Consider the following 264,937-nt stretch of genomic DNA (forward strand, 5'->3'; position numbering starts at 1 on the left):
TCCTGATGCCCTGGAGTAAATAAAGGCCCCGGCCTATATTAGAGCATTTACGGTAAGTGCCACATTCCACAATAATATATACAGTGGGTTGAAAAAGTACCCTTTAACTTTTCAATATTTTGTCCACAAACATACTGTAAATATATAAAATGTGACACACAATCGTGAAGGGAAATGAACTTTTTTCACACTGCAAAAAGAAATTTACTAGATTAGCATAAAAGTGAGCAAAATGATCCAAATTTGAGATGTTTTGATGAGGAAAGATGTTGTCGGGCTTCAGACCCAGATTATTTTACTTGTTGTGAGACGTTTCTGACTCGTTTCGATACATTTTGTTCTTATTTCAAGTCATTTTCTTTGCCAATGGGGTAAGAACATTGGTCTCATCTCATTGGCAGTTTTACTTTCTTATTTCAAGCAAGATTTACCTTAGAACTGCTCAATGCTCAAATTGAGACTTTTATACTAATCTAGTAAATTACTTTTTGCAGTGTTGCACTAAACGTAAAGGGGTACAGATACTTTTACACCACCTTTCAGATTTAATTCATGAAAATGTTCAAAATCATGTATACATTTAATTTCACTTCTTGTGTGTCACTTTCTGTGTCTTTCACATACAATTTCAGCTAAATAGATTTGTTTGTGGATCATAGTGTGGCAAAATGTGGAAAAACTGAATGGGTACAGATACTTTTTCCACCCACTGTGCACAAATAGAGATTTTAAATATAAAATGCTAGTAATTGTTCACAAAAAACACCACTGCTCCATGTGCAGATAGCTTTCTACCGCAACAGCATCAGCCAAATAAATGGCAATTCTGCATTATTTGACTCCATGTCAGATGTAATGACACGAGTTTACTTTTTTCACATCGTTTTGCAACTATGTGCAGGGGCGGACTGGCCATATGTCCTGTATTCTGGAAGAGCACAGAAGGGCCACCGGTCTGGCCTCTTTACCTTACCCTTACCCCCGGGCGCAACCGAGCTGATCTTTTTCCTCACGTTGTCACTTTTTTGTTGAGTTTCTCCTCTTTTTATCACTGTTTCTCTATTTATCACATTATTGCCACATTTTTGTCTCTTATTTGTCACTATTTTGCTACTTTTAGGTTGCACTTTTGTCCCTTTTTTGTTGGGTATTCGTCACTTTTTTGTCACTATCTTTGTCTGTTTCTCGCGCTTTTTTTCCCAAGAAGCTTTTAGATTGGGGTAAAGCCAAACTGGAGAAAATGTGCTCGGTTCAGGTGGGAGTTAAGGGGTTAAAAGAAAAGCATCCAAAAACCAAAATGTGCTGGATAAGCAACAAAACAGTGACGAAAAAACAACAAAATGTGACGAAAACGTGACGACAAAGCGATGAAAAATGCGATGAAAAAACATGAAAAAAACCCTGAAAAACAAGAGACGAAAACACAACGAAAAAGTGACAAAAAAGTGATGAAAAAGCAACAAAAACATGACAAAAATGCAGCGACAACGTGACAAAAAGTTACCATCACTTTTCCAGATTTTATCTTTCAAATGAGGCATTACAGTGTTGCTCTCCAGTCAAGAAGCCTTTAGATTTGGGCAAAGCCGAACTGGAGAAAATGCTCTCGGTTAAGGCGGGGGGTCAGAGGTTCACATGTGTATTTGTGGAAGTGTCACATTTACGCTAATTTGGGCCAGGCTGACCAGAGTCCAGGGCTGGTTTTCAGTCCCAGTCCTGCCCCTGACTATGGATATTGCTCACTACTCACATGAGATTTCAACAGTATGATAACCGAGATTAAAAATACTGCGATAAAAAACAACAAAAAACAGGGGCCTTATCCAGCACACAAGTGTTTATTGTACATTTCCAATTGGGTATATTTTAATAGTATTTATTGGGTTTTGCTCTACAATAGAGGGATAGAATGAGGATGGAGTTTTAGTACCACGGTAAAGCTTCAAACTAAAGTCTTCATACAAACTGACAACTCCTTAATTTAGTCTTAATTGGAATATTTACATGAAATCAAAGATGCCCTAAATGACACCATAATCTTATATATAATTGTGTTTTCTGGTTATGTGAAATGGCAAAATTGTTGTACAAATTTAGTGTATACAAAACAACCATCAGTGTAAAAAAAAAAAAGACTAAAAGAAAAAAGGCCAATTATTTGTCTTGTTCGACTGGGTTAATTAAAGGCAGGATGACAAAGTACTTTAAGAGCAATAAATAAAAAGGAAACAAATCACTGTGTTTTTATCATTTACACAAATGCTGAAGTATAAAATTTGACAGTTGATTTTTGCGGCTCGTTTGTCCATCAAATCAGAAATCAAGACGCCTTATTTACACAAGTAAAAAAAAACAAGCACAGCACACAGACATTACTACAAGGTTCACACTGAATAAAATGAGAAAACCAGCTCTTCAACCTCTGAGTGACACATGGGCTGAGGCTGATTTGTGAAATGTACAGCGAGCACGTCAAAGCAACTTGTAATCATGCATCAAAAGCGTGCATGGTTCCCTTCAAAACAAAAAATATAAACTTTTAGAAGCACAAAATGAACTATATATTTTAAAACAGGTTAAATGAGGATTAGGAGTAAAAGTAAAAATGTTATCGTTGAATTCAAATGGACAGGCTTCGATCATTTGAGCTGAGGAGACGAAAAGAACTTTCCTTGACGGGGAAAGCCAATGGCAGACTTGCTTTTGCTCCCAAATCTGCAACAGAGCAACAAACAATCCATAGTGAGAAGAAGCAATTGACCAAATAACAGCATAATCCATCAACACCGCCTGAACTAACTGTTGATCCTGGCGTTGGGTTCTTACCTCGGAGTTAGAGAAGACTTCATGCGCTGAGTCAAAGAGCTGGAAGAGGGCGTTTTGTGGAGCTGTTGCTCTGGAGTGGTCAATGGCCCCAAGATGCTCACTGTAAAAACAGGGCAAATATTAGCTTTATAAGGCAAAGGCAGTAGGGCTGCTCGATTATTGAAAAAATAATAATCACGATTATTTTTGTCATAATTGAAATCACGATTATTCAAACGATTATTTGTTGCCTTTAAAAAAATCCATCAAAAAAGTGACAAAAATCCATCAAAAAAGTGACAAAAATCCATCAAAAAAGGACAAAAATCCATCAAAAAAGTGAAAAAAAATCCATCAAAAAAAGTGACAAAAATCCATCAAAAAAAGTGACAAAAATCCATCAAAAAAAGACAAAAATCCATCAAAAAAGTGACAAAAATCCATCAAAAAAAAGGCAAAAATCCATCAAAAAAAGTGACAAAAATCCATCAAAAAAAAGACAAAAATCCATCAAAAAAGTGACAAAAATCCATCAAAAAAGTGACAAAAATCCATCAAAAAAGTGACAAAAATCCATCAAAAAAGTGACAAAAATCCAGCAAAAAAAAGACAATCCAGCAAAAATAGTGACAAAAATCCTGCAAAAAAGTGACAAAAATCCAGCAAAAAAGTGACAAAAATCCAGCAAAAAAAAGACAATCCAGCAAAAATAGTGACAAAAATCCTGCAAAAAATGACAAAAATCCAAAAATTTAAAATGTGGAAAAAATAAAAAAAAAAAAAAAAAATGTGGGGAAAAAAAATTTTAAATCGATTTTTGGCGATTATGCTAATTTTGTAATCGTTTACTGTTGTAATCGAAATCGTAATCGAATTTCGATTAATTGCACAGCCCTAAAAGGCAGCAACATTGTTTAAAGCCAGTAGGATTTTCACTTATAAATAAAAAGTAAATACTAGCATTTATTTTATGATAGATCATTTCATCAGTGTAAAAATACCTCATAAATGTACAAACAAACTCAGCTCTCCTAAGAAATGACTAACTTTACAGAGAGGGGACGTCTCCAGCTCGTCTCCGTACATGTTGACTAAAGTCAGCAGAATTTGAGATTTAAACAGGTTAGGTAGAGCTGCAACTAACGATTATTTCGGTAATCGATTATTCTACCGATTATTTTTACGATTAATCGATTGGCTGTGAAAGGTGCATGGAAATTGTATTTTTTATTTTTTTTATCACATAAGCTAAAGTGTCGCCGCTTGAGGACATGTTGATGGAGTAAACTTAAAGTAAACGTTTGTGGGAGGCTATTTGTGCTAATTCTGCTTTCTGATTGGACGAGACAAAGACAGATATTTATGAAATTTACAATGTACAAAACACGGCAGACCCTCGCTTAAAAAACAAAGTAGGTTTTCATCCACATTACATAATTTTCATGTCTTTTTTGCTCTATTTTAGTCTGTGTTTACTAGAAAACGATTACTCGATTACTGAAATAGTTGACAACTATTTTAGTAATCGATTAGTCGTCGATTAATCGATTAGTTGTTTCAGCCCTAAGGTTAGGTCCTCATCCGAATCCATTCTTTGATTATTCACTGCAGTAATAGCATTTTCTGTGTCGAGCTGGTCAATAGGAGCATGTTTTGCACAGTATAGTCCAAAATGTTACGCAGTGTCCCTTTAAAGTGACGATAAAATGAGCACAAAACGTGTATCTTTTCTGCTTATGTTATAAAAATGTGTTTAGATTTTAGTTCCTAATGTTACTAAACCAGTGATTCCTAAACTTTTTGGAGCCGTGTTCCCACTGAGGCTTTGGGTGATCAGGCGTATACCCCCTACTACCAATTGTTAACTTTTTTTCCTCAAAAATGTCTTTGTGTCCCCCTGGAGCGTCCTGCCAGTTTGGAAACCACTGTACTCAACCATTTCAACACAGTAAACTTAAAAACAAGGCTAAAATCAAACTTAAAAAAAGATACCATTTGGTCTTTAAGGCTAGGTTAGCTTAAAAATAAAAGTGTCACATCATATTGCAATGACAATAATTTGGAAATATATTCTGTAGCGTCACTGCTGTTCCTTTTGCAACAATGCAGAAATGCCCTTGTGACACAAAGGGTTTCTCATCTCCTTGCCCCCACTTAATTCCACCATAGGCCTATAATGGAATGATGCTGTTGAGTGAAGGAAACACACCTCTCTCAGGAGTAGAGTAGCAGTTTGCATTCTCGATGATCAGGTGGTCGTAGTTTGGCTGTATATTTTCCGCCATGACAAACTGGCCCCAGTAGTTCACAGGCAGAGACAACAGGCGCTCCACAACCTTCAAAGCACAGAGAGAGCCGTGAAAACACAACATTAATGAGATTTCAGGGGATTGCCTCAGACGCAGCAGCACGATCAGACTGGTGATATAAATGCCTTTGGCTCAACAGGAGGGAATGCCACCATCAGTTTCTTTAATATAATAAGGAGCCGTCATTGAGTCAGTAATAGCCGTAAGTCCGATAGCAGCCAGTGAACTGTGAGAACCCTTTTCCCCTCGCTCACCTTAGGCTGTCGTTTCGTGTCCTGCAGGATCGTCATAGGCTCGGGGTTAGGAACGGCGTGACCCACAATAGTCGGACCGAACACTCGAGCGAGGTTACCGATGTCCATCCTCGTGTCTTCGCTGCTCGCCACCCTGTGTTCATAAAGGAGTTACAGGTTAGCTGTGAGATTCATCACAATACACGCTATGGTCAGTCACATTGAGAACGCTTTGGGCCAGATCTTGTGGTTCATGGCGCAGGCTCTAGAGCAGACGACTGCGCAGACGGTGGCGCTCTTTGCAATCTTCAGTGTCATACCTGGCGCAAAAAGTGGGCAGGACAGGAGGGGGGACAGACTCGCATTGCGATGTTGTGGTGCCGCCCCCCCCCCCATGCTTTCCCCAGACCTGAGGAAGGCGGTGGGTGGCGAGGGGGGGTTCTCCTGTAAACGTGAAACATGCCTGATGCAGCGCAATGTTTAATAAAGATTAAAGAAATAAAAGTGTCCCTCCGCTGCTGCAGATCCAAGCTGAGCGGGCGGGACAGAGAGGCCTCGCGCTGGACACCGCTCGAATGCACAAAGTTACGAAATGTACAGGATTTAATTGATCAGAAACTGTCATATAGATACAGACGCATCTCGTCATAGAAGGGGGCGTGGCTTCGCCGAGGGGGAAAATAGAATCTTTAGAGAAACACAATTTTTCCTCTTTTTAGCCATTTTCTGGTGGAATATCAACTTATTTATCACATAAATAAAGTCAAGTGTAAATCGGGCCCACATGGATATTTTGTCGCAACAGATTGTTCAGTAGAAGTGAAAAAACGGCAGTTGTAGCAAGCGCTAGCTAACCGTTAGCATTAGCCCGATGCTAACATGTAGCATCAAGTTAGCATTGTCTGTTATTTATGTATTTATGGGCTGTTGAACCACTTTGCTCCTCCCCATGTCTTTGTATCTTTATTTAGTCGAAAACTATATTTATAATTCAGCATTTGTTACAGTAGTTTTTGAATAATTAGAGAAAATTTTCATTTTTTCAAAATTGTTTTCCCCCTTAACTGTTTTCAAAAATGACCATATATGGGCGATTCCAGAGGTGCCGTCTGTATCTATCGGCTGCGGAGGATTTACAGAGTTATGCAGTAGTTGCAAGAAAACTGTAGCGTATTGGAACATTTGAGCTACAGCTGCAGGATTCTTGGAGCGGCTGAAAAGTTACAATGTGCGTCTTTCTTTTGGACTGAGCTGTGGCTGCACAAGGAGCGTCATCAGGAGGTAAAGACAGACTCACAATGGTAAGACTGACACAGATCAGACCTGGTGTTGTGGCACTTGAGGCATGTGTAGTTTATTTATGGAAAACTGTTGTTGTTTTGGTGTTAGGGGTGTGTTATGGTGTTAGGGGTGTGTGCGTTGATCTACTGTATCAAAGTAAGCCTGTGCGCAACCGACGCTCAACCAGACTTTTCAAGGCAATTTCGCTTTTGTTTTCAATTTGACGTCGATTCTAAGGAAGAAGACAAGGCAGCGCGATGTAAAGAGGAACATAATGTGAAGGTTGCCATAGAAGAGCAGCGCGAGTGCTGCTTGTAATGAACCACGCCTCAGTCGGCCTCTTTTTCTTGAATAAGGCCCTCTCCCGCGGCGCAGCCTTTAGTGCAAAACCTGCGCCACATGCAAGATCGCACGTGTACTATGTTGCGTTTAGAGTTGTGCACGGACTGAGCCAGTCACAAGATCTGGCCCATAATCCTCTCTGCATTCACTACTGTAACTCTCTTCAAATTCCAACATCTAGTGAATATTGTATTCTTATCTAAGATTGCTACTGGTCAGAAATCATCAAAACAGAGCCTCATTCAAAAAGGCTTTTCAGCAATGGGAAGCTGGCAAAAAGTGCAAAGTAAATAAAGTGAAGATGTTCTTTGGTGGTCTTCATTGCGTTGGTCAATCTTAAACTATATAAGGAAATCAGTCAGTGAATGCAAGTGTCTAATGGTTTACTGTTGAGGACTTACCTTTGAAGATGAAGCACCAGAAAAGCCAGCGTGTCTCTGTTTGGCTGAGGCAGGTCTCCAACAGTCTGATACATCAGGGCGACGCTGTTGTCATCGTCAGAAACCGCTGGAGGGCAGATGGAAAATCAGGTGAAAAAGCTGTCAAACCACGTCGTTTGTTTCGCCTCAGACAGAAAACTCAATAACTGCGAGTAGAAAAGGCCAAAAAACTAAGCCACAATATAAATCTCATCATTTATTACTGGCAACTTCTGAAAAAACACGCCGCAAACTCATAAGCGAATGTGTCCACTGGGTGCAATTCCACTCACTATTACAGAGTCTCGGGAGTTTCAAGGACGCCCATAAATCGGCCTTTATTTTCTGTTGCAGTGTTTGGTCCCCCATTACGGTCATCCATCAGCACAGGCAGCGGGAACACTCACCGGCCGCGTCCATGAAAGGCTGGTTGAGGCGGAAGGTGAGGAGAGGCTCCTTCAGGTTTCGGAGGAAGTCCTTGAGCAGCCCCGCGATGGCGTGAATGTCGTCCACTTTGCTCAACAACGGCACCGTTTTGTTTCTGAGGAACTTCTCTTTCAGATCCTTGACTGTGCGGTCGGCCCCGGACACGCGATACAGGCCGGGCTGACGGGAGAAATGACAAATCCATCAATGAGGAAACTGCTCTGATTTCATCATGGGTTTTATAGTTAGGTTTTGTTTTAATAGAGGAACCGGGAACAACATTAAAATAGAGAAAAGTCTGTTAAGCAAAAAAAAATTTGTTAAAGGAATAGGCCACCGTTTTTCCATACTGAGATATGTTCTTACCTGAGCTTTGACGAGTTCTTTAGGACCTGTCTGATCTTCCCCCGTGCCTTCAGTCACGTAAACACAGCGCAGACGGCGTTAGCATTTAGCCTCTCCCTCTCTCCTCTATAGCTCCAAAACAGGTCAAGATAGAAGCTACCAAGCTCTTCCACGTTTTCCCTATTTAAATATGGTTACGTGAAGTGTTCCACTACAAAGTATAGTTACACAAAATTAAACAATGTGGATTTTCTAAGCGGATAAAAGGGGGGACTATATTGTAAGGCGTAATAATACCAGGAGTAGCTCGACATCCGCGCAGTAAAGTGAAGATTACTGCGCGGATTTCGAACTACTCCTGGTATATTTTGTGTAATTATACTTCACGTAACCATATTTAAATAGGGAAAACGTGGAAGAGCTTGGTAGCTTCTATCTTGACCTGTTTTGGAGCTATAGAGGAGAGAGGGAGAGGCTAAATGCTAACACAGTCTGCGCTGTGTTTACGTGACTGAAGGCACGGGGGAAGATCAGACAGGTCCTAAAGAACTCGTCAAAGCTAAGGTAAGAACATATCTCAGTATGTAAAAACGGTGGCCTATTCCTTTAAGAAAAAGAAGAGAATTTTAGCAAGATGGTGGTGGTCTGTTTAGCTGCAGCTGAACCGGCTCTCAAAGTAAATATGCCATCTGTAAATGAGAGATCAGTGAATGTTCAAAACATTCTGCTGCCGATGCCTGTTTGCACTTTCTCTATTGATATATGACTGCTCCTTTGTAGCTACCTTTTTTATTTTCATTTTAGATATGTGTGAGTACAAAGCAACACAATGTTGTTGTGTGTATTTGAACGACAAATAAAATTCAATCTATGTATCCATCTATCCAAGCATAAAAAGAAGAACCCAAGAGAGTGAAGTAATTGAAATCGCAGCAGCTTGCCAACACATCCATCAGTGCAAGTATAGTAATTTCTAAACAGATTGGTAGCTCGAGAGCCAATTACAATTTTAATCTCCAAGAGAACAGATTGTTAAATCTTGGTTACAGCGATGTGTGAGCTAAAGAGACGACATTAAAGCTAACAACTAAGACCTGAGGCTTAACAGTTCTCTTCAAATCTGTGAAATATCAGAGGAAAGACTTACCTCACACAGGCCTCTCTGCTCAATCTCGCTGATGCAGTGCACAACAAGAGGCGGAATCATAGGAGAGGTTTCTGGGACATAATCTGACAGAACCCCCTGGAACAAAGCAGAATGTGTATAATGTTATTGTCTTATAAACTCACACAGTAATCAAACATGTACTAAAGCGCAGATGGCTCTTACTTCTCCGATCTTGACGGGGGTGGCCGGGAGAGTCGGGATGCAGGGCAGAGGGCAGCGGTCACGGCACTCTGGGTGAGACACTACTCTGCAGTCACGGCATTTCAGCGAGATCTTTCCAAACTTAATTCTTTTGCCACATGGCACACAAGACTCTGGTTTAATCACCTGTGCACAAGGCATCAAAACGGTAACATAAACAACATGTACAAACGCTAAAATAATGTCACTGTATTAACATATTCTGTGGTAACATAACTGATGTTTGGTTATGATAGATAAACAACGCCTGGCCCGCAAGCCACATCCAGCCCATCTGCATGTGCCCGACTAACGAACACTTTCAGGAGTGTGTACAGTCTTAAATATGTTTTGTGAGTAATTTTGAGTAAACCTGTTCAGATGGATTGCTGTTCAGTATCATCTTTGAATGTTTTATTGCACACACTGAATATTTTCCCCCTTGGGTGAAAGAAAATCAAATTACTCAACAAGTGCGCTCACCGTTTTGGAGACAAACTCGTGCAGACGAACTCCTCCGTTGTTCTGGGGAGTCCTCGGCAGAGTTTTCATCTCCGCCTCAGGGAGGTTCGGCTGCTTAAACACATCATCAGACTTGACAGATTCAGAATCCCACTCCATCGCGGCTGTGAAAATGAGAAAATTACAAACCCTGGAGTTATGTGAAAATAGAGTACACATTAAAGTAAAGCAAAACCTTAACTTTGACTAACATTTACAGAGAGATTTCAAACTTTCTTTAAAAAGGTGTGTATTACCAGTCCTTCTCCGGCTGCGGGTCCAGTACGGCACAGTCTCAATGGTGGAAATGGCCTCGACCGGTCCTCCATCGCCTGGAACCATCACTGTGGTCTTTGTCACCAAGGTCTCACTTCCCTGTAGGTACAATGGATTCAGGAGGTTACCAAAGGTTCCCATTGGAGGAAAATTTAAGCGTTTACAATTACATCAGACAATTTATTATTCTTATGATTTTGTTTTACAATCCCTTACCCCTCCTGATACTTTGCCTGTTGATCGAGATCTTTTAGAGACATTTGGAGGCCCATCAACGTGATTTCTTGAGGAGCGCTAAAACAACAAAGGCTTAGAATTATATTGCGCTTGACAATGTCTCCCTATTTGCCCTCGACTCTCACACTCACTGCCTTCTCTCCCCTCCTCAACTGAAAATGATCATATTAGTCATTCAGTGGTAAGAAGATGACATGGCAACAACAAGCACCACCACCTCTCCAACACAAATTGGGGCTGCATGATGTAAAAAAGAAAAAAAAAGAAAAATAGCTTCCTCTGACAATTGCAATTCGTATCAGCATTTGAGAGAAGGCAGGAAACTAATTCAAGAATCCTTTTGAGCAGAATGTTCACTGCTTAAATAAACAAGTTCCCACAGAAACAAAACAGTTTGTCGCATTAGATATTTATACTGCCGAAATAATTGTACTTCTAATTCGCGAATTGCAACCACTCAAATTGCAATTTTGGGAATCATTGTGCAGCCTCATCACATTCATAGTGACAGAGGCGTCTTGCACAAGGGTACGACATAATGCACTGCAGACAATAGACTTAAAACCAATGAGTGTTGTGTTGTCTGGCCTACATCTCTACAGTCATGAAGAGACCAACCCTTTTCTCTCTCTTCTTGAGCCTCACTGTCTTCACGGTAGAAGAATCCCAGTCCTGTCAAACATACAATATAAAATGAATTCTTAAAGTTATTACAAAACACAATATAAGAAGTATGGAACTTACCAAAGAGTCATCATAGCTCATGTCGGATAAGATGGAACCGGATTCATCAATTGTTGTCAATCTATCGAAGAGGAAAAAAGGAAATATAACTCAACTCGACTGTTTTCTTGGATGGAGTCGAGCTCAGACTCGTCACTGAGTTCAAATACCTGGGACTGACATTGGACACAACGCCGACATTTAAGAAACATGTTAAACGGCTCACTAAAACTGTTCATTTTAATGTAGCAAATTTTAGACAGGTAAGACCCTTTAAGTCTCTGTATGCGGCCCGAATGTTCTTACACTCCATGATTCTGTCTCATATTGTATAACCACATGGTCACTTGCTGCTGGTACAACACTCAAACCAATAGAGTCTCTTTTTAAAAAAGCCATAAAAATCTTGGACAAGAAGCCGTTCTCCTTTCACCACTGCACTGTTTTAGAGAAGCATCATTTACTCAATGTTGAAAACTTCATTCATTTTAAATATGGTTGCCTTGTATATAAAGTATTGCATGGACTTGCTCCACCTCCATTGCAGGATTTCATCAAGCCAAAGTCTGTTAGTGGGATCATGGGCACCATGGCATCAGCTGGAGGAGACTGTGAGGTTCCACAGGAGAACCTCCTCTGGACAGACTGTGCTCTGGAATAGTCTCCCTTTATCAGTCAGACTTTTAAAGCACGTTTTAAACTGTGGCTAAAGGAAAACCAGGCCTGTGAACACTTTTAGTTGTTACTGCATTTATTGTTGTCACATTATGTTAATTGTAAATTGTGTATGTGCTGCCTGCCTCGGGACTACAGATGGAAACTAGCATCCCCGCTATAATCTGGCTTATTTAAAGTGCTCATGTGCAACTGTTCATCCATATGCATTGTCCCTATTAAATAAATAAATAAAATAAAAAACTAAATAAAAAACTAAAATCTAATTATAAACATATGTGGTCAATATGCAACATGTTCTTACCTTCGACTGGTGTTGAGGTTGGCTGCTGCCTGGTTGTTTGTGTTGGCATTGAGGAAGGCCAAAGCTGAGCGCTGTTCTGCACTGAGCTGGATGCTGTTGGAGGATCCTTCACTGGTGAGAAGGTCCCGGATCAGCTGGATTTGGCGATCCTGTAACAAATGGGAGTCAATGAGATTATTGCAAAAGTAACGGTTGCACCAAACTCAAAATGATTTCTTTTTTTATGCATACCAGCTTCTCACAGTCGGCTTCTGCTTTCTGTCGGCGCCGTATCTCCACATCCACCTGATTTCTGGCGTGTTTCAGCTTCACCTCCAAAGCTCCCCTCTCAGTCTCCGTTTTGGTGAGCATCTCCTTGGCCGACCCGAGCTCCTGCTCTGACCTCAGCCACTTTCGGCGGCAGTCGTCAAAGTTTTGGACCATCTGAATAAAGTCTGGCAAAAAAAAAGAGAGAGAAGCGTATGTTGCAATATTAACCGGAATCCCGTTGTGTGCTCCTCGCCGTTCAAGACAGAAAATAAAAGTACTTACTAGGCTCAATGTGTTCATTCAGCACATCCACCTGAGTGAGGAGCTTGTCATATAAGCCCTGGAGGTTTCCCAGAGCAAACTCCATGGTTAAAGCCCTGGAGGGAAAAAAGTGATGAACAAGATAAGCTTTATTTTGGCAGTCAAGTAACACACTGGAGCTCCATAACACAAAGTTAAATGTATATGGCCCGCGCTGAATCTCTTCGCCGTAGCATTCAACAGGTCATAGTTTTAGACTTTAGCCAACTGCAAAGTAAACATGTCTGTGAAGTGAAGACTCAGTGTACTGCGCTCTAGAATCAAGGAACTCAGGGTTCCTGCACAGTTTGCAATGAGAAGTATAAAACCTTTTTAAGACCTAAAAATTACAACATTTAAGACCACGAGCTCCTTTAGATGACTCGCATTTAATGTCAAATTAAGTCAAGAAATATATAGCAACTTGCATAATTTATTAACAAACGGTTAGGGAAAAAATGTCTTAGGGATGGAGGCATTTTCTTTTATATATTGCCTTAATTTGCAACTTCATACAGATTATTTATGTGGGCATTAAATTCTATTCTTTATGAAATACAATGGTAAATGGTCTCAACTTATATAGCGCTTTTCCACCTACATTAGGCACTCAAAGCGCTTTACAGCAAGGATCCACTCACCCATTCATACACTCATTCATACACCAATGTACGCAGACACTGGGGGCAATGTGGGTGAAGTGTCTTGCCCAAGGACACAACGACAGTGTGCACTTCCAGGAGGTGGGATTCGAACCCCCGATCATGAGACGACCCGCTCTACCATCTGCGCCACTGTAGCCCAATCATTTCTCATTCTAAATGAATGGGCTACGAGTTCACACTTCATGCCGTGTTTACCACGGAATTAAACAGCAGAAAGAATCCAGTGCATCAGACTCTCTTGAATTAGACCAGTGTTTCCCAACCAGGGGTACGGGGACCTGGGGGTACTCGAGGACCTAGCAGGGGGTACTTGGAACCAGTGTTAATTTCGTCGACTAAAATATTTAGTCTTAATTTTAGTCAAAGTGAAATTTTTGACGACTAAAATTGGACTAAAACTAAATTAAAAGTTTCTCATGAAACTAAAACTATGACCAAAATGTCCAGATATTTGAGTCGACTAAAATAAGACTAAATAAAAAAGAAAAGGAGAGACTAAAATCATCCAAACTTCTATTGACCGTCTGAAAGAGCCTCAGATCATTTACAATCACCGCTAAAGGATCAGCTGAGCTTTGTTCATGTGAAGCAGCTCCATGAAGCAAGATTAAATATGATTATAATGAATATTATCAATGCAAAGCCGACTAAATTAGTCTTAAATTTAGTCGACGAAAACTAGACTAAAATTGAAACGATTTTTTTGACTAAATCTCGACTAAAATTAACTCACATTTTAGTCAAAAGATTAAGACTAAAACTAAATTAAAATATGTTGTCAAAATTAACACTGCTTGAAACTATATTAGATTGAAAAAAGCTTTTTTTTTTTTATAGGAAAGGCTATATTGTTCAGTAAAATGTGTTGCTTTGAGAGAATTGTAGGTTTATTTTTGACTGCAACATTGTCCTTTTTCTTACAAATACCACTTTTAAGTAACTACTTTCTAAATAAACTGTGACACCCTTGAGGTAGGGGGTGCACGGGTGACCCCTGAAAGGCCAAAGGGGAACGAAAGACAAAAAACGTTGGAAACCACTGAATTAGACGACTGCCACTAGGCCAATCTATCCAGTTTTTAAAGCAATGTTTGACAGAACGATAACACACTGGTGCAAAGGAAACGCAAAAAGAGTCAGAAGAGCATCACCAAACACCACCGCGTTTCATCCAGGTGAGCACCCCAGTGAGCACCCCTGTGAGCACCTGGCGGGGGCTAAAACGTGGACACAGACACACATACAACTTTATACTAAAAAGTTAAAAAGGATCCGATAAAGTGACGCGGTGAAGCTGACGTGGCTAACAGCTAGCTTCTCTGTAAAACATATACAGTACATGATCTTAAAACTTCGCGTGACCTTTTCTTGAAACTGTTCAAAACAAGACGCAGAGGATAATCTAACTACTCGTATGTCAAAATATACGTGGTTTACTCCATCACCAGTTTAACGGGCTGTACAAAAGGGCACATTAGGCTACGGATCACCTGGCGATAGATTATACTTTGTAACTAAGCGCCGTTAGTTAATGCTTAACAACAAAAGTCACCGCGCTGTAAACAAACTGACGTTACTTCTCAAAAGCAAAGCAGGTGCACTCACTCAAACTGTGTTTTTGTCCAGGAACGATGACTCCAGATCCTCGGTCTTCGTAAAAACGGATTAATCCCGTTTAGACGCTCTTTTCGCCAACAACAAGAAGAGCCTTTGTCCGCATCACGTCGTTTCCGCAGATTCGCGAGCGCCACGCATTTCAAATTTCAGCTTTGGGCCAATGAGAGGAGAGGAGCGCGTACGTCAAACTTACGCAAACCTTCAAAGTAAAAGAATTACAAATGTGTGCCATGCGAAATAAAATAAAGTAATAATAATAATAATAATAATAATAATAATAATAATAATAATAATAATAATAATAATAATAATAATAATAATAATAATAATAATAATAATAATAATAATAATAATAATAACAATAATAAATGTCGCTTTTTTTCGTACGTCAAACTTACGCAAACCTTCAAAGTAAAAAATAAAAATAAAAATAATAATGATAATATAATAATAATAATAATAATAATAATAATAATAATAATAATAACGTCGCTTTTTTTCGTACGTCAAACTTACGCAAACTTTCAAAGTAAAAGAATTACAAATGTGCGCCATGCTAAATAAAATAATAATAATGATAATGATAATAATAATAATAATAATAATAATAATAATAATAATAATAATAATAATAATAATAATAATAATAATAATAATAATAATAATAATAATATGTCGCTTTTAAACGTATTTAATTTATCCATAGTATTTTAGTAGTAAGTAGTAAGTATTAAAATGTTAAGATACGTAACTTTTAAGATTAAACTAACCACTTTGGCTTAATTTAAGCTTAATAAATTGTGGGTAAGAAAAATATTGAGTGGTCACATTTGTGGAAAAAGTGGCTCGTGAGCAGAAAAGTAAAAAATAAAAATGTTAAACGATTTAGATTCGGTGGAAACATTCCACATCCGGCGAACGCCAACAAAATAAAATAAACTGCAGCAGCCAACGAAGCGAGCGCGTGGATTTTTTTCTTGGACCGAAGAGTGGAAAAATAACGACCACGTTTGGCCACCGCTGCAGCGAGGCTTGAACGGTTGGCTTTGTGTAAGATGTTGTTTCATTCATACTTCCAACCGAGATTTGACCACAGTGCATTCATTCATTACTACACAACTGCCATTCAATATTAAATCGCGATGTAAGTGTATTTAGGAGTGTTGCTGAATGAAGAATGAGTGATCCCTTGCCATACCTTTGCTCGCCTCTCCAATTTAATTTAGTGTACTAGGAATTAATTTACCACTGTGCACCGAGACGCCCTTCAAATCGACGACGTATTCAAACAATTAATCATTCAAACAACCAATCAATCGATATTTCCTCTGTGAAGCAGTTTGGAAACAGGCGGAGGGATGGCTGATGAGAGAGAGAGAGAGGGGAGAGGGAGAGGGAGAGGGAGAGGAGCTCCGCGAGAGGGGGAAAACTTGCAGGAGGCGCGGAGCAGGTGAAGAGAGCGGTCCGGGCGGCTCTTGTGGCATCTTCCAGGCTTCAAACACGGGCTGTGAACGGACTAAAAAATGATTGCCACAACTCAGCAGAACATGACAACAGAGCTGGTACGTGTCCTCCCCCCCATTCACTCTTTGCATGATGTGGTTGTGCATCGCCTTGCAGTCTTATATAGTGCCATTATCTGGGATCCTCACTTCCAAGGCTGTCATTTAGAGCCACATGACGCAAGCGTAAGATACAGGTGTTTGACTCTTTGCTGGACCGGAGTGAGCACTGCGGTGGGGGAGTAGAACCTCTGGACGTGCGCTGTCGAGCTGCACTGTCCCATCCGTGACTTTAACAGGAGGAGCAGCAGATGTTTTTTTTTTTTTTTTTTCCAGAAATATACGAGCGTTTCTCCTCCCACATAGCGTTGTCGCATGCAGAGGTTTTTCTTTTGTTTTCTTTTCATTGCAGTGACAAAGGGAGACTGCGACTGTGTGATTGATTCTCCCTGTCGTCTGAAGATGTGTTTTCTCAATGGAAAAATATAAGTGCATTAGAGTCTATTTGCGATTTTCAGGTCAAACAGTTGTTGCATTCATTGGTGTGGTTAACTTTTTTTTTTACAGCGAGTGCATTGAAACAGATTGGGCAATGAGTGGGAGAATATGCAATGAATTATGCAGTTGTTTAGCTCTGCCATGAATTTGGTTTAACCGCTTAACTCCTGTTTGGCTTTACCCTAATCAAAAAGGTTATTGGGAAAAAACAGCAAAATAGCCACAAAAAATGAGAAAGAAGAAAACAAGGATGTAAACGCGACAAAAATGTGACAAAAATTCAACAAAAAGTGACAAAAATTCAACAAAAATGTGACAAAAATTCAACAAAAATGTGACAAAAATGTGACAAAAATTAGACAAAAATGTGACAAAAATTCAACAAAAATTCAACAAAAAACCGACAAAAATGTGACAAAAATGTGACAAAAATTCAACAAAAATTCTACAAAAATTCAACAAAAATGTGACAAAAACTCAACAAAAATGTGACAAAAACTCAACAAAAATGTGACAAAAATTAGACAAAAATGTGACAAAAATTCAACAAAATGTGACAAAAATTCAACAAAAACTCAACAAAAATTCAACAAAAACTCAACAAAAATGTGACAAAAATGTGACAAAAATGTGACAAAAATGTGACAAAATCTCAACAAAAATGTGACAAAAATGTGACAAAAATTCTACAAAAATGTGACAAAAATTCAAGAAAAATGTGACAAAAACTCAACAAAAATTCAACAAAAATGTGACAAAAAAGAAAGAAAAAAAAAACATACAAAAGAACAGTTTTGTGGGTCTTAGCTTTCAAATGAGGTGCTACACAGCCCTATACAACAGCCAAAGAGGACAGAATGCACTTGGTTCAGGCGGGTGGTAAGAGGCTAAAAGTCGCCGTTGCCAAACCTCACCTCTCAAACTTCCACAGATGCTCATCAACCTTAACATTAACTTCGGAACAACAAACATTCTCAATTTCAATCAATAAACGTCACCTCATTGTGATGTTTTACTCTTTAACGCATCTCTTGTGATCGAGAAAACAATCATGAGCCAAAACGACGCTCTTTTATTAGTGTCTCTCTCTTTTATATTGCAAAACGACGCTTGACAATAAACACGTCCCGCATGTGTCGTCTACAGTTCATGCTAATGTGATGAAACTGCCCACAAACCTGCTGCATTATTGTCCTTTTTGTCCGTCGGGGGCCACACACACACACACACACACACACACACACACACACACACACACACACACACAGGGGCTGCAGAGCTCACAGTCCATCTATTACCTGCAAATGTCGCAGCGTGTAGTGGCCCGGCGTTCAGTCAATATGATTTGCACAGTAAAGCAATTAATGAGGCAGTCGGCGTCTTCTCATTCTCACCGGAGCTTCATTAGTCTCCAGATGTTGTCGTGTCGTATATTTCAGCAGGTGGGAGGAGACTGGCTGCGTGTTGCTTCTATTATACAGTAGATTCCATGTGTTTAGTCACTGTCTATGCGCGATACGACCTTTTCCACGCAGCCTGGTCGCTGTTCTCGCTCCAGTTTGGTTCTTTAATACAACATGGCTTTGGCGAAATGATTTAGGAAGAATACGATCGCATTTTTTGGGGGGGTGAATCTGTTTTACTCAAGATTCGGTTCACAGTGGGAACACGGACGCTTGAGGGAAGACTCAAATCAGTGTTGACCAGGGGCGTAGCACCAAATTCTGGGCCCTATAGGTACAAACTATCTTTTTGGACCCCCCTCATATTTCTTGTTCTTTAACCACATACCAGTGGTTTGACAGTGCAGTTGATTTATTTTCTATTATAACTTAAGCGACCTAAAAATCTAGATTAGTCCTGGATACTTAGTTCATTGTTTTGCTTTTGTTTGTTGTGAACTCGATGTTTGACTTGAAATTTCATCTGGATCGGCTTCAGTTACAGAAATTGAATAACCTTCAATCCCGGTGGTGATATAGATATTTAAATTGGTTGTGGAATATTCTGCATAATGATTATTAGCATCACATTAAACAGGACGACTGCACCAGGAACATGGGATGTTTGTGCTGGGAATAACAAATGTGTGACTTTAAAGTAGGCATTAACCTCTCAACTCCCACCGGAACGGATCCCATTTTCTCCAGTTTGGCTTTACCCTAATCAAAAAGCTTCTTGGGGAAAAAAGCACCAAAACAGCTGCAAAAAATGAGAAGAAAACAAGGATGTAAACGGGACAAAAATGTGACAAAAACTCAACAAAAAAGTGACAGAAATGTGACAAAAAAATGACAAAAAATCAACAAAAAAATGACAAAAATTCAACAAAAATGTGACAAAAATTCAACAAAATTGTGACAAAAATGTGACAAAAATTCAACAAAAATGTGACAAAAATTCAACAAAAATGTGACAAAAATTCGACAAAAATTCGACAAAAATTCGACAAAAAAAAGAATTAAAAAAAACATAAAAAATGTGACAAAAAATAAATAAAAAAATGACAAAAATTCAACAAAAATGTGACAAAAATAAAAAAAACATGAAACAGAAAAAAGGAGACACAACACAGCAACAACGCAAGGAAAAAGATCTGTTTTGTGGGTCTTAGCTTTCAAATGAGGTGTTACACAGGCCTATATAACGGCCAAAGAGGACAGAATGCATTTGGTTTAGGCGGGTGGTAAGAGGTAAAAATGCTATTTTGCAAAAAAGAAATATTATTCTACATGTTGTCTCATGAACAAAAAAGCTCCAGGGCTTCAGCCTCATTTAGTCTCGCTCCATATTTGAAGCCGCTGAACCATTTGGCACATTTTTAAATTCATCCATCATTATTGTTTGTGCAAAATTCTGTTGAGCAACCGTTGTATTTCAGCCGGTTGTTCAATTCTTATATCATCAATTATGAGGAAACTTAGAAAGTACAACACAGAACGCTTTTTGCAGCACTTTTCAGGGCCCCCACCCTGCTCTGGGCCCTGGGTACACAGCACCCTTTACACAGTCCGACGCCCCTGGTGTTGCCAGATGGAGCTCACCGTTTCCAGCTCAATGGCCTCTTCGAATCTGCCCCAAAATCGGCCCAATTACATTTTTATTCACTTAATAAAAATCTTTTGCTCTGTGGTGAGAGTTCGGCACGAGAAACCCCCAGGCCTGAATATAATGACAAACCTCTGCTTCTTCTGAATATAGGTTTCACATTTTGAAAGTCATGCCCAACATAATCCTCCACCTAAGGGTAAAGTTGCCAAATTAGGAGGAAATGCTAAATTTCAGCTATACCAACAAAAGAATAAGATGCATTTTAGAACATGTTGAGTCCAAACTAGAAATGACAGATTATTATCAGATTTTATACTTTGCATAATCTCTCGGAGACTGTGTTTAGTTCTAGTTTCATTTATCAAGATGGTGTCTCCTATCTTGGTAAATGTGCTGTTCTTTTTGACAGATAACAGGATTAGAGATGATATTCGTGTACATTAAAGGAACAGGCCACCGTTTTTACATACTGAGATATGTTCTTACCTGAGCTTTGACGAGTTCTTTAGGACCTGTCTGATCTTCCCCCGTGCCTTCAGTCACGTAAACACAGCGCAGACGGCGTTAGCATTTAGCCTCTCCCTCTCTCCTCTATAGCTCCAAAACAGGTCAAGATAGAAGCTACCAAGCTCTTCCACGTTTTCCCTATTTAAATATGGTTACGTGAAGTGTTGCACTACAAAGTATAATTACACAAAATTAATCAATGTGGATTTTCTAAGCGGATAAAAGGGAGGGCTATATTGTCAGGCGTAATAATACCAGGAGTAGTTCGAAATCCGCGCAGTAATCTTCACTTTACTGCGCGGATGCAATAAAATAAAATAAAATAAAATCTGCCAAATGACCTTATAACTGGTTCACTATCAGTCCCTTAAAGAAAAGAAGCAGCCGAAAGATCAAATGAAGGATAAACTGTTAATTGATATTGAGACAAGTCCAAAATACTTAAAGAGGGGGTGTTATGCTTTTTTCAGTCACATAGCACTAGTGATGGCCAGATGAAGCCCCATGAAGCGTTGAAGCCTCACAGCCAATTGCGTCACACATGGTTCGAAGCATCAAGGTGCTTTATTTGCTCCACTACGCCATCATGTGGACAAGAAATGTATCAACCAATCAGTAAAAGTTTATTTATATAGTACTTTACAACAACACCAGGAGGACCAAAGTGCTTCACAGAAAGATAAAAACCTTTACAACCTGGACACAATTCAGTTGCTCTAAGTATTGAAAGCAAGTTTGAAAAGATGAGTCTTTAATCTGGATTTAAAAAGGGAATGCTGAGTGCTTACAGTAAATGGTGGGGCTGACAGACTAAATTTGCGAGATTATAGAGCTGTGATGGAAAATGTGCTTGTGTTACTTTGTTTATGTCCAACACAAACACACAAAATGTCACTGTCGCTTTTGTTTTGAATCGCGCTTCAAACCCGCAAATCATTTCCTGAATCAGTCACGTGGTACGAGGAGTAGTTCGGCATCCGCGCAGTAAAGTGAAGATTACTGCGCGGATTTCGAACTTCTCCTGGTATTTTTACGCCTTACAATATAGTCCCCCCTTTTATCCGCTTAGAAAATCCACATTGTTTAATTTTGTGTAATTATACTTTGTAGTGGAACACTTCACGTAACCATATTTAAATAGGGAAAACGTGGAAGAGCTTGGTAGCTTCTATCTTCACCTGTTTTGGAGCTATAGAGGAGAGAGGGCGAGGCTAAATGCTAACGCCGTCTGCGCTGTGTTTACGTGACTGAAGGCACGGGGGAAGATCAGACAGGTCCTAAAGAACTCGTCAAAGCTCAGGTAAGAACATATCTCAGTGTGTAAAAACGGTGGCCTATTCCTTTAACATGAAGGCTTCTTCAGTGCAAGGCTGACCTTTGCTGGATTAGTCCCTTTAGTCCCCTGATAACACATGAAATGTTATTCTCCATCCTGTACATGTCGTGTTGCTGCTTTCATGTGGCTTTAAAACTCACTCAGACCTTTTTGTTTATTTATTTTTCCATCTTAATGGCACGAGGAAAGTGAAAAACCCTCAGCCTTGCAGCAAAACAGACTAAAAGGGCAGGCCTTTCATTCCACTATTCGGCTTCTGCTGCATTGTCTCGTATTGAGAGATCACCCCCCGGGCCCTTCAGAGCCCCATATGTCAGGCCGTGTACTTCCTTTTGGTGACGCAAAAACATTATTGTGAAAGAAGTTGGAGCACAGAGAGTGAGAGAAGACACTTTTTTTGCCTTTTTTTTGGAGATGTGATGTAAAACGTGGCCTAGTTTTCAGTCAATCACGATATCAGGGCACTCATTTACATACACGTCTTTCTAAAACAAGCTCACTTTGAAAAAAATAATGTCCTCGTTGATTTGGCAGGACACATCGACAGGCAAACAAAGCTCCTTTTCTTTTTAATGTACAGCGTTCCCTCGTGGCCAATTACAGTGAATTTTTAAAACTCTCTCTAATAAAAAGGGCCTTCACTGATGCGCCTGTGGATTCTTGCGTTTTATGCGCTGCATCGCTTACTGCCGGTGTCATGTATGTGTAATAAACATCATCTGTGGCTGGAAGCTACACTTCAGATCCAGCAGCGGGCGGCGCCGGGGCTCCCTCGTTCCCGTGATTTATGGAAGGCTTCGCCGTGCCTCAAAGACAGAGAAGATGGAGTCAGGGGAAGTCTCCCGAGTCTTAATTTATGAATTCTCAGCAACACACCAACCCCGAGTCCGCGCGCACAACCTAGATGCGGCTCGGCCTGACTAATAGCGTTCTGAGTGGCTTGTTTTTGTAGTTTGCGAACCCGATCAATAGCATCGGTTTTGATTTTCCAGTGCTGCGTTAAGCAAAAAAGAAGAAACCCCCGCCATTTCAGAGGAGATTGGGAGATTGTGCTCCTAAACATGTCCAGTGGTCTGATTATCCAGAGCTGAACGTGGGGGTGAAACAGCGACTTTATTAGGGGAAGCTGCTGTCTTGTTTTACGACAACGGTGCTCCAGAGGCTCGCTATGTGAAAGTCTCTTTTATGGCGATATTAATTGTTTCCCCGTGGACCTTGTAGAACTGTGCGGCTTATTGATTTGCTCATTTGGTTGAGTGAAAAATCCTTCAGTGCTTCCGGCAAAGGTAAAGCACAGTCCTCTGTAATGCCACTCAGCGTCGTGTGCCCCCCAAAAAAACCTCGCAAGGGTGTGTGCTTTTAAAGAGCGTTACCCTTAAATAAGACCTGTGTTTGACGTCTCATCCGCAACAAGATCTCTGGACGTAACAGTGCTTTATGGGGAAAAACATTTCAACAAAAAAGTCTCCCCCAACAGTGCTTCAGTCTTTTTGTATTGCTTTCTCCTGCACTTCTGAGAGGAAAAAATGCATTTCGTTTCTCATAATGGGAGATCCTACTTGTAGCTCCACTCTATCCCAAGTAGCTCTCCAAAGGCTTTCTACATTTCTACATAGACTTAATGGATACAATTCTAGATGCTAACATTGAACACAATCTGCAAACACTTGGATGAATAAAGTATTAAGAGGAAACTGAGGTCATTTTCTTTAAAGGAACAGGCCGTTTTTCTATACTGAGATATGTTCTGAGCTTAAACAAGTCTATACCTGTGAGGTCTGTGTGCCCGTGGAAGAGCGTGGTCGCTTCTAACTTAACCCTGTTTGGATTAGGGTTGGGCGATGTTCCCTTAATTGGCCATTGACGATGTTTACAGTGAACCATCGTGATGGATGATGATATCGACCATTTCTCATTATAAGCATTGTTAAAGACATTTACATAGCCTATATAAATGCTGCATATTACTATTTATGTTTAAGAAACAGTGGGGGAACGGGACAATATTTACACGTTTGCGTCGTAGCTTATGTTTTTGAAGCCGCTCCACGCGCCGCCCTGTCCGTGAGCTCGTAACCTCGTATCTCCTGCACCGCCTCTTTCTCTCCTCTCTCAGTTCTTCGTGAGAATAATCTGCGCGCTCAGCTAGCTCCGATGTGAGAGCCATCTCGTCATTTTAAAACGGTTTAAGTTTACGTACGAAGCAAAGCAAAACAAAGCAAAACCACGCGCTGTTAAACTCTGAGCTGCAGAGAGAGAGAGAGAGAGAGAGAGAGAGAGAGACCCGCGCGTCAGAACTAGAGCAGCTGCGTCTTTACTTTAATATAACAGCTAACACATCATGGCTTCTGGCAGGTACTGACCCAAGCGTGTATATTAGTTATATCTGTGATTGAATTTACAGTGCAATCCCTGCAAAGTTTGAAGGTTTACGAGGCCCACAGAAGACCAGTGCCTGTTTGACAGGAGGGGGCGTGGCATCACGATGGCGGCTCTCCATCGTGATGGACGATATCATCGTCCATATCATCCATCGGCACAACCCTAGTTTGGACCTATAGGAACATACTGGGAGAGGCCAAATGCTAGCAACATCTTTGGTCTTCTTGCATGACTGAGAGCACACAGTGCTTCCATACTGAGATATGTTTTTAGCTTAGACAAGTTGATCCTTAGCTGTCCGGTCTTTGTGCGTGTCCGTGGAAGAGCTTGGTAGCTTCCAACTTCACCCCCGTTTGGAGCTATAGGAATACAATGAGAGAGGCCAAATGCTAACAACATCTTTGGTCGTTTTGCGTGACTGAGCGCACGCACAAAGACAGGTGCGCATCAACTCGTCTAAGCTCAGGTAAGAACATGTCACAGTATGGAAAAAGTATGCCTGTTCCTTTAAGCTACTTTAAAGGATGGGTCAAATGCTGACGATACATTTCTCTGCAGGGATAATAAATCATATCATGTGTGATATTATCCTTCATGCAAGACACTGTTGAAGTCACACTGTGCATGAATAACGTGACTGTGTGCAACAGGACGCGCAAGACAACCCGCTAAATCACTGCACGGCCGGTGACGACCCCTGACAAAAACACGGCGCGAGCATCAACCGAGAGAGGAAAGAAAGCATCCATAAACATAACGCCCCGGCCTTAACATGAGAGCGGCCTGTGATGTGTGAGTGACACCTCATCACTCCGGACATCCTCCCCTGGTCCTGAGGGACTGAGCCGCTGAATAATAGAGGAGGATTAATATTTGATCTGGCTCAGCAGAATGTGGTGTGAACAGGACTTCGTTGTCTATCAGCGCCTCTCGGAGACATGGCGTGTTTCACAGAGACCAGCCTGTGCTCCATCACTTCGTGCAGCGTTAGATCCTCACGCCCTGACACTAATGACTCATTTTGACTCACTCTTACTTACTGTTGACGTACGAAATCAGCACAGAGACGAGTGTCCATGCGTTATTGTTCAGGGACAATCTCAGCCAGACCTCAGTGATTTTCCCATATATTGTTTGTGGCTTCATGTACTATGGATGATATTGCCCTAAACACAATTTTGCAATATATTGTGCGGGTCTATTAAACATGCATGTGGAATTCACCAATGGCTTGTAGTTTGAAGATGTCTCTAGTCACGGTGGCCATTGAGTACAAACCTTAACCTCTTACCACCCGCCTGAACCAAATGCATTCTGTCCTCTTTGGCCATTATGTAGGTCTGTGTAACACCTCATTTGAAAGCCCACAAAACTGATCTTTTTCCTTGCGTTGTTGCTGTGTTGTGTCACCTTTTTTATGTTTTATTTTTTTTATTTTGGTCACATTTTTGTTGAATTTTTGTCACTTTTTGGTTGAGTTTTTGTCACATTTTTTTTTTAATTTTTGTTGAATTTTTGTTGAATTTTTGTCACATTTTTGTCACATTTTTGTCACTTTTTGGTAGATTTTTTGTCACATTTTTGTTGATTTTTTGTCGAATTTTTGTCACATTTTTGTTGAATTTTGTCATTTTTTTGTCACATTTTTGTCACATTTTTGTCACTTTTTGGTTGAATTTTTGTTGGATTTTTGTCCTTTTTTTGTTGAATTTCTGTCACATTTTTGTTGAATTTTTTATCACATTTTTGTTGAATTTTTGTCACTTTTTTGTTGAATTTTTGTCACATTTTTGTTGAATTTTTGTCATTTTTTTGTTGAATTTTTGTCACATTTTTGTTGAATTTTTGTCATTTTTTTGTTGAATTTTTATCACATTTTTGTTGAATTTTTATCACATTTTTGTTGAATTTTTGTCACATTTTTGTTGAATTTTTGTCACTTTTTGGTTGAATTTTTGTCACATTTTTGTTGAATTTTTGTCACTTTTTTGTCTAATTTTTGTCACTTTTTGGTTGAATTTTTGTCACATTTTTCTTGCATTTACATCCTTGTTTTCTTCTCATTTTTTGTGGTTGTTTTGGTGCTTTTTCCCACTAACCTTTTTGATTAGGGTAAAGCCAAACTGGGGAAAATGTGATCCGTTCAGGTGGGAGTTAAGAGGTTAATGTTAAGCTCTTCCTTCTCCCTACTCTCTCTATCTCTCTATCTCTCTATCTCTCTCTCTTACTCTTGGGGATTCGCGTCGCTGCATCTGGGGCTCATTTACAATTCTGACAAAACTCAAGACAAATAAGGAATTCTCTGCTGGTTTTAACAATGAGACGACCTTAATTGGAACCGGGGCTTAATGTTCGGGCCCAGGGGAAATGGAGGAGCTGCTCATCCCATTAGGAGAGCTCTGTCTGACTCCACAATGAACACACCGAGCAGAGAAAGGATCGGGAAATGAAAACGGACAGTATTCAGTGAAGGGACTTAATTTTCAAGAACATCACGCTGCTCACTAACTTACTTACAAACACTGCAGATATCGGGGTAATAAATGTCCTCGGAAAACACACCAGAAAGGATTTATTGGTCTATAAAATCCGCTGACTCTGTAGTTCAGAACTCCACAACCACGTTTTGAAAAGGCAATGTGATTCTTTTATTATTCTAGCAGCTCGTATTCCGGGTTCTTTTTCAGATCTGTGCAGCCCAACTGACGAACTTCCTAATACAGGCAGTAAAGTGCAAGGCCGTGGGAACCCAGGGTGCTGAGGGCGCTGCAGAACCCCCCCTGGTGGATGGTTTGCGAACTGCAGGCAATATTAACCGCTAAACTCCCACCTGAACCGAGCACATTTTCTCCAGTTTGGCTTTACCCCCAGTCCAAAAGCTTCTGGAAAAAAGGTGTGAAAATAGCAACAAAACTGAGACGAAAACAAGGATGAAAATGTGAAAAAAGTGAGAAAACATTGACGAAAAAGTGACAAAAAAATGGACGAAAAAGTGACAAAAAATTTACAAAAAATGAGAAAAATGGACGAAAAAATGGACGAAAAAGTGAAAAAAAGTACCAAAAAATTACAAAAAAATGACAAAAATTGACAAAAAATTGACAAAAAAGTGAGAAAAATTTGACGAAAAAACATGAAAAAATGGACAAAAAAGTGACAAAAAATTGACCAAAGTATAAAAAAAAAGACAAAAATGGACAAAAAATTGACCAAAAAATGCGAATAATTTGACGAAAAAGTGACAAAAAATTGACAAAAATGTGAGAAAAATTTGTCTGATGTGAGGAAAAAGATCAATTTAGTTTTGTAGGTCTTTCAAATGAGGTGTTACACTGGCCTCCAGGATTTGGGTAAAGCTGAACTGGAGAAAATGCTCTCGGTTCAGGCGGGAGCTAAGAGGTTAATAAATAGGATTTATGCACAGAAAAAGTATTTTGGGTGTACATTTTGTCCCTCAGCGCCCCCTAACTAAAACATCTTCCCACGGCTCTGGTAAAGTGCATTTTAAACCGAATTCCAAATATTCTATGCAGAGCAGAGAGAGTTGTTGTTCCATCACCTGATACATCATTGGCTTTGTTGTGATGTCCTTATGCTAGATTCTTCTCCCTGTTTGTAAGACATGAAGCCTGTCACTGTTATTGTGTGATAGGTGGCAGGCTTCTACAGAAATAATGATCTTGTAGGTAATCCTCAGCAGAGCCCTAGTGTGTAGCGTATCCTGTGAAGCGCTACTGATTTGACCCATTTGGGAAAACTCCATAGTGAAATATGATTGGAAATACATTTGTTGCTTTCAGTTTGAAGATTTGGTTTCAAACCTTTCAGCACGGATTTAACGAGGGGGTATTCTGCTTTGTTCAATCCCAATTATATTATGCCAGTCTCTTCTCTCACATTAGCACTCCTGAATGTTGTTTTAAAGGGGGGGTATTATGCAAAATGGACTTTTTCAAGCTTTACATCATGTTATTCTGTCACTCCCTCATTAAAAACATGCCTGAAGTGTTGCCTTGGCACATTCACGTATTTCTGAGTAATCTGTAAAAACTCTGATTGCGGCCATTTTAGGGATAGGTTTGCCCGAGTCCTCCTAGGAACGCCCCCACCTCCTGGAGACGCCTCCGAGCTTTCGTCACCAGGCGAGTAACCAACCACTGCTCCTCAGCAGAACCCCCTCCCCACTGATGCCACAGACAGCGTGTGGAGGGGGCGTGTCTAAAGGCTCAGAGGTTCTTAAAGAGACAGAGGCCTATTTCAAGACATTCACTACAGCCATTTTGAGAGAGACATTTTATACAAGGCAGTTATTCTAATTTACTGCATTTACAGACCAACAGAAGGTTTGCTCATCATTGTAGTGTGATATAGACTGGTGCTGTGTGATTGAAAAAAGCAGAACACCTCCTCTTTAAGGTGGTGGAAAGACCGATATCGACTTTTCAAAAGTAAACTATCAGCCCCCCCTCCAGCTCCTCTTCTGATTGGACCTGAAAGCCACTCCCAGTTTGCAAAATGAGGAGAGAGAAGTAAACGATCAATCTCCCTCTCCCTTCCCTCCTGATTTGGACCTGACTGACCGGTTCACATCACTTTAACCGGTTGGGCATGTCCACACAGAAAAGTATGCACCGTCCACACTGCAAAAAGTCAATATCAAGCATTGGCTTAAATGACTTGAATTGAGGAAATGTTTCTTGTTTTGAGCGGTTTTCACTCATTTAGACACTTTTCCTGATCGGACCAAGTTCACTTTGCTTGTTTGAGGACATTTCAGACCAGTTCTAGGGTAAATCTCGCTTAAAGGTACACCGCGTAGAATTTTGGACTGTACAGTTGCGGCAAAACACGTTCCTAATGACACAGAAAATGCTGTTACTGCAGTGTGTAATAAAAGAATAGACTTGGATGAGAAACTAACCTGTTAATATCTCAAATTCTACTGCCTTTTGTCACATCTCCATGGAAACGAGCTGGAGACGCACCCAGCAAAGTTTACAGTCATCCCTTAGGAGGGGTGAGCCTCATAAATGTTTCTTTGTACATTTATGGGGTATTTTTCAATTATGAAAATATCTGTCATAAAATAAATGCTTGTATTTCAATTTTATTTATAGGGTAAAATTCTACGCGGTGTGGCTTTAAAATAAGAAAGTAAAATTGCCAATGAGATAAGACCAGATTTTCTTACCCCATTGGCAAAGAAAATGACCTGAAATAAGGACGAAATGTATCGAAACGAGTCAGAAACATCTCAGAACAAGTGAAATAATCTAGGACAAACGGCCCAACAACTTCTTAACTAGTCAAAACAACTAAAATTTGGATTATTATGCTCAAATTGAGATGTTTATACTAATCTAGTTAATTACTCTTTGCAGTGCAGGGATTGAACCTGCGACCTTCTGTGCCACTGTGTACATTTACAATTTGCTTGTGATTTCAAATAGCGACTCAGCTCTGGACAAGGAATATTTTCTTATTTTTTTGCCATTATATTACCTATATTATGGCAGACTTTGCGATTCGCCAGTCACCGCTTTTTAAACTGTGCATTTTGAAGCCCGAAAATCATTGACAATCTCCCACATCTGAGCTGAGACAAGACAAGCTCTCTCCCCCTTCCTGATGTCGCAGAGTCACGTAAACGTTTTCACGCGCCGCCGCCATGCACGATACGGTGATGAATTACCGGCGAGAAAGGGCCGAGTGTGCACTTTTGTTCACGCAGGATTCCCCTAAACATCTGAGCGTAGGTGTGGTTATCGGAGGAGTTTAATAGCGCTGCGCTCGCCGCGTGCCAAGAGGAACAGAGAATGAGATAAAGCCTGGTGTTAAAGGGGCCCGGAGATACGCCGCCTGGGGCATCAATCACCGCCGCGCACACACTCACACACAGCCCCACACTCGTCACTACAGCCGCTGCTACTGCTTTCATTTGAATAGTTTCACAAAGTGTAGCCGAAGCGATGTATTAAAGAGGAGACACTGTCGAGAGTCGGGAGGAGCTGATCATATTTCAGCAGAGGCGCGAGTGAGGCTAACATTGCGTTAACAAAATGGCAGGGAAGAAGATTTGGGATTATTAGCTTCATTATTTGCTGGTTTAACCCCTTAACTCCCGCCTGAGCGAAGCACATTTTCTCTAGTTTGGCTTTACCCCAATCCAAAAGCTTCAGGAAAAAAGGTGGGAAAATAGCAACAGAACTGAGATGAAAACAATGATGAAGATGTGACAAAAAAGTGAGAAAACTTAGAAAAAAAATTGACCAAAAAATGACAAAAATTTGACAAAAAAATGATGAAAAAGTGGCAAAAATGTGACAAAAATGTGTCCGGAGGGTGTCCGGTTTGGGAGCCTCAGGATCTCATCTGCTGTTTGCGGATGATGTTGTTCTGTTGCACCTTCAGCTGCTCTGGGGCGGTTTGCAGCCGAGTGTGTAGCGGCCGGGATGAGGATCAGCACCTCCACATCTGAGGCCATGGTTCTCCACCGGAAAAAGGTGCTTCCCCTGTACAGGTCGGTGGGGAGTCCTTACCTCAAGTGAAGGAGTTCAAGTATCTCGGGGTCTTGTTCTCAGTGAGGGCTGGATGGAGCGTGAGATCGACAGACGGATCGGTGCAGCGTCAGCAGTGATGCGGTCGCTGTATCGGTCTGTCGTGGTGAAGAGGGAGCTGAGTCGGAGCAAAGCTCTCGATTTACCGATCGATCTACGTTCCCGCCCTCAGCTATGGTCATGAGATTTGGGTCATGACCGAAAGGACGAGATCGCGAATACAAGCGGCCGAAATGAGTTTCCTTCGCAGGGTGGCTGGGCGCACCCTTCGAGATCGGGTGAGGAGCTCAGTTACCCGGGAGGAGCTCGGAGTAGAGTCGCTGCTCCTTCACGTCGAAAGGAGCAGCTGAGGTGGCTCGGGCATCTGTTTCGGATGCCTCCTGGTCGCCTCCCGCGGGAGGTGTTCCAGGCATGTCCTAGTGGGACAAGGCCGCGTGGAAGGCCCAGGACACGGTGGTGGGACTATGTCTCCGAGCTGGCCTGGTGTCGCCTCGGGGTCAGAACAGCTGGAGGAGGTGTGTGTGGATCGGGAAGTTTGGGCATCTCTGCTGAGACGCTGCCCCCGCGACCCGGCCCCGGATAAAGCGGAAGAAAATGGATGGATGGATGGACAAAAATATGACAAAAATGGACAAAAAATTGACCAAAAAAAATGACGAAAAAATGATGAAAAAGTGGCAAAAATGTCACAAAAAAATCAACAAAAAAGGACAAATTTTTTTACACAAAATGACAAAAAAAAGACAAAAAAATGATGAAAAAATGATGAACATGTGACAAAAAGTGACAAAAAATGTACTATTTGACAAAAAAAGTTACAAAAATTAACCCCCCCCCAAAAAAAACTGATGGAAAAAAAATCTGATGACGTGAGGAAAAAGATCCATTCAGATGAGTTTTGTAGGTCTTAGCTTTCAAATGAGGCGTTACACTGGCCTACAGGATTTGGGTAAAGCTGAACTGGAGAAAATGCTCTCGGTTCAGGCGGGAGTTAAGAGGTTAAACTGCCTGCGGATGTCTCTAAACTTCCATCATGGCACGATCACTTATTCCTTTTCATTAAAATCTTTTCTGGCTTGTGTAGGGATTTTCTTGACTGTGATTAAACGTGGAATAGAAATAAAGCTGGATTTGTATTCAGTTAAATGTGTAAATGCTCAGAGAAGCCAAGAGTCATTTGGTTTGTGTATTGACTTGAGGACGCTACACAAACCGTATCTATAAAGCACTTAAAAACTTTGTAGCTTAAAAAGTGCCAATTCCCAGGACCAAACCTTTGTGCAAACAGCAGAATACAGTCTCCGTGATCGAGCTGCACAAAAGCAACTGAATCAAAACCCCCATTTGAATCAATTGAACGGTTGCTAAGAGATGCGAGATACTTGTGGTGTTCGGTTTCTTCAGGTTTCTGCGAGGTCATCTGCAGATTTAGAGATAATATCGTATGTGCTTTCGTATTGCATTCAAGTTAGGTGTTGTTTCTGGTTTAGACTAATCTATTGTATTCCCAAATTAGACCCTTAGTCCTGATTTGATCTTGATCTGGGCTTGGTGGTACAAATAGTTTCCCAGGTGGTGCATGATGGGAACATGTTTTAGGACCAGACTATTTGGATAGTACAGTATATTTTGCACAAACGAAATATCCTGTGTCCAGCTCCTCCACAAGGGTCTTACTATGTTTTAACTAACCGTGTTGTTTAGAGCAGTGTTTCCCACTTGATCACTAGCAGAGGGGACTTGGAATCATTTCTAGGGCTGAAACGACTAATCGATTTTTGAAATAGTCGACAACTATTTCGATTCATTGTTTTCTGGTTCACACACTTAAATGGAGCAAAAATGACATAAAAAAAATGTATTTTTGATGAAAACCTACTGTGTTTTTTTTATAGTGTCTGTAGTGTTTTGTACATTGTAAATTTCATGAACAGAGCCGTAAATGGTCTCAACTTATAAAGCGCTTTTCCACCTACATTAGGCACACAAAGCGCTTTACAGCAAGGATCCACTCACCCATTCATACTCTCATTCATACACCAATGTACGCAGACACTGGGGACAACGTGGGTGAAGTGTCTTGCCCAAGGACACGACAACAGTGTGCACTTTCAGGAGGTGGGATTCAAACCCCCGACCTTCCGATCATGAGACGACCCGCTCTACCATCGTCGCCCCCCTTTAGTTTACTCCATCAGCATATCCTCAAGCAGCGGCACTTAAGCTCTATGTGATGATGTGATGGTGAAACTGAAATGGAAGGATGTTTATCAGGAAAATATTTGAATTTGAGAGTATTATGGTTTCCACGGAGCATTAAATCAATTGTGCCAAAAGTCAAGGCCTTAAATCAATATTTATAGGAAATGTATGACGTTGCTCAACAATATTTACCCTTTAAAGGAACAGGCCACCGTTCTTCCACACTGAGATATGTTCTCACCTGAGCTTAGACGAGTTGATGCGTAGCTGTCTGGTCTTTGTGCGTTTAAAAATGTCAGTATTTTCCTCCCCCCACATGTTCCAACAACGTCCTGATGTGTAGAATGAGCCCAGACCTGTTCACCACAACTGCCTCTAAAATCCTGCACTGTCACTAAAAACGGTGTTACTTCGGGTTCGAATTGCCGTCATGCACGAGCTTAAAGAGGGGGTATTCTGCTTTTTTCAGTCACATAGCACCAGTCTATATCACACTACAATGATGACAAACCTTCTGTTGGTCTGTAAATGCAGTAAATTAGAATAACTGCCTTGTATAAAATGTCTCTCTCAAAATGGCTGTAGTGAATGTCTTGAAATCGGCCTCTGTCTCTTTAAGAACCTCTGAGCCTTTAGACACGCCCCCTCCACACGCTGTCTGTGGCATCAGTGGGGAGGGGGTTCTGCTGAGGAGCAGTGGTTGGTTACTCGGCTGGTGACGAAAGCTCGGAGGCGTCTCCAGGAGGTGGGGGCGTTCCTAGGAGGACTCAGGCAAACCTATCCCTAAAATGGCCGCCATCAGAGTTTTTACAGATTACTCAAAAATACGTGAATGTGCCAAGGCAACACTTCAGGCATGTTTTTAATGAGGGAATGACAGAATAACATGATGTAAAGCTTGAAAAAGTCCATTTTGCATAATACCCCCCCTTTAATATAGAAGGTGCAGTTACACATATGACCTGAGGTGGCAGTAGTGAGTATAAAATGGCTAACTTGCGTCTAGCCCCTTTAAAATATAGAATTTGGGCACTAAAAAGCATTCAGTATGACTTGTTTCTGTATAAACCCCGAGTACAGCAACACTGAATATTCTGAGTTTAAGATATCGACAGGATCCTCGAGATACAGGAATCAAGGGCTGCGCAGGAAAAATGCATGCAATTCTCGGACAATTAATTTCAGTCTTCTCTCCGATGTTAACGCTCCTGGATGTTGCACTTTAAATCCAATCACGATGCCGTGTGTCTGTGAGCGCAGGTTGTAAAAGTTAATTTAAACGTAGGCTATAACTTTCCAAATCGCCATCTGACTCGTTAACTCCTGATGACAAAGGGATGAGCCAGAAGATCAGTGGAAATACGAGTTTGCCGGTTTGATCGTCCGGTGCCAAAGCCTCGCCGTTCGGGGGGGGGGGGGGGGGGGGGGGCTGTGTCCGGATGGCGCTGTGTTTTGTGGACAGCTGGCGTTGGGGGCTGATGGTGGAGCGCGATAACGGCAACAATCTGTCCAACAGTGGGAAACGACACAGGCCGAGGGCCGGGAGGAAGGTGACCGAGGCGGCGGAGGCGGCAGGGTCAGGTCCTGTGGGCGGCCGTTATAAAGGCACTTTTATGGGGCGCTGTGATTGAGCTCGCACACTCCACTGGGCACATGGCGAGCACTCGAAATGACTGATGTGAGCGCCGCCCGGGACCTGCACACGTGCAGTGTGAACGAGGCTTGAAGGGCCTGTGTGTTATGCATAGCTAACTTTTGGGGGATTTTAACTATCGCCCTATTAGTATTGAATGTGCGATTCAATTTGCAATTTAAATCAGATGACAGTGCACGTTTTAAATCAGGAGCATTAACCTCCTTCTAACCCCAGCCTTAACCGAGCACATTTTCTCCAAGTCGACTTCAACCAGGGGCGGACTGGCCATGTGTCCATTCTGGAGGAGCACAGAGGGGCCACTGGCTCTAGGGCCACCGGTCTGGCCCCTCACTTTACCTTACCCTTATCCCTGGGCGAAACCGAGCTTTACCCAAATCTAAAAGCTCTTAACTCCCGCCTGAACCGAGAGGATCTTTTTCCTCACGTCATCAGATTTTTTTTCCATCATTTTTTTGTTGCGGTATTCAACTCATTTTTGTAACTCATTTTTTTTTGTCATTTTTGTCACATTTTTTTTGTCATTTTTTTGTCTTTTTTTTGTCATTTTTTGGTCAAATTTTTTATCAGATTTGTGACATTTTTGCCACTTTTTCAGAAATTGTTCTTCACTTTTTTGTCAAACTTTTCTCACTTTTTTGTCACATTTCCATCATTGTTTTTGTCTCAGTTATGTCGCTATTTTCACACCTTTTTTCCAGAAGCTTTTGGATTGGGGTAAAGCCAAACTGGAGAAAATGTGCTCGGTTCAGGTGGGAGTTAAGGGGTTAAAAGAAAAGCATCCAAAAACAAAAATGTGCTGGAAAAGCAACAAAAAAGTGACATAAAAGTGACAAAAACACAACAAACTGTGACGAAAATGTGACGACAAAGCAATGAAAAAAGCGATGAATAAACAACAATAACATGAAAAAACCCCGAAAAACAAGAGACGAAAACACAACGAAAAAACAACAAAAATGCAGCGACAACGTGACAAAAAGTTACCGTCACTTTTCTAGATTTTCGCTTTCAAATGAGACGTTACAGTGTCGCTCTCCAGTCAAGAAGCTTTTAGATTTGGGCAAAGCCGAACTGGAGAAAATGCTCTGGGTTAAGGCGGGGGGTCAGAGGTTAACATGTGTATTTGTGGAAGTGTCACATTTACGCTGATTTGGGCCAGGCTGACCAGAGACCAGGGCTGTTTTTCAGTCCCAGTCCGGCCCTGAGCTTTACCTGAATCTAAAAGCTTCTTAAAAACAGCGACAAAAACGAGATATAAATGAGGATGAAAAAGCATCAAAAGAGAAACAAAAATGCAACGAAAAAGTGACGACAAGGAGAGGAAAAATCTTAAATGAGTTTTGTAGGTTTTCAAATGAGGCGTTCACTGCGTTATAGGCTGTGATCTCCAGTCGAGAAGATTTTAGGTTTGGGTTCAGCTGGACTGGAGAAAATGTGCTTGGTTAAGGTGGTAAGAGGTTAACATTTGAGAGAAATAAGAAATGAACTGCTAAACTAACTAGGGCTGCACGATATTGAAGTAACTTCCGATATGCGATACGGCTGTGCAATATCGCGATAACGATGTTATTGCGATATTTCACTGAACCATTTCAACACGATATATCCCACTCTAATTAAATAGAAATCGTAAGTAACTAGTTTTTCAGCAAATTGTGTCTGAAGACTTTAAATAACACCACATCAGAACCAAAACAAGACTAACAATGAACTGAAGGTGGTAAATGTCTAACTAAAACTGAACGTTGACAAGTTTTGTAAGTTCAATGTATTGTTTTTGGCAGAGTTTGGATAAAAAATGTGTCGATCTCCACCCGATGAGCGATATTTTAGCGATATTCGGCTCCTTCCCTCCCCAGCACCATTCATTCACTCACACACTGCATTCATCCTGGTCTGTTGTACATGTTTTTAGTGGTGGGGGAAACCAGAGTACCCGGAGGAAACCTACGCAAACTCCACACAGAAAGGCCTTTTATTGTTAAAGGAACAGGCCACCGTTTTTCCATACTGAGATATGTTCTTACCTGAGCTGAGACGAGTTGATGCTTACCTAAAGGTGCGTACACACCAAACGCGCGTCCACGCCCCATCTGCCTCTCGTTGGACGCCAAACAACGCCGCTTCACATACTTCACACTCGCGACAAACGCCTGTTTGCTGGCGCGTGAAGTTTTGCAAGCGTCAAACATTGGAGGCGTGTCTGTTGACTCAGGGCGCACTCACACTTGACATCCGAACCTGCCACTTCTCCAGCTGTTTGAGGAAAGGCCTGGATGCCCCGAACGGCCCGCGCTCACACTTACACAAACGAACCGAGCCGTGGCCGAACACGAGGAGTTGTTTACAAGTGTGTGAGCAGCAGCAGCGCAACATAATGCGGAAGAAAAAAAAACCTAAACAGCTGCATGAAATAATGTCTATGAGCCCTGTCACATCTCTTCACTCCACTTTTCTTTGCATTTTACTACAGTTTAACAAAAAGGGCTATGGTGAATATAACAGTCGATTTTAATTTTCTCACTGTTTTACGTGACAAATGCACCCGCCCACACAACCGCCGCTTGTATCCGTGCGTGTGCGCATACACGAGCAAACGCGAGCCGCGCTCTGGCCCACCTCCTCCAAGCGGCCAAAGTCCGGAACCGAGTCCGACTCGGGCACGGTTTGTTGCAGGTAACAGGTGACGCCTGAGCCCAGTCAGTATCCCTGATTGGTTAACAAGGCATAAATGAACGCACGTGTAGATTGGATTACTTGAGTGCATGAAGCAGTGGGCGTGGCCTCCCTGTTCGCTCACCGCGCTGTTCTCCCTGGCTTTGACGCGCGTCCTTCCTCATCCGCTCGCGTTTGCTACGCTTAATACGCGCGGACAGCTTTGCTTGCATTTCGAAGCGCGTTGAAGCGCCTCTACATAGGGTTAACATGGAAGCTGGAGGCGCGGACGCTTTTGGTGTGTACGCACCTTAAGAGCGTGGTCGCTTCTAACTTCACCCCCGTTTGGAGCCATAGGAATATGTTGGGAGAATCCAAATGCTAACAACATCTTTGGTCAAAATAACCTGACTGAGCGCACGCACAAAGACCAGACAGGCACGTATCAACTCGTCTAAGCTCAGAACATGTCACAGTATGGAAGAACGGTGGACTATTCTTTTAACAATAAAAGGCCTTTCTGTGTGGAGTTTGCATGCCTGAAGTGTTGCCTTGGCACATTCACGTATTTCTGAGTAATCTGTAAAAACTCTGATGGCGGCCATTTTAGGGATAGGTTTGCCTGAGTCCTCCTAGGAACGCCCCCACCTCCTGGAGACGCCTCCGAGCTTTGGTCACCAGCCGAGTAACCAACCACTGCTCCTCAGCAGAACCCCCTCCCCACTGATGCCACAGACAGCGTGTGGAGGGGGCGTGTCTAAAGGCTCAGAGGTTCTTAAAGAGACAGAGGCCTATTTCAAGACATTCACTACAGCCATTTTGAGAGAGACATTTTATACAAGGCAGTTATTCCAATTTACTGCATTTACAGACCAACAGAAGGTTTGGTCATCATTGTAGTGTGATATAGACTGGTGCTATGTGACTGAAAAAAGCAGAATACCCCCTCTTTAAACCCGAGCGCTAACCACTGCGCCACCATGGCGTCCAAGCTACAGGGTTTTTAAGGGGTTGTGTTGTTTTCTAGGGACTTTAATTACAGCACATAATCAACTGCAGCCAGTTGTGACCATGAATAGCCTCATTTAGATTCAATAGCGATCACTTATGTAGCCTTAAAGGGGCGAGACGCAAGTTAGCCATTTTATACTCACTACTGCCACCTCAGGTCATACATGTAACTGCAGCTTCTATATTAAGCTCGTGCATGACGGCAATACGGACCCGAAGTAACACCGTTTTTAGTGACAGTGCAGGATTTTAGAGGCAGTTGAACAGGTCTGAGCTTCTACACATTAGGACATTGTTGGAACATTTTTAAACTTTGTATAGTCCCTTTAATGTCATACAATAATGTCAATTCTCATCCAGGTGGTTCATTTAAATTCTTCTATAGTTTATTACTGTCAAACCCTCATCAAAAACATACCTGAGCTGTGTTTTATTTTAATGTGTTTCCTCAAAACCCACACAGACTACTTTACGTCACATGCAGTAAAAAAAAGTTCCGACTTTGTTTTGTTTTGTTGTTTCCCAGTTTTGTGCCCTCGGCTGTTTTAAGTTCGCACCTCCAAACTTCTACATTTGAGGAAACAGCCTTCAGAACGTTTGCCTTCACAGATTTACCATCGCCTTAACTCGAGCGGAAATCACGCCTTTACGGAAGAAATCACAGCAGTTTGCCGCAAATTGCCGCAGTAATTACGGCCTGGTGTCTCATGTGAAGCGATTTCACGCCGTTCGTTTTTGTAAATGAGCCTAATTGTGTGAAATGTGTGCGAGGCTGAACACGAGGCTGATCTGGATCCCCTCGGGCGTCTGTGATCGTCTGTCAGCGCCGGCGTCTGCGAGACAAATGAAGCAGCGCTAATGTTCCCTCTTTACTCTCTCAGCTCGGCGTCGGTGCCGGCTTCAAGGGATTCCTCAATGTCAACTTTTAGGTGATAGACATTGTGGCTTGAAATGCTAAAATCTTCCCGAGTTTTAGTTGTCTTGACTTACAGTTATCCTTCCGGGGTCTGCAATCGTGATGTGTCGTGAAACGGATAAATCCTGACGTTTCTTCACTCGCATCACGGTCTTTTTTGTTTGTGTTTACTTCAGGGAGGTCAGGATTAGGGTGGACTCTACCCAAATCTAAAAGCTAAAAAGAAAAGCATCAAAATAGCGAGAAAAAGAGGATGCAAAACAAAAATGTGCTGGAAAAGCAACAAAAACATGACAAAAACACGGACAAAAAAAACCTACAAAAACGTGAGAAAAACACGGACAAAAAATGATAGAAAAAATGATTAAAAAAACAACAAAAATATGACAAAAAGCTTCCATCACTTTTGTAGGTCTTAGTTTTCAAATGAGGCGTTAGATTGTTGATCTCCAGTCGAGAAGCTTTTAGATTTGGGTAAAGCCCAGTATTAAAAAAAACATGAATCTAAAACAGAGTTAATTTCGTCGACTAAAATATTTAGTCTTAATTTTAGTCAAAGTGATATTTTTGACGACTAAAATTGGACTAAAACTAAATTAAAAGTTTCTCATGAGACTAAAACTATGACTAAAATGTCCAGATATTTTAGTCGACTAAAATAAGACTAAATAAAAATGAAAAGGAGAGACTAAAATCATCCAAACTTCTATTGAGCGTCTGAAAGAGCCTCAGATCATGTAAATTCTCTGCCAAAGGATCAGCTCTGAGCTTTGTTCATGTGGAGCAGCTCCATGAAGCAGAGGAACAACATTAAATATGATTATTATGAATATTATAAACGCAAAGTCGACTAAATTAGCCTTAAATTTAGCCGACTAAATTAACATGCAATTTTTGTCGACTAAAACTAGACTAAAATTGAAACGTTTTATTTGACTAAATCTCGACTAAAATTAAATTACATTTTAGTCAAAAGACTGAAACTAAAACTAAAATAAAATATGTCGTCAGAATTAACACTGATCTAAAAGGAATTCCGTGGAGTATGGTGCGCCACAAGGATCAGTTTTGGGACCATTATTATTTATTATTTATATTAATGATTTTGCCTCTGTTTCTACGACCGCCTTTCCCGGTCTTTTTGCTGATGATACCAATAAAAAGAAATTAAAACAAAAAGTCGACCTGGGGAAAATGCACTTGTTAATGTTAAGGCGGGGGGTAAGAGGTTAAAATATGTATTTGTGGAAGTGTCACAATTACGCTAATTTGGGCCAGGCTGGTCAGAGTCCAGGGCTGTTTTTCAGTCCCAGTCCCGCCCCTGGTGGGCACTGTTGAACTATTTATTTATTTATTTGTTTATTTGACAGGGACAGTACAAGGAAACATTGCCAACTCGTTGGCCGATGTTCTGTACATAAGGCGTCTAGCCATCGGCTAATTTGCAGCCCCCGTCCCTGGTTAGGCTTTTGAGAGGGTTTATAAAAGAACAGAAAAATGAAAAATCAGTGAAAAGCATCAAACAATTCAACAATAAAAAGAAAGAAGAGAAGACATATCTGACCACTTCCCATCCCAAGTTCAGCCTCACAGTTCAGTGTTCACATTTTTGTTTGTTCTTCAGCCACAGCTTCAGCTTTTGTGAGAAAAGTCTCAGGTCCATTTGGGACTTTAACTCCAGTGGCAAAGCGTTCCATAACTGAGTCCCTTTCACTGAGAGCAGACTGACCCAGAGCAGTTTTGCACCATTTCACTCTGCAGTTCCCGCTGACTCCAGCTCTGGTACTCACTCCTTGGTTAGTGTATTTTGTACTAATTGACACATTACAGACGGAGCAAGACCATAGGAACTATAGGAAAAATAGCTCATAATCAACTTGCCCCATGACTACTTTTCTTCTTTCTTGTACCAACAGTGTTTTATGTTGGGAAAGAAATAACTTTTTTCTGTCCTTGCACTGTCAAACCAAGTAAAATATGGTTTAACTTTAATTTTACTGAAGTGAAAATAGACTTTTTGAATTTCTGTTATATGGCTCGAGAGTCTTGATAATGGCTGACACAGCACAGTACTGAGAATACCTAATAAGATTTAGGTAAGTAAGTAGGCTATAAAACCTGCTGTTAATTAAAAAAAAAAGATTTACGGGTCCAGCAAGGGTCTATGCAAAGTAGATTCCCTACTGTTGTGTCCTTGGACAAAGAAGCTTCACCTGGATTTGCCTGTTTATGCTCCGCAAAAGGAAACACTTGGGGGTCATTTATCAAGGCAGGTGCTACAAGGCCTGTGTTATAGTAATTGGACCTAATCTGATATTGAAATGATTTAATACTGTGTGACTAAAAATTTGTCGCTGCTTATCCACTTTAGTACTACTCAGTTTGCACATGAACAAATGCTTGGTGAATGACCCGCTTGGTGTTTTATTCATGCTTTAACCTCTTAACTCCCACCTGAACGGATCACATTTTCTCCGGTTTGGCCTTGCCCTAATCAAAAAGCTTCTTGGGGAAAAAAGCACCAAAACAGCCACAAAGAAATGAGAAGAGAACAAGGATGTAAACGCGACAAAGATGTGACAAAAACTTCATAAAAAATCAACCAAAATGTGACAAAAATTCAACAAAAATGTGACAAAAATTCAACAAAAAAGTGACAAAAATTCAACCAAAAAGTGACAAAAATTCAACAAAAATGTGACAAAAATTCAACCAAAACGCGACAAAAATGTGACAAAGATTTAACAAAAATTCAACAAAAATTCAACCAAAAAGTGACAAAAATGTGACAAAAAAGTGACAAAAATTCAACAAAAAAGTGACAAAAAATCAACAAAAACTCAACCAAAAAGTGACAAAAATTCAACAAAAATTCAACCATAAAGTGACAAAAATTCAACAAAAATGTGACAAAAATTCAACCAAAAAGTGACAAAAATTCAACAAAAATGTGACAAAAATTTAACAAAAATTCAACAAAAACTCAACCAAAAAGTGACAAAAATGTGACAAAAATGTGACAAAAATGTGACAAAAAAGTGACAAAAATTCAACAAAAAAGTGACAAAAATTCAACAAAAATTCAACAAAAATTCAACAAAAACTCAACCAAAATGTGACAAAAATTCAACAAAAAAGTGACAAAAATTCAACCAAAAAGTGACAAAAAATCAACAAAAAAGTGACAAAAAATCAACAAAAATTCAACAAAAATGTGACAAAAACTCAACCAACAAGTGACCAAAAATTAAAAAAAAAAAATGTGAGGAAAAACTCAACAAAAATGTGACAAAAAAGAAAAAAAAAAACATAAAAAGGTGACACAGCACAGCAGCAATGCAAGGAAAAAGATCAGTTTTGCGGGTCTTAGCTTTCAAATGAGGTGTTACACAGACCTATAGCCAAAGAGGACAGCATGCATTCGGTTTAGGCGGGTTGTAAGAGGCTAAAGGGACTATACAGAGTTTAAACATGTTAAAATTATGTATTTTCCTCCCCCTACATGTTCCAGCCATGTCCTAATGTGTAGAATGACCCCACACCACAACTGCCTCTAAAACCCTGCACTGTCGCTCAAAAAGGTGTTATTTCTGGTCCGAATTGCCGTCATGCACGAGCTTAACATAGAAGCTGCAGTTACACGTATGACCTGAGGTGGCAGTAGTGAGTATAAAATGGCAAACTTGCATCCAGCCCATTTAAACACAACATATTTCTCCACCTGCCTGACTGTGAGACTTTCTTTCATCAGGAGGAGAATCTGGATCTTCTCAAAATCCTACCAGACGGATAAACCCCTTCACTCTTCCCTCCTCTGTGTCTGTGCTGCAGGACCTGGGCAGCTCGGACGGGCCGCCGCGGAACTGGAAGGGCATCGGGATCGCCATGGTGGTGATCCTCGCCGTGATGTCCCTGGTCCTTTTGTCCGTCATCGTCCTCACTCCAGGTACGAACCACGAACAAATCATCACAAAGGTTCAAGTGCCAAGCTTTATTTGCTCTAGAACTAATAAAAAGAGCCCGTACGTGGAGCATTATAGTTTCCTCCTGACAGGTTTAGCCCCAGTGAAGCTTGGGTCAAAAGCAGTGGACACATTTTCCTTCTGGATTAACGATGTACATGACAGTCAGTCAGATTTCGTGCTTTGTTCCCGCAGATGAGTCTCACCTGTTGCTGCGCTCCCACCTCACCATGGACGACATCGAGAGTGACGAGTTCAAAGTTCACAACCCCTCAGTCGTTTGGTTGAATGGTAACAAGTCAGCTTTTTAAACACTTTTTTCAAGAAGCTTTTAGATTTGGGTAAAGCCAAACTGGAGACAATGTGCTCAGTTCAGGTGGGGGTTAAGAGATCAAACATTATGTCATAACAAGACTTACAAAAATGCAAAGTCAGCACCAAAATAAGACTAAAATGGGACTAAATCATTGTGCGGGTGATAGTCTTGTGGTTAAAGGGGCTAGACGTAAGTTGGCCATTTTATACTCGCTACTGCCACCTCAGGTCATGCATGATGGCACTTAAGACCCGAAGTAACAACTTTCTGAGTGACAGTGCAGGATTTCAGAGGCAGTTGTGGTGAACAGGTCATTCTACACATTAGGACATGGCTGGAACATGTAGGGGGAGGAAAATACTTTTTTTTTTTTAAACATTGTTAAACTCCGTACAGTCCCTTTAACTAAGCACATTTTCTCCAAGTCGACTTCAACCAGATCTTGAAAAAAGCATAAAAATAGCGACAAAAACGAGATGAGGATGAAAACGCAGCCAAAAAAGCAGCCAAAGAGCAACAAATACACAAATAGACAACAAAACATTCAACAAAAAAGTGATGAAAAAAGAACAAAAATTGTGACAAAAAAGCGTCAACAACACAACAAAAAGAGCGACAAAATGCAAAATGGCTGACAAAAAGGTGGCAAAAACATGACAAAATAGCACCAAAAATACAACGAAGAAGTGACGACAACGTATGGAAAGATCTTAAAGCAGTACTAAGTAACTCTTCCCCCTAGAGGCCATAAGCGCAACTGCAGGTGTAGTAGCAAGTTACGATTTTTTAATTTATTAATTGTCTTGGAGAGTAAATACTACGCTGACAGGAAAGGCGAAGGGAGAGAGGGTTACCGTGCATCCAATTATACAACGGAAATATTTTTTTTCACTCAAACTTAGCTGTAAATACTGTTTAAAGTGACGTTAGCCCGCAGTTAGCTTTGCCCGTTAGCATGTTAGCTTCTTCTTCGTGATTCCATTAGTGTGTATTGGTGGCTCCGCACCGGGGGCAGTCAAGTTGCAAACATGGTTTTCTGGCCAGAGACACCAGGGGGCGATGAAAGACCCTCCAATCATCCCATAAACACTTGTATCACCCCCACAGGGACTACGGGGAGGGTTTATTAAGGTAAATAAGTTACTTAGTACTGCTTTAAATGAGAATTGTAGGTCTTAGCTTTCAAATGAGGCCTTACACTGGGTTATACAGGCTGTAATCGCCAAGGGAGGAGCTTTTTAGATTGTGCTCGGTTAAGGTGGTAAGAGGTCAACATTTGAGAGAAATAAGATATGAACTGCTAAACTAACTAGGGCTGCACGATATTGAAGTAACCTCCGATATGCGATACGGCTGTGCAATATCGCGATAACAATGTTATTGCGATATTTCACTGAACCATTTCAACACGATATGTTCCAAACTACTTAAAGCCGTACTAAGTAACGTGTTTACCTTGATAAATCCTTTCCGTAGTCCCTGTGGGGGTAATACAAGTGTTTATGGGATGATTGGAGGGTCTTTCATCTCCCCCTGGTGTCTCTGGCCAGAAAACCATGTTTGCAACTTGACTGTCACCGGACCGGAGCCACCAATACACACTCATAGAATCAGGAAGAAGAAGCTAACATGCTAACGGGCAAAGCTAACTGCGGGCTAACGTAACTTTAAACAGTATTTACAGCCAAGTTTGAGTGAAAAAAAATATTTCCACTGTGTAATTGAATGCACAGTAACCCTCTCTCCCTTCGCCTTTCCTGTCAGCGTAGTATTTACTCTCCAAGACAATTTATAAGTTAAAAAATCGTAACTTGCTACGACACCTGCAGTTGTGCTTATGGCCTCGAGGGGCAAGAGTTACTTAGTACTACTTTAAGCAAAAAGTGCAGGTCACTAGTTATTCAGCAAATTGTGTCTGAAGACTTTAAAAAAACACCACATCAGAACCAAAACAAGAAAATAATAATAATCAAATTGAACTGAAGGGAGTAAATGTCGAACTAAAACTGACAGTGCAGGATTTTAGAGGCAGTTGTGGTGAACAGGTCTGGGCTCATTCTACACATTAGGACATGGCTGGAACATGTAGGAGGAGGAAAATACTTAATGTTAACATTTTTAACACTGTGAGAACGACAATTCACTGAAAGTCTCTCTCTGATCTTCATATCAAATTATGCCAGTACAGGCCCATAAAAAACACAAATCTTTAGGAACTTTTGCACATCTTTACCATGCACTTTTGTTCTAGGCTGAGTCTGAACACAAATACATAAATCCCAGTCAGATGGAAGACGTCAGTGATTTTGCTGTATATTTTCATGGCTTCTGACTGGGTCTATATGGATATTGCGTCCCCCTTATATTGATCCGCTAACAACAATTTGCTGATAAATTGTGCGGCCGTCATTATACATTACATAAACAACGATTTGCAAGCATTCATATTGCCATTACGATCACGCTGCCCCGGTAGAGCACACGAGACCTTTTTCATATCGCATTTATTCAGGCAGATCAATAGCTAATAGCACTATGAAATAACCTGTGCCTTTAAACTTTTCTCAGATAATGAAGTCGGGCTGCGCACCAGAGAGGGCCATGTGTTATCATTCAGCCTAAACAGCAACATAACCTCCACTCTGCTGGACAACTGCTCCCTGGTGAGTTATTACGACGCCCACACACGCGCGCCCGGAACAGATTTACCCATCGATCGCCTCATATTCACACACAAGCGGCGGGATTGACCGGTGGATGGAGAGGTGCTTACAAAGGGAGAGCCGTACGCTGCAGATAAATAAAGATTTGGCAGAGCATCAGGCGGCGTTCACAGTCAAACCCCATTTACGCTCCCCGATCTGGCTGCTCTGTGAGGCCAAAACACGCGCCTTCAAAGAGAATTTCTCTGAGCGGGGGCATCGTTTCGCGCAGCGGCTCTGCACGACACAGCTGACTTATGTGGGTCACCACTGAGGAGCTTAAAGCGGGGCTGTCTCTCAGGTTTGGAACAAGCCGCTCGTCTCCGGCTGTGATCGGGCGTGTCGTTTCGGAAGATGTTTAAATGTTCAGCGGGAAATGTGTAGCTTCTGTTCTCTGCGAAGAAACACGCGTAGAGCTTGAGCTGAACTTATATTAATCATTCAACAGGTTCTGCCTTCATTAACTGTGTCAGCTGATCAGGCACTGTCATATGTGACCGGAAGAAATTTCAGTATCCACCTTTGTGAAATTTCTTTAAAGGAATAGGCCACCGTTTTTCCATACTGAGATATGTTACCTTAGCTTTGACGAGTTCTTTAGGACCTGTCTGATCTTCCCCCGTGCCTTCAGTCACGTAAACACAGCGCAGACGGCGTTAGCATTTAGCCTCTCCCTCTCTCCACTATAGCTCCAAAACAGGTCAATATAGAAGCTACCAAGCTCTTCCACGTTTTCCCTATTTAAATATGGTTACGTGAAGTGTTCCACTACAAAGTATAATTACACAAGATTAAACAATGTGGATTTTCTAAGCGGATAAAAGGGGGGACTATATTGTAAGGCGTAATAATACCAGGAGTAGTTCGAAATCCGCGCAGTAATCTTCACTTTACTGTGCGGATGCCAAATTACACCTCGGAGCATTAATACCAGACACATCCTAAAATATGAACAGTGAACCTATTTCCATTAGGGATGCACCGATACCAATACCAGTATCGGGTATTGGGCCGATACCACATACTCGTACTCATTAATGAGGTCCCGATACCAGAAACCGATACCATTTGACGTGCGGCCAGCGCAGCTACGAGGAAGAAGCAACAAACTGGAGAATTGTTTAGTGTAAACACAATAATCCACATAGAGCTGACTTTATTACAGACTGCGCTCTCTAAACCAGAGTCTGAGCTGGATTTAACCAGAGCTTAATGTTGTTAGTGCTGCAGCGTCTGCAGTGTTTACAACATACAGGCTAACGTTGCTAACTCGCGGCTAACAGTTTTGGCCATTCTGACGCCGTTTTAAGCCCAGGGGTTTATTCATCTGAAAAACTAACCCAGCGACTAAAAAGTCCTCAGAAAATCCAAATTAAAGACATACAGCATGTTTATATTGAGCCAAAATGAGCTGCAGCAGAACAATGAAAATGCTGTAGCTACTCGCTAAGTTACTACAAACACACGAGAAAATCTACAGGAGCTGAAGTAAAGACGAAAAGAGACCATTTAAGTCACATCTCAATACTATTGTTACATAAAAACACATACATGAATAAAGCTCAAGCACTGGGGAGCTTTAGGACATGGGCTTTTCTGTCTAATAGAACTGCTCTTAAATGTGTCGCCGACTTTACTTAAGGAAATGTACATGAGTAAATAAACTAATTACAAACCAATCTGCTGTGATAAAAGTACGAACGTTGAAGAAAATGCCTTGTACTCGTATCGGTATTCGGTATCGGCGAGTACTTAAATCCAAGTACTCGTATCGGTTTTAGAAAAAGTGGTATCGGTGCATCCCTACTTTGGTTTATAGTATTCAAATTATATTTTATTATAGCCCTCCAGCATTGCCATGACATGTTTCAGGTGCACTCAATGACACTTCGAAAAAACCCTATCAAATCACTATGACCATTAAGGCTGGATCAGATAAAGCATAAAGTGAAAATTCCGACATGAAATAAGTTTTTGATCATTGACAATAAGTTTCTTTCATGTTTTTTGTAGAAAGAGACCTCTCATTATCAATACTGTGCTGCACTTGTTGTTGTAATCAGATACAAATCACCGTTTACACCTATCCTAAAATATGAACAGCGAACCTATTCCCATGCGTTGTTTCACCCCGACGGTTTCGACTTTCGCACTTAAACCTGTCGCTAGAAATAAGACGCCCATGCATAAAGCGTCACCATCGTTACATCTGCTCTTCTCCTCCTCCCCGCCGTCGCCAGGACCTGTCCACGACCAGATTCCAGGTGTCTGCAGACATGAGGTTTGTCCTGTTGGCGCACGACATCCGACCGGTGAGTCCTCCCCTTCCCGTGGCATATTCACTCCCAATTATCGGGCTAAGAAGCTGCAGCCGCTCCTACCTGCAGAGAACAGGGCCCACAATCATTAATTACGCCGCACTATTAAAGCGGTACATGTTGTCGGGGCTGCTAGTGTCACCGCTAAACCACTGTGACAGGCATTCTAATCAAAGACGCGACAAAGAGGCAGGGAGCGAGCGGCGGCATGAAAGAGGCTGAGGACTTGTGTGTGTGTGTGTGTGTGTGTGTGTGTGTGTGTGTCTGCGGCAATTGTGCTACTGCAGCAGTCTTTGTAATGCAGCCTGCCAAATGACTGGGCGAACATATGGGGAGTTGAATATTTAAACTGGCTGTTGGAAGAAGAAAGGTGCAAAGGAGGTTGTGGTGGTGAGGCCTGCGCAATACATCGGAGAAAAAAATAACAAATGTAAAAGCTACAGTGTTGTTTTGTGATTAACAATGTTTTTGTTTTTTTTTAACTGAGAATGATAATGTAGAGGTTTGCATCTTAGAAACGCAGTGAGGTTTGAGTCAGGATTGTCTGAATGTTGCCTTGCTTTGGTCCTGGTTTAGTTTTTAGCATTTATTGATTGTTACGTAGGTTGAAGGGCAGGTCCCAACTGTTTCCTGGACAATGTCTTTAAGGCTTTCAGCAAAAATATTGTGGAGTTGAATCTGGTGAACTTGCTGCTTGTTTATGGACCTACACCCGATTTTCTTTTCCAGTTGTAGAGTAACATTTGTTGTGTCCGTCAGTGTGTTATAAAAATAGGCATTTGTGGGGGAAAAAAAAGTATAATTAAGCATTCTTGTTGATCATGACCTCCCGGGTAGGCCTGTTACAACAGTGGTTCTCAACCTTTTGGAGCCGCAACCCCCATTATAACAGGTAAAGGGGTTCGTGACCCCCCACCCGGGCTATTGTTAAATAGTGGAGATAAGTTCTCATAATGTTGTTTATAGGACCGCATTTTATTTATTTATTTTTTAAATTATTATTATTATTATTATTTTTCATGTCTTTTAATTTTATTTTATTTTATTTTATTTTATTAAATTTTATTAAATTGTATTTAATTGTATTTAATTGTATTTAATTTTATTTAATTTTATTTAATTTTATTTAATTTTATTTAATTTTATTTAATTTTATTTAATTTTATTTAATTTTTTTTTTTTTTTCCGGGGGGTTGATGTTTTGGTTTTTTTTGGGAGGAGGGAAAAAAAAATCAAAGACCTTTGTTGTAACTTGTTGTTCTGACTTGTCAGAGGTCCCGACCCCCAGGTTGAGAACCACTGTGTTACAATATCAAATCAGAGGTTCGATATATTGAGGCAGGAAAATATTGCGATAAAAACGATATTATTGAGTCTAAAGATACCCGATATTGTCAACTCTAAAGTGACAAGAGCGTCAGTAAACAATGTAACCCAATTTGCTTCCGTTGAAAATTAAGTTTTACTGAGAAAAAATAAGGAAAAATTGCTAATGTGCAGACGATATATTATACAACATAGAATATTGAGCCCAAAAATGTATCATTAATCTGTTATTTATTAACGATAAGTCGATATAGTAATTATTGTGACAGCCCGACTAGGAGGTTCGTTTGTGTTGTTTATATTATGAGAGTATTGCTCCCTGAATGTTCTCTGTGAAGAATGGGATGTTGGAAATGCTCTAAGAAAATTAGGAATGAGTTTGGACTTTTTTTGTGTATATGAGGGGTGTGCAAACTTTTTTTCATTGAAAGCCGCATTTTAAAGTGTAAATGATCCAGTATGGAGAGCGTCAAAACAGTGGTCAATGAGTCAAACATTCATCTGGATGTATCAAAGCAGCACTAAGTAGCTTGTTTACCTCTGGGGGTAATACAAGTGTTGATGGGATGATTGGGGGGTCTTTCATCTCCCATCCCAACCACACTTGCATCTTTCCCTGCTCCGACCCGGAGGTCCAACACACACTAATGGAATCACGAAGAAGAAGCTAACAGGCAAAGCTAACTGTGGGCTAGCGCCACTTAAACAGGGTTAGTGCTAGATCATATGCTCCGGAGGGACAGTCTGTGGGGAAAACGTGAGATATCATGACACAAATTAAGGTTAGGGCCAGGGAAATGGTTAACTTTAGGGTTAGGATTAGGATTATTTGTATTTTTAGACAAACCAACTCATAGATCTGTACAAAATCACAGCAGACCGTCCCTCCCGAGCATACGATCTAAACCCTTAACAGCATTTACAGCCCAGTTTGAGTGAAAAAATATCTCCATTGTGTAATTGGGTTGTGGCACAATGTACAATATTTGCCTTTTCTGTCAGTGTAGTATTTACTTTCACAGACAATTAATGAGTAAATAAAACACACAACATGCTACGACACCTGCAGTGGCGCTTATGACCTCTAGAGGCATGAGTTACTTAGTTCTGCTTTAAAAAGAAGATTAAATTATCTCCCACGCTTGTATTTAGGCTTGAAACCTTAAAGGAACAGGCCACCGTTTTTACATTCTGAGATATGTTCTTACCTGAGCTTTGACGAGTTCTTTAGGACCCGTCTGATCTTCCCCCGTGCCTTCAGTCACGTAAACACAGCGCAGACGGCGTTAGCATTTAGCCTCTCCCTCTCTCCTCTATAGCTCCAAAACAGGTCAAGATAGAAGCTACCAAGCTCTTCCACGTTTTCCCTATTTAAATATGGTTACGTGAAGTGTTCCACTACAAAGTATAATTACACACAATTAAACAATGTGGATTTTCTAAGCGGATAAAAGGGGGAACTATATTGTAAGGCGTAATAATACCAGGAGTAGTTCGAAATCCGCGCAGTAATCTTCACTTTACTGTGCGGATGCCATAGTAGTAGTGGAGCTATAGAGTAAAAGCTAAGGTAAGAACATATCTCAGTATGTAAAAACGGTGGCCTGTTCCTTTAATGCCAGCTCTATCTCGCATTAAAATGTAGATTTTTGAGGTAGTAGAAGTCCGGAAGATGATAGGACATGAAAGCCCCTCCTCATTCCCTGTGCGCAGGAAAGCCAAGGGAGCGACTTTAGAAATAAAATTCCTGTTGCTTCAAAGGGCAGGCCCACGAGGTCGATTATATGCATTCTGTAAAATTTGTAAAACATATTGGGCCGGATCTTCCGCCTGGCGCAAGGACGTTTGGAGTAAAGGTTGAAATATTACATGGACACCTCACGTCTATAGAGGTTTCAGCAGACTTTACAGCGGCGAGACCCGGGGGATGCAGGATATTTAACTCTCTCCAAAGGAACAGTCACAGCCTCGATTCAATTAAGCGTTCATACATGTTTTTGGACACCACGGGGGTTTCTTCTCACACCATGCCGCGCCAGTCGGTATTGTTGGGGGGGTTAGGGGGAAATCTTCAAGTGATCGATGTGAAGAGGATGAAGGCAAGAACAGGGGGAGTGGAGGAGGGGGAGGGGGTGAGATCAAGGAGATGAAAAAAAGAGGTAAAGTTGATGTAATGAAATCTTGGCACTGGTCTGGAGGGGAATTTTAATGAGGATCTGACGAGAATCACAATCGCAGGTGGTTTGCGGATAAGGGCTGCAGTTTGTGTGAGGCGGAGGACACCGATCTCTCCACAGCTTTATTGATGGTTTGCAACTTCTACAAAGCGTTGGAGTCGCTCTCTTCTCACGCTAGTCTTTATCACACAGCTTCAAAAGAAATATCTAAAAGAGAAATCAGTAAGTGTTTATATGAATGACATGAGCTCTGTGTTTATCTTCTTTGTTCTGCTCTCTGATCCTGTTCAAGACCGAGTTTAACCCCAATAGTCCTCCCATAGTCTCCTCGGTGGCAGATCTGGTGGTATTTGTAAAGCCACATCATTTCTTCGGTGGTACGTGCAGCTAGTGAAAGGTGATCTTGAGCTTTAGGGCTGAGGGATATTGACATAAATTAATACCTCAATATTTTTGGGGACTTTCACGATGAGCAATTTTTCTTTCTCAATTTCTTCCATTTTCCCCCATCTTTCACACTATTCCTCTTCATTTGTTTCCCGTGTTTTCCCACATTGCTTGACATTGGACATTAACTCGATGTAGTACATTTGCATAGCTTCCAAACAGCAATTTTGATATTGTCTTGTAGATCAGTGGCTCCCAACCTTTTTTCCTTGAAGCCCCCCATACACGTGCTGTGGTCAGGCCGCACCTGTACTCCTTTGTCTGTCAGATTGGATGATTTTTAACCATTAAATTTGCTTAAAGCAGAACTAACCGTATATTCTCTAATACTGGCCTGTGTTCCATTAGAGGCCGGGTCTCTGACAGAGGCCGGGTTTGCGGATGGCGGAGGCAAATTAAAGCCGGTCTCTAAAACAGGCCGGGGATTTTTTTAGAAATTATAGCGGTAGAAATATTCCCCATGTTAGGAATTTGTCTCATACTGGTGTAAATGAAAACTCACGTGCAGGAAGTAACAAACGGGAACCCGGGCCGAGGGGGACGCTGCGGAGGAGCTGATCCCAGCGTAACTTTGACACAGATTTAGCCACTTTTCAAATCTCCTGTGATGATATTTGGAAACAGGGCAACAAATGTTGTGTGACCCTCCAGGGTTTTAATAAAGTCTCCATCGCGTCTTCAAAGCACGTCCAGCTGCTCCGTGTGCAGGTCAGTCCCACGCCTCAAAATAACTCCTCCGATCAGCGCGAGCGTCTCGTCTTCTCTCGGGTCAGTCTCATGATCGATCACAAACACAAACGCTCCGTCTAAACTCGCCTTTTACACAAGAAAACAACAAATAATCCGGTCCGCGGTAAAAACGAAACAGAAACCTGCAGTGACATTGATGTCAAAGCTCCGCTAACAGCAACGAAACACTTCCTGTTGTCCCGACAAAATAAAAGGCGTCAATGTTCCAGCCGCTGGGAGAGGGTTTGAAATGTTAATTAATAAATGAACCTAATATTTTAGGTGCAAATGGACACAGATCTCGTTTTTCTTCGTTTTCCTGGTCGTCCGTTTGATCAAATAGAAATAAAGGCCTGTCTCTAATTGTGGCCTGGTTCCAATAAAGGCCTGGTCCTGATGCCCGTGAGTAAATAAAGGCTCCGGCCTATATTAGAGCATTTACGGTAACTCCTGCTCCTCATGCGCCATAAGAGCCACTGCAGGTGTCGTAGCATGTTGCGTTTTTTTACTCATTAATCGTCCGTGACAGTAAATCCTACGCTGACAGAAAAGACAAAGGGACAGAGGGATATTGCACATCCAATTACACAATGGAGATCATTTTTTTCACTCTTTCTTGGCTGTAAATACTGTTTAAGTGGCGCTAGCCCAACGTTAGCTCTGCCCGTTAGCCTGTTAGCTTCTTATTCGTGATTCCATTAGTGTGTATTGGGGCCTCCGACCCGGTGCAGGAAAGTTGTAAGTGTGGTTTTCTGGCCAGAGACACCAGGGGGCGATGAAAGACCCGCCCAATCATCCCATTAACACTTATATTACCCCCAGAGGGACTAAGAAGAGGATTTATTTAGGTTAAAAAGTTACTTAGTACTGCTTTAATATGACCTATGATATATTGCCCACCTCTACCTGGCTTGAACATGATTTAGTTTTGGAGCAGCAGGTTTAGTCCTTACATTCACACAAGAAACTGAAACTTGCTTTAGTTTCTTTAGGCGCAAGAACAACAGCTTTTTAGATACTAACGGGGGAAGGGAATCTTTTTTGTGTTGCGTTTTTCACAAGACACAAGTTACCTTCACACATTATTACAACATAATCAAATAATAAGTCAGTTTTTAGTCAAATAATCTGTGGAAGAAACTCATAAAGGAGATTCTGTTTGGTGTCTGTGCGGTGTTTCTGTTCACAGACCCCGTGTGTTAAAGGTTGCCGTCCCTGAGCCTGTTCCTTGTGTGTCCTCATCAAAAAAACAAACCCGCAGGAGCTGTGTTTGGACATTCCCTGCATATTCTGTCCACTCCGGCGTCATTTTAATCACTACAGCAAACATCAAGCCTAAGATGTCCGAGGCAGCTTTTGCACATTGGATCAAACAGGACCTTTAACAACTGTAATGTTATTATTCTGCCTCCCCCATCTCACCAAGTAAGCACCAAAGGCCGATAAGACTCTGTGATCCAAGCAAAACAAAACCCAGCCAGTCTTTTCCCTGTGCAAACTCCGACTCCATTAATAAACACCGGGTTCTTTCCTCAAAGGGCAAAGCCGGCTTGTGTAATGTGCGATCGCTCACGAAACAGAAGCGGCGAATCAAAGCCCTCGGCGCCACATTCTTATTAGGAATATGCTGCTGTTCACTTCTGGCTCGCACTTTTCTCCCCCAAACTATTTAATCATGGCATTTTCTGCTTCATTCTGCGCGGAGGAAATTGGCTGCTCTTCTCTGTCATTGCCTCTTAATGAGTCATGGAGCAGTTAACGTTTGTTCAGTCTGGGGCTGAACGTGCAGTATTTCATTCGGAGTTTGCAGACAGTTGTTTTTGATCGTTGTTGATTAGATTACAGATTCAAGATTGTTTGTTGCTTTATTTGTCGTTACACAGGCGGCGTAGTAGCGCAGAGTTAGTGCTCTCGCTTTCACAGCTAGAAGGTCCAGGGTTCGGGGCCTTTCTGTGTGGAGTTTGCATGTTCTCCCCATGTCTGCGTAGGTTTCCTCCGGGTACTCCGGTTTCCCCTACCACTAAAAACATGTACAATAGGCAAAGATGAATGATGTGTGAGTGAATGTATGGTGGTCAGTGGGACTGTTGCTGCAGACGTGTGCAGTCGCGACAGCACTTCTGACAGTCTCCCCCAGGGGAAACTGAAGCTACAAACCTAGCTTAAAGGAATAGGCCACCGTTTTTACATACTGAGATATGTTCTTACCTAACCTTAGACGAGTTAATATACTGTATACCCGTCTGGTCTTTGTCCGTGCGCTCTGTCACGCAAACAGAGCCTCTCCCACATGTCATATAGCTCCAAAAAAGCTCACGATAGAAGCTACCAAGCTCTTCCACGTGTTCCCTATTTGAATAAAGCTACGTGAAGTGTTTTCATGTTATCACAGCCCGGCACGATGCACGTAAAAGGCATCGTTCACAAGTTATCGGCGCTTCTTCAACTGTTCTCTGCGAGCTCTCTACAAGTCACGCAGCTTCTATTGACGGAAGTGAGCGGGGGAAGTCTTTAGGAGTTACTGCGCGGACGCTGTGCTCCTCGTATCATTACGCCTCACAATATAGTCCCCCTTTTTATCTGCTTATAAAATCGACATGTTACATTTCTGTGTAAATATACTTCGCATGAAAACACTTCACGTAACTTTATTTAAATAGGGAACACGTGGAAGAGCTTGGTAGCTTCTATCGTGAGCTTTTTTGGAGCTATGTGACATGTGGGAGAGGCTGCGTATGTGCTCCGTGTGCGTGACAGAGCGCACGGACAAAGACCAGACGGGGATATATTAACTCGACTAAGGTTAGGTAAGAACATATCTCAGTATGTAAAAACGGTGGCCTATTCCTTTAACCACCACCGAGTATGGAGTGAATGTACAATTGTCTCATGTGAAGCGCTTTGTGACGATGTCTGTGAAAGGCGCTATATAAATAAAGATCTTCTTCTTCTCTACATGAACTGTACAACACAATCTGTCCTCTGCATTTAACCCATCCCTGACGCCACTGGACGACCCCCGTAAGGAGCAGTGGGCCTGGGACCCGTCTCCCTGATGTGGAGCCAGGCTGGTGGTCAGAAACACCTGGCTTGAGGATTCACCTATTGCACATGTTTTTAGTGGTAGGGGAAACCGGAGGAAACCTACACAGACACGGGGAGAACATGCAAACTCCACACAGAAAACCACGTCCAGATGGGAATCGAAATCGAAACAAAATTACTTAATCTTTTCGTAAAAGTCAATATCTTGACCAAGAAACCAGAAAATATTTGATTTATTTAAAAAAAATACAATAACTCAGGACTACAAACAATTGCAAACCTGTAATTAGAATCTAGGACAGAGGTGGGCAAACCCTCTAGGGTTGTGCCGATGGACGACATCAACATCTCGATGTAGAGCCACCATCGCGATGCCACGCCCCCTCCTGTCAGACACACGCACTGGTCTTCTGTAGGCCTTGTAAACCTTCACTAACACCGCGTGGTCTCGCTTTGCTTTTCATACGGAAACTAAACATTTTTTTAAATGACGCACTGGATTTCTCATCGGAGGAGGTACGAGGCTGCGAGCTCACGGCTAGGGCGGCGCGTGGAGCAGCTTCAAAAACGTAGGCAACGACGCAAACTTCTAAATATTGTCCCGTTCACCCACTGTTTCTTAAACATTACGTTAAAATGGAGCAAATGCAAATAATAAGCTCTGATTTACAACTGTATTAGTGTGATGAGAGCCTTGATATTGAGGAGCAGATGAGTCATTCTCCTCTCAGACTTTTACAAGTTTCAACACAAGATCTATTTATTCTGCAATCTCACATTTTTCCTAACTTATATATAACCCATGTAAATGTCTTTTCTGCTTATAAAAGGGGGCGTCGTCCAACCTACTAGCTTCCATTCAGTCCGCTGCCAGCATGCCTTGAAACATTTAGTGAACTATTAGTTACCCATTGAAAAAAACATGGCTTTTGAGTTGGGGTTTAACAATGCACTGCACCGCGTTAAAATATGACGAAGTATGACTAAAGTGACAAGTTTTCGGCATGTTTAGATCTCTAAGCTCCGTATGTGCGCACCCAAACAGATCGTATGTCACATGTCTGAAGGCTACAGACGCTCAAGACCTGCAAAGTTACACACTGCACATCCTCCAATTACACATAAAGTAAGTGTGGTTTCTCCTGCAGACGACCAGGCTGCAGTGAAGGATCGATCCAGTGCACCACGCGTCGTCAGGGGCACAAACAAAATGCGTAAGATCCAATCCTGGTCATAATTCGGCTTTGTTTCTAAAAAGTACAAGTGTTGTCAAGGATCCTAAAGCGAGCCTCAATTCAAATGCACTGTTTTAGCTGCCGTCTATGGAAACCAACACAAGCACATGGCCTCCCTGTGATACTGCGCTGCATTTCCTTTTAGAACAGTAAGATTTGGCTTTCTATTCTGTTTTGTATTGTGAGCCCAGGGGCACATTGTATCGAAAAATTAGAAACCATTATCAATCTTATTCTTAGATTAGAAATACTGCATAATAATGAACATGTGGGCTATTTTATGTCAAAACCAACTCATTATTTAAATCGCACCGTGAATGGACCGAAACAGGAGATAGCTAAATGATCTTGATGATGTTTACACAGCAGTTGTGATGTACAAAGCTCACAATCTCATGTGTCTCAGTGTTTACAGGAGATGTTTCAAACTAGAGAATCTATAAACAACCTTAGAGGAACTGATCTGCTACAAAAAACCTCTGGCGCTCAGTAATACTAAGACGAGGTGTTTATCAGTTAAAGGCGTTGATCTATGGAACGGTTTATCTATTCAACTTAAGGGCTCCAAAACTATTAAAGCATTTAAGAAAATGCATAAGTCAAACATGATAGAGAAGTATAGAACACTTGAATGAAGAGCATTAGAAAAGAAGTCGATCGAGGAAACATAGCCTAATTTCTGATTGTTGAAGTTTAAGTTTTAAGTGTTTCCATCGTTGGTATTAGAGAAAGTGTATAATGTGTCTCTTTGGACACAGAGTCACAGTTGTAAAAGGGGTTTAGAGGCAGAATAAGTCTTGGCTTCAGCCTAAACCCCTTTCGGTCAGGCATCATTTAGATTAAATTCTTAATGTATGTGTTTTCTTATTGTATAATGTCTAAGATCTTTGGAAAACATGTGTGTTAAATGTTCATTATGACCGAAGAAAATAAATTAACTAACTAAGTAACTAAACCGTTACACTCCCACTTTTGAGTGACGTCCCGCCCACTATGATACAATAAACAGTGCACTGGCTGAAAAGAGCGAACTACACTGATGTTTAGACCAACATGAAGAAAAGTCACCTTTAACTGCTTGCTTTTTTGTAGGTGTTAAGGAGATGACAGTCTTTTTGAGAAGGCTGCAATAATCCAATGTGATCATGTCAAAAAGGGCCACATATATGAAAGAAACAAAGAAACATCCCTCCCTGATACATAGAGCATATTTACTGTATTTGCAGAGGAAGAACATGCAAACTGCTCTCAGTCCACAGAGCACAATGGCATATCTATGAGCCCTAGATATAAACGCGTCTAAGGAGCATTAACATTTAAGAGATCACTGAATAATTTACTGTGAAACAAATGCAAGACTTTAAACGAGCTTATAGAGGTCCAAACTACAGGAGGTCATCTGTACTGAGCTGATTAGAAATAAACACGTTTCACTTCTCTTTCAAAAGCTCTCAATCCTACAGCTTTTCATGGCAGAAAGAGGTTCTCGAGTCGTCATCTGTACGGGGCTGTTTTATACTGCACTGCAAACATTTTCTTTTTCTTTTCTTCATTTTCTTTTCTTTGTTTGAATTTTGAAAAATGGATGACCCTACTTAAAGGGGGGTATTATGCAAAATGGGCTTTTTCAAGCTTTCCATCATGTTATTATGTCACTCCCTCATTAAAAACATGCCTGAAGTGTTGCCTTGGCACATTCACGTATTTTTGAGTAATCTGTAAAAACTCTGATGGCGGCCATTTTAGGGATAGGTTTGCCTGAGTCCTCCTAGGAACGCCCCCACCTCCTGGAGACGCCTCCGAGCTTTCGTCACCAGCTGAGTAACCAACCACTGCCCCTCAGCAGAACCCCCTCCCCACTGATGCCACAGACAGCGTGTGGAGGGGGCGTGTCGGAAAGAGTCAGAGGTTCTTAAAGAGACAAAATGTTGATTTTATCCCGACATTTATGCAAGTTAGGCAGTGTATTATAGTCTATATTCATGAACTCTGGGATTTTTCCCTCCCCTCCTGCGCACTTGCCTGTAGCAAGTGATGTGCAAAATGTGTCTTCTAAAAATGGATGCCTGTGATTATATGGTTGTGATAAGTAAGTAAGTAAGTAAGTAAGTAAGTAAGTAATCTTTATTTATATAGCACCTTTCACAGGCAAAGGCCACAAAGTGCTTCACAACACACTTAAAAGCAGAAATTACATACAATATAAAAAGGGGTCAAAACAACACAGAAATCATAGCAGCCCAAAAGTAGCTCATTAAAAGCTTGAACAAATAAATGTGTCTTAAGTTCGCATTTGAAAGAATCAACAGAGTCAATAGAGCAAAGAGGGTGGACGATCATTCCAGAGCCTGGGAGCAACAGCCTGGAAGGATCGGTCGCCTCTAGAACGAAAACTCGTACGTGGAACCTTTAGCAGATTCTGATCCACAGACCTCAGAGCCTCACAGGGGTGTAAGGCTGGACCAGAGCACTGATATAAGACGGAGCCTGATCATGCACGGCTCTGAAGGCTAGAACCAGAACTTTAAACTTGATCCTAAAGGACACTGGCAGCCAATGAAATAGGGGATATGTGGGTCCTCCTGTTTGTGCGGGTCAGAACTCTCGCTGCAGAGTTTTGCTCTAATTGCAGTCGAGAAGCTCCTTCTTGTTAAGACGTGAAAACAAACCGTTACAGTCTAAACGTGAAGACACAAATGCATGGATGATCAGCTCCAAATCATTACGTGAGACCACATTCCTAAGTTTAGAAATGTTCCTCAGTTGAAAGAAGCAGTTTCTCGTTAGCTGCTCACAGTGCTGCACTAATGACGCGTCTTTGTCAAAAATAACTCCCAAGTTACGAAGGCTTGGTTTCGCAGACTGGCCTAAGTCACCCAGGAACTGTTTAATCCCAGGAATTGAAACATCAGGTGCGATTACCGGGGTTTCCGTTTTGTCTGCATTGAGTGTGATCTAATGGTGATCTAATAAAACTCATTATAAAACTCATTCATTTATGTAGCCGCTCTAGAAAGGAGTATTTTCCGGCGTCAAAACTCACCATAGAGGCTGTTGAAGAAGTCGAAACAAGCCAGTACAGACGATGACTTGAAAGCGTTTGCCTGCGATGAACAGCGTGATTCTTCAGAGGACATTAATCATCGCTTCCTTTGCCTTTTACTAATCGCGACCATTTGATTTTTGTTTCGATTTCATTTAATTATTCGCCCCACAGTCCGATCACTTTCTGGACGTCTCAGTGGGACAAATGCCTCCCACAGTATAGCTGCATCATGGAAATGTGCAGCGTCATTAACATACTTACTTTGATCTCAGCAGGAACTGTCTGTTCTCATACTCAGTCCTGTGTACATTTAGAGGTGAGGCTGAGCACTTTAGCCGTTGTAATAGGGTTCGTAATATATTTCCGAACTCACTTTGATGTTTTTTTCTGCTGAAGTGCGGCGATCTGTGTTTCCTGGATTCAGTGTCGTCATAGAATCCAAAAGTGTTCACCACATTTTTTAATCCTGTAAAATATCACCGAGGCTCAAACTACATTCATCACGGTGCCACGGATTGATTAGCATGTCGTTATGTAAACGTATAGGCTCACAGTTTTGGCCTGGTTAAATCCTCCAGCAGAGGGCGCAAACCAACACAACCGAGGGTAATGAGTCCGATTTCAAGTTATAAAACGTAAAATCAGTGCCCAAACGCAGGTTACACATGCACAAGACCAAGAAAAAAGGTCACATGCTCTAATATTTTGAATCAGAATCAGAATCAGAATTGGTTTTATTGCCATGGCTTTGATTTTTTTTCGGTCGATCGTGCAACAAGAAACATATAACACATAGCTTAGTTACAGTAAATGCTCTAATATAGGCCGGGGCCTTTATTTACTCAAGGGCATCTAGGACCAGGCCTTTATTGGAACCAGGCCACAATTAGAGACAGGCCTTTATTTCTATTTGAGCAAAACGGACGACCAGGAAAACGAAGAAAAACGAGATTTGTGTCCATTTGCACCTAAAATATTAGGTTCATTTATTAATGAACATTTCAAACCCTCTCCCAGCGGCTGGAACATTGATGCCTTTTATTTTGTCGGGACAACAGGAAGTGTTTCGTTGCTGTTAGCGGAGCTTTGACATCAATTCGTTTTTACCGCGGACCGGATTATTTGTTGTTATCTTGTGTAAAAGGCGAGTTTAGACGGAGCGTTTGTGTTTGTGATCGATCATGAGACTGACCCGAGAGAAGACGAGACGCTCGCGCTGATGGGAGGAGTTATTTTGAGGCGTGGGACTGACCTGCACACGGAGCAGCTGGACGTGCTTTGAAGACGCGATGGAGACTTTATTAAAACCCTGGAGGGTCACACAACATTTGTTGTTTGCCCTGTTTCCAAATATCGTCACAGGAGGTTTGAAAAGTGGCTAAATCTGTGTCAGAGTTACACTCGGATCAGCTCCTCCACAGCGTCGCCCTCGGCCCGGGTTCCCGTTTGTTACTTCCTGCACGTGAGTTTTCATTTACACCAGTATGAGACAAATTCCTAACATGGGGAATATTTCTACTGCTATAGTTTCTAATAAAAGCCCCGGCCTGTTTTAGAGACCGGCTATAATTTGCCTCCACCAGCCACGAACACGGCCTCTGTCAGAGACCCGGCCCCTGTCGGAGACCCGGCCGCTAATGGAATACAGGCCAGTATTAGAGAATTTACGGTAAATAATAAACTTCAAACTATAAGACTGTAAAGCCATGCGTAAGAAGATAAACTATGATAAAGACAACAACAATTTGACATAGAACAGCAGTGTGAGTGTCTTGACAGATGTACAGATGCATTAAGTGTTAGCAGCAAGTGTGAGTGTGGAACACATGGTGCAATAGAGCAGATTACATTCACGAGGCTGTAACTAAGTCATTAGTGTTAGAGAATTAACAATGGTGTTGGAGAGGATAGGTGAAAATAGGCAGCAGTTTGGATGTCTTATACAGGAGAGGTTTATTTACCATCGGTGCGTCACCCAGAGACATGAACTCGAGACATCGTGCTAGTCCTATCCTCTGTCTATGCTTCCACAGAAAAGGGATAAATGCCCTCTCAGAGCTTCATATTCAGTGGCCTGAGCACCACAGTCAAGGCTACGGCAGAGATAGTACGACTGTGCAGCCTGACCCACGGATAGTACGAGTTCACAGCCTGACCCAGTATGATAAACAGCGATTCAGTGTTATCCTCTAACAATTGGGTCTTGTTTTTGCTCATGGCGGAGGGGAAAAACCTGTTCATGTGTCGGGACGTGTGGTTCTGGATGGACCGTAGCCTCCTGCCTGAGGGGAGAGGGGTGAATAGTCCGTGTCCAGGGTGAGAAGGGTCAGCCGTGATCCGACCCACACGCCTCCGGGTCATGGAGGTGAACAGGTCCTTGAGAGACGGGGGCTCACAGCAAATCGCCCTCTCAGCAGCACACACAATGCGCTGCAGTCGATGCTTGTCCCGGTCTGTAGCGCCGGGAACTCACTTTATACAACACAATGATTCTACCATATTTAACTTACTGTGTGGAAATTTGGGGCTCAACCTGTAAAACGTATATGCAGCCGCTGTTCATTCTACAAAAACGGGCTCTGAAAACAATACATAATGTTCGATATAGAGATCCATCGAATCCACTCTTTATTAAATATAAGTTACTAAAATTTGAGGATATAGTAGAGTATAATATCCTCCAGGTTTTGTATAAAGCAAATAGAAAAATATTGCCAGTGAACATCCAAGAAATGTTTGAGAAAAGAGAAAGTCACTATAATCTGAAAGGAACATCTTTAACAAACCCAGGTTCAATTCTAAAGCAATGGAACGAACTGTTACAGTGACAGGAATCAGTTTATGGAATAAACTCCAGAAAGAAGTGAAAAAGTCAGAAACTCTCCTGGAGTTTAAAATACACATAAAAGCTACAATGTTAAAAAAGTATGAAGTACTTGGACATGAATAATGTGGTATATTTGATTTGAACAAACACGAATACGACGGTTTGTTTCTTTTTGACCCTTTGTAAACATTCAAGAACACGAAGGTTCTGTCTTTTATATATTGAAATAACTGAATATAGAATACACAACCATATGCTAATACTGTATAACATTTTCCAAAGGACAACAGTGTGAAGTGTAAAGTGTGAAGTAACAGAAGGGGCAGATATTATAAGACTTGTTCTTCTCCTCTTCTCATTCATACTGTCTTGGCGGTTTTATTGTGATTGCATATCATCAGTTTTGAATGAAATAAATAAATAAAATGAAAATGAACCACACGGCGATGGAGCAGATGAGGATGGAAGAAGAAGAAGAAGAAGAAGAAGAAGATCTTTATTAATATAGAGCCTTTCACAGACATATAGTCACAAAGCGCTTTACATGAGACAGTTGTACATTCACTCCATACTCGGTGGTGGTAAACTACGTTTGTAGCTTCAGCTCCCCCTGGGGGAGACTGTCAGAAGCGCTTTCGCGACTACACACATCTGCGCCAACGGACCCTCTGACACCACCATACATTCACTCACACACATCATTCATCCTGGCCTATTGTGCATGTTTTTAGTGGTAGGGGAAACCGGAGTGCCCGGAGGAAACCTACGCAGACACGGGGAAAACATGCAAACTCCACACAGAAAGGCCCCGTCCCTGGTGGGAATCGAACCCGGACCTTCTAGCTGTGAAGCTGCGCTACCGTGCCGGACTCGACGATGGCCGTGTCGACCTGCACCAGCGTCTTGGTCGGCAGCTGTTCACCGTGACATTGTTTCAATAAGCTTACGCAAAATCAGAAGATCCGGTGTTGCATTCATTTTTCACCAAGATCTTGATGATGGGAGAGTGTGACCACCGCGCCACGCCTTCTCCAACACATCCCAAATACACTCAGTGAGTGTCCGCAACGTCTTTGCCGCTCTCTCCACTGAGACGGGCCCTTTATTCAATTTTAAACAACCCCATGGGGATTGGAATATCTTCTCGTTGGCAGAGGACGTCATATAAGTGTCCGCTGCGATTAATCCCTCAGCCCCAGCGTGAGGCGCCACCTGCAATCACGCTTAGAAACCGCATCAATACCTGAAGCGCGCGGGGTCGACATTTATGTGCTAATCCGCTTGCCCTTTCCCTTACATCTCCTCTCTCTCGATTCATCCTCCTCCCCTTCTCGCTCACTTTCGCTCCGTCTATCTCCGGCGGGAATTTATGCTGAGCTCGGCAGTTTGCAATCGCTTTCGGAAAGTGGCGAGAGAATGAGAAAGAGAGCGAGAGAGAGAGGGGGCGTGCGGGGTATAGGGAGAGAGTGAAAAATTGTGATATGCACCATTTGGCCTTCGCTACAGTGAGATGCCCACAGTTGAAATCAATCAGAATGGTTATCAACGAAGGACAGGAGATGGTGTCGTGCCGGAGAGGGGGCGGCGGCGGCGGCGGTGGGGGATATACATCGGAGAGAGAGAGTAGCGTGTGGGTGCGAGAAGAGGAGGGATTTCATATTGCCTCTAAATGCTTTAAGGCAAGCTCTTGTGCCCGGCGGGTCCAATATAAATGGATTTTGATAAGAGCGCGTGCATGGGGAAGTAAAGGATATGACCACATAGGAACAACTCATCCTCAGGGAGAGAGAGTCTGCTTGCATTAAGAACCAACAGAGGGCAGGGTGTTTGTCAAAATGAGTGATGGTGATGTATAGTTTCGGGACTTTAAGGGCTTCTCCCCGGGATAGATGGGGCTGTATGGGGCCCAATAAGGAGCCGGCCAAGACAGTTCAGCTTAAAGACGAATGGCAAAGCGAGCTCTGCAGCACTGTGTGTGTACGCCGACGGGGGTATGAGAGGGAGGCGCATTGTGGGGCTGCGAGAAAACACTTTTGAGCCAAAGGATGGGTGGGTGGGTGGGGGGGGGGGGGGGAGCGTATTGCAAAAGGAAAGCGCGCGATTATCTCAGTACAGTAACCCGCGGCGCACAATGGTATCAACTCTCTCCAGTAGAGGAAGGTGTGTTAGCGTAAACGCGGGATCCTTTCTGTCACTGCGTCGCTTGTAATCTGGAGATTTATTTTCAAACCAAAGAAATGAATCCCCCCCCCAGTGTCTCTCTGTAGGAGGAGGAGAGCAGAGAGAAACACAGGTGTAGAAAAGATATGGTGATCTACAATACAAGGCACTGTGGGGGTGAATTTAGGATTATAGGATGACACTGGATTTGACCATTTAAGGGGAGACACTACAGGCAAAACTATTTTTTTTTCAGTTTTCAGGTTTTGGGCCAAATTGGTCTCTGAACATACAAGCTTTCACCCGGAAACAGAAAATATACCTAATCTTCACAAAAACATGTTTAAATATTGCGCTGATTCAATGTTCCCCCATAGACTTATATGGGAGAATGCAATTTCAAGGGCCTTTTTCTCAAAACACATTTTTCTGTCATTGTGGCGACGCTACACTACAAAATGTAAATATCAAGCATTGGCTTAAATGACTTGAATTGAGGAAATGTATCTTGTTTTGAGCGGTTTTCACTCATTTAGACACTTTTCCTGATCGGACCATGTTTACTTTGCTTGTTTGAGGACATTTCAGACCAGTTCTAGGGTAAATCTCGCTTGAAATAAGAAAGTAAAATTGCCAATGAGATAAGACCGTTTTTCTTACCCCATTGGCAAAGAAAATGACCTGAAATAAGGACGAAATGTATCGAAACGAGTCAGAAACATCTCAGAACAAGTGAAATAATCTAGGACAAATGCCCAGCAACTTCTTAACCAGTCAAAACAACTCAAATTTGGATTATTATGCTCAAATTGAGATGTTTATACTGATCTAGTTACATACTTTTTGCAGTGTATGTCCACGTCAGTCGGACCTAAAGACTTCAAATTTTCCAGCCTTGGACTGAACAATATTTGGAAGATTTTTTCAGAGGGATTTTTTATTATTTAATCCCTTAAGCCCCATTTATTGAGTTTTGAATGTCAAAAAATGAGGCGAAAATTCAATTTTTTACAATTTTTTCCACTAAAAAACGTCTTATTTTAAAACTAAAAAAGAAATCCAAAATCCCCTCTGAAAACGTCTTGGCAGCTCATTCATCAATAAAATGAAACCATAAATTTGAATCTAGCTCTATCCATTATTCAGATTTCGTCGCCGAAAAGATGGGAAATTTGGGGCATTTTTAGGCATAAAACACCTTGTTCTTATATGAAAAGATAAAATGACAGAAAACTTGCAGTGTATTTTTTTCTCACATTTATGCCAGTGATCGACAGCAACAGTTTCAAATTGATATCTGTAAATTCACCTCCAGTGTCTCGCCTTAAGGTTTCAACAATTGGAAAAGGTTTATTCAAGACGTCTCTGGAAAGGCGCCGATTTATTTCAACCAACAAACAAAGGTCCCCCGGTGTTTTCATGGAGGAGGGGCAGGTAGTGGGAAAGGCTCTTGACAGCAGCATAAACAGCAAAAACATAGTCGCCACCTGGATGTAGCTAACTGCTGGTGGCACCTCCGGCTGGGGCTGAAAGATTTAGCCCAGTGGACTCTTATGTGGGCAATATGACGTCCTCTGCAAACAAGGAAATATTCCAATCCCCCACGGGGTCTTGTTATGTTTAAAATTGGATAACCCTTTAGTTGGGACGTCTACACACATGTTTTGAAATGCATGGGTTTCTCAAATTAGTTTAGCGTGTCATATCTGGTTCTTCTCTTAAATGTAAATGCCCCTGGAGCTAGATTTTAGAATGGACTTACACCACTTGACCAAAACAAAAGGTGTCCATCTGGATTTAGCTGCAGTTGTTCAGGTCTAGGGTCAGCAGCTGTGCCCAAAGAATGAGCGGATGAAAGAATGAGAATCCGCTGACGACCTGAACATCCTGAATGACCAGGTTATTCCATCAGTGGATTTCTTCTTCCCTGATGGCATGGGCATTAGGGGTGGGAACCTTTGGGTACCTCAGGATTCAAAACGATACTTGATACATGGCTTACAATAACGATTATCTCACAATATGCTGATACTGTGATATTCGGTATATTGCACAAAACCTACGATACAGCATGATTAAAAAAAATAAACATGCCACTTTTAGCCTTTATTTTAGCATACTACATCATCATTTACATTTCTTATAAATGATTCATGAATTACACACTGAAAATGAGATTATGGATATGTAACTTCATTTACATTTAAATAAACAAGAAACCACAATCCTATTTAAAAAGGAATAAATGAACTCCAAATTAATCTTATTTATTAATATAAAAACTTTCATTAAAGGGGGGGTATTATGCAAAATTGACTTTTTCAAGCTTTCCATCATGTTATTCTGTCACTCCCTCATTAAAAACATGCCTGAAGTGTTGCCTTGGCACATTCACGTATTTTTGAGTAATCTGTAAAAACTCTGATGGCGGCCATTTTAGGGATAGGTTTGCCCGAGTCCTCCTAGGAACGCCCCCACCTCCTGGAGACGCCTCCGAGCTTTCGTCACCAGCCGAGTAACCAACCACTGCTCCTCAGCAGAACCCCCTCCCCACTGATGCCACAGACAGCGTGTGGAGGGGGCGTGTCGGAAAGGCTCAGAGGTTCTTAAAGAGACAGAGGCCTATTTCAAGACATTCACTACAGCCATTTTGAGAGAGACATTTTATACAAGGCAGTTATTCTAATTTACTGCATTTACAGACCAACAGAAGGTTTGGTCATCATTGTAGAGTGATATAGACTGGTGCTATGTGACTGAAAAAAGCAGAACACCCCCTCTTTAAAAGTAATTTATTTGTATGACAGTGTTTGGTCGATGTGCTTAAAACTATGGTGCTGCCCCCTGCTGTCCCGACTGAATTCTTGATCATTGTTGGTCTGTATTGACTGTGAAAACAGTGAAGCACTGCTGCCTCATTAATATGCATGACATCATCAAGCTCGGAGGCGTCTCCAGGAGGTGGGGGCGTTCCTAGGAGGACTCAGGCAAACCTATGCCTAAAATGGCCGCCATCAGAGTTTTTACAGATTACTCAGAAATACGTGAATGTGCCCAGGCAACACTTCAGGCATGTTTTTAATGAGGGAATGACATAAGAACATGATGGAAAGCTTGAAAAAGTCCATTTTGCATTACTTTAAGTCCATTTACCATTTCACCATTAAAAGTATCGATATCGTATCTTCCTGCAAAATATCGCGATTTATCGGAAAATGTACATATTGTCACACTCCTAACGGGCATATTCCAAGAGGACGACGTCTGGTGTCATCAGGCTCACGTTGTGAAAGAGTGGATCAGGGGGCATGAGATGGATCTTTGGGATGTGCTGGAGAAGGCTTTGCGCAGCGGTCACACTCTCCCATCATCAATGCAAGATCTTGGTGAAAAAAATAACGCAACACTGGATCTTCGGAGAATCTCACTGAAACAATCCCACAGTGAATGTGTGCTGTAATCAAAGCTAAGATTTATAAAGCAACAAATAGACTCCACAGTGTTTGGTGGAGAGGAGGAAAGTGCTGGGAAAGACTACAGAAACCCTTCCTTAGGTGCAGATTCAGACTTTTACAGATGTCAAATTGTACATTTATTTGATTGCGTTTCGGCCTGTTGCTTTTCCTCGTATAATCTTGTTCAGGGAAAAGATGATCTGAGGAGGGCAATGAGGCTGAAATGAAGTGAAATAAATATATGTTTTTGACATCTGCAAGAAGAGAGTGCAGTGCTGTGCTTTGAATGTTCATGTTTCTACACATTAGTTTATTTTATTTTATTTTATTAATTTGACAGGGGCATATAAGGAGCATTAATCAGCAGATGAAAACATGCTTTGTACCAGACTTTAGCTCTGGTACAAATTTCCATCTGCAGTCCCCGAGACAGACAATTACAAAACACTACAAAAAGCATAAAAAATACAGTTCATAATATTTACAGACAGTATTTACATTATATATACAATAAAGTACATTTTATTAAAGGGAAAACTTGTTCCTCTGTCGTCTATACCCACCCCCTTCTCAGATGTAAAGTTTAGTTGTTGCTGTTGTTGTTTTCTTTAACGCTGACATGTTTGATTTTCCAGAAAATGTTGTTTCACGCTCAGGCAAAATCGTTTCAAGTCTTTGCATAATTTAGTTGGAAGTTTGTTCCATTCAGAGATAGTTTTAAAAGAAAATGACGATTGTCCTGATTAGGGCTGCAGCTAACGATTATTTTGGTAATCGATTAATCGACCGATTATTGTTACGATTAATCGATTAATCGCTTGGCTGTGAAAGGTGCATGGAAATTGTATTTTTAATTTTTTTTTATCACATAAGCTAAAGTGGCGCCGCTTGAGGACATATTGATGGAGTAAACTTAAAGTAAACATTTGTAGGAGGCTCTTTGTGCTAATTCTGCTTTCTGATTGGACAAGACAAAGACAGATATTTATGAAATTTACAATGTACAAAACACTGCAGACCCTCACTTAAAAAACAAAGTTGGTTTTCATCCAAAATACATAACTGTCATGTCTTTTTTGCTCTATTTTAGTCTGTGTTCACTAGAAAACGATTAATCGATTACTGAAATAGTTGACAACTATTTTAGTAATCGATTAGTTGTCGATTAATCGATTAGTTGTTTCAGCCCTAGTCCTGATGCTGTTTCTCATTTTGGTCCATTGGCCTCTGACTGTTGACCTTGTTGTTCTGACTCTGATCAGATGTTTATTGGACAAACTTTTTTAGTGGTGGAGGGGCCACATTATTAACAATCTTGAATAGTAATTTTAAATTGGCTGATTTAACTATATATTCAAAATTGAGCATTTTATATTTGGTCAATATTTGACAGTGATGATACTGTCGCGATTTCCTATCTAGAATCCTAAGTGCTTGTTTATAAAGAGATTCTAAAGGTTTGATTGTGGATTTGTTGGCTTGTGACCAGCATGATGTTGCCCTCTAAAGTGAGTCAGGTTTTTGTTTAACGGGTGCCAAAAGAATCACATCTCACAGTTTCAAGTTTCAATTTTCAAGTTTAATGGTTTTGTCTAGCCCAATATCACAACAGAAGTGGCCTCACAGCTGCACCAAACATTAAGGCAATAAAACAGAGCAATAAATATGACAATTAAAAGTTCAGGTGAATCCAGGCAAATATAATGTCCAATAGGAGGTAGCGACGAGCGGCCTGGGCGTCCCCCGTCCTTAGACTCTCCAGCACGGCAAGGAAAAACTCAAAAACCCGGCAGGAGAAAAGAGAAACCTTGGGGAGAACCACAGAAGGAGAGATCCACTCCCATGGACGGACAGGCTATAGAGACCCAGGGCCGAAGGATCCCTCAGCAGACGGGCCGAGATCACAGACCGTCCAGTCCTCAGATTCCAGAGTGTAGGGTTCCTCTGTTCACCGAGGTTCCTCCGCTCGATCTAGACAGGCACTCCCGAGGGAGGGGGGGGGGGGGGGGGGGCAGGAGACACCATGTGAATAGTGATGAACAGACTACAGATAAATTAAATATTGTATCATGAAGAAGAGGACAGCGCTCAGTGGACCGTACTCCCCACAGCAGTGTTCCTCCTGAGGCAGCTTTACTTCAGGCTGTGGGTCAGAGCTTTACAGTAATTCCTATGCACATTTGTGACATCTTTTTTTTTTTATATCACTGCTTTTTTTTACTTCCTGCAGGTTTCGTTTAACCACGAAACACATCTCCCAACGTTTTCATGGAGCAGCAGGCAGATCATGAGAAAGGCAGCACAGGAAGAGAGCGAGAGATAGAAAAGGCATTCATAGAAAATACACGCTCATACATTATTCAATTCATGATAGTTCAGTAATCGTAAAAACACATACTTTGTGACTGCGCCTCTCGTTATCTGCAGATTTCATCCACGGGGCGGATCCCCTGGTGTTATCACGGAGAGAGGGCAGGTTGTGGAAATCGGAATAGGCTCTGGTCTATTGGAAGAAGAGCGGAGAGATGTGTTGCATTTATGCATGTTTCTGCCGCAGATACTGTTCACTCACCTGCGCTACGTTAACTCTACCATTTCTATGACCCGGAATCACCCGAAAGCATGATTATCTCAAGGAATCCTTTTCACTTGTCACATATTGAGCGCTAGGTCAATATAGTAATAATGGTGACAGGTCTTGCAGGTGGTGGAAATGGCTCTTTGGGGAGAAGGGAGCGTTCATAGGATAATGTATACGGTGAACTCTGATAGTGTGAAAGCGAAGTGAATTAAGGACTTCATTATCTTTTGGTCATGGCATCCACAATGGTAAAATTCCTACGTTTTTTCTCCACAATAGGCTAGCGCTGAAATGACATTGTGACATCCTCCTCTGTCACTGTGTGTCAACAGGAAATAAATCCCCCTGTGTGTTTGCCGGGAGAGGCCGGTGTGGGAAGAATCTCTACGGAAACGGAGGCTGGAAAAATGTGCAGGCCATAGATACAGTCCATACATGACATTAAAAATAGATGTGGCATGAATATGGTAATCTAGACTCTGCGACTAGATGGAATAAAGGATTTTTACTGATTTTTAGGTAATGCACCGATCCCGATACTGGTGTTGGATATCGGTGGCCGATCTTGGGGGAAAAACGGTGCCTGTTTTGGCTAGTTTTAAAGGAATAGGCCACTGTTTTTCCATACTGAGATATGTTCTTACCTTAGCTTTGAGGAGTTCTTTAGGACCTGTCTGATCTTCCCCCGTGCACTACAAAAAGTAAATATCAAGCATTGGCTTAAATGACTTGAATTGAGGAAATGTATCTTGTTTTGAGCGGTTTTCACTCATTTAGACACTTTTCCTGATCGGACCGAGTTTGCTTTGCTTGTTTGAGGACATTTCAGACCAGTTCTAGGGTAAATCTGGCTTGAAATAAGAAAGTAAAATCGCCAATGAGATAAGAACAATTTTCTTTCCCCATTGGCAAAGAAAATGACCTGAAATAAGGACGAAATGTATCGAAACGAGTCAGAAACATCTCAGAACAAGTGAAATAATCTAGGACAAATGCCCAAGAACTTCTTAACTTGTCAAAACAACTAAAATTTTGATTATTATGCTCAAATTGAGATGTTTATACTGCTCTAGTTAAATATCTTTTGCAGTGTGCCTTCAGTCACGTAAACACAGCGCAGACGGCGTTAGCATTTAGCCTCTCCCTCTCTCCTCTATAGCTCCAAAACAGGTCAAGATAGAAGCTACCAAGCTCTTCCACGTTTTCCCTATTTAAATATGGTTACGTGAAGTGTTCCACTACAAAGTATAATTAGGGGAACTATATTATAATTAGTATAATAATAAGGGGGAACTATATTGTAAGGCGTAATAATACCAGGAGTAGTTCGAAATCCGCGCAGTAATCTTCACTTTACTGTGCGGATGCCAAATTACTCCTGGTATTATTACGGATATCGGCAGATGTTCAAACCCCCTGTATCGGCATCCGAAGCAAAAAAGCTGGATTGGTGCATCTCTACTGATATTTGTCCATGTTTTGCTCAAAAGGTGCCCATTGTGCGTAGTTTGCTTCTTAAATATCCAGCTTCCGCCTCATTCCTCCATTCAGGGAAATCACTACAAATGCTTTGGCACAAAAATGCCTGTTGCACTTGTGGCATTACTGTTTCGAGGCGTTAAAATGGCATTAAATCTGACTGCCATTGGCTTCCACCTGCATAATCCCCGACTCATTTACACCAGCGGGTAAATCCTCCCCGTGTTTTCCTGCAGTGGGGGCAGGTATTGGAGTAGGTTCTAGAAACAGGGGGGAACGAGGAGACACGGGAGAGTGTGCAGAGATGTGCAGGATTTATGACATGTTGCTGCAATCACATTAAGATTCTCCGAGGCGCCCGGAGACACATGCTGAGAGCACAACAGTTTATCACGTAGACACGGGGTAGTAGAGCACCTCCTCCGAAGGGTTTGCGATCATGGGCTGAATCACGGGCGTTTATAAGCATATCGTAAATACAGCGCAGGTGTCCGTGTCCTCGAAGAACCGCTTTAATAAGTCATGTCGATGATTGTACTTTTGCAGCAGAGTTTGACCTTTCCGTCTCCTCTCCTGTTGTAGAGTGTTCTATCACCAAGTCCCTGATGATTCTAGTGTATTCTCTCTCTACAGCAAAGAAAGGAAACGTCTCTGCTCATGAAAACGCCTTGGATTCAGGATTTATATTTGTTTTGACAAGTTGAGATGAATGTGCTTAATGGGACTGGATTATGTGACTGATGCTCAAATTACTGTCTCATATCAAGAAGGGCTTTGCTGTTTGATTTGCGAGGGGAGTGTTATGAACAAAATCAACTCTTTAGAGCTTTTTTACCATGTTACAATGTTATTTTCTCATCAAAACACACCTGGAGTAGGGCTAATATACAAAAGAGAGGATCTGAGCCACTCAAAGTAAAAGACCTTGAATGCCCCAAGGAAAGATCACCTTTTGTCGAAACGCGTTGGTGTGTCTATGCATATTAAAATGTAATGACTTTTACTGCAAGTCAGAGCAAGGCCGTGGGAGCCCAGGGTGCTGAGGGCGCTGCAGCACCCCCTGGTGGATAGTTTGTGAACTGCAGGCAATATTAACCCCTGAACTCCCACCTGAACCGAGCACATTTTCTCCAGCTTTACCCCAAAAGCTTCTGGAAAAAAGGTGTGAAAATAGCGACAAAACTGAGACGAAAACAAGGATGAAAATGTGAAAAAAGTGAGAAAACATTGACGAAAAAGTGACAAAAAATTGACAAACATTTGACAAAAATATGAGAAAAATATGACGAAAAATTGAGGAAAAATTTGACGAAAAAGTGCAACAAAAATGTACAAAAAATGACAAAAATGTACAAAAATTTGACAAAAAAATGAGAAAAATTTGACAAAAAAGTGAGAACAATTTGACAAAAAAGTGAGAAAAATTTGACGAAAAAGTGATAATAATTTGACGAAAAAATGTGAATAATTTGACGAAAAAATGTGAATAATTTGATGAAAAAGTCACAAAAAAGTCACAAAAATTTGACAAAAATGAGACGACTGCCCAACAAAAAAAGTGATGAAAAAAAATCTGATGTGAGGAAAAAGATCAATTTAGTTTTGTAGGTCTTTCAAATGAGGCGTTACACTGGCCTACAGGATTTGGGTAAAGCTGAACTGGAGAAAATGCTCTCAGTTCAGGCGGGAGTTAAGAGGTTAATCAATAGGATTTATGCACAGAAAAAGTATTTTGGGGGTAAAATTTGTCCCTCAGCGCCCCCTAACTAAAACATCTTCCCACGGCTCTGAGTCAGAGTGCCTTGGAGCCACATCAGCCTAATATTAGCAGCTGATCCTTGAAGAGCACCTGTCCTGATTTGCGCTCACCTTTCAAGAGTTTTTGTACCAGGAATAGGGTTTCGAATCGCTCCCGCATCTTCGAATAATCGCTGGATCTTCCCTTGGGGCTGGTTTTAGCATCGCAGTGACAGCTCCCACACAGCTCCTCCTGAGCTCCTGTGTATCCAGGAAGCCTCACCTCGATATCTTGCTAAGCTTAATCCTGTCATCGTAATGGAAAACATTTGTCATAGCTTCACTACAGCCACACACGCCGACTCGAGCGGTGTATATATTTTTTCTTTCTTCATTGACAGGGAAGGGGAGCATGAGGAGGGAGTGGGAGGGGGTTGTTCTGGCTCGCGGAGGAATAGGAAGTGAAACCATAAACTGTAAAATTAAGAGGGGACTGTGGGAGGGAGGCTTCCCCCATAGCTGAAGCTCACTCATGCTGCAATTTGGCTGCATTTTTGGAGCAAACTCCATTATTTATAATACAAATACAAATATAAAACTACAAATAAATGATACAATTAGAGGGGCATGTTCAGACCAACAGGTGGAGGTAAAAATGACGAGGCTGTGCTCAGTATGGACTTACAGAGGGGCAAAGAAGTTTCAACGGAAAGTCCATAACTTCCAGAGCCAGCCGCTATTTCCTTCCTACAGTTACAGGAATTAGTCGGCCACAATAAGTCCATTCAACTGTTTTAGATCAATATATCATGTCATTATTTTAACCAACGATGTGTAAGAGAAGCCGCCGCAGTGATCGTTGTCTCTTCATGCACTGCAAGACTGAGGTTCTGGTGTCACGGCTTTCACTGGACCCAAAACAGAACACAGTTTGAATTTGAATGTGATTTATTTCACACAAAAAGTAAGTGAAAAATCTTCAATTTTAGTGGTTTTGGTAGGCAGTCAGATAAGTATGCAGGCAGGCAATAGCGAGGCACCTGGACAAAAAAGGTAAGTGTAAGTTCAACAGAAAATGCACAGTACTAGTGCTGAGCCAAAGTCACTGACAATGATGTGGTAACAACGGACTGGCGACGAGGGATTGAAGAGCCAGGCTTATATACACAGCTGACGAAGGTGGAATGGATACAGGTGTGCCATCTGCCATCCAAAGTCTGGCCAAGCCCACATCCCGCCCGGGAAAGGAGGAGCCAGCCTGCACAGAAGGGAGCAGCCAAACACACAAACGGAGATCTCCAAATCCAGGACTGGATCCTGACATCTGGAGGTCGTTCGTCTATCTATCTTGGCTGTAAATACTGCTAAAATGGCGCTAGCCTGCAGTTAGCTTTGCCCGTTAGCCTGTGAGCTTCTTCGTCGTGATTCTATTAGTGTGTATTGCGACTCCGACCCGGAGGCAGCGAAGTTGCGATTGTGGTTTTCTGGCCAGAGACACCGGGGGAGATGAAGGACCCTCCAATCATCCCATTAACACTTGTATTACCCCCAGAGGAACTATAGAAAGGATTTGTTAAGGTAAAAAAGTTACTTAGTTCTTAAGTACTAATTGGAGTTTTCGGTCACACTGCACACCTAGTGTGGAATCATAAACAAAGACTATAATATAAAATGTTTGTAGAGGCGTAAGCTACAGGGTCAGCAAGTTTTATTCATGAAAAATGAATCCCAATGGACAAACATTAATCTGTTGTGACCATTAAAATTGCTTTTAGTTGCACAGTCCTAATTTGAAGCAAAAGCGTAAACACTCGCATCACTGTCAGATAAACTTGGAAAAAAAGATGCATCTTAACCATTGCCTTAAAACAAGATCAAGTTTATTATTTAAGGCGAGACACTGCAGGTGAATGGGGGAAAAAATGTATATTTACAGATATCAATTAGAAACTGTTGCTGTCGATCACTGGCATAAATGTGAGAAAAAAATACATTGCGAGTTTTCTGTCATTTTATCTTTTCATACAAGAACAAGGTGTTTCATGCCTAAAAATGCCCCAAATTTCCCCATCTTTTCGGCGACGAAATCTGAATAATGGATAGAGCTACATTCAAATTTATGGTTTCATTATATTGATAAATGAGTTACCAAGACTTTCTCAGAGGGGATTTTGGATTTCTTGTTTAGTTTTAAAATAAGCTGTTTTTTAGTGGAAAATTTTGTAAAAAAATAATTTTCGCCTTATTTTTTGACATTCAAAACTCAATAAATACGAGCGATCGCGATGTCGTCACATCCGTTGGCCATTTTACATTTTCATATTTGATAAACATTTTATTAAAATCCTATAATCAGCAAAAAACAATGTCCATAAACAGTGCATTGCTTCTCTTGCGCTGTAACAGATCTATCATTTTATAAGTTAGAGTTAGAGGCCTGTATGCATCAGCTGTTGCCGACCATTCACCAAAACATCTGGCGAAAATTGCGGAAGTAAACAATAACAGCGATCGCTCGTATTGGGCTAGGGATTAAATAATAAAAAATCCCTCTGAAAAAATCTTCCAAATATTGTTCAGTCCAAGGCTGGAAAATGTGAAGTCTTTCGGTCCGACTGACGTGGACATAGTGTCGCCACAATGACAGAAAAATGTGTTTTGAGAAAAAGGCCCTTGAAATTGTGTTCTCCCATATAAGTCTATGGGGGAACATTGAATCAGCGCAATATTTAAACATGTTATTGTGAAGATTAGTCATATTTTCTGTTTCCGGGTGAAAGCTTGTATGTTCAGAGACCAATTTGGCCCAAAACCTGAAAACTGAAAAAATTGAGTTTTGCCTGTAGTGTCTCCCCTTTATAAACTTGTCACACATCTAAACTCGGTGTCTCGGAGTGGCTCATCTCACCGCAGACACGGGTGCGAAACCTGTCTGTGTGGAGTTGTTGTTTCCCCTCTGAATCATAAACATATACAATAGGCTAATCCTCTTGCTAGTATTGTCTTGAGCCTGTCTCCGTGTGTCAACAGAGGACTTCACTTGAACCGCTCAAAAGAAAATGAATCTTTTGAATTCAACCCAATGTGGGAATTCCTTTTCCTTGTTCATCATCAAGTCCCCAAAGTGGTTCCTTTATATTCTCTGCTCTTCTCATGTCCTGCCTGTTATTCTCGCTCCCTTGACTTATCGTTTTCATTTTCATTTCGATGGCCCCACTTGTATTTCCTCTTGTACACCCGCAGCTTTACCAGCTCCCCCCATTTCCTCCCCTCAACACACAAACAGCACAGAAAGAAAGAAAGAAAGAAAGAAAGGAATCCAATTTTGCTGCTAAGTGTGTTGTGCGGAGGATCTGACATGTCATTTCTTTTGGGACTCGTTCTCGCGGGGGGAGAAGCCGGTGAAGGGGCCGGTGGGCAAACAAAAGCCTGCTTCCCCCGGCTTTCGAGAGCGAGCGCCGATCGATAGATAACGCAGAATTCATCAGGTAAAGTTGTGATCAATGGGGGTTGAGACACACGGAGACGCCCGCATCGATCCCGCTCCTTAAATCTGTTTCACCGAGTTAATTTAATTATGCATCGAGCGGCTCGCGCTGGTGTCACGGTTGCGACAGAGTTTGCGAGATAGAGCTGAACTGTAATGATGCCACTTAATGAGAATGTCTGTTTTTAGGCCTTTTTCCTTTTTATGTTATCGCTCGCGCTTTTTGTCCTCGGGCTCTTTGAGATCTGACGCAATGGCCTTGAAACTGGCTCATGGTTTAGTGCTGCGGGATTGCACTCGTGAGATACGGGGCCTTCATGAGCGACGCCATTGACAGGCTCTGGCATAGTAAGCAGAGGCTAAGCAGAGAGTCCTCAAACTTTTTTTCCTTTTGAGGCCACATTGTCGTTCCAGACTGGGAAGAAGTGAGTGTTTTGACTTTGCAATGAAAGGATTAATCTTCACAAGAGCTCGAGAGTTGTTTGCATAAGAACAGCCACTAGTGCACTGCAAAAAGCATTTAACTAGTATAAACATCTCAATTTGAGCATAATAATCCAAACTTTAGTTGTTTTGTCTAGTAAAGAAGTTCTTGGGCGTTTGTCCTAGATTACTTCACTTGTTCTGAGATGTTTCTGACTCGTTTCGATACATTTCGTCCTTATTTCAGGTCATTTTCTTTGCTAATGCGGTAAGAAAATTGGTCTTGTCTCATTGGCAATTTGACTTTCTTATTTCAAGCGAGATTTACCCTAGAACTGGGGCTGCTCGATTATTGAAAAAATAATAATCACGATTATTTTTGTCATAATTGAAATCACGATTATTCAAACGATTATTTGTTGCCTTTAAAAAAATCCATCAAAAAAGTGACAAAAATTCATCAAAAAAGTGACAAAAATCCAGCAAAAAAAATGACAAAAATCCGGCAAAAAAATGACAAAAATCCAGCAAAAAAAGACAAAAATCCAGCAAAAAAGTGACAAAAATCCGGCAAAAAAAATGACAAAAATCCAGCAAAAAAAGACAAAAATCCAGCAAAAAAAGACAAAAATCCAGCAAAAAAATGACAAAAGTCCATAAAAAAGACAAAAATCCATAAAAAAAAGACAAAAATCCAGCAAAAAAGTGACAAAAATCCATTAAAAAAGTGACAAAAATCCATCAAAAAAAATCCATCCAAAAAATGATAAAAAATCCAGCAAAAAAATTACAAAAATCCATCAAAAAAGTGACAAAAATCCCAAAATTAAAAATTAGAAAAAAAAAGTTAAAAAAAAAATAAATAAATAAAAAGTTTTAAAAAAAAATTAAATAAAAAAAATTATAAGCGATTTTTTGCGATTATGCTAATTTTGTAATCGTTTACTGTTGTAATCGAAATCGTAATCGAATTTCGATTAATTGCACAGCCCTACCTAGAACTGGTCTGAAATGTCCTCAAACAAGCAAAGGAAAAGTGTCTAAATGAGTGAAAACCGCTCAAAACAAGATACATTTCCTCCATTCAAGTCATTTAAGCCAATGCTTGATATTTACTTTTTGGAGTGTGAAGATTCAAAGATCACTCAAAGGTAATGGCTCGAAACACAACTCCAGGTATGTTTTTGACGAAAGAACAACATGGTGAAAAGCTGCTTCCTTTTGAGGCCACATTGTCGTTCCTGACTGGGATGGGGGGGCGGGGCCAGGTTGGCTAGAATCGTATGACCCCTCCCTGAAATGCAGCAGGCCTCAGTGTGTAGTAGAGATTACTCGCCTGGCACAGTCGTCCCCACTACTTTATCCACAAGAGCAGGACTTGATTCCAGGCACATGTTTGTTTAGCTGTCGTGGTTTGCAAAAATAGTAATCAAGTCTTCACACTTTGCTTTAATTTAATTGTTTTTTAAAGCAGCACTAAGTAACGTGTTTACCTTGATAAATCCTTTCCGAAGTCCCCGTGGGGGTGATACAAGTCTTAATGGGATGATTGGAGGGTCTTTCATCTCCCCCTGGTGTCTCTGGACAGAAAACCATGTGTGCAACTTGACTGCCACCGGACCGGAGAAAGCAATACACACTAATAATAACTAACTAATCTTCTTCTGAGACACTGAACAGTGAAGAGGCACCAAGAGCCCCCACACCTGCAGCACGGAGGAGGCGTCACAAGAGGAGCTACAGGAAACAACAAAAGGGACCAACGAGGAGATGGTGATAGACTGTGGAGGGAGCTGTGCAGGAGGAAGAGGAAGGACGAGGTGGAGCTGACCAGTGCAGGACACCACGCTCTGAGACGGGAACAAGCCCAGGAGGCGGTGCACCGTTTCAGATGATCAGAGGAGACAGAGCTACAGTTTCTCCATCCTCCAAGGTCATGCGGGTGGAGCGGCTGAAGGACAACGAGATCATGGACCCGGCCGAGGACAGGAACTTCTACATCACCGTGGACCACAACCTGACCATCAAGCAGGCGCGTCTGTCCCACACGGCCCACTACACCTGTGTGGCCAAGAACATCGTGGCCAAGCGCAAGAGCTCCACCGCCGTGGTCATCGTCTACGGATTTCCCATCAACCAGTGCTCCTCCTGTGACCAAAACAGTGAAGATGGCGGCCGCGACACAACGATCTTTCACCAAAGAAAAAAAAAAAGAGTGGTGCGCACTGAATGGGTGCTGCTGCCGGATGCTCTCTCATCGAATGCAATTTCTCCATCTGTGAGATCAATAAAGTACCATCTTATCTTATCTCACGAAGAAGAAGCTAACAGGCTAACGGGCAAAGCTAACTGTGGGCTAACGTCACTTTAAACAGTATTTACAGCCAAGTTTGAGTGAAAAAAAATATTTCCATTGTATAATTGGATGAACAATAACCCTCTCTCCCTTCGCCTTTCCTGTCAGCGTAGTATTTACTCTCCAAGACAATTAATAAGTTAAAAAATCGTAACTTGCTACGACACCTGCAGTTGCGCTTATGGCCTCTAGGGGCAAGAGTTACTCAGTACTGCTTTAATGTGACCAAAGTAATAACTGCTTTCACTTGTATTATGTTTTATAAGCCTGGGTCACAAGTTTCTCAAAGCACACTGTAGTCATTATTCACTCCACACTCTGTGGTGATAAGCTTCATTTACCACGTGGCTATAATGGAGTTGGAGTTTGCATGTTCTCCCCGTGTCTGCGTGTCTCCGGTTTCCCCTACCACTAAAAACATGTACAATAGATTCCCCTCTGGGGCCAGGACTCCCCTGAAAAAGAGATTCTTAATCTCAGTGGGACTATCCTGGTTAAATAAAGGTCAATAAATAAAATAAAATAAAAATAATGTGTTGTTTACATCCTGATCTCTTGTTTCAGTGCCCTCTGCTGGACAAGTGTGGAATTCTTTTTTCTATTTATTTAAGTTGCCCCCTATTGGCTGGAATGCGCATAGATACAGACGGCATCTCTGGAATCGCCCATATATGATCATTTTTGAAAACAGTTAAGGGGGAAAACAATTTTGAAAACATTTAAATTTTCTCAAATTATTCAAAAACTACTGTAACAAATGCTGAATTATGAATATAGTTTCTACTAAATAAAGATACAAAGACATGGAGAGGAGCAAAGTGGTTCAACAGCCCATAAATACATAAATAACAGAGAATGCTAACTTGATGCTACATGTTAGCATCGTGCTAATGCTAACGGTTAGCTAGCGCTTGCTACAACTGCCATTTTTTCACTTCTACTGAACAATCTGTTGCGACAAAATATCCATATGGGCCCGATTTACACCTGACTTTATTTATGTGATAAATAAGTTCATATTCCACCAGAAAATGGCTAAAAAGAGTGAAAAATTGTGTTTCTCTAAAGATTCTATTTTCCCCCTCGGCGAAGCCACGCCCCCTTCTATGACGAGATGCCGTCTGTATCTATACTGGTTATTTAGTTAAAGGGGCTAGATGCAAGTTTGTGATTTTATACTCGCTGCTGCCATCTCAGGCCTTATGCGTAACTGCAGCTTCTATATTAAGCTCATGCATGACCAGTGATGTACCTGAACGCGTTCATTGAACCAAAGTTCATGAACGCGTTCATATTTTGGGCGAACGTGAACTGAACGCACAGTGTTACTGCCTGATGAACGAAACCATGAACGCGTTCATTCTGGTGTCCGTGAACGGCATTCCCGTTCTATTTACGTTCGTTCATTATGGTGCCAGATTTCTTATATCGGTGAATATAAAACCCCGCCGCGCTGTCAGAGTTTACCAGCGGGTCTAAACTCTGGTGGGTCCACGGTGTAGCTCGCGGTAACTCCGCTCCGCCCCCGTGCCAACAGCCCGACTGTGTCCAGTTCTGTGGCGCTGAACTCTGCTGTTTATGGCCCTGGCACAGGCCCTGGCACAGGCCCTGGCACACCGGTAACCTGCGGGTCCGCACGGTGCCTCAGCAGCCACAGAGTGAGGTTACGAAGCGAGTCTCCCTTTCCCTCTGCTCCGCGGTGCCACTCATTTGCATAAAGCCACAATGTGGAGTTTTTTAACTACAAATTAGCTCCTAAAACAATTTTATCCACATGATTAGTTTACCAAATTAACACACTTGCAATTCAATATTTGTAGCCTCATTTTCCACTAAGAATTTTCCAATTAAACTAAAAAATAAATAAATAAAATAAAATATGATTAGCAAAGATATCCAAAATCCACTCATAAAACAGTGACAGGCTGACATGAAAGAGCTTTAACACTAAGTGAGGAGGCCATGATATTTTTGACTCATGGCAGAAGTCAACTTTCTCCAGCTCTCCCAAGGTTGGCAAAAATGCATCTCAAAATTTAAGATCGTTGCTTTAAGGGGGAAATATACTTCTCACCTTTTTCACCCCGATCCGTTTTCATGCCTCAATAATAGCTCGCAGCAAAAAAAAAAAAAAAAAGGAAAAAAAAGAACTATGAACTAGTTCATTTTTGGAACTATGAACGAACTATTTACTTTAAACAATTATGAACTATGAACGAACTAGTTCATTTTGAAACTTGTGAACTGAACTTTGAACTAGTTCATGTAGAAAATGAACTTTCCCAACACTGTGCATGACGGCACTTCAGACCCGAAGTAACACGTTTTTAGTGACAGTGCAGGATTTTAGAGGCAGTTGTGGTGAACAGGTCTGAGCTCATTCTACACATTAGGACATGGCTGGAACGTGTAGGAGGATAATACATAATTTTAACATTTTTAAACTCTGTATAGTCCCTTTAAAAGAAAATCCTAACTCCGCACAGGAATGGGCCAGAGACTTCTTCTTTTTTTTTTACATTATTTGTCAAAGATTTTTCCTTGCGTTGTTGCCGCTTTGTCTTCACCTTTTTTTTGCTTTTTCATCACTTATTTGTGGCCTGTTTTGTTGCATTTTTTATTTACACTTTTTCATTATTTTTTTGTCGACTGTTTTGACGCTTTTTTCTAGAAGCTTTATACTTTGGTAAAGTCAAGCTGGAGAAAATGTGCTCGGTTAAGGCAAAGGTTAAGAGGTTAAAGAGGGGCTATTATTGCAGGTATCTGGTAATAACAATAACACTTCTTTATTACTATGTTAGACTTTAGAAAATGCAATGTTGATCTAAAACAGCTGAAACAACATATCCAGTAGTTCCTGATCATGCAGGTGATCTACCATAAGTCCCTCCCACCCCCCACTCCTGTTGCTCCCCTTCGCTGCAAAGCTATAAAGAAAAGAAACAGACTGTGCGGCCCCGTGTGGCTATAGTACATCATCTTCTTTATTTATTTATCAGACTCTAGGTCCACATGACGACACACAACACACACAAAACAATGCAGCACAGATAAAAAGATGTATATATTGCACAGAGCTGGTAACGTACGGCGATGATTCAACAGTGCCCAAACAAGGAAGCTCTGAGACTCATTCAGACGACGTGTAAACCTGTACATCAGATTTCTCATGAGAGCATCAAAAGTACACACAAGAGCCTGAGAAAACAGTTGTCTGGCACTTGTGTACCTTGGCTTTGTGAATATGACTCTGAATGCATCATTATAAGCCACTTTGAACAATTCTTTTTAAATCTGCACCACAGCTGAGCGATATACAAACTTACAAAGTATATACTGAACGACTGAGTGTCTGAACACATGTGGAATTTTCTAACAAGAATGTTTGCTTACGTGTGTGCGGCACTGACGATTAATGTCATCATTATCAAGGAACCGATCTGTGATAAATTCCAGATACTGCCAACACTGTAGTGAGTCAGAAGGGAGTGTTTTTACTTTGCAATGAAAGGATTAAGCTTCACAAGAGCTCGAGAGTTGACTTCAGGAGGAGATGTTTGCATAAGAACCAGTGTTAATTTTGACAACTTTTCAATTTTAGTCTAGTTTTAGTCGACTTTGCATTTATAATATTCATTATAATCATATTTAATCTTGTTCCTTTGCTTCATGGAGCTGCTCCACATGAACAAAGCTCAGAGCTGATCCTTTGGCAGAGAATTTACATGATCTGAGGCTCTTTCAGACGCTCAATAGAAGTTTGGCTGATTTTAGTCTCTCCTTTTCATTGTTATTTAGTCCAATTTTAGTCGTCAAAAATATCACTTTGACTAAAATTAAGACTAAATATTTTAATTGACGAAATTAACACCGATAAGAACAGCCACTAGTGAAGATTCAAAGATCACTCAAAGGTAATGGCTCGAAACACAACTCCAGGTATAAGAATACATTTGCTGAGACTGCCTTGTAGAGTAGCTTGTGCTAAGTAGCGAACGCAGTCAAAAAAAACAAAATAAAGTCCAAGGCACTCGAGTCATGTAGCAAAAATAAAAGTCCTTTATTGAGTATGGACCAGCCTATACGCGTTTCGACCACACAGGTCACTTTATTTTGTTTTTTTTGACTGCGTTCGCTACTTAGCACAAGCTACTCTACAAGCCAGTCTCAGCAAATGTATTCTTATAAAGCTCAGCCCAGTCTTCGAAGAGCACCGGTACTTCTCACTCTTTCCCAAACCATTGATGCACTCGCCTTCTATTTCACTACTCCAGGTATGTTTTTGACCAAAGAACAACATGGTAAAAAGCTCTAAAGCAGATTTTGTATCATTATGATCCGTTTATTCTTTGTCAATATCAGAATGTTCATGTTTTTATGTTTTGTCTGTCGCTTCAACACCAAAGCATCTGACTTTTCTGCTATTTGACTTACTCTACATCTTTGTATCATACAGTCTATTGTTGTTTTTATGTTACGTCTCCCCACCTCTGATAGTGCGTCGTTTGCCGGTGTTTTATTGATTTATTTAGTTGTAACAAATGTCTATGGTTCAAGGCCGTGGGAACCCAGGGTGCTGAGGGCGCTGCAGCACCCCCTGGTGGATAGTTTGTGAACTGCAGGCAATATCAACCCCTTAACTCCCACCTGAACCGAGCACATTTTCTCCAGCTTTACCCCAGTCCAAAAGCTTCTGGAAAAAAGGTGTGAAAATAGCAACAAAACTGAGACGAAAACAAGGATGGAAATGTGAAAAAAGTGAGAAAACATTGACAAAAAAAAGCCAAAAATTGACAAAAAATTGACGAAAAAGTGAGAAAAAATTGACGAAAAATTGACGAAAAATGGACAAAAAATGGACAAAAAACTGACAAAAAATTTACAAAAAATGACAAAAAAGTGAGAAAAATTTGACGAAAAATGGAGAAAAAATGGACCAAAAATGGAGAAAAAATGGACGAAAAAGTGACAAAAAATTGACAAAAAATGACAAAAAAATGAGAAAAATTTGACGAAAAATTGAGAAAAAATGGACGAAAAAGTGACAAAAAAATTGACAAAAAAGTGATAAGAATTTGACAAAAAAGTGACAAAAAAGTCACGAAAATTTGAAAAAAAATGAGACGACTGCCCAACAAAAAAAGTGATGAAAAAAAATCTGATCAATTTAGTTTTGTAGGTCTTTCAAATGAGGTGTTACACTGGCCTACAGGATTTGTGTAAAGCTGAACTGGAGAAAATGCTCTCGGTTCAGGCGGGAGTTAAGAGGTTAATAAATAAGATTTATGCACAGAAAAAGTATTTTGGGGGTAAATTTTGTCCCTCAGCGCCCCCTAACTAAAACATCTTCCCACGGCTCTGGTGTGGTTGAGTATTTGGCTCGGCTCTGTCGCCCGCAGCGCCGCCTTCAGTCATTTCAGAATCAAAGCGCAGCCTCTGTCGCTCACGGCTTCAGCGTCGGCCCTGTCTCTGTCTCCCACATCCTTCAGCGCACGTGTGAGCACTCAAACGTGTGGTCTGTCATTCCAGTTTGCATGACGTCTCTACCTCTTGCAGGTGTTCACTCAGTCCTTCACAGCCTCCTATGCCATCTACACTGTGGCCACTGGGTAGGTAGAATGAGGAATGCTGCTGCATGGATGCACGGGGCATGAGAGCGAGATCGACCCGTGGACTGTAAACGATAGACATTGTGCATCTCTCATCAGTCTGTTTGCAGGTCCCAATAAGGTTTGAAATACATGTACAAAAAAAAAACCCTCTGCCTGACCTCCATGCTCCACTGAAAAGCTGGACTCCCTTGAACATCCGTTACGTAGAACTGGTTTGAAAAAGTTTCCAAAAAAGGACCTGCAATATTGATCATTGCCTGTATTTGCCTTGAAGGAACCGCTTGCCGCCTGTTGAAGACAAAAGTTTACTCCTTAAGAAACTGTTGCATGGACCGGCCCGCGCTGTTTTCATGTTGCATCTGCAGTTGGATGATGGACGTTGCAGGCTGGTCCTCTGTGGCCTCACTTTGAGACTCTGTGTGTTCCAGAGACCTCCAGGACCTCAGCCCTCCGGACAGAGAGAGGGCGGCGCTGCAGTTCGCCTCCTGGGGTCCACAGGGGAACCAGCTGGTAAGACACTCAGGGGCTGCGTCCGAAACCATCAAACTGTACCCTCTAAGCACTAACACCAGCAATTAACTCCTTAACCTTTCATGGGTCGACTGTTAGATCTGTGCAGTTAGTGAACTAGAGCTTCAGCTGCATTTTGAACAATCCGTCCGTCCTTAAACAGGGGAAAGGGAAGTGACATCACCAACAGCTGTTTTTCTTCTTCTGTAAAGTTATTGGTGTAGTGCAGGCCAAACAAAAGTGCATGTCGCCCCCTAGTGTCCAACAACAACATAGTGTCCAAACAAAGACATTTAAGGAGAAAAAAAAATGAAACTAAATGAAAACAAAAGCATTTAATCTGTTTCCTGAGTTTCCTCTTTAACACTGACATGTGACTGAGCTGTGGGGACAACAACATGGATTTATCACTTTTATAAAGTTTGGCTTGTGCAGAATCTAAATAGGCTCTATGCACAGTGACCCCACGTGATTTCCGCCTGGACAGTCAGCCAGAGGCTGTCCTTCCTGTTTCTTTATCTCTTCCCATAAAAAATTAGCAGGTCCCACAGAAATGAAGCAATAGCATTTAGCCTCTCCCTCTCTCCTCTATAGCTCCAAAACAGGTCAAGGTAAAGGACAGCCAGTAAAAGTTTGGATGTGGCTGGAGCAGGTTAAAAAATATTACGTGAGACGCAACGACTTCACTGGAGGAAACCTCCGTGTTCATAACGGTGGATGTTTTTGTCTTGAGGCTAACGCGGCTAACACATAATAAAAAATAAAACTAGCGCAAAGTTTAGAACGAGCCTGCGCAAAAAAGAATCGTCCTGTTAGTAGTTTAAATAATATTTACTTGTTTACATGTTATATTATCATTTTTCAACACTAGCCTTTAGCTCTAAGATAAAAGCTCCGCCCCTTACGACAGCTGGCGTTTCCTTTGGTGCTGGATTCACAGCGAACATGACGTTTGTAATACGTTGCTGTGACTCCATCAGTAACTCGTTGTCCTTAACCAGATCCTGAGCTATCGCTATTTTTGTGTGGGAACCTGCTAATTGTGAACGTAAACGACCAGCGACAGGAAGTGCTGCGTCTGGCTGGCTGTCCAGGAAGACGTCACGTGGGGAAACTGTGCATATAGCCTATTGTTTATTATTATTATTTCTATTATTAAATGTGCTCCTGTCAATCAACAGTGGTTGCGCATGAATCACTCCAGGGTGGGGGCGAGGGGGGTCAGGGGGTTTGGTGCAGTGGCTTATGGGACGGCACATAGCTCCTAATCACCGGTAAGTTAGCATCAGAGGTCCCTATGCTAAAGTGGCTATGATAGTTAGCACCAGAGGGCCCTATGCTAAAGTGGCTATGATAGTTAGCACCAGAGGTCCCTATGCTAAAGTGGCTATGATAGTTAGCATCGAGGCTACTTTTCCTAACTCCTTCCTAACTGACAGACCAATTCGGAGGCATCTTGCCATTGCGGACGCTGACGCACATCCGGTTTGGCATAAGAGCTCTTACCGATCTGCTCGTTTCGGAAGCAGCAACACTCTTCCCACTAATTTGATTCATGGACAACATCCTGGATCCTATTTACGAGCCGCTTGTTCCAGGGGAATTGGAAACGCTTCATTTTGACAATTCCTTAATGACGACATCATTACCTGTCGTTATGAGCGGATCGGACGGGGTTGTCTTCTTTAATAGCGGCGCTTTACATGAGTGCAGTCATTTATCTGAACCTGTCGGCGCCGTTATTAGCCCCTTGTCTCTGAGCGGAATCTACAGCTCATTCAGAGGAAAGACGTAGATTTACTGCTCAGTTTAATTCGCAGTTGGATTCTGGCCGATGTTCAGACAGGCAGCCAGTGTAGACACCTCCTGAAGAGATAAGGTTGAATCAGTTTTACAATTAGCAATTACTTTAGATGTCGTGATAAAAGTCTTTTAGAATGATAGTAATAATGTGGTGTCCGACCTTCCTTGCTTAAGTGAGTGTTGTTTGAGGAGATTACTTATAAAATGGGATTATTGAGCTCACAATGGAGAAATGCACTTGTTACATTCAGCTCTCAGAAAAACACTCAGGGTGTGCAGAATAGACAGGAAATGTGCAAACAATTTAATAGTAAATAGAGGTATCTTATATACAATGTCGACCAAAACTTTAAGTAACTTATTTAGGTAAATAAACACACTATAACAAAAAATGTCAGTATTAGCGGTGTAGGTTTACAATCATGGTGCAAGTGGTTGATAAAGTGATGCAGATACAGAGATGATTGCATGTATTTATTGCAAAGGGGTTATTTCACATGTTTCTCCAGTTTGGCTTTACCCCAGTCCAAAAGCTTCTGGAAAAAAGCTGTGAAAAGAGCAACAAAACTGAGACGAAAACAATGATGGAAATGTGACAAAAAAGTGAGAAAACATTGATTAAAAAAAAGTGACAAAAAATTGATGAAAAGGTGGCAAAAATGTCACAAAAATGTCACAAGAGATTGACAAAAAATGACAAAAATGTGACAAAAATGTGATGAAAATTTGACAAAAAAATGACGAAAATGTGATAAAAATTAGACAAAAATGTGACAAAAATGTGATGAAAATTTGACAAAAAAAGGACGAAAATGTGACAATATGTGATCAAAAAATGACGAAATATTTATGAAAAAGTGGCAAAAATGTCACAAGAAATTGACAATAAAAATTACAAAAAAATTAAAAAAAATTGGCAAAAAATTGACGAAAAAAATGACAATAATGTGACAAAAAATTACAAAAATTTACAATACCCAACAAAAAAATGATGGGAAAAAACATCTGATGACGTGAGGAAAAAGATCCTCTGGGTTCAGGCGGGAGTTAAGAGGTTAAAAAGCAGTACATTTGACTTGCATAAACCCTTGTATTACAGCATCATAACAAAGCATATCTTCTGTTTGACTGTGCAATGAAAGTGATTTACTCGAATTCTCTCCTCTTTCTTCTTCCCAATTATCACAACTTAACATTTGTAACATCGTTATTGGCAGGAGAGACATGCACTGACTCTGGCCCCGGTTTCACTCAGTGCTGGACACGAGCCGATGTTCAGACTGACGGCCAGAGCGGGCGCCTGTAAATGTCCCGCGTTTGATAATGGATTTGCCCCGTGTCTGTGCTGCTGCCAGGCCTATGTGTTCGAGGGAGATATCTACTACAAACAGAGCGTGACTGCCAAGCCCCTGCGCCTCACCACCACCGAGCAGGAGGAGCGGGTGATCAACGGCCTCGCGGACTGGACCTATGAGGGTAGGACCACTTCCAAATTTAATCACCGTAGTAGTGGCTGTAAGCAGTCTTTTACATTCATAACACCTTAAAGGGATATTTCAGGATTTTTGACATAGGGCCTCATTTCCTAGTTATCCAGAGTGTTGCTGATTTCTGGAGATATTTTTTTATTTATATTCATGCAGTCCTTACATTTGAAGAGTTTAGTGGCGCTAGGCTAGTGCTAGGCTAGTGCATGTCTATGGTAACTTGTAGCCTGCATTAAAAACCTCTTCAAAGTCATGGGGTCGTCCTCCGAATGATGCCATGTCTGATTTGTAGAAAGCTCCTTTGTTAATTTCACGTGCAGTATGACGGGCCACAGGTAAACAAACTACTGTAGATCCGGTAACCGAGCAGATCACTCCGCCGCTGCGTAGCTTTCAACCAGGAAGCTGATGCTGCTCAAATAAAAGCAAGGATTAAACAACGAGGAGCCGCATTAGACGGTTCTAACGCCCGACACAGTGTTGTTCCTCCTGCTTTATAACGTCTAATGCAGCTCCTCATTGTTTAATCCGCTTATACCAGGGTCCCACAAACGTAACATTTATAATAAATGTTTTTTTCATTGACTAAAGTCACTAAATCTGCCAGACTACGGGACTATTTTGTGTGGGTTATTAGCCGGTCACTGAAGGCTGGTCTCAGAGCGAGTCATTCTCCGCAGCTATTATGAGGATCTCAGTCAGACTCAACGACACAACATCAGCACAGAATCACAACACAACAGGACTAACCCGGAAACACTTTTCCCTGGAAGTAAACACCGATATGCGGCACTCGTGGGCAGGAGTTATTTCACTTTTACGCTGTTTAACCTGAAGCTAGCTAGCTAGCTCAACCAGCTCAACTGTTTATGGAAACAGCTGCGGTGGAGTCGCTCACACCTGGGCCCCCCCAACTGAAACTTTTATGTTTGACTTTACTAATCCAGACAAATATGCTTCAATGCAGGATCATTTTATGTGCGCCTGAAAATCATGAATAGCCTTAAGCGTTTTCAATAGAAATGTAAAGCTCATATGTTATTAACAGTAGCTAACCTAGCTGCTCACTCTCCTCTACAAACATTTAGCAAACGTTTTGTTTTGGCCAAAAACGTTGAAATTAACACAAAATCCATCTCATACGTTCCTGTCAGTCACTGATTACGCCTTTATCTGATTCATGTCATGCGTTGCTATGGCGACGCCACAGCGGAGTGATATCCCAGTGATTTAACTACCGGACTACGTGTGCGGTTATACCAAAATAATGCACCAGCCAATCAGAATCCAGTATTCACCCAGACCATGGTATAAGTTCTTTTAAATGCAAAATGGTTATATTTCATAAATTATTCAGTCACACAGACGTTTATATGGTTAGTCTGGTGTTATAAGTTTTTTTTCCAGATTAAATGTTTAAAAATGGCCTCAGGTTTGACACCGAGTACTCGTCCAATACCAAGTGTGTGAATAAAAGCAATAATGTGAGAGAGACGCTGAGACCATAGACTGTTAATGAAGAATGAACTAAGTGTGGGAGGCTTCGTTCAGAGGGTTCAGATCAGGCTAGCTGAAGCTTGTCCATGCTGGTAATTTGGCTCGGAGCCAATGTGTTATTTAGAACAGAAAAACCAAAAACAGCAAAAGGAAATAAATAGGACAATGTTGCGAGTGTTCAGACGAGCATGTGGAGGTCAGAATAACAAGACTGTGCTCAATAAAGAGGCACAAAGTTTTCCATTAGAGCAAAGAACTTCCAGAGCCTGCCCCCATTTCCTCACGGCTTCAGGGAGAAAGAGGCTGTAATCACAACGCACCATTCCCCTCTAAAAGCTAAGCAAAGGCATCAAAGAGGCAACACGAATCCTTTCTCTGTGATTATTGGAGTGTTTTGTGTCTGCTTTGCCTCCACAGTTAGTATTTAATTTTCCACAATGCAGTTACCAGCCGTGGCTCGTGTCTGTTCGTTGTTATTTATAAAAATGCAGCGTGGTTATGGGTGAGGAGACTTGGGTAGCGTGCTCACCATATGGATATCAGGAAAATGTATCTGTATTAGAAAGACTGGACTTGCATTTTTATGAATGTTCCAAAACAGGACAACTATGATTGAGATCTTCAGTCTTCAGGTCTGCAGTTGTTGTATATGGACTTACCGTAAATTCTCTAATACTGGCCTGTATTCCATTAGAGGCCGGGTTCGCGGCTGGCGGAGGCAAATTAAAGCCGGTCTCTAAAACAGGCCGGGGCTTTTATTAGAAACTATAGTGGTAGAAATATTCCCCATGTTAGGAATTTGTCTCATACTGGTGTAAATGAAAACTCACGTGCAGGAAGTAACAAACGGGAACCCGGGCCGAGGGGGACGCTGCGGAGGAGCTGATCCAAGCGTAACTTTGACACAGATTTAGCCACTTTTCAAACCTCCTGTGACGATATTTGGAAACAGGGGGAGAGTTGTGTGACCCTCCAGGGTTTTAATAAAGTCTCCATCGCGTCTTCAAAGCACGTCCAGCTGCTCCGTGTGCAGGTCAGTCCCACGCCTCAAAATAACTCCTCCCATCAGCGCGAGCGTCTCGTCTTCTCTCGGGTCAGTCTCATGATCGATCACAAACACAAACGCTCCGTCTAAACTCGCCTTTTACACAAGATAACAACAAATAATCCGGTCCAAGGTAAAAACGAAACAGAAACCTGCAGTGACATTGATGTCAAAGCTCCGCTAACAGCAACGAAACACTTCCTGTTGTCCCGACAAAATAAAAGGCTGTTAGAGACCCGGCCGCTAATGGAATACAGGCCAGTATTAGAGAATTTACGGTATGCAAGGGCAAAACCTCTTCTTTGCTTTGAAGCTTGAACCTTAAATGCACTCTCTCTCCCTTCCTCCATCCTTCCGTTTCAGCTTCATGCCACCGCCTCATCCCCACCGCAGCAGCAGAACCATCAACCTCTTCAGCGTCTCATCATCTTCTCATCTTCATCACCACCAACACTCTTTCATGCTCTCCCTTCAGCGCATCAGTGTTATGTTGTCCCGTCGGGGTCTAAGTGCCACAAGGTCATTCACCATCATCGTGTCTCACTCCTTTTGTTTGCTCAATCATCTATCGATTCAAAAACACACATATTAATGAGTTTGTTTGTTCTCAGAGGAGATTCTTCTGTCGTACGCCGCTCATTGGTGGTCTGAGGACGGGGCTCGACTGGCCTACCTGTCCATAAACAACTCCGCCACTCCTGTCATGGAAATACCGCACTTTTTGGGGAGCCTTTACCCGTCGAACGTCTTCTTCCCTTACCCAAAGGTAGATTGAATATTTGAAAAAAGGTTCATATCTGACACCGGCTTCTATCTGATATCCTTTTGTCTCGCTTTCTGCTGACAGGCTGGTTCCAACATCCCGTCCGTGAGTCTGTTTGTTGTCAATCTATACGGCCCCGCTCACACTCTGGAGATGTTAGCGCCAGACTCTCTCAAATCCAGGTACAAGAAAAATACTACACAAGACTTAGACGAACTTTATTCATCCACAAGGGAAAGATCCACAGCGGGAAGATTCTACACCGCACGAAGGAAGGAAGGAAGGAGACTTTGACTAACTTTACTGATCCACAAGGGAAATCAAAGTTGTCACAGAAGCCCCAAAATACACTGAACAATAATAATCTTTTCCAGAGAGTCACTTTCCAATTTTGTGCAGTATTCATTCACTCAACTCCAGCATTAGTCGGCACAATCTGCACCATCACGACCACCACCAACCCGTCACACAGACATCATTCATCCTGGCCTATTGTACATGTTTTAGTGCACATGTGTCATGGTAAAGGCCCGGTGATTTAAAGAGGGGGTGTTATGCTTTGTTCAGTCACATAGCACCAGTCTATATCACACTACAATGATGAGCAAACCTTCTGTTGGTCTGTAAATGCAGTAAATTAGAATAACTGCCTTGTATAAAATGTCTCTCTCAAAATGGCTGTAGTGAACGTCTTGAAATAGGCCTCTGTCTCTTTAACCCCTTAACTCCCACCTGAATGAGCACATTTTCTCCAGTTTGGCTTTACCCCAATCCAAAAGCTTCTGGAAAAAAAGGTGAGAAAATAGCAACAGAACTGAGACGAAAACAATGATGGAAATGTGACAAAAAAGTGAGAAAAAGTTGTCAAAAAACGGACAAAAATTTGACCAAAAATTGACAAAAATTCGACAACAAAAGGACAAATGTGACAAAAAGTGACAAAAGATTTACTATTTGAAAAAAAAATTACAAAAAAGTTACAAAAATGAGTTGAATAATCCCCCCCCCCAAAAAAATGATGGAAAGAAAATCTGATGACATAAGGAAAAAGATCCATTTAGATGAGTTTTGTAGATCTTAGCTTTCAAATGAGGCGTTACACTGGCCGACAGGATTTGGGTAAAGCTGAACTGGAGAAAATGCTCTCGGTTCAGACGGGAGTTAAGAGGTTAAGAACCTCTGAGCCTTTCCGACACGCCCCCTCCACACGCTGTCTGTGGCATCAGTGGGGAGGGGGTTCTGCTGAGGAGCAGTGGTTGGTTACTCGGCTGGTGACGAAAGCTCGGAGGCGTCTCCAGGAGGTGGGGGCGTTCCTAGGAGGACTCAGGCAAACCTATCCCTAAAATGGCCGCCATCAGAGTTTTTACAGATTACTCAGAAATACGTGAATGTGCCAAGGCAACACTTCAGGCATGTTTTTAATGAGGGAACGACAGAATAACATGATGGAAAGCTTGAAAAAGTCCATTTTGCTTAATACCCCCCCTTTAATATGGGCCTTTGAGGAGCATGAATTCCTGAGCATGTCAAAAAAAAAGTCTCTAGCCCATTCCTATGCGGAGTTATGGGTTTTTAATGAAATAATCAGTTTGCTCACTCCAGCCACTCGGGGGCAGCATAGATTTAAAAAAGGAAAGAATTCCACACGTGTCCAGCAGAGGGCACTGACATGATAAGAGATCGGGATATAAACAGCATATTATAGCCACGTGGTAAATGGTCAGTCTGCCCCAGGGCGGCTGTGGCTACAATAGCAACTGACTGCCATTGAGTGCAGTGTTAATTTTGACAAGATATTTTATTTTAGTTTTAGTCTTTTGACTAAAATTTAATTTAACTTTAGAGATTTAGTCAAAAAAAATCATTTCAATTTTAGTCTAGTTTTAGTCGACTAAAATTAAGACAAATTTAGTCGACTTTGCATTGATAATATTCATTATAATCATATTTAATCTTGTTCCTCTGCTTCATGGAGCTGCTCCACATGAACAAAGCTCAGAGCTGATCCTTTGGCAGAGAATTTACATGATCTGAGGCTCTTTCAGACGCTCAATACAAGTTTGGATGATTTTAGTCTCTCCTTTTCATTTTTATTTAGTCTTATTTTAGTCGACTAAAATATCTGGACATTTTAGTCACAGTTTTAGTCTCATGAGAAACTTTGAATTTAGTTTTAGTTGGAAAAAATATCACTGATTGAGTGTGGAGTGAATGAATAATGACTTTGCTCTTTGAGAAACGTGTGACACAGGCTGATGAAGCACAACAAGTGAAGCTGTTATTATTTATGAGGCCACAGTCCTTTACAGTATATGCGGCCCGTGACCCGCCGTGGGGGCTGAATTTCAGCCCATGACCCAAAAGAGTCCGACACCCTGTTTTAGTGGTGCAAACATGCAAACTCCACACAGAAAAGCCCGGTCCAAGTGGGAATAGAAAAACATGTACAATAGGTCCCTCTCTGGGGCCAGGACTCCCCTGTAAAAGAGATTCTTAATCTCAGTGGGTCTTTCCTGCATTGATTTCAATTGAAACTGGCATTAAATCAAAATCTATTGGACATTATGACATTGCTCAACGTTTTTTTACTGCACAAGTTCATCGAAAATCCATCATTTACGACCAAAACATGTTCAGTTGCAGTTTTAGCTGAAATTTACAACATTTTTTGCTCAAAAGTTGCACATTTTGTCCAATTCTCTTTCCTCTGTTTGATGCATATTTTTTTTACATCTTAAGAAATTCAATATGCGTTTGTGGAATTAAAATATAGTATTTAGGCATTGAAAATTTGATTTGATCTGTCTTTATAAACCCTGTGCCCAAAAAGTAGTATAAAAAATAGTATAAATTACTGGTAAGTTTTGACAAGCTTGCATTTTCTATTATTATTTTATTTCATTTTACAATATCTAGAGATAACTGGTTTCACTCTGGAGTCTCGTGGTTATTATCATGGTCTTAGGAGAGTGCTTGTTTACTCCTATTGTAACAAATGTTCCTCTGGAAAGGAGAAACTAGCACTTTGCCTGGCTGTTACACTTGATTTAGTCCTGGCTTAGGTCATTAGTACATTACTATTTCCCCTGGTTTCAAACTTTTTATATTTCCAGTTTGTGTGCCACAAGGATAAGAATTGTTGTCTGACTTTAAACAATTTTTTTCTTACTGAAAAAAATATTAAAAATAATCATAAATACATTGAAAAACCTTTAACCTCTTAACTCCTGCCTGAACCGAGAGGATCTTTTTCCTCACATCATCATTTTTGTAACTTTTTGGTCAATTTTTTTAAATTTTTCGTCAATTTTTTTATCACATTTTTGTCACATTTTTGTCATTTTTTAATCAATTTTTTGTCATTTTTTAATCAATTTTTTGTCATTTTTTGTCACATTTTTGTCATTTTTTTTGGTCAATTTTTTTATCAAATTTTTGTCACATTTTTGTCATTTTTTTGTAATTTTTTTGTCCATTTTTTAATCAAATTTTTGTCATTTTTTGTCAATTTTTTAATCAATTTTTTGTCATTTTTTGTCATTTTTTTGTCATTTTTTGTCACATTTTTAATCAATTATTTGTCATTTTTGTCACATTTTTGTCATTTTTTAATCAAATTTTTGTCATTTTTTTTAATCAATTTTTTGAATCAATTTTTTGTCATTTTTTTGTCATTTTTTGTCAATTTTTTAATCAAAGTTTTGTCATTTTTTTCACATTTTTGTCATTTTTTTGCTCAATTTTTTAATCAATTTTTTGTCATTTTTTGTCATTTTTGTCACATTTTTGTCATTTTTTAATCAAATTTTTGTCATTTTTTTTGTCATTTTTTTGTCATTTTTTGTCATTTTTTGTCACATTTTTGTCAATTTTTTAATCAAAGTTTTGTCATTTTTTTCACATTTTTGTCATTTTTTGTCATTTTTTCATCAATTTTTTGTCACTTTTTTGTCACATTTCCATAATTGTTTTCGTGTCAGTTTTGTTGCTATTTTCACAGCTTTTTTCCAGAAGCTTTTGGACTGGGGTAAAGCCAAACTCCAGAAAACGTGCTCTGTTCAGGTGGGAGTTAAGGGGTTATTATCTAGTGCCAATAAGTAACAAATCAAACCTTTGTGATCCGCATTCTAAATTCCACTCTAACTCCTGCAGATGTTTATTTTTGCGGGAAACTTCACACTTACTCAAACTCTGCACCTCTAAACCAATCCCAGATGATCTAAATCCCTAAATCCCTCTCCCTCTGCTTCTCCGCTTGTTTCATTTTCCGCATGGTTTCTTCCAGAGACAGCTACATATCGATGGTGACGTGGATCAGCAGCACCCGCCTGGCCGTTCGCTGGCTCAACCGGGCGCAGAACCAGTCAGTGCTGTGCGTGTGTGAAGCCACCACCGGGGCCTGCTCCGAGGTGAGGACCTGGAATGCTAAATACTGCATCTAATTATGCTTTGGATGTGAAGCAGGGATTCTCAGACATCCAGGTATGTTCATTAACACGGCAGATGGACATTTCTGAATAATCACTTCTTTAGGGACAGTTTCAAAGGTCATCACGTCAATTCACTGGACTTTGCTTAGTTTCTACATCAGGGTCTCCGATATAAACATTTCAGAAAGCTACTCATGCTTTGGTGATACTTGAACATATATATCGACGGCTTTGCGGCATAGAAGGGGGCGTGGCTTCGCCGAGGGGGGAAATAGAATCTTCTGGGAAACACAATTTTTCACTCTTTTTAGCCAAACATAAGCTTATTTATCACATAAATAAAGTCAAGTGTAAATCGGGTCCATATGGATATTTTCTCACAGCAGATTGTTTAGTAGAAGTGAAAAAACAGCATTCGTAGCTAGTGCTAGCTAACCGTTAGCATTAGCACAGTGCTAACATGTAGCATCATGTTAGCATTCTCCGTTATTTATGTATTTATGGGCTGTTGAACCACTTTGCTCCTCCCCATGTCTTTGTATCTTTATTTAGTAGAAACTATATTCATAATTCAGCATTTGTTAAAGTAGTTTTTCAATAATTAGAGAAAGTTTAGATTTTTCTCCAAATAATTTTCCCCTTAACTGTTTTCAAACATGACCATATATGGGCACCCTGGATTGTAAAGATGATATTTCATGTTAATTATGTTTCCTCTTAAAGTGATGGTCTGTAAGTTTAAACGTTTTACCAATTTAATAGATTGTGTATAAGTCATTTTAAATCATTTCATCATTATTTTCTCAAGTCCCTCCCGTTTCTGATCACAGACGCTTATCAGAATCCCCGGTGCCATCACTTTGACCAATGAGACAGGCTTTCCTGGGAACCGTTCTGTCAGGTCCAATCAGGAGGGAAGGAGGGGGCGGGAGCCTGATCATTAACTTTGATCACTAACTAACTCTAAAGCATTAAAGGGACAGTCCACTGTTTTTCCATACTTCACTTCAGAAGAAATTACTGTGCGGACTTTGTTTGACAAGTACTTGAATCTTGTAATATCCCACTATAAACATGACATACAATAAAACGCATCTTACTTCGGGTAAAGTTTAATGTATTTAGAAAAAGGGTGCAAATAAATTAACAGAGGATAAATACTGAGTCCAAAATTGTATCACGTGGGATTATACGGCGTTTAACCCCTTAACTCCCACCTGAACCGAGCACATTTTCTCCAGTTTGGCTTGACCCCAGTCCAAAAGCTTCTGGAAAAAAGCTGTGAAAATAGCAACAAAACTGAGACGAAAACAATGACGGAAATGTGAGAAAAAAGTGAGAAAACATTGACAAAAAAGTGACAAAAAATTGATGAAAAAGTGGCAAAAATGTCACAAAAATGTCACAAGAAATTGACAAAAAATTGAAGAAAAACTGACAAAAATGTGACAAAAAATGACAAAATGTGACAAAAAAATGTGATATAAAATGAGTTAAATACCCAACAAAAAAATGATGGGAAAAAAATCTGATGACGTGAGGAAAAAGATCCTCTCGGTTCAGGCGGGCGTTAAGAGGTTAAAGAGACAGAGGCCTATTTCAAGACATTCACTACAGCCATTTTGAGAGAGACATTTTATACAAGGCAGTTATTCTAATTTACTGCATTTACAGACCAACAGAAGGTTTGCTCATCATTGTAGTTTGATATAGACTGGTGCTATGTGATTGAAGAAAGCAGAATACCCCCTCTTTAATATAGAAGCTGCAGTTACACATGTGACCTGAGGTGGCAGTAGTGAGTATAAAATGGCTAACTTGCATCTAGCCCCTTTAATGAAGGATGAGTCGATATAGTAGTTAATGTGACAGCTCTAGTTATCGGGTTATACATAAAGAAGTTATTTGGAAGAGCTCCTGAGCTACACATTGTGACCTTGTTTACTTGGTGTCGGATCGCAATTAACATTTCACCCACATGACTAAATATTACAAACTCTGTGTTGCTCCCTGACATTTGTAAGTAGCTGTTTCAAATCGTTCAATCTCTGGGGGTTTCACAGTGATCCAAAATGCTCATCTGCAGTAAAAGCTTTAAGAGAAGTATGTTTTTCAGACCGTGTTTCAGTTTGAGATTGATTTTCTTAAACCTACAAATCTCCACTGGTTCTAAGGTCATTTGCTGCATGAGAGGAATGTTTAGTCGTGTTTCACAAGGTCTTTTCCACATTTGAGACGTACATCCTTTGTTTCCCCCTGTTCCACTTTATCTGTTAAGGCTGCTTTGAATAATGAATAAGTGAGAAAGGCTTTGTTTACACAGCGCTGCAAATTCAATGGGTTTGATTCAATGCATCACTAATATATATATATATATATATATGTTTTTTCTCTCTACAGAAACACAAAATGGCCATGGACATAATGCAAAACCAGCGGCAGGTACGTCACTAACTACAGATTTACTTATATGAAAAAATAAACGAATATGTGGCATCGCTTTATATTAAAGGGATAGGCCACGGTTTTTACATACTGAGATATGTTCTTACCTTAGCTTTGACGAGTTCTTTAGGACCTGTCTGATCTTCCCCCGTGCCTTCAGTCACGTAAACACAGCGCAGACGGCGTTAGCATTTAGCCTCTCCCTCTCTCCTCTATAGCTCCAAAACAGGTCAAGATAGAAGCTACCAAGCTCTTCCACGTTTTCCCTATTTAAATATGGTTACGTGAAGTGTTCCACTACAAAGTATAATTACACAAAATTAAAAAATGTGTATTTTCTAAGCAGATAAAAGGGGGAACTATATTGTAAGGCGTAATAATACCAGGAGTAGTTCGAAATCCGCGCAGTAATCTTCACTTTACTGTGCGGATGCCAAACTACTCCTGGTATTATTACGTTATTCTGTGGGGTGAACATGTGCTTTTGTTTTGCTTCGCGTTCACGCCGAGCGCGGCCGATCCGCGCCACAGCGGACGCTGTAGCTCTTTTTCTCTGGAGACGTGAACATGGTTTAGCTCACGATGGGGTAAATAAAGTTTTTAGTTTGACCTGTGAGAGCCTAAGGCTTAAGAAAGAACGCAAGACAGCGCAATGTAAACCAGGAAGTGAATGTCAGCCGTGTTTCCATCAGTGCAGTCGCCTCCTCTTGTGACGCCCCCTGCAGGTGGCGGAGGCGAATGGCACATATAGCGCCGCCACTCGGAAAATAATTCACCAAGAGCCTGCGCCGCCCCGTGCGCCGCCACAACATCTGGCCCATAATCTTCTAAATTTCATGCCCCTTTTTTTTCAAAAATCTGAGTTGGCTCTGAACAGATAGCTCATCGGTTTTACCCTATATCAAGGTACAATAATACTTTTCATCTAAATAAATGACCGTTAGTTAAACATTGGTTCTTAAGCTTCACTGCGTTTGTATTTTCCAAGTACATTTTTTTTATACATTTTATTGAATTGAGTGATCGTGTTACATGATTTTTCAACAATGTCCGAAGAGTTCCATAAACTGATCCCATTTGCAAGAAATCCTTTTTGTTTTTGTGAAGTGTGTGAACATGGTACCCAGAAATGGCCTTTTCTTCTGTTGTTGCTGTCTGTGTTAACATGAATTTGTTTTGGAAATGTATTGGCACCAACATATTTGATTAATTCTTGTTCACTGAACCTACACACTGAACGCGCGGGCTGTAAATCTAAAGGCAAAAACAAACACACATAATGCTCTCGGAACAATATGATCGTACATAATCTAGTATTTCAATTAATTCATGAACATTTCACACATATATTTTTCTGTGTAAGAATTCATGCAGCAAAGACACTGATGTAAGTCTTGTTAAGGTGCCCAGCCCGACTCAAATCAAGATGAATGTTTTGAATTCCCCTCATTTAAACCACAGATAATCTGTTTGTTGAATTGGCCGTTTCCCAGTGTTTGATGTTGGCTCTTTGTCCCTGTCTCTGTTCGCAGGATGTGCCATTGTTCTCCTCCGACAGCCCGGTGTTTTATACCGTTCTGCCGGCCAAACAAGGCGCCAGCGGAGAGTTTCATCACATCGCCAATCTCTCAGCCCAGGTCAGTGCGTCTGGATCAAACTCATCTACATAATCCCCGACGTAAACTGTGTACGAGCTCTTGCCAGATTCTTGCAAGAAAGAAGTAAAGTTTCAGTCTGGCTGTTCTCTGCCATCAAAATCAACCTGGATTTAGGATTTCTAATACAGAGCCGTGGGAAGATGTTTTAGTTAGGGGGCGCTGAGGGACAAATGTACCCCCAAAATACTTTTTCTGTGCATAATTTGAAAGACCTACAAAACTAAATGGATCTTTTTCCTCACATCAGATATTTTTTCATCACTTTTTTTGTTGGGCAGTCGTCTCATTTTTGTCAAGTTTTCGTGACTTTTTTTGTCACTTTTTCGTCACATTTTTCAATTTTTTTTGGTCAATTTTTTTGTCACTTTTTTGTCATTTTTTCATCAAATTCTTCCCATTTTTTTGTCAAATTCGTATCACTTTTTCGTCCATTTTTTCCTCAATTTTTCGTCAAATTTTTCTCACTTTTTTGTCAAATTTTCGTCCATTTTTGTAATTTTTGGTAAATTTTTTGTCACTTTTTTGTCAAATTATTCAATATTTTTTGTCAATTTTTTGTCCATTTTTGTAATTTTTTGTATTTTTTTGGTCACTTTTTCATCAAATTCTTCGCATTTTTTGGTCTTTTTTTTTTTTTTACTTTTTCGTCCATTTTTTCCCAATTTTTCGTCAAATTTTTCTCACTTTTTTGTCCATTTTTGTCATTTTTTTGTAAATTGTTTGTACATTTCTGGTCACTTTTTCGTCAATGTTTTCTCACTTTTTTCACATTTCCATCATTGTTTTCGTCACACCTTTTTTCCAGAAGCTTTTGGACTGGGTTAAAGCTGGAGAAAATGTGCTCGGTTCAGGTGGGAGTTAAGGGGTTGATATTCCCTGCAGTTCACAAACTATCCACCAGGGGGTGCTGCAGCGCCCTCAGCACCCTGGGTTCCCACGGCCTTGTTCTTATATAAACACCAGCTTTGACACAAGAAATCTGTTGTTGTTTTTTTACGCTCCATCTGAGAGCAGGACTTGAGCACATTCTTCAATCCGATAGCACTTCTTTTATTTAATCATCTGCAGTTCAGTAAAACATTCGACTCTTCAAGCATCGCCATATTTGCATTTCTTCTTACAGATAACAGAATTGGCATAAAAGGCACAAGTGTATTCAACGTCTTATGAATAATAAATAGCGAGGCTTCTTAGCATTCTCTTTGGACGACTTCCAACTTTCAAATTAATATTGAATATAATGCACTTTTAAAGCTCTGTTCTTAAAGACAGAGATTCGTTCTAGGGACAATATTCAAATCTCTGCTTGTGTTCGCAGTTAAGTCGGTAAACAGTAAATAAAGTCAGTGATGTAAAAGTAGTTATTCCCTCATGTAGCTGTCCCGCTGCAGCAGAACAACACCCACTGCAAGATCGTGTAGAATATCAGATTTTTCAACATCAGACTGAGTACAATGGAATGCAAAATAACTTGAATAACTTGGCAAAAATCCGAGGCTCTGATGATTAGAAAAAAAGTCCTTTTACTCAGGCAGGATCTTCGTCAGGGCAAAGATGTTATTAACAGAACAGGTGCTGAGATCCTGTGACAAATATCATGGGAAGAAACCACACGAACAATACAATTCAATTAAAGTAAAGTATTATGCAAAATCGACTTTTTCAAGCTTTCCATCATGTTATTCTGTCATTCCCTCATTAAAAACATGCCTGAAGTGTTGCCTTGGCACATTCACGTATTTTTGAGTCATCTGTAAAAACTCTGATGGCGGCCATTTTAGGGATAGGTTTGTCTAAAGGCTCAGAGGTTCTTAAAGAGACAGAGGCCTATTTCAAGACATTCACTACAGTGAATTTACATAAATTCACTACAGTGAATTTATACAAGGCAGTTATTCTAACTTACTGCATTGACAGACCAACAGAAGGTTTGGTCATCATTGTAGTGTGATATAGACTGGTGCTATGTGACTGAAAAAAGCAGAATACCCCCTCTTTAAATATTTACACTGCCACAACACAACAAGACAATAGACAAAACAGGCGACATGGAAAAGGCAGTTACAACATGAACCAATCACGATGTCGATAATTGTAGGTTTGTCTATGGTAAATGGAGCACCTTCACCACCAAAATCATGTGTGTAAATGTTCTACAATTGTAATAAGAAAATACTGTGCAAAATATAATAGCAAATGGACACATTCAACATTAACCATATGCCACAGATTATTAAAGGAAGACTACTCATTGTTGAGAGTACTCACTACTGCCGCCTTAGGCGGCAGTAGTGAGTATAAAATCACTACTGATTTTATACTCAGTAGTGATTACTGAGTATAAATTGCCGTTGTGCAATTGCACGATGGCAATTGGACGAATTGCCGTCGTGCATGACGGCAATTCGGACCTGAAGCAACACCTTTTTTAGTGACAGTGCAGGATTCTAGAGGCAGTTGTGGTGAACAGGTCTGAGCTCATTCTACACATTAGGACATTGTTGGAACATGTAGGGGGAGGAAAATACTTAATTTTAACTTTTTAAACTCGGTATAGTCTCTTTAGTGGTAGCACAGAGGTTAGCGCTCGTGCTTCACAGCTAGAAGGTCCCGGGTTTAATTCCCACCTGGACAGAGCCTTTCTGTGAGGCATTTTCATGTTCTCCCCGTATCTGTGTAGGTTTCTACTTTGGTTTCCCCTACCACTAAAAACATGTACAATAGGTTGAAGAGGAGGTATTATGCTTTTTCACACAGCACCAGTCTATATCACACTACAATGATGACCAAACCTTCTGTTGGTCTGTAAATGCAGTAAATTAGAATAACTGCCTTGTATAAAATGTCTCTCTCAAAATGGCTGTAGTGAATGTCTTGAAATAGGCCTCTGTCTCTTTAAGAACCTCTGAGCCTTTCAGACACGCCCCCTCCACACGCTGTCTGTGGCATCAGTGGGGAGGGGGTTCTGCTGAGGAGCAGTGGTCGGTTACTCGGCTCGTGACGAAAGCTCGGAGGCGTCTCCAGGAGGTGGGGGCGTTCCTAGGAGGACTCAGGCAAACCTATCCCTAAAATGGCCGCCATCAGAGTTTTTACAGATTACTCAAAAATACGTGAATGTGCCAAGGTAACACTTCAGGCATGTTTTTAATGAGGGAATGACATAATAACATGATGTAAAGCTTGAAAAAGTCCATTTTGCATAATACCCCCCCTTTAAATTTAACCTATACCTGATTTACCCATTTTTTTAACATTGAAAGAGGAAACCACTAGGTCAAAATGTTGGTTAAGGTACAAACTCATCTCGAATCTTCCTTTCAAACTTGTAGCATCCCAATTCTTCCCAGAGACATGTTTATAGGCACATTTCACAACTTGTCAGGGTCACTTTCACAAAAATGCAACAAAACTCACCTGCAAGTTCATGAAATTGGTACAAATGCTTTATACTTAGAGCTACAGTGTTTTCCCCATGTCTGAGTTTATAATATACTAAAAGAGGACAAAGCAAATTTCATTCCATAACTAAAAAAAAAATCAGGTTTAGCTGCTTTAATGATACTTGGACACCGATACCTGAACGATTCTACCAAGTTACTTTAATGCTGTCCCAGGACCCAACAAGCATCAAAACTTGGTCTCTAAAGATACCAGTAGTTCCTAAACTTTTTTTCAATACTGTACAGGTATTGTTTAGCGGTAGCTCTAATACGACCTAGATTTACAGTTGAGAAAACACTGGAAAGTTAATCACAATCCAATCATAGTTTAAATGGTTGCAAATCCCAAATGCGGGGAGAAAGTCAGTAGAAAGTCCTTGGCAAAATACAAAATATCTTTTCTGCGTGGGATTTTATCATGTTTAAAAGCGAGCCCTGGAGTTTAGGACTTCTATACTTCTTCAACAGTTTATATTTCACTCCTCTCTCAAATGTTTTCGCTTCTGGGCAAGTTTAAAAAGTGCAGAGTAAGAGAGAGACAGAACTGTGTGACATCCTTAATTCTTTCTTTTGTTGTTTGTTGCGCTCACTCACACACACACACACACACATCCTCCATAGTCCTGTTTTTATTTCCTGTGCCTGTCATGACTTTTATCTTTCTCTCTCTGTGTTGCTCAGCCCGCCACGCCGTCGGTCCCTCCGCGCTTCCTGACATCGGGGAACTGGGACGTCACCTCGCTCTGCGCCCTGGACGAGAAGGCTGCGAAAATGTACGTGAGAGACGTGAGAGAACACACACACCTCGAGCACTTCACAAACACACGTCTCGCCAAGAGGAGAGAGGGGGCAGCGGAGGCACTGAAGGCATCATGTTAGGAAAGCACGGTCCAACATGGAGCTGTTTTGGATTCTACTTTTGGAGAAAACTGTTTATTAAAGAGGGGGTATTCTGCTTTTTTCAGTCCCATAGCACCAGTCTATATCACACTACAATGATGACCAAACCTTCTGTTGGTCTGTAAATGCAGTAAATTAGAATAACTGCCTTATATAAAATGTCTCTCTCAAAATGGCTGTAGTGAATGTCTTGAAATAGGCCTCTGTCTCTTTAAGAACCTCTGAGCCTTTCAGACACGCCCCCTCCACACGCTGTCTGTGGCATCAGTGGGGAGGGGGTTCTGCTGAGGAGCAGTGGTCGGTTACTCGGCTGGTGACGAAAGCTCGGAGGCGTCTCCAGGAGGTGGGGGCGTTCCTAGGAGGACTCAGGCAAACCTGTCCCTAAAATGGCCGCCATCAGAGTTTTTACAGATTACTCAAAAATACGTGAATGTGCCAAGGCAACACTTCAGGCATGTTTTTAATGAGAGAATGACATAATAACATGATGGAAAGCTTGAAAAAGTCCATTTTGCATAATACCCCCCTTTAATGGGTAGACTTAGGCTTCATAGGCCCACAAAGGATTTATCTTAATTTGTTTCACCATCCATCCATCCATCTTCTTCCACTCATCTGTTGCCGGGTCATGGGGGCAGCGGTCCAAGCTGTCCAAATCACATTGCACCAGCCCCTTATGGCTCCTCCTGCAGGTGGTGGGTCCACTGAAGGACGGCCTCATGATTAACGGGGCCTGTTGGTCTCTCACAAGGGGCTTCTGAACCGCTCTTTGTCTGACCCCCTCACTTAGGACCTGTTTGCCCTACAACATACAGTAGCTCCCAGGATCATTCGGGTGCTCAAACCCCTCCACCACGATAAGGTGGCGGTGGAGAGGGACGACTTTGTTTCACATTAAAGAAATCCCTGTTAAGCATGGCCAAATGCATAGAGGCTTAACTTTATTTATTATTTATATGTTTATTTGATAGGGACAGAACAAGAAGCATTGTTACAATAACCGATGCCATGTTCATAGGCCGTATAGCTAACAGCTAATTCGCAGACCTGGTCCCTAAGACATAAAATAGTTTGGTTTGTTTTTTTTCGGTTTGGTCATTTACCGCTGAACAAAAACAACAATGTATCGGTTTTATAGCGTTTTTTTTGGACGCTTTACATTGCACGATTCATTCACTCCATACTCGGTTGTGGTAGGCTGTCGCCACAGCTGCCCTGGGGTAGACTGACGCAAGCGAGGCAACCAGTCTGCGCCATCGGTCCCTCTGACCACCAACAACTACTCACTCACTACATTCGCTAGGCTTCCTGGTGTTACTAAACGGTCTCCCATCCAAGTACCGACCAGGCCCTTCCCTGCTTAGCTTCCGAGGTCTGACGGGATCAGGCAGAGGAAACGCGGTGTGGCCACAAACAGCTGATTTAATTTACAAAATAGATGCACTTTACTTAGAAAACACCACAGAATTATGTGCTAAAAGTCTGTTAAAGGGGGGGTATTATGCAAAATGGACTTTGTCAAGCTTTACATCATGTTATTATGTCATTCCCTCATTAAAAACATGCCTGAAGTGTTGCCTTGGCACATTCACGTATTTTTGAGTAATCTGTAAAAACTCTGATGGCGGCCATTTTAGGGATAGGTTTGCCTGAGTCCTCCTAGGAACGCCCCCACCTCCTGGAGACGCCTCCGAGCTTTCGTCACCAGCCGAGTAACCAACCACTGCTCCTCAGCAGAACCCCCTCCCCACTGATGCCACAGACAGCGTGTGGAGGGGGCGTGTCGGAAAGGCTCAGAGGTTCTTAAAGAGACAGAGGCCTATTTCAAGACATTCACTACAGCCATTTTGAGAGAGACATTTTATACAAGGCAGTTATTCTAATTTACTGCATTTACAGACCAACAGAAGGTTTGTCATCATTGTAGTGTGATATAGACTGGTGCTATGGGACTGAAAAAAGCCTCTCTTTAATAGTTTTTACATTCTTGCCCTTCAAGCCCCTATAAATAAATACAATAAGTCCAAAACACGTTCACAATGTACGAACAACAAAAGGGATCATGAGTGTCATACATAGAATAAGTAAAATATTGCTTTCATTTGCAAATAAAAGTCACAAAAGCCGCTTTTCGTCATTAGCTATTTCCTGTTACACCAGATTGCTGCATCTCACTGACAATGCTAAAGAATCCATCAAACTACTTCATTATTTATATATAATATCTAAACTATTAATCGGAGAAACAAACACGGACAGGGCCGTGGGAAGATATGTTGGCTAGGGGGTGCTGAGAGACAAGATTGCCCCCCAAAACGCTATTTCTTTGCTTATTTCCTTTTTATTTAACCCCTTAACTCCCACCTGAACCGAGCACATTTTTCTCCAGATTGGCTTTACCCCAATCCAAAAGCTTCTGGAAAAAAGGTGTGAAAATAGCGACAGAACTGAGACGAAAACAAGGATGAAGATGTGACAAAAAATGACAAAAAAATGACAAAAAAACGGACCAAGAAATGACAGAAAATGACAAAAAAAATGACAAAAAATGTGACAAAAAATGACAAAAAAAATTACAATAAATTTACAAAAATCAGTTGAATACCCCCCTCAAAAAAATTGAAAAAAAATCTGATGATGTGAAGGAAAAGATCCATTTAGATGAGTTTTATAGATCTTAGCTTTCAAATGAGGTGCTACACTGGCTGGAGAAAATGCTCTCAGTTCAGGCGGGAGTTAAGAAGTTAATATTGCTTGTAATGCATAGACGATCCACCAGGGGGTGCTGTAGCGCCCTCAGCACCCTGGGTTCCCACGGCCTTGAACACGGACTACAATAATAAGCCGCAGTTTCCCTCTTCCATCACACTGCGGACTACAGACCAGGAGACCATTATTTTTTTAGATAAATATCCCCAAAAAATTCCATTCCCCGGCCCTGAACCTCACCACCTTAACACAAGCATAAACACCCATTGTCATCTTAGTATAAAAAAAAAACAATTTTATTTTTCTGTGGCAATGTACAAGTTGCGAAACACTCATTAAAATGCTGAAATATGTAAAACTGTTCCCTTTCTGACTCATAAATTATTCATGCGTGGGATAATTACGATGAACTTTCAACACCCCTGAGGTATTGCAATGTGTTGACTAACTTGTCTTGTTTTTGCAGTTATTTTCTGAGCGCGGAGGAGTCCCGGCAGAGTAGGCATCTTTACAGGTAAACATTTTGCTTTCTGCCTGCGTTTCATGTGTCAAAACAATAACAAAAGCCAACAGACGGATGTGCTCTCGCTGTCTCTCTCTTTGCGGGAATAAAGCAACGTTTTAAGCGGCGAATGAACATTAACGCCGTCATTTGTTTTTCCAGCGTGTGTTCAATACGCTCCCGGCAGAAAAAATCCTAATTGACACATTTATAATAGAGAATGCTGTGTGGTCTGGGAAGGCTAATGTCTTTTGGGTAATACACTCGCTCGTCTTCCACTGACAAGCACACACTTCATAGGTACATTTATTCAGACATCGTCAATAGGAAGTTTAATCTTGTAGGAAGGAGGGAGACACGCCTGGTTTCTGTGATTCATTTGTAAGACGTGCTGTGGAGAGATGACGAAGTGATACGGGATTAAATATGCATCTGTCTGTGGGCCTGATCTAGGGCTGCAAAGGTTTATCAATATTGAATCGCGATGAAGGTTTTGACAACTGCAAAAACATCACCTCAGGAGGTTTTGTTTTTGTTTTTTTATGTGAGTGATAGATGTTCCCCGATCAGAATTGTGCAGCCTTGCAATCTCAGGTTCAGCAGGAACAGATAAAAGCTCTGAGATAAAGATGCCCAAACTTCCCGATCCACACACACCTCCTCCAGCTGTTCTGACCCCGAGGCGACACTCCGACTCAGCTCCCTCTTCACCACGACAGACCGATACAGCGACCGCATCACTGCTGACGTCGCACCGATCCGTCTGTCCATCTCACGCTCCATCCGTCCCTCACTGAGAACAAGACCCCGAGATACTTGAACTCCTCCACTTGAGGTAAGGACTCCCCACCGACCTGAAGAGGGGAAGCACCTTTTTCCGGTGGAGAACCATGGCCTCAGATTTGGAGGTGCTGATCCTCATCCCGGCCGCTACACACTCGGCTGCAAACCGCCCCAGGGCAGCTGAAGGTCCAACAGAACAACATCATCCGCAAACAGCAGAGATGAGATCCTGAGGCTCCCAAACCGGACACCCTCCGGCCCCTGGCTGCGCCTAGAAATTCTGTCCATAAAAGTAATGAACAGAACCGGTGACAAAGGGCAGCCCTGGCGGAGACCAACACGCACCGGGAACAGGTCTGACTTACTGCCGGCAATGCGAACCAAGCTCCTGCTGCGGTCATACAGGGAACGGACAGCCCTTAGCAGAGGGCCCCGGACCCCATACTCCCGGAGCACCCCCCACAGGGCACCACGAGGGCCCCGGACCCCATACTCCCGGAGCACCCCCCACAGGGCACCACGAGGGACACGGACCCCATACTCCCGGAGCACCCCCCACAGGGCACCACGAGGGCCCCATACTCCCGGAGCACCCCCCACAGGGCACCACGAGGGCCCCGGACCCCATACTCCCGGAGCACCCCCCACAGGGCACCACGAGGGACACGGACCCCATACTCCCGGAGCACCCCCCACAGGGCACCACGAGGGCCCCGGACCCCATACTCCCGGAGCACCCCCCACAGGGCACCACAAGGGACACGGTCGAACGCTTTCTCCAGATCCACAAAACACATGTGGACTGGTTGGGTGAACTCCCACGAACCCTCGAGTACCCGATGAAGGGTATAGAGCTGGTCCAGTGTGCCACGACCAGGACGAAAACCGCATTGTTCCTCCTGGATCCAAGGTTCAACTATCGGCCGGATCCTCCTCTCCAGCACCCTGGAGTAGACCTTACCGGGGAGGCTAAGGAGGGTGATTCCTCTGTAATTGGAACACACCCTCCGGTCCCCCTTCTTAAAGAGAGGGACCACCACCCCGGTCTGCCAGTCCAGGGGCACTGTCCCCGACCACCACGCGATGTTGCAGAGACGTGTCAGCCAAGACAGTCCTACAACATCCAGAGACTTAAGGTACTCAGGGCGAATCTCATCCACCCCCGGAGCCCCCGAGGAGCTTTCTCACCACCTTGGTGACTTCAGCCCCGGTGATGGGCGAGCCCACCTCCGAGTCCCCAGCCTCTGCTTCCCCATCGGAAGACGGGACGGCGGGATTGAGGAGGTCCTCGAAGTACTCCTTCCACCGCCCGACGATGTCCCCAGTCGAGGTCAGCAGCCCCCCACCCGCTTCAGTGGGATTATGTAGCGGTGCCAAGGCAAATACAAGAGAAAAGAAGCAGCTAAAGACATTGAAGATAAGCTACGAGCTAATGTTATGCTAACACCGGCTAAAGTTGTGCTAATGGCATCATGGGCAAAATAAACTGCTTCAACAGCGGTATGATGTGAAATATGAAATCTCGTATGACCTGCGTGTTTTAGTGAGGGCTGTCCTCTCTCCTCCGGCCAATCCGAGGCCTGTTCACGTCCCATCAGCATCAGTTCAGCTTTGGCCACAGCTTGAGCAAGGTCCCAAAACTTGGGTCCTGGCCAGGGCAGTGGGGACGCTCGCCGAACAGGGGAGACCAGGCACGAGGCTGGGTTGGGCCTGCCAGTGGAAACACGCCAGAAGCTGTTGTAAAACATGCCAGAGACACCAAATGTTCTCCTAATGATGAGCGGGACACAGATAACGCCGTTTTTTTGCAGGAGCTAATCAAAAATAGCCTTTGGGACAAGGTCTATTACAAACGTTTTACGCCAAGTACCGCCTTACAAAACATTTGGCCTTCTAAGTAACACCAGGCCTAGATAAAGATCAAATTAGGACTAAAAAGGGTCGCCTTAAATGTGACTAAACCAGAAAAAGCACCAGAAATGCTGCTTTCTCTCTCTAAAACTATCCCAATGCGGCTTCTATCTATTCTTTTTTATGTATTTTTTACGTACAGCTTCAACAAATTGAGATGCGTTTGCCCAATGAACTTACCATTTTATATTTTGTTTTACACTGCAAAAAGTACCCTCCTAAAAACAAGGAAAAACATCTTAAAATAAGACATTTTGTCTTGTTTTAAGGAAAAAATTCTGCCAATGGGGTCAGCATTTTTTTCTTGCTAAGATTTAAGCAAATAAATAGCTAGAATTAAGCAACATGTCCTCAGAAAATGGAATAATTTAAGGAAAACATTCTTATTTAGTGAAAAATGTGTGGGTATTTTACTTAAATGTTGCTTGATTTAAGTAAAATGTTCTAAATTACACACATTTTTGAGCAAAATGTTCTTAATAAATACTAATATTTAAGGAAAGTATTGCCGCGCCCGAAGACCCGTCTCCATGATGTGGAGCCAGGCTGATGGTCAGAATCACCTGCTGGAGGATTCACCTATTGTACATGTTTTTAGTGGTAGACACGGGGAGAACATGCTCCACACAGAAAGGCCTCGTCCTGGTGGGAATCGAACCCAGGACCTTCGAGCTGTGAAGCTGAGGCTCTAACCGCTGTGCCACCGAGCCGCCCACTTTAAAGAATGGAATGTATTATCTCTCTGTGAGAATCAGTTCTTACATTAAGAGTTGTTGATCTTAGTTTTTCTTATTTTAAGAAAAAATATTCTTTGTCTAAAACTGAAGAAGATTCAAAAAGTTTTTCTTTCTTGTTACAAAAAAAAACTAGCATGTTTTTTAGCAAATATATCTGAACAAGAAATGGCTTGATTTTATTTCCTAAAGATTTTTTTTCTCAAGAAAACTTTGCTCGGCAAAACATTATTACTTTTTAGGGAGAAAATAACAACTTATTTCTTAAAGTAAGACATTTTTTACTTGCTTAGAATCCACGTTTTGCAGTGTACAGTGATGTTTTAATGGCGCAAAATTGTCATTAATACGAATCTCTGTTTGTGTATATTTTAAAGCGTGGAGTTGGACGGTGTGTTCCAGCGACAGTGCGTCACGTGTCAACTGATCGATGGATGTCAGTTCTTCAAAGCCGCCTTCAGTCCCAACAACACACACTTCATCCTCTACTGCCTCGGTAAAGAAAAAAAATCACTATTGATCTATATTATGTTTTTATTTTAGTATCACAGTGGAGAAATGCGCTTGTTATTGCAGCTCTTGAAAGGCAAAGGCATAAAGCAAGAAAACGGCATACAAGAAATTGGAAAAAATACAATGTGCAATAAGAATAATGTTAGACCAGGGGATCCCGAAATGTTTCCTTTGCCAAATTGGAAACGTACGATCAGGCGAAGCATCAAACTAAATAATGCTACAGATCTTTGGCAAAATGTCTTTTAATTTTTGTGCCGTTTAGGAGGACATACTGTTTTAGTGCCCGCAATAACTACTGACAGTCTGTTCAGTGCACAAATGAATGAACCTCTTTAACTCCCGCCTTAACAGAGCACATTTTGTTTTTCAAAAGAGCGACGGAAACACAACAAAGCAGGGGACGGAAAAGTGATGAAAAAATAACAAAATAGGCGAGAAAAAAAGTGACAAAAAAAGCACCAAAAATACGACGAAAAAGTGACGAAAACGTGAGGAAGAATCTGTTTTGTAGGTCTTTCAAATGAGGCGTTACTTTGGACTATAGGCTGTGAGCTCCAGTCAAGAAGCTTTTAGATTCGGGTAAAGCTCAGGGGCTGGACTGGGACTGAAAACCAGCCCTGGACTCGGGTCAGCCTGGCCCAAATCAGCGTAAATGTGACACTTCCACAAATACATACGTTAACCTCTTACCCCCCGCCTTAACCGAGAGTGTTTTCTCCAGTTTGGTTTTGCCCAAATCTAAAAGCTTCTTGACTGGAGAGCAACACTGTAACGCCTCATTTGAAAGATAAAATCTAGAAAAGTGATGGTAACTTTTTGTCACGTTGTCGCTGCATTTTTGTCATGGTTTTGTTGCTTTTTCATTACTTTTTTGTGGATTTTTTGTCACTTTTTTCGTTGTGTTTTCGTCTCTTGTTTTTCGGGGTTTTTTTCATGTTATTGTTGTTTTTTCATCGCTTTTTTCATCGCTTTGTCGTCACGTTTTCGTCACATTTTGTTGTGTTTTTGTCACTTTTTTGTCACTTTTTTGTTGCTTTTCCAGCACATTTTTGTTTTTGGATGCTTTTCTTTTAACCCCTTAACTCCCGCCTGAACCGAGCACATTTTCTCCAGTTTGGCTTTACCCCAATCCAAAAGCTTCTGGAAAATAGCAACAAAACTGAGACGAAAACAATGATGGAAATGTGACAAAAAAGTGAGAAAAGTTTGACGAAAAAGTGACAAAAAATTTATGAAAATAATGCAATAATGTCACAAAAATGTCACACAAAAAATAATAATAATAATTAAAAAAATTACAAAAAAATTACAAAAATTAGACGAAAAAATGACAAAAAAATGACAAAAAATTGATGAAAAAATGACAAAAATGACAAGAAAAAATGACACAAAAATGACAAATTAGTGACAAAAAAAATGACAAAAAAGTGACAAAAATTTGCTGAAAATTAGACCAAAATATGACACAAATTAGACGAAAAAATTACAAAAATGTGACAAAAAAGGAACAAAAATTAGACCAAAAAAATGACAACAAAAATGAGTTACAAAAATGAGTTGAACACCCATCAAAAAAATGATGAAAAAAAGATCTGCTGACGTGAGGAAAAAGCTCCTCTCGGTTCAGGCGGGGGTTAAGAGGTTAAGCTTTTAGATTTGGGTAAAGCTCGGTCTCGCCCGGGGGTAAGGCTAAGGTAAAGTGAGAGGCCAGACCGGTGGCCCTAGAGCCGGTGGCCCTTCTGTGCTCTTCCAGAATACAGGACACATGGCCGGTCCGCCCCTGGTGAAGCTGAACTGGAGAAAATGTGCTCGGTTAAGGCGGGGGAGTTAAAAATGTAGGCACCTCATCGTGGATTGATTTTGGTCCCACTTTAGGCAACCCTGGCTAAGACTACTCAGAACAAAAGTGTGCAAATAAATCTAGAAATTAAGAATAGAAAAGCACAGATTATATACAGAATTGGGAGAGCTATTGTACATTGTAACCTCTGCACCAAAGAGTCGATCTCTTATTCTTCGTTCTTGTTCCTCAGGTCCTGGGATTCCTAAAGTGACCGTCCACACCACCAAGGACCCCTCCAGTAAGTGTGTGTGTGTGGTTTATGTACTTCTCCATGATGAGCTGTAGTTTCCTATGACAGCCTGCAGAGGGAGCAGGACTATCACTCAGATGCCACAGACTTGAGCGCAGATTGTGAATAGACACTGCCCCCTGTGGGCCACTCAATGCTACAACTGTTGTCAGCGAGGTCTTGTGAGGAAATTACCCCATGATGAGTCAAGTTCACGAAATAAATTTAAGGTTGGTTCATTTTTAGTGTAATGTAACAGAGCCGTGGGAAGATATTTTAGTTAGGGGGCGCTGAGGGACAAAATTTACCCCCAAAATACTTTTTCTGTGCATAAATCCTATTTATTAACCTCTTAACTCCCGCCTGAACCGAGAGTGTTTTCTCCAGTTCAGCTTTACCCAAGTCCTGTAGGCCAGTGTAACGCCTCATTTGAAAGACCTACAAAACTAAATTGATCTTTTTCCTCACATCAGATTTTTTTGCATCACTTTTTTGTTGGGCAGTCGTCTCATTTTTGTCAAATTTTCGTGACTTTTTTGTCACCTTTTCGTCAAATTATTCGCATTTTTTTCGTCAAATTTTTCTCACTTTTTTGTCCATTTTTGTCATTTTTTGTACATTTTTTTGTCACTTTTTTGTCACTTTTTCGTCAAATTATTCAAATTTTTTTGTCCATTTTTTGTCCATTTTTCGTCCATTTTTTCTCAATTTTTTGTCAAATTTTTGTCCTTTTTTTGTAAATTTTTTGTCACTTTTTCGTCAATGTTTTCTCACTTTTTGGTCACATTTTCATCCTTGTTTTCGTCTCAGTTTTGTCGCTATTTTCACAGCTTTTTTCCAGAAGCTTTTGGACTGGGGGTAAAGCTGGAGAAAATGTGCTCGGTTCAGGTGGGAGTTAAGGGGTTGATATTGCCTGCAGTTCACAAACTATCCACCAGGGGCTGCTGCAGCGCCCTCAGCACCCTGGGTTCCCACGGCCTTGTAATGTAATGTGTTTGAGTGTTTAAAATATGCTTCCAATTGGCTTTTTTAATTATTAACTAATTTTATGAGAATATTATCTGTGACCATGTGCCTGTTTCCTCGTGACAACCCTCTGGCTTAAAAGAAGTCAACAAGAAAATGAGAAGTGAACAGTCTTCCAGTTCAGCTTGTGATCTAAGGAATGTTATGGATATCTTTTATTATTGCTGTTTATATAAAAGCAACAATGGGCCCTTTCTGTTGTAGGATACGTGGTGTTGGAGGATAACAGCCCCCTGTCCAGGGCCCTGGAGGATAAACACCTCCCAGAGACTGTGTTCCATGCCATTTCCACAGAAAACAGTGGTATGTTATACAAGACTTGTGCACGTTATATTGCAGCGTTCGTCTGTAATCGTAACTCCTTGTTTTCACCAAATCAGACATGCCTGTTTAAAGTTACAGTATGGACGTTTGAATGTGTTACAAATGTTATAAAATGTGCAAAATCAACCACCTGGTCATTTTGATATAAATTTTGATATAAAGGAAGTAATACGTCTAGTATCCTCCCGCGTTGACCAATGAGATTAGCTTTTCCTGTGGAGCAGCCTGTCTGGTCCAATCAGGAGAAGGGGTATTGGGGCTTGATCATTTACTTTTGAAAATCCTGTTCCTGCTCTGCTCATTTTGCAAACTACACTGCAAAAAGTAATTAACTAGATCAGTATAAACATCTCAATTTGAGCATAATAATCCAAATTTTAGTTGTTTTGACTGGTTAAGAAGTTGTTGGGCATTTGTCCTAGATTATTTTACTTGTTCTGAGATGTTTCTGACTCGTTTCGATACATTTCGTCCTTATTTCGGGTAATTTTCTTGGGGTAATGGGGGTATGAATGGGGTAAGAAAATTGGTCTTATCTCATTGGCAACTTTACTTTCTTATTTCTAGCGAGATTTACCCTAGAACTGGTCTGAAATGTCCTCAAACAAGCAAAGTAAACTTGGTCCGATCAGGAAAAGTGTCTAAATGAGTGAAAACCGACAAAAACAAGAAACATTTCCTCAATTCAAGTCATTTAAGCCAATGCTTGATATTCACTTTTTGCAGTGTAGGAAGGGGTTTCTGGTCTTGGTCCTTCTTATCTTTCAGAACTGCTTTTAGCTTACGAACCTTCACGGCCCCTTCGCTCCTCTGGCAGGGGTCTCCTAGTTATTCCTAAAGTCAACAGAAAAACTCACGGTGAGGCGTCTTTCCAGTGTTGCGGCCCTCGCCTCTGGAACGACCTGCCGGAGGAGCTCAGGGCTGCAGAGAACGTTCATGTTTTTAAGAGCAGGCTCAAGACCCACCTTTTTAGCTCAGCCTTTAACTGATATTTATTTTTGCTAGGCCTATTTATTATTATTTATCAGCACCTTATAATTAATTAATTTGACGTTTAATAGTTATTAATATTTATTTTGTATTTATGTATTTTACCTCTCGGTCTTTTATTTTTTGTTATTCTACACTACAAAAAGTAAATATCAAGCATTGGCGTAAATGACTTGAATTGAGGAAATGTTTCTTGTTTTGAGCGGTTTTCACTCATTTAGACACTTTTCCTGATCGGGCCAAGTTTACTTAGCTTGTTTGAGGACATTTCAGACCAGTTCTAGGGTAAATCTCGCTTGAAATAAGAAAGTAAAATTGCCATTGAGATAAGAACAATTTTCTTACACCATTGGCAAAGAAAATGACCTGAAATAAGGACGAAATGTATTGAAACGAGTCAGAAACATCTCAGAACAAGTGAAATAATCTAGGACAAATGCCCAAGAACTTAACTAGTCAAAACAGCAAAAATTTGGATTATTATGCTCAAATTGAGATGTTTATACTGATCTAGTTAAATACTTTTTGCAGTGTATTATTCGATTTTACTTTCGTACTTTTATTTATTTTACCAATTTTTATGCTCTCCCAGTTTCCTCTGGAGGAGCCCTCTGCCTCGGGAGCGGTGATTGGCTGTGGCTGCTGGGGGGCTGTCCTGTGGGTGTCTGGATGGAGGTGTGGTGTTGTCCGGGCACCCTGTGTTGGTCCCTGTGGCTGCAGCCGAGGAGCCGCTCCCGATGCAGACGGCTCCTTGGATGGTGTTTCCTTACCTGGTTTATCTGCACCCAGCCTTATCTTAGCCTTTTGCCCATAGTCTCCACTGTGTTACCTTGAGTGTGTGTTGTGTGCTTGTGTGGTGTTGGTGTGTCTCTGGGGAGGTGGGTGGGGGGAGGAGGTGGGTGTGAGAGAATGTTTTTAAATCTGTAACGCACTTTGTGTTACATGACATGTATGAAAAGCGCTATACAAATAAAATTGATTTGATTTGATTCTGGTTAAAGAAGGGAGGGATTCAAATTTCACTCTGTCTTTGCTCACTTTGCAAGCTTACAGACTATCACTTTAAAATACGTGAATATGCAATGAGTGAGGAGTATATACCTGGAAGGGACAGCAGTTAAATCCTTTACAGACCCAGCCAGTCGTGCTTTGGGTTTAAAGGTTTTGCACGTTTATGATTGTGCATTTGCAAGAGCTGCACTTGTCGCACTCAGTCATTACAATTGCTCTAATGAAAAATGTGTTTTTCCAGTCCTGCATCTAAAGCTGTCTCTACCTCAAGGCTTTGAGACCAACCATTACCCGCTCCTCGTCATGGTGTAAGTGTCACTGGTCTTCAAAACTGTCTCTCTCCATGTGTATTTGAAATCCTATTCATTTTAAATCTGTGTGTATAAACAGGGCCGGGGGAAGATATTTTGGCTAGGGGGTGCTGAGAGACAAGATTGCCCCCCAAAACGCTATTTCTTTGCTTATTTCCTATTTATTTAACCCCTTAACTCCCACCTGAACCGAGCACATTTTCTCCAGATTGGCTTTACCCCAATCCAAAAGCTTCTGGAAAAAAGGTGTGAAAATAGCGACAGAACTGAGACGAAAACAATGATGGAAATGTGACAAAAAATGACCAAAAAATGACCAAAAAAATGACAAAAAATGTGACAAAAAATGACAAAAAAAATGACAATAAATTTACAAAAATTAGTTGAATAGTTAGTTGAGTTAGTCCCTCAAAAAAATGGAAAAAAATCTGATGATGTGAGGGAAAAGATCCATTTAGATGAGTTTTATAGATCTTAGCTTTCAAATGAGGTGTTACACTGGCTGGAGAAAATGCTCTCAGTTCAGGCGGGAGTTCAGGCCAGGGGTTAATATTGCTTGTAATGCATAGACGATCCACCAGGGGGTGCTGTAGCGCCCTCAGCACCCTGGGTTCCCACGGCCTTGTGTATAAATTGCTGCTAGTTCATATTTTTTACACTGGTTTATTAGGATCCCCATTAGCTGTCCTTTTATAATGGCTGGTAATAACCATAATATTCGCTTCAATTGCCATATTGCGTTAAAAATGTATGAAAGAGGTTCTGCAGAAGGTAGTCTATAATATGTATTAGTTTATGCCTGTGCTTCATCAACTATACAGCACAAACTGGGCCGTCTTTATCAGTGCACTGCATGCTCTAAAGTGCATCAAATATCTTTATCAGGTTTATGGTTTTCATGTCCAAAAGTAAAATCCACTAGTGTTTAACCCGATCATTTATATTAGTGACATGGTCAATTATCCACTACAGGACGAGTGCCGTGAATTAGGAAGGAAACAAAGACAAACTAATCAAAAACAAATGTTAAGTGTAAGAGACTTCCCAAACACTGCCACAGCTTTGTATCCCTCCGCTTTGTGTACTGTGTTTTAATATTTTTATTATATTTTATTATTATTATTATTATATTATATTTTTTATTTTATATTTATATTTTATTAATTGTGGGGTTCCGCAAGGTTCGGTTTTGGGCCCCAAGCTATTTCTGTTATATATAGATGATGTTTGTAAAGTATCGGATGTTCTTAATTTTATTCTCTTCGCGGACGACACAACGATATATTGCTCTGGCCCAAATCTTAAGGAGCTTGTGTTGGTGGTTGAAAGAGAATTATATAAACAAAAAAATTGGTTTGACGTCAATAAATTGTCACTTAACTTAGATAAAACAAAATTTATGGTGTTTAGTAATAAGGAGATAAATGATGAGATCAAGATCAATATTAATGAAAATGAGATAGAAAGAGTAAATCATATAAAATTTCTTGATTATTGATTGTAAAATGACATGGAAACCACATATTTTAAACACGCAAAAGAAAGAATCCAAAACTGTTGCAATTTTGTATAAATTGCAATATATTTTGAACAAAAAAGCATTACATTTACTTTATGGTTCTCTTGTTACACCATACCTAACGTATGGCATGGAGATTTGGGGAAATACTTATAAAACTGGCACCAATCCAATTTTCCTATTACAAAAGAAGATCAACAGATTAATTAATTATGCACCAAGTCATTCACTGTTTATCCAATCAAAAATCCTGAAGTTCTATGACTTAGTCGATTTGTACACGGCAAAGTTCATTTACCAAGTTAAACAAAATAAAATCCCTAAATGCCAGCGAGAAAGTAACTATAATCTCAGAGGAACATGTATATTTAATCAACCGCAAGTACATTCTACATTAAGAAAACACTGTTTATCAAGCAAAGGAGTTGAATTATGGAACAGCTGCTGCAATGAGTTAAAACAAGCTACGTCTCTTTTTCAGTTCAAAAATATTTACAAGAGAATAATAATGGAAAAATATTTGACAGAATGAAAATTAATTAAATATGCTTCTGGAGCGGACAATGGTCCACCCGTGTTAATTCAGCGATCGGATGGTTATTACCATTAACGTGCTGCATTTATGATTTAAAAGTGAAGGGCCGGCACAAGAAGCTTTAGCTTCTGCCTGCGCCTGCTCATTTATTGTGTTCATGGCTTGACTTGTGTGTTTTGAATGTTTTGAATCATTTGTAAATGACCAAACTGAAATAAACCGAAAAAAATATATGACCCTTGATGTAAAAAACTTTGAACTTTTTTTACATTTTCTGGGATGTTTTTCACGTCATCTGAAACCCAGCAGTATTTAGCTTGATCGCTCTTCCCCATTTAGTGTTTTGAAAGTCAAACAGCTGCTGTTGCTCAGCCTGACCTTGCTCTTCTCGTCCTTCAGAGACAGCATTCCCGGGAGTCAGTCGGTCACAGAGGAATTTGAGCTCGCCTGGCCACAGGTGCTGGTGAGCGCGCACAGCGTGGCCTTGGCCTGGGTCGACGGCAGGAGCATTCGCGGACAGAGGACCACGGTGGACACCCGCAAGATCGGAGCGCTCAACGTCAAAGACCACCTCGCAGCGATAGAGTCAGTATCGCACATACACACAGCGGCCTCTTCGAATTATGACATACATGATCAAATATATAGTGTTGTATGTAACTTTTTGTTTTGGAGACTTCACTCCAAGACCCAAATACCCTGTGCAGTTCATTCATTAAGCTTTTGGGAACACTCCTCTTTATAGTCCGTAGCCACATTTGCTTTTCCAGGCTGATTAAGAACAGACTTTGACTTAAAGAGGGGGTATTATGCTTTGTTAATTGTCAATGTGTACAAAAGTCATTTTTAAAAGCCTGAATCAGCATAATGAAGGACTTTTAATGAATATTTTCCGGACGTCCTGTTGTAATTAATGTTTATTATTCCTTAACACTAATGTTTAGTTTACAAAAAAGAACAAAAACAATATCTATCTACTTTCTTGCTCTCATTTGTCAAGGGCGCCGTAATGGAGAGGATCGTTCTCCCAGACCAATAAAATAAATGATTGCAGATATTTCTAACGACCGCTATATTTCTTTGCTGTTCCTCCAGGTGGCTCATGCAGCTTCCGTTCATTGATAACCGCAGAATGGGCCTCTACGGAAAGGTTTCTCAACTTTTGTTAACTTTTATTAAGTCTGCATTGCTCAGTAGAAGTTTGACGTTTTCAGTAATATCGTCTCTTGTGTTTCCTCCCCAGGCGTTCGGCGGTTATCTGACTCTGAAGATGTTAGCTGCAACCGATGACCTGTTTCAATGCGCAGCGGCAGTGGCTCCCATCACAGACTTCAGGCTCTACAGTAAAAATGATGTCACGATTTCTGCATCAACACCGTGTGATAGAGACAGTAATTTGTGAACAATAGCACTGCTCTGTGTTTCAGGTGCAGCTTTTTCAGAGAGATACTTGGGTTTGCCTGCAAAAGAGGAGCATTCTTATTCGGTAAGGGCCATATTTATTGGCAATGATCAAGGCTTGTCCGTGTTTGATAAAGGGCTTGACATGGCCCAAAACGTCACATTCTTTATATGGTGTGAGTGAATAAAACAAAAATGTTTTTACTATTGCTTCATTTTTGGATCCATTACACAGCACGATCTACTTTGGATGTGCATTTCTGCTTCAGTAAACAAGGCTTAACAATAATCTCTTCTACTCTCTGGTCACTGTGGCTAGTTTATTTTTCTTTATATTTTCAATAGTGATCATCATCATTAATTTAACATAATACAATCATACCATGGCATCAGGAGGACTGTAATACTGTATATGCGCGTCAAACTGTCCAATGTGGTTATTGAGAATAAAGGTACAGTAGCTACAAGCACGGTGGCTCAGTGACTCTTCTCTCACATCCAGAAGGTTTCCGGACTGGTTTCCTCTGGGGGCTCCAGTTTTCCCCATCAACCCAAAACATGCACAAAAGGTTAATCCTTCAGCAAGGTGACTCAAGATCAGGTCCTACCACTCACTCTGCTCCTTGCAGGTTGCCCCAGTGACATTGTAGCATGGGTCAAAAGCAAAAGACAAATTTCCCTACGGAGACACCTTTACCTTAAAGGATCAGGCCACCGTTTTTGCATACTGGGATGTGTTCTTGCTTGAGCTTAGACGAGTTGATCCGTACCTGTCTGGTCTTTACACATGCGCTCAGTCACGCAAAAACACCGAACATGTTGTTGGCATTTAGCCTCTCCTCCTCTCCTTTATGGACCGGCTGTGAAAATAGCAACAAAATTGAGACGAAAAAAATTATGGAAATGTGACAAAAAAGTGAGAAAACATTGACAAAAAAGAGACGAAAAATTGATGAAAAAGTGGCAAAAATGTTGCAAGAAATTGACAAAAAAAATTGAAAAAAATTTGACAAAAATGTGACAAAATGTGACACAAAAATGACCAAAAATTTATTTAAAAATGGACAAAAAATGACAAAAATGTGACAAAAAATGTGACAAAAAATGACAAAAATGCGACAAAAAAATGACAAAAATGTGACAAAAAAATGACAAAAATGCGACAAAAAAATGACAAAAATGTGACAAAAAAGTTACAAAAATGAGTTGAATACCCAACAAAAAAATGATGGAAAAAAAAAAAAATCTGATGACGTGAGGAAAAAGATCCTCTCGGTTAAGGCGGGAGTTAAGAGGTTAAAATACGGTTACGTGAGTGAACACACATCTCAGTATGCAAAAAAACGGGAAGTTGCCGTGTTTTAATCTCAAGCTATGGCGGTAAACTTATGCTTCATTTTCTGTTTTTAGATGTCTTCGTTGTTAGGGGAAGCAAACAAACTGAAGAATGAAGATTTTCTTATAGTTCATGGAACAGCAGATGGTAAGATCTTGCTTTGCTCTCACAGGTTTTTGAAAATGCCCGTGATCATTGGTGCATGAATGTAAATATGTTGTCGCTTTATTCCAGCCAGGGTCCACTTCCAGCACAGTGCTGAACTGCTGAGCCGCCTGGTGAAGGTCGAGGCTAACTACTCACTGCAGCTTTATCCAGACGAGGGCCACGAGCTGAAAGATCCCCGGAGCATCGTCCACTTCCAGCGGACAGTCGTGAACTACCTCCACTCCTGTCTGCAGCATCTCGCCTACCCTGAGCCCGAGGAGGAGGAGGATGAGGAGGACGACTGAGCTGAGTTTACTTTGCAGTGGACAGACTCATTTTTGGACTGAGTGAATCTTATGCACGACCTCTGGGTCCGATCACAGGCACAACAGCACAGGACTGGGGACCAAACACATCCGAACAAGACGCTTTTCCTGAACCATGACACACGATTATTTCTGCTGTGATGATGAACGCCTTGGTGAAAACTGTGGGCTACTGGCTCTACAAAAGTTTACATTTTAGAACATGCATGTCATATTGGCTGCATGATGTGGAGTAGTTTACAATGTATTCTGTTTCTTTGCTGTTCATCAGGGTTAACGTGTGCACAAATCTGCCAATAGAAACACACTTGAAGATTTTTCTTTTGTTTTTCTTACAACCAATGGATATTTGATCCCACTGTTGTCTATTTTTACCATTAACTGAATGACTTGACATGAATATAGTAACGTGTGACACAAAACATGCAACTTTCAAATGCAACAAGACATTTTCACGTGTTTTTCTGTCAAATTGTTCACTGGATCGTGTATTATTTTGTTTTGTTTTGCTTTAGAGTCTAAATGAATTGTACATTGACTTGATGGTTTGTGCCAAATGCACTTTTGTGCACTTTATTCACATCAGCACAACAAAAATGACTTAGTATGCTACAGACTCAGACAGATGAAATAATGCAACAGTACAAACCAATGCGTTTAAGTGAGTATCTTAATTTAGATGTATGTAGGCTGTGTATTGTTTTGATAAATATGTTTTGTTCTGGTTCTCCTCCAAAAGATTGTACAGAAACTGCATGTTGCTGTTATGGCCATGGATCTTGAAAACTACATAGGCATTTTTCTCAGACTGTATAATAAAGATTTCCTCTTGTTTTGCAATGACTGAGCTTCCTGGTATTTATTACTTATAGCCTTGTAGTATCTTACTCCATTTTTTATTACTTATTTTCAACAATATAAATGAACACTGCAAAAAGTATTTAACTACATCAGTATAAACATCTCAATTTGAGCATAATAATCCAAATTTTAGCTGTTTTGACTGGTTCTTGGGCATTTGTCCTAGATTATTTCACTTGTTCTGAGATGTTTCTGACTCGTTTCGATACATTTCCTCCTTATTTCAGGTCATTTTCTTTGCCAATGGGGAAAGAAAATTGGTCTTATCTCATTGGCAATATTACTTTCTTATTTCAAGCGAGATTTACCCTAGAACTGGTCTGAATTGTCCTCAAACAAGCAAAGTAAACTCGGTCCGATCAGGAAAAGTGTCTAAATGAGTGAAAACCGCTCAAAACAAGAAACATTTCCTCAATTCAAGTCATTTAAGCCAATGCTTGATATTTACTTTTTGTAGTGAAGTTCCTGATCATTTTCTGGTTTAGCACTGGTTTGGACTTTGCCAAATCTGGAGTCAGTTCTTGTGCAGACCAGTGTTAATTTTGTTGACTAAAATATTTCGTCCATCCATTTTCTTCCACTTGTCCGTTGCCAGGTGGTAATCACACAGCACCAGCCCCCTATGGCTCCTCCTGCTGGTGGTGGGTCCACAGAAGGACGGCCTCATGGTTCTCACAGGGCCTGTTGGTCTCTCATAAGGAGCTTCTGAACCGCTCTTTATCTGACCCGTCACCGAGGACCTGTTTGCCCTGGGAGACCCTACAGGAGCACAAAGCCCCGACAACAGAGCTCCAGGATCATTCAGGTGCTCAAACCCCTCCACCACATTAAGGTGCCGGCTCCAGGAGGGTTAATTTCAGTCAAAAAAAAGTAGAATTAGAGTAAAATGAGTTGTTTATGAGACTAAAACTATGACTAAAATCAACAAATATTTCCGTTGACTAAAATATGACTAAATAATTTTTTTTTAAAAGAAGACACTAAAATCACCAAACTTCCAATGATTATACAAAATATTATGAATGTAAAGTTGTCTAAATAACTTTTAGCTTTTTTCATGCAATTTTAAGTCGACTAAAACTACACTAAAATTGGAGAGAATTGTTTGACTAAATCTTGACTAAAATGAAATGACATTTTTATCAAAAGACTAAAACTTAAATTAAAAAATGTTAATAATATGTAATAACACTTGTGCAGACCTGATTTAGCCCTGGTTCAATCCTCACATTAAAATGAACACATTTGGGCTCTAGTCCAAACCATAGACTGTAAAATTAAGAATATCACTATAATCATTAATTTTACAGTCCATGGTCCAAACAGACAAAAAACGATGTCATCCAAACAGTGTTCATTTCGTCGCCTATAATATTTAGTCTTAATTTTAGTCAAAGTGATATTTTTGACGACTAAAATTGAACTAAAACTAAATTGAACGTTCCTCATGAGACTAAAACTATGACTAAAATGTCCAGATATTTTAGTCGACTAAAATAAGAATAATAAAAATGAAAAGGAGAGACTAAAATCATCCAAACTTGTATTGACCGTGTGAAAGAGCCTCAGATCATTTAAATCAGGGGTGTCCAAAGTGCGGCCCGAGGGCCAAATGCGGCCCTCATACCAATTTTTGGTGGCCCACAGCCTTCTTGTTTTATTGCCACACATTGCCAGAGATGGTCATTTTACTCCAATTCGAATAATTCCACGCAATTAAAACCTCAAAAATGAACATTTATTGTGGGACTGAGCTGGCATTATGGTTCTAAGTGTGTGGAATAGTTAAACCCAGGGGCGTCGGACTGGGGGGGTAAAGGGTGCTGTGTACCCAGGGCCCAGAGCAGGGTGGGGGCCCTGAAAAGTGCTGCAAAAAGCGTTCTGTATTGTACTTTCTAAGTTTCCTCATAATTGATACTATAAGAATTGAACAACCGGCTGAAATACAACGGTTGTTAGACAGAATTTTGCACAAACAATAACTATGGATGAATTTAAAAATGTGCCAAATGGTTCAGCCGGCTTCAAATATGGAGCGAGACTAAATGAGGCTGAAGCCCTTGAGCTTTTTTGTTCATGAGACACATATAGTATAATATTTCATTTTAATGCCTACTTTAAAGTCACACATTTGTTCTTCCCAGCACAAACATCCCATGTCCCTGGTGCTGTTGTCCTGTTTAATGTGATGCTAATAATCATTATGCAGAATATTCCACCACCAATTTAAACATCTACATCACCACCGGGATTGAAGGTTATTCAATTTCTGTAACTGAAGCCGATCCAGATGAAATTTCAAGTCAAACATCGAGTTCACAACAAACAAAAACAAAACAATGAACTAAGTATCCAGGACTAATCTAGATTTCTAGGTCGCTGTATATAATAAAGTTATAATAGAAAATAAATCAACTGCACTGTCAAAACACTGGTATGTGGTTAAAGAAAAAGAAATATGAGGGGGGTCCAAAAAGATAGTTTGTACCTAGGGCCCAGAATGTTGTGCTACGCCCCTGGTTAAACCTCTCTTAAACACACGCAGTTGAACGTTTGAATGCATTGACCACTGATCTGTGGCCCTCCATGCCTTATACATGTCAGTATATGGCCCCCGGGGAAAAAAGTTTGGACACCCCTGATTTATTTATTTATTTATTTTTCTCCATTTATTTTAACAATGCTGACATACATACCACTTACAAGACAACACATTGACATAAGACAGTACAGAAAAGGAAATGGAATGTGTATGAAGGCAACATAAAGAGAAAATTAAAAGTGTAGTGTGAGTGAGTGAGTGTATGTGTGTGTGTGGTTATACGTTTCCTCTTGTTCTAAACATGTTGACCTAATTTACAAGCGTAAGTTTCAGCTAGAGAAGAAGAAAAAAAAGAAAGAAAAAAAAAAAAAAGAAAAGGGACAAAACTCGAAACATGTTTGCTTATAAGATATCCTTTTGGCTTACTAATTCAAGTGCTGCTTCGCTCGTCACTACCTCTGTTGAATGATTCTTGCTGGGATTTGTAGGGATTATGCAGACTACGATTGGGTTTCCCATTACATACACTACAAAAAGTAAATATCAAGCATTGCCTTAAATGACTTGAATTGAGGAAATGTATCTTGTTTTGAGCGGTTTTCACTCATTTAGACACTTTTCCTGATCGGACCGAGTTTACTTTGCTTGTTTGAGGACATTTCAGACCAGTTCTAGGGTAAATCTCGCTAGAAATAAGAAAGTAAAATTGCCAATGAGATAAGAACAATTTTCTTTCCCCATTGGCAAAGAAAATGACCTGAAATAAGGACGAAATGTATCGAAACGAGTCAGAAACATCTCAGAACAAGTGAAATAATCCAGGACAAATGCCCAAGAACTTCTTAACTAGTCAAAACAACTAAAATTTGGATTATTATGCTCAAATTTAGATGTTTATACTGATCTAGTTAAATACTTTTTGCAGTGTATAAGTACATATACCTACCTGGACACCCCTGATTTAAATTCACTGTCAAATGAACAGCTCTGAGCTTTATTCATGTGGAGCAGCCCCATTAAGTCGAGGACCTTGATTAAATATGATTGAAATGAATATTAGAAATGCAAAGTCGACTAAATCAGTCTTAAATTTAGTCGACTAAATTGACATGCAATTTTAGTCGACTAAAACTAGACTAAAATTTAAACGTTTTTTTTTTACTAAATCTCGACTAAAATTAAACTACATTTTAATCAAAAGACTAAAACTAAAATAAAACATGTCGTCAAAATTAACACTGCATCCAAAACACACCGCTACTATTTATGCTCTGATTATAATTTATTCCACCGTCTCGGACTCGCCAATCAGAGGGCGCGGGGGGCGGGACAGCGCGAGGCTCACCGCTGATCCGCCCAATCACAGCCCGCTACATCACGCCATCATCCCGGCCCCTCCGCCAATCCAGGCCGCGGCTTCGTGCGGGCCCGGATCCCTCTTCAACCTTCTTCTGGAGGGGCACCTTCAACCAGCGTCGCGGTGCACGGGCAGTGGCTTCCTAAGTTGTGAAGAATCACTTAAAATATCACCTTCCCTCTGCCACGATGTCCTTTCTCAGCGTCAGCCGGCTAGCGCCCAAACTCCTCGCTTCAAAGGTAAGAGGACGATGAATTATATGGGTATTTCCCCCCCAGAAATTGCCTAAAAGTTAACCCGTGCTAACGCTAGCTAACAGCGGTAGCAACATGTTAGCTTAGCACATTCGCACACACACATTGTGAAACGCTGTGGCTAATAATTGATGAGCGGCTTAAGAATAGTTTATCTCTCCACGACGTTTACACAACATTATCTATCTCGAGGACAGAATTGAAGTGGAATGACGAGCTAAAGCCTTGTAAAGCCATTAAATTAAGCTGGCCTAGTGTTAACTTACAGCCAGGTATCAGTTTACTCAATAGAAACCTGTATTTACTTCCAACAAAGCAGAAAAAACGGTGCCATTACACGTTCAAGCTTCGCCCTGAAACTTTCGACACATCACAGGGAGAGTTCTTCATGGCAAAATCGTCTTGCTTTTGTCTACTCTTTCATGACCTTCAAATACATTTTAAACATTGCTGGAATAGCCACACATTGTTACTCTAAGTGCCATTTTTTCCACTCCTGAAATGACCCTTTAACTCATCCTTGACTGGTTCGTTTGCTTTGCTAATTGGTAAACAATGGCACTCAGTGTTGAAAAGCGGGTGAAACTGCCTTAACAAGTTTAGCATTGTTAAAACCATACTGTACATCCTGCCTTGTTGCATAATGAAAGTGTAACAGAGTGATTTGAGTGTCACTGTGCGACCCTTGTGTACAGTAACCTTGAATGACCATAAGCTATTTTCTTACTCCAGTGACCCCGTGACCTGAACTGCAGTAATGCTTTACTTTTACTTGATAATGTGTAGGTGCTTGAACTCTGTGGAGACGACGCACAGAAGTCATATGTTTTTTTCCCTTATCAGCGTTTTAAATGAGGGACATGTAACCGGTGTCTGTTGTAATCTTTGCTCGGCTCGATCCTAATTTGGAAGAGTGCAAAGCTCGCACGACTTAAATCATAAAATACTTGTGATATGAAGTGCTGCGTGATTAAGGAGGTCATGGGACGGGATCAATCAAGTTTTACAGTGATTAATGATTAGTGTGTCTTAGGGGTGTAACTGTAAAATTGTATTCGGTTCGGTTCACAGTTTTGGACGGCTCGGTTCGGTTGATTTTCGGTACAAATGAGAACTAACAAAGTTTTTCTTTTGAAAAGCTGCCGATACACAATAGAATTCTTGCATAAAATAAATAAAAGCGACTCATTTGGGTGATATTTTAAATAAATCGCACTCTTAGAATGAAATACACATTCACATTTTGTAACATTTAAAGGAATAGGCCACCGTTTTTACATACTGAGATATGCTCTTACCTCACTTTAGACGTTTTTGTTGATTTAATTCGCTACTAAGGCAATTCCTCAGACTGGAATTGCCGCATAGATCTCATGGTTAAAGCCTAATTATACATTAAAAATATTGTGCCGTGAGCAGTAGTTTAAGTTGTGTAAGTCTGAAAGGAGGGGTAGGGCCTTATAAGTTATAACTAACTTCTTCCTACTCCCTTTGAGCAGCAGTAACCTCTTATGTTGTGAATAATTCTGTATGTTACACTTATACTATACTTGTATGCATCTGTTGCTCAAATAAACAAACAAACAATATATCCCCGTCTGGTCTTTGTCCGTGCGCTCTGTCACGCAAAACGGAGCACATACGCAGCCTCTCCCACATGTCATATAGCTCCAAAAAAGCTCACGATAGAAGCTACCAAGCTCTTCCACGTGTTCCCTATTTAAATAAAGTTACGTGAAGTGTTTTCATGCGAAGTATATTTACACAGAAATGTAACGTGTCGATTTTATAAGCAGATAAAAAGGGGGACTATATTGTGAGGCGTAATGATACGAGGAGCACAACGTCCGCGCAGTAACTCCTAAAGACTTCCCCGCTCACTTCCGTCAATAACCTTTAGGAGTTAGACGGGGATATATGAACTCGGCTAAAGTGAGGTAAGAGCATATCTCAGTATGTAAAAACGGTGGCCTATTCCTTTAAAATAAAAAATGTAAATACTGTAAGTAAGTGATACAGTAAGCGCCCTCATAGCTTGTTGACCACATCAGTTTGAGCTTTTTCATGAAGTGCTGGTATAACTTTTGGGCTGAAGTGCGGACGTGATGGGATATTGTAGCGAGGCTCAAGACTTTTAATCAAATACTTAAAACCAGCGCCTTCAACAACTGAACATGGGCGCAAATCCGTAGCGATGAAAACACCTGTACCAGGCGTGTTTGCTTTAGCCCGATCCGAACTACTGGACAGGGGTGGTTTGATGCCGACGTTAGCGGTGTTTGCACGAGGCTGCTTTTCTTTAGTAGACGTGGTTTTCACACTCGGATGATGCCGTTTTAAGTGCGTTAACATGTTTGATGTGTTGCTGCTGCAAACCCGATCTCCGTGGAACAATGTCGGCAACAACTTTGGATTCATCCACTCGTCTGTCCCCGTCATGAATTTTAATGATGTGGCAGGGTCCTCAAGGTCTAGCTTCTCTCTAGTCTTAATTTTAGTCAAAGTGATATTTTTTCCAACTAAAATTGGACTAAAACTAAATTAAAAGTTTTTCATGAGACTAAAACTGTGACTAAAATGTCCAGATATTTTAGTCTAAACTAAAATAAGACTAAGTACAAATGAAAGGGAGAGACTAAAATCATCCAAACTTGTATTGAGCGTCTGAAAGAGCCTCAGATCATGTAAATTCTCTGCCAAAGGATCAGCTCTGAGCTTTGTTCATGTGGAGCAGCTCCATGAAGCAGAGGAACAACATTAAATATGATTATAATGAATATTATCAATGCAAAGTCGACTAAATTAGTCTTAAATTTAGTCGACTAAAACTAGACTAAAATCCAATTACATTTTCGTCACTAAGACTAAAACTAGACTAAAATATGTTGTCAAAATGAAACATTGATGGGTGGACATCTTGGCATAACTTCCAATAAAATGTTGAAAAAGCCCACATTCCTGAAGCATGACACCAGATGAGTAAATATTTATAGCATTTTCCAATTAAATATTGGCGGTGTTTCGGTTGCACCTGTGCCGTGTTCACTGGGGCTTTACCTTCAAACATTTGTAATTAGCAGAAAGCTTCCTCCTTCTGGCAGATGGCGTTTCTAAATGAATGAATGAATGAGAGAGAGGGAGGGAGGTGTTTAAAAGCCGGTTCCTGTTATGTAATCGTGCTACCGAGGAGTCGTGCGGTTCGGGGCCTCTTTGTTGAAGTGGGTCCCGTCAGGTCACTGTGAAGTTTTGGCTCGGGCTCGGGCTTGGACGTTGCGTTGGGAGATTCCTGTTTGACCGAGGAGCAGGTTTGTTCAGGCTTCTGTCCGTACTCGATCAGGATTAAACGACAGTGAAACACCGGCGCTGGCCTGTCTCCGCCTGAGCCTGTGCACGGCTTAAATCACTGACTCACCGGGGAGTCGACTCGATGGACGTCTTGCAACACCTGGGGGATTAGATTCCTGGGGTTTCACTTTTTGACTCCTTGTCTTGGTTCAGCTTTTCAGAAAATAGGAAAATATGTTAAAATTAGACCTACTGCCTGGTTTTGACATTGCCCAAATTCCCCCAAAACACGGTGGGGGTGAAAAGAATGTTAATTGAGCTAAATGTGGTTTAAAAAAAGACATTATTTCGAATTGACTTTTATAATAGTGATGATTTATAGATGCAAAACAAGTTGACACCTCCCACATGTACTCGCTCTTGTTGGATATTGGTGGCAATGAGAACAGAAGGAGTTGAAATACAGATTTATAGATTATATCAATTCATTGTTAATCATTTTTCTTCTTCTTTTGTTTCCCCTCTGTTACTTCCCTCCCAAAATTGTAACGCTTGGCTCTTTTTCTTGTTGCAGAATGCTGCGTACATCCTTGTGGCTGCCAGAAATGCCAGCGCATCGACAACGGTGAGTAATCAGTCATTTCCTAAGTTCTTTCTTTCCTATTGACGGGCACATTGCCAAACTAGTATTACTCAATAGCATTGTACATTGTATTTGTATTATCAAGATGACTCGGCAATTAGGAAAACTGTTCCCCTTCGAAGTCTGTTTTCTCAGTTCAGACAGAACAGGTTTTAGTGCGGGGTTACGCAGGTATGCCTTTTACAACGGTAAATCCATGCAAATATAGACATGGTGAACAAATACAATAAAAATCACTTTTAGCTTAAGGTCAGCTCACACTACACTACTTTTATGCCCGATTTCGCTCTAATTCTCAGTCGTGCCGAGTCTAATCGAGTCGCGTCTTGTCGAAGGCGGTCACACGGAGTCGGGTCGTGTAGTGTGGGGGGGTCGTGTAGTGTCGTAGGAAATCAAACATGCTTGATTTTTAAGCCCGATTTTGGATGCAAGGGAGAAACGTGGGTGATTTTACCGACACAAATGTGAATGACAGAGAGATATAAAGACAGAAAAACACCGCCGCGCCTCCTTCTTTCACTTCTGTGCACAACTTTATGTCACCAAAAGTTCACGACAACCACCTTTTCCAGCTACATTTCAACCACGAACAGAGTTTAGCGGCTCTTACTGAGTTTGGAGACGAACTGTTTAGCTTCACCTCGCAGCTAACGGTGGCTAGCCTCTCCACTTTCTCCTCTGTCTCCTCCGCTTTCTCCTCCGTCCTGAGGTCGACGCCCGTCTCCTTTTCTTATTAAATCCACTGAAATACATCCCGCTTCTTCCTGTCGACAACTTTTATCTCCATGTGACAGAACTATAGCCCAGTTGAAGCTTGGTAGTAGCAGTAAGCTAGCGCTGCGGTGTTGTGACATTGTCGACACCGTTGACCAATCGGGACACACACGTTTCCCACGCTCACAAACACAGGCCTGTCTTTGCGGATTTGGGGTCAGTTTTGGAAGCCGTAGAGACGACAGACGCGCTGTGTTATAAAACATCAGCTGTTTGTCAGAATCGTGTGTCGCTCTTACGATTCTCAGTCGTTAAGTGTGAACCCCCAGACGTTCAAAAATCGCACTGAATCCAGTCGTGTAGTGTGGACCCCCCATTCTATATAAAATCGTTTACCACTAGTAGAGTCGTGTAGTGTGTGCTGACCTTGTCTTCCTGTCATGTTTTTTCACTCAAACCTATTTAAACTGAAATCTAAACAAAAGAAGCTTTGAATCAGGAGAAATAAGTTTTGTTTGCTCTTTTTATCTCCACAGAATCTCAAGGATGTTCTGGCTGACCTTATCCCCAAAGAACAGAGCAGGATTAAGAACTTCAAAACACAGTATGGCAAAACAAACATCGGCCAAATCACCGTCGATATGGTGAGTAGGTCAAACAGAACTGTGTAATAGAATATGCCCCGGAACAATGCACGGACATCACTGCCCACAATCGAATTAAGGGGGCCATTTTGTGTCTGTCTTATCGAACGTTTGCCTCTTTTCCTCACAGGTTTACGGAGGAATGCGAGGAATGAAGGGCCTGGTGTACGAGACGTCAGTTTTAGACGCAGATGAGGTCAGTGAAAATTGACGAGCTGTAAACAAGTCTGCGATGTGTGTTGTGCAGATTCTGTGATGCAATTTGATTATGCTGGGGGGGTCCTGCATCTTGTCACTAATAGATCAGTCAAATATTTATTGCAATGTAGACCCTTTAACTGCTGACATCATCTGTGACATCAGCTGGAGGCAGGTAGTGATCAAGAGAAATAAGATTAAACTAAAACTCGTGATTTTAAGTGTAAAACTACAACTAAAAGATGTGGTCCTGTTGTGGCTTAAGGCGAGACACGGCAGGTGAAAGTATTGATTTTTCACGCAGTGGTCGAAGTGGAGATTTGTATCTGTTTTCCTCCCTTTACATCTTAGTTTTCATGTCAGATATAAAAATGACAAAACTCACCCGCATGATGTTTATTTTATGACGTTTTGTCTGCGAGGTGGGGGCGACCCGGAAGTAGCTGCTGCTCCGCGTAGAAAGGCCGTCTTTCCCGCGGGTTTTCATTCATAAATATTGACAGATTTTACATCCACGTGTCCTGCTAAGGGGCCCCGTGATGACGCTTTCACCCAAATATGGTGTTTTTCCTCCTACGAGACGCTGGAGCGGAAGAGCGGAAGAACGGGCCGAGCATGTGCACTCGCTACAAAACTTCAGGGCTGGTTTTCTCTGAATGAGAGAAGCCGCACTCGGGCAGAGCCTGAGCCCTTATAGAAGCTCCCACAGACTCCAAACTTTACAGGCTGAGACCTAACAATGTTTTGAATGTTTTTTCAGACGGATTTTTTAATATCTAATTCCTAGCCTGATTTATTCAGCTTTGAAACCAAAAAAAAAGGCGGAATTTGAGTTTTTACAGATTTTTTCACTGATGATTAGTTTATTGACAAACTAAACAAAATATCCAAAAATCTTAGTTACTAATATGTCAATAAAATAAAACCATAACATTTAATCTGACTCAATTCATGATTTTGATTTCGTTGCCCAAAATATAGGCAATTTTGGCCATTTTAATGCGCAAATGCCTTATTTTTATGTGAAAACGTAAAATGACAGAAAAATGCAACACATTTTTTTCTCATATTTATAGCGCTATAATGTTCAGCAACAGTTTCAAATTGACATCTCTACATTTATTCACCTGCAGTGTCTCGCCTTAAGGTGCCAGAACAAGAAGAATGACATTTGAGACGAAAAATAAGGTTTATCTGATATTTCCAACAACAGTTAGACATGTGTTTATGGTTACTATGACAACAGCTACAATGGAAACGGATATAAATCTAGCTTCCCGCCTCCAGCTGAGCCCGGAATGTTTACAAACACTTAAAAGGTCCATATGGCGACACAATCTCCATATCCCGATGAGCCACAATATATTGTTAAAGTCTGCCATCGGACTTTGATTTACAAACCTTTTGCTGACAGCAGCCCTGCCTGGTACTTTTACAATTGTGCCCAAGTTTAGTTTTAGTCATAATTGTCTTACTCTAGTTTGCTTTTTGCCTTGTTCCAGTCTTAATGTTTGTCTTTTCCTCTCACAGGGCATCCGCTTTAGGGGGTACAGTATCCCCGAGTGCCAGCAGCTGTTGCCCAAAGCTGCAGGCGGAGAGGAGCCGCTGCCTGAGGGTCTGTTCTGGCTGCTGGTCACAGGGCAGGTGCCCACAGAGGAGCAGGTGAGAGGGTCATGTTCTCTGTTCTGGATGCCATTTTGAGGACTTTAGAGTTGGGGATGAAAGGTTGTAAAATTAAACTTTACCAAAGTAGTTAAACATTGTCCAACGATTAACTTTCACTGAGGCTTAAAGAAAGAGGCACAGAACGACTCCAGATTGTGACACAACTGGTAGATTAATCTATTGTAAACCTTAAAGATCCATTAAGGAACATTTGAGTAGTGGTTCAGCGTGGTGCCTTTACTTTCCATCACCTCTATGATGCTCCATGATCAATTGTTTATAGGGTTCCTGGGAGGTTTTCGCTGCTGATCAAATCATCTCCATGGTTACGCATAAATCTACTGTGAATATTATGGAATGCGCTATAGAACTTTTAAAGCGACCATGTTCGTAAGCGGACGATGTTTGGCTCCAACGAACCAGGACCTTCAGCTGCTCTGGGGCGGTTTGCAGCCGAGTGTGTAGCGGCCGGGATGAGGATCAGCACCTCCAGATCCGAGGCCATGGTTCTCCACCGGAAAAAGGTGGTTTCCCTCTACAGGTCGGTGGGGAGTCCTTACCTCAAGTGGAGGAGTTCAAGTATCTCGGGGTCTTGTTCTCAGTGAGGGACGGATGGAGCGTGAGATCGATAGACGGATCGGTGCGGCGTCAGCAGTGATGCGGTCGCTGTATCGGTCTGTCGTGGTGAAGAGGGAGCTGAGTCGGGGCAAAGCTCTCGATTTACCGATCGATCTACGTTCCCACCCTCACCTATGGTCATGAGATTTGGGTCGTGACCGAAAGGACGAGATCGCGAATACAAGCGGCCGAAATGAGTTTCCTTCGCAGGGTGGCTGGGCGCACCCTCCGAGATCGGGTGAGGAGCTCAGTCACCCGGGAGGAGCTCGGAGTAGAGTCGCTGCTCCTTCACGTCTAAAGGAGCAGCTGAGGTGGCTCGGGCATTGGTTCCGGATGCCTCCTGGTCGCCTCCCGCGGAAGGTGTTCCAAGCATGTCCTAGTGGGACAAGGCCTCGTGGAAGACCCAGGACACGGTGGTGGGACTATGTCTCCGAGGTGGCCTGGTGTCGCCTCGGGGTCAGAACAGCTGGAGGAGGTGTGTGTGGATCGGGAAGTTTGGGCATCTCTGCTGAGACTGCTGCCCCCGCGACCCGGCCCCGGATAAAGCGGAAGAAAATGGATGGATGAAAAGATATTAATGCACATTTGACCTTTTAGTCACCTGGTGGTTAGCATGGTGCCTTTACTTTTCAACCCGGTGGCCTCTAAGATGCTCTAGGATACATTTTTTAGGGTTTCTGGTAGGTTTCACTGCTGATTGAACCATCCTTCCAGAAAATCTAAAAACACTTGGTTCTGAAGCATCATAGAGGCAACAGGGTTGGAAAATAAAGGCACCATGCAAACTGCCCATAGTCGCTAGGTCACTCACTAAAAGGTCAAATACGCATCAATATCAAGTTTTGTTTTTTTTCCACATAAAGTTCCATAATGCACCTTTTTAATTTTGCATTTTAAAATCTCCATAGGTTTATTATTAGGGAAGGTACCCCTTTTTCCAGAATACGTTAAAACGTTTAGCTGTTGGCTTGTCGTATGAAGCTAACGTTAGCTTTATGGTTAGCATTTTCCATTATTTTTGTACTCTTAGCCTGTTGAACCACTCTCTGTGGCTCTGTGTCTTTATATGGTAGAAAATACATCTATATTTCAGCATTTGTTCAAGTCGTGGTGGAGTAATGGGTGAAAGAGTTGATCTTTTTCTCAGCTTTCCTAATTGGCAACGGTCCCAATTTTTCATGGCTTCAGATCCATGGATAGCTGGTTTCACTGGACTTACTGGAATAACACAATTCATAGTTGACTCTTGAGGGGCACATTTAAATGACAAAACACTTGCCTTTAGGCCAGAGCTGGAGGGGAAGAAGGTCACCAATGGAATGCAGAGTCACTGAAAACTATGAATGGGTTGTGTTCACTTGTCATTACGTTCTATGGTAGAATTTGCCATTGCTGTGATGGTTTATGGGTCATTGTTCATCAGCAGACACAAAAAACCCAGAGGAAGGATTCACGTTACCTCTTTGATTCCTTTATCGAGTCTTAACAGTGGACTCCTGCAGGATCAAGTGTGTGTTTATCAGAGCCAGTGGTTTAACCTTGGTGTTTCTCTCTCCACAGGTCAGCTGGGTGTCCAAAGAGTGGGCAAAGAGAGCTGCTCTTCCCTCTCACGTCGTAACGATGCTGGACAATTTCCCCACAAACCTCCACCCCATGTCCCAGTTCAGCGCCGCCATCACAGCTTTGAACAGTGAGAGCAGCTTCGCACGGGCGTACTCTGAAGGCGTCCACAAGTCCAAGTACTGGGAGGTCAGTTCACATGGATTATTTATGATTTGGAGCTGAATTTTTAACCAATTGACTTTCTGGTTCTTTTTGCTTCATAAATGGTAGTAAGTCTCATTGGCTTCTTTTGTCTCGTTCCTGTAGTTTGTTTATGAAGACTCCATGGACTTGATCGCCAAACTGCCCTGCATCGCTGCTAAGATCTACCGTAACTTGTACCGCGAAGGCAGCAGCATCGGAGCCATCGACTCCAACCTGGACTGGTCTCATAACTTCACCAACATGCTGGGCTACAGCGACCACCAGTTCACTGAGCTGATGCGGCTCTACCTCACCATCCACAGGTGTTTTATTAGTCAATCGTAGATACTGGTGTTTGTGGAATTTGGATTTTTAAAGAGGGGGTATTCTGCTTTTTTCAGTCACACAGCACCAGTCTATATCTCACTACAATGATGAGCAAACCTTCTGTTGGTCTGTAAATGCAGTAAATTAGAATAACTGCCTTGTATAAAATGTCTCTCTCAAAATGGCTGTAGTGAATGTCTTGAAATAGGCCTCTGTCTCTTTAACCCCTTAACTTCCACCTGAACGAGCACATTTTCTCCAGTTTGGCTTTACCCCAATCTAAAAGTTTCTGGAAAAAAGCTGTGAAAATAGCAACAAAACTGAGACGAAAACAATGATGGAAATGTGACAAAAAAGTGAGAAAACATTGACAAAAAATTTACAAAAATGTGACAAAAAAATGTGACACAAAAATGTGACACAAAAAATGACAAAATGTGACAAAAAAATGACAAAAAATTACCCAAAAAATGACAAAAAAGTTACAAAAATGAGTTGAATACCAAACAAAAAAATGATGGAAAAAAAATCTGACGTGAGGAAAAAGATCCTCTCGGTTCAGGCGGGAGTGAAGAGGTTAAGAACCTCTGAGCCTTTCAGACACCCCCCCTCCACACGCTGCAGATGGCGCTGAAACATGTAAAGGTAAAAGATCTTTAACATCTCTAACCTTAGTGTCTGGCAAAACAAACCTAAAAAGTGATACTAGAACACAAGTAGACACAATGAACGTTACGAAGTTGGTATTCTGCTTTTTTCAGTCCCATAGCACCAGTCTATATCGCACTACAATGATGACCAAACCTTCTGTTGGTCTGTGAATGCAGTAAATTAGAATAACTGCCTTGTATAAAATGTCTCTCTCAAAATGGCTGTAGTGAATGTCTTGAAATAGGCCTCTGTCTCTTTAAGAACCTCTGAGCCTTTCCGACACGCCCCCTCCACACGCTGTCTGTGGCATCAGTGGGGAGGGGGTTCTGCTGAGGAGCAGTGGTTGGTCACTCGGCTGGTGACGAAAGCTCGGAGGCGTCTCCAGGAGGTGGGGGCGTTCCTAGGAGGACTCAGGCAAACCTATCCCTAAAATGGCCGCCATCAGAGTTTTTACAGATTACTCAAAAACACGTGAATGTGCCAAGGCAACACTTCAGGCATGTTTTTAATGAGGGAATGACAGAATAACATGATGGAAAGCTTGAAAAAGTCGATTTTGCATAATACCCCCCCTTTAAAATTGCACATTTCAATCACAATATTTGCTTGAAACGTTGTATCATCCAGATCTCACCTGTAATACTTTTGTCTCTTCAGTGACCACGAGGGCGGCAACGTGAGCGCCCACACCAGCCATCTGGTCGGCAGTGCTCTGTCCGATCCCTACCTCTCCTTCAGCGCTGCTATGAATGGCCTGGCTGGACCGCTGCACGGACTGGCTAACCAGGTCAGTAAGACACTGCTCTTAGGCAGGATAACGTCACTATTAGGTTTACTAGTTGTTTTTGTTTTGTGTCTTAACTGTGGTGTTGCTTGTGCTTCTTGCTGTGACCATTAGGAGGTGCTGGTGTGGCTGACTTCGCTGCAGAAGGAGCTCGGAGGAGAGGTGTCCGATGAGAGCATGAGGGACTACATCTGGAACACACTCAAGTCTGGGAGGGTAAAAAGCACATTTGATTAAATCGTTTGCTACTGTATTGCTTCGTTTTGTGAGTTCTCATCAGCTTCCATGTGATAAATGTATAACTAACTAAAATACCAAGTGCCATGTGATACTGACGCTTTGCTCTGCTCTTCTACAGGTGGTTCCAGGTTATGGCCACGCCGTCCTGAGAAAGACAGACCCGCGTTACACTTGCCAGCGCGAGTTCGCCCTGAAGCACCTGCCCAACGACCCCATGTTCAAACTGGTGGCTCAGCTCTACAAGATTGTCCCGAATGTGCTGCTGGAGCAGGGCAAGGCCAAGAACCCCTGGCCCAACGTGGACGCCCACAGCGGCGTGCTGCTGCAGGTCAGACATGTGCCGTTTGGCCGTTAGGGGTTGTATTTTGGGTTTTCAAGTCACATTCTTAGTGTTTGAGATGGGAGCAGGGAATTAGGACTTGAGACCTGATGTTTTAGCCTGAAAAGCCCTAGTTCTGGCAGCCCCGAGTACTAAAGCCTGCTCAAAAAAAAATCAGCGTCATAAGTAAAAAATAGTCTTTAGTTGTTTATTTATTGTGTTTTTTGAAACTAGCCGTTCCTCTTGAACTAAAAACTCTTAAAGGAACAGGCCACTGTTTTTACATACTGAGATATGTTCTTACCTTACCTTTGACGAGTTCTTTAGGACCTGTCTGATCTTCCCCCGTGCCTTCAGTCACGTAAACACAGCGCAGACGGCGTTAGCATTTAGCCTCTCCCTCTCTCCTCTATAGCTCCAAAACAAGTAAAGATAGAAGCTACCAAGCTCTTCCACGTTTTCCCTATTTAAATATGGTTACGTGAAGTGTTCCACTACAAAGTATAATTACACAAAATTAAACAATGTGGATTTTCTAAGCGGATAAAAGGGGGAACTATATTGTAAGGCGTAATAATACCAGGAGTAATTTGGCATCCGCACAGTAAAGTGAAGATTACTGCGCTGTGTTTACGTGATTGAAGGCACGGGTGAAGAACTCGTCAAAGCTAAGGTAAGAACATATCTCAGTATGGAAAAACGGTGGCCTATTCCTTTTAAGCTTGTGCATGGCGGCAATTCAGACCTGAAGTAACAACTTTTTGAGTGACAGTGCAGAATTTTAGAGGTCATTCTACACATTAGGACATTGCTGGAACATGTAGGGGGAGGAATAAGCATAATTTTAACATTTTTAAACTCTGTATAGTCCCTTTTAATGAACACGAATGTTTCCTCCAGACAAGCAATGTAATGTTTTTAACCCCTTAACTCCCACCGGAACCGAGCACTTTTTCTCCAGCTTTACCCCAGTCCAAAAGCTTCTGGAAAAAAGGTGTGAAAATGGCAACAAAACTGAGACAAATACAAGGATGAAAATGTGAAAAAAGTGAGAAAAAGTGACACAAAATCTACAAAACTGAGAAAAATTTGACGAAAAATTGAGAAAAAATGCCAAAAAAGTCACGAAAATTTGACAAAAATGAGACGACTGCCCAACAAAAAAAAGTGATGAAAAAAAAATCTGATGTGAGGAAAAAGATCAATTTAGTTTTGTAGATCTTAGCTTTCAAATGAGGCGTTACACTGGCCTAGAGGATTTGGGTAAAGAACTGGAACTGGAGAAAATGCTCTCGGTTAAGGCGGGAGTTAAGAGGTATAATACGTTTGCCAGTGACCGTCATATTTTCTTGAACTATTTATTGATTTGTGCGAGACACGGCTGATCCCTAATGGGTAAAATAACAAGAGGAAAAACAAAAACACGTACCCGCCAGTCACGTTGTCCCCCTTGTGTCCCCTCTGTGCAGTACTACGGCATGACGGAGATGAACTACTACACAGTGCTGTTCGGCGTGTCCCGGGCTCTGGGCGTGTTGTCTCAGCTGATCTGGAGTCGCGCGCTGGGCTTCCCCCTGGAGCGCCCCAAGTCCATGAGCACGGATGGACTCATGACCCTGGTGGGGTCCAAGTCGGGCTGAACCGCGGGCGGAGGGGGGCGAGCGGGGGCAGCAAATAGGGGGTCATGAAGGGTGGGAGGAACTGGAAATAATGTCCCAAAAAAAAAAAACAGAAACAAAAGCAGATGTAGGATTTCCGAGCTTTTTTTTTTTTTCTCCAACTACTCCAGAGTTCCAAAAAAAAAAATGGTACAGTTTTAATGTAAGTTCACACACACACAAAAAAGGGCCTTTTCGTTTGCCGCACAGTCGAGTCGTTCAGATGTGCTTTGTTATTTTAACCACTGGCAAAAGTTTGGAGTCTATACCACTACGTCTGCTAGCGTCGTTTAGCATCTTCAGATCATCGTGCGCGAATGTCCGTCTAATGAGGAGGCGATTCAAAGGGAAAAACGGGAGGTCTGCGGCGCTTCCTTCTGTGTCTGTTTAAAGCTAATGATGTTTATCGTGCGACTAAAGCCTTTTACCGCTTTGGGGGGCGAATTCTACATTGACTTTTTTTCTTTTTAAAATACTACAACCTGGAGCGATTATCACCCCGTTTTTTATTTTTCTTCCTATGCAAATTCCCATCCCTCCCAGTAAATCCATGCGCTTCACTCCCATTGTCAGAACACTCCAGCTTAAAACGAACGGACTGTTAAACCAACGAATCAGTTTGATCAGTTTGATGAAGCTGCCCCTTTAAAAAAAAAACCTTTGGTCTGCTCCAGCTTGTGTAAAAAAAAACAAAAATCACCTGAGTCCTCTATGATCAAAATAACTTAGCAAATTGTCTTTTTGTTTTCCCCCATACATTAAATCGCTATGGGTTGTATAGATTATCAATCAATAATGTACAGGACGCGTAGAGTTTATAGCAAAGAGGGGGATGTACTTGGCAGCAGGTTTACCTAGATCTTCAGAGCAAGTTTGAATGGAAAAGAAAAAAAAAAAAGGTGAATTGGGTTCTATTGTTTTTTTCTATTTTATTGTTTTTTTTTTGCTTGTTTTTATCCCCAAGAGACAGCGCTTCAAACATCGACTACTCCAAAACAAGCACTTGGAAAAATGCTAGTTTGTAGAGTAGGGCTGCAACACCCCAACCTGATTATCATTCTGTAATATATATATACAGAGCAACAAGATACATTTTATCATCAAGCCAAAATGTTTAATATTCTACAAAATCATTCCATTACATTGAATCTTATGTATTTTTAACCAAATCGAAACTTGCGAAAACAAATATCTGGGCTAAAATTAAGCTAAGTTGCTAAATAAATGACTGAATTTTTCAAGCCGTGTGTGTAAAACTCACATCGAATCCCCGGCTTCTTTAAATGTAGCCATTGCATCACCCAATAAATAAATAAATACGGTTGTAATATGTTTTTAGTTAACCGTTGCAGCCCTATTGTAGCGGTAGGAAGTAGAAAACACCCAATATTGTAACCCTTTTTAAAATCCTTTAGTTTGTTTTAATGTCGATTATGTAAAAGTATAAGCTCGGGTTGTCATTTTGTGGTCTTATTTATACTTTGTACATAGGTGTATATGTATAGCTTGAATGTAATGACGTGCAAACCTTCCAATTACTAGCGTAGTCGCCTAAGCACCGTAGCCTAGCGTCCTCCTGACACATTAGTTACTTATTGTACAAAAAAAAGAACAAATCCAAAACTGCAGCTATCTTGTATATACACGATCTTTGACGAGCCGGTGCTACTTCTCAGGACTGTAATCTCTGAATTTTAAGCTTGCTCTCAAGTATCTAAAGCCTGCTGCTCGATGGGTATCCAGCACTCCATTTTCAATCCATCAATCGTAGTTTAGTCGATGCCAAAGCAAATGTACGCGACCATATGTGTGTTTGTGTCGTGTTCACGGTAGCTTACGTGTGATTATTTTGATCGTAGAGGAGCGATAATAAAAGCTTAGTTCATTGTAACGTGTACAATTCATCAGCGCGACTTGGGGGATGTGATGTTGATGGGTCAAAACGGGCAGGAAAAGAATATTGGAAAACTTCACAAAAAATGGAAAATAAAAGGTTTTATTAACAAGCGTTGGGTCTTTTGTGAAACGGCTGCACATTAAGTAACAGATGTTTCAGTATTGGCTTTGTCGTAGCATCACAGTCTTGGGCGGGGCAATCGATGTCATTTCAATCGTTTTTATTTATCAAAAAATGTGGAAAAATGGCTGAAACATAAAATTGGTCTCTTCCACTTTATCCCGTAGTGGACTTTTAAGCCTCCTAAAGAGGCCCGGGCTTGACATTAAGTTTGTTATTGACCACCTTGTTTACTTTTATTAGTCTTAACAGGTTTCAGGAAGTCATGGGATGAGATTTTAAAGGAACAGGCCACCGTTTTTACACACTGAGACATGTTCTTACCTTAGCTTTGACGAGTTCTTTAGGACCTGTCTGATCTTCACCCGTGCCTTCAGTCACGTAAACACAGCGCAGACGGCGTTAGCATTTAGCCTCTCCCTCTCTCCTCTATAGCTCCAAAACAGGTCAAGATAGAAGCTACCAAGCTCTTCCACGTTTTCCCTATTTAAATATGGTTACGTGAAGTGTTCCACTACAAAGTATAATTACACAAAATTAAACAATGTGGATTTTCTAAGCGGATAAAAGGGGGGACTATATTGTATGGCGTAATAATACCAGGAGTAATTCGAAATCCGCGCAGTAATCTTCACTTTACTGTGCGGATGCCAAATGCACGGTATGGCTATGCTAGTTCCTCTGACTTGAAGTTGAGAGCGCCAGTACTTCCTGTCTGTTTTCTTTTATTCCTAATCCTAGAGATTAGCTCGGACCTGCTGGAATAATCATATTTTCTAAAGATTACGTGGTTAGCAGTGAGTTCCTGGTAGATCATATATCATTTACTGTGTGTTCAAATCTTGATGTAACGAGTTCAGAGGAGACATCTGTGATCATAAAGGATTGATAGTTTGTCTTGAAGCTAAAGGCTAACATGCTATGAAAAAAATGGATCAAAATAAATACAGATTAAAATGATGGATTAGTTTATATTTTAGCCACTATTTCAAATTGTATAATGCATGAAATTAATGTTAGCCTTTAGCTTCAAGACAAACTCACTGATCCTTATAAACATAGACGTCTCCTCTACGGAAATATTTACACTGTACAGCAACTCGTTTACCTGCAGGAAGTGATCATCTACCAGGAACTCACTGTCCACCACAGAATCTTTAGGAAAGACGATGATTCGAACAGGTCTAAGCTAATCTTAATGGAAATTAATACGGACAGGAAGTACTAGCGCCCACAACTTCAGCTCAGAGGAACTAGCATAGCCACATTGTGCAACAAGCCAATTTCAAGACATTCACTACAGCCATTTTGAGAGAGACATTTTATACAAGGCAGTTATTGTAATTTACTGCATTTACAGACCAGCAGAAGGTTTGGTCATCATTGTAGTGTGATATAGACTGGTGCTATGATTGAAAAAAGCAGAATACCCCCTCTTTAATAACTGACTTTTTGGAAAAGTCAGTGCTAAAAATACATGTTTTTTTTTGTGTCGGACCCTGACACGTGACCAGGAGTGGGCGGGACTGCGGAGCTCTATAATTCTACTTTGGTATTCAAAATGGCCGCCATAACAACAAAGGTCACATGACTGAAACGTGACATCACAGAGAGCCCATAGTTTAAAGTTGAGGTGGAGGGCAACTGACAATAGAGGTCACTATGGAAACTGGGGAATTGTAGATTTTTTTTTTAAGTTTTTGGTTAATATCTCGGACATTACTGGAAGAATCCACATGAAACAAAAACTGCCTCGAAGTTCATTGTCTCCTTTGTCCGAAAATATGAACTCATGCCCATTATTTTCTCTGAAAGGCGTCCGAAAACATGAGCGTGATGCTGTCCAGTAGGAAGGAAAATAATGTGTCAGGCAGCTGAATCCAATCACTATCGAACACTGATGAGGAAAATCAACTGTTACTCAGTGTTAATTTTGACAACGTATTTTATTTTAGTTTTAGTCTTAGTCTTAGTGCTTAATTTGTAAATTCGTATTTTCAGGAACACTTTTGGTCTGATGTAATGGATTGGGGGAACAGGCCAAAACATTTGCCGGAACACTCTCATTAAACACCATTATATCAGATACATTTTTTGCCGGATCCTCCTAAATATTTCCCGGATCCTTTACCCTGAAAAAAACTGAATTGGGGGAATGCGTTCTCCCAAATGGGGGACTGGTCTTAGTCTTTTGACTAAAATGTAATATATTTTTACTCGAGATTTTGTCGACTAAAATTGCACGTCAGTTTAGTCGACTAAATTTAAGACTAATTTAGTCGACTTATATTTATAATATTCATTATAATCATATTTAATCGTGGTCTTCGACTTCATGGAGCTGCTCCACATGAATAAAGCACAAACCTGTTCATTTGGCAGTGAATTTAAATGATCTGAGGCTCTGTCAGACGGTCAATAGAAGTTTGGATGATTTTAGTCTCTCCTTTTTTTCATTTTGATTTAGTCTTATTTTAGTCGACTAAATTGTCTGGACATTTTAGTCACAGTTTTAGTCTCATGAGAAACTTTTAATTTAGTTTTAGTCCAATTTTAGTCAGAAAAAATATCACTTTGACTAAAATTTAGACTAAATATTATAGTCGACGAAATTAACACTGTTTGGATGACATCGTTTTTTGTTCGTTTGGACCATAGACTGTAAAATTGATGATTATAGTGATATTCTTAATTTTACAGTCTATGGTTTGGACTAGAGCCCAAATGTGTTAAATCAGGGCTAAATCAGGTCTGCACCAGTGTTATTACATATTAACTTTTGATAAAAATGTCATTTCATTTTAGTCAAGATTTAGTCAAACAATTCTCTCCAATTTTAGTGTAGTTTTAGTCGACTTAAAATTGCATGAAAAAAACTATAAGTTATTTAGACAACTTTAACATTCATAATATGTTGTATAATCATTGGAAGTTTGGTGATTTTAGTGTCTTCTTTAAAAAAAAAAATATTTAGTCATATTTTAGTCAACGTAAATATCTGTTGATTTTAGTCATAGTTTTAGTCTCATAAACAACTCATTTTAGTCTAATTTTACTTTTTTTTGACTGAAATTAATCCTCCTGGAAATTAACACTAAAATTAAGACTAAATATAATTAATACTGATCCGGGGTCTTCATCCTTTTTACCCTGGGAGCTACTTTTACACAACGAAATGGCAGAAAGTTACTTATGGTTAAAATAAAGTGTAAATTTACGACCGTTCAGACACAAAATTAAGACGAAATTAACACTTCTGTTACTTTTCGTTTGGGAGATTTCTTACAAAAACTGCCCCCTTCCCTCCACCCAACATTATAAACCATCACCCATAATGCTCTTTATCGAACCCTGCAAATTGTTCTCAGAAGTTGCTCCGACAATGAACTCGGCATAAAATGTCGGCTGTTCTTACCTCTTCCAAATGTATTAATAGCTGGCCCACATACCAGGACCCCGCTCTGGTTTCTGGAGGGGCGTCTTGGCCACGTTTGCACTGTCCTAACACTAACTCGGTGCTGAACATTCATTTCTTCCTATAGAACTAAACCTTGCATATCATTGCCCAATACCACAATGGAAAAATAAAACTACATTGCACATTTTTTATTGCTTTTTGACACTCGAATGCAATTAAAATCTCTTGAAAGAATACATTCCTCATGCATTAATCAGCTGTATACTTTTATTTATATACTCTTTGTCTTATAAGGCTCTAAATGTCAGAAAGTTTTGGGGGGGGAGTCGAGTCCTAGATTAAAACGAGCCAATTCCGAACTTTAGAATCCGATCATTAATGCGGCGTAACGCTTTGGCAATTCATCCGATTCACGAAATGAAGAACACTGGGTTGGAACGACGATGGTTCGTGGGCAATGCGATGTGTATTACGCTAAAACAAAGCCCCGAATCAAAACAAAAGCAATACATTTATACATCCATGCACCGTAATAAATATGTGACACAATGAAACGTGAGCAACTCCACCACAGATAATGATTTATTCTTACAGCCAGGCAAGGAAGGTGCGTTTGTGTCTCGATATGTTGAGAATGTGGAGACACTTTATAATAACTACACCTTATTTAGCCTCGATACATGATGCGTTAACGCTAAAATCAGCATTAACAATTCATTAGTTTGGTGTGACGAACATTTAAGAACTACTTGACAAAGAATAAGTGAAGTATGTGAAGAACTAAGAAGAACTAACGAATTGTTCATGAGGAATCAAGTGTTAATTCATCATTTATTAAAGCTAAATAAGGTGTAGTTATTATAGAGTGTTTCCCATTATGGTAGTTGGAACTATGGCTGCATGAAATATCACCAAATTATTGTTATTACATCTTCAAAGGTTTTCACATTTTAGCTTAAAATAGACACATGGTAACTTAAAAATCTTCAAAAGTTTAGTTTGTCATTTTAATTTTATCTAGCGTTTACCAAGTTTTGGTCCTAATTTGCTTTTACGATTGAAATCCTTGTTTTGACACAATTTGCAGAAGAGAAAACAAATTGCTTAGGATTTTTGTTGAAATTTAATGGAGTGTTGTGTGTTGAAATAGTGCAATATTTCAACAATATTGAACAATTCAAGACAGTTTAAGAATATTGCAAGCCATAATCCTGGTTTCCCTGTGAGTTTAGTATAGATACGGCATGTCGTCATAGAAGGGGGCGTGGCTTTGCCAAGGGGGAAAATAGAATCTTTAGAGAAACACAATTTTTCCCCCTTTTTAGCCATTTTCTGGTGGAATATGAACTTATTTATCACATAAATAAAATCCAGTGTAAATCGGGTCCATATGGATATTTTCTCACAGCAGATTGTTCAGTAGAAGCGAAAAAACGGCAGTTGTAGCTAGCATTAGCCCGATGCTAACATGTAGCATCAAGTTAGCATTCTCCGTTTTTTTCATTTATTTATAGGCTGTTGAACCACTTTGCTCCTCCCCATGTCTTTGTATCTTTATTTTGTAGAAAACTATGTTCATAATTCAGCGTTTATTTAAGTAGTTTTGAATAATTAAAGAAAGTTTAGATTTTTTTCAAAATTGTTTTCCCCCTTAACTGTTTTCAAACATGACCATATATGGATGATTCTAGAGATGCCGTCTGTATCTATCCATGGGTTTCAGGCTATAGATACAGACGGTGTCTCTGGATTCGCCCATATATGTTCATTTTTTAAAACAAGGGGGAAAACAATTTTGAAAAAAATCAAAACTTTCTATAATTATTCAAAAACTACTTTAACAAACACTGAATTATGAATATAGTTTCTACTAAATAAAAATACAAAGACATGGGGAGGAGCAAAGTGGCTCAACAGCCCATAAACACATGAATAACGGAGAATGCTAACTTGATGCTACATGCTAGCATCGTGCTAATGCTAACGTTTAGCTAGCGCGAGCTACAACTGCCGTTTTTTCGCTTCTACTGAACAATCTCCAACAATATCCATATGGGCCCGATTTACACTTGACTTTATTTGTGTGAGAAATAAGTTGATATTCCACCAGAAAATGTCTAAAAAGAGGGAAAAATTGTGTTTCTCTAAAGATTCTATTTTCCCCCTCGGCGAAGCCACGCCCCCTTCTATGACGAGATGCCGTCTGTATCTTTGTAAAACTAGGACCGCAGACCAATGATCTGTTTTGAACAGTAAAATAAAAAGGAAAAGGTCACGGGATGTAAAGTTCAAACCCATGAACAGTTGAAAACCTCGCTCCTGGCTGTAAAATAACACATTGCATTAAAAACATGGCCATTCAAACTTTCAAACCAAAAAAAAACAAACAAAAAACCTCACAGCATAGCAACATTCAGCAAAAAAATAAATCTTTGTTTCCCGATATAGTATTTTCCCTTGAAATATGTCACAAAAAGACATCTCTCTCTCTCACCACATGGCACGTTCAATAACAATAACACACTCCGCTTTTGAATAAATTAAACCTTTTTTTTGTTGTTGCACCAAGCGTGAATCGATACAATGATAATGAAAAGGTTTGTCAAATATAATGTGCTTTTTCTAGCATGTAACAGGTCTCTAAATGTCGACACTTATCCCATTCATAGGTCTTTCGAAAGAGCGTGACTTGTTCCCAGAAAGGAGTAAAAGGCCGAGTGTTTCTCTTACAAAAATAAACCTGATTGCTGCGAAAAGAGTGTAGCGTTCAAGCGTAACGTGACACTCGCACCGTTTTACTGCGGCGTTTCCATTAATAGCGTGTGGCTGTCGTGTAGGGCTGCACAATAGATCGTAAATTATCATCGGGATACATTAGTTATATTAGGTCCAGGATTGGGGGTCTTTGCATGTTCTCGTACATTTCCTCCTCCTTCCAAACCATGCGGGTCAGTTCGGCCCTTTGTGGTAAAGCACACAGGACTAATCCATGTAGCCTTTCGTTTTAGCACTTGACATTTCCTTTTAATGCAATATCCATATCGCCCAACTAAACAAAGACAAGAGGCTACAAACTCCAGCTCCTGATTAAATCTAGCACAAGATCTGGAGATTTGTCCCTTGTCCCGGGAGCATAGGAGGATAGGTGAAAGCTGAAGACAAATTTGAGAAAAGCAGTGTTTAATTTCAATAAATATTTAGTCTTAATTTTAGTCAAAGTGATATTTTTGACGACTAAAACTGGACTAAAACTAAATTAAAAGTTTCTCATGAGACTAAAACTATGACTAAAATGTCCAGATATTTTAGTCGACTAAAATAAGACTAAATAAAAATGAAAAGGAGAGACTAAAATCATCCAAACTTCTATTGAGCGTCTGAAAGAGCCTCAGATCATTTAAATTCACTGCCAAATGATCAGGTCTGAGCTTTATTCATGTGGAGCAGCTCCATGAAGTCGAGGACCACGATTAAATATGATTATAATGATTATTATAAACATATGTCGACCAAAATAGTCTTTATTTTAGTCGACTAAAACTAGACTAAGATTTAAAAGTTTTTTTTGACTAGATCTCTGCTCCGTTTCTTCATACGGTGTTGGCGGTTTTATTGTGATTGCATAACATCACTTTTGAATGAAATAAATAAATAAAATGAAATAAATCTTGACTAAAATAAATTTACATTTTAGTCAAAAGGCTAAAACTAACATAAAATATGTTGTCAAAATTAACACTGGAGTAAAGTATACCTTAAAGGGGCTATACAGAGTTTAAAAATGTTCCTACTTGTTCCAGCCATGTCCTAGAATGAGCTCAGACCTGTTCACCACAACTGCCTCTAAAATCCTGCACTGTCACTCAAAAAGGTGTCATTGCCGTCATGCGCGAGCTTAATATATAGACTGCAGTTACGTGTAAGACCCGAGGTGGCAGTAGTGAGCATAAAATGACCAACTTGCATCTCTTCTCTTTAAAACCGCATTATGCAACGTTTCATATGGAAAAAAAAGGTTGATATTTGTGCGTGTTTGACCTTGTAGTGACCCAGCGGCTGTACGAGTGATCATCATGGCGCCTTTACTTCCATCCCGTCGGTCTCTACAACGCTCCAAGATCACTCGTTTTGTAGGTTTTCTAGTGACAGGGTCCGTCAACGGAGAAAACCTTCCTAACAATTGATCCTGGAGCGTCCTAGAGACCATACATGTTGTTTTTTTCCACATAAAAAGTTGCATAATGCACCTTTAAACAGAGCCGTGGGAAGATATTTTAGTTAGGGGGCGCTGAGGGACAACATTTACCCCCAAAATACTTTTTCTGTGCATAAATCCTATTTATTAACCTCTTAACTCCCGCCTGAACCGAGAGCATTTTCTCCAGTTCAGCTTTACCCAAATCCTGTAGGCCAGTGTAACGCCTCATTTGAAAGATCTACAAAACTAAATAGATCTTTTTCCTCACATCAGATTTTTTTTCACCACTTTTTTGTTGGGCAGTCGACTCAATTTGTCAAATTTTCGTGACTTTTTGGTCACTTTTTTGTCAAATTCTTATCACTTTTTCGTCCATTTTTCTCAATTTATCGTCAAATTTTTCTCACTTTTTTGTCCATTTTTGTCATTTTTTTTGTCCATTTTTTGTCAATTTTTTTTCACTTTTTCGTCAACGTTTTCTCACTTTTTTCACATTTCCATCCTTGTTTTCGTCTCAGTTTTGTTGCCGTTTTCACACCTTTTTTCCAGAAGCTTTTGGACTTGGGGCAAAGCTGGAGAAAATGTGCTCGGTTCAGTGGGGACTTAAGGGGTTGATATTGCCTGCAGTTCACAAACTATCCACCAGGGGGGGGGGGGTGCTGCAGCGCCCTCAGCACCCTGGGTTCCCACGGCCTTGCCTTTAAACTTCACCAAATGTGACTTCAAATGTTTAGAGAACACTTAAACTCTTGTGTTGTCGATTCTTTAGTCTTCACTCAGGTTTGATCAGGCGCCACTTTGAACGACCGTAGTAAATAAATAAAAGGCAGTTGCATAATTGTTTAAAAAAATATATATAAAATGGTCAACCTTGCATTATGATTGTGCAGCCCTACGAGGACACAGGCAGGTTCTCCCGCCACATATTCCCTGCAGTGGAGGTAGCAAAAACAAGCCATGAGAAGTGATGAGGCAGCGACACACTACATAGAACTAACAGCCAATGATTTGAAGGTCTTAGATAAATTTATTAGCAGCTATCGGGTCTACTGAGATGAGCTCTTTAAAAGGGGTCAAGTAGGTCGCCTCGTCATGGTGGGATCGGAAAAGAAACTAGAGTAAAAGTTTTGGGGTTTTTTTTTAAGGCCCGGATCTGGATAGTCTGCCGCCACCGCCGCCGCCGCCGCCGCCGCCGCCGCGCTCACGTCTGGTGCACCTCGTGAAACATGAGTTCTCGCGGGATTCGAGTCTCTGGTCCGTAGAGTTTACAGGCTCGCCGCTCGAACGCAGCCACATTCTGCTTCACCACCTCGTCGAAAAACATGGTGGCCAGCTGGGAATGGAGCAAAGAGCGAAACTCGAAGGATATCTGTGAGGGTGGAGGAAATGAGATACGGGTTATATTAGTGTGTTGGGCAAGAATGGAACAAAACCTTTAAGTAATTGAGAGCTTAAAGGCCAAACACCTATTTTTTTTTAGTAGTGGAGTAAATCTGTGAATTATATTTATGAAAAAAACCTCAGTGCTTGGCATCTAATTATAAAACATTGAGTTTCAGCAGCTAGTAAATGGTGATAAACTCATCCCTGTGAAGAATTGGGATGTTAGAAATGTGAATTTGAATGACAATAATGTAAAACTACACTCCCCTCTTTCATTAAATTAAAAGAAAATCGGGTAAAGGGCCTTTAATCAATCCCACAGCGGAGAAACTGAACCATTTATATCCAGGACTGAAGTGTTAATTTCGTCGACTAAAATATTTAGTCTTAATTTTAGTCAAAGTGATATTTTTGACGACTAAAATTGGACTAAAACAAAATCCTAAGTTGTTCATGAGACTAAAACTATGACTAAAATGTCCAGATATTTTAGTCGACTAAAATAAGACTGAATAAAAATGAAAAGGAGAGACTAAAATCATCCAAACTTCTATTGAGCGTCTGAAAGAGCCTCAGATCATGTAAATTCTCTGCCAAAGGATCAGCTCTGAGCTTTGTTCATGTGGAGCAGCTCCATGAAGCAGAGGAACAACATTAAATATGATTATAATGAATATTATCAATGCAAAGTCGACTAAATTCGTCTTAAATTTTGGTCGACGAAAACTAGACTAAAATTGAAAAGTTTTTTTTGACTAAAACTAAACTAAAATCGAATTACATTTTCGTCAAAAGACAAAGACTAAAACTAAATAAAAATATGTTGTCAAAATGAACACTGCAGGACTGAAGTATGAACTGACTAAAAAAAATTGCTGGACCAACAGATGAAATCCAGTGTTAATTTTGACAACATATTTTATTGTAGTTTTAGTCTTAGTCTTTTGACTAAAATGTAATTTAATTTTAGTCAAGATTTAGTCAAAAAAAACTTTTACATTTTAGTCTAGTTTTAGTCGACTAAAATGAAGACTAGTTTTGTCGACTTATATTTATAATATTCATCATAATCATATTTAATCTTGTTCCTCTGCTTCATGGAGCTGCTCCACATGAACAAAGCACAAACTTGTTCATTTGGCAGTGAATTTAAATGATCTGAGGCTCTTTCAGACGCTCAATAGAAGTTTGGATGATTTTAGTCTCTCCTTTTCATTTTTATTTAGTCTTATTTTAGTCGACTAAAATATCTGGACATTTTAGTCATAGTTTTAGTCTCATGAGAAACTTTTAATTTAGTTTTAGTCCAATTTTAGTCGGAAAAAATATCACTTAAGACTAAATATTATAGTCGACGAAATTAACACTGATGGAATCACTCGCCTATAAATGTACCAGGACGGTATTATTTAGTTTCCTACAAAAGACATTTCTCTTAAATACTGTACAACAATCTTCAGACTTTGAGTAATGATTCAATCCTAGGAAGTAGCACAAAACCAAAAGTAGAGGCTGCACATCTAATGACACTAATAGAATGGGGGATCCTTACAGAAAAGTCCACAGTGCAGGTGCGTGGGTAACCGGGGATTCCAGGGCTAAAGCGCCATATTGTCTCAAGGTGATTGAACAACTTTCCATCGGTGCACACCGCCTGGACAATTAAAAAGAACACTGTGGTTAACGAAAAAGAGAGATGATCCGATGAAGACTGAAACATCATCCAAAGCCCCTTCGAAAATCGTGTGTGTTGTGAGCTTCTACTCTTGTAAAATTCTGTTGATTATTCTGTGACGTTTCATAGAAAATGTAACTCGTTCAGACGTTTTAAATTCCCTCGCACTTACCTTGACGAGGTGCGGCCTGACGCAGGTGATCATGGACGTGTATCGCTCCACCACAGGAGGAAAACCCACTTCCAGCTGGGCTTTGCAGTGGCCCGCTCTTTTCATGATGGTCTGGGACTTCTTGCACCAAGGAACAAAGTGCTTGTAATCATCAACATTGGCCACCACGTCGTACATCTCCAGCATAGAAAACCTGAAAAATAAAAGAGTGTAGTGCGTCAATAAAGTGTAATAACTTTGTTCGTGGTAATACGATACAATCAATACCCATTCCAGAAGAAAGCAAGTATATAACAAGTATATTAGCAAAGATCGACTCTTATTTCCCCCTTACGAAGCCAAATATGTTTGTAACAACTAGGGCTGTGCAGTTAATCGAAATTCAATTACAATTTCGATTATTACACTAAACGATTACAAAATTAGCATAATCGAAAATATTTATATATATTTTTTTTTTCTTTAACCTCTTAACTCCCGCCGGAACCAAGAGGATCTTTTTCCTCACGTCAACACATTTTTTTCCATCATTTTTTTGTTGGGTATTCAACTAATTATTGTCACTTTTGGTCATTTTTTATCACATTTTTGTCTTTTTTTTTTCACATTTTTGTCATTTTTTTATCAATTTTTTGTCTTTTTTTCACATTTTGGTCATTTTTTCATCAATTTTTAAATGAAATTTTGGTCATTTTTTATCAATTTTTTGTCTTTTTTTTTTTCACATTTTGGTCATTTTTTATCAATTTTTTGTCTTTTTTTTCACATTTTGGTCATTTTTTCATCAATTTTTAAATGAAATTTTGGTCATTTTTTGTCAATTTTTCCAATATTTTTGTCACATTTTTGGTCAAATTTTTATCATTTTTTTGGTCACATTTTTGTCCATTTCTTGTGACTTTTTTGTCACATTTCCATCATTGTTTTCGTCTCAGTTTTGTTGCTGTTTTCTCACCTTTTTTCCAGAAGCTTTTGGATTGGGGTAAAGCCAAACTGGAGAAAATGTGCTCGATTCAGGCGGGAGTTAAGGGGTTAATAATTCTTTTTTTTTTGCTAAGCAGACTTGCGTTATTTCACGGCGCTGGGATTTTTTCCCTTCGCATTTCCCGTGCCGCGGCTCGTGCTTTTGCCTGCCATAAAAACAAACGGCGCCGTGTGATGATGTCATCAGGCCACGCTGCTCAGTTTACTTGCGCAGGTGTGAGGGCCGGCCAGCAGGGGGCAGGTGTGAAACAGGGACTTCTCTTTAATCAAGGCAAACTTGAAATCATTTGTACTTTTATGACTGTCCAGAAAACATAAAATATTCAGCATAGTTTTTTATTTCATTTATAAATATATAAATAAAATCAAGTCTTTTTTTTTAAAGGCAACAAATAATCGTGATTATTATTTTTTCAATAATCGAGCAGCCCTAGTAACAACCACCCTCACACACGCTGTACTAAAACACCACAACACTCAAAGCAATTCTTGTAAATGATCACATCTTTCCTCATATACTAAATTGTAGTAGTGATATGAATTAGGGCTGAAACAACTAATCGATTAATCGTCAACTAATCGATTATTGAAATAGTTGTCAACTATTTTAGTAATCGATTAATCGTTTTCTAGTAAACACAGACTTAAAAAGAGCAAAAATTACATGAACATTTTTTATTTTTGATGGAAACCTACTTTGTTTTTCAAGTTAGGGTCTGTAGAGTTTTGTACATTGAAAATTTCATAGATATCTGTCTGTGTCTCATCCAATTAATAAAGCAGGACTGGCCCTACAAAAACACTTTACAACACAGCTTAAGTTTACTCCATCAACATGTCCTCAAGAGATGCCACTTTAGCTTTATGTGATTAAAAATAAATGAAAAAATACAATTTTCATCCACCATTCACAGCCAAGCGATTAATCGACTAATCGCAAAAATAACCGGTAGATTAATCAATTACCAAAATAATCGTTAGTTGCAGCCCTAATATGAATTACCCCATTATCCTGCGCTCCGAGTACTCCTTCCTTTTGTTGGTGAGGCTGATGAAGCTCCTGCTTTGGGGAAGAGCGGACATGGTGTCGCAGTCTTGGAGGCAGAGCACTTTGGGAGTCCGTGTCATTAGTATACCGCATGACGACAGATATCTGGAAAAGAAAATATTTACTGTTACACTATTTCTGGAAAGGGAGCTGCCTTTCAAACTCACAGGTCACAAACAACAAGGTCACGCCGGCCATGTGCACTTTCCAGCGAATAATGACCACACAGCCTTCACAAGGGGGCTCTGTGCTGAGAATGAGATTAGCTGGTAATTTCTCCAACTCTCCTTTCACACAAACAGGAAAAACACTGTAATTTGACACCCGGCAGCATTAAAACGAGGATGTAGTTTCTCCTCTCCTTATTGATTTGTAGAGTAGACAAGTCAGATTATGAACTAACTGTGTTTAAAAACCCAGGGGATTTTAATGGCCTTTTGCCTTGTTTCTTATGACACGACACCGGCCTATATTCCCGTGGTGTTAAGTTCAGATGGGGGCAGATAAATGTCAAGTGTCTACTGGCACATTGTGAGGTATTGTTGGTTAAATATAGCAGGATTGTCAACATATATGTTTATGTAATACACATTTCGTCACAACAGGAATCGAGTACTCCTTTTTCCATCTGAGAGAGGAGTATAATCACTTTGGAAAATCTGTCTAATTTAACCTGGCAAGTGCCCACGTCTACACATATTGATTTATTATATTGATCGTATTGACCTGAATGCCACCCGACCACCTGTCCCTTTGGCAGCCTAAGTCACCCTAAGTCACTTTTTCATTAAGGCTCCGAAATTATGCTTTTAAAAAGGTAGTATTTACTTGGAGACTAAAGTAGTTAGTTCAGTTTATTTCAGTCAGTATCTTCACACAGACACGATTGACTACAAAACATGAAAACACTGAAACAATGACTGAAAAATCTAAAGCCAAACCCTATTGCAACTTAATAGCAACTTAGAGTATACAGCAGTTCTACCATCTGAAGACGAGGACAAAATGATTATGTTTCTGTATCAATTAGTTACAAAATGAATTCGCACAAGTCACACATCAATCAATAATGTTGTGTTATGCGCATCCAATCAAATCAACGTGGACGAGGAACTGCAAGGTGTTTATTCAAGTAAAGGGGACGACTCCGGAGCAGGCCAAAGTGATAATGGTAAGAGAACTCAAGGACCTTGATCCATATCGCTAAATTGTCTGCACCGAAATTATTTGGATTCTTTTCCAAATCCCGCTTGTTATGCGTTAAGGAAGTTAATATATTATTTTTTGTTTACGTTGGAAGGGACAAACGAATGGACCTTACAGTCTTCCGCTTGAGTTTTGATTATGCAGTTCACGCGCAATCACAGTTAAACTTCAAGCGTGTGGGTCGATGGATTATATATTTACTTTTTGACTACGCGTGGAAATGGATCGGATATCTAATTCACGTGGATTATGCGCGGATAATATCTGGTAACCCATGGATATACTTTTTGGGGGAAATAGGGGGACACATAGCTGTACAGGGCATTTGTAGCCTACTGCGGGCTACTTGTCATGACAAGTATGCCAATTCAATGTTATAGAGTTCGGGAAATTCTACAGTTACCATGGAGATCCGCCATCTTTGCAGCTGTTAGCATACATTTCCATTGACTAACATTAGCTAATATCGGTATAAAACGTGGAGAAAAAACACGTGGAACGACTCCGTTAGCTGCTGAGTTACTGCTGGTAAATACATCTATCACACTGTGGCGTCCAAGTGTTTTAATGTGAACAATAACTCCAGTGTTTTAACTTTTAAAATCTCCATAATTACAATTGCTGCTAATCCCATAATGCTTAGCGATATGACGTCACATTCCCGAACTCTATAGAGCAGCTAAACTGTGGATTTTAAATGAGAGTAGAGTTCGGGAATGTGATGTCATATCGCTAAGCATTATGGGATTAGCAGCAATTGTAATTATGGAGATTTTAAAAGTTAAACTACTGGAGTTATTGTTCACATTAAAACACTTGGACACCACAGTGTGATAGATGTTTTTACCAGCAGTTACTCAGCAGCTAATGGAGCTGTTCCACGGCTTTTTTCTCCACTATTGATACCGTTTTAGCTAATGTTAGTCAATGAAACAGCTGCAAAGATGGCGAATATCCATGGTAACTGTGGTCTTTCCCGAACTCTACTGATTTATTATATTGATCGTATTGACCTAAATGCCACCCAACCAGCTGCCAAAGACACCACCTGTCCCTTTGGCAGCCTAAGTCACCCTAAGTAACTTTTTCATTGAGGCTCCGAAACTATGCTTTTAAAACAGTAGCATTTACTTAGAGACTAAAGTAATATCCGTATTTTTTATGTGTCTTGCAGGGAAATAGGGGGACACATAGCTGTACAGGGCATTTGTAGCCGACTGCGGGCTACTTGTCATGACAAGTAGGGGGCAGATATTATAAGACTTGTTCTTCTCCTCTGCTCCGTTTCATTCGTACTGTGTTGGCTTGGCGGTTTTATTGTGATTGCATGACATCACTTTTGAATGAAATAACTAAATAAAATGAAAAAAAAAAAAGACATGCCACTTCAATGTTATAGAGCAGCTAAACTGTGGATTTTATATGAGAGTAGAGTTCGGGAATGTGACGTCATATCGCTAAGCATTATGGGATTAGCAGCAATTGTAAACTAATGGAGATTTTAAAAGTTAAAATACTGGAGTTATTGTTCACATTAAAACACTTTGACACCACAGTGTGTTAGATGTTTTTACCAGCAGTAACACAGCAGCTAACAGAGTTGTTTCACGGCTATTTTCTCCACTATTGATACCGTTTTAGCTAATGTTAGTCAATGAAACAGCTGCAAAGATGGCGAATCTCTATGGTAACTCTGGTCTTTCCCAAACTCTATTGATTTATTATATTGATCGTATTGACCTAAATGCCACCCAACCAGCTGCCAAAGACACCACCTGTCCCTTTGGCAGCCTAAGTCACCCTAAGTCACTTTTTCATTAAGGCTCCGAAATTATGCTTTTAAAAAAGTAGTATTTACTTGGAAACTAAAGTAATATCCGTGTTTTTTATGTGTCTTGCAGGGAAATAGGGGGACACAGACCTGTACAGGGCATTTGTAGCCGACTGCGGGCTACTTGTCATGACAAGTATGCCAATTCAATGTTATAGAGTTCGGGAAATTCTACAGTTACCATGGAGATCCACCATCTTTGTAGCTGTTAGCATACATTTCCATTGAGTAATATTGGATTAAAACAGTATAAAAAGTGGAGAAAATAGCCGTGGAACAGCTCCGTTAGCTGCTGGTTACTTCTGGTAAATACATCTAACACACTGTGGTGTCCAAGTGTTTTAATGTGAACAATAACTCCAGTGTTTTAACTTTTAAAATCTCCATTACAATTGCTGCTAATCCCATAATGCTTAGCGATATGACGTCACATTCCCGAACTCTATAGAGCAGCGAAACTGTGGATTTTAAATGAGAGTAGAGTTCGGGAATGTGACGTCATATCGCTAAGCATTATGGGATTAGCAGCAATTGTAAACTAATGGAGATTTTAAAAGTTAAAATACTGGAGTTATTGTTCGCATTAAAACACTTTGACACCACAGTGTGATAGATGTTTTTACCAGCAGTAACACAGCAGCTAACAGAGTTGTTTCACGGCTATTTTCTCCACTATTGATACCGTTTTAGCTAATGTTAGTCAATGAAACAGCTGCAAAGATGGTGAATCTCCATGGTAACTGTGGTCTTTCCCAAACTCTATTGATTTATTATATTGATCGTATTGACCTAAATGCCACCCAACCAGCTGCCAAAGACACCACCTGTCCCTTTGGCAGCCTAAGTCACCCTAAGTCACTTTTTCATTAAGGCTCCGAAATTATGCTTTTAAAACAGTAGTATTTACTTGGAGACTAAAGTAATATCCATATTTTTTATGTGTCTTGCAGGGAAATAGGGGGACACATAGCTGTACAGGGCATTTGTAGCCTACTGCGGGCTACTTGTCATGACAAGTATGCCAATTCAATGTTATAGTTCGGGAAAATCTACCGTTACCATGGAGAGCCACTATCTTTGCAGCTGTTAGCATACATTTCCATTGACTAACATTAGCTAAAAACGGTATAAAAAGTGGAGAAAGAAGCCGTGGAACAGCTCCGTTAGCTGCTGAGTTACTGCTGGTAAATACATCTAACTCACTGCGGTGTCCAAGTGTTTTAATGTGAATAATAACTCCAGTAGTTTTTAAATCTCCATAATTACAATTGCTGCTAATCCCATAATGCTTAGCGATATGACGTCACATTCCCGAACTCTATAGAGCAGCTAAACTGTGGATTTTCAATGAAAGTAGAGTTCGGGAATGTGATGTCATATCGCTAAGCATTATGGGATTAGCAGCAATTATAATTATGGAGATTTAAAAAGAGTTACTGGAGTTATTGCTCGCATTAAAACACTTGGACACCACAGTGAGTTATATGTTTTTACCAGCAGTAACTCAGCAGCTTACAGAGTTGTTTCACGGCTATTTTCTCCACTTTTCAAACTGTTTTAGCTAATGTTAGTCACTGGAAATGTATGCCAACAGCTGCAAAGATGGCGGATCTCCATGGTAACTGAAATTTCCCGAACTCCATACGATGTCATTTGAAGAGAGGCCATAAAAATGTCAAAAGCATCATATTCTCAGTCTTTCCCTCCATTGTCCTAACGAATCACACACCTTTCCCACTCTTTCCCTCTAGAATAACCTCGGGATGTTTGTACTGAAGACAGAAGCGTAACATTCGTACCTGATTTGTTGTTGTCTCATGCATCCCCTTTGCAGAACTGAGCGAGTTGAGCGAGGAGACCCCACAGTAGCGATCTGCAGAAAGTCACTCAATGTCCGCACTCCGATGGGTAGCCTTCGGGCACCAGCTGCAGCTGCCATCAAACCAGTAGCTACCCAGTCCGATCAAAAAATCCTTGCTCCAAAAAAACTATCAACAAACACTTAGCTAGGTCCAAAACTACGCGGTGGCTACTCGGTTTTTCCAATCCACGTTTCAGGCGCGAAAGTACACGATTTAAAATAAAAACATTGACTAATCGGGACGAGTTTGAATAAAATTAAGACGTACAGGCTAAGTGGCGAATGTGTCTCCCCGATGTTTCAGGTGATATCTATGGGTTTCGTAAAGTGATGCTAACAGCTAGCCACTTAACTAGCAACGAGTGCGAACAAACACGACGTCAGCTAACCACAACTTGTCGACTTTTACCAACGTCCATTTTTTATTCCGTCGCTTCTTCGCTCGATCGTGAGGACAATTAGCGACGTGACGCTATCGTTGACTTTAGTTTTTAGTGTTGTTGAATAAGACGACCTTCTGCTGCGGAATCAAACGCCGGTCGGACAAAGCTGCTGCCTCGTCGAGTCAGGTTAGGGTTGGGCTTTGGTCAGTGGGAAGAAATACTGCCCCCTAGTGTTGTGGGAGTGACACGAACGGCAACTCAAGACCACCTCGGTAGAACATTGGTATTTCTGTCTACCAAGTACAATAATAATGATAATAATAATGATAATAATAATGATAATAATAATGATAATAATAATGATAATAATAATGATAATAATAATAATAATAATAATAATAATAATAATAATAATAATAATAATAATAAAAAAATCAAAAAATAATTATAATATAAATAATGCAATTTAGTTCACTTAAAACGTGTAAGATAAATATAACTGTTTTATTGACATTAGTTCTCCACGGCTGCAAATGGGACTGTTTATGTCACTTACTGCTTCTAAACAAATACCTTAACCCTTTAATAGTTTTCAACCGTTTGGTAGAGCACACTTTATTGAATCATATGTTCTGTCTATCTCTACCATTCTCTACCAAGTGTGTAATACTCAAAATATCCAGTTTAGATAAGGGTTGGATTGGTTTGGACTGGAGGTGCTGGTTTGGACTGGTTTAGATCATGTTTGGACTGGTTTAGATCAAGTTTGGACTGGTTTAGATCAAGTTTAGACTGGTTTAGACTGGTTTAGATCAAGTTTTGACTGGTTTAGATCAAGTTTGGACTGGTTTAGATCAAGTTTAGACTGGTTTAGACTGGTTTAGATCAAGTTTTGACTGGTTTAGATCAAGTTTGGACTGGTTTAGATCAAGTTTGGACTGGTTTAGATCAAGTTTAGACTGGTTTAAATCAAGTTAAGACTGGTTTAGATCAAGTTTGGACTGGTTTAGATCAAGTTTGGACTGGTTTAGATCAAGTTAAGACTGGTTTAGATCAAGTTTGGACTGGTTTAAATCAAGTTAAGACTGGTTTAGATCAAGTTTGGACTGGTTTAGATCAAGTTTGGACTGGTTTAGATCAAGTTAAGACTGGTTTAGATCAAGTTTGGACTGGTTTAGATCAAGTTAAGACTGGTTTAGATCAAGTTTGGACCAGTGTTAATTTCGTCGACTAAAATATTTAGTCTTAATTTTAGTCAAAGTGATATTTTTTCCGACTAAAATTGGACTAAAACTAAATTAAAAGTTTCTCATGAGACTAAAACTATGACTAAAATGTCCAGATATTTTAGTCGACTAAAATAAGACTAAATAAAAATGAAAAGGAGAGACTAAAATCATCCAAACTTCTATTGAGCGTCTGAAAGAGCCTCAGATCATATAAATTCTCTGCCAAAGGATCAGCTCTGAGCTTTGTTCATGTGGAGCAGCTCCATGAAGCAGAGGAACAAGATTAAATATGATTATAATGAATATTATCAATGCAAAGTCGACTAAATTAGTCTTAAATTTAGTCGACTAAAACTACTTGCAATTTTAGTCGACTAAAACTAGTCTAAAATTGAAGATATTTTTTTGACTAAAACTAGACTAAAATCGAATTACATTTTCGTCAAAAAACTAAGACTAAAACAAAATTAAAATATGTTGTCAAAATTAACACTGGTTTACACTGGTTTAGATCAAGACTGGTTTACACTGGTTTAGACCAGTTTTATATTGTATTAGATCCGGTTTGGACTGGTTTAAAAAAAATAATAATAATGTTTCCCAAATTTGTTATAAAATCCTTTTTTTTGTATGGTTGATTAAAGGGTTAAACCATCTTTTTAAGTTAATTTTATATAAAAGTGGCAACAAATATAATGTGTATAGTGTATATGTATAATTGTTTCAAAATGGTGGATGGCAAATTCATCCATCAGGCTTTTGCTTCACAATATTTCAGAGTCTATGTCTGCTCTTCCTACTCCATTATTTTGGTTTTATAAGTATTTTGAATATTTGGTGGATATATACCAGCAGCAGTAATTCTAAACAGAAACATCACAATATATTTAATTGTAATTTACATTTGAAAGCAGATGTTTTTGTACGTTTTATTTCTACTTATATATATATACCTGATTGTTTTGTTTTTTTCCTAGTAATGGAATATAATTAGATTTGTCCTCCTTTAGTATAGCGTAGAATCAGATATCTAATCTATTTGTATTTTGCATTTATTTTCTTGCATTACTGTGAAAGTGACCCTAAAAATTGACCCAGCAAGTTTAGATATGTGAAGTTAGAGATGACTTCGGCCCACGGCTCACATTTTAATTCCACCTCTTAACCCCCACCTTGAATCAAGCACATTTTATCCAATTAGCACAACCCTAAAAGCTTCTTGAAAAAAGGGCAACATAAAAGCAACAAAAATGCAACACAAAAGTGGACAAAGCTGAAAAAAACATGGCAAAAATTCGACAAAAACGTGACAAATATGCGATGATGCGATGATGAAACAAAATTTTCATTCTGCAAAAGAAGTTTGTCCGTATAGCGACTCTTCCCAAACCTGATGCTCCAAGTGCACCTTTGTTTTTTGAAATGAAACTCTTGAACATTTTTGATATAAATACTTTAATGACTTGTACCTTTGTATTTAGATCACTGTATGATGAGGACTGGCCTTCGTATATAAAACATTATTTTATGCAAAACCATCAGGTTCATTGTTATTCTACAAGGCCGGCTATAAAACGGCACCTTCATCTGCCATTATATAAAACATCTCATGATCAACGGTCAATTAGATATGATGGAGTTAAAGTCTGGAACAGACAGATCCATCTTCTGGATTCATCCACCTCATTATACATGTATAAAATCAAACTAAAACATAAATTATTGGCTGAGTATTTGTGCTGAGTCCAGAGCAGAGACTCATAAATGTATGTATATTTGACACGTTGTATTTGTACTTGACTCTGTATTTTTGTACTATGTAGTAACTTAGCGTGGGTTTACATTACTCTGATTCTTATTTAATTGTTTACTTGGGAGTGGTGTAAGCCTATAGGCTTCTACCTCTCCCATGCACATGCTATTATTATTATTAATTATTTTGTTGTATATTCATACATCCGAATGGATGCTTTTTATGTTCTTTTTTTTTTTTTAACTAGTTATGCTAAAGTGCTTATAACACAAAGAAAAAGATCACTTTTGCAGGTCTTAGCTTTCAAATGAGACGTTCCTTTTATAATTGGGTAAAACTGAGCTGGAAAAAATGTGCTCAGTTAAGGCAGGGGGTAAGAGGTTAATGGCTTCTCTTTGACTGTTAGTAATAATAAAAAGGTCTTATTTTTTCTATTTTAACTTCATTAAATGATTGCTCCTGTATGCACTATTATCCCAGCCAACTATATTAGCCCTTCTTCCAACTGAATAATGGGAAACACTTTGATGTTCCTAAAAGCTCCATGCTCGGATTATACCGAGAACATTTTGTCCAAGTGTCAAACAAGGCTGTTGCACCATCTCTCCTTCGCCACCAGGTGTCGCCATTTCCCCCCGTTCGGCCTATGCAGAGTCGCAGCCCCGCCGCCACGCCTGTAGGAGGACCAGCTCGGGTCGGCCCCAAACCCTCCCCAGCCCCCGTCAGACAGACACAGGATACACACAACAACACTGACAGATCTACAAGAAGAAGACCACCGCCGCCGCCGCATTTCTGCCCGCTGCCTGCCTGCGATGGGTGTAGCCTGAAAACAAGTGCATGCAGTGGCGAACCGCGATATACCTCGAAGTTGAATCCTCATGAAGGAGCTCCGTCCGGGCTGAGTTCGGGAGATGGGAGTACTCAACATTGCAGACCAGGTACGACGAAAGGGGTGCAAAACGGCTCCGGGAGAGATTGTGCTGCTGTGGCGCAGTCTATTTGCTGGGACTGAGCAGCTTCTTGTGCGCAGTCTAGCAGAGATTAAACCAGAAACGCGTTTGCGCAGTTTGTCGCGAAACACCCAGCATGACTAATATATTGTTAACAGTTTTATTCTAGACGTGGGTGCGTTTTGGGTGCCTGTTTTTTTTTATGCTGGAATTGCTCAATCGTAGACACAGTAGTTTAGGCCCTCGCTCTGGGACTGGGCCAGTGCTGTGACAGGGCTAGCTCCGAGGCTAACGGCTAACGGCTAATACGCTAGCCTCGGCGATACTGGTTTACACTGGTTAAAGTAGGCCCCTGTCCGAATATTCATGATGTTACTGATTATAAATGGGTTAATTTCACTGGTTTAGATCATCCTCCACGGGTTTTTTTTTTAATATTGCACGGTCGCACGTCGTGTTCGTTGTTTTTTGCGGAAGACCTTCCCTGCCGTCAGTTGAGTCGCTAACACCATCAGCTGTAACAAATTGCATCTATTTTTACACCTGCATCGTTATAAGTGGATGTTTTTCATTGCGTTGCAGCCTCCTCTGGTCCAGGCCATCTTCAATCGCAATGCTGATGAAGTTCAAATATTATTGCACAAAAATGAGGATGTCAATGCACTGGTGGGTTTGATATATACGTCTTTGCTGCTGAAAATTGATTTTATGCACCAGGACCATATATTAAGTTTGATGCATGTGACCGAACAGGATCAGGAGCGGCGCACACCACTTCATGCTGCTGCCTGTGTGGGTGATGTCCATATAATAGACCTACTCATAGAGGCAGGTGAGTGTCAGATAAAAAAAACAGACTTTATTATATCGTTATCACTGTAGCATTTCACGCAGCAACTCTAATTCTGACGTTTTCCTGTTAGGGGCCAGTGTGAACGCTAAAGACCATGTTTGGCTGACCCCATTGCACAGAGCAGCTGCTGCCAGAAATGAAGTATGTACCCATCATTTCTCCAATTCACATCTTTCCTTTTCTCTCCTCTTTTTCTTGGCGTTTCTTAAGCGTTTTGCGTCTTGTGTTGTTCCAGAGAGCTGTGGGTCTGCTGATGAGACGAGGTGCGGAGGCAAATGCACGAGACAAGTCCTGGCAGACTCCTTTGCATGTGGCGGCTGCCAACCGCGCCACACGCTGTGCTGAGACCCTGCTGACCCAGCTGAGCAACCTGAACATGGCAGACCGCTCTGGCAGGACGGCCCTGCATCACGCCGCTCAGAGCGGGTTCCAAGAGGTGAGGAGGAGGAGGAGGAGAGAGGGAAAACAATGATCATATATGAAAGAAGAATTATGTGCAGTGATTGTAGAGATTGCTTTTACTTGGCACGGTGGCGCAGCGGTTAGTGTTCTCGCTTCACAGCTAGAAGGTCCTGGGTTTGATTCCCACTTGCACGGGGCCTTTCTGTGTGGAGTTTGCATGTTCTCCCCGTGTCTGCGTAGGTTTCCTCCGGGCACTCCGGTTTCCCCTACCACTAAAAACATGCACAATACGAGCGATCGCTATTATTGTTTACTTCCGCAATTTTCGACAGATGTTTTGGTGAATGGTCGGCAACAGCTGATGCAGACGGGCCTCTAACTCGGTTTTATAAAATGATAGATCTGTTACAGCGCAAGAGACGCAATGCACTGTTTATGGACATTGTTTTTGCTGATTATAGGATTTTAATAAAATGTTTAGCAAATATGAAAATGTAAAATGCCTACCACGGCCAACGGATGTGACGACATCGCGATCGCTCGTATAGGCCAGGATGAATGATGTGTGTGAGTGAATGTATGGTGGTGTCAGAGGGTCCGGTGGCGCAGACGTGTGCAGTCGCAAAAGCGCCTCTGACAGTCTCCCCCAGGGGAAACTGAAGCTACAAACGTACCTTACCACCACTGAGTATGGAGTGAATGTACAACTGTCTCATGTAAAGCGCTTTGTGACCATGTCTGTGAAAGGCGCGATATAAATAAAGATCTTCTTCTTCTTCTACTTTCTTAGATGGTGAAACTGCTTCTGAACAAAGGGGCCAACATCAGTGCCATCGATAAGAAAGAAAGGCAGCCTATTCATTGTGCGGCTTACTTGGGTGAGAAGAATGTTCTTCACTACCATGGCTCTGGTTTGTTATGTCACGCCTTATCAATTAATAAGAAAAGAATGTCAGTCTTTCATTTATCGTTATTCTTGATTTTTATCTAAACATATACAGATACAAATCAAAAATAGTGCTTTAAAACCTTTTAGTACAAACAGCAAGTTTGTACAGAGCATTATGTTCTGTTTTATTCACATGGTGTCAAGTCTGAATGGCTGTAAAGTTTTTTTATTTTTGCGTGTGTTTGCAGGACATCTGGAAATTGTAAAATTACTGGTGGCTCGAAGTGCAGACAAGAGCTGCAAAGATAAGCAGGGTTACACGCCTCTTCATGCTGCCGCTGCAGGTGGTCACATCGACATCGTTAAATACCTTCTGAGGACGGGCACCGAGGTGAGTAATGACCTGCTTATTATGACTGAAGACATCGATTATTCCTCTCAGTGGAGCTGCGAACACTTGTGCATGTTTGTTTTAAGATTGACGAACCTAACGGCTTTGGGAACACGGCGCTCCATGTGGCCTGCTACATGGGGCAGGAGGCCGTGGCTACTGAACTCGTCAATCATGGAGCAAATGTTAACCAACCCAACAAGTGTGGCTACACCCCTCTGCACCTGGCTGCTGTCTCCACCAACGGTGCCCTCTGTCTGGAGTTGCTGGTCAACAATGGGGCAGATGTCAACCAGCAGGTATGAGGAATCACAGGATGAATGGAATGGTGTGAAAGAAGAGATCAACTGTTTTCCTAATACAACATTATGTTTTCAATCTTGGGATTAATTACAGCATGAGACTTTAAAGGAACAGGCCACCGTTTTTCCATACTGAGATATGTTTTTACCTGAGCTTAGACAAGTTGATGTGTACCCATGGAAGAGCGTGGTAGCTTCCAACTTCACCCCTGTTTGGAGCTATAGGAATACATTGGGAGAGGCCAGAGGTTCCGCTAGACTTTTTTTTTTGTCGGCCACTTTGGCCGGCTGGGTCGTAAAATGTCGGCCATTCGCAAGAATTACCTGCCATTAAAAAATATATACATAATGAACGTGGCTTATTATCAACAACAATCTACATTTAGACAGAGCTACACAAGTGCTTTAGTTGGTCCCAAAACACGGCTATTTCTAATAAAAGACTGACGTGAGAAAATGTAGCAACAGCTAAAATCCAAACATGAAGTTGTGCGCGTGGAGACGGTGGAGCAGCAGGTGTTCCGCTGATGTACATCACTCATATGCACAGAAAGTAGCCGATATCTACGACCCTAACGCCGTCCTTATCCAGGTCTGACCAGCTGCTCAGCGAGGGCTGGGCTGTAGATGCCCTTCCGCACTTTTACGTGGCTTCAGGTGTAAAATAGTGATTAAGTCTCTCACCACTGAAATATTGTGGAGAGACAAATCGACAGCACTAAAGTCACAAAAGTCAGTCTCGAGCGATTCAAAACGGACCCATCTCTGCCGTGCTTTAGAGCGGCTCCAACACCGGTAACTGAGCCGAGGCGTCTGCGCAGACTGACCGAGGGAAGCGCCTCTAAACCCGGCCACTCCCAGGAAGAGCTGCTGCGGGACAGTGCGTCAGTCTGACTGAACACATGCACGTTTCAAGAATATCCTAATCAAACGTATTAGCTGCTGAGTTCTTAACACACTTATATAAAAGTAAATGTACCTGTAGTTCGCCGTTTTCTTGGAAAATGTGACGAAGCACGAAGAAAAAGCGTTACATATCCAGACAGCGATGATGGCACTTCGACTGCGCTTTATAAAACGGGCTAAGGGCGTAAATCAAAACTTTTTTGATAGAAATATTGAACCTTTTTTTTAATATTTAGGCCTGTCTCGAAAACACTTTGTTTTGTTAGTCACTGACTTAGGTGACATGTTGAATATATTTTTCTATATTCTCTCTCCATATTTTTCACTGTCGGCCAATTTGGCTGATGGACATAATTTTTACCGGCCATTTGCTTTTCAAACCGGCCAAAAGCCGGCTACAGCCGGCTATCTGAAACCCTGCTACCAACATCTTTGGCCTTTTTGCATGACTGAGCACACGGTTCTTCCATACTGTGATATGTTCTTACCTAAGCTTAGACGAGTTGATGTGTACCTGTCTGGTCTTTGTGCCTGTGGAAGAGCTTGGTCGCTTCTAACTTCACCCCCGTTTGGAGCTGTAGGAATACATTGGGAGAGGCTAAATGCGAAGAACATCTTTGGTCGTTTTGTGTGACTAAGTGCACACACAAAGACCAGACAGACATCAACTCGTCTAAGCTCAGGCAAGAAAATATCTCAGTATGTAAAAACCGGTGGCCTGTTCCTGCCCTGTTTTTGAGCAAATAGTGCTTGTTCTTCCAATCAGTGTTTCATTCTGCCTCGTGTCATTGGGCAAGATACATTATCCACATTTTTGTGCTGTATTACTGTATGCAGTGTTGGGTCACTTTAACTCTGCCAGAGCTAATAAAAGTAGCTTGGCATCGTGGTAAAGGAAAATGGGTTCTCCTTCAACATCCCGTGGTGTGTTTTCTGACTGCATGTTTTCTCGTCTGTTTTTTTCAGAGCAAAGAAGGGAAGAGCCCCTTGCACATGGCAGCCATTCATGGGCGCTTCACACGCTCTCAAATCCTCATTCAAAATGGTAAAAAAAAACCGGCAAATCCAAGTGTGCTTTACCACGGTTTTCTCTATTTATGAAGATTGGTAAATATTGTGTTCTGCCTCGTTCCAGGTGGGGAAATTGATTGTGTGGATAAGTATGGCAATACTCCTCTCCATGTCGCTGCTAAGTATGGCCATGAATTGCTGATCAGCACTCTGATGACCAATGGAGCAGACACGGCCAGGTATGCAATATAATTAGGTTAGGGATGCACCGATACCACTTTTTCTAAAACCGATACGAGTACTTGGATTTAAGTACTCGCCGATACCGAATACCGATACGAGTACAAGGCATTTTCTTCAACATTCTTACTTTTTTCATAGCAGTTTGGTTTGTAATTAGTAAATTTACTCATTTACATTTCCTTAAGTAAAGTAGGCGACACATTTAAGAGCAGTTATATTAGACAGAAAAGCCCATGTCCCAAAGCTCCCAATGCCTGTGCTTTATTCATTATGTATTTTTATTTAACAATAGTATTTAGATGTTTCTTAAATGGTCTCTTTTCGTCTTTACTTCAGCTCCTGTAGATTTTCTCGTGTGTTTGTAGTAACTTAGCGAGTAGCTACAGCGTTTTCATTGTTCTGCTGCAGCTCATTTTGGCTCAATATAAACATGCTGTATGTCTTTAAGTTGGATTTTCTGAGGACTTTTTAGTCGCTGGGTTAGTTTTTCAGATGAATAAACCCCTGGGCTTAAAACGGCGTCAGAATGGCCCAAACTGTTAGCCGCGAGTTAGCAACGTTAGCCTGTGTGTTGTAAACACTGCAGACGCTGCAGCACTAACAACATTAAGCTCTGGTTAAATCCAGCTCAGACTCTGGTTTAGAGAGCGCAGTCTGTAATAAAGTCAGCTCTATGTGGATTATTGGATTTACACTAAACAATTCTCCAGTTTGTTGCTTCTTCTCTTCTCAGCTGAGAGCTGCGCCTCGTAGCTGCGCCTCGTATGTGCGCTGGCCGCACGTCTAATGGTATCGGTTTCTGGTATCGGGACCTCATGAATGAGTACAAGCATGTGGTATCAGCCCGATACCCAATACTGGTATCGGTATCGGTGCATCCATAAATTAGGTTTATTCTATAGCGATTACACACTGAAGTTTATTTGTTACTTTACCCATCACAATATAAATGCACTCCTCTTATTGTGTTTTGTGATTTAAAATGTCGCACTTTTGTTTAGACGTGGGATCCATGGAATGTTCCCTTTGCACTTAGCTGTGCTGTACGGGTTTTCAGACTGTTGTCGCAAGTTACTCTCCTCAGGTTTGTAATTCACGTACAATAAATGGATCTTGTTTTCTGACTGAATGCATGTGAATACCTTTTTATTAATGACATCAATGACTGTTCTTGTTTCAACGCCACAGGTCAGCTGTATAGTATAGTTTCCTCTATGAGTAAAGAGCATGTACTATCAGCTGGGTTCGACATTAATAACCCTGACAACTTTGGGAGGACCTGTCTACACGCTGCTGCCTCTGGAGGGTAAAGAATATTCAACCTTTTTGCTTCAATGCTCCCATCTCACAGGTTGTGCTTCTATAACCTGCTTTTTGTCTTCCACAGAAATGTTGAATGTCTGAACTTGCTCTTAAGCAGTGGTACTGACTTGAATAAGAGGGACTTAATGGGAAGGTTAGTCATCATCAGTGAGTTTTAGTGCGTTGTTAGTGTGAACCTGAGTGATTTCCTGCCTGTTCTAGGACACCGTTGCACTACGCGGCTGCTAATGGGAGATACCAGTGCACTGTGGCCCTGGTGAGCGCTGGCGCTGAGGTCAATGAGGCTGACCAAACAGGCTGCACCCCCCTGCACTACTCTGCGGCCTCCCAAGCCTTCAGCAGGTACTGTGTTGTTCATTGATTTAACAACCTTGAAATTACGTTACTGTTGCCTTTCCCTTGTCTGTTTTACTGATATGTTTAAATCCTGAACCCCTGAACAAATAATATTATTGTTTAAAAATGTTAAAACTAAGTCTTTTCCTCCCCCATCCATCCATCATCCATGTCCTAATGTGTAGAATGAGCTCAGACCTGTTCACCTCAACTGCCTCTAAAATCCTGTCACTCAAAAAGTTGTTACTTCGGGTCAGAAGTGCCGTCATGCAAAGCGTAATACAGAGACCTGAGGTGGCAGTAGTGAGCATAGAATGACCAACTTGCAGCTAGTCTCTTTAACCCCTTAACTCCCACCTGAACCGAGCACATTTTCTCCAGCTTTACCCCAGTCCAAAAGCTTCTGGAAAAAAGGTGTGAAAATAGCAACAAAACTGAGACGAAAACAATGATGGAAATGTGAAAAAAGTGAGAAAAAATTGTCGAAAAAGTGACAAAAAATGTACAAAAAATGACAAAAATTGACAAAAATTTGACAAAAAAGTGAGAAAAGTTTGACCAAAAAATGAGAATAATTTGACGAAAAAGTCACAAAAATTTGACAAAAATGAGACGACTGTCCAACAAAAAAAGTGATGGAAAAAAATCTGATGTGAGGAAAAAGATACATTTAGTTTTGTAGGTCTTCGCTTTCAAATGAGGTGTTAAACTGGCCTACAGGATTTGGGTAAAGATACTCTTGGTTCAGGCGGGAGTTAAGAGGTTAACAAGGATTACACCCCCTCTTCCCTCTTCTTTGTCCTCTTCTTTTTAAAAGTTAAACAAAGCTACATTGTTTATTTGTATTATATTTTCAATATGAAGAATGACAATGTGTGTTTTTCCTAGCATTGCCAGCCCTTTTGTATATTGTCATTTGTTTTATACATTAACTGTAACATCCATTATCCGAGCTTTTCTATTTACTATTTTTCACTAAATATGAATTTCCAAATGTAGAGTCGACCGTCAGTTTTCCGGAAACCACCAGAGTAATGAAGATGAAGCGAAGGAGTCGTACTTGTGAGTCTCTCTGGGTTCAGCGCGCTTTATACCACAGCTACTGCAGTGCTGTAATGAACTTATTTTGTATCTTTCTGCAGCTGCTTGGAGCATCTTCTGGACAATGGTGCCGACCCTTCAATGGTTAACGCAAAGGGTTACAGCGCTGTTCACTATGCAGCTTACCACGGCAACAAGCAAAACCTGGAGCTGGTAGGGTCAAATTATTATTCCTTTAGTAACATTTGTTTTTGAGCTTTTAAACGTAGTATTTTTCACGCAGTTTTGAGAAATCCTCCTGTTTTCTTTTAGTTTTCTTCTACTGTGTGAGCTTATCATTGTTAAAACCCACATTTTTAAAGCCTATAATCCAACATTTTATTGGTTCTGAGCTGTGTGTTTATCACCCGCGCTGAAGTTGTAAACCACGCTGTAAATTGAAACTGGAAATTAGGTGTTTTTTTATGTTATTACCACAACTGCCTGCAGGAGAAGCCCCAGCCAAAGCCTTCTCCAGCTCTATTGCTTTTTAATGCTTTTTGTTAATGTCTTCTTTAAACAATATAGCATAAAATATTATTGCTGAGGCCCAATTAACAAGGTTTTTAAGTGTATTTTTAGTAGGCTTATTCAGAATATGTAAACTTTAACCTCTTAACTCCCGCCTGAACCGAGAGGATTTTTTTCCATCATTTTTTGTTGGGGATTCAACTCATTTTTGTAACATTTTTTTGTCACATTTTTATCATTTTTTTGTCTCATTTTTGTCATTTTTTTGTCTCATTTTTGTCATTTTTTTGTCACATTTTCATTTTTGTCATTTTTTTTTTCACATTTTTGTCATTTTTTTGTCTCATTTTTGTCATTTTTTTGTCTCATTTTTGTCATTTTTTTGTCACATTTTTGTCATTTTCATGGCACATTTTGTCAATTTTTTGTCACATTTTTGTCAATTTTTTTCTCGCATTTTTTTCTTTTTTTTGTCACATTTTTTTCTTTTTTTGTCACACTTTGTCACATTTTTGTCTTTTTTTTGGGTCACATTTTTGTATTTTTTTGTCCATTTTTTGTCAATTTCTTGTGACATTTTTGTGACATTTTTGCCACTTTTTCATCCATTTTTTGTCAATTTTTTCTCACTTTTTTTTGTCACATTTCCATCATTGTTTTCGTCTCAGTTTTGTTGCTATTTTCACAGCTTTTTTCTAGAAGCTTTTGGACTGGGGTAAAGCCAAACTGGAGAAAATGTGCTCGGTTCAGGTGGGAGTTAAGGGGTTAAAGGAACTATACGGAGTTCAAAAATGTTAAAATTGAGTATTTTCCTCCCCCTACATGTTCCAGCCATGTCCTAATATGTAGAATGAGCTCAGAACTACTCACCACAACTGCCTTTAAAATCCTGCACTGTCACTGTTAATTCGGGTCCAAAGTGCCGTCATGCACAAGCTTAATATAGAGACTGCAGTTACGTATAAGGCCTGAGGGGGCAGTAGTGAGTATAAAATGTCCAACTTACATCTCGTCTCTTTAAGGTTCTTAACATTCCCGCCCAACTCAAAACCTGCTCTGGTTTGATAAAATTCCCATTTATTTCTGTCATTGACTTAAAACCCATCTATAAAACACTAATAAAATGTTAATTGGACCAAATGGAGAAAAATATAGTTGTCTTTAATAACTGTCATGCTTTGAAACTCTTGATATTTAAAGTTTATGGGAAAAAATAGATGGAAACTTTACCTTTTTTGGAGTGGGATTCACGGTGGGCGGGACTATTGGGCTCCATTTTATTGTTAATTTCATGGCTTGATCTGGTCGAAGCCTCATGTTGTGTTTCTCTTTGTGTTTCAGCTCCTGGAGATGTCCTTTAATGCACTAGGAGACATAGAGAGCAGTATTCCAGTCAGCCCCCTCCATCTTGCAGTAAGTTTTACACACACACACACACACACACTGCGTCGTCTTTCCTGAATCATCCGTTTTGCTGCCAGCCCCGAGCTGTGGAGCTGTGGAGCGGTGCTTGATTCTCCTGTGCTTGTGCAGGCCGATCGGGGTCACTGGCAGGCGCTGCGGGTGCTGACGGAGACTGCGGCGTACGTGGATATGCAGGACGCCGCGGGCCGCTCCGTGCTCTTCTTGGCCGCTCAGAAAGGCTTCGCTCGCTGCGTGGAAGTGCTGCTGGCTCAGGGCGCCTCCTGCCTCCTCAATGACAACCGCATCATGTGGACTCCCATTCATGTTGCGGGTATGTCGCATTTAAGGATGATTGTTTGTGCCTCAGTTTGTTTAGAAGTTAAAGCGTGATGTCCGATATGAAGAGCACCTCGATGAAACCTGTACCAGTGTTAATTTTGACAACATATTTTATTTTATTTTGACTATTTAATCGTGGTCCTCGACTTCATGGAGCTGCTCCACGTGAATAAAGCTCAGAGCTGTTCATTTGGGAGTGAATTTAAATGATCTGAGGCTCTTTCAGACGCTCAATAGAAGTTTGGATGATTTTAGTCTCTCCTTTTCATTTTTATTTAATCTTATTTTAGTCGACTAAAATATCTGGACATTTTAGTCACAGTTTTAGTCTCATGAGAAACTTTTAATTTAGTTTAAGTCCAATTTTAGTCGTCAAAAATATCACTTTAACTAAAATCAAGACTTAATATTTTAGTCGACGAAATTAACACTGACCTGTACTTTTGAGAATAGTTGTGTTGGTTTTTGATATTTTTGGGCTGCATATACCCTTGATATAACCATGTAAGTTTCCTATGAGATAATCACTGTATGTTTAGCGTTGTTGGGATGTCCCGGTCCGCTTTTTTGAGCCCCCGACATTTTGATATTTCATGCTGATCTGATAGTTTAGGTTTTTATAAAATATATATCATTATCTTTTACATAATGTATATTCATGATATATTTTATATACTGGGTCCGTACGTTGTAGACCTATTGGATATTACAGTAGTTTCATTCTATTACAGGCCTTTTTTTAAATTAGAAGACAGTGTTGGGTATTAGATTAAACAGGCTAAAATCGGCATTTTGCATTAAAGCAAAAGGTTTTATTTGCAGCATTTAAGCCCCTTTACAAAACCGCTGCAGCAAATGATATAGTTTCAACGCAGGTCTCGTGCATTACGTTAAGGCCTGTAAAACATAAACATTAGTGGGACCACTGCTGTGGGATTGGATCCTGCCACAGGAGTTTCTGACTCCTCTGTAAAACTGATGCAAAGTAACGAGAAACTTTTCTCTTCCATTATTATATTTTTAGCAGCTGTTGATTGTCTCCAATGATTGTTTTTAGAAGCCGGTGTTGGTGGTTGTTTAGCGAGGGAAGCCTCGCTTAGAGATGGCATCACTGGTGCAAATTCACGGCCGTCTTTTGGGGGAGCCGACCAGATCCAGTCATTAAATCCGATCAAATACTCTCGAAATGCCTGAATCAGCTACTGATACTGCATGTCGAATCGGGACGTCCCTATAGCTTAGGGCTGGCCAGTTGATCGAGTTTTTTTTATCTCAATCTCTACTTCTAGTTTGGACGAGACAAAGAAAGACCTTTGTGTTAAAATACTGGAGGAAAGCTTTTCCTTTTGGAGATTTGCATAAAAGATGTCCTTCAGTCTGATTTGCATATCGTCCAGCCATAGTTTAGCCGTAGAGCAGCTTGACTAATTGCAATCATTATCCAAATTTTGATTTGAATGGTCCCAATAAGCAACTCGCATGTGATGTCTTCTGCCAGCTACGTTTTCTGTTTTCGTACATGAAATGTTTTCTATGATACGAGTACAAGAAGTGCAGCGATCAGCATCCTGTATCTCAAACCAAAATCTAATCAAAGTTATTGGAAATTGCAAATCGTGTGACAGCATGGCCTAAAAACTGCCAGTAGACATTTCTGTTCCCAATAAAATAAATGATTCAGCCTCGTTTAGCAACAGCGTGTGCCCTAATGAAAGTGGACTGGTTGGTTAGCATTCTGAAAGGGATTTATAGGCAATATTTTCACTTACGGATTGGCCACGCTAGAGTCCAGAACCGCTTTCTCACAATTGGAGAGAAATGAATCCTGTTCTCCTCATCCTTGAATATGCCTGGGCCGTTTCTGGTCGTCTGCTGACCTCTTTCTTTAAGCGCCTAATGTTGCTGAACATGCAGTGATAATCCTGTGGGAGACTTGCCTGTTTGCTCAGTTAAATCCAGGTGGTGTCTCTTTTTTGTGGGGGGGATGGAAGTGTACAGAGCCGTGGGAAGATGTTTTAGTTAGGGGGCGCTGAGGGACAAAATGTACCCCCAAAATACCTTTTCTGTGCATAAATCCTATTTATTAACCTCTTAACTCCCGCCTGAACCGAGAGCATTTTCTCTAGTTCAGCTTTACCCAAATCCTGTAGGCCAGTGTAACGCCTCATTTGAAAGATCTACAAAACTAAATTGATCTTTTTCCTCACGTCAGATTTTTTTTCATCACTTTTTTGTTGGACAGTTCTCATTTTCGTCAAATTTTCGTGACTTTTTTTTGTCACTTTTTCGTCAAATTTTTCACATTTTTTTGTCAAATTCTTATCACTTTTTCGTCCTTTTTTTCTAAATTTTTCATCAAATTTTTCTCACTTTTTTGTCAATTTTTGGTCAATATTTTGTCAATTTTTCATCAAATTTTGGTCCACTTTTTGTAAATTTTTTGTCACTTTTTCGTCAAATTATTCACATTTTTTTGTCAAATTTCTGTCCATTTTTTGTCACTTTTTCGTCAATGTTTTGTCACTTTTTTCACATTTCCATCATTGTTTTCGTCTCAGTTTTGTTGCTATTTTCACACTTTTTTCCAGAAGCTTTTGGACTGGGGTAAAGCTGGAGAAAATGTGCTTGGTTCAGGTGGTTAATATTGCCTGCAGTTCACAAACTATCCACCAGGGGGTGCTGCAGCGCCCTCAGCACCCTGCGTTCCCACGGCCTTGGAAGTGTATGTAAAGAATGTAAATTAACATGTGCATTTTCCGTGTCAAGCCGTCAATGGTCACGCGGAGTGTCTGCGGATGATGATCGACTACGGAGAGGAGGGCGATCTCACCAACGTCGCCGACAAATTTGGCCAGTGAGTTATTTTCATTTACATGTCACCGCATTTAGAGGAACATTTGTAATTCGTCTCTGTTTCAATAGGACCCCTTTGATGTTGGCCGTTTTGGGGGGTCACACTGACTGCGTTCACCTTTTGCTGGAGAAGGGGGCGTCGCCAGAAGCTAAGGACAAGAAGGGCAGCACAGCTTTACACAGAGGGGTACGTGAGCTCATCCTTTTGTTTTTGTTTGTATTAGTGATGCACGATAACGCCAATTTGAACCGATAACCGATAATTCCGCATGTCCCGATACCGATAACCGATAATGACACCGATAATTATGTATATATGTATTTGCACTTTATTGTTACTTCAATGTAACAGTTCTGCCCAAAATGTATTAACTCTACCAAGCAATATACAAGTGTATAAATATAAACCAAATAATGAGTTTTACTTTGGGTTTGAGTCTCCACCCTTTTCTAAAGCTCTGTTTTTTTACAGTTCCATCATCTGAGCAGGTCTGTCTCTGCTCATCTGTGTCACATCTTATTAAAAAAAAAAAAAAAGAATATTACTACTGCTACTTCCTTACTAGTATTTTTCTTTTTGTTGACATCATACTAATTATTTACAATACTGGAATACAAACCTGCATTGGGCTCATTTATGCATTTGTGCCTCGTGTGGCAGCGCGGCTGATTTCACCAATGTAAAACTTCTCTCGTTCATAACGCTTGAATCGCGGGGCTGTCGTGTTTATTTTATCAGAAATACAAAGATAATACATGGGTTTTTAGGCCTCGCTCTGTTCCAGTATCTCACGTGAGCGGGTCAGAGGTTCACATTTCCTCGTCTTTTTCTCATGTTGTTGTGTTGCTAATGTTGAAGTGACTTCGATGTAAAAAGTAAAACAACTCTTCCTTCACGGAGAGCGCCTGCACAGCTGTTTCCCTGGAACAGTCGTCGTATTTTTCAGATAAAACCGTGCAGAAGTTGGCCGTGGAGAGCGTGTATCTGCTGCTGTAAATGTGCTGTCCTGAGTCTGCAGCAGCTCCGGGCTGCAGGACGAGCGGGCGGCGTCGAGAGGGAAAGGCAGCGAGCTGGAGCCGCAGATTCAATGTCATTTGAGCTTAGAATTATCGGGCCTAATTATCGGCCACATTTTTTTAAATCGGCTTTATCGGGGATGGCGCCAAAATGCCGATAAATGCCCATAATTATCGGCGGTCGATACTATCGTGCATCCCTAATTTGTATGCATTTTTGCTGGCTGCAGAAATAGAACACACCTCGACTCTGACTGTATTTACGGGGAAAATAAAAAACTCATGAACAGAAGGGACAATTGCAAGTTCCCAAAGCCATTTCTAACTCTTGCCTAAAGCCAAATGGCCTTTCAGACCAAAGACTAAAGCCAGTTTTTTCTCGTTGACCTCTCCCTGTCCTCTGTCCAGGCTGTGTTCGGTCACACTGACTGTGTAGCAGCCCTCCTGGACCACGCAGCGCCTGCACTGAGCCGGGACTCCCAGGGCAAGACTCCTCTGCACTACGCGGCGTCCAGAGGCCACACGCAGGTCCTGACCGCTCTGCTGCAGGCCGCCATCGCCGCAGACCCACAGGACACGCTGCTGGACAACAAACAATACACGCCGTTTCACTGGGCTGCGTACAAAGGTAGGCTCCTGTTACATCACTCGCTTTTGTGATGCGAGGACTGAACAGTTCTGTTTCAGGACTCGGTTACATATTCATGCCATGTTGGAAGATTCTGAAAATTAACATGTTAAAGGAACAGGCCATCGTTTTTCCAGACTGTGATATGTTCTTACCTGAGCTTAGACGAGTTGATGCGCACCTGTCTGGTCTTCACCCCTGTTTGGAGCTATAGGAATACATTGGGAGAGGCCAAATGTTAGCAACATCTTTGTGCATGCCCCCAGTCACACAAAATGACCCAAGACAGGTACCCATCAACTCAACATCAAGAACATATTTCAGTTTGGAAGAACGGTGGCCTGTTCCTTTAAACGACAGGGTTAATAGATTGTATTCATACGATCCCATGAAGACAGCAGAGGGACAGATTTCTTTAATTGCATCTCTTGAAATGTCAATTTCTTTAATTCAGCCTTTGTTCTGCTGTTTGTAATATCTGTGTAATCTTATCTTTGTAACTACCACTTTGTAAAATGCTGCATTGATCTTGTTTCAGGGCATGAAGACTGTTTGGAGGTTTTACTTGAATATAAAACATTTAACCATGAAGAGGGAAACCCTTTCACCCCCCTGCACTGTGCTCTGTGAGTGTTCACTTTGTTTTTATCAGACTCAATGGTGAAGCAGCTTTTAGAAGCATGAACTAAATGAATATTGGTGAATATTTTATTTGCATAAATCAAGTTCATTGTTAATATGAGTTGTCTGTAGCCAAAAACAGAAAGGTTTAAACACTTCATCTTTCTGTTCAGCATCAATGGCCACAGCGGTGCTGCGGAAAGGCTGCTTGAATCTGCTGGAGTCCAAATGATAAACACTCGAGATGCCAAAGGAAGGTCAGCATAAAAAGAGAAGCATGTATTACCGTTTGTTACTTGTCCGTGCAGTGGGTCAACAATAATGCTGCCCTTCAGCATATACTCCTGTCACAACATAAATAAAAGTTGTCACTGCGAAGAAGATGAACCCATTCATGTGCTTGAACCTCTGTCTCGCCGGTAGGATCCCGCTGCACGCCGCGGCGTTTGCGGAGGACGTGGCAGGACTTCAGCTCATGTTGTGTCATGGAGCTGAGGTGAACGCTGTGGACGACAGCGGCCGGTCAGCTCTGATGGTCGCTGCCGACAGGGGCCACAGCGGCTCAGTGGGTGAGTGAGCGAGAGGAAGGATCATTCAGGTCCGTTTAGGTGTGCAGGAAGGGAGTGAGAATAGTGGAACCTTCTTTATATTTAATTTATCCTTGATTTATACTGGTTTGTCCCTTGAGACGCGTCATTACCCACAGATCGATCCCGGCCTCCTGCGTCCTGACAATAAAAACACATGTAAACAGCACAGAGGCAGGTGAACTTACAGGAGCATTTTACTGTGATGGAGATGAAAGTGCAGCAGTTATTATAGCAATATAATCTTACTTCCTGTATTCTTCCAGATGGAGGTAGAATTTAGGTGAATTTAGATGAAAAAAGAGAATAATGGCTTTAAATGAATTTGCCCCGTCGGCTCAAGGATGGAATTGTGATATTTCTTTTTCATACAGTGATATACATTTTTGTTCATATTGCTCTGCCCTAGCAGCCATCCTCCTTCATCGGGCCAAGGCTGATCTGACTCTGCTGGATGAGAACAGGAACACTGCCCTGCACTTGGCCTGCAGCAAGGTACCCGCTCTGGATCTGTCTCTGTAAACGCTTGTGTGTTCTGGGCTCATGCTTGTTTCTCTCACAGGCTCATGAGATGTGTGCCTTGGTCATTCTGGGGGAGATCCACAATCCCACTCTAATAAATGCCACCAACAGTGCTCTGCAAATGTAAGCGCCCGACACACTCGAACGCTTGTCGTCTTTTGTGGTGTTTTGTATGACTCATCCCTCTCTCCTCAGGCCTCTCCATCTCGCAGCCCGTAACGGTCTGTCCACTGTCGTTCAGGCGCTGCTGAGCAGAGGAGCCACTGTGCTGGCCCTGGACGAGGAAGGTAAAAACTCCCTCACAGAGACTGCCCTGAGGTCTGCTCTGTGTGGCCATCGAGAAGCACAGTCTGGTATAGTTTAATGATGCTTGGAGTAAAAAAAAAAATGTTGTAGCTATGGAGCTGTAGTTGTAGTTTGTAAACCACCTTTTCCAGCTACATTTCAACCACGAACAGAGTTTAGCGGCACTTACTGAGTTTGGAGACGAACTTTTCAGCTTCACTTCGCCGCTAACGGCTAGCCTTTCTCCGCTCGCCTCTCCCCGCTTTCTCCTCCGTCTCCTCCGCTGTCTCCTCCATCTTGAGGCTGAGCATCGTCTCCTTTTCTTATTAAATCCACTGAAATACGTCCCGCTTCTTCCTGTCGCCAACTTTTATCTCCATTTGACAGAACTATAGCCCAGTTGAAGCTTGGTAGTAGCAGTAAGCTAGCGCTGCGGTGTTGTGACATTGTTGACACCGTTGACCAATCGGGACACACACGTTATCCCGCGCTCACAAACACAGGCCTGTCTTTGCGGATTTGGGGTCAGTTTTGGAAGCCGTAGAGACGACAGACGCGCTGTGTTATAAAACATCAGCTGTTTGTCAGAATCGTGTGTCGCTTTTACGATTCTCAGTCGTTAAGTGTGAACCCCCAGACGTTCTATAATCGCACTGAATCCAGTCGTGTAGTGTGGACCCCCCATTCTATATAAAATCATTTACGACTAGAAAAGTCGTGTGGTGTGTGCTGACCTTTGTAGTCCGGAAAATACGTAAGCTCTTTATTGATTTGGAATATGGAAGTAGGAAGAAGCTATTGTGGAAGCGAGACACTGTTTGAGGCAGCAGTTAGCAATATGTGCTCAAATGAAATGGATAGTGCAGCTTTTGTTTGCAGTTGTGTGGAATTGATCTGAGCTGTTTCTGAATCCAAAACCTCCACTTTTTGCACCATGAAGTAATGTTGTTTGTTCTTTCTTGCCAGGTCACACCCCAGCTCTGGCCTGTGCTCCTAACAAAGACGTGGCCGACTGCCTGGCTCTGATCCTCTCTACCATGAAGCCTTTCCCGCCGCGGGACCCTCCCTCCTCCTGCTCCTGCTCCTCCCCCTCGGTCTCGCCCTCCCCGGGCCTCAACCTCCTGAAGCACTGCGGCATCACTGCTGCCTGCGCCCCGCTGCCCAGCAACGGCCTCCACAACGGCTACGTCAAAGAGCGGCACGGCGCGGCGGTGCTGGACGGCTGCCTGTCCGAGTGAGCTCAGCCGGCCGCCATCTCCACCATCGCCACCAGAGGGCGCCTCCCTTTAACGTGGCCGAGACCTGGAGCGCACCCACTGTCCAGTCGTGTGTATGTATGTGCCGTGCGTCATGTGCGTGTGAATGTGCGGTCTTCTCTTGAGGTGCAGTCAAACCTAATATGCAATTAGAGTCCATTCCTCCATCTCTTTAGTAGTGCTTATTATGTGGAGGCAAGTCGCTCTACAAGGCCACTCCGCCGAAGTCTGGCAACTAAAAATACGTAATCCGGCCTTTTTCTAAACGATGTAACCCTTTAAAACCTTGACGAAATAACAGAAGTAACCGAGCGCATGTAGCTTTAAGAGCAGAGACCGTCACATCGCGGTGATCGGCTGCAGTGGCCTTGTAGAGCTAACAATCATCCCTAAAGAATGATCAAAGACCTAACAATAATTTCACCTTTTTAGCTTTTTTTATTATCATTTTCGTACTCATCCATTAGACAAGATTTTTTTTATGAAGGAACCACACAAGGGAAAAAAAAATGTTCTTTATGAGTGCAATGCGTACTACAAGACAGTACAATCTGGAAAAAAGGGTCACAAAAGTTTAGTCCCATAGTGTGCTTCGAATGCACGGCCTCAAATTCTTTGGCATTTAAATATGATTTGGTGATGCTGCTGAATATATATAACGCACGACTCCTCTCCTGAAGGGGGGCGGTCATGTCGTGCCGGGCGGGGGGGTCAGCGTCGATCGCGCCGCTGACCCGCCGTTTTTAAGAGATGCTAATTAAGTGTTTTGCTAAGCTAGAATGTTTCTAAGCATATAAGTTATGACCAAAGTTGATCAACACTACTATGGCTATAAATTTATTTATTTGAGATGAACTGTACTGTATAGAGAGACAATAGATCTTGATATACCTCGTCAAACTCGTTTAGCAGCTGCTTCATCTTCACCAGGGTCCACAGGCCTAAAGGTTCTCTCTTTGTACGACTGGGGAACCACTGTAGGATAGTGACTGACTGAGGCCTTGTTTAATTGTAGATGAAGGCTTTACTAGTAATATCTGCCAACAACACCTCATCAAAGCGTCATATATCTCTGAGCACATAAATGAACAAGCCATTTCAAAACGTCCCATCTCTCAACAGTGTTTTTGGAACGAAAAAAGAATAATGAAATTTTAAAAAACAGCCTAAACGTGCAATCGGATTAAGGAATTTAGGCGTGTTTTTTTTTTTTTTTTCGCTCTGGTTTCCAAAGCCAAAACCAGTCATCAGCATTTTTTTTTTCTGTTTAAACGCTGGTGAACTAGTCTTAAAGAAAAAAAAAATCTGGCGACTTCTCTTCGGTCGCCCGTGATCCATTTTTTGAAAAGTTAAAAAGTATTATTTGATATTTATATTGGTCAGTTTTCAAGCAATATTTCATTATTTTTTGCCTTTTTTTTTTTCTTTTCGTTAATGTTATTGAATAGACAATCACTGTCACAAGGGCTTTTGTTTCCCTGGAATGTGTTTATTTTGTTTAATTATCTATTTCTTTCCTCTCTTTTTTTTTATTATTGTTTCATGAAGACTAACCTAAAGACTAAACGAATGGCTCTGTGTGTGCTGGGCATTTTACTGTCAGTGTCAACTCAAATGCACTGGATTGCCTTTACGGCGTCTCATGAAATGCCTTTTGACCCATGCCTTCTGTAACACGTCATTTCATGTGTCGTTTCATAGGACAAGGTCTAACGCTGAGGCTTATCGTTTCGCTCATTAAAATTGGCAGCACGTCGAACCACAATTTTGCACCGTCGTATGTTTCTCGAGAAGCGGATGCCTTGGTTTGTAAACACCGAGCGCAACCTGGCATTGACTTTGAGCAGGGTGTTCGAACACTCGATACAAACTAAATGGGGCTAATAAGAAAAGAAGAGGGGAATTTTTGCTTAATTGTACACGTATATATCAGGAAAAGCAGAATTCCAAATCTGTGTTCATATGTTTGATATATTCATTATTGGTTTTTACTCAAAATGATTGTAACGGACCACTAGAGCTGTTTGTGACTTAGATGTTATATCTATGCTGCCTGGTGGCAAAATGGCTTCAGTCAAAAATGTTTTCATTGGCGTGAGTGCTTCATATCGGAGGGTATGGAGTAGCACAGTTGCACACATTAGCTGACTGGATGAGAGTTGAGGACCTAGACTAGGATTAGAAGTGTTTCCCCATAAAACGTCTTTAGTTTTGATGAACTTTACCCCACGGTTAACATTAGTGTGTCGTCACTTTGGCTCCTGTGACTGAAGTGAAACCCACAGCCTTTTTTCTCTTCATGACTTTTGTGTAGTGTTGAGAGCATTAATATTATCATGAATATTAGGATTAGGAACCGTTTGTAATCTCAGGATCTGTGTTAAAGCAGTGGACAGAATTTGTGAATCCAATCAAAATGCAGCCGATAGTTTTTGTGACGATCTCTTTGATTTTGATCCCACAGCACTTAATTAGTAAAGCACGCACTTTAGTGCATTCAGGTTCTATTCGTGCAACTAGAGCAGAGTAATGTATGTACCTATGTTTACATGCATGTGTGTTGCTGCTAATACAACATGGTGTCTGAAGCTAAGGACAAACAATTGTACTCTAATAACATGATTTTAACTAAACGGTTCTCTGAGGACAGTGTCCACTGCCGCCTGGCTTCAGTTCTGGACAGAGTGAGGCTGCTGTAAACCCTACAGTCAGTGATCACAGACACCTCCGGGCTCCAAATATTCCTCTGCTCTGTGGCCCGCGGGCCCCGTGTGCGAGGGCCGGCTGACGGAGCAGGGATCGATTAACAGTGATGTCTTTAACCAGTTCACGGAGCCATTTCCCTCGCAGCTATAGCTCACAGTATTCTTACCTGCTTTTATTTGTGTGAAATCTGAGCGATTGTGCATGAAGTTGGTTTAGGTTTTGCCGCTGAAGCAGAACTCGTAAAGCGTATATTATATGGAGTCCGACATAAAAGCAATGAAAGGTCCAATTGTAGCAATAGAGCGTGTGTGTAATAACGTGCAGCACAAATATTGCACTGCCATCTGTTCAGGCCAATTCAGTCAATTTTAACCTAAATGCCAATGGAAGATTTAAATGCGGGTTAGACGTTCTAATCTTCGGTCACATAAAAAGGCCTTTTTTTTGCCAAAACGAGTCGAGCAGAATGGGTTTATGCATTTGTTCACGCCGTTTACAGTCTGACCATCAAATCTGAGCCATGAACTTTGTGACTGAAATGAATGTAGGGCCAGTTTAGAGCTGCCTCTAGACGGCGGCTCTTCATTTTGTCGCGCATAGATACATATGATTCTATCGGTAGCATGTAAAACTGTACTCTTTACTAACGACTCCGCGTGTGTAGTACCTGTAGTCTTCCTGCGTAGAGGCTCTGGATAACGTGTTTGGCATTACTGTCGGTGTCTGGGCTTGCTCTTGTGTACATTTTACTCTCCACACGCGCACACATTTAGTCGCGACACAGCGCAGAGAATTCACTTTTATATTTATCCATTCCATTGAGATTGCCTTACGTCACAGCAACAGCGAGAGACAGAAAAGGACTTATCACGGTAAAATTTTCGACACACACACACTCGTAAATAGCCTGCACCTAAGCTACACCTAAGTAGTGCCATAGAAACCTTTATTTGCCTTTAGACATGATCCATATCGACTCATTTAGTTCACATTTCGACGGTTACATTGTGTCCTTGGCCAATTTACGCTGAATGCTATGATCGCATGAATTTTAGTACTTACAAATGCAAGCTTTCTCTTAACATTTATCATTGTATAATAACTTTTTTTATAATTGGGAATTCCTAAATATCGTTTTCCCGTTGATATTTAATTGAGTTGCGCGGCTTGAAATGTTAAAACAAACAAAAAAAAACACACAAAAAAAACAAATATTGATGTCTATTAATTGCACACAGTTGTACAAATTAGTTTGCCTCAAAAGGATGTCTTGTTCCTTACTTGAAATAACCTTGACGAAATCCAATTTTGAAAACTCAGATCCACTGTTGAGCCTTTTGCCTTAAAAGCGAACAAGAAAACAAGTTCCTGATTAGTCGCGTCTCCCACAGAGTTTTGCCGCTCGCTCGGATTTGCTCGAGATCTCGGCTTATTTTGGTCTTAGCGGACGCGTCTCGGTGTCTGAATAAAAAAAAAGCACACACGTGATTCGGGGTCGCGCACAGCTCGAGGTTGCCAAGGTGCAGAGATTGTTTTGAAGTCGGGATATCGCCATATCAGCCACTGTGAATGAATGAATCCACTTGGAAACAATCAAAGCCGGCGTCGAGATCCACCGGACGCGGAGGAGGCGGTGGATTAAATAAAATAAATAAATTGATGTCGGGGTAAATAAAATCTAAATGCTTGTACAGCTGTTAACAAAGTAATCTAGTCTGATTCATGTAGTTTAGTGTAACTCTGCTTAAACCAGCCTGAAACACGTGTTTCTGTGCGTAGTGTCTTCATCTTCGTACCTTCGAGAGGAGCAGACTCTGCATCTTGTACTTTTATTGGACCTGCGGTTATACCTCACCAGTCAAAGCTGACATGATCCTTTATTATTCTCCTTTCGCTTTTGCTAATTATGTAGATTATTTTCTTTTAGTGTTGAGTGATTTCTAACATAGGCATGTCTTACATAAACAAACGCTCCTTTTTCATTGGAGACGGCATAAATCCCCCGCTTAAGTGTGTTTTATCTCATCAGAACCATAGAGTAGTCGTTTGGTGCAGGTCATGCTGGCTGAAGCCTATTTGGGGGAACGAAGGTAGCTAATAAACTTTACCTCTGCATGTTCAGACAATACACCTTTACTGTATGACTTATGCTAGTTGACTCCTTCCCTGCCTAAACACTGGCTACAGCGCCCCCTCCCGTAGGATCTGTGTCATTTCAAGCACAGCGGCGGCATGGTGCCTTTATACGTTACTACCGAAAGGTACAGTCTTCCATTTGTATTTCCCACAAGCCTTACAATGGGAAAAGACACACTGAACGAAGGCTACAGTGGAGAGGTGCATATTCACACGAGAGGGACTCTTTCAACCCTGCAACAATAGATCTGAATAGGTAATATTCCTCACAGAGCGCACCCTTATGGTGGCAGCATGAATTGCACATAGCGATGCAATATTAGGGCACATTAACATTGCATTGATCCGGATCAATGAAAGCACAAATCCAAAGAAGGCACCTGAGGCTCGGTTGGCTTTTCTGACACCAGTGGCAAAAGGAGTCTACACCAAATTTAGACACGAACCCCGACTCCTGAAGTCCAAACCGTTGACATGATTGTCAGTTAGACATGAACTGTAGAAAGACCGTTGGAGTTTCCTCTGATTGTTCTCGTTGCTTTATTTCATCAGTAATTAGTAACTCGCGACACAGCTGTCAGATGCGGTACGTGCGTTTTGGATCAAGTGATTTACAGACTTGTTTGTTGTGACTGTGTTGCGATTTGATTGTGGATATTTTATGTTGACTTTAGGGTAGACTGACTAGGTTTGCAGTACTAGTTGTGTGCAGTGTTAATACCAGTGTGATCATATTATAGGAGTGACGTAACATTTGTTGTCTTACTGCGACATATGGCATGCATCATTTTGTCGAGCTGACCTCGTTTGAAACAGACAAAAGATAAAAGTGCAATAACATTTTTGTTTCATTGCTTCCTCAGTTGAATATCTATATTTTTTATGCCCTATTTTGTTATCACCAAAAGTCACATCTGTAGCAAATGAAGGATTTTGTTGGTCCTGCTGTTTGTTTTCAGAGGTGGCATTGGAAAGTAGTGCGTTTTTATTCCATTCTTAAAACTGTGATATGAAACTTTAGACGCTGCCTGCTCAGTAAAAGGACCGTGCACAAGTAACTTATGAGTAGGCGAGTGTAGGATTTTCCTTTCCTGGATGGGCTTTGATGGTATTGTAGTTTAACATAGACCTATCTCTCTGAGCTCCGGTTTATAGTCCGTAGACACGTTCATTTGCATGTGTAGATGTGTATGCATCCTCTTCCTCCTTGAATGAAATGTTTTCTCAAAAATATTTAGACCTGCTGTCAGTGACACATGCGGATTAAAGGAATTTTGAAATGCCTTATATTTGTTTTGAAGCATTAAGGGTTCTGATGCCCCTCCCTTTTCAGAGTGTAGCCTATAGCCTGTACAGATAAGAGACTCATGAGATTTATATCTGCTGTATAGCCCATGTGTTTGTTCTGTGATTGTGGTTTAGAAACATTCCCCTGAAAGTGCCGTTTGTTCACCAGCAGAGGATCTGTGTCTGGGGAAAATGTATCGAAGGAAAAAAAAAAAGTTTAACGCTGCAGTGTTTTAAAGTGAACCCCAATGAATGAGGAGTATTTTGGCAGGTGAGATAAGGCAGCAGTCTTCTGATGGAGCACCTTAGCGACTCCGCGGCGAGTCCACAGCTGGAGTACTCTACACAGAGCCATATCAGAGAATTGTCCCATTAGCAGCCCCTTTGAATGTGCTATTAGAAATAGCCTACTGTAGTAAAGGATGTATTCTGCATGTTCTGTGACATTTATTGGTGTTGGTCCCTTTTATTGTTTTTTTTTTTTTAGTCAGCTTCACTGTAGATGTTGCCTCTTCATTGAAACTTCCAAGCTATTAACAATCTTCTCTCAACTGGACGCAGCAGACCTCGGATCTGCTACAAAGGCAGCCTTAAATCTTTGCCGGTTCTTTACCTGTCAGTTGAAAAATGGGTCGCCTGTTTTTTTTACTTTGAGTGGCTTATCTGGGAGTGACAGAGAGGCCTATATGAGTGACTCTGGATCAGGGCGTGTGATGAGTTACAATCAGACGTTTTCACTGCACCTTCTCGACTATTACAGACTCCACTCGTCCACAACATTCCAAAGCTGATCTGGTCACAGTGCAGTCCCATTGTTTTGAGGAAGTCCTTTCTCGCTGTTGAATGAAGTGTGTGTCTATGACAGGGTCCCTATTTCGCCTAACGTTGATTACCTCATTTTAAAAAGTCTGCAAATATACTACTCTACTGTGTGTAAAGGAGTCAATGCCATCACCAGCAGCGCGGTCTACAGACCTGTGATGACAGGACCAACAAGTTTAACATTAGCCAAATTTTACACTTCACCAGTCACTAGTTTAGACGCGTTTCGACATTTGTACCGGCTGAATCGTTTAAAGATACCAATTTCATTTCGCAAAATAACTCCAGGTGCTACTTCGCCCGTCAGCGTCTGCGTCTATTGAGTCTTTCACCAAAGTTTGAAATGTTACAGTTCTCGGAGTCCACTGCTTCTCACGCGCTGACCGGCGATGGCACCTGCGGGTTATTGGCCTCGTTCGAACGCCGCGCTAAACCCGGACGTGTTTTAAATATAAGAAGAAGAAGAAGAAGAAAAAAACAAACCGATCCTGTTGGCGTCACTTGCTGTTTTCAGTAGCATTTCTCCTACCTCTTTGTTTTGCAGCCTTGAGTATTGTTTGTCCACCTGTTTTTTTTTTTGACAAATTACAGTACAGGAATTACAGATTTATTACAAGCAATGGTTAGTTACTCACGTGTGCTTGGTCGTGTTGTACGTGTATATCTATAGACATTGGAAAACGAAAAAAAATATTTATGAGAAGCATTTATATGACACAAATACCACTGGAATGTGAAGCCAGACAATGTTATAATGCAGATTGATGATAGTCTACCCCCCCCCCCCTTTTTAACATTCGAAACCATGTATTGGCTTTTGTTTAAACGTCCGCCGTCTTCGGTTTGTTTTTCTCTCGTGCACAAAAACTTCACCATCTCCCTTTTTTTTTGTTTTTTTGAGTTTAACTTTCTTTCAAGCTTCACTCGGGGTCAGCTATCGATCACCCTGCAGCAGAGCCGTGGGAAGATGTTTTAGTTAGGGGGCGCTGAGGGGCAAAATTTACCCCCAAATACCTCTTCTGTGCATAAATCCTATTTATTAACCTCTTAACTCCCGCCTGAACAGAGAGCATTTTCTCCAGTTCAGCTTTACCCAAATCCTGTAGGCCAGTGTAACGCCTCATTTGAAAGACCTACAAAAGTAAATGGATCTTTTTCCTCACGTCAGATTTTTTTTCAGCACTTTTTTTGTTGAGCTCATTTTTGTCAAATTTTCGTGACTTTTTTTGTCACTTTTTCGTCAAATTATTCGGATTTTTTTGTCAAATTCTTATCACTTTTTCGCCCATTTTTTCTCAATTTTTTGTCAAATTTTTCCCACCTTTTTGTCCATTTTTGTCATTTTTTTGTCAATTTTTTCTCAATTTTTTGTCCATTTTTTGTCCATTTTTGTCATGTTTTGTAAATTTTTGTCACTTTCGTCAAATTCTTATCAATTTTTGTCAAATTTGGTCCATTTTTTGTAAATTTTTTGTCACTTTTTCGTCAAATTATTCGAATTTTTTTGTCAAATTCTCATCACTTTTTCGCCCATTTTTTCTCAATTTTTCGTCAAATTTTTCCCACTTTTTTGTCCATTTTTGTCATTTTTTTTGTGATTTTTTTGTAAAATTCTTATCAATTTTTGTCAAATTTTGGTCCATTTTTTGTACATTTTTTTGTCACTTTTTCATCAATGTTTTCTCACTTTTTTCACATTTCCATCCTTGTTTTCGTCTCAGTTTTGTCGCTATCTTTCACACCTTTTTCCCAGAAGCTTTTGGACTGGGGGTAAAGCTGGAGAAAATGTGCTCGGTTCAGGTGGGAGTTAAGGGGTTGATATCGCCTGCAGTTCACAAACCATCCACCAGGGGGGGGGGGGGGTTCTGCAGCGCCCTCAGCACCCTGGGTTCCCACGGCCTTGCCCTGCAGTCGGAATAACTAAAACGACACGTCAAAAAAGAAAAGACTTAAGATAGATTTTGTCCCGTAAGAGGGTCTGTTTTGCCTTTTGACGCCCATCGAACCACTTTAAAAACCAAAATTCTGCTACCTAAGCATCGTTTCCATACGGTCCCGTGAAACCAATCAGTCGGACTGAAGGGGTGAAAGACGCGGTGAACGGTTTGAGGTTTTTTTTCCGGCTACTCGCTCCCGTCATCGTATTCCCATCAGTAAGTGACTATAGTGTCCCTCGCCCCCTTTTTCGGCTCTTGTGGGCTGGCCCTTTTCCCCCAGCCACGCTCTACTCTATTATCTTTCACACCAAGTACCCGTGTTTTGAAATATTTAACCCTTCCAAGCTCCAAACCTAGTAAAACTGAGAAGAGAGTCTAACCAAACGGTGGGAAAGGGGACACACACAAAAAAAATCCCCCAAAATCAAAGCGTCACTGTGGGAAACGCCGTGTCCGGGGACGGGACCAGCCGGCTCCAGATCAACGCCGTCTTTACCGAAAACCTCAAGCCATTCATTTCTCTGTTCAAGTTTAATTTTTTTTGTTTTACTTTTTTTGTTTCTTTCTCGACAATGCAATCCTGAAAGCACTTTGCCTTGTTGTTCTTTGTGTGAACATGTGAATGATGATTTGTTACAATTGTTAAATATGTAAAAGATCATTCACTGTTTTTTGGAGAAACCTGCATCTGTCTTTCTGACGTTAAAAGAATAACTGAAAAAAAAAAAGAAAAAAAAAAACTTAGTGACATTAAACCTGATCTATTTTATAAAATGTTTGCTGCAGCCAATTGGTCTTGTCATTCAGTATTGTGGCTTAGGGTTGTTTGTGTTCAATAAAGTGCTATTGCTAAATATTCACTGCTTATGTTGTCGTTTTTTTTTGTAGGGGGAATCCAGACTATGGCTCGAGGTGCTGCTTTTTGCTGCACTCGAGCTGAATTTGCATTTCAGTGTGAGGCGGCAGACATTAAGGCTCCAAAGCTAAATAAAGGCGCGGTGGCAATGTCAATGCTGCCAAATACACCCAATATAGATACAATTTGCTGAAAAACAAATTATTTACAATTTGTATTTACATCCATCCATTTTCTTCCACTTTATCCGGGGCCGGTGCACAATCGAAACAGACGGCTTGTCGAGTTGCACTGCTTCTCGTTGCTGCGCATGTGCAGAACTATCCAGTCATTTTACATTCAGCCATCGAGTTCCGCTTTCTCAGCAAATAACATGATTTCATGAATTTTACTGTCGAATTAGGCAGTTTGTTCTACATGTAGTTAGTAAATGACGAAGCTGCTAAAACAATTTGCCTTTAAATATCTATCTGTCTGAATTATTAACAGCTGGTAAACTTTGTCTTGCATAATATTACGTAACTAAAGAGCAGACGACTCTTTCCTCAGCAACTTTTATTACATTTAAACGCTCATGCTTTCTGATTATTGACAAAACTTGTACTTTTTTTGGTTTTTAAAGCCTATATTTTCAACAGACAGATATTTAAAGGCAAATTGTTTTAGCAGCTACGTCATTTACTAATCACATGTAGCATAGACTGCCTAATTCGACAGTAAAATGTATGAAATCATGTTATTTGCTGAAAAAGCGGAACTCGGCTGCATGTAAAATGACTGGATAGTTCTGACATGCGCAGCAACGTGAAGTAGTGCAACTCGACAAGCCGTCTGTTTCGATTGTACACCTGGTCACGGAGGCAGCAGTCTCAACAGAGATGCCCACCTCCTCCAGCTGTTCTGGGGGGACCTCCCACAAACCCTCGAGCACCAGGTGAAGGGTATACAGCTGGTCCAGTGTTCCCCGACCGGGACGAAAACCGCATTGTTCCTCCTGAATCCCTTCATCCTACAGTAAGAAGAGTGGAGTTGTTCCCCAGTTTTAGCCCAGTGAATGATGGTTATTCTGAAAACTGAGTTCAACTTGGAATATACCATCCATCCATCCATTTTCTTCCTCTTTATCCGGGGAGGTAAGGACTCCCCACCGACCTGAAGAGGGGAACCACCTTTTTCCGGTGGAGAACCATGGCCTCAGGAATATCCCATTCAATGTAAATACCTGGATTGGCAGACTGGGGTGGTGGTCCCTCCCTTTAAGAATGGGGATCAGAGGGAGTGTGTCAATTACAGAGGGATCACACTCCTCAGCCTCCCCGGTAAGGTCTACTCCAGGGTGGAGGAGGATCCGGCCCATAGTCGAACCTTGGTAATGTATAACAGCTGCTGTTGAGTTGTTTTTGTTCTAGTTTAGGTGATTGCAGTTTAATTTACATCACAGGCCAATGTGTGTAGTTTATTATTTAATGAAATGCATTTAACCACTTCATAATAAAATAAAAAGTACTACTGATGCTTTGTACTAGGGCTGTCAAAATGAATCAACATATAATTAATTGCGATTAATTCAATGGACTATACAGAGTTAAAACATGTTAAAAGTATGTGTAGAATCAGCCCAGACTTATTCACCACAACTGCCTCTAAAACCCTGCACTGTCACTCAAAAAGTTGTTAATTCAGGTCCGAAGTGCACGAGTTTAATCTAGAAGGTGCAGCTACACGTCTGGCCTGAGGTTTATCCAGCCCCTTTAAATGAATCCAATGTTTTGACCAAATTCACTTCTGCATCTGACCACACACATGACCTGAGAGACAAAGCACTGTGAGCCAGGAGTCTTCAGTCTTTTCACACGATGAGGTACTTTTATGAAACAAAAGCGACGAAGAGCTACATATGCATCAAAAAGGCTTCTCTAATTATCTGATTATGCTCTACTTTATGAACCGAAAAGTTTGATGCTGCACATTTTGGACAGAATCTGCAAAGTAATGTATCTAAAATGTGACATGTGACCAAGAAAGGGCTGAAGACATCCTGGTTATAAGCTGTTGGGCTTTTCCCATGAAACTGTGAATATTTCATTAATGAAATGTGCAATCAATAATAGCTTTATATTGAAGTGTTTTATGTTAGACAAGTGTTAATAATTAATTATTAGCGAAAAATTAACAGACTTAAAAAAAAATATATATTTATTTATTTATTTATTTGAAAAGAAGGGACAATACATATTAATGAACATTGTAAACAATGTAAATATGCCAGATTATAGCCTTAGGCTAATTTCCATCTGCAGACCCCCTGGCAGGTTGATGTTACACACGAGTTAGTAAAAACATAGAGACACTATATACAGACTATATACAGACTATGTACAGAGAGAAAGGAATGAGAACAGTGATCACATCATGTTAAAACAAATAACAATAACAAGAGTGGACAACAGAGGAGAATATAGAAAATAGTAAATGCATCGACTGTATTGCACAAACCTCAATAACGCACATGCCCTGACAGACCTGATATTACACTGACCCATATTGCACCATTCTGTATTGCACTGACCCCTATTGCCCAAACCATGTTATCGGACTCTTATTGCACAACCCGTATTACACTGATAATTGTATCTCTTTTTTTTTATAATGCACTATCATGATTAACTAAACATGATCACATGTTTGTGTGCCCCTCAGCCACACTTTTAAATGACTCCTGAATGTAGGGAGACTTGTGCTTTCCCTCACTGACAGTGGAATACTATTCCAGAAGCTCAGTCCCTGATATGACAGGACGTCCTGCAAAAAGGCAGTCCGGCTTAAATGCCAATTCACAGTCACCTCTCACAGTGGCTCGAGTCACTCGAGACCCCGCAGCACTGCTAGACTTTTGTTTAATAAAATCACTCAATGGTGGAGGCGCCAGATCATGTATAACCTTATAGATTAAACAGGCTGATTTAAATAATTTGAAATTAGCAAAGTTTAAAAATGTATATTTATCTAAAATTTGACAATGATGGTATGACGAAGGCTTCTTGTCTAATATTTTCAATGCTCTTTTGTGGCACACTTCAATTGGCCCAATGGCAGCATGACTTGTATAGGACCAACTTGCGATACAGTACTCAATATTGTTGCCCTACTTTATACAGAAGATCTCCTGGCATAGAGAGGGATGCACCACTATGTACAAGGAGAACATACGAACTGGACACTGAAAGCCCTCATTAGGTCCACACATGGAAACCGGGACCTTCTTTTTGTGAGGCAGGAGTGTGTTTCCAGCATGCCACAAAAACTGAATGTTAAATATATAATCATCCCACCATAACTCATCTTTATGGGAATATTAGCCTTGTCTTTACATAAAGTGGTCACATTTATATATTTATTACATTATATTCCTACCTTCCTTAGACACTCAAAGCGCTTTACATCAAGGAACCTTTCACCCAGTCACACTTGCATTTCCTCCGGTGGCAGAAATTGGAGGCAAGGTGGGCGAAGTGTCTTGCCCAAGGACACAATGACAATGTGCACCTGCGGGATTTGAACCACCGACCCTCCGACTATCCACTAACTGTGCAGGATGGTGTACGTTACCTCATCTGTGTTCTTGTGACGTCACCCAATCAAGTGGAGTTGGATCATTGTAAGTGACTGGATCAATAATAGAGTTGATGTCGCATTAAACTGTCTCCCTGAGAAGTCTTTCCCCACTTTAAAACCTACGAGTTTGAGTTTGTGTCACCACTTTTTTTGACCAAATAAAGTGAAACAATGTTCACTTGACGTGGCAGAAGATACACTACATTTGTGATTGTGATTTCAAGCTGATATGACGGGCCCCAGACTAGTACATATTTCTTAAACCAGCACATCTGCCTGGTGACCTCCTGTTTGTACTGCTTGTACTGCAGTAAATATTAAATATAATAGCTTGCATTCATGTGACAGCACAACATTCACAAGATCAAGTTTAAAACTGAGGAGGGGGGCAGGGAAGAATTCCATGGCAGCTACTATGGCAGGGGGAGGCAAGTTTTTATTGTAAAGAGACCGAGGGCCGAAGCCGCTGATTATTAGCCCAAAGTAAAGCACAACACTGGAAAAATGACTTGATCTTAAAGGAGATAAATGACTTAAAATTGCCTGAATTAAAGTTCTTCTATGTTGAATTTGAGTCGGTTTGAACTAATCCAAGATACAAATTCTAGCGTCAATGGAACAAGAATAAAACCCGCTTGAAATCAGACAAATAATTGTTTTTCACTTAAAATGACACAAAGTTATCTGAATTAAGAGAATAACGACTACTAGAGGTTTTATCTCGTCTAAGACCAAACCAAATCTACTCAAACCTTGATTTTACCTCTTAATTCAAGTAGATTTATGTCATTTCTTCCTTAAACGATTATTCTTTTTCCAGTGCACTTCCTTCAAATGCCAGTGTTGTACATAATATATGACCTCATTAGGTGTGTTGACAGTATTTCTACCTTTTTTTCTCCCATTTAACTCTAATAATGTTAAAAGTGCTCTCTGGTTTGTGTAAAAATGTTTCTCAAAATCATCTTAAGGGCCAGAGGTGCTGTGCTGCAGGGCCGGATTTGGCCCCCGGGCCTGACGTTGCCCCTGTACTATGGTAACAGCCATAATGCAGATTTCTCATCTATTTTATTGCTTATTTACCTGAACTACCTGGGCCAATCCACATAAAACCAAAACTGTCCCAAAGTTCAAAGTCATCTCTTTCAGGACATATGAACAATGGTCTAATATTTTCCTCATAAAGGCGGTAAAGTCGTAACAAAATTCAAAAACATGTGAATGATGTTGAAAGGACTTTCAGCCTTAAGAATAATGTGGCAAGTTTGTGAATCCACTCACTGTCAAACAATGATCAGGGAAAACATTTGGAAATTATCTTTTTGGTAATGTCTTTCAAAAACTCTCTCAGTACTGACACCTGCCTCAAACTGAAATATAATTACATTACATGAAAATTAAGACATATAACAAACAAAAGAAATGAAAAACAATTCCAATATAGTCAAAGAATTACACATAAACAAAAATAAAAAAGTGTATTTTTTTTTTTTTTACAGTATTTTATTTTCCGTCACGTGCTGGGACGTCATCACGCACGGATGGAACGTCGTCTCCCAGGCGTCAGGAGGATGTAGCTCAGACGCGGCTAACAGAACGCAAAAAAAAGATCACCACGCCGTAAAATACTAGCCCAATCTATCACGTCTGATGTTCCTGTAAGTATCCAGTCGATTACGTGACTATTTAAATCGCAGCTGTTTGGTGAAGTTGTCGCCCCAGCGTAAAAAGCCTCGGGTTATGTTTTTGTGGGGTTAGCTTCGATGCTAACCCAGCAGCAGCACAGTAACAGCGCTAACTCGGATGCGCTAGCCAAAGTAAAACCCTCACGATCTCAAACCACCACGATGCACAAGTATAAGCTTCTGTGAAAACGCGTTTGTAGTACAGTTCTGGACATGTGCTAACACTCGGTTAAGGTCGCGTTTCTTATTTGCCACATGTTTGTCTCTGTCCTGAATCAGACGACCCTACATTATTTAGCATGAGGCGGCTAGCTAGTTTACATGACATATTGAACATTAACAGAGCGACCTGTACTTTGCATCTGGATTAATATTTGCTGCATCCTGCGAATTGAAATACTATTTGTAATGGTGAAGTTGCATAAAGTATTATCTTGCGTGTGAACTAGTCTACATTACATCACACAACTTTATTTAGCTGGGTAGCTCATGTCACGTTTTGGTATTTACAATGATTGTGACATGTTCTTGTGGGTTTTCATAGTATTCTCCATTATTAGCATCATAAAGGCATTAACTTTCAGGAAAAAATGTGAATTAATACGCTGCCTGGCCAAAATAAAAGTCCCTATGTGAATTTGTATGACCTGGGGTTGCTGCTGTCGCATTTGTGACCAAAGAATGCGGTCAGCTGACTACATGAATGTACTGAATGATCACTATACCATCAATGGAGTTTTTTCTTCTCTGACAGCACAGTCCTATAACAAGATGATGATCATGTCGACATTCATCATCAGGTTTAGATTGTGACAGATGGTTCACTTTCATGCATGTGTTGGCCACTACAGACCTCAGACTTGTTGGAAATCTTTGGGATGTGCAGGAGAAGGGTTTGCGCCGTGGTCACACTCTCCCTTCATCAATAATGAAACGATGCCGGATCAAACGCGTGCGGTGACAAAAGCTAACAGCGCACGGCGGTCCAACAGTGTGACCTTTTCATTTTGGCCCGGCTGTGTAGGTAATCATACGTTTCATGTGCAGGATTTACGACAACAGCTTTTGTCTAGGGCTGCAACTAACGATTATTTTGTAATCGATTAGTCTATCGATCATTTTTACGATTAATCGATTAATCGATTAATCGCTTGGCTGTGAATGGTGTAGTAAAATTTTATTTTTTCAATTTTTTTTTATCACATTATAGCTTAAGTCGCGCTGTTTAAGGAAGTGTTGATGGAGTAAACTAAAGGGAAATGTTTTTTGAAGGCCCTATTCATGAAATTTACATTGTACAAACCACTACAGGCCCTAAATATAAAATCAAAGTAGGTTTTCATCAAAAATACTAAATTTGTTCGGTCATTTTTGCTCCATTTGAGTCTGTGTGAGCCAGAAAACGATTAATCGATTACTAAAATAGTTGTCGACTATTTCAATAATCGATTAGTCGTTTCAGCCCTACTTTTGTCACATGACTTTACAGACACATTTATCGTATTAACATGATGCCATAGATGACTTTATGATCTAATCTGATTGTGTTTTAAAATTTAGATCCTTACCAGTTTATTTTTTAGATTTGTGTCATTTTGAAAAACGTGTTAAAGGATCTGTATCTGCTATTTTAGCCATTTCAAAGTAAAGTATAGGCATTTGTATGATATATGGCAGTGTTTTTCAACCACTGTGCCGTGAGATGTTGTCTGGTGTGCCTTGGGAAATTATCCAATCTCACCTAGTTTAAACAAATGCGTTATTATCCACAAATAATGTACCATTTTCGAGTGTCTAGTGATCGGCAGAGTAACCATATCTCTTCCATATCAGGTAGTTAATTTCTTTGAGACAAGAGAATTAGTGATGTATTGAGGCTTGACACTTTGATGAGAACATTTTCTGCTGGTGGTGCCTCGTGATTATTTCAATGAAAAAAATGTGCCTTGGCTCAACAAAGGTTGGAAAAAAGAAAAAAAAAATCTATCTGATACTGTATTAATCTCTGTAGAGAAATGAGTTCTCTGCATTTGACCCGTCCTCAGTATCACATGGGGCGGCCTGTAGGAGCAGTGACCTGTAGGAGCAGTGAGCTGCCAGCAGTGGCCGGTGCTCGGGGACCCGTCTCCATGATGTGGGGCCAGGCTGGTGGTCAGAAACACCTGGCTGGAGGATTCACCTATTGCACATGTTTTTTATAACCTACCACTAACCTACGCAGACACGGGGAGAACATGCAAACTCCACACATAAAGGTCCAGGTGGGAATCGAACCCGGGACCTTCGACCTGTGAGGCACGAGCACTAACCCCTGCGCCACCCTGTCAAAAACACTGATATATTATTGTACCTCTACCACTATGGAGCACTAATTTTTGTGATTTAAGTATTTTCTGGAGGAAAGACCGGAAGGCAAATCACTTGCTTCACAGCTTCGTAAATGGCTAACACGTGTTTTGATTGACTCACCGCTCCGTCCTGGCCGCTCCATAGATACAGACGGCATCTCTGGAATCACCCATATATGGTCATGTTTGAAAACAGTTAAGGGGGAAAACAATTTTGAAAAAAATCTAAACTTTCTCTAGTTATTCAAAACTACTTTGACAAACGCTGAATTGTGAATATAGTTTCTACTAAATAAAGATACAAAGACATGGAGAGGAACAAAGTGGTTCAACAGCCCATAAATACATAAAAAAACGGAGAATGCTAACTTGATGCTACATGTTAGCATCGAGCTAGTGCTAGCTACAACTGCTGTTTTTGCACTTCTACAGAACAATCTGCTGTGAGAAAATATCCATGTGGGCCACCAGAAAATGGCTAAAAAGAGGGAAAAATTGTGTTGCCCAAAAGATTCTATTTTCCCCTCAGCGAGGCCACGCCCCCTTCTATGACGAGATGCCGTCTGTATCTATCGGGTGTTTGTGGACCTCGTGTTGGTTATAAAAGTTAATCCACTTTGATTCTGGCGAAGGTTCGTCAAACATCCATCAAGAGACAGTCACAGAAAAACAATATTTTAGCTGATCGTCGCTGAAAGAAATTCCAGCTTCTGGCGTGTGGCCTCTTCTTTATTTAGTTGAATAAAGTCCTGTCCTTTCGTATCCAAACGCGCTTTTTCGTCAACATTATCGTTAGGTAAGAAAAAAAGAACAGGTGTCCAGAGTAGGTTAGAAAGAGCTCCTCCTTCACAGCTTTCAGAGCAAACATGACATCTGTTCAGACGCTTCTGTTCTGACGACACAACGGAACAAGTCAGTCGTTTTCCAGGAGAGGGCAGAGCAGCTGCTCAGAGAATGAAGTCAATGCGTGAAGTCAAAAACCACTGGGGGTGTTTGTGATAAGGAAATAGCATAACAACATGGCTCCAGAAAGTCGATTTTGCATGATATAGGCCCTTTAATATTATTAGTGCTTGGCGTAACTTATGTAGGTGGGAAAGTGCTATATATAAACTAAGACCACTTATTATTTTATGCTCATTTCTAAAATACAAACATTATATTCAAGTTGTTGTTGCTTTTTCTGGCAGGAATTCTCTCTTCAGTCAGATGGATGGGTTCTGCTCTCCAGACGTGACCTGCTGTTGCTGAATGGAAGCTTTACAAGACATTTGTCACTGAGGTAAGTTGAGAAATGCCTATGTTAGGGAAACGTGTGTGAACTGTATATTTTCAATCGTGTGGTTTGTTCCTTTGCTCTAACCTGTCAGGAGGAGAGGGACCCAGGAATGTACCATGGGGTATGACGTCACCAGATTTCAAGGGGAGGTGGATGAAGACCTGCTCTGCCCTATATGTAGTGGAGTCCTTGAAGAGCCAGTTCAGGTGAAGCGAGAGTTACATTTCTTATCTCAAGATGTTACACTATCAAATTTAGTCAAGTTTAAAGGAATAGGCCACCGTTTTTATATACTAAGATATGTTCTTACCTCACTTTAGTCGAGTTAATATATCCCCGTCTGGTCATTGTCCGCGCGCTCTGTCACGCAAACGGAGCACATACGCAGCCTCTCCCATATGTGACATAGCTCCGAAAAAGCTCACGATAGAAGCTACCAAGCTCTTCCACGTGTTCCCTATTTAAATAAAGTTACGTGAAGTGTTTTCATGCGAAGTATATTTACACAGAAATGTAACGTGTCGATTTTATAAGCAAATAAAAAGGGGGACTATATTGTGAGGCGTAATGATACGAGGAGCACAGCGTCCGCGTAGTAACTCCTAAAGACTTCCCCCGCTCACTTCCGTCAATAATCTTTAGGAGTTACTGCGCGGACGTTTTACTCCTCGTATCATTACGCCTCACAATATAGTCCCCCTTTTTATTTGCTTATAAAATCGACACGTTACATTTCTGTGTAAATATACTTCGCATGAAAACACTTCACGTAACTTTATTTAAATAGGGAACACGTGGAAGAGCTTGGTAGCTTCTATCGTGAGCTTTTTCGGAGCTATGTCACATATGGGAGAGGCTGCGTATGTGCTCCGTTTGCGTGACAGAGCGCGCGGACAATGACCAGACGGGGATATATTAACTCGACTAAAGTGAGGTAAGAACATATCTTAGTATATAAAAACGGTGGCCTATTCCTTTAAGTAAAGAGAAACATGGCAAAACTCTCTCTTTTATTACTTTTCCTCACTTGGCCATTTAAGTGACCGTAGCAGCCAAGTTTCTGAAGGTTGGACCGTCCTGATCCAGGGAGATTAGCTTCAGCCTTGATATAAAAAAGCTTAACGTTTTGTCAATATACCGTAAATTCTCTAATACTGGCCTGTATTCCATTAGCGGCCGGGTCTCAGACAGTGGCCGGGTCTCCGACAGGGGCCGGGTCTCCGACAGGGGCCGGGTCTCCGACAGGGGCCGGGTCTCCGACAGGGGCCGCGTCTCTGACAGGGGCCGGGTTCATGGCTGGCGGAGGCAAATTAAAGCCGGTCTCTAAAACAGGCCGGGGCTTTTATTAGAAACTATAATGGTAGAAATATTCCCCATGTTAGGAATTTGTCTCATACTGGTGTAAATGAAAACTCACGTGCAGGAAGTAACAAACGGGAACCCGGGCCGAGGGGGGACGCTGCGGAGGAGCTGATCCGAGCGTAACTTTGACACAGATTTAGCCACTTTTCAAACCTCCAGTGACTGTTTGTAAAAACAGGTTAACTCTAATAATGTTAAAAGTACTCTGTGATTTATGTGATAATGTTTCTCAAAATCATCTTGATGGCCAGAGGTTCTGTGCTGAAGGGCTGGTTTTGGCCCCCGGGCCTGACGTTGCTTACCCCTGCCTTACAATCTCGCTGTTGTTCATTGTCAAATTGTTGTTGTCACTTTTCATTTTATCTTATTTATTTAATATTCTTAATGGATGCCCCATAGCCTTATAGTTGAATGTTTTTTTAGCTTAATTCTGTGTTATATGTTTTGTCACATGTTTCCCCCGAGAAAAATCCTACTTTGTAAACCTGTTTTCAAACCATGGCAATAAAACATATTCTGATTAAAATATGTAAAAAGAAAACAGTCATGTGCCCAAAGTTTATAAACCAAACGCAATTTGACATTAATCGAAGTGTAACGATTGAAAAGTGCATGAACACAAACTGTAGCAAAGTGCTGTGTAACTGTTACTGGAAAACAAGAGTGCAAGTTTCCTCACAGCTGCAACAAACATTAAGGCAATAAAACAGAGCAATAAATATGACAATTAAAAGTTCAGGTGAATCCAGGCAAATATAATGTCCAATAGGAGGCGGCGACGAGCGGCGTGGGCGTCTCCCCCCCGTCCTTAGACTCTCCAGCACGGCAAGGAAAAACTCAAAAACCCGGCAGGAGAAAAGAGAAACCTTGGGGAGAACCACAGGAGAGATCCACTCCCATGGACGGACAGGCTATAGAGACCCAGGGCCGAAGGATCCCTCAGCAGACGGGCCAAGATCACAGACCGTCCAGTCCTCAGATTCCAGAATGCAGGTTCCTCCCTTCACCCAGGTTCCTCCGTTCGATCTAGACAGGCACTCCCGAGGGGGGGGGGGGACAGGAGACACCATGTGAATAGTGATGAACGGACTACAGATAAATTAAATATTGTATCATAATAAGACACAGTCTGCAGTAAGAAGAAGAGGACAGCGCTCAGTGGACCGTACTTCCCACAGCAGTGTTTCTCCTCAGGCAGCTTTACTTCAGGCTGTGGGTCAGAGCTTTACCAAACTGACCTGATCATGAGCTAATTCAAAGAGGTACGTTTTGAGCCTAGTCTTAAATGTAGGGACTTTGTCTGCTTAAAATGCCTGCCTGTATTGAAAATATTGCGATCCAAATCCAATCCGATATTTTGTCCCAGCCCTAATATTTACAGACTTGACGTTGACATATCGCTCACCTCCGATCCACAAACATTACATTTATTCTTGAGGTGAAATAGCTGCAAATATAAAACCAACTCTTCTTCTTCTTCTGTCTCAGGCTCCACATTGTGAACATGCCTTCTGCAACGCCTGCATCACGCAGTGGTTCGCGCAGCAGCAGATCTGCCCCGTCGACCGCACCGTAGTGACGCTCGCTCACCTCCGGCCTGTGCCCAGAATAATGCGCAACATGCTGTCCAAGCTCCAGATCAACTGCGACAACGCCGGCTTCGGCTGCACGGCCACGCTCCGGCTCGATCAGCTGCAGTCCCACCTCAAAGACTGCGAGCACAACCCCAAACGGCCGGTCACCTGCGAAGAGGGCTGCGGGTGAGCACAGGACACTTTTAATCAGGATGCTCCACTGGAAGTTTGTTTCATCCACTAGTACGAGGTTCTCTCATTCGGAATAGCAAACACTTGGTCTGCAGCTCTTGATCGGGCTTCCTTCTTGCATTTCGAGCAAAAAATCTGTCTATTAGTAGTGGTTCAGTAATTAGACGAGCTGCTTCTTACCTACAAAGCTGCTGCATTCCACACTGTTGCCAACAGGGGGCGTTAGCACCTCCTCCCAATGGGCGCTGGCTGCTCTGCTTTATGACCACCTTTATGTACTGATAAAATGACTCGAGCTACACTTCTAGAGGAGGATGCAGCGTCCCAAAATGTAAAACTGCCTTCGCTAAATCTGCTTCTCTGTGATCGGGTCAGTGGAACTCACGCCAACAGAGATTATTGCAAGCACGACAGTCAAAAGTTTTGCGCATTTGACTAAAAAATGGCTTCTAGAAAAACAAACTTGCTCATAATCTGTAACGTCATGTGGGAGCGACCGTTCACCCAGAAAAAGGACCGGTAGAAAATGTTCTAATCTTGTTTAGATTAAATGTATGTTTTTAATGATGTCAAAATGTATAATTCCATGGTCAAGTGTTCATCTACATTTAAAATCAGTTTTTGTACTTTAAGATCAAACCTGCCCAGGGACGACAGGTGGAAATTAGCATCTTTGCTCTAACCTGGTACAAAGCATCTTTCCTTTTGGTCAATGTTAAATTGTGCGCTGTCTCTAACATACCATAGCACGACACTGGGGGCATTGCTGTAGTACCTCCATTTCGCCACTAGGCCCCCATTGAAAAGCATTGGAGTTTAGACGCCTTAAAAACAACTTTAACGCCTGGTTTCAATGTTTTCAACACTAGAGGCTAGATATTCCTCCTGAGATAACGCTGGGTTAGTCACAATATATGAAACCAGGCTGGTTTTCGTAAGAAGAAATTTAGAAATCTGGTACTTAATGAGGGTCGGACTGTTAGCATTGGAGCAGCGCGAGCTACACGTCACGCAAAGGGCGGAGTCTACAGTGAAGATCCCGCCCGTATGACCTTTTTAGGAACGTGCTTCGTCAGAGCTGGGGAGGAGGAGTCTGTAAATCCGCCATGAATTCCCCCTCGACCGTGGTCATTATGGTAAACGGGGAGGAGTGAGCAGAAGACGTCCATTATTTTTTACAGTCTATGCCTCCTCCAAACGTTCTTCGTGAACCCTTAGTACTGAAACAGAACCGTAATCATAATAATGTGCTCTTGTTTTCTGTCTGAGGAGTCGAGTAGTTGTAATCTAATGTTCTGATACTTGTAACTGGAGGGAACTGTTTATTTTATTCCATTATTTTAATTGTTTATTTATATTCTGCAGCCTCGAAATGCCGAAAGATGAAATGCCCAATCACAACTGCATCAAACACCTGAGGAGCGTCGTGCAGCAACAACAGACCAAGATTTCGGAGCTGGAGAAAACTGTGGCTGAACATAAGCACCAGTTGGGAGAACAAGTAAGACTGTTTCTGTGTAATGCAAAAGGTAGTTTAGGTAAATAAACTACACTGATGTTTGCTCTTGTTCAGGATGTTTGACATGGCTCGTTCAAACTGTATATTCAAATGTGTCGTGTGACAGATTTTCATGTTTTCCTCATTGTTAGTATTTGTATAATCGCTCTGAATTGCCTAATTAAACACAATTTTGTTTGTGACCCTACAAATACAGACATGACTGCATGAGCTGGCGTTAAAATACTGACCTTGTCTGTGGTTTGTGTTACAGAAAAGAGACATTCAGCTGCTAAAGGCCTACATGAGGGCGATCCGCAGCGCCAACCCAAACCTGCAGAACCTGGAGGAAAGCATAGAATATAATGAGATTTTGGAGTAAGTCAAAGCCTACATTTTCAATCCTGTCTTGCAAAGTTATGTCTCTATTCAATCATTCCTTTGACCTTGTAGTGACCCAGTGGCTGTATGTGTGGTCAGCAGGGCCCCTTTACCTTCCATCACAGTTGTCTCTACAACGCTCCAGAACGAATAGTTTGGAGGTTTTCTGGTGAGAGGGTCCGATAGCAGTGAAAACCTTTGAACAGTTGATCTTGGAGCGTCCTACAGACTGTGATGGAAAGTAAAGGATCCAAGCTCATACGCTCGGTCACTACAAGGTCAAATACGCACAGCTCAACTTACTGATTAATTCTCACATGGCACATTTTAGGGCTGAACGATATGGAAAAAATTTCATTTCTCGATATTCATGCCAGATATCTCTATATAGATACGATACAATATAACTATGTGTAAGGTGAAAACCAAGCCTGTCTCTGAAAAATAAAAACATAATACAAAAGAGTTTTATTGATGAAAATCTATATCATTTATATTTAGCTTTTTCGATTTTAACTTTTCGAATGTTCATATCTCGATACGATAACGTTATATCTTTCAGCCCTGGCACCTTTACCATTACTCTAAACAAGTTAGGGCTGTGCAATTAATCGAAATTCGATTACGATTTCGATTATTACACTAGACGATCACAAAAATAGCATAATCGAGAACAAACGATTATTAAGGATGCCCTCCCGCTCGTCCATCCAAAGCGTAAAAAGTCCGTCCTACGCGGTTTGTGTGACGCGTCTGATCAGCTGAAACACCAGCGCAGCCTGACAGAACTGTAAATAATATCGTTTTTTATACCCAACTCTTAGATAACGCCACTGTTACTGTAAGTGCTGAAGGAGAACAGCTGTTGAGAAGCCTCGACATCCTTTGCTCAGGCACTGGTTTTGTTGAGTAGAAAAGTCTAAAACTCTTCTTCAGGAGCAGATCAACGGAGCTCAAACAAACTCTTATTACTTCATGCTGCTGAGATGATTGTTTCTGTTCTCTTCGTATTTCACGAGCTAAAGGCTCAGGCTTTGGTTTGACATAAAAACATTAGCGCTGTGTGATGATGTCATCAAGCAGCGCGGCTCTGTTGGACAGGTGTGAGGGCTGGCCAGCAGGGGGCAGGTGTCCCTATAGGACTAGTTTAGAAACGTGAGCATATTAAAAAAAAATGCTTTTATTGTCCAAAGAAAGTGTAGTCCATAGTTGTTGTTTTTTAAATAATAATACAAATGAATAAATAAAATAAAGATTTTTTTTTTTTTAAGGCAACAATAATCGTTTGAATAATCGTGATTTCAATTATTACTAAAATAATCGTGATTTTTTTTTTTTTCTATAATCGAGCAGCCCTAAAACAAGTGTTGGGCCCGGGTGGTATGACAAAAAAAATGTCAATGCAATTCATTAGTAACAAAGAAATGAAGCATCCACATACATGTTTTGCTGGTTTGGAGCCGTCACACTGTCCCACACAGAAGTTCAGAACCTGCCACACTGTTACTTCCTGAGCAGATCATCCTAATCACTTCTTCCTTGTCGTCCTGCCCAGGTGGGTGAACTCCATGCAGCCGGCCCGCGTGACGCGCTGGGGCGGGATGATCTCCACGCCGGACGCCGTGCTGCAGGCGGTCATCAAGCGCTCGCTGATCGACAGCGGCTGCCCCCTCTCCATCGTCAACGACCTCATCGAAAACGCCCACGAGCGAAACTGGCCCCAAGGACTGGCCACGCTCGAGACGCGGCAAATGAACAGGCGCTACTACGAGAACTACGTAGCCAAGCGCATCCCGGGCAAGCAGGCCGTGGTGGTGATGGCCTGCGAGAACCAGCACATGGGGGAGGACATGATCCTGGAGCCGGGACTGGTCATGATCTTTGCACACGGCGTGGAGGAGATTTTATAACTGGAAGTGTTTTAGATTCCCGAGAAGGAGATGAGAATGATCATTATAATAAACACACACACTTGACTTTTCAGAAGGAAACGAGTGCACGAGGGCGTTGATCCCGAAGCCTGGCCGGCCGTAGGACGTTCTCATCGTGGGTCTGGTCCCGCTGCATCCAGGTTTAATTTCCTCACCGGACCAATCACAGCGCACTCATGTCAATGTCGCCGCATCGGATCCATCTGTTGCTCCGGTGTTTCTGTTTGTGGTAAAGACCAAAGCAACTGGCAGCTCTTTAAGTTCGGTTATTGTATTGTGCATTTTTGTCCATCGCTAACTCTTGAAATAGTTCTTAAAGCGATAGTCTGTAAGATTTGCTCTCTGACTGGACCTGAAGGTCACCCCGAGTTTGCCAAATGAGGGGAGAGAGAAACGCATTTCAAAAGTAAACGATTAGGCCCTCCCCCTCCCCTCCTGATTGGACTTTGACCAATGAGAAAGCTCGTCTCATTGGTCAAAGCGATGGCACGGGGGATTCTGATTAGTGTCTACGATCAGGGAGGGACCCAGGTGGTCAACTATACACGTATTAAGGCGAGACACTGCAGGTGAGTAGGAAAATATATATATTTTTACAGATATCAATTTGAAACGTTTGCTGTCGATCACTGGCAAAAATGTGAGAAAAAAATACATGGCAAGTTTTCTGTCATTTTATCTTTTCATATAAGAACAAGGTGTTTTATGCCTAAAAATGCCCCAAATTTCCCATCTTTTGGCGACGAAATCTGAATAATGGATAGAGCTACATTCAAATGTATGGTTTCATTTTATTGATGAATGAGTTACCAAGACTTTTTCAGAGCGGATTTTGGATTTCTTGTTTAGTTTTAAAGCAGTACTAAGTAACGTGTTTACCTTTATAAATCCTCTCCGTAGTCCCTGTGGGGGTGATACAAGTGTTTATGGGATGATTGGAGGGTCTTTCATCTCCCCCTGGTGTCTCTGGACAGAAAACCATGTTTGCAACTTGACTGCCACCGGTGCGGAGTCACCAATACACACTAATGTAATCACGAAGAAGAAGCTAACAGGCTAACGGGCAAAGCTAACTGCGGGCTAGCGTCACTTTAAACAGTATTTACAGCAAAGTTTGAGTGAACAAAAATATTTCCATTGTATAATTGGATGCACAGTAACCCTCTCTCCCTTCGCCTTTCCTGTCGGCGTAGTATTTACTCTCCAAGACAGTTAATAAGTTAAAAAATCGGAACTTGCTACGACACCTGCAGTTGCGCTTATGGCCTCTTGGGGGAAGAGTTACTTAGTACTGCTTTAAAATGAGCTGTTTTTTAGTGGGAAAATTTGTTAAAAAAAATAATTTTTGCCTCATTTTTTGACATTCAAAACTCAATAAATGGGGATTAAATGATAAAAAATCCCTCTGAAAAAATCTTCCAAATATTGTTCAGTCCAAGGCTGGAAAATGTGAAGTCTTTCGGTCCGACTGACGTGGACATAGTGTCGCCACAATGACAGAAAAATGTGTTTTGAGAAAAAAGGCCCTTGAAATTGTGTTCTCCCATATAAGTCTATGGGGGAACATTGAATCAGCGCAATATTTAAACATGTTATTGTGAAGATTAGGCATGTTTTCTGTTTCCGGGTGAAAGCTTATATGTTCAGAGACCAATTTGGCCCAAAAACCTGAAAACTGAACACATTTAGTTTTGCCTGTAGTGTCTCCCCTTAAATTTGTAAAACATTTAAACTTACAGACTACCACTTAAAATGGCGCATCCGGTCGCCTCGCTTTGCTTCGCTTATCGTAAATCCATGTGAAGAGTTGGAACGCGCGGCAGGTTTATTCTGAGAACTCGAAAGAAACCGGTTGAAGCTGAAGCAAACTGTTTTATCTCCCACCACCACCACTGCCTTTCACGGTTTGACAAGTGTTAAAATCAGGTACCCCAGCTTTAATGTGCCGCCGCTTTCTCTGCTCGTAGCCCAAGCGAAATGAACAGGTCGCTCGCCTCAGCCGTGAAATTACATTCGATCGAGGCGCCGCCAGACGGAGCGGGTTTTCTCTTCGAGAGTCAGACGACGGGGCCAGGGTCGGGTTTTTTTTTTTCCACGCTTGATCCTGGCAATTTTTGAACCAGGGGTGACTGTAAATCTGCTAATGTTTAACTTTGGGAGAACGCCTGAGCTTAGAAAGAGACGCCCGAGCTGGAAAAAAAAAGAAACAATTGGACTTAGAAGAGCGGTGTTTTCTCTGCATGATCGGGCGTTTGGAAGAAAAACACTATTTCTACACTACTTTACGAAGCCTGTGTTGGATTGTAGTGGAGTCGGGAGGCACTTAAAGCTGAGGAGTCCGTCTTTGCGATCAAGCGCTGGGGACACACTGCAAGAAGAGGCGTTAGTCGAAGTTTGATACCAATGCCTTACTACAGGGGTAGGCAACGTCCGGCCCGGGGGCCAAATCCGGCCCTCCAGCACAGCACCTCGGGCCCTCGAGATGATTTTGAGAAACATTTTACACAAACCAGAGAGAACTTTAAACATTATTAGAGTTAAATGGGAGAAAAAAAGGTAGAAATACTGTCAATACCAGTGTTAATTTTAACAACATATTTTATTTTAGTTTTAGTCTTTTGGCTAAAATGTAATTTAATTTTAGTCGAGATTTAGTAAAAAAAAAACTTTTCAATTTTAGTCTAGTTTTAGTCGACTAAAATTGCAAGTAAATTAAGTCGACTAAATTTAAGACTAATTTAGTGGACTTTGCATTGATAATATTCTTTATAATCATATTTAATGTTGTTCCTCTGCTTCATGGAGCTGCTCCACATGAACAAAGCTCAGAGCTGATCCTTTGGCAGAGAATTTACATGATCTGAGGCTCTTTCAGACGCTCAATAACAGGGTTAATTTCGTCGACTAAAATATTTAGTCTTAAATTTAGTCAAAGTGATTTTTTTTCCGACTAAAATTGGACTAAAACTAAATTAAAAGTTTCTCATGAGACTAAAACTGTGACTAAAATGTCCAGATATTTTAGTCGACTAAAATAAGACTAAATAAAAATGAAAAGGAGAGACTAAAATCATCCAAACTTCTCTTGACCGACTGAAAGAGCCTCAGATCATGTAAATTCTCTGCCAAAGGATCAGCTCTGAGCTTTATTCATGAGGAGCAGCTCCATGAAGCAGAGGAACAACATTAAATATGATTATAATGAATATTATAAATATAAGTCGACTAAATTAGTTTCAATTTTAGTCGACTAAAACTAGACTAAAATTGAAACGTTTTTTTGACTAAATCTCGACTAAAATTAAATTACAATTTAGTCAAAAGACTAAAACTAAAATAAAATATGTTGTCAAAATTAACACCGATAGAAGTTAGTTATACTTATTTTAGTCGACTAAAATATCTATGACATTTTAGTCATAGTTTTAGTCTCATGAGAAACTTTAAATTTAGTTTTGGTCCAATTTTAGTCGGAAAAAATATCACTTTGACTAAAATTAAAACTAAATAATTTAGTCGACGAAATTAACACTGGTCATAACACCCGATTAGGTCATATATTATGTACATCCCTGTAGTGCACTGGAAAAAGAATAATCGTTTTAAGGAAGAAATGACATAAATCTACTTGAATTAACAGATTAAATCTAAGGTTTGAGTAGATTTGGTCTGGTTTTAAACGAGATAAAACCTCTAGTAGTCGTTATTCTCTCTTTTATTCTTGTTCCGTTGGCGCTTTAGCATTTGTATCTTGGATTAGTTCAAACCGATTCAAATTCAACATAGAAGAACTTTAATTCAGGCAGTTTCAAGTCATTTATCTCATTTAAGATGGTCATGTTTCCAGTGTTGTGCTTTACTTTGGGCTAATAATCATAATAATCAGCGGCTTCGGCCCTCGGTCTCCGCCAAGAACGCTTGCCTACCCCTGCCTTCCTACATGAATGAATGGAGCCCATCTGGAAGCCTGCTCTGGTTCTCCCTTTCCCCAATAGACCTTTCAGAAAATCATTTAAAGTGAGAAGGGGAAATCGACTCGGAGCAGGCTTCACGTCGGGCTCGCGCCGTAGATTTCGAAACACAACTTCTCAGTGCATTTACCTTTTAGCCGGATTGTTCAGCTCCAAACACCGACCGCTACAAAACTCAGTCCCTCTTTCCGTCAGGGTCCCAGGTTGTGTACATTCTTGTAAATACAAAAATACTATATTGAATTATAACATTCGCCGTTCCATCATCTCGCCGTAGAAGTGTGAGTTCGCTACGATCTCGGTTTTGTTTCGCTCTGCTGAAATGTTTACTTCTGAGATTTTGTTTGTTTTTGTTTCGGATTTCACACAACATCTTGCTTCTTCTTCTTCTTTTTTTAAGATTGTCTGAAACCTTCTCGTGCCATTTTTGTCTCTATTTATTGTGTTGCCTTTTTACATTGCAGAAAGTCGTGTTTAAAAAATGCTTGAAGATGTCAACGTTCGATGTAAAGAAATTGCCTCTATGACATTTTGAAGTTTTAAAAAAGTGGGGCGGGGCTGAAGAAAAATGTGATTGTCTATTTCGTATTATACCGATTTCTGTTGTAGCTTCTGTTCGTTTGTTTTTTGGACTCGTTCGTTCATACATATCGACGGTAATAACGTTTTTAAGATGCAAATAAACTTCACGCTTCGTTCTAGCGCGGATGAGGTGTGAAGAGAATAATTTCCGAGAGCTCTGTGTATGATCGTGCTCCGTGAACGCAGCGAGGTAAGAAGAGCCTTCCATCCGTTCAATGAATCAGTTTGTGTCGTGCCCTCTGTCGATGCGCTCTCGTTATTAAAGCTTTCATTTGTTTTTGCGTCTGTTCATGTTCTGTGAAGGAAATAAAATGCTCAAATGGTATTCTGACAAAGCTGTGTGGGAGTTTTAATGTGCAACGAACTAGAGACGAGAATGAGTGTCAATCAGTTCATTTCGTCGACTAAAATATTTAGTCTTAATTTTAGTCAAAGTGATATTTTTGACTAGGGCTGCTCGATTATTGAAAAAAAAAAATCAAGATTATTTTTGTCATAATTGAAATCACGATTATTCAAACGATTATTTGTTGCCTTTAAAAAAAATCCATAAAAAAAGACAAAAAATCCAGCAAAAAAAGACAAAAATCCAGCAAAAAAGTGACAAAAATCCAGCAAAAAAAGACAAAAATCCAGCAAAAAAGTGACAAAAATCCAGCAAAAAAAGACAAAAATCCAGCAAAAAAGTGACAAAAATCCAGCAAAAAAACACAAAAATCCAGCAAAAAAGTGACAAAAATCCAGCAAAAAAACACAAAAATCCAGCAAAAAAGTGACAAAAATCCAGCAAAAAAACACAAAAATCCAGCAAAAAAAGTGACAAAAATCCAGCAAAAAAAGACAAAAATCCAGCAAAAAAGTGACAAAAATCCAGCAAAAAAAGACAAAAATCCAGCAAAAAAAGACAAAAATCCAGCAAAAAAGTGACAAAAATCCAGCAAAAAAAGACAAAAATCCAGCAAAAAAGTGACAAAAATCCAGCAAAAAAGTGACAAAAATTACAATTTTGAAAAAAAAATTGAAATTTTATAATCGTTTACAGTTGTAATCGAAATCGTAATCGAATTTCGATTAATTGAACAGCCGTATTTTTGACGACTAAAACTAAATTAAAAGTTTCTCATGAGACTAAAACTATGACTAAAATGTCCAGATATTTTAGTCGACTTAAATAAGACTAAATAAAAATGAAAGGAGAGACTAAAATCATCCAAATGTCTATTGTCCGTCTGAAAGAGCCTCAGATCATGTAAATTCTCTGCCAAAGGATCAGCTCTGAGCTTTGTTCATGTGGAGCAGAAACATGAAGCTGAGGAACAACATTAAACATGATTATAATGAATATTATAAATGCAAGAACAAAGGCTTACTTTCATTTTATGAGAGTTGACAGTACCCAGTATCGTTAGAGTCAATGACATCGTTTATCGCGATACTTTCCTGTCTCAATATATCGAACTTCTTGACCTGTTTTGGCAGGCCTAATAAGCATTGTAAAAGATGTTTTCCCCAGGGCTGGGTGCCGTTTAACAATACTAGTATGGTACTGACCAAAGAAAAAGTTTAGGTACTACTGGTATCATAAAATAAATATCTTTAGAGACCAAGTTTTGACGCCTGTTTTGTCCAGGGAGAGCTTTAACCTCTTAAAGGAACAGGCCACTGTTTTCCATACTGAGATATGTTCTTACCTGAGCTTAGACGAGTTGATGTGTACCTGTCTGGTCTTTGTGCACGTGGAAAAGCTCGGTCGCTTCTAACTTCACCCCCGTTTGGAGCTATAGGAATACACTGGGAGAGGCCAAATGCTAACAACATCTTTGGTCTTTGTGTGCACCCTTAGTCACACGAAACGACCAGAGAGTTACGCATCAACTCGTCTAAGCTCAGGTAAGAAAATATCTCTGTATGGAAAAACGGTGGCCAATAACGCAAGAAAAAAACAAGCACAGAGTGAGGCAAAAGCAACACACAAGCCACAAGAAAGCGTTAAGAAATGTCACGAAAACGGAACAAAAAGAGCCGCAAAAAAGTGATGTAAACGTGGCGAAAATGTGATGAAAGCGGAACAAAAAAAGCCACACAAAAAGTGCCAGATCTTAGCTTTCAAATGAGGCTTTTACACTGACCAAGCTCACCATTCGAGAGGCTTTCAGATTTGGGTAAAACTAGAGAAAATGTGCTCGGTTAAGACGGGGGTTTAAGAGGTTAAAGGAAGTCACTTGGTTGTTTTTCAGCTCAAATAAATGACAGCATTGGTATCGAATAGTTCACGTATCGGTATTGTAAGTATCATCTAATTAAGTATCGTCCTATTCCCATCCAGGAGAGCGTCCTGTTATACATGTTTTTCCAGTAAGGAACAGGTCGAGGCATCCTGAAGCATTTTAACCGCCTAAGAATTTGCACATTTGTGAAGAAACACCGAATGACAATGACAAGCAGGACTAGATACTTGTCAGGATTCAGTTCTCTGAGAATGTTTTAAACCAGGGGGAGGCAAGTGTTCTTGGTGGAGGTCGATTTTCTTTATTGTAAAGAGACCGAGGGCCGAAGCCGCTGATTATTAGCTCAAAGTAAAGCACAACACTGGAAAAATGACCATCTTAAATGAGATAAATGACTTAAAATTGCCTGAATTAAAGTTCTTCTATGTTGAATTTGAATCGGTTTGAACTAATCCACGATACAAACGCTAAAGCGCCAACGGAACAAGAATAAAAAAGAGAATAACGACTACTAGAGGTTTTATCTCGTCTAAGACCAGACCAAATCTACTCAAACCTTAGATTTAATCTGTTCATTCAAGTAGATTAATGTCATTTCTTCCTTAAAACGATTATTCTTTTTCCAGTGCACTTCTTTCAAATGTTAGTGTTATTCATAATATATGACCTAATCGGGTGTATTGACCAGTGTTAATTTCGTCGACTAAAATATTTAGTCTTAATTTTAGTCAAAGTGATTTTTTTTCCGACTAAAATTGGACTAAAACTAAATTAAAAGTTTCTCATGAGACTAAAACTATGACTAAAATGTCCAGATATTTTAGTCGACTAAAATAAGACTAAATAAAAATGAAAAGGAGAGACTAAAATCATCCAAACTTGTATTGAGCGTCTGAAAGAGCCTCAGATCAGGTAAATTCTCTGCCAAAGGATCAGCTCTGAGCTTTGTTCATGAGGAGCAGCTCCATGAAGCAGAGGAACAAGATTAAACATGATTATGATGAATATTATCAATACAAAGTCGACTAAATTAGTCTTAATTTTAGTCGACTAAAACTAGACTAAAATTGAAAAGTTTTTTTTTACTAAATCTTGACTAAAATAACATTACATTTTAGTCAAAAGACTAAAACTAAAATAAAATATGTTGTCAAAATCATTTTTTTTTTCATATGCAGCCGGCTAAAGGCTTTGCACAGTGGTCAAACTCTCCCATCACCAATAAAAGATCTTGAACGCTGGATACATTTTTCACTTTTAGAAATAAATCAGTTCACCTTAAGCTTCTGCAATATGAAAATAAATCACAGAAGCTTATTGAAACAATGCTTTGACTGTAATCAAAGCTAAAGACGGAGCCAGGGGCGAACTGGCCATATGTCCTGTATTCTGGAAGAGCACAGAGGGGCCACTGGCTCTAGGGCCACCGGTCTGGCCTCTCACTTTACCTTAGCCTTACCCCCGGGCGTGAGCGAGCTTTACCCGAATCTAAAAGCTTAACCTCTTAACTCCCGCCTGAACCGAGAGGATCTTTTTCCTCAGCAGATCTTTTTTCCATCATTTTTTTGTTGGGTATTCAACTCATTTTTGTAACTTTTTTTTTTTTGTAATTTTTTTGTAATTTTTTTAGTGATTTTTTTGGGTCATTTTTTTGACATTTTTTTGACATTTTTGCCACTTTTTCATCCATTTTTTTAATCACTTTTTGTCAAACTCTTCGTCACTTTTTTGTCACATTTCCATCATTGTTTTCGTCTCAGTTTTGTCGCTATTTTCACACCTTTTTTCCAGAAGCTTTTGGATTGGGGTAAAGCCAAACTGGAGAAAATGTGCTCGGTTCAGGTGGGAGTTAAGGAGTTAAAAGAAAAGCATCCAAAAACAAAAATGTGCTGGAAAAGCAACAAAAAAGTGACAAAAACACAACAAAATGTGACGAAAACGTGATGACAAAGCGATGAAAAAAGCGATGAAAAAACAACAATAACATGAAAAAAAACCCAGAAAACAAGAGATGAAAACACAACGAAAAAGTGACAAAAAAGTGACGAAAACAAAAAAGTAATGCTCTCAGTTAAGGCGGGGGGTCAGAGGTTCACATGTGTATTTGTGGAAGTGTCGCATTTACGCTAATTTGGGCCAGACTGACCAGAGTCCAGGGCTGGTTTTCCGTCCCAGTCCGCCCCTGGACGGACCAACAAAATATTAGAGCCTGTTTTTGGTGTTTTTGGTGTTTTTGGTGCGGACTTTTTATCAGGCAGTGCACATGAATCACTCACATTTCATAACATGTTTGTAGAGGCCTAATCTACAAGGTTAGCAGGTTTCAAACATTATCACCCCTTTGAGACAGGATTTTGTTTGTAAAGACTATATTGCACAACCCAAATGTTGCCGAGCTTTTGTGATTTCGACTTGATCGCAACCATTTGTGCTGCTCGAGAAAATATTTATTGTTGTTGCCTTCTGCCTGTGTCAGATTCAAGGCCACGAGAGCCCGTCTGAACCGACCCAGACAGCCTGTGTCAGGGGCTGTTATCCTCCCTCTGCTGCTCATTGTGGACCGTAATCCTCTGCAGCGGAATGTGAAATCAGGCACTTTAGGCATTGTCTTTCTCCGTGGAGCGGTGAGTCAGGGGCCAAAATGTTTCACCGTGTGTTCGGTAACTCTGGAACTACTTTTACATGAGCGATCGCTGGGTTTCAAAGAGCGTCACTTGTGCTGTTCGAGTGAGAGTCAAAATAAGATCAGGGTCAGAACAAAGTCTGAGAATCATAACAGAGACACTTAAGCTCATAACACTTAAAGCCACGCCGCGTAGGATTTTCACTTATAAATAACATACTAGCATTTATTTTATGACAGATCATTTCATCATTGGAAAAATACCTCGTAAATGTACAAACAAACATGAGCTTTTGCTGTGAGCGGCTCAGCTCTCCTGAGACATGACTTCACTTTACCGGGAGGGGGGACGTCTCCAGCTCGTCTCCATGGAGATGTGACTAAAGGCAGTAGAGTTTGAGTTTGAAACAGGTTAGGACCTCATCATTTTTTCCCCCCATTTTTCAATTTCCCCTTTATTTTTGCAGATTGATTTTTTGCCCAATGTTTGCCCCGATTAAAAAAAAAAACATTTTTGCCAATTTTTTTTATTGTTTCCCCAATTTCCCCTCTCTTTTTTGCTTATTTTATTACTAATATTCAAATTATTTTGCCAATAATAAAAATAAATCCCATTTTTTTCCTCAATTTATTACAAATGTTTTCACACTTTTCTTTTTTTCACTTTTTTTTGCCCCAATTTTTTCTTCATTTTGGTCAACATTTTCTTACTGATGTTCTTACTAATATCTCCCCCATTTTTTCCAATTTATTCCCAATTTTATTTGCAATTTTGTTCCTTATTGTTGCCACAATTTCCTCCCATTCATCCCCCAAATTATTCCCAATTTTTCCACTCGCATTTCTTGACATTGGAGATAAACCTGACATTGTAACTCTGCAGATCTTCCAAACACTATTGTTCTGTTTTCTAGTTCTACACGACATTTTTTTTATTATAGGTATCGAAAAAGTATCGTTCAGGAAAAGTTATCGAAAACCAAGTATCGTTACCGGTATCGGCAGGGCCGGACTGGGACTGAAGACCAGCCCTGGACTCTGGTCAGCCTGGCCCAAATCAGCGTAAATGTGACACTTCCACAAATACACATGTGAACCTCTGACCCCCCGCCTTAATCGAGAGCATTTTCTCCAGTTCGGCTTTACCCAAATCTAAAAGCTTCTGACTGGAGAGCAACACTGTAACGCCTCATTTGAAAGACAAAATCTAGAAAAGTGATGGTAACTTTTTGTCACGTTGTCGCTGCATTTTTGTCATGTTATTGTTGTTTTTTCATTGTTTTGTCGTCACGTTTTCGTCACATTTTGTTGTGTTTTTGTCACTTTTTTTGTCACTTTTTTGTTGCTTTTCCAGCACATTTTTGTTTTTGGATGCTTTTCTTTTAACCCCTTAACTGAACTGAAAGCATTTTCTCCAGTTTGGCTTTACCCCAGTCCAAAAGCTTCTGGAAAAAAGGTGTGCAAATAGCGACAAAACTGAGACGAAAACAATGATGGAAATGTGACAAAAAAGTGAGAAAAGTTTGACAAAAAAAGTGACAAAAAAGTGGCAAAAATGTCACAAAAATAACAAAAAAATGACAAAAATGTGACAAAAATGTGACAAAAATGTGACAAAAAATGTGACAAAAAATGACAAAAAATGACAAAAAATAATAATAAAAATACAAAAATGACAAAAAAATGACAAAAAATGACAAAAAATGACAAAAAATGACAAAAAATGACAAAAATGTGACAAAAAAATGACAAAAAATGACAAAAATGTGACAAAAATGTGACAAAAATGTGACAAAAATGTGACAAAAAAGGACACAAAAAATGACAAAAATGTGACAAAAAAATGACAAAAAATGACAAAAAATGACAAAAAAAGACAAAAAATGACAAAAAATGACAAAAATGTGACAAAAAAATGACAAAAAATGACAAAAAAATGACAAAAATGTGACAAAAATGTGACAAAAAATGTCAAAAAATGACAAAAAATGACAAAAATGTGACAAAAAAATGACACAAAATGACAAAAAAGGACAAAAATGTGACAAAAAAGTGAGAAAAGTTTGACAAAAAAAGTGACGAAAAAGTGGCAAAAATGTCACAAAAATGTCACAAAAAAATGACAAAAATGTGACAAAAATGTGACAAAAATGTGACAAAAAATGTGACAAAAAATGACAAAAAATGACAAAAAATGACAAAAAATAATAAAAAAAATACAAAAATGACAAAAAAATGACAAAAAATGACAAAAAATGACAAAAATGTGACAAAAAAATGACAAAAAATGACAAAAATGTGACAAAAATGTGACAAAAATGTGACAAAAAATGTGACAAAAAATGACAAAAAATGACAAAAAATAATAAAAAATAATAAAAAAAATACAAAAAATGACAAAAAATGACAAAAAATGACAAAAATGTGACAAAAATGTGACAAAAATGTGACAAAAATGTGACAAAAAAGGACAAAAAAAATGACAAAAAATGACAAAAATGTGACCAAAAAATGACAAAAATGTGACAAAAAATGACAAAAAATGACAAAAAAAGGACAAAAATGTGACTAAAAAATGACAAAAATGTGACAAAAAAGTGACAAAAAATGTCAAAAAATGACAAAAAATGACAAAAATGTGACAAAAAAATGACAAAAAATGACAAAAAAAGGACAAAAATGTGACAAAAAAATAACAAAAAATAACAAAAAAATGACAAAAAATGACAAAAAATGACAAAAATGTGACAAAAAGGACAAAAAAAATGACAAAAAAATGACTAAAATGTGACAAAAAAATGACCAAAAAATGACCAAAAAATGACCAAAAAATGACAAAAAAATGACAAAAATGTGACAAAAAAATGACAAAAAAATAATACAAAAATACAAAAAATAACAAAAAAGTGACCAAAAAAAACGACAAAAAAAAAATGAGAAAATGAGTTGAAAAATAAATGATGGAAAAAAAAATCTGATGACGTGAGGAAAAAGATCCAGCCAGTGGCCCTTCTGTGCTCTTCCAGAATACAGGACATATGGCCAAAAAATGAACGATCCCCTGCCCTAATGATCTGTGCCTCTCGGATCCTCCTCGTCTGTACCCGCTGAAGACTGCCGCCTCCTCAGTGGCGCTGTCGGACCGCATTTCCCCTCGTCATGTGCGCTGTGGAAGTTTGCAGGGGGCGTCAGAGCGAGCAGCCCAGAGAGAGAGAGAGGAGGGAGGGAGGGAGGGAGAGGGAAGTCGGGAGACACAGAGAGGCGGGCTGTCAGTGTCAGGCAGTCCTTCGCCTCACTCTCGCCTCTCCACTCCTGCCCTCCTGCCCCAAAACTCCGCGGACTCCCCTCTGCCTCCGAAACCCCACCGCCGGCTGCGCTTTCACCTGCGCCGCGAAGATTTGAACAACAAGAACCCGGAGCAGGTACGGAAGTTTTTACCACGGTTCCATCGGGCGTTTAGCTCCCGAGTGTTGGCTATACGACGGGGCTGTGTGGGGGGAAAACGCTGCTGAAAAACGGAGCAGACTTATCCGCCGATTCCCCGTGCGCCAACTTTACGAGAATCCGGCGAGTGTTTGCGGCCACACACGGCGCGGCGTGTCCGGTGCGTCGCGCGGTGCGTCCGGATCGTGCCGTTTGTTGTTGCGATGCCGTTTCTGTTGTCGTGGCTCATTTCACGACCTTTTTTTATTCCGTGGCTGGTTTGTGATTTTCTAATGTCAGCCGACTTGCGTTACTGCAGGGACACCCTTCAAGTGCAGCCAGCGCTATTTTTAGAGAAAGCGGCGTCGGTCTGTGGAGAGTTGGGCGCAAAATAGCTTTCAATGTTTTTTTCACGCTGTTTTAATAATGCTGCTTTTGTTGCTTTATTAAGCGTAGATCAAATGTGTTTTTTTTAAAAGCGCTGTGTGAATCCACGTTTGTTGTTGTTGTGGCTGGTGGTTTCAGCTCTCAGTCGTCCAGGGGTTTTCCATCGTGAACACGGTTTTTCGAGGAAAAATCGCGAATCAAGTTAGGGTATCTGCATCATAAAGTATTGTATTGAGAGGATCTTTTTCCTCACGTCATCAGATTTTTTTCCCATCATTTTTTTGTTGGATATTCATCTCATTTTTGTAACTTTTTTTTGTCATTTTTTTGTCCATTTTTTGTATTTTTTTTTCTTCAAATTTTTATCACATTTTTGTATTTTTTTTTATCACATTTTTGTAATTTTTTGTCACATTTTTGTAATTTTTTGTCACATTTTTGTAATTTTTTTTTTATCACATTTTTGTTATTTTTTCTTCCATTTTTTGTCAATTTCTTGTGACATTTTTGACACTTTTTCCATCCATTTTTCGTCACTTTTTTGTCAATGTTTTCTCACTTTTTGTCACATTTCCATCATTGTTTTCGTCTCAGTTTTTCCACGTTTGTTGTTGTTGTGACTGGTGGTTTCAGCGCTCAGTCGTCCAGCGGTTTTCCATCGTGACCACGGTTTTTCGAAACGCGGCGTAAGGAAAAATCGAAAATCAAGTTAGGGTATCTGCATCATAAAGTATTGTATTGAGAGGATTTTTTTCCTCACGTCATCAGATTTTTTTCCCATCATTTTTTTTGTTGGATATTCATCTCATTTTTGTAACTTTTTTTGTCATTTTTTTGGTCATTTTTTGTCACATTTTTAGCATTTTTTAGTATTTTTTTATCACATTTTTGTATTTTTTTTCTTCAAATTTTTATCACATTTTTGTATTTTTTTCCTTCACATTTTTATCACATTTTTGTATTTTTTTGTCACATTTTTGTAATTTTTTTTTATCACATTTTTGTAATTTTTTGTCATATTTTTGTCATTTTTTCTTCAATTTTTTGTCAATTTCTTGTGACATTTTTGTGACATTTTTGCCACTTTTTCCATCCATTTTTCGTCACTTTTTTGTCAATGTTTTCTCACTTTTTGTCACATTTCCATCATTGTTTTCGTCTCAGTTTTGTTGCTATTTTGAATCCACGTTTGTTGTTGTTGTGACTGGTGGTTTCAGCTCTCAGTCGTCCAGGGGTTTTCCATCGTGACCACGTTTTTCCGAAACGCGGCGTAAGGAAAAATCGAAAATCAAAGTTAGGGTATCTGCATCATAAAGTATTGTATTGAGAGGATCTTTTTCCTCACGTCATCAGATTTTTTTCCCATCATTTTTTTGTTGGATATTCATCTCATTTTTGTAACTTTTTTGTCATTTTTTTGGTCATTTTTTGTGACATTTTTAGCCATTTTTTTGTCCATTTTTTGTATTTTTTTTTCTTCAAATTTTTATCAAATTTTTGTATTTTTTTTATCACATTTTTGTAATTTTTTGTCACATTTTTGTTATTTTTTTGTCATTTTTTCTTCCATTTTTTGTCAATTTCTTGTGACATTTTTGTGACATTTTTGCCACTTTTTCCATCCATTTTTCGTCACTTTTTTGTCAATGTTTTCTCACTTTTTGTCACATTTCCATCATTGTTTTCGTCTCAGTTTTGTTGCTATTTTGAATCCACGTTTGTTGTTGTTGTGACTGGTGGTTTCAGCTCTCAGTCGTCCAGGGGTTTTCCATCGTGACCACGTTTTTCCGAAACGCGGCGTAAGGAAAAATCGAAAATCAAAGTTAGGGTATCTGCATCATAAAGTATTGTATTGAGAGGATCTTTTTCCTCACGTCATCAGATTTTTTTCCCATCATTTTTTTGTTGGATATTCATCTCATTTTTGTAACTTTTTTGTCATTTTTTTGGTCATTTTTTGTGACATTTTTAGCCATTTTTTTGTCCATTTTTTGTATTTTTTTTTCTTCAAATTTTTATCAAATTTTTGTATTTTTTTTATCACATTTTTGTAATTTTTTGTCACATTTTTGTTATTTTTTTGTCATTTTTTCTTCCATTTTTTGTCAATTTCTTGTGACATTTTTGTGACATTTTTGCCACTTTTTCCATCCATTTTTCGTCACTTTTTTGTCAATGTTTTCTCACTTTTTGTCACATTTCCATCATTGTTTTCGTCTCAGTTTTGTTGCTATTTTGAATCCACGTTTGTTGTTGTTGTGACTGGTGGTTTCAGCTCTCAGTCGTCCAGGGGTTTTCCATCGTGACCACGTTTTTCCGAAACGCGGCGTAAGGAAAAATCGAAAATCAAAGTTAGGGTATCTGCATCATAAAGTATTGTATTGAGAGGATCTTTTTCATCAGATTTTTTTTCCCATCATTTTTTTGTTGGATATTCATCTAATTTTTGTAACTTTTTTTGTCATTTTTTTGGTCAATTTTTGTCACATTTCTAGCAATTTTTTTGTCCATTTTTTTTTTTTTTTTTCTTCAAATTTTTATCACATTTTTGTATTTTTTTTTATCACATTTTTGTCATTTTTATCACATTTTTGTATTTTTTTTCTTCAAATTTTTAACACATTTTTGTATTTTTTTGTCACATTTTTGTAATTTTTTTTTATCACATTTTTGTAATTTTTTGTCACATTTTTGTAATATTTTAATCACATTGTTGTAATTTTTTTTGTCACATTTTTGTCATTTTTTCTTCCATTTTTCGTCAATTTCTTGTGACATTTTTGTGACATTTTTGCCACTTTTTCCATCCATTTTTCGTCACTTTTTTGTCAATGTTTTCTCACTTTTTGTCACATTTCCATCATTGTTTTCGTCTCAGTTTTGTTGCTATTTTGAATCCACGTTTGTTGTTGTTGTGACTGGTGGTTTCAGCTCTCAGTCGTCCAGCGGTTTTCCATCGTGAACCACGGTTTTTCGAAACGCGGCGTAAGGAAAAATCGAAAATCAAGTTAGGGTATCTGCATCATAAAGTATTGTATTGAGAGGATCTTTTTCCTCACGTCATCAGATTTTTTTCCCATTATTTTTTTGTTGGATATTCATCTCATTTTTGTAACTTTTTTTGTCATTTTTTTGGTCATTTATTGTCACATTTTTAGCCATTTTTTTGTCCATTTTTTGTATTTTTTTTTCTTCAAATTTTTATCAAATTTTTGTCATTTTTTTGGTCACATTTTTTGTATTTTTTTTGTCACATTTTTGTAATTTTTTGTCACATTTTTGTAATATTTTAATCACATTTTTGTAATTTTTTTTTATCACATTTTTGTAATTTTTTTTGGTCACATTTTTGTCATTTTTTCTTCCATTTTTTGTCCATTTCTTGTGACATTTTTGTGACATTTTTGCCACTTTTTCCATCCATTTTTCATCACTTTTTTGTCAATGTTTTCTCACTTTTTGTCACATTTCCATCATTGTTTTCGTCTCAGTTTTGTTGCTATTTTGAATCCACGTTTGTTGTTGTTGTGACTGGTGGTTTCAGCTCTCAGTCGTCCAGGGGTTTTCCATCGTGAACACGGTTTTCCGAAACGCGGCGTAAGGAAAAATCGAAAATCGTGCATCGCGATTCTTTTTTGCCGAGATTGCGATTTTGATTTAATCATGACCGGAGTGCGCTTGATGTTTATCTGCTTCTTCTGAGGGTTCACACTTCATCCCCCTGTCACTTATTCACAGCTCTATAGGACAGGGGTGGGCAAAGTCAGGCCTTCAGCACAGAACCTCTGGCCCGCAAGATGATTTTGAGAAACATTATCACACAAATCAGAGAGAACTTTTAACGTTATTAGAGTTAAATGGGTAGAAATTCTGTCAGTGCACCCAATTAGGTCATATATTATGTACACACTACAAAAAGTGAATATCAAGCATTGGCTTAAATGACTTGAATTGAGGAAATGTTTCTTGTTTTGAGCGGTTTTCACTCATTTAGACACTTTTACTGATCGGACCAAGTTTGCTTTGCTTGTTTGACGACATTTCAGACCAGTTCTAGGGTAAATCTCGCTTGAAATAAGAAAGTAAAATTGCCAATGAGATAAGACCAATTTTCTTACCCCATTGGCAAAGAAAATGACCTGAAATAAGGACGAAATGTATCGAAACGAGTCAGAAATATCTCAGAACAAGTGAAATAATCTAGGACAAATGCCCAACAACTTCTTAACCAGTCAAAACAACTAAAAATTGGATTATTATGCTCAAACTGATCTAGTTAAATACTTTTTGCAGTGCAACACTGGCATTTGAAGGAAGTGCACTGGGAAAAGCATCGTTTTAAGGAAGAAATGACATAAATCTACTTGAATTAAGAGATTAAATCTGAGGTTTGAGTTAGGGCTGCAACTAACGATTATTTTGTAAATCTATCGACTATTATTACGATTAATCGATTAGTCGCTTGGCTGTGAATGGTGTATTTTTTTATCACATAAAGCTAAAGTGCATCCGCTTGAGGACGTGTTGATGGAGTAAACGTAAAGTAAACGTTTGTTGGAGGCTCTTGGCGCTAATTCTGCTTCTGATCGGACGAGACACAAACAGATATTCATGAAATTAACAATGTACGAAGTAGGGCTGCACAATATATCGCGGAAATTATCGTATTGCGATATTAGCTGATGCAATATCCCTATCGCAAGAAGCCACAATATATCGCAACATCAACATAGCCTTCATCTGACTGAGATCCACCCATTTTGTCATGTGTAAAAGTTCAGTTTTAGTTTAAAATGTACAAGCTTCGTTAAATTCTACCCTTGTTTTGGTCCTGATTGGGTGTTTTTTAAGTCTTCTTTTGACACAATATCGTGTTTGGTGAAATATCGCAAAAATATCGTTATCGCGATATTGCACAGCCGTATCGCATATCGCATGTCACTTCAATATCGTGCAGCCCTAGTACGAAGTGTTCTACATACACTTGCTATAAAAACAAAGTCGGTTTTCATCAAAAATACTACATTTTCATGTCATTTTTGCTGTATTTGAGTCTGTGTGAACCAGAAAACGATTAATCGATTACTAAAATAGTTGTCGACTATTTCAATAATCGATTAGTCGTCGATTAGTCGTTTCATCCCTAGTTTTGAGTATTTGTTCTGGTATTAGATGAGATGTAACCTCTAGTAGTCGTTATTCTCTTAATTCAGATAATTTTGTGTCATTTCAAGTGAAAAACAATTATTTGTCTGATTTCAAGTTTTATTCTTATAGCATTTGTATCTTGGATCAGTTCAAACCGCATGGAGCCGGGTCAGATGTTTTTAGCGGTGGGGAAACTGGAGGAAACCTACACAGACACAGAGGAATAAAGTTCGAGTCTACTTTCTTCCACGATACATGAACTGTCCAGGCAGGGAGTAGTTCGAGAATTATTTTTTTTGTATAAAGTAGCGGCGTCTTTCACTCAGGTTCGACTGTTTTTAGATTCATATATTTTGTGAACTTACTATATGATAATTACTATATCGACTTATCGTTGTTAGCAATTCCCCCTATGTTACATTTTTAACTGAAGCAAATTGAGATTATATTTCATGTTTATTGGATCTTGTTTGGTATTTCAGGATGTGATGATGCACTTTTAGAGCAAAGGTTTACTGTCATTTTTATGCCTGAGAGTTGACAGTATCCAGTATCGTTAGAGTCAATAATATCGTTTATCGCGATACTTTCTTGCCTCAATATATTGAAATTTAAATTTGTTGTCGTGACAGGCCTACCCAGGACTGTGTGCCATGAATTGAAAAGAAATAGTCTTTTTTGGAGTGAATGAACATGATTGCTCTATGATTCTAGATAACAACAGGGATCTAAACAAAGCGGTTTGGGTGTCTGCGTTATAAAGTATTGTATTGAGAGGATCTTTTTCCTCACGTCATCAGATTTTTTTTTCATCATTTTTTTGTTGGGTATTCAACTCATTTTTGTAACTTTTTTTTGCAATTTTTTCGTCCATTTTTTGTATTTTTTTTTCTTCAAATTTTTATCACATTTTTGTCATTTTTTTTGTCACATTTTTGTCATTTTTTTGTCACATTTTTGTCATTTTTTTTCCACATTTTTGTCATTTTTTTATCACATTTTTGTAATTTTTTTATCACATTTTTGTCATTTTTTTGTCACATTTTTGTCATTTTTTCTTCAATTTCTTGTGACACTTTTGTGACATTTTTGCCACTTTTTCATCAATTTTTCATCACTTTTTTGTCATTGTTTTCTCACTTTTTTGTCACATTTCCGTCATTGTTTTCGTCTCAGTTTTGTCGCTATTTTCACACCTTTTTTCCAGGAGCTTTTGGATTGTGGTAAAGACAAACTGGAGAAAATGTGCTCGGTTCAGGTGTGAGTTAAGGGGTTAAAGTACTGGTATCGGAAGATTTTAATGGTATCCAGTCCTACATATCCCTATAGCAAAATACTGTATGGTTAAATATTGGCTGTTGTTTTTATGTCTGGCGGTTTCTTTCAAAAACAGTGAATCTCCTTAAAGCAATCGGCATCTCCATCTTAAGTCATCACATCCCAGTTACTGTAAATGCACTTTCAACTGTCATCAACCCATCCCAGATGACTACTTTTGAATACTTTTCCTACTGCGTAATGTGTTGGTTATGAAATGGCAGTATTGTGTTTCCAGACCTAATGGACGAGGCTTTACAAGTCTGGAAAAAAACGCTGAATTGGAATTGATTGTTTGATAGCAATCCGCCTTGGTCAAGTTTCTTTTCTGCCGAGAGTAGGTTCCTGCGCCCGTATCCTCACGTAACCAAACAAACACGCAAAGTGCTCATCCCGTATCCCCAGCTTTCATTTCAAAACCTATAACACTAATGTAGGCAACAGTATACATTCAAAAACAGATGTGCTCTCTGCAGGATGATGATGCATGGCCTAATGGTAATCGCAAACTCATCTGTCTGCATCTTCTCGTGCTCAGGAAAGGTAATCAATGAAGTTGAGTGGCCCGGGTCGATTTGCATCATGTTTATAACAGGCAGAGGGCTACGGTATGTCCTGACTGAGCTTATATCGGAAGTGCAAACCTGTTTTATTTGTTTGGACCTACAACTCTTCCGTTTGAGATTCGATTCTATTAAGTATTTACGGAAACTCATTGCTGCCAATGTGAGTGAAACTTTTTTGACTGCGCTTTCTCGTTCGAACGTAAAACCATCTCGTTCTAACGAGTTGCCAAAAGCCCAGCGCGCACCAGAGCGCAGCGGCACATCATCTGACGCGCGTCCATTTCGGCACAGGCGGCGCGTCAGGGCACTTCAGTTCAGAGGCTTTTCCTCAAACCATGTGGTGCTTTAAACGCGGAATTCATACATTTATCATTAATAAAATAAGACACGTATGTCCGTGTTGAGAGAGAGAGAGAAAACGTGGCTCTCTTTTGCAGCTTAATAGGGGGCTGGCGAGTTTAACATGCTCCACCTGAGCCCTGATGATGGTTCTGTCTCTGTCACAGACCCGTCTGTGCCTCTGCAGCAGGTCAGAAACGTAGGCCTATGTGTTTACCCCGCGGCACCGCGTCTGGATCACAGGAGGCGGCTCTTTTGCCGCACCGTCAAGCGCCTGCGTTCGGCTTAAAGTCGTTCACACGACATTGGCAACTCATTAGAACGAGATGGTATTACGTTCGAACGAGAAAGCGCAGTCAAAAAAGTTTCACTCACATTGGCAGCAATGAGTTTCCGTAAGTTTTCACATACTAAACAAAGGATCAGTCTTCGTCGTGTCTATTTCTCTTCACCTTGCCTATGTGGGTATGAATGTATGAATGAGTAGGGCTGTGCAATTAATCGAAATTCGATTACGATTTCGATTACAACAGTAAACGATTAAAAAATTAGCATAATCGCAAAAAAACGCTTATAATTTTCTTTTCTTTTTTTTTCAATGTTTTCATTTTTTTTTTGCTAAGCAGACTTGTGTTATTTCACGGCGCTGGGATTGTTTTCCCTTCGCTTTTCACGTGCCACGGCTCGTGCTTTTGTCTGACATAAAAACAAACGGCGCCGTGTGATGATGTCATCAGGCCGCGCTGCTCAGTTTGCTTGCGCAGGTGTGAGGGCCGGCCAGCAGGGGGCAGGTGTGAAACAGGGACCTCTCTTTAATCAAGGCAAACTTGAAATCATTTGTACTTAGTATTGACAAATAATGACAAATATCCATCCATCCATTTTCTTCCACTTGTCCGTTGCCGGGTCGTGGGAGCAGCTGTTGGACCTGCCCAGATCACATTGAACCAGCCCCTTTGGCGCCTCCTGCAGGTGGTGGGTCCACAGAAGGACGGCCTCACGATTCTAACCGGGCCTGTTGGTCTCTCATAAGGAGCTTCTGAACCGCTCTTTGTCTGACCCGTCACCTATAGGACCTGTTTGCCCTGGGAGATCCTACAGGGGCACGAAGCCCCGACAACAGAGCTCCAGGATCATTCGGGCGCTCAAACCCCTCCACCACGTTAAGGTGGCGGCTCCAGGAGGGATAATCACAAATAATTCAAATAAATGTACAGACGATAAATATTGTATTGTTTATCTGTCATTTATTGAACGATAAGTCGATTCATTATCGTGACTGTTCAAACCTCACCTGAAGCAAACTGTCACCGTGTGTCTTGGATAGACACATAGCACAGGTTGGCCTCTACTTTGCAGGAAACACATTTCTTTCTAAAACTATAGGTTAAAAGGATGAGTGCCCAAAAAGAGTCGGGTAAAGTATAAACTGCCACCCCTGTTTATCCCTTCATCCCAAACTCCCCGCTATGGTGAGTTTTATTGACACTCATAGCCCTTTTCCACCAAGCTGGTTCTGGGCCAGTTCCAGTTTCAGAACCGGTTCTTTCGTTTTCCACTGAAAAAACGCTGGCTCTTGATTCCAAAATCTGGTGCCGGTTGGGAACCAGTTAAAAGCTGGACCAAGAAACGAGCACCAGTGATGTCAGCGGCTGGGGGCGTGGCTCTCTCCTCCAACAAACAATCAATATTAGTTAGTTTGTGCTTAGAACTTCCTGGAGAAGCCAAAACAGTCTGTGGAGGAAACTGTTGTTTTGCTTTATGCTCTTTAGCTAAAACAAGAGTTAGAAAGAAGAAATCAAAATGTTAACGGCTGCTGTGACTGAAACATAAACTTATTTCTCTGTGTTTTATAACCAGAAGTGGCTGTAGTAAGATGTTGCTATCCATTTTTGATGTTGACTTCCCAAAGCAATAGGCACAGCTCTCATTTTGGTGGAAAACCAAGTCAGAATGGAACCAACCCGGCACCAGAACCAGCCCAGAACCAGCACCTTGGTGGAAAAGCCCTATCAGAGGTCCAAACATGCCCGTCTCTGAGCTGCAGAACTATGTACAAAAACACACATTTATGTTTCATATAGATACAGACGGCATCTCGTCATAGAAGGGGGCGTGGCTTCGCCGAGGGGGAAAATAGAATCTTTAGAGAAACACAATTTTCCACTGTTTTTAGCCATTTTCTGGTGGAATATCAACTTATTTATCACATATAAATAAAGTCAGGTGTAAATCGGGCCCATATGGATGTTTTCTCACAACAGATTGTTCAGTAGAAGTGAAAAAACGGCAGTTGTAGCAAGCGCTAGCTAACCGTTAGCATTAGCCCGATGCTAACATGTAGCATCAAGTTAGCATTCTCCGTTATTCATGTATTTATGGGCTGTTGAACCACTTTGCTCCTCCCCATGTCTTTGTTTCTTTATTTAGTATAAAACTATATCCATAATTCAGCGTTTGTTGAAGTAGTTTTTGAATAATTAGAGATTTTTCTCAATTGTTTTCCCCCTTAACTGTTTTCAAACATGACCATATATGGGCGATTCCAGAGATGCCGTCTGTATCTATATGCACGTCTTCGTTGACAGTTACAGTATCTCACTCTGTAGATTTTGCCAATAGTTAATGTTCCGTTTTGATGATCCAAAACTCTTCGACAAAGAAAAGGGAGAGTCTCAAAATAATGAAGATCTTCAATATTGACCTTTTTTTTGCATAACCATTAAAATTCCTCGCAAATTAAACCGGCAAATACAAGTTCAGAAGAGCCCCGTATCAGACATCACAGTCAGCATTTCAAAACGAGGAACTGGGATTACAGTACGATCACAACGCTGATGTCATTTTGAGGCCGCGAGCGCGTGGGCGGCGAGTGCTTTAGCGTAGCCTCTGATGACGGCGAACCGCGCAGCCTCCTCTCAGTCTCACGAGTCTGGGCAGGTCACGGCTCTTTCCTCCGCTGCCGATTCTAAACTCCTCCACACGAGCATTACATAAGTTCTGTCGAAAGTCTTGAGATGATGGGCAGCAGCAACAACACCGGGGCTGCCTCTGCCTCGCCCACATTTTCCAAGAAGCGGATGATTCACGCCGCGGTGTCGGTGAAACGGCCTCTCTGCTCTTGTTTTTTTCTTTTTTTCTCTTCACGTATTTTCATTTTGTTTGATTCCACTCGCACACTGTGTTCCCTGCAAGCGGGCTCAGTTCTTCCATTAGACGCGGCCAACGAGGCGGGCTAATTTCGTCGACTATGAATAATATAAAATAATTGATTTGCAGAGGGAAACCGGATGAAAAGTCTAAATGAAAGGACTACGGAATTCATCTCTAGTTATTTTTTGATAGACTTAAAAATGAAGAGGAGGGATAAACAAAAGCAGAAACCGTTTGCTCTATCAACCCAGCTCTAAAGGTCCACAAAGCTGCGCTATATTATTAATGAGACATTGTTTAGCTTATTAAGTTATTGCACTACCGGATTGGCAAATGTTTTATATGTAGATTATGATTGTGGGCCCGTGTTGTAAAGGTTTTCAGCCGTGCGCCATCTCTATAATCACTGATCTCGCCACAAAGAAGCAAAAACTGGAATAAAGTTCGAGTCTACTTTCTTCCAGGATACATGAACTGTCCAGGCAGGGAGTAGTTCGAGAATCAGTTTTTTTTGTATAAAGTAGCGGCGTCTTTCACTCAGGTTTGACTGTTTTAAGATTCATATATTTTGTGAACTTACTATATGATAATTACTATATCGACTTATCGTTATTAGCAATTCCCACATGTTAGATTTTTAACTGAAGCAAATTGAGATTATATTTCATGTTTATTGGATCTTGTTTGGTGTTTCAGGATGTGATGCACTTTTAGAACAAAGGTTTACTGTCATTTTTATGCCTGAGAGTTGACAGTATCCAGTATCGTTAGAGTCAATAATATCGTTTATCGCGATACTTTCTTGCCTCAATATATATCGAAATTTAAATTTGTTGTCGTGACAGGCCTACCCAGGACTGTGTACCATGAATTGAAAAGAAATAGTCTTTTTTGGAGTGAATGAACATGATTGCTCTATGATTCTAGATAACAACAGGGATCTAAACAAAGCGGTTAGGGTGTCTGCGTTATAAAGTGTTGTTAACCTCTTAACTCCCGCCTGAACCGAGAGGATCTTTTTCCTCACGTCATCAGATTTTTTTTTTCATCTTTTTTTTGTTCGGTTTTCAACTCATTTTTGTAACTTTTTTTTGCCATTTTTTCATCCATTTTTTGTATTTTTTTCTTCAAATTTTTATCACATTTTTGTATTTTTTTTCTTCAAATTTTTATCATTTTTTATCACATTTTTGTCATTTTTTTGTCACATTTTTGTATTTTTTTTAAAGGGGGCCTATTATGCAAAATCGACTTTTTCAAGCTTTACATCATGTTATTAAGTCATTCCCTCATTAAAACCATGCCTGAAGTGTTGCCTTGGCACATTCACGTATTTTCGAGTAATCTGTAGAAACTCTGATGGCGGCCATTTTAGGGATAAAACGCCTGATTCCTTCAGGAAACGCCCTCGACCTCCAGGATACGCCTCCGACCTTTCGTCACCAGCCGAGTAACCAACCACTGCTCTTCAGCAGAACCCCCTCCCCGCAGTGTCTAGCCCTAAGATGTAAACAGAATCATCATGGAGGATTAGCTCCATGTGTTGTGAACCGGAGCCACAGCAGACTTTTACAAAGACACACATCAGTGTTTCTGTTACCGAAACACCCAGGATTAAAACCGGTGACAAGAACGCTTATTTCAGCGGCTGGTTCTGCGCTGGGCCTTGATGATGCACAGAGCCTCCGGAGAAAGCTAATGCTAAGCTAAACCTCGAGTCATCACGTGAAAACGAGAAATATGCACACATAAAGTCAATAAAACCACCACACACATAAAGAACCGTTTAACAATGATCACACACGGAGCCTGGCTTGTTGATTTGGAAGTTTATTGCTCACATTTCATCTACAATGGGTCATAGCCGAGTGGTTTTCTCCCGGAGCTAACAAGCTAGCCGCGACAAGCTAACGGGAAAATTCACTGAAAACAAGCATATTATGCATTGAAAACGTCACTAAAACAGGCAACTGCTTGAAGCAGCCTTTATGATGATCACACACGGAGCCGGGCTTGTTGATTTCGTAGTTTATTGCTCACATTTCATCTACAGTGAGTCGTAGCCGAGTGGTTTTCTCCCGAAGCTAACAAGCTAGCCGCGATAAGCTAACGGGAAAATTCACTGAATACAAGCAGCATATTATGCATTGAAAACGTCACTAAAACAGGCAACTGCTTGAAGCAGCCTTTATGACGATCACACACTGAGCCGGGCTTGTTGATTTCGTAGTTTATTGCTCACATTTCATCTACAGTGAGTCGTAGCCGAGTGGTTTCTCCCGGAGCTAAGGCACTATTAGCCGCGACAAGCTAACAACCTTCACCTTCACAACATTCATTGAAAACAGGCAGCATATTATGCACATATAACGTCAATAAAGCAGCAACTACTCGAAGCAGCCTTTACGATGATCACACAATGAGCCTGGCTTTACACATTTGTGGTTTATTACAGACTTTTCATCAACAATGAGCTGTAGTCGATTATAACAAGCTAACGGGTAACCTCGAAAAACCATTGTCCACCTGCACAGATAATGTCCGTCTTTGAATCGTATGGGCTCCTGCAGATCCTGGTGTCGTCCATGGGGGTATAGTTAGAGATCCATAGGGCATGGCAGATGCAAAGAGAAGCCTCCAAACAGCAGTTATTTTTCAGGCAAGAGCCCCTTCCAAGCGTCCGGTGTGGAAGGTTCGTTTCCAAATAATATCCTGTGTGGCCATTGTTCACAAAGTGATAAACAGTAGGTCCTTTCCAACAATAAAAATTAAAATGCACCGATCGTAGTTTCAATACTATTGAGACAAGCGGAGTGTTGTTGTGATGCCACAGACAGCGTGTGGAGGGGGCGTGTCGCAAAGGGTCAGAGGTTTTTAAAGAGACAGAAGCCTATTTCAAGTCATTTGCTACCGCCATTTTGAAAGAGCAATTTTATACAAGGCAGTTATTCTAATTTACGGCATTGACAGACCAACAGAAGGTTTCGTCATCATTGTAGTGTGCTATAGACTGGTGCTATGTGGCTGAAAAAAGCATAATACCCCCTCTTTAATAAAATTTTTGTAATTTTTTTATCACATTTTTGTTTTTTTTTGTCACATTTTTGTAATTTTTTTAAGAAATTTTTTGTAATTTTTTTTATCACATTTTTGTCATTTTTTTATCACATTTTTGTAATTTTTTAAAGAAATTTTTTGTAATTTTTTTATCACATTTTTGTCATTTTTTTGTCACATTTTTGTCATATTTTCTCACTTTTTGTCCCATTTCCATCATTGTTTTCGTCTCAGTTCATATATTTTTGGGCTCGATATTTATCCTGTGTACATTTATTAGCAATTCCCCCCTATGTTTTCTTTGTAAAACTTAGATTTTTAACTGAAGCAAATTGAGTGACATTATATTTCATGTTTATTGGATCTTGTGTGGTGTTATAGGATATGATGATGCACTTTTGTGTTGTAAAGTTTTTCAGTAACACTTCAGATTATATCCGTATGTAAATACGGGGAACAACCAGGGGTACGGGGGTTAAAAAGGAAAGTGAAACTTAGTGCAATTTCAATACTAATTTCAAAGGAAAGGAAAGTTACACTCGACTCAACACTGAATAGTTTTAGTTTAGTTGGTCACTTTGTGTTAATATTGGCTAGATCCTCGAGGTAGGGTGTACTTGGAGTATAAATGAACGACTCAAGGGGTGTGTGAGACAAAAAAAGGTTGGGAATCACTGATCTAAAGTGAGACACTATGTACCTCTTTATTACAGCTTCGTACACATTGTGCACCTTATTACACTTTAGTTTATTTGAGCTAATGGAAGCTCAACAGGAGTAGGCTGAAGCTAAAGCTCATGTGCGCCTATGTGTTCAATACTCACTGTACTGGTGCATTTCACATTTGTTTTCCCATTGGGAGCTCAATAATAACAACTGTAACAATTCACATTACATTGATAAAGTTACCATAAGTTCAAGTATTCCTTTTCCACACACATGCACACACAACCACATGTTCCTATTACAATTACATTTTCAACAACACAGTCAGTTTTAGACCTCACTATTCTAAGAGCTTGTTGCTACATTCCACATCAGACGTATATTGTCACAAGGCATAAAGATTACTGTACATTATACCATGGTCTGGGTGAATACTGGATTCTGATTGGCTGGTGCATTATTTTGGTATAACCGCACACGTAGTCCGGTAGTTAAATCACTGGGATATCACTCCGCTGTGGCGTCGCCATAGCAACGCATGACACAGCTGAATCAGATAAAGGCGTAATTAGTGACTGACAGGAACGTATGAGATGGATTTTGTTTAATTTCAAAACAAATCGTTTGCTAAATGTTTGTAGAGGAGAGTGAGCAGCTAGGTTAGCTACTGTTAATAACATATGAGCTTTACATTTCTATTGAAAACGGTTAAGGCTATTCATCATTTTCAGGCGTACATAAAATGATCCTGCATTGAAGCATATTTGTCTGGATTAGTAAAGTCAAACATAAAAGTTTCAGTTGGGGGGGCCCAGGTGTGAGCGACTCCACCGCAGCTGTTTCCATAAACAGTTGAGCTGGTTGAGCTAGCTAGCTAGCTTCAGGTTAAACGTTGTAAAAGTGAAATACCTCCTGCCCACGAGTGCCGCATATCGGTGTTTACTTCCAGGGAAAAGTGTTTCCGGGTTAGTCCTGTTGTGTTGTGATTCTGTGCTGATGTTGTGTCGTTGAGCCTGACTGAGATCCTCGTAGCTGCGGAGAATGACTCGCTCTGAGACCAGCCTTCAGTGACCGGCTAATAACCCACAGGAAATAGTCCCGTAGTCTGGCATATTTAGTGAGTTTAGTCAATGAAAAAACATTTATTATAAATGTTACGTATGGGACCCTGGTATAAGCGGATTAAACAACGAGGAGCCGCGTTAGACGTTATAATGCAGGAGGAACAACACTGAGTCGGGCGTTAGAACCGTCTAATGCACGGCTCTGAGTTGTTTAATCCTTACTTATTTGAGTTATACATCTTATAGTACAAGCATCATGACGACATCTGTATTAAGGAGTTCCTCCGTAAGGCATTATGTCATGAAGGATGTGTTAACACAACATCCTGCATACTACTACACTTTTTACACCTTTATTAAATCTTTAATATGTGAGTACAAGTACGTACGTGTGTAGCAACTACCTTGTTACTACACGTGGAACTGTGATCTAAAGTGTTACCAGTTTTTCTTCTCAAACTGTCTTTCTCTCCCTTTAATCGGTTGGAGTTTGTGTAAAACAATAGCTGTGGTTTCATGTTGGTTTGGTAAAAGCTTCACAGTGATAATCATGATCCGAGCACGGAGAAAAGTAAACGCACATTAAGATAATCTCACAGTGAATTCAGACTATAATCTGGCCTCACGTGAAAAGCCACATTGTTCAGGGAAACGTCGAGCCCTGATCAGAAGCGAGAGTCACTTCTTGCTCTTTGACACAGTGCATGTAGGTGGACGTTTCTTGCCTTGTAGCCCGAGCAGGGGAAACATGGCTGCTTTCCTTTGAGCGAGGATATTGCGTGTGTAGCATGTGTCCGTATAATCAGGTTAAAGCGTGACCTCTGCTTTGGAAGGTCAAATGCAGCTGCAGCGTGGGAGGAGGCGCTGCTGGGGAACACTGAGCTCAGCCCGGGCTCTCCCTCTCGCTCTCGCTCTCTCTGTACCATTTAGTCACCCATAACAGAGCACAGCAGCTGAGGAAGGGAAACTCTTTCCATAGCAACGGGCCGTCTGTCCTCTGCCGCCCTGATGTGAAATGCATGCCCTCCTCTAAACATTTGGGGAGAAAAACGTGTTGACTTCACACACACTGCAAAAAGTAAATATCAAGCATTGTCTTAAATGACTTGAATTAGGGCTGTGCAATTAATCGAAATTCGATTACGATTTCGATTACAACAATAAACGATTACAAAATTAGCATAATCGCAAAAAAAAAGTAAATTTTTTTTTTTTTTTCTTTTTTCTAATTTTTAATTTTTTGGATTTTTGTCACTTTTTTGCTGGATTTTTGTCACTTTTTTGCTGGATTTTTGTCACTTTTTTGCTGGATTTTTGTCATTTTTTTGCTGGATTTTTGTCACTTTTTTGCTGGATTTTTGTCACTTTTTTGCTGGATTTTTGTCATTTTTTTGATGTTTTTTTGTCATTTTTTTGCTGGATTTTTGTCACTTTTTTGATGTTTTTTTGTCATTTTTTTGCTGGATTTTTGTCTTTTTTTTGCTGGATTTTTGTCACTTTTTTGCTGGATTTTTGTCACTTTTTTGCTGGATTTTTGTCATTTTTTTGATGTTTTTTTGTCATTTTTTGATGGATTTTTGTCATTTTTTTGATGTTTTTTTGTCATTTTTTGATGGATTTTTGTCACTTTTTTGATGGATTTTTTTAAAGGCAACAAATAATCGTTTGAATAATCGTGATTTCAATTATGACAAAAATAATCGTGATTATTATTTTTTCAATAATCGAGCAGCCCTAACTTGAATTGAGGAAATGTATCTTGTTTTGAGCGGTTTTCACTCATTTAGACACTTTTCCTGATCGGACCGAGTTTACTTTGCTTGTTTGAGGACATTTCAGACCAGTTCTAGGGTAAATCTCGCTTGAAATAAGAAAGTAAAAGTGCCGATGAGATTAGACCAATTTTCTTTCCCCATTGGCAAAGAAAATGACCTGAAATAAGGACGAAATATATCGAAACGAGTCAGAAACATCTCAGAACAAGTGAAACAATCTAGGACAAACGCCCAAGAACTTCTTAACTAGTCAAAACAACTAAAATTTGGATTATTATGCTCAAATTGAGATGTTTATACTGATCTAGTTAATTACTTTTTGCAGTGTTTAGATTCAGATTCATTTATTGGCCGTTTGCAGTTTGAAAGAGCTCAAAGTGCGATATGTAAAACACGTAAAAAGACACAATATAAAAAACAGAACAAACAAACACTGCCACATTAAAAGCCTAAGGGCAAAATATTGTACAATAAAAGTCCACACAGATAAATGTAATAGAAGTGCTTGTTTTAAAGTGATCACGGCTTGAGGAAAGAAACTGCTCATATGTCGATGTTTAGAGAAGTTCTGTGGAGTTTTCCAACCACAACACGACAAATTCAAACACACGATGCACGATGCAAATGCTGCAAAACAGCAGATTTCCTTGACACAAGGCGTGGGCGTCACAGCAGCTTGCACAAACATGAGCCGCGTGTTAAAAAGGTCATCCCCAAGTGTGTACCTTTGGATCATTCTTGTAAAGTGAGTGCTTTATGGCTCTCTGGGCGCAGCATGTGTGCCACTTACAGTTACGGTCTGTGTGCCCTACTTTAGGGGCTGTGCTGGTTAGCATTCAAAGCTAACAATCACACGCCCATGCAACAAACCACATGTGCAGCACAAGAGCTATTAGTTGTTTTAATCAAATCAGGTCAAAACAAGACACAACATCTGGGTAGAATGGATCTAAAATAGGAAAATCGTGATTTAAAAATAACTTTTGCACTTTTTTAAATGATCGTGTGCTTCTGTTCGGCTCTTAGCCAGAAATACCAGTAGAAGGTCTTGTGATGTTGTGATATATCGTGTCCTCTTGTCATATACACTGCAAAAAGTAATTAACTAGACTAGTATAAACATCTCAATTTGAGCATAATAATCCAGATTTTAGTTTAGTTTAGTTGTTGGGCATTTGTCCTAGATTATTTCACTTGTTCTGAGATGTTTCTGACTCGTTTCGATACGTTTCGTCCTTATTTCAGGTCATTTTCTTTGCCAATGGGGAAAGAAAATTGGTCTTATCTCATTGGCAATTTTACTTTCTTATTTCAAGCGAGATTTACCCTAGAACTGGTCTGAAATGTCCTCAAACAAGCAAAGTAAACTTGGTCCGATCAGGAAAAGTGTCTAAATGAGTGAAAACCGCTCAAAACAAGAAACATTTCCTCAATTCAAGTCATTTAAGACAATGCTTGATATTTACTTTTTGCAGTGTAAATCTTGCGTCACATCATGTTGCGATGACTAGAATTTATCAACATAATGTTCAAGACTAAATACACTTGATATTCCAAATAAATAAAACTAAGACGACACAGAACGACTTTAAGCCGCCCTCAGCTACACTCCTGGAATCTTATTTCGTCAGTAGATTTACACTACAAAAAGTAAATATCAAGCATTGGCTTAAATGACTTGAATTGAGGAAATGTATCTTATTTTGAGCGGTTTTCACTCATTTAGACGCTTTTCCTGATCGGACCAAGTTGACTTTGCTTGTTTGAGGACATTTCAGACCAGTTCTAGGGTAAATCTCGCTTGAAATAAGAAAGTAAAATTGCCAATGAGACAAGACCAATTTTCTTTCCCCATTGGCAAAAAAAATGACCTGAAATAAGGACGAAACGTATCGAAACGAGTCAGAAACATCTCAGAACAAGTGAAATAATCTGGGACAAATGAACTTCTTAACTAGTCAAAACAACAAAAATTTGGATTGTTATGCTCAAATTGAGATGTTTATACTGATCTAGTTAAATACTTTTTGCAGTGTGGTAGTGAACCCTGAAAAGGCAAGTTTATTTGAAGAGCACAATTCATACACAAGGCAATTCAAAGTGCTTCACAGAGAAAACACAAGAAAACAAATAAAATCAACAAAAACATCAGCATAAAATGTATCAATTACAGTAAGAGGCAAGAGTGCAGATAAAATACTTTCAGTCACATGCACGGGCAAAAAGAACTGTGGGAAAAAAGAAATATCAATCATTTAGACATTTTTTTAAATTTTTAATTTATTTTATTTATTTATTTGAGCATACGTTTTGCTCAAAAGGAGTAGGCTGAAGCAAAAGCTCATGAGCGCCTTCACCCCAACTCAAAATGATGAACTTTTCATTTCTCATAGTATAATCAGTGTAAACAAAACAACAACAAGGAACAATAGCGAAGAAAACAAAACAAAAAATGAAGAACTCGTTTCTTTTCAGAACAGCTTTTTGACTCGCAACCACTGTTTGAACTATTCACATAATAACAGAACCAAACACTATTACACGATTACTATTTCCTGCAAGATCGCTACAAAGCAAGTAACAAAGCCACCATTCATGTATTTCTTTCAGTTTCCAATGCCAAACGTCAGCCACATTCACTAGTTTTCATGACATAAGGGCACATTAATGCACGTATTATAGTCCGTGTTCTTGTTGCTCCAGTTGTCATTATCATCATCATCATTTTTTTAAATTTATTTATCTGAAAAGGAGGGACAATACATATGAATGAACGTTTTTACAAATGTAGATATGCCAGATTATAGCCTTATCTGCAGACCCCCTGGCAGGTTGATGTTACACACGAGTACACACCTCCTCAAAAACACACCTCCTCATTTGTCCCTTTGTTGTTTCCTGTGACGCCTCCACTGCACTGCAGCTGTGGGGGGCTCTTGGTGCTTCATCAGTGTTTCAGAAGAAGAACTTTGTAGGCCTCAAATGTCTTTAGCTCGTACGCTGGCTGTTTGTTTACTGTTGAAAAGCTGCTTTCTTCAGGACCATCATGGATTCTTTGCAGTAAAAAAATCACAAAGCACGACAAAGATATACTAAAGCTGCAGAAAAAACTGTACCAAGAGAGAGGGAGGTTGCTGCTTGCTTACACGTCACCATGATACGTTGTTGTATGTCTCATTTTGATCATCATTTACTGGACTATTTCATTTTGTTTGTAATCATGAACGATGGAAACTGTAGATTGAGAACGTGAGCCTGTGAAGTGTCAGCTCAAACTGGGAGACCCCTGACATAGGGCTGCTCGATTATTGAAAAAATAATAATCACGATTATTTTTGTCATAATTGAAATCACGATTATTCAAACGATTATTTGTTGCCTTTGAAAAAAGTCTTTATTTTATTTATATATTTATTAACAAAAAAAAAAACAGTCATAAAAGTACAAATGATTTCATGTATGCCTCGATTAAGGAGAGGTCTGTGTTTCACACCTGCCCCCTGCTGGCCAGCCCTCACACCTGCGCAAGTAAACTGAGCAGCGCGGCCTGATGACATCATCACACAGAGCCGTTTTGTTTTTATGTCAGACAAAAGCCTGAGCCATGGCACGTGAAAGGTGAAGGGAAAATAATCCCAGTGCCATGAAATATGCAAGTCTGCTTTGCCAGCAAAAAAAATAAAAAAAAAAAAAAAAATTGAAAAAAAAAAAAAAAAAGTGAAAAAGAAAATTAAAAATGGAAAAAAAAAATTAAAAAAAAAACATGAAAATTAAAACAAAACAAAAAAAAACTGGAAAAAAAATAAAAAACATTGAAAAAAAAATTGAAAAACAATTGGAAAAAATTAATCGATTATGCTAATTGTGTAATCGTTTAGTGTAGTAATCGAAATCGTAATCGAATTTCGATTAATTGCACAGCCCTACCCTGACATGGTCCGAGAACAGGCCCCGTGTTTTGTTATGTCTGACCCCTGCAGTGCAACTCGGCTGTTCAACCATCCAGTGTCTGTGAGGGCAGGAGAATGTAGACATACTCGTGAATACCCAGTGAGATGCTGCTTATAGTACTGGACGATATGTCAAAAACAGATACCGCAGGAGTGGATGAAGATTTGCATGTTCTCAGCATTCGCAGTTAGCTGCTTTGTATTTAAAACAGTACTAAGTAACTCTTCCCCCTAGAGGCCATAAGCGCAACTGCAGGTGTCGTAGCAAGTTACGATTTTTTAACTTATTAATTGTCTTGGAGAGTAAATCCTACGCTGACAGGAAAGGCGAAGGGAGAGAGGGTTACTGTGCATCCAATTATACAACGGAAATATTTTTTTTCACTCAAACTTGGCTGTAAATACTGTTTAAAGAGACGTTAGCCCGCAGTTAGCTTTGCCCGTTAGCCTGTTAGCTTCTTCTTCCTGATTCCATTAGTGTGTACGGTCTGTGTGCCCTACTTTAGGGGCTGTGTTGGTTAGCATTCAAAGCTAACAATCACACGCCCATGCAACAAACCACATGCAGCACAATAGCTATTAGTTGTTCTAATCAAATTTGGTCAAAACAAGACACAAATCTGGGTAGAATGGATCTAAAGTAGGAAAATCATGATTTAAAAATAACTAGCATGTTAGCTTCTTCTTCCTGATTCCATTAGTGTGTATTGGTGACTCCGCACCGGTGGCAGTCAAGTTGCAAATATGGTTTTCTGGTCAGAGACACCAGGGGGAGATGAAAGACCCTCCAATCATCCCATAAACACTTGTATCACCCCCACAGGGACAACGGGGAGGGTTTATTAAGGTAAACACGTTACTTAGTACTGCTTTAAAAGTGGAAACAACACTAGACCAGTTCGGTTCACTTGAGACCGGTTCATTTCAAGTATCTTTAGTGTAAAGTGGTCTGGGTCGTTAAGGGAGTGGCCAAGGACATTCATATGCATGTGGCAACAACCACAGCCTGATATCACGGAGCGGAAACAATGTAAGGGAAAACTGTGCAAATCAAACTTGAAAAACTGAGCGGTAGATTACTCACTTAAATATAAGGAAAAATATATAGTTTAATTGAATGATTTCACATCAAAATCAGGCACAGGCTATGAGTAGAGTTGGCAAAAAAATCCTATATTTTCTGTGAACCAGTCATGATCGAGCCTTGTGAAGAGAAAGAAACTTTGAATATGCAAGCTGACTATTGGCCTGACCAATCAGAGCGGTGACAAGCCCCCCCTCCCCTTTCCCAAAACCAAACCGGTCTAGCTTGCAAACCGCTCCAGACCCCATGGCTGAAGTGGTCTGGGACTGGAGCGGTTTGGACCTCCCTTTTGGAGCGGAGCAGTTCACTTTTGGCTGTGTGTTACGACCCGGCTCTGCTAGTTAAGGAAGTAACAAAAACCAAGATGTAAAATGGTAAAATAAAGTTGTAATTTAATAAAAGGAGTGTACAAGATAAATTTAACAAAGGAGTGGCAAAAATAACCATAAGAACAAAGGCTATTTACAGTAAGTACAAAGGGTAACCGAAACAAAAAAGGTACTGAGACTAAAACACAACACGAACAAAACTAAGAAGTGTCTCAAACAGGCCTACACAAAAACAAGTGACACAGAAAAAACACAAACGAGAGACACAACTGGAAACGAGTGTCTCTGAACACAAAAGTTTACACGAAGAGACACAGAACACAAAACGGCATACTGGCCACAAGGACCAGCAGCCTAACTAAACACGAGCGTTCCCTGGACACACACAGTCATGACAGACACAAAGGTTTTTTTTTTTTTTTTTACAAAAGGTTAACCAAAACAAAGTTACTAAAACAAGTGTACAAAACCAACTAGACAAAAGCTTACGAGTGTCTCCAAAACTTGTCACAAAAAAGGCCTAATAACAAAACGAGTGACAAACAAAATGAGACACAAACTAAAACGAGTGTTCCTGGAAAACACAAAGTCATGACAGACGCGAAGGAACACAGACACAAATACAAATGGCGTACTGGTCACACAGAGACCAGCCGCCCCGAATGAGCCACGGTGGAGTCCTTTTATAGGAGTGGCTGGCACAGGTGGCTTCAACGAGCTCTCCAGGTGTTGAGCTGCTCCCCCAATCAGCAGCCAGGGCCCCAATGCGCTCCACCAATCGCAGCCCAGGACCACAGCAGCAAATTTACATGGGGGAAAAAGCAGGTTTAGGCCACACAAACAAAAATATACAAAAAGGAGGGAACCTGGAGGCCTGGGGCCGTAACACTGTGGAAACGCCTTCAAACCGCTCCGGTCTGTTCGGCCCTGTCAAAATGGGGGCTTATCGCCATCCATAATATTGGAGGAGGTCCCGGACATGGCCTGGAGAGAGAAACCGAGGCTTCTATCCATAAAAAAGTGTGTCCAGTTGCACTGCTTTAAACCTATAAGACAGATTACTGTAAAAAGGTGGTTAATAATCACATTACTTTGGCCTTTATGTCAGTGTGTTGTCATTGTTCATTCCAAAAGTGATCCTTCCTCTACGTCTCTGAGTCTACAGTGAAGTCCAGTGTCGTCTGTTGCTGCCCGGAGACTGTGACGTGTCTTTTACCTGCTGTTTACCGAGGCATTCGATGCACTTGTGTCATTTTTTTATGGCCCAAACTGTGGTGACATTCAGTGTAAGCACATGAGATAACGTGGGCCTGTATAGAGCTGTGTCATTCTCCCCGTAATGTTATAAAACGGCAGGTAGCATTTCTTTACGGTGTGTGGGTGTTGAACTAAAGGTCACGTGGTCTAAATTAAGCTCTGACAAGCTCTTAACATTCCTCAAACTGCCCTGAAACATTTATGCCGTTTCACTAATCGGTTTTAGACGAGACCATTGTTCAGGAAGTTTCTTGAAAAGTGCAAGAGTAGATTAAAAGTGCACGACAGTGGCTGAAATGCAAGCCTTTTCACTCTAACTTTTTTAATAGTTTTAATAGTTAATAGGGTAAAGCTGAACTGGAGAAAATGCTCTCGGTTCAGGCGGGAGCTAAGAGCTTAATAAATAGGATTTATGCACAGAAAAAGTATTTTGGGGGTACATTTTGTCCCTCAGCGCCCCCTAACTAAAACATCTTCCCACAGCTCTGTAACTAGGGATTAAAAAAGCACATCTAATCTACCTTTATCGCAATATTTCTCTTTAAAATCACAATATAAACCTCGGCCATGCTGTCGGCCCGTCTGCCCAGGCACCCCTGTGATTTTCTATAAATGATTCTCCTAATGAGATGTGGCCTATCATCATATGGTAATAGCAGGATCTCCAGTCTATCTGTGTAATCAGATTCCTTACTTCCTGATTAAAGATAATGATTTGCAGACAGCGGAGTGGATCAGAGCGGTTTCCCCAGTGCTCCCCAGCGGGTGACACAAAATATAGGCATCGAAATGAGATCCAAATGGCTTGATTATTGTACATCAATGTAGATTTGAGCAGCGTTGACGAGCTTGGATTTATTTATAGGGCTTTTCCACGTAGCCTCAGACACAGTGCGGTTTTTCATGGGCAGCGTTTCCATTGCAAAAGGGCCGCAGTCGTTGTGGGCGTCGCTCCCGTTACTGAAGGAACAACTGAGCGGAGATGAAGAGTTTCCTGAGCCGCGATGAGAACAATGTGGACGAATAAAGCCCTTTTTGGTGGGATTTATGGAATTATTTAGAGGTGCCAAGGCAAATGCTAGAGGAACGAAGCAGTTAAAAGTAGGGATGTGCCGATCTGATATTCAGTATCGTATCGGTAGTCGATGACTGGATCGGGTCCGATGCAAAAGAGGGTCGTGAATCTGCTGTCCTGGATCTAAACAATGTGGATTTTCTAAATGGATAAAAAGGGGAACAATATTGTAAGGCGTAATAATATCGTGGATTTCGAACTACTCCTGGTATTATTACGCCTTACAATATTGTTCCTCCTTTTATCTGTTTAGAAAATCCACATTGTTTAATTTTGTGTAATTATACTTTGTAGTGGAACACTTCACGTAACCATATTTAAATAGGGAAAACGTGGAAGAGCTTGGTAGCTTCTATCTTGACCTCGTTTGGAGCTATAGAGGAGAGAGGGAGAGGCTAAATGCTAACGCCGTCTGTGCTGTGTTTACGTGACTGGTACTAAAGAACTCGTCTAAGCTAAGGCAAGAACATATCTCGGTATTTAAAAACGGTGGCCTATTCCTTTACAGGAGCTATATCATGCTATTTTAGCCATTCCAAAGTCAAGTATAGGCATTTATATGAATGATTGTACCTCTACCATTATGGAGCACTCATTTTTGTGATAAATATAAGTGTTTTCTGGAGGTATTTTTCGAACCCGGAAGACACAACGCGTCGATTCAGTTAACTCCGCCCCCTCTCTCCACTCATACAACTTTACCGTAATATAAATAAACAGCAATAAGTGAAGTTACTTCACGATGCAGTTATACGGAGTTGACATCTGCAACACAGCTTGATAAATGGCTAACACACACAAGCTAATATGCTAACACACATGCTAATATGCTAGCACACAAGCTAATATGCTAACACACATGCTAATATGCTAACACACAAGCTAACACACGTTTGGACTGACTCACCGCTCTGGTCCATCGCTGTTTACATTATGGGACTCGCGTTGGTTATAAAAGTTAATCCACTTTGATTCTGGCGAAGGTTCACCAAACATCCATCAGAGACAGTCACAGAGAAACAATATTTTGGTGAAAGTCGCTGAATCCCGGAGAAAACAAACAGCTGAGTGGCCTCTTCCTGAAAACGGTTGAATAAACTCCCGTCCTCGTAGCCAAACGCGCTTCTTTTTCTCCGTGACATGATCGTTAGTTAAGAATAAAGAACAGGTGTGTTCAGAATAGATGATAACGAGCTCCATCTTCAGCTGCAGCGCAAACGTGACTGATCTGTTCAGACGCTCAGGGGTGTTTGTTTTGGCCACAGCTGACCTGGAAGCACCTCAGGCACATCCTTTTTATTTTTTTAATTATTTTTTTTTATTTATTTTTTCTCTTTGTTTCTCTCTTACGACAGAAATAATGAAAACGCTGTTTTACAAATTAAAATCCGTCCGTAAGCATAGAATTAAGACATTACATTACAGACGTCGAGCACTTCCGTTCCGCTGTTACGACACAACTGAACACTCAGTCGTTCACCAGGAGAGGGCGGAGCCTCAGAGAGCAGGATTCAGGAGGATTACTGAGAGCTGCGTGAATGAAGCCACAAACCACTCTGGGGGTGTTTTTGATAAGGAAATAGCATAACAACATGGCTAAAAGCTCTAAAAAGTCGATTTTGCATGATATAGGACCTTTAAGTTTAGATCCATTTATCCTGCAATCTCACATTTTTCAACATAAATAATATGCAGCCTTTATTTACGGTACATTTCTTGATAAAATGCTGATAATGAGAGATTAATTCATGATGGATAAAAATAGCGCATGATGGATTTTTTACAACCCTGTGGAGAGAAATTATCACTAGCGAAGCCACTGCCAGGCACGGGGCTTGGTGGGGCCTGCCAGTGGAAAAGCAATAAGGCTATTAAAAACAAATATGTGATTCAGTTCAGTTCATCTATAGTTATAACTGTATACTGGGGCGACAGTGGGGGGTGCAGATGGTAGAGCGGGTCGTCTCATGATCGGAAGGTCGGGGGTTCGAATCCCACCTCCTGAAAGTGCACATTGTCGTTGTGTCCTTGGGCAAGACACTTCACCCACATTGCCCCCAGTGTCTGCGTACACTGGTGTATGAATGAAAGTATGAATGGGTGAGTGGATCCTTGCTGTAAAGCGCTTTGAGCCTAATGTAGGTGGAAAAGCGCTATATAAGTTGAGACCATTTACCATTTACCATTTCAATTTTTTGTCATTTTTTTGGTCACATTTTGTCCATATTTTTTTGTCAATTCCTTATGACATTTTTGTGACATTTTTGCCACTTTTTCATACATTTTTCATCACTTTTTTTGCCAATATCTTCTCACTTTTTTGTCACATTTCCATCATTGTTTTCGTCTCAGTTTTGTTGCTATTTTCACACCTTTTTTCCAGAAGCTTTTGGACTGGGGTAAAGCCAAACTGGAGAAAATGTGCTCGGTTCAGGTGGGAGTTAAGGGGTTAAGAAACATATTCTATGAGTAACTATGGGACTTAATTGGCTCTGTCGAGTTCACAGCCAAACTGTTGTGAAAAGAAAGACCCTCCATGTAGTTTGTGCATAAAGAGAAAAGGCAATTATATTAAACTCTATGACGTTATATGAGTTATTTTGCCAGTTTAGATTCATTTCATTTTTGCAGCGTTTTGGTCGTTTTCTAAAATTCGTGACAAACTTCTGCTGTTTTATCTGTAGTTTACTGGCAGTAGGACCGGAGTCTACGGCCCCGGCTGCGGTGATCAAAGTGCGGAGTGAAGCAGCTGACCTTTTGACGGATTTAATTGGGGACATTGTGGCCTCGATGGGAGTGAATGACTTTTACTCAGTTATCTCCTGGTTTTGCATATTCCGGCAGATGTGTGACGAGGTGTGAGGAAAACGTGACATTAATATTGCAGATCGGAAACAGCTGGGAAACGCATCGGAACCAGAATGCTGATAAAACATGGGGAGATGTCAAATCTTTCTGTTATGATGAGCGTAAATATGGAAACACCTGTGGTCCTAAGTGTTCAGAACATGACTCACAATGAATAAATGATTGAGTAGGCCTGCAACTAATGATCATTTTGGTAATCGATCAATCTGCAGATTATTTTAATACTTTATCGATTAATTGCTTTGCTTTAAAAGGTGCAAGAAAGGATTTTTTACCACATAAAGCCAAAGAGATGGAGTAAAGTTAAAGTAATGTTTGTAGGAGGCTCTTAGTGCTTTAAAAAGTCACTATAGCTGAACTTGGTTTGCTCAAAAATGAACACAACCACAAGTTTCTGTCCTGATTTTTTATTTTTTTTTCATTTCATTTATTTATTCATTTGAGCAGAAAAAGTATGTCAACATTTTACAGAAAGAAAAAATACAAGACTCATGCAGGAAACCGATGCATGAGTCTGTGCTTACATGTTGATGTAAATCGTTTATGATCGTCCAAAATGTCAAAGAATTTCATCATTTACAGTTACCAAAAAATAGAAATAAAGGATTTATCATTTACAGTTGTAAATAAATAGATACACCATATGGCACATAAGAGTTATACTAAGGCACATCTCTCTTTCGTTGTGGTCATACAAAATTATATATAATATCGCTCAGCCCTGCTATACCAACTATACCCAAATGTACAAGCTCCGTATAACCATGTAGAAATAGAAACTATCTGTCCATAGTCACTCACTTAAGACTGACAGGGAAAGGGAAAGAAAAAAGACATGTAAACATCCTTGAAGTATACATGCGTATATGTAATCCATGAACATATTGGAAACATGTGTTTTGTCCATTGTCATGTAAACTTGAACTAACAAGCTGACCTCACCTTGAGTTCACACAAAATGATTTCCACAAAAACTTACTGTAGTCGATGCAAAATAATGCTTTAGGGTCTTAACTTTCTTTATATTTTGATATTCATATCCAGGCAACCACACACAAAAACGCAAGTGTGTGCCTGTCTAAGAATGTAATAGTAATTATGATACTTCGCTAGCATACTTTTTAAAGATAATGTCTTTACATGTTCTTTTAAAGTGTCCGAGTGTTTTGCTCCGTTTAGCCGTAGTGTTATTCCTGCTTGGGAGATACACACACTTTTAAAGGTGGTGTGAACACAATGTTTTCTCATCACAAATTCTCATCTTAAATTATAATGCCCTTCTCTACTGTTGAACAATTTTTGGATGTTTCTAGGGAGAAGATTTCGGCTTGCTTTATACATTACAACAAGAGTTTTAAATGTAATTAAGTCTTCAATTTTCATTACATGAGACGTTAAAAACAGCACATTTGTCTGGTCCCTAAAACCAACGTCATGAACGATTCTTATGGCTTTTTTCTGAAGTTTGTAGAGTGGATCTAAATGAGTTTTATAAGTGTTACCACAAACCTCCGTACAGTAGCTGATGTATGGAAGAATTAATGAATTATATCATTTGAAAGCTAAGAGCCTCTGTAGTTCAGCTACTGAGGCTGACTGGAGGCTGCGCTGGCACTGACTGGGCTTTATCTGGGATTGAGAAAGTTTATTTCCAAACCTCTTACTTTAACCGAGTGCAGTTCGGCTTTACCCAAATTTAAGAGGGTAATAGTGTAGTGCGTCATTTGAAAGCTAATACCTACAAAACTGATTATAACTTTTTTTTTTGTCTGCTACATTTTTGTCACATTTTTGTCGCCATTTTGTTTCCACCCTTGTTTTCGTTGCTATAGTGACACTTTTTTCAAGAGGTTTGTAGATTTGGGTAATGCCAAACTGGGGAAAATGTGCTCGGGTTCAGGCGGGGGTTAAGAGATTAAACTGTAGGATCTGGCACAATAAGTATGAAGCTCTGCTTTCTGAGTGGATAATTGTCGGGAGACAGAGGCAGATCTTATTTAAGAAGTTTACAGTTGCCTCTCGTTAGACGCTCTTTCCCCACACTGGTCACAGGAGAACAAAACACTCCACATAAATAATGCATTTTCATGTCATTTTTGCTCTTTTTGAGTTTGTATATACCAGAAAACTATTAATCGATTACTATAATTACTAACATGTTTTTATAATATTTAGACACATTTGACTTAAAGGGACTATATGGAGTTCAAAAATGTTGAAACCAAGTGCCGTATTTCCCGGACTATAAGTCTCTCCGGAGCATCAGGCTGAATAGGCGTACGGGATGCTAATGCAGTGGTTCCCAACGTTTTTTGTCTTTAGTTCCCCTTTGGCCTTTCAGTGGTAACCGTGTACCCCCGACCTCAAGGGTGTTACAGTTTAATTAAAAGTGGTATTTGTAAGAAAAAGGACAATGTTGCAGTCAAAATAAACCTAAAATTCTCCCAAAGAAACACATTTTACTTAAAAATATAGCTTTTCCTTTAAAAAATTATGTTACATTTTCCCCTTTTTTTCAATCTGAAATAGTTCCAAGTACCCCCTGCTAGGTCCTCGAGTGCCCCCAGGGGTCCCCGTACCCCTGGTTGGGAAACACTGTGCTAATGTAACACATCGATGGTTAGCTACATGAAGCATAAACAATGAACCAGTCCAGATAAGTTAACTATAGCTTAAATAACATCTCACTCCAAATCACTAAATCCATTGAAATCTTCATCCTCGGAGTCTTCGGGTCTGAAGTGCCGTCATGCACGAGCTTAATGTAGAAGCTGCAGTTACGCATAAGACTAATAGAATTACCAACTTACATCTAGTCCCTTTAAAGGGACTAGATACAAGTTGGTAATTTTATACTCACTACTGCCACCTCAGGTCTTCTGCGTAACTGCAGCTTCTATATTAAGCTCCTGCATGACGGCACTTCAGACTCGAATTAACACCTTTTTGAGTGACAGCGCAGGATTCTACACATTACGACATGGCTGGAACATGTAGGGGGAGGAAAATACTTCATTTTAACATTTTTAAACACCGTATAGTCCCTTTAAAGCCACATCACATAATATTTGACCCAATTAAATACAATGAAAGCATTTTTTGTTATAGTTTTATTATGGAAAATGAACAAAATAAGGACCTATCAAATATGTGTCTTTGCTGTGAGCGCCTCTTCTCAGACCTGACAGTAACTTTAGGCAAGGCAAGTTTATTTGTAGAGCACAATTCATACACAAGGCACAGTTCACAGTTGCATAAATATAAGAAAACAAATACAATCAATAAAAACATCAACATTTAGAATTTATCAATTACAGTAAGAGTGTGTGTAGATAAGAGTGTAGATAAAATACTTTCAGTTATTTGCATTTTTAAGTCTTGTTTGGACTCGCTCTGTCTTGAGCACTATTTTTTCTTGCTCGTTCACACAAAGTTACCGAACCTCTGTTTTTGTCGCTCCTTCTCCTCAACGTCAACATAAAATTAATCAATTACAGTAAAAGGCAAGAGTGCAGATAAAATACATTCAGTCATATGCGCGGGCAAACAGAACTGTTTTCAGCCTGGATTTGAACATTGTCAGAGTTGAGGCCTGTCTCACATCCTCGTGAAGACTGTTCCAGATTTTAGCTGCATGAAACTGAAACCCAGCCCCACCGTGTTTAGTCCTGACTCTGGGAACCACCAGGAGACCCCTCCCTGAAGTTCTCAGGGCCCGAGATGGTTCATACGGCTGTAACATGTCAGAGATGGACTTTGGAACCATGGAAAGACTTGAAACAAGCAGAGCTGTTTTAAAGTCTATTCTCTGAGTGACAGGCAGCCAGTGCAGAGACTTTACTGTGAGCGGGACGTCTCCATGGAGATGTTGACTAAAGGCAGTCAAATATGAGATTTAAATAGGTTTCCAAATCCACTCTTTGATTAAACACTGAAAAAGAAGCATTTCCTGGGCCCAGTTAATCATTAAAAGCACGTTTTGTACGATGTTAAGTAGTGTACTGAAAAAAATATTTCATCTTTAAAATGGAAAGCCTATTAGTGGAAACATCCAGTGAGTTCATGGTCGACCGGCCCTGTGCATTAAAGATAAGAGCATCCTGACTCTCCTCTCATACACAACATTACCAACACGGTCCTTCCTTCCTGCTCCTGTGTGACTCCTACCTTTGTGTTGTTTCCCTTCCTACTCGCCGGTGAGATTCCACATTAGGGTCTGAAGTGTATGAGAAATCAATCGGACGTAAGCGTGCTTCACTCGTGTTCTCCAAAACAGCGTTGTAAAGTTGTTTTTAAAAGCTCCATTAGATCAGGAGTGATGGGAGCAGAGTGCCTCCTAATGCCGTAATGGAGCTGATGGCACTTCACCCAAACCTTCCATCACAAACATTCCACTACAGTTCAACACTCGTCCCGTCAGCTGCAAATGGGCTCCGGTATTTACAAAAGTACTTCTTCTAGATGTGGTTGTTGACATCGAGTCCACTTTGCATTCACACTGCGTTCCAAATGATTATGCAATTCATCGTTTAGATACATTTTAAAGCTTGTAATTAACTGAAAATGGTCATTTGTTGAATTTGTAGCATTAGGAGGTCATATTTAGTTAAATCAAAAGATATTTCAATCGAAAAAGTATTAACAGGTCAAGTTATATTTTACCATAGGACCCCTTGGGCCAGATCTTGTGGCGGTGCACAGGGCGGCGCAGGCTCTTGGCGAATTATTTTCCGAGTGGCGGCGCTATATGTGCCATTCACCTCCGGCACCTGTGAGGGGGCGTCACAAGAGGAGGCGACTGCACTGATGGAAACACGGCTGACATTCTCTTCCTGGTTTACATTGCGCTGTCTTGCGTTCTTTCTTAACAGGTCAAACTAAAAACTTTATTTACCCCATCGTGAGCTAAACCATGTTTACGTCTCCAGAGAAAAAGAGCTACAGCGTCCGCTGTGGCGAAGGATCGGCCGCGCTTGGCAGGAACGCGAAGCAAAACAAAAGCACATGTTCACCCCCCACTCCCACACAACCACTCTCCTGGAGGCGGAGTCGATCTGGTTGGAGGAAAATGTGTGTCTCCACCCACTTAAATGCGCTAAGTCTGGAGTGGCAAGATCACAAAGTGTCTCCTACTGAGGCAAAATGTCACGCCATCGTCTCCGTTATGATGCACAAGATCGGGTCCCTTGTGTGATAGCAGCTTCAAAATTCTTAAATCCATTAAACTTGTGAGTTTCTGGACAGTTTCTGCTTGGATTTCTTTGCAGGATGTCAGAATAACCTCCCAGAGCTGCTGTTTGGATGAAAACTGCCTCCCACCCTCATAGAAGTGTTTTTTGTTGAGGCTCCAAAGGTTCTCAACAGGGTTGAGGTCAGGGGAGGAGGGGGTCCACATCATGAGTTTCTCTCCTTTTATGCCCATAGCAGCCAGTAATTTCTGAGCCACTGCAGCCGTTTCTGTTCATCAGCTTCAATGAACAGTTTAGGGGAGGCCCGGATAGAAGGTTTATGCACAACTGTAGCCTCTGGAGGGTCCTACACCTTGATGTTCGGGAGACTCCAGAGGCAACTAACAGCTTCAAATACCTGTCTGCTACAAAGCAGCATTCAGGTATTTGAAGCTATCTGTTCTCTTAATCTGATGTGTTTGTCTGGCAGAAACCGTCCATGTTGTGCCTTTATCTGCACAAACCCGAGTGTGTCTGAATCATCCACAAATCTCTTAGCAGTACGATGATTACACTTCATCTTTCATGAAATATTGAAGGTTTTCATACCTAGTCCAAGGCAGAGAGATCCTTTTTCTTTCCCATATTGCTTGAAAATGATGATCTGCATAATAAAGTGGAACACCCTTTTTCAGTAGTTTTTCCCTTAACTGGGCTTAACCTGAAAACTAATCATCCCAGGTCTCTGAGATTAATGTCAGTGATTCAAAGAGCCCCGAGACACGACACCATCCATGAGTTTCATCAATTCATTTTTTTTTTTACCTTTTTGACACAAAAATACAATTTGCATAATAATTTGGAACGCAGTGTATGGTATTACCGTCTTTCCCGTTTATTTTATTTGCTTGTTAGGAATAAAACCCCAACCCCAGATTAGACGACTACTCTGAAAATATTCGCTAAAACTGATACAAACTCGCAAAACTCACAGAAACATGTCATTTTCTGTTTTTTTATCCTGTTCCAGACCTGATTTAGACGCTTGGAAAGCCGGTGTTTTCTAATCCGGGCGTGAAATGTTTGAAGAACCACTGACCTAGAAAACCTTCCTCTTTTTCAGTTTCAGAGTTTGATGTTTTTTTTTTGCTTCTTTTCTTTTTAAACTTTTCTTCGCAATTTGGTGCATTATTCACTCTCCTCTCCGTCAGACTCGGTGACTCAGCGGATCGTGTTCGCCAATTATGAGCCCCCGCCAGCCGCTTCCAATCACACGCTCACAGACGCATGTTTATTCAGGAGGTGTGTGAGAAGTGTCTTGCCAAGGACACAACAGCAGTGTGCATTTCCGAATTTTGACAACATATTTTAGTTTAGTTTTAGTTTTAGTCATTAGAGCTGATCCTTTGGCAGTGATTTTACATGATCTGAGGCTCTTTCAGACGCTCAACAGAAGTTTGGATGATTTTAGTCTCTCCTTTTCATTTTTATTTAGTCTTATTTTAGTCGACTCAAATATCTGGACATTTTAGTCACAGTTTTAGTCTCATGAGAAACTTTTACTTTAGTTTTAATCCAATTTTTAGTCGGAAAAAATATCACTTTGACTGAAATTAAGACTAAATATTTTAGTCGACGAAATTAACCCTGCTGTGCACGATGAGAACCAAGGTGACTGTCAGGAAATCTCTGTTCCAAATTCTAGCTTCACCCCGTTTGGAGCTATAAGAATATACTGGGAGAGGCCAAATGCTAACAACATCTTTGGTCTTTTTGCGTGACTGAGGGCACACAGGTCTTCCATACTGTGATATGTTCTCACCTGAGCTTAGATGAGTTGATCCGTACCTGTCTGGTCCTTGTTCGTGCCCGTGAAAGAGCGCGGTCGCTTCCAACTTCACCCCCATTTGGAGCCATAGGAATATACTTGGAGGGGCTAAATGCTAACAACATCCTTGGTCGTTTTGCATGACTGAGGGCACGCACAAAGACCAGACAGGTACGCATCAACTCGTCTAAGCTCAGGTAGGGCTGGGCGATATGGACCAAAAGTCATATCCCGATATATTTTGGTTGAATATCGATATACGATATATATCCCGATGTGTTTTCCGGAAAGTGAGAGCTGTGAAAGGAAATGTTAAAAAGTTAAAGCCAAATATGAGTAGTTTTATTGAAAACTCACTATAAAATGTAAGTATAAACACTATAATATATAAAAAATGTCCAGATCGTGACTTTTTACACGTTTTTGATCCTCATTTATTTCACTTCTGTTCATCACAGAGAGACCAAAATCACACATGAGGTGTATTAGAGTGTCTAGTTTTGTAATAATAATATTAAAAAGAACAGCAAAAACTCAATGTCTTTGGTTGAGACCCAGAGCCTCCCGACCCCCACTTTGGGAACCCCCGCTCTAGACCACCGGCTGCACCTGCACGCTCAGATCTTGGCGAGATAATTGTGGGTCTATTACTGGATGATGTTTCCGTGTGAAATGTTTTGTCACTGTGCCTCGCTGAGTTCCCCCCGCGTTTCCCCTTCTCAACTTAAAACATCCACACAATATTCAAAGTGGGCTAATCTCCCTGCGCGGTGACACTGGTGTGGAGGCGGGGCCCCCGGGCGCCAGGCTCAGCCCCAGCGGGAGGAGGACGGTTCAAAGGCAGGGAGCAGCGCGGCACTGTGCGCAGCAGTTAGCGCCCGTGCTCGACAGCGGGAAGGTCCGGAGCTCGATCCCGGGGGCGTCTGTGTGCAGGGTTTGCATGTTCTCACCGTGTCTGTGCAGAGGTGCCCACTGCTGTTGTGTCCTTGGGCAAGACACTTCACCCACCCACTTGCCTCTAGTGTCTGGGTACATTGGTGTGACTGGTTCCTTGCTGTAAATCGCTTAATGAAGGTAGAAAAACGCTATATAAGTTGAGACTGTTTACCATTTAGCAGTGTTGAATATCTAGTAATTCGCTCCGTCAGCTCATCTTCTACAGCCGAGGTGTCGAAGTCGTTTGGGTCGAGAGCCGGATTCCGCCCCTACGTCGGGTCGCGGGTCGCATGTATATTGTAAAGGACTGAGGCCTCATAAATAACGGCTTAAACTTATTGTGCTTCATCAATCATTCTATTCTGTTCTGACCATTTACCACGTGGCTATAATATGCTGTTTATATCCTGATCTCTTATTATGTCAGTGCCCTCTGCTGGACACGTGTGGAATTCTTTCCATTTTTTAATATAAGTGGCTGGAGTGAGCAAACTCGTTACACTAGGCCAGTGTTTTTCAACCTTTTTTGAGCCAAGGCACATATTTTTCATTGAAAAAATCACGACACACCAGCAGAAAATGTAAAAAAAATGTAACTCCTACTGTATATTCAGTAGCAACACCGTATAGTCTCGCCATTGATCACAAATGAGCTACCTGCGACCACTTACTGATATGGAAGAGTATTACATGGTTACTCTGCCGATCACTGGAGGGCTCAGACATTCAAAACTGTACATTATTTGCAGATAATAATGAATTTTTTTTGTTTTTTAAAACAACTAGGTGAAATTGCATAATTTCCCAAGGCACACCAGAGAATATATAACTAGTGAGCCACGGCACAGTGGTTGAAAAACACTGCACTGGGCTACACTAAAATCCTAAACTACAGGACTTGGGTTTAGACCATGAATGATATAAAGTAAGTTTATGTAAATCATGGGGAGTAAAGGGCAGGCGCACCAGTGCAACCAAGGAGAAATATTTAGTTGCACACAGAGCATTAATTACGACCACATTGGGTGCACTTTTCAACATCCTTAAATGCTTTAAAAAAAAAGTTCAAATCTAATGTAGTTAGCAGTTATACAGAACTAGAACTAAATCACATATAAACCCTCCTGTCTACAGTATACTTTTTCTTTACAATATAATTCACTGATTTGAGCCAAATTTATTGATGAATGTGTGACTTGTGTGAATTAACTTACACATGTTTTTGTTCTCATCTTGTAGATGGTAAAACTGCTGTATGCTTGGCGCTTTAAAGGGACTATACAGAGTTTAAAAATGTTAAAATTCTGTATTTTCCTCCCCCTACATGTTCCAGCAATGTCCATTCACCACAACTGCCTCTAAAATCCTCCACTGTCACTCAAAAAGGTGTTAATTCGGGTCCGAAGTGCCGTCATGCACGTGCATATAGAAGCTGCAGTTACACCTATGACCTGAGGTGGCAGCAGTGAGTATAAAATAGCCAACTTGCATCTAGCCCCTTTAAGTTACAATTCATCTGTAATAGGGTTTGGCTTTAGAATGTTTCACTTCAGCCAAAACCCTTTTCAGTCATTGTTTCAGTGTTTTCATGTTTTGTAGTTTATCGTCTGTGTGAAGAGATTGACTGAAATAAACTAAACTAAACCTTTTGAGTCCACTAAAAACATGTACAATAGACCGGGAGGAGGAGAATGAGGGTGTAAATGGGGGACAGCGGATGGAAATGAGTCCATGGTCATAATCTGGTGTGGCGTGCATTAGTCCCAAGTATGTACTTTAACATAAACAAATAAACTTTACCATGTTTGAAAACGGCTGCACGGTTTTGAATACCTTATTTACCTTTTCTAAAGTTTCTGTTTGCTGTGCGTTAACATTCGAGAGGAGACTGAAACTGCCCGACGAATCGAATTACTCATTATTTTCAGAGCATGTTTGCACAGGTTAGTCGTCTAATAAAAACACCGTTGCAGCAGCGTAAGTGGTTGTTTGCCTGATCGTGAGTTGATGGTTTTGCAGCCATTCATATCACAGCGTTAATCTCATTGCATTTGTGCGTAATACGAACATCACATCTCGAGCAAAGGCCGCCTGAGGCACGCCACTATCCTCTACAACATCATCTGCACATTACTCTTACTTCTGATCAGAGATACCCCTTCAGTGATAAAACATTAATATAATAATAGACACCGGCTGAGCTCGCGAACGCTAACGGCTTCCTCCCTGAACGTTTATTTGTGTTCCTGTCATTAGCGGATCTCTTCCCATAGTTCGTGATCACGTGAAGCAATTAGTGCTGGACGGGAGCGCTGTACATTTGGAGAGCAGCCCAATCCAAGGCTTTCAGATTAATCACAATAGAAATCGCTATTAGCAAGTCATGAAGCTGCAAGAGTTTAGCTATAAAACATCCTCTCTGCAGCAACATGTCCTCCCATGGGGTTTTATTATGTAAGGAAGTAAGTTTGGATGCTACTTTTATGAAAGAGGGGGTATTATGCTTTTTTCAATCACATAGCACCAGTCTATATCACACTACAATGATGACCAAACCTTCTGTTTGTCTGTAAATGCAGTAAATTAGAATAACTGCCTTGTATAAACTTGCTCTCTCAAAATGGCTGTCCAGAATTTATGAAATGAATATACCCGCTAACCCTTTAACGGCTCTGTTCGGTTTACCTACATCTTTGAATATGTACTATTCTATACTATAAAATGTGCCGTTGCCTTTACTACCCAACAATCAATAACTGGCTGCAAGAAGTTTTACAATGTGTACATCTCGAAAAAATAAGGTCCTCCATTGTTGGATCCCATAAACCAGGGGTGTCCAAAGTGCGGCCCGAGGGCCAAATGCGGCCCTCAAACCGATTTTGGGTGGCCCTCAGCCTTCTTGTTTTATTGCCACACATTGCCAGAGAAGGTCATTTTACTCCAATTTTAATAATTCCACGCAATTAAAACATTTATTGTGGGACTGAGGGTTTAGCGAATGGGTTAGAGACAGGATAGGAGACCTGAGTGGTGGGGACAGTTTTTATTATAATCTTTTTTTTATTTCTTATTTTTTTCAGACCAATATATAGTCATTTTTTTTTTTTTTTTTTTTTAATCAATTTTTTTTAATTTTTTGTCACATTTTTTTTTTTTTTCGTCGATTTTTTATCAATTTTTTGTCAGTTTTTTGTTACATTTTGGTCATTTTTTTTCTATTTTTTTCTTTGTTTTCTCACTTTTTGTCACATTTCCATCATTGTTTTCGTCTCAGTTTTGTTGCTATTTTCACAGCTTTTATCCAGAAGCTTTTGGATTGGGGTCAAGCCAAACCTATCCCTAAAATGGGATAAAACTCCATCAAAGTTTTTACAGATTACTCAAAAATACGTGAATGTGCCAAGGCAACACTTCAGGCATGTTTTTAATGAGGGAATGACATAATAACATGATGGAAAGCTTGAAAAAGTTGATTTTGCACAATACCCACCCTTTAAAAACAATCTGCCCTGTTTTGGTTTACTTTGAATCAGATGCTGAGTCTTGTTGATGCAAACGTGCACATATCACAAAAGGTTGAACATAAAAACTATTTCTGAACGGTAACATTTAGTACCTTCTCACATCCCACCAGTCATTCCTAATCACACTGTAACATCTGCACTATCAGCCTCATGATCGCTTTGACATATTAATACACACTTGCACTTCAGGCGCGGTCTGACATTTCAAAGTTCTTCCTCGTTTCGTTTCGGGACAGTCCCTTCCAACCGCTGTGACCACGGTTTATGTATTGAGTCTGTTGTCGCTGTATATTTTACAACTCCTCTGTGTAAAGCGGCGTGTGACTCCAGTGACGCTGACCTGAATCACTCAGGTTACTATGGCGATGCTTAAATGTGAACTGACGTGTGTTGTTTTAGCAGCATTGTTAGTCTGGGCAGCCGTTCAATCACTCCTCTGGAAAACAGTCACAGTAGCAATATTCTGTTTTTTAATTTTCAAAAATAATCACACAAATGAACCTCGGGGTGTGCGTTGAAATGTACAATCATTAAATCACATTAAATAAACTTAACAGAATTTTTACTCAGAGTCTGGTCTCACAGAGTCTCTCAGAGTTGGCACGAAGAGACTCCTACAAACATTCGCTTTAACCCCTTAACTCCCACCTGAACCGAGCACATTTTCTCCACTTTGGCTTTACCCCAGTCCAAAAGCTTCTGGAAAAAAGGTGTGAAAATAGCGACAGAACTGAGACGAAAACAATGATGAAGATGTGACCAAAAAGTGAGAAAACTTTGACAAAAATGTGACAAAAAAATGACAAAAAAGACAAAAAATGTGACAAATAAAGACAAAAAAATGACAAAAAAAATTGACAAAAATGTGACAAAAAAAGCAACAAAAAAAAGAAATGGCGAAAAAATACAAAAAAATTACAAAAAAATGTGACAAAAGACAAAAAATGTGACAAAAAAGAAAAAAAAAATACAAAAAAATAACAAAAAAAATGACAAAAATGTGACAAAAAATGGCGAAAAAATGACAAAAAATGTGACAAAAAATGGCGAAAAAATGACAAAAAATGTGACAAAAAAAGCAAATAAAATGACAAAAAATTGCAAAAAAATTACAAAAAAATTGACAAAAAAATGACAAAAAATTACAAAAAAATGTGACAAAAATGTGACAAATAAATGACCAATAAAATGACAAAAAAGTTACAAAAATGAGTTGAATACCCCCCTCCCCCAAAAAATTTGATGACGTGAGGAAAAAGATCCATTTAGATGAGTTTTGTAGATCTTAGCTTTCAAATGAAGCGTTACACTGGCCTACAGGATTTGGGTAAAGCTGAACTGGAGAAAATGCTCTTGGTTCAGGCGGGAGTTAAGAGGTTAAAGGGACTATACAGAGTTTAAAAATGTTAAAACAAAGTATTTTCCTCCCCCTGCATGTTCCTTCATGTCCTAATGTGTAGAATGAGCCCAGACCTGTTCACCACAACTGCCTCTAAAATCCTGCACTGAAAAAGTCATGCACGAGCTTGATATAGAAGCTGCAGTTACACATAAGACCTGAGGTGGCAGTAGTGAGCATAAAATGACTAACTTGCATCTAGCCCCTTTAAGTTTACTTCATCAACATGTCCCCAAGCAAAGCAAGTTTAGCTTCATGTGATTAAAAAAAATGAAAAAATACAACTTTCATGCACCATTCACAGCAGCCCTACGCTTTTTTTTTTTTTTTTTACACCTTATTAGAATAAAATATCTCACCATTTCTCCAGGCAAAATGAGGATATTATTTATATT

The 264,937-nt window shown here is 40.5% G+C and overlaps 6 protein-coding genes across 7 annotated transcripts; 4 read left to right on the top strand and 2 right to left on the bottom strand.

Moving 5' to 3' along the window:
- Positions 1 to 2,327: 2,327 nt before the first annotated feature.
- Positions 2,328 to 12,844, bottom strand: racgap1 (Rac GTPase activating protein 1). The gene is made up of 16 exons (XM_079558808.1): positions 12,756 to 12,844; positions 12,456 to 12,658; positions 12,225 to 12,373; positions 11,267 to 11,327; positions 11,141 to 11,194; positions 10,502 to 10,579; positions 10,267 to 10,384; positions 9,992 to 10,134; positions 9,491 to 9,655; positions 9,308 to 9,403; positions 7,797 to 7,995; positions 7,372 to 7,477; positions 5,369 to 5,501; positions 5,015 to 5,141; positions 2,827 to 2,926; positions 2,328 to 2,715 (listed from the first exon to the last, which is right to left on the bottom strand). Exons 1-16 carry the CDS (start codon positions 12,838 to 12,840, stop codon positions 2,640 to 2,642), a joined length of 1,893 nt encoding a protein of 630 aa, XP_079414934.1. The 5' UTR covers positions 12,841 to 12,844; the 3' UTR covers positions 2,328 to 2,639.
- Positions 12,845 to 16,457: 3,613 nt separating this feature from the next.
- LOC306964699 (inactive dipeptidyl peptidase 10) lies at positions 16,458 to 125,685 on the top strand. The gene is made up of 25 exons (XM_079558806.1): positions 16,458 to 16,617; positions 43,161 to 43,275; positions 43,487 to 43,582; positions 46,176 to 46,270; positions 48,550 to 48,621; positions 86,694 to 86,746; positions 87,178 to 87,259; positions 90,418 to 90,538; positions 93,703 to 93,857; positions 93,939 to 94,036; positions 98,140 to 98,263; positions 100,685 to 100,726; positions 102,262 to 102,366; positions 106,509 to 106,600; positions 109,903 to 109,950; positions 113,744 to 113,862; positions 115,916 to 115,963; positions 117,185 to 117,283; positions 119,547 to 119,613; positions 122,070 to 122,255; positions 122,766 to 122,820; positions 122,914 to 123,013; positions 123,098 to 123,156; positions 124,482 to 124,554; positions 124,642 to 125,685. The coding sequence occupies exons 1-25, from the start codon at positions 16,579 to 16,581 to the stop codon at positions 124,857 to 124,859; spliced, it is 2,361 nt and encodes a 786-aa protein (XP_079414932.1). The 5' UTR covers positions 16,458 to 16,578; the 3' UTR covers positions 124,860 to 125,685.
- Positions 125,686 to 129,709: 4,024 nt separating this feature from the next.
- On the top strand, positions 129,710 to 143,391 carry cs (citrate synthase). The gene is made up of 11 exons (XM_079557814.1): positions 129,710 to 129,879; positions 133,754 to 133,804; positions 135,073 to 135,180; positions 135,311 to 135,376; positions 136,909 to 137,040; positions 139,222 to 139,410; positions 139,531 to 139,730; positions 141,043 to 141,172; positions 141,284 to 141,385; positions 141,528 to 141,737; positions 143,198 to 143,391. Exons 1-11 carry the CDS (start codon positions 129,829 to 129,831, stop codon positions 143,366 to 143,368), a joined length of 1,410 nt encoding a protein of 469 aa, XP_079413940.1. The 5' UTR covers positions 129,710 to 129,828; the 3' UTR covers positions 143,369 to 143,391.
- Positions 143,392 to 153,773: 10,382 nt separating this feature from the next.
- On the bottom strand, positions 153,774 to 163,747 carry coq10a (coenzyme Q10A). The gene is made up of 5 exons (XM_079558950.1): positions 163,118 to 163,747; positions 158,237 to 158,386; positions 156,250 to 156,442; positions 155,955 to 156,056; positions 153,774 to 154,388 (listed from the first exon to the last, which is right to left on the bottom strand). The coding sequence occupies exons 1-5, from the start codon at positions 163,255 to 163,257 to the stop codon at positions 154,221 to 154,223; spliced, it is 753 nt and encodes a 250-aa protein (XP_079415076.1). The 5' UTR covers positions 163,258 to 163,747; the 3' UTR covers positions 153,774 to 154,220.
- A 3,451-nt stretch (positions 163,748 to 167,198) lies between these two features.
- Positions 167,199 to 185,894, top strand: ankrd52a (ankyrin repeat domain 52a). Of its 2 annotated transcripts, none has more exons than XM_079558799.1 (28): positions 167,199 to 167,485; positions 168,080 to 168,163; positions 168,251 to 168,329; positions 168,421 to 168,491; positions 168,586 to 168,786; positions 169,543 to 169,630; positions 169,890 to 170,032; positions 170,119 to 170,331; positions 172,207 to 172,285; positions 172,376 to 172,490; positions 173,496 to 173,578; positions 173,683 to 173,800; positions 173,882 to 173,950; positions 174,019 to 174,159; positions 175,153 to 175,215; positions 175,296 to 175,407; positions 177,046 to 177,117; positions 177,238 to 177,439; positions 180,214 to 180,301; positions 180,370 to 180,487; positions 181,726 to 181,945; positions 182,484 to 182,571; positions 182,740 to 182,823; positions 182,990 to 183,135; positions 183,563 to 183,648; positions 183,716 to 183,798; positions 183,871 to 183,962; positions 184,927 to 185,894. In XM_079558799.1, the coding sequence occupies exons 1-28, from the start codon at positions 167,459 to 167,461 to the stop codon at positions 185,196 to 185,198; spliced, it is 3,237 nt and encodes a 1,078-aa protein (XP_079414925.1). In that variant the 5' UTR covers positions 167,199 to 167,458; the 3' UTR covers positions 185,199 to 185,894. The 2 variants fall into 2 exon arrangements, with proteins under 2 accessions (XP_079414925.1, XP_079414926.1); XM_079558800.1 differs by having other exon boundaries at positions 183,566 to 183,648.
- Positions 185,895 to 200,116: 14,222 nt separating this feature from the next.
- Positions 200,117 to 210,937, top strand: rnf41 (ring finger protein 41). The gene is made up of 7 exons (XM_079558838.1): positions 200,117 to 200,233; positions 203,799 to 203,890; positions 203,979 to 204,093; positions 206,738 to 207,009; positions 208,381 to 208,516; positions 208,788 to 208,891; positions 210,450 to 210,937. The coding sequence occupies exons 3-7, from the start codon at positions 204,004 to 204,006 to the stop codon at positions 210,802 to 210,804; spliced, it is 957 nt and encodes a 318-aa protein (XP_079414964.1). The 5' UTR covers positions 200,117 to 200,233; positions 203,799 to 203,890; positions 203,979 to 204,003; the 3' UTR covers positions 210,805 to 210,937.
- Positions 210,938 to 264,937: the final 54,000 nt, after the last annotated feature.

Source organism: Gobius niger, assembly GCF_951799975.1.
Source record: "Gobius niger genome assembly, chromosome: 6".
In the NCBI taxonomy this organism is placed as follows: domain Eukaryota; kingdom Metazoa; phylum Chordata; class Actinopteri; order Gobiiformes; family Gobiidae; genus Gobius; species Gobius niger.

Bases quoted from the DNA above. Each gene is read 5' to 3' on its own strand.
- racgap1 (XM_079558808.1), bottom strand. From the start codon at position 12,840: ATGGAGTTTGCTCTGGGAAACCTCCAGGGCTTATATGACAAGCTCCTC. The intron at 7,996-9,307 runs GTAAGTCTTTCC...TTCTCCCGTCAG, and splicing joins AGCAGAGAGGCCTGTGTGAG to CCCGGCCTGTATCGCGTGTC. The intron at 5,142-5,368 runs GTGAGCGAGGGG...TGTGCTTTGAAG, and splicing joins ACACGAAACGACAGCCTAAG to GTTGTGGAGCGCCTGTTGTC.
- LOC306964699 (XM_079558806.1), top strand. From the start codon at position 16,579: ATGATTGCCACAACTCAGCAGAACATGACAACAGAGCTG. The intron at 43,583-46,175 runs GTAACAAGTCAG...AACTTTTCTCAG, and splicing joins CTCAGTCGTTTGGTTGAATG to ATAATGAAGTCGGGCTGCGC. The intron at 115,964-117,184 runs GTAAGTGTGTGT...TTTCTGTTGTAG, and splicing joins CACCACCAAGGACCCCTCCA to GATACGTGGTGTTGGAGGAT.
- cs (XM_079557814.1), top strand. From the start codon at position 129,829: ATGTCCTTTCTCAGCGTCAGCCGGCTAGCGCCCAAACTCCTCGCTTCA. The intron at 129,880-133,753 runs GTAAGAGGACGA...TTCTTGTTGCAG, and splicing joins CCAAACTCCTCGCTTCAAAG to AATGCTGCGTACATCCTTGT. The intron at 135,181-135,310 runs GTGAGTAGGTCA...TTTTCCTCACAG, and splicing joins GCCAAATCACCGTCGATATG to GTTTACGGAGGAATGCGAGG.
- coq10a (XM_079558950.1), bottom strand. From the start codon at position 163,257: ATGGCAGCTGCAGCTGGTGCCCGAAGGCTACCCATCGGAGTGCGGACA. The intron at 156,443-158,236 runs GTAATTCATATT...TTTATTTTTCAG, and splicing joins TCGGAGCGCAGGATAATGGG to GTTTTCTATGCTGGAGATGT. The intron at 154,389-155,954 runs GTAAGGATCCCC...CCACCCTCACAG, and splicing joins CCTGCACTGTGGACTTTTCT to ATATCCTTCGAGTTTCGCTC.
- ankrd52a (XM_079558799.1), top strand. From the start codon at position 167,459: ATGGGAGTACTCAACATTGCAGACCAG. The intron at 167,486-168,079 runs GTACGACGAAAG...ATTGCGTTGCAG, and splicing joins TACTCAACATTGCAGACCAG to CCTCCTCTGGTCCAGGCCAT. The intron at 174,160-175,152 runs GTACTGTGTTGT...TTCCAAATGTAG, and splicing joins GCCTCCCAAGCCTTCAGCAG to AGTCGACCGTCAGTTTTCCG.
- rnf41 (XM_079558838.1), top strand. From the start codon at position 204,004: ATGGGGTATGACGTCACCAGATTTCAAGGGGAGGTGGATGAAGACCTG. The intron at 208,517-208,787 runs GTAAGACTGTTT...TTTGTGTTACAG, and splicing joins AGCACCAGTTGGGAGAACAA to AAAAGAGACATTCAGCTGCT. The intron at 208,892-210,449 runs GTAAGTCAAAGC...CGTCCTGCCCAG, and splicing joins GAATATAATGAGATTTTGGA to GTGGGTGAACTCCATGCAGC.